The sequence below is a fragment of the Phyllobates terribilis genome, unplaced genomic scaffold (assembly GCF_046119375.1).
Source record: "Phyllobates terribilis strain yellow unplaced genomic scaffold, ASM4611937v1 Scaffold_5__5_contigs__length_657084704, whole genome shotgun sequence".
NCBI lineage: Eukaryota > Metazoa > Chordata > Amphibia > Anura > Dendrobatidae > Phyllobates > Phyllobates terribilis.
In genome coordinates this window covers 611,568,120-611,856,477 of record NW_027362765.1, presented here as the reverse complement: position 1 = coordinate 611,856,477, position 288,358 = coordinate 611,568,120, and the positions used below count along the sequence as shown (strand labels likewise).

The 288,358-nt window shown below is 45.0% G+C and overlaps 1 protein-coding gene and 1 long non-coding RNA gene across 4 annotated transcripts; one reads left to right on the top strand and one right to left on the bottom strand.

Annotated features, from left to right (window-relative positions):
* Window positions 1–143,088: 143,088 nt before the first annotated feature.
* Window positions 143,089–185,585, bottom strand: LOC141273752 (uncharacterized). Of its 3 annotated transcripts, XR_012322131.1 has the most exons (3): window positions 185,391–185,575; window positions 174,288–174,863; window positions 143,089–143,610 (listed from the first exon to the last, which is right to left on the bottom strand). It is a non-coding gene; the product is annotated as an uncharacterized lncRNA (long non-coding RNA). The 3 variants fall into 3 exon arrangements; XR_012322130.1 differs by lacking the exon at window positions 143,089–143,610 and having other exon boundaries at window positions 170,447–174,863; window positions 185,337–185,585; XR_012322129.1 differs by lacking the exon at window positions 143,089–143,610 and having other exon boundaries at window positions 170,447–174,863; window positions 185,391–185,585.
* Window positions 185,515–271,501, top strand: CHUK (component of inhibitor of nuclear factor kappa B kinase complex). Its single transcript, XM_073686081.1, has 21 exons — window positions 185,515–185,746; window positions 199,709–199,803; window positions 201,828–201,942; window positions 212,755–212,824; window positions 213,721–213,809; window positions 213,879–213,968; window positions 215,449–215,573; window positions 217,749–217,856; window positions 225,606–225,741; window positions 225,831–226,025; window positions 230,640–230,742; window positions 238,658–238,781; window positions 238,857–239,008; window positions 248,375–248,436; window positions 248,967–249,076; window positions 254,405–254,454; window positions 254,533–254,629; window positions 260,834–260,981; window positions 261,784–261,902; window positions 262,728–262,827; window positions 270,484–271,501. The coding sequence occupies exons 1-21, from the start codon at window positions 185,642–185,644 to the stop codon at window positions 270,514–270,516; spliced, it is 2,226 nt and encodes a 741-aa protein (XP_073542182.1). The 5' UTR covers window positions 185,515–185,641; the 3' UTR covers window positions 270,517–271,501.
* Window positions 271,502–288,358: the final 16,857 nt, after the last annotated feature.

The following is a 288,358-nucleotide window of genomic DNA, read 5'->3' as shown; positions in this document are numbered from 1 at the left end:
ACTACAACCACCAGCATCCACCAAAAAGGGTCCGGCTCCGGGTGTCCCAAGGCCCAGGGGGTGCGTCAGAACATTTTCATCACCTTTCACAATCACCAATGGGACAAGGCAGGGATGTCCTCTGTCCCCTCTCTTATACATCCTAGTGACGGAGCACCTGCTCTCATCAATTCGCCATAACCCCAATATTAGGTGGATTGAGGTGGGAGGCACCGAGTACAAGTGCTCTCTATTTGCTGATGATGTCCTAGTATATATCACTCAATCACATATATCCATCCCTGCTGTTATGGCTGAAATAGATCACTTTGTTACATGGTAAAATTTTAAAATCAATGCAGCGAAGTCTGAGGCCCTCGATGTCTCCCTCCCTAAATCCATATAGGATTCCATCCAGTCCAACTTTCCCTTTGCCTGGCCCTCACAGGGTATCAAATACTTAGGAATTCCTATTCATAGAGACCTCTCCCATCTATGTTATCTTAATTTTGGGCCCTTTATTGAACAATTCCATACAGACCACGGTTGGCAAGTTAGAACTGTAAGATTCACTACGTGAACCACTGGTGTTTTGTGGAAAAGCACATGTACACCGCGTTCCAAATTATTATGCAAAAAGTGTTTAGGAGTGATAAGGGAAGAATTTGTTTGTTTGTCAGTTAAACTCATTGATGGTGATGTGTGTCAGGGCTCTTTATATCACTGTAAGCAATTGCAGACACCTGTGCTAATTAGTTTGGCAGGTGTGTCCAATGAAAGGCAAGACTACTTAAGAAGGCTCTCTCACATTATTAAGCAGCCTACATTTTCTGCCAAAATGGGAAAGAAAAAGGATGTGTCGGCTGCTGAGAAGCAACAAATTGTGGAGTGTTTAGGTCAAGGCATGACTACAATCAACATTGTGCGATGATCAGGATGAAGTGTCTTGGCAATCAAGAAGTATGTAGCTGATTCACAGTACACACGTGTGCGTGCTGATAAGGGCAAATTGAGGACTCTTTCCTACAGGCAATTACGTCAGGTTGAAAGAGCAGCGGCAAAAAAGCCTTGTCATAGCAGCAGACAAGTTTTTGAAGCTGCTTGTGCCTCCAATGTCCCCCGAACAACAAGATGCAGGGTCCTTCAGAGGTTTGCAGCTGTGCATACGCCATCCTGTCGACCTCCTCTATCCACTTCACACAAGCAGAAACGGCTCCAGTGGGCCAAACATTACATGAAGACTGATTTCAAAACTGTTTTGTTCTCGGATGAGTGCCGTGCAGCGCTCGATGGTCCAGATGAATGGAGTGGAGGATGGCTGGTTGATGGACACCCCACGCAAACACGGCTACAGCGCCAACAAGGAGGAGGTGGAGTAATGTTTTGGGCTGGAATCATGGGGAGAGAGATTGTCGGCCCCTTTAGGATCCCTGAAGGCGCTAAAGATGAACTCCATAATGTATGTGGATTTTCTCAAACAGCACTTCCTGCCATGGTTCAAGAAGAAGAACCGTGTATTTCACAGCAAGATCATTTTTCTGCATGATAATGCACCATCTCATGCTGCACATAAAACATCTGCATCTCTGGCTGATATGGGCATAAAAGGGGACAAACTTATGGTGTGACCCCCATGCTCCCCTGACCTCTACCCCATTCAGAACCTTTGGAGCATCATTAAAAGGAGTGTCTATGATGGCGGGAGGCAGTTCACATCTAAGCAACAGCTCTGGGAGGGTATTCTGTCCTCATGCAAAACAATTGAAGCAGAAACCATCCAAAACCTGACAAATTCAATGGACGAGAGAGTTCAGAAGCTCCTTTCGAACAAGGGGTCCTATGTGAAAATGTAACATCACCTAGAATAAAGTTTTGAGTTGAAACCTGTTTGATTTCAGTTTCTAACAACCTGCTAATGCTTATAATTTCAAAAATGACCATTTTTTTGGTCTTTATTAAAATGAAAAGGTTGATCGAAAAGTTTGGGGGATCTAAGAGTGTGGCAACCCAGTAGTCATGATTACTTCGAATTCTGACAATATGAGGGTCATGCTGCAGGTAGTGCAGCAAGAAGGCACTTATGTGTCTTGCGCATCTCGGAGCCCCAAAATTATTTTCCGGGCTAGATGCAGCTAAAAATTATTTTTAATTTTTAATCTGGTGAAGCTTATTATAGATGGCCTAATAGGATCAGTGCTGCACACTGCTACAAAGCCCAAATTATTTTCCAGTCAAGATACAGATAAACATGATTAGTAATATGAAAGCTTAAAACGGTTGGTAGGGTGATTTTAACCAATCATCAAGCTTTTACTCTCCCCAGGATGACACAGGGGTAGAAAAGTCGTTTCGGATCCATGATTTGTTCATCTTTATGAACGTGAGTCTGTCTACATTATCAGTGGAGAGCCGCGTGCGCTTATCTGTCAGCACACCACCAGCAGCGCTGAACACACGTTCAGACAGAACGCTGGCTGCGGGGCATGACAAGATCTCCAAGGCGTAAGTGGCTAGCTCCGGCCATTTATCCAGATTGGAAGCCCAAAAAGAGCAAGGGTCCAGTGACACAGTCGTGGCTTCAATGTTTACTTGGAGATACTCCTGTACCATCGTCTCTAGGCGTTGACTATGTGTCAGACTTCTTGTCTCCTGTGGCCTTGCAAAGGATGGGCTAAAAAAGTGGTGAAATGATTCCGCAAAATTGATGTTACCAGCAGATACTGTGGTTCTGTTACGGTTTGAGTGCTGAACACTTGACGGTCCCACGGTTGGCAAGTTGGAACTGTGAGATTCACTACGTGCACCACTGGTATTTTGTGGAAAAGCACATGTAAGATTCTGCAACAGTCTCTGCTGATACTCCTGCATGCGTGCATCCCTTTCTATGGCAGGAATAATTTCTGCAAATTTACTTTTGTACCGGGGATCTAACAGTGTGGCAACCCAGTAGTCAGGATTATTTCTAATTCTCACAATTCGAGGGTCATGTTGCAGGTAGTGCAGCAAGAAGGCACTCATGTGTGTTGCGCATCCAGGAGCACCAAGTCCCTGTTGTGTTGGTGGCGAGGTAACAATCATGCTTCCTTCCTCTGTCCTCTCCTCCCAACCTCGCACAACAGAAATGTGATCAAGGTCTCCCTCATCTGATGAGTCTTCCATCAGTTCGTCCTCCACTTCTTCCTGGGCTGCTGCACCTTCCTCACTAGTTTGGCTGCTACCATGCGCCCTGGTAAAATCATCTCCCCCACCCTCACATGCCTGCCGCCTTGGTGCTGCCGACCGTCTGGACCTTGCAGATGTTAGCCCTTCCGCATACAACTCCTCCTCCTCTACTTCCTCCACCTCCTCTTGTGCCACCACCTGACTCCGAATTCTGTTTAACATGTGCTCCAGCATGTAAATCACCGGAATAGTCATGCTGATAATGGCATCGTCAGCACTAAACATCTTTGTCGCCATTTCAAAACTGTGCAGAAGGGTGCATAGGTCCCTGATCTGAGACCACTCCTCCAGCGTGATTTGCCCCACCTCTGAATCTCGTTGGCCCAGGCTATACGTCAGAACGTATTGCACCAGGGCTTGTCGGTGCTGCCACAGTCGCTGCAACATGTGCAGAGTTGAATTCCACCGGGTAGGCACATTGCATTTTAGCCGGTGAAGTGGCAGGCCCAACGACTTCTGTAGAGATGTAAGTCGCTGAGCTGCGGGATGCGAACGGCGGAAGTGAGCACACAGCGACCGTGCCCTCTGCAGAAGGCCATCTAGTCTGGGATAGTGGGCTAAAAATTGCTGGACAACCAGGTTCAACACGTGAGCCATACAAGGCACGTGTGTGACATTGCCCCGGCGAAGGGCCGTACCCAGGTTTGCAGCATTGTCGCACACGGCCTTCCCTGGTTTCAGGTCCAGTGGAGACAACCATTCATGAAATTGGTTCTCCAGAGCTGACCACAACTCCTCAGCTGTGTGACTCACATTTCCCAGACATTTCAATGTAAAAACCGCCTGATGACGTTGAGCCCTACTGCCAGCATAGTAAGGAGGTGTGCAGGATCCCTTCTGCGCAGTTAGAAAGCTTGTGGCATGACCAGACAGGCTTTGGGTGCAGGTGGAAGACCGAGAGGAGGTTGAGGAGGCAGAAGCAGTGGAGGAACTTTGACATAAAGAGGATTGACGCACAACTCGTGGGGACGGCAAGACTTGGACAGCAGCCCCTTGTCCTGCTGTCACCATAGTTACCCAGTGCCCAGTCAGCGACATGTAACGCCCCTGTCCATGCCTACTCGTCCAAGTGTCTGTGGTGAAATGCACCCTGTCACACACAGAGTTTCTCAAAGAAGCGGTGATGTTGTGTGCGACATGCTGGTGGAGCGCAGGCACACCTTTCTTTGAGAAGTAGTGCCGACTGGGCATCTGGTACTGGGGCACTGCGACGGACATAAGGTCTCGAAAATCCTCTGTGTCCACCAGGCGGAAAGGCAGCATTTCTGTAGCCAAGAGCTTGCAGATGGTGAAATTCAACCTCTTAGCTTTCTCATGGCTAGGAGGAAATGGTCTTTTACTTGTCCACATCTGAGGGACCGAGGGCTGGCTATTGTGCTTAGACGGGGTTGATAAGGGTGTCCCCGGCAAACTGCCGGTCTGTGAGGAAGATGCAGGCGGACATGTTAGGTTGCCTTGATCCAAAGGTGGTGCTATCGATGTCGGACAGCGCTCAAGACCAGCTGGTGTTACCACCTCCAAAGAAAATGATGACCTGCCAATCACGCTGGCTGTTGCGGGTAAAGAGGTGGCAGGTCTGCGCCCCAAAACAGGTGTGACTGCTGTCCCCCCAGTCACAGAGGATGAAGAGGCCGTGGATGCACAAGATATGGCAGACGGTGGTTGGCCCGGCCGGCTAGGCCGCATTGTAGCACACTGAGCTTCCCACTGCAACTTATGCTTCATGTCCATGTGCCGGTTCATGCATGAAGTACTCAAACTATGTATTTTTTGGCCTCTACTTAGCTTTTGCTGACAAATGTTACAGATAACACGAGTTGGGTCATCTTTATCGATCTGAAAAAATGCCCAGGCTATGCAAGGCTTAGCACCCATGCGACCTGAAGAGCCACCACGACTTGTGGTGAGAGGCAGAGTTGTGTTTGAGGATGCAGTTGTTGACGTGCTTCCAGTACTACGTCTCTGTCCAGGAAGGCGCAACCTGACCTCGTCGTCACTAGCATCTTCCTCCACCTCCTCTGCTGACCTCATCTCTTGGCTGACTGTGGGTTGACAGTAAGTGGGATCTCCGACCTCATCATCATCACCCTGTGCGTTATCACACCCGTCGTCCTCAGAGCCAACCTGTTCCTGCCCTGACAAAAAACTAAAGTTGTCGCTCCAATCAGGTATTTGAGTCTTATCATCGTCTTCCTCATTGTCTCCACCAACAGGAGTTACAGTTTGGGAATGAGGGTCTACATTATGGTCAGAACCTTCTGCGTCTGGTCCTGGATCCGACTCATAAAGATTCTGGGCATCAGTGCAGATCATTTCCTCGTCTGGATTCACAGAAGCGCTGGAGTCGACCTCTGATTCCCAGGCTATAGTATGAGTAAACAGCTCTGCAGACTCAACCATCTGTTCTACCTCATACTCAGACGGGCAGCTGGAGATTTGGGAGCTGTGAGGAAGCAAGTGCGATTTGGGTGACACCTTTGAGGACTGGAGTATTTGTGATGTTGAAGTTGATGTGGAGGAGAGCCCACTTAAAGGAGCACTTGATATCCGTTGAAGCACCTGCTGTTTTTGTGCCTCATCTGGAATTTGTAGCGATTGGCGTGGCCGTAAGAAAGGGATCTTATCACATTGTCCGCTAAAAGAAGTAGACATTTTAGTTTGGCTGGAAGATGGTCTTTCTTCTGCACCTACCCCACGGACACAACCTTTTTTCCCCTTCCCAACACGCCTATTCCCCTTTCCACCAGCAGCAGGCCTTTTTCCACTCATTTTGGTGGTTAACTAATTCACAACTCTGGAGTTGTTTGCACAAAAAAACAATGGATGGTAACCGAGCAGAGCTGAGTGGCCAAACTGTGGCATTAGGCCAAAACTATTGGCTGGGTTAGATGCAGAAAAAAATTATTTTTAATTTGCAACCTGATGGAGGTCAGTATAGATGGACTAATAGACCAAGTCCCACACACCACTAGAAGCCCAAATATTTTTTCAGAGCTAGATGCAGAAAATTTTTTTATTCAATTTGCAACCTGATGGAGGTCAGTATAGATGGACTAATAGACCAAGTCCCACACACTGCTAGAAGCCCAAATATTTTTTCAGAGCTAGATGCAGAAAAAAATTATTTTTAATTTGCAACCTGATGGAGGTCAGTATAGATGGACTAATAGACCAAGTCCCACACACCGCTAGAAGCCCAAATATTTTTTCAGAGCTAGATGCAGAAAAAAATTATATTCAATTTGCAACCTGCTGGAGGTCAGTATAGAAGGACTAATAGAACAAGTCCCACACACTGCTAGAAGCCCAAATATTTTTTCAGAGCTAAATGAAGAAAAAAATTATTTTTAATTTGCAACCTGATGGAGGTCAGTATAGATGGACTAATAGACCAAGTCCCACACACTGCTAGAAGCCCAAATATTTTTTCAGAGCTAGATGCAGAAAAAAATTATTTTTAATTTGCAACCTGATGGAGGTCAGTATAGATGGACTAATAGAACAAGTCCCACACGCTGCTAGAAGCCCAAATATTTTTTCAGAGATAAATGAAGAAAAAAATTATTTTTAATTTGCAACTTGATGGAGGTCAGTATAGATGGACTAATAGACCAAGTCCCACACACTGCTAGAAGCCCAAATATTTTTTCAGAGCTAGATGCAGAAAAAAATTATTTTTAATTTGCAACCTGATGGAGGTCAGTATAGATGGACTAATAGAACAAGTCCCACACGCTGCTAGAAGCCCAAATATTTTTTCAGAGATAAATGAAGAAAAAAATTATTTTTAATTTGCAACCTGATGGAGGTCAGTATAGATGGACTAATAGACCAAGTCCCACACACTGCTAGAAGCCCAAATATTTTTTCAGAGCTAGATGCAGAAAAAAATTATTTTTAATTTGCAACCTGATGGAGGTCAGTATAGATGGACTAATAGACCAAGTCCCACACACCGCTAGAAGCCCAAATATTTTTTCAGAGCTAGAAGCAGAAAAAAATTATATTCAATTTGCAACCTGCTGGAGGTCAGTATAGAAGGACTAATAGAACAAGTCCCACACACTGCTAGAAGCCCAAATATTTTTTCAGAGCTAAATGAAGAAAAAAATTATTTTTAATTTGCAACCTGATGGAGGTCAGTATAGATGGACTAATAGACCAAGTCCCACACACTGCTAGAAGCCCAAATATTTTTTCAGAGCTAGATGCAGAAAAAAATTATTTTTAATTTGCAACCTGATGGAGGTCAGTATAGATGGACTAATAGAATGATGCTATGCCCAAAAGATTTTACTTCACTAGGTGCAGTAAAAAAATTGGTATTCTATACACAGGTGGTATATCTTGCAACACAGATAGGCTACTCCACTGACTAACACACTCTGCAATAGGCCAAAAAGGATTAGCTTTGCTAGATTCAGCCAAATGCTGTGAAAAAAACTTGCACAGCACTGGCACAGACCTGCCTGGCAAAAACTGATAGGAACTGATGTAACCTAGTCCTGAAAAGGACACCAATTACAATTAGTCTTTACTCCCACAATCTATCTATTTAAGAGCACAGACCTGCTTGATAAAAGTCGTAGGAAATGCTGTAACCTAGTCCTTAAAAGGACTGCAATCACAACTATTCCCTACTCCCAAGCTATCTGTAGATTTGTGCGAAAATTGGCTTGAAATTAACAAGGTATAGCGCACACAGCAACAGCGGTGCCGTCTAACACGCAGCTGCAGCAGTGAGAAAATGGTGGCGACGGGGAAAATGGCTTGGTCTTATAGGGCAAGGACATGTGACATACACTGCCAATCACACATGCCCTTGCTTGTGTGAAAAAAAGCACTTCGCTCCGTGTGTGCGCTGCTGATAGGCTGACAGATTGCACCTCCCCACTGCAAATGCGGGAAAGAGAAAAAAAAATGGAGATCTTCATTGTTCCTGCAGAGATCCATCCCCTGCCCCTCCCCCCGCCCCGCTGTACACTCAAACTGCGTATTAACATTAATTTTCATCATTACTGAGAAAAAATCCAGTTATGATTTTGGTGCACGAACAGTTATCGAACATAACCTCGAACAGCCGAATTTTTCTCAAATTGTTCGTGTTCGCCGACCGGCTCGAACACCGCCCAAAACAGCTCGAATTTGAGATTGGCGAACAGTTCGAGTAGAACAACGCTCATCTCTAGTCTGTGCCACAAATTTTTGGAAAAAATGGAGACTCTTTTTGAAGTCCCCTTGCTGTGTTTTACGTGACGTTGGCATCGTCAATTCCAGGTGGGTTTGGTCCCCCCCCCCCCCTTTTAACCGTAAGAAACTACATACACTATGGCTTGGGGTAACACAGATGGTTAAATCTGAAGAGCTGTTTACCCAGAGGTCTGCTCCAAAGCTTCAGTGTCTGCTAGTCAGCGTAGTAGCCCAGCTGTGAAGCAAGCTGCACCGCCTGTGTATCTAATAATAATTTTTAACTGCTTCTAGCCTAAGCAGACTGTGGGAACCCCCCAACCAAACCCAGACGCTCAGCCCCCCTACCGCCCCCCTTTCCTTGACAATACAATAATGTAACTCTTACAGCTGTATGGGTGAGGATCGGTCACAGCTTATTAACTCTTTATACTCATTCCATTAGAAAGGCATTTTATTTCTAAAATAATTCAGCTTGTTGCAGCATGCCCTGTGTCTCCACACTGGCAAGTTGGCCAACAAGTGTAACTCTCCAACATGTCCTTTCTAATTCCAGGCCACGGAGCATCCTGCGTACTCCTATGCAGGACTCTGACCCCCATCCATCACTCTTAACGCTTGTTCCACTCCGTCCTGGAGTCCTGACAGGAATATGTCCAGTCCAATATCCATTAAATGAACACTGTCGGGCCGTATGAGGCCTGCTTTATCTCCTTCCAGTTGTCCGTCTCGTATCACTACACCGCCTCTGTCTCTTATAAATTTTACCATCCAAATATTTATTAGCCGCCATGTCCGTTCAATGGCCGTGATGTCTCGGGCACCTTGCCATGCCGCTCTCGGCACAATCTCTGACCATACTATAGTTATTTTTGTGAAAAATTCTCTGAAGCGCTCAGTGTCTAGTTTCATTATTGCCATTAGCTATGCGCTCTTGTGATAACCTATGTCGTTTCCCCTGGCCTGTATGACTAAGATTACCGGACCTCTTGCCTCTCTCCCTACCTTGATTACCTCCATTAGTACCTGTGGCCATTGCAGGCCTCTAATACCTCTCCAGTTGAAATATGTGTTATGAAACTCAAATTTCCTCCCGCCTGGGTGGACTTTCGCCCTTTTCTCTGCACAATATATATACGAGTGGCCTATCACCCACACTGTTGGCTTAGCGTCACCTGTAAAGGAAACAAACCACGTTAGGATAACAAGTCCGGTCTTATGTATCTCGCCAAACTTCCGTTTCTGACAGTTCTGCTCTTGCTGCTTCCATGGCCGCGCCTGTGCAGAATGAGTGTGTCCCATAATCTTTGGGGTGGTTCCCTGCCGATGTTAGGCATTTATTGTGATAGGAAGAAATTACTTTGTGATCTGATGGTTATATATGTTTTTACTATTGTTACCCGACTCAGTGTACCGTTTGTGGGTTGTAGAAGTACCCAAGTGCCCCTGCCCGCTGGAACCGTTTTCGATTTGTGTATGCGTAGACGTATTGCATTATTGGCTATGACTAAGTCCTGGTGTAATAAGCCTCCACTGGTTGTAATTTTGGATTGAGGGACTAATTTGCTTATGCATAGCGCCCCGAAGAAGGCGATCGCAAATGCTTTAGACAGTAGTGTTGCTTCGAATTGTGAGTGTCATGTTAATGGTGTTAGGGATATGATGTGAGAAAACAGTTTTAGTGACACGGGACGGGACGTCTACACTCCTGACTTGGCTGACCCCTTTTCCACCCTTTTATGGATTGTCTGATGATGAATCTCTTTGTCACATCTCCCCAATTCAGTAGTTGGAAGTGAAATGCTACTCCGGTCAGACACCGCTGCGCTGATGCCCCTGATATGCCCCTCATCATTAGCTGGTGGAGAAATTCTATGGTGACTTGTGATCTGGCTTGTTCACATTGGTCAACCCGTCTGCCTGCTACTAGTCGTGTCCACTCTTCCCATGCCTTAGCACGGGGCAACTGACGCTCTGATTAATGGCATCAACTATTCGCCACTAGATACCATAGGGAGGCTGGGCAACTGTTGCCCGATGGGTGGGCGTTGGGGAGGAGCTCTGTGAAAATCTGCCAATTGAATTGTGATAAAGCGTTAGCAGCAGCGTTAGACCCCTCAGCATCGTGGCTAGCGTGGACCCATACATTGTGTTTTAGGCACAGGAATGCTAGCCGGCGTAGTAGGCCTTGCACTGGGAGAGACGATGATGCCATATTATTAATGAAGTGCGCTAGGCTGGTGTTTTTTGTTATGAACCGTATATTTTTGTTAGCCAGGCGCGCGCCCCATATTTCTATTGCTACCACTATTGGAAACAGTTCCAGGACTGTCTGTTTTTTTGTCAGCACTTGTTATGCCCAATACGGAGGCCATAAGCTTGTGCACCATTGGTTATTTAGTATCGCTGCATATCCGCCTGATTCTGCCACCCCGGTGAATAATCTTAGTTCAATGTTGGACTGTTCTGCTGACATAAATAACGTGTGACCGTTGAATGATTATAAGAAGGTTTTCCACACCTCTAAGTCCGCTCGTAGCTGCCTGCTGATTCTGATTGTATGACTCGGTTTAGATGCCCCTTTTGTTGCGGGCGATAAATGAAGAGAAAAAACCCTTCCGACTGGCATCACCCGGCTCGCAAACACGAGGAGACCTAGTAATACTTGCATCTGCTGTAGTGTTACTTAACATACTGCGCAAAAAACCTAGATCAGGTGTAATGTTTTGGTATTTTTTCCCATGGGAGGCGGAACAACCTTGCTGTGGTGTCGATTTCGATGCCTAAGAACGATATCTTTGTTGTGGGACCTATGTTTTTGGTTTGGCATAATGGGACTCCAAACCGACGGGAGATGTTTGTGAATTCGTTGAGTAAGGGGCAGCGAAAGTGGATGACCAATCGGCACGGCCCGCGGAGGGGCCACCACAGTCAGTGAATCCTTCCTTATTTAGTATAGAGTCTACCAATACTTTGGGCGTAGTAGCCCAGCTGCGAAGCAAGCTGCACCACCTGTGTATCTAATAAGAATTTTTTACTGCATCTAATCCAGCCAATCATTTGATAGTATTGCTAGTAGCAGAGTCACATGGGCTCTAAACCTTGCATAGCCTGGGCATTTTTTGAGATGTCTAAGGATGACCCAACTCATGTTATCTGTAACATTTGTCACCAAAAGCTAAGTAGAGGCCAAAAAAACAAAAGTTTGAGTACTTTATGCTTGAACCGTCACATGGATATGAAGCATAAGTTGCAGTGCGAAGCTCACTGTGCTACAATGCGGCCTAGCGGGCCGGTCCAACCACCATCTGCCCCACCTGTGTCATCCTGGGGAGAGTAAAAGCTTTAGGATTTTGGAAAATCACCTCACCAACCATTTTAAGCAACTCTGGGACAATTGATGCCACTTAAGTGGTGTCTGTGCCACAATTTTTGGAAAAAATGGAGACTCTTTTTGGAGTCCCCTTGCTGTGTTTTACATGACGTTGGCATCGTCAATACCAGGTGGGTCGGGTCTCTACCCCCCCTTTTAACAGTAAGAAACTACATACACTATGGCTTGGGGTAACACAGATGGTTGAGTCTGAAGAGCTGTTTACTCATACTATAGCCTGGGAATCAGAGGTCTGCTGCAAAGCTTCAGTGACTGCTAGTCAGCGGAGTAGCCACCGCCTGTAGATCTAATTACAAATTTTTAACTGCATCTAGCCCAGGCAATACTTTGGGCCTAGTAGCAGTGTCTGCTAGTCAGCGGATTATCCCAGCTGTTAAGCAAGCTACACCACCTGTACTTTGGACACTTAATTTTTTCAAAGGAAATGCTTCGGGCCCCCGGGACACTCAGTGAAGAGCAGCAGGGGAGGCACCACAAGGCACAGGGGCTGGGACTGGCGGTAGGATGCCTTGCGGTGGACCGCCAAGCTCGATCCTTATAAAAGCTTTTTAACTGCAGCAGCTTTAGTGGACGCTACTGGAGCTGGAACTATTTTTTTATTTAGAAAAATACAAAACACATACAAAACACAAATATAACCACTGATACAAACATCATACAGAAAAACAAAAAACCCCAACAAGACATAGCCCAAATCCTAAATCCCAGAGTCCAGTTAAAATAACATATAACATATAACATGGAAAAGTCTCTCACTCTCCAGGAGACCCCCCAGCTAGGGAAGACCTTAACTTGCCTCTCTATACAACAACCCCTACCATTCGCCACATTCATACCTGCACATTCACACCTGACCCCCTAAGAAAACCAAAAGACTGGCCCATCGCCCAAACAAAAAAAAATAGGTCACCTGGCCAAAAACTTAATATTTATATTACTATGCACACGATTTTTTTTTTTTTTTTTTCCCACCACCATTTTTTGAACACCCAAGGTCCCACGATAGTCTGTGGCCTCAACACGCTTTACAAGGTCCCACGAAAGTTTGTGGCCTTTTTCCACACACAAAGGGTCCTTTTTCCTCGTATCCTGTAGGACGTCCATATTCTCAAAAACTCCCCCCCCTCCCCCCCTGTAACCCCCCACCCAACCTACACTAAACCCCCCCCACGTGCAAAATACACATACATATACATACAAGACACATTACTATACATATACTGTATATACAATACACAACATAACTATAATAATATACACCACATAACAATATAACTACTAACCATATATTTAAATTTTTCCCAACAATGAACCAAAATCAGTCCCAAGTTCAGTGCTTGCAAGCCCTATATTTAGGTTTCCAATACCGTAAAACAAAACTCTACAATGTGAGGGGAGCAGCCCACCACCAGGAAACTGGAGACTACAGAGGCTCTCACCCTAATCTAACACACAACACCCTGTCCCTCCCTATTAAAGAAAAAGAAAAATCTGTCCCTAACGCCCTACCAATCTTTCCCTACCTGTCCTTACCTGTCCCTCACTGACACTCACTAGCAACCTAATACTAACTACCTATCCCTGAAGACTGTCCCTGCCTGTCCCTCCCTGACCCTAAACACCTATCTGACCCTACAAATATATATAAAATATAGAAAGAGACTAACTCACCCTATCACAGACACACGTAACCTAACTCTCCCTATGGCACAGTAAATGAGAACCCCCTCCATAAAAGGAAAGCCCTCCCTGCACCCAGCCTCTCATACTCCAGTGAGCGCACTTTTGCCAGGTCACCCAGGATGTTCCTAATCACCTCTTCCGGGGGGAGGGCTTTCTGCTGGGTGGACACTAAACCACTAAACACTGTGCGTTCCACGTGTAGAACCTAGTACTAAGCTAACTAAGAAAACAGTGCCCCAATCTCGGCCACCAAGGGACCTGAATGCCCTATAGGCCCACTCCGCATAGGAAAGGCCTGCCAGCCTGGACCAGCCAATGGAAGCACCCACCCTACTGTAGACCTCTGTATTAAAGGGACACCGAAGCAGGAAGTGCTCCATGCTTTCAAGCATGCCGCCACACTCCTCGCGGGGACAATCCAGGTCATCAGAGTTCCTGTACTTCAGGTTGTCCCTCACATACAGTCTCCCATGGAAGCAGCTCCAAGCCAAGTTCCAAAACTTCAAGGGGATCCGCTTAGAGTTCAATAACCCAAGCCCTACCTCCAGATCCCGGCTTGGGCAATCCTTGAGCGCCAACAGGACCCTATTGTCAAGTAACTTCCTTGACAAGGTCCTGATCTCCCACACTCCCAGACCCCACCGGCGGATCACCTTCAGAACCGGAGTAGCATAAGCCGGAAGATGCCCTTGAGGCGTTCGAAGGTCCTTCACCTGCCCTCCTGTCTCCCATTCCTGGAAGAAAGGCCGAAACCACCCCCTACAGGAGAATACCCACGGAGGAGCCCTCTCTAACCAGAGGTTGCTAATGTTTGCCTTAATAAAGGTGTTTACAAGGAACACCACTGGGTTGACCATACCCAACCCTCCTAGTCTCCTCGTGCGGTAGGTGACCTCCCTCTTGATTAGGTTCAGCCTATTCCCCCATAATAGTTGGAAGAACAGGCTGTAGACCCGTGTCCAAAGAGGCTCTGGCAAGATGCAGACGCTGCCCAGGTATATTAATAAAGGGAGCAAAAAACCTTTGGCCAGGCTAACCCTTTCCCTCAGGGTCAAGGACCAACCTTTCCACTGATCCACCTTCTGGGCGGCGATCTTAAGTCTGCCCTCCCAATTTTGCTGGGGATTGTCCCCCGGGCCGAAACTGATGCCTAAAAGGGTGTCCGGGAGATCAAAACTAGGATCTCCCCCTCCCAGCCAGAGACTCTCACACTTATCCTGGTTGATCATGGACCCGGATGACACCGAGTAGTGCTCAACCTCAGACATGACCCAATCTGCCTCCCCTCTCGAGGATACAAACAGGGAAACATCGTCGGCGTACGCCACTACCCTCAAGGTGGCCTCTGGCTCCACCTGGTCCATCCCGACTCCCACCAATGGTCCACGCTCCACCCTCCTTAGAAGGGGGTCGATCGCGAACACGTATAACAGTGGGCTCAGAGGACAGCCCTGGCGGACACCAGAATTCACCTCAAAAGGGTGTCCGACCCAACCGTTCACGAGCGGAAAAGTCTTTGCCCCATTGTATAACACTCTCAACTAATCAACAAACCTCCTGGGCAGACCGTACCTCAGAAGGACAGACCAGAGGTACTCATGGTTAACCCGGTCAAAGGCTTTCGCCTGGTCTAAGGACAGCAAGTACCCCTTCCAGTGACCTGCCCTGCCCTGCTCCACTGACTCCCGGACACCAAGCACAGCACTAAATGTACTGCGGCCTGGAACAGAGCAGTGCTGGGCCCCCGAAAGGAGCCGGGGTGCAAATTTCACCAACCGATTAAAAAGCACCTTTACCAGAACCTTTCGGTCCGTATTGAGAAGCGCTATGGGACGCCAATTCTCAATACGGGACGAGTCTTTACCCTTTGACAGAATAATCAAGGCTGACTTCCTCATTGAACTGGGCAGAGTGTCCGAGGAGAGACACTCATTAAACACCTCAGTCAAGAGGGGGACCAAAGAGTCCCTAAAGGTCTTGTAAAACTCGGATGTTAAGCCACCCGGACCAGGCGACTTTTTGGGCCGAAGCCAATCAATCGCCCGTCTAACTTCCTCTTCCCTGATTGCTTCTGCCAAAACATGAAGAGAGGGGTCATCCCCTGGCTCAGGGATGGTTTCAGACAGGAAAGCCGACATCTCATCCCGATCAGGTTCCCTCCTCCCCAAGAGGTGCGAGTAAAAGGATCTGACCACCTCCAGGATCCCTGATTTGGATCTGTTCAGGGACCCCGTACTGTCGATCAGTCCTGTTACCACCTTACAACTCACTGACATCCTGCAGTTCCTGTAAGGGTCGGGCGAGCGGTACCTCCCGAAATCCCTCTCAAAAACCAAGGATGTGTGCCTATCATACTGGCACCCCTTGAGCAAGGTCTTCACCCTGAAGATTTCCTTGCGGTCCCCTCCAGTCGAGACGAGCAGCTCGAGTTTCCTCCCCAGATCCCGATACAGGCGGTACCTGTTCAGGCCTCTGAGGCTCGAGAGCTGACAGAAGAACCTTGCAACCCTTCTTTTGAAGATCACCCACCCATCAGACTTAGTACTACAGAGACCCAAGAGAGGTACCTGGCTCTGAAGAAATTCCTCAAAGGATTGTCTTACATCCGCTTCTTCCAACAGGGACGAATTCAGCTTCCATAGGCCTCTCCCCATTCGGGGGGTCTCTGTAACATTGAAGGAAAAGAAAATGAAACAGTGATCGGAGAATTCCACCTCAACAGCGGACACTGCAGAAGAGACCTGGGGTGTGCCGGATGTGGACATCCACCAGGCGTGCTTCACTTGCTATGCTATTCAGGGCTATGCTATCATAAGCCAGCCGGTCTCCGGGGCCTCCCCTATCACGGGATCTAGTTATAGTGTTAAAATCCCCACCGAAGACCACCTGCCGGCTCGTAAAAAGATAGGGCTTGACCTTCAGGTAGAGACATTTACGGTCCCATTTAGACTGCGGGCCATAGATATTAATGAGCCGAAGCTCCTGTTCCCTCATGAAGATGTCAAGAACCAAGCACCTCCCCATTTCTACCTCAATCACCCGTCTGCATTCCACCGAAGCGGCCTTAAAAAGGACCGCTACCCCGCTATGCGGCTCGGCCGCAAGAGACCAGTATGAGGGCCCACACCTCCACTCCCTCTTTGCTTTATAAATGGCCCCCATGTTCGTTAGTCTGGTCTCCTGCAAAAATAAAATGTCAGCCTCAACTCGGGTGAAAAAAATCAAAGGCCGTAAATCTGGCCGCATCTGACTTTATACTGGCGACATTAATCGACGCCAGAGTAAGCGGGGTAGGTTCCGCCATCATGGGTGATTGAGTTAGATGGCCTTCTTTTTCACCGTACCCCCCTTCTTCCTCTCGCTGTCTGAGGAGGAGCCCGAGTCACCCCTCCTCTTTAGGGATACCGAGGTGTCCATGCCTGCCCCTCCAGCATCGGACACCTCATTCCCAGCACAGGTTTCCTCGCCTCTGGACCCCGGGGCAGTCCCCCCCCCCCAGGGGCAACTGAGTCCCCCAGGGGATGGACCACGCCACCCTCAGATGTTGTCTCCGGCTCCTTACCCCCGTCCTCCGACACAGCAGAGTCATCAAAGGCTTGGAACCGATTGGAGAGGGGGATCAGAGGGGAGCCGGTAAGCCCTCCCGTAGGCACCGTAGCGGTCAGGGGGGGGGCTTTAGATTTTTTTACCCTTTTCCTGTTCTTTTTCCTCTGACTACTGGTACTTTTGTCACCCGATTTTTTTGGCTGCTCCACCACCTCCTCATCCAGACTTTCATACTGGGAGGAGTTATCAGAAGCGGCCGCCTCCTCCCTCTCCATCCTCCTGATCTCCTCGCTCACCGCCTTCTCCCCCAGGGCCTCAGAGGCACTGGCTGCAGCCTCCGGGGAGGGGACAGTCATCACCCCAGTCGCCTGAGGCTTATCCTGCCCCCTGTCCCTTCGGCGCCCCACCTGTTGCCACTGGCAGGCAGATGTATTCACCTCGCCTTTCCTCACTGACCCCTCAGCTCCCCTCCCGCCCCCACCTCCAGTTCCAGAAGAGGATGAAACACTGGGGACCCCCCCACGGCTCTCCCCTGCCTGACCAGAGAAGGTGTTGGAAAAGGAACGGGGGCAGCGGCTATACGGGTGACCTAGATCACCACACAGGTGACACCTAATGTCACCACAGGCCGCGGCCAGATGACCTACCCTGCCACACAAGGCACATTTCTGCACCTTGCAGCCCGCGCTGAAGTGGCGGGGGTCACTGCACCTGTGGCAGACCTTCGGTTGCCCCTGGTAGAAGATCAGGATCCTGTCCCTCCCCAGGAATGCTGAGGAGGGGATGTGGGTGACAGTACCACCTGAAACCTTCAACTTCATCATGAAGGTCCAGCCCCCTGACCAAATGCCAAACTCGTCCCGGTTCTTTTTTGGGACCTCCGTGACTTCCCCATAGCGAGAAAGCCACGTCATAATATCAATCCCAGAGAGTGACTCGTTATTTGTTAGAACGGTCACCCTCTTTACGTTATTTTGGCGAGACACCGCCTGTACGGCAAAGTCTCGCCAGCCGGGCTCCCCCTTCACCAGTTCAAAATTCGACCAGAAAAGCTCTAAGCCCTCTGGCCGAACAAAACTGATGTCAAAGATGGAAGTACCAAAAGGATGGATCAGGGCAAAGATGTCAATCACCCTGAAGTCCATCTTCAGGAGGAGCTCCACGACCTTCGCTCTAGGTGGGCACGCTTCACTGCCCCTCCACCGAAGACGGACCACATTCCTCCTGGCCACCCCCTGCCCAGCTGTCGGGAGGGACCACACTGTTTCCCCCTCCCTTTTATCTTGGAAGGCGGCCTGGCTGTGCCTGTCCAGCCAAAAGGCCAGGTCCACCTCTCTTCCCTCTACCGTGATCGTCCGTTCTCCCTTCTTGAGGGCCTCCAGAAAACGGCGTTGCAAGTCACCGTCCCTGAGGTCCAGAAGCGAGGAAACCCCCCGAGAGGACCCCGAGGCCCCGGCCACTACTCCCACAAAACTCTGGGGGCCCGCGGCCAGGGGGGCAGATGGAACAGCCCCCTCCCCATGCTCCCCGCTACCAACAGACACACCATTCACACACCCTACCGCAGACACACCCCCATTTGTATCCTCAGCCACCAGCACGTCCATACCCACACCATCCCCATTTGCATCCACAATCACCCCACTCGCCCCGCTCCCACTGCCATGCGCACTGGGGTCGATGTGTTTTGTTTTTTGGGAACACTTACTATGCACTGCTTTATTTCCACCTTCCACGTTACCAGTGCTGTTGGTATTGCCACCTGCAGGTGGCGTCTTCCCTGCCGGGGGGTTCTGTACCCAGTGTGCTGCCGGCCCTTTAAGGACCACACTGCATGCCTTAAGCAGTGCAGCACCACTGCTCCCAGTATTCCTGGAGCTTCCTGCTTTACTGGCAGGAAGAGAGCCAGGCGTAGCTCCTCCCCCTGCACCTTCTAGCCCTGCTGCAGCTTTCCTGGACACCTGCACTGCCGGAGCCCCTGCCCCAGGTAAGTCCCCAGACACAGGGAACCCCGACACGCAGGCACCCGCAGCAGCCCCCACATCCACATGGGCACACCTGGCCCAAGAAGCCACGCCCCCAGCACCCGGCAGCACAGCACAGCTCTCTGGAGCTACTCCTACATGGGCGGGCCCCGCCTGCAAAGCCACGCCCCCTGCACCTGGCAGCACAGTGCAGCCCTCTGAGGCCACTCCCACATGGGCAGGGGACACCAGGGAAGCCACGCCCCCCCAAAACGGCCGTGACGGGACCCCCAAAGCTGACCCGGAGCCGGGTCTACTCTCAGGGGTCCCCGGTCCAGCGGCACCAATTCCCGGAGGCATAGCACCCCCCACCCTCACTCCCTTGGTCACAAAGAGCTTGGCCACAGCAACTCCAGCGGCCAGCCCCAGGCTAGGCCACTCCCCCTTGGCGTCCACCGGTGGCAGAGCCGACCCATTACTTCGCCGCAGACCCCGCCAGGGGAGCAGGCCCCACCACCTTTTTTATGAGCCTGCTCTGCCGGAGTCGCCAGCCACGCACCTTTTGCCTTGCCAGATGCCTTACCAGGTGCCTGGGTTCCCAAAAGTGATCCAGTTTTTTTAAAGGATCCGTGAGTGGGGGGCCCAGACACCTTCCCAGCACACGCCGCCGGAGATGCGGCCCCGGCTGCCGGTGTGCCGCCAGCAGTGCGGGTGGCAGCGGCAGTTACGCTCGCCGCCCCCCGCACGCCAGCAGGCACACCAGGTGCCAGGCCAGTCCCCTCCCTCACAGGGGACCCAGCCTGAGCACCACCACAAGTTTTGCCCGCCGCTGGGCCGCCCTCCGTGCCATGCTCCATGTCAGACACATCCGACACACCACCTTCGTTACTACAAACAGAGGCGGCGCTCTGCGTGCCATGGCCTACATTCTCCCCGCTCCCTCGCTGCGGACCCACAACAGAGCCAGAGCCGAGGTGGGTAGCGGGTGCCGCACAACGGGACCGGGGGGCCCCAGAGAGGGGGACATACACAAACTTACGTGCCACAGATGTTTTTTGCTTTTTCTTTACTTTCTTCCTCTTCGTCCCCCTCCCGGTTGCCTCGTCCTCGCAGATCTCGTCCCCGAACGTCAGCTGGTTAAAACGTACCGGGGACTCGATCTGCCTGATCTGCTTCATGACTAGGCAACCCCCCTCACTGCTGCTACTACCGCCCTCCTCATCCTCCCCTTCACTCCCGCTGCCCTCTGAAGGGCCAGAATCAGACGGGAGAGCCATCTGCTCAGGGGCTATCCCGCTATGCGATGCCTGGAGATCACTTACCAGGCCACCAGATGGCGGGTAGGGTGCGACCTCCTCCTCACAGTCCTCTTCCTCCTCCTCATCCTCCACCACCGACACCTGGACACCTGGCTGGAGCTCCGTGACCCCTCCAGAGATCCACTGGCCATGGCTCTGAACCGGTCATCATTCTCAAGCTTTTCCCGGAATGGCCCACTTCCGGCCAGGATGGTACACCGCCGGCTCTCCACCTCCTGAATAATTTCCTTGATCTTCCTGACCGCGGCGGATAGCTCAGGCTTTTTGCTGCTAGAGGCCCTTTCGGACCTCTCCTGAGCTACCCTCAACTCTCCCCAGAGGGATTTTAGCTTCCTAGAGGCTTCCTCATACTCGCAGATGTGTGCATGGATGCGGGAGCCATAGCTGACTGTGGACTCCTTCGCCACCTTGGTGCCCCAATCAAGGCGCACCGCTGCAGCACCCCTGCTCGTACTCGGCCTACCTCCAGGGGGAGGAGCCGCCACGGCCGTGGCCTTGGGGGTCCCTCTGGTCTTCATGCCGGACCCCTTGCCTTTTCCAGACCTGGTCCTGGTCATCCCGGCAGGGATGGTATTCCTCCCGCCCCCTGCCGACTTGGACCGGGGGGCAGGAGCCGGGGGCCCAGCCCCGGAGGCCAATCCACGAGCAAGCCTGCTTTCCTGGGATGGGGGCAGACAAAAAGTCCCAGATGGAAAAACAAAACCTCCCTTCCCAGGAGCTGTCTCCACACCCCAAACACAGCAGCACACGGCAGGCTCCGCCTCTTCCTCTTCCTGCTACCGCGGCTGCTGGCATGAGACTTGCCCTCCAATAGATCCTTGTAAAAGGATTTAAAGTGTACTCATTCAAATTAGAGAGACAATTTAAATTACAGAGCTTAGACCTGCCTCCACCGCGGGGGGGCTCGACCCACCAGCGGATAGGCACCAGTATTGGGAGAGGGGGGCTGGCCGTCAGGGTCCACCGCAGCTCTGGCACAAACCCGGCGACACGAAGGTCGCACGGGCAGGAACGGACTGGCCGTGTCGGCTTCTCACTTTTTTGGTTTTAGAAGGGCATGACATGGCTATATCTGTGTCTCCCCCATCTAATGACGTACGCAGCGTCCCCGTCGCCTCGGCAACCCGCGACGCTGGCGTCATGCGGAGGATCCCGCGGAAGTCACGTGGGTCCACGTGACCCGCAGGTCCTAGCATAGAGACGCTGGACAGCACGGGACGCTCACAGCAGCCGGCGACGCTCGCACGTACCTGTCCTATTACCACAGATATATTGTTTAGGTTATGCCAAATTACTTTTGACCCTGGTAGGGGTCCATCTTAATTAACCGCTTACAACCGCCTCCATAACAGAGCATAGTGTGGATCTCCTGAAGGGAATATATATATATATATATATATATATATATATATATATATATATATACACAGTACAGACCAAAAGTTTGGACAAACCTTCTCATTTAAAGATTTTTCTGTATTTTCTGGCTATGAAAATTGTACATTCACACTGAAGGCATCAAAACTATGAATTAACACATGTGGAAATATATACTTAACAAAAAAGTGTGAAACAACTGAAAATATGTCTTATATTCTAGGTTCTTCAAAGTAGCCACCTTTTGCTTTGATGACTGCTTTGCACACTCTTGGCATTCTCTTGATGAGCTTCAAGAGGTAGTCACCGGAAATGGTTTTCACTTCACAGGTGTGCCCTGTCAGGTTTAATAAGTGGGATTTCTTGCCTTACCAATGGAGTTGGGACCATCAGTTGTATTGTGCAGAAGTCAGGTGGATACACAGCAGATAGTCCTACTGAATAGACCGTTAGAATTTGTATTATGGCAGGAAAAAATCAGCTAAGTAAAGAAAAACGAGTGGCCATCATTACTTTAAGAAATGAAGGTCAGTCAGTCCGAAAAATTGGGAAAACTTTGAAAGTGTCCCCAAGTGCAGTTGCAAAAACCATCAAGCGCTACAAAAAAACTGGCTCACATGAGGACCGCCCCAGGAAAGGAAGACTAAGAGTCACCTCTGCTTCTGAGGATAAGTTTATCCTCAGTCACCAGCCTCAGAAATCGCAGGTTAACAGCAGCTCAGATTAGGGACCAGGTCAAAGCCACACAGAGTTCTAGCAGCAGACACATCTCTTCAGCAACTGTTAAGAGAAGACTTTGTGCAGCAGGCCTTCATGGTAAAATAGCTGCTAGTAAACCACTGCTAAGGACAGGCAACAAGCAGAAGAGACTTGTTTGGGCTAAAGAACACAAGGAATGGACATTAGACCTGCGGAAATCTGTGCTTTGGTCTGATGAGTCCAAATTTGAGATCTTTGGTTCCAACCACCGTGTCTTTGTACGATGCAGAAAAGGTGAACGGATGGACTCTACATGCCTGGTTCCCACCGTGAAGCATAGAGGAGGAGGTGTGATGGTGTGGGGGTGCTTTGCTGGTGACACTGTTGGGGATTTATTCATAATTGAAGGCATACTGAACCAGCATGGCTACCACAGCATCTTGCAGCGGCATGCTATTCCATCCAGTTTGCATTTAGTTGGACCATCATTTATTTTTCAACAGGACAATGACCCCAAACACACCTTCAGGCTGTGTAAAGGCTATTTGACCTAGAAGGAGAGTGATGGGGTGCTACACCAGATGACCTGGCCTCCACAGTCACCAGACCTGAACCCAATCGAGAAGGTTTGGGGTGAGCTGGACCGCAGAGTGAAGGCAAAAGAGCCAACAAGTGCTAAGCATCTCTGGGAACTCCTTCAAGATTGTTGGAAGACCATTTCCGGTGACTACCTCTTGAAGCTCATCAAGAGAATGCCAAGAGTGTGCAAAGCAGTCATCAAAGCAAAAGGTGGCTACTTTGAAGAACCTAGAATATAAGACATATTTTCAGTTGTTTCACACATTTTTTTTAAGTATATAATTCCATGTGTTAATTCATAGTTTTGATGCCTTCAGTGTGAATGTACAATTTTCATAGTCATGAAAATACAGAAAAATCTTTAAATGAGAAGGTGTGTCCAAACTTTTGGTCTGTACTGTATATTTATATATATATATAGTAGTGTACATCAGTATGGGAACAATCCATGAACATATTGGGTCACAGAGATATGTCATATGTATCAAATTACAGCCGACATCAATATATCATCACTGCACTTAAATACTTATTCAAAATACAGTGATTATAGTAATAATATTATATAAATAGAATTTTTCTCAACAATGACATTATCCAATAACCAAGATTAACCATCCAATGTATACTACAAGTCACATACTACATGTCCCAGGTCACATCCTCATACCCCCATTAAGATAGGAGTCAAAAAATGTGATACAATAATGAACATATTCCATCCAACTAACATCAGAGGCCATGCTCAAGGCGATCATATTCGTTCTAAATACTTCACAAACATGTGATCGGGAACACCTTACTGAAATCATGCATCCCGATCACAATAATCGTGATCGGAGTAATCCCATATATATGGGGGATACCCACCAAGACGTAGGGCAAGAACCTGCCAAATCGGCGGAGATCACACCCATATATACCTGTGATGGCATATAGTATGAGCCCACCTATAAGGGGAGTAATAACACATCAAGTAAAGATACATCAATTAAACAAAATTCACAGTAAAAACATAAGGGCTTGTAGACATGGCGATTAGTGTGCAAGAATATCACGAATTGTTCTTCTCCTCCACATTTACTCATCCATAACGGACCAGATATAATATGAACACAACCCTCCAGAAGGAAAGATCACAACCAATTATGATGGATGAAACTGTAAAAGACATATAATAAAATTAAAACCAATTAAAAACACAGCAATGATATGTAACAGGTAGAGTAGAATCAAAGAAAGGGAGCAAAGCTGAAACTCTCGTTCAGTCCATACGGATGTATTGTACCTAATCTCCAGATCCATCTGGACTCTAGCTGAGCCAGACGTTGGCTCAGTTTACCCCCATGAATACCGATTCTCAAAGCGTCAATCCCTCTGACCCTCAATAGGGAACTATCACAGTCATGGCAAAGTTTAAAGTGTCGTGGTATCGTCCTGAGTGTGGAAGGATCCATGCAGTCGACTGCCGCCAAAATCCCCAAAACATGCTCCCTTACTCTCACTTTAAGTTGCTGCATTGTTAGGCCAACATAAATTAATCCACAAGGACATGTGGCACATGCATAACACTTTTCCATGTGTTAGTTGTGTCTTCTGAGCAGTTTGTCAGGTTTTGGACACCTTTGAAGGTGTTTTCTATGTGTTTCTATGTGTTTTTGTTTACCTGCCATTGGTTTTAACGGTGTTCGACGGTGTTCGACGAACAGTTCGGCGAACATACCGGTGTTCGACGAACCGAACCCGAACACTACGGGGGTGGCTCAACACTAACAGTAACGACAAATTCCCATTAGAAAGGAGAGAGTCTGCTATACAGTTATAGGGTATGCAGTGAGTCCGACGGCTGACCAATTTTAGGAAAAACCCCACTAAGAATTTAAAGACACATAGAGCAGGGCCACAGTAACGACAAATTCTCATTAGAAAGGAGAAGGTCTTCTATAGTGTTGGCCTATGCAGTGAATGCAAGGGCTGCCAAAAATTGGGGGGTTCTCCAGTGCCGCTTGGTAGAGAATTAGAGGGCCTCATAAAAAAATGTTCCCATTAGAAAGGAGCGGGTCTTCTATACTTGGAATGCCCATGCACTAAGTGTATGGGCTGATAAACATTTAACCCTGGGGAGTATACATGAACATACTGTATACTTTTTTTTTTTTTACGGGCATGTGGGTGTTGCATCACGGACCATGGTCACCCTGGTGATATGGTGGTGGAGGATGAGGATGAGGAGAAGGAGGAGGACAAGAGCAAATAGCCAAAATCAGGAAGCGTATACCCATGTGTGGGTGTGAAGAGGTGCATGGGAATACACCTCCCAAAAAAAGACTGGATTTGAGTTTATGTTACGCTGCTATCATTCGGTGGTGTTGAGAAGTCTGGCCCAATCCAGCCCTTGTTCATTTTTATAAGAGTCAGCCTGTCAGCATTTTCAGTTGACAGGCGGATGCGCTTATCAGTCATAATTCCACCAGCGGCACTAAAAACCCCTCTCTGATAAAACGGTAGTGGCAGGGCAGCCAAGGACCTCCAAGGCGTAGAGAGCCAGTTCATTCTGTAACATCCCTGGCGGCGTGCTTGCATGGTGCACCACCTCCCACCATGCAAGACCGCAATCTTACCTGTCAGTCCATGCTGCACTCTTTGCTCCAGTATCTGCTCTGTCCATGTCTCTTGTCTGATTGGTTAGAGCATCAGCACGGCTTTCTGCTTGTTTCTTATAGTTACTGTGTGCACAGTACTAATGCGTCCCCAGCCTATTGCTGTGAGTCACTGGATACTTAAACCCCCTCCACCCAGTAGGAGGTGCCTGAGCAACACTTTCACTCAGTTTGTCTTTTCAAACTGAGGTGCCAGGTCCTGTCCTGACTCTAGTCTGTCTGCCACCCTGGGGGCCGAGTACCCAGGGCCTTTTCCTGTACCTGTGACTTCTAGTCTGTTTCCGCCACCCTGGGGGCCGAGTACCCAGGGCCGCTACCTGTATCTCTGACTTCTAGTCTGTTTCCGCCACCCTGGGGGCTGAGTTCCCAGGCTCGTTCCTGTATCTTGTTCCCGGTTCAGTCCTGCGGTTTGCTCCGCTCTGCTTGTTCACCGCGCCTGCGGTTTTGCTCCGCTCTGCTTGTTCACTGCGCCTGCGGTTTTGCTCCGCTCTGCTTGTTCACCGCGCCTGCAGTTTTTCTCCCCTCTGCTTATTCACTGCGCCTGCGGTTTTGCTCCGCTCTGCTTGTTCACCGCGCCTGCGGTTTTGCTCCCCTCTGCTTGTTCACTGCGCCTGCAGGTTTTGCTCTGCTCAGCTTGACTACCGCATCTGCGAGTTTTGCTCTGCTCAGCTTGTCTACCGCATCTGCGGGTTTTGCTCTGCTCAGCTTGTCTACCGCACTTGCGGGTTTTGCTCTGCTCAGCTTGTCTACCGCACCTGCGGGTTTTGCTCTGCTCAGCTTGTCTACCGCATCTGCGGGTTTTGCTCTGCTCAGCTTGTCTACCGCATCTGCGGGTTTTGCTCTGCTCTGCTAGTCTACAGCACCTGCGGCTCCGTTCTTGTGTCCCAGTCTGTAGAGGTCCCTATCCTGCCTGCGTTTCTACCTGCCAGTACCCGCCTCTCTGCATGTCAGTCGTGCCTGCCAGTACCCACCTGTCTGCATACCAGCTGTGCCTGTCAATATCCACCTGTCTGCATACCAGCCGTGTTTGCCAGTACCCACCTGTCTACATGCCAGTCTAACCAGCCTATTCCTGCATTCCCCAGTGTGGGTCAACAGCTGTGACCGGGGTCTGACCTGGAGTAGCACCTGGTCCCTCTGCTCGGTTCCTCTTTGGTTCACGGAGTCGACTGAGCCGCCATGCGACCTTGGTCGGATTGGGTTGATACTTAGTTACGCCCCTCCAGGCACTCCTCGGTTCATGATACAGTGGGATCACTAATAACACTCACGCCAGTAATTAAAAGGCACAGAGGAATCACGGAGGACGTTGGTACGGTCGGCAAGGTACTCTCTCAGCATCTTCCCAAATTTTGCACTCCTTGTGAGAGTACCCCGCACCTCAGGGCCTGTGTGATGGGAGGGTCTGAGAAAACTGTCCCAGAACTTTGACAGTGTTCCCCTACCTCTGCTGGATTGCATTTGTGTCTCTCTCGCCTGTACTCCTTGGTTGTCCAATGAACTGTGACCTCTGCCGCCAGCGTTTTCAGATGGGAATTTTTTTTAATAGTTCCGCAACAAGGGCCCTCTGGTACTGCCCCATTTTTGTAGACCAGTCCGCCTCAGGAATAAGAGATATAAAGTTCTCCTTGTAGCGTGGGTCTACAAGTGTCACCAACCAGTAATGACTGTCACCCAAAATTTTGAGAACGCGAGGGTCATGGGAAAGACAGCATAACATAAACTCAGCCATGCGTGCCAGACTGCTAACAGGCAAGACTTCCGTGTCCTCACCAAGAGGATGACTGACCATGCTCTCCTCCTCCTCCTCATGAAACTAGCTCCTGTTCTTCCTCCTCCTCCTCTTCCTCATTGTCACCCAATTCACGTTGGAATGAGATGAGGCTGGGCTGTGTGTAATCACCCTGTATGGTTCCTTGCTCCATCTCATCGTGCTCCTCCTGCAATGCATCCTCTTTGATTGTAAGCAGAGAGCGTTTCAGAATACAGAGAAGCAGGATGGTGACGCTAATTATGGCGTCTTCGCCGCTCACCATCTTAGAGGAGTCCTCAAAGTTTTGGAGGATGGTACATATGTCTGACATCCATGTCCACTCCTGAGGTCTTATGTGTGGAGTCTGAACTGAATACCGATGGGCTTGTTGATGCTGGTACTCAACAACTGCCCTCTTCTGCTCACAAATCTTTCCCAACATCTGCAGTGTAGAGTTCCAATGCGTGGGGACATCACATAACAGTCTGTGAGCCGGAAGCTGCAAACGCTGCTGAAACACGACAAGGGCAGCCGAAGCTGTAGGTGACTTTCTAAAATGTGCATACAGGCGGCATACTTTAACAAGCAGATCCGGCAGCTTTTGGTAGTATTTGAGAAACCGCTGAACCACGAGGTTAAGCACATGGACCAGGCATGGTACGTGTGTGAGCTTGCCTCGCCTCAGAGCCGCCACCAGGTTCTGGCCCCTGTCACACACGACCATGCCTGGCTGTAGCTTCAGTGGTGTGAGCCATAGATCTGCCTGCTCTTTCAGAGCTGTCCACAACTCTTCAGCATTGTGCGGTTTGTCACCTAAGCATATTAGCTTCAGAACAGCCTGTTGCAGCTTAGCTGAGGTAGTGCTGCAGTGCTTCCAGCTTGTGACTGATCTGGTCATTTCGGAGATGGAGGCTGAAGAGGAGGAGGAGTCTGAGAAGGATGAGGTGCAGGAGCTGTAGACTGTGGGGGCAACCCTGATTGACCCAGGGCCTGTAATCCTCGGCGTCGGGAGGACATGTTCGGTCCCAAGGTCCGACTGGGTCCTGGCTTCCATTATGTTAACCCAGTGTGCCATCAGTGAGATGTACCGTCCCTGCCCACAAGCACTGGTCCAAGTGTCCGTGGTTAGGTGGACTTTCCCGGTAACTGCGTTGTTGAGGGCACGGCTAATGTTTTGGGACACGTGCTTGTGTAATGCGGGGACAGCACACCGGGAGAAATAGTGGCGGCTGGGGACCGAGTACCGAGGGATGGCCGTCGCCATCAGGTTGCGGAATGCTTCCGTCTCCATGAGCCTAAAAGGCAACATTTCAAGCGCAAGCAGTCGTGAAATGTGGGAATTTAGTAGTGTGGCCTGTGGGGCATTGGCTGCGTATTTGCGCTTGCGTTCCAAGGACTGGGGTATGGACATCTGAACACTGCGCTGGGACAAGGACGTGGACGTGCTTCCTGATGCTGCTAATTGAGAGTGTGCAATGACAGGTGCAGGGGAGGAGGCATTCATGCACCATGGACAGGAGATTTGCTTGAATGCACAACAGCGGAAGAAGCAATGGTGCCACCCGTAGACACTGTTCCTGGACCCTAGGGTTCGGCCCAGAAAGTCGAGTGCTTTGCTGCCATGTGCCTGATCATGCTGGTGGTGGTCAGGCTGGTCGTTTTGCCACCCCTGCTGATGCTGGCCTGGCAGGTGGTGCAAATGGCCTTTTTGGGGTTATCGGCAGAGTCTTTAAAAAACAACCAGACTCGGAAAGACCAAACAATTGTACTGGCAACTTCCTTCATGTTGGTGTTACGGGGAACGGTTGCCTGCCTTCTTTCTGTGGCCACCACACTGCTTCTTCCTGCCTGTTGGGGTGCTCTGACTCCCTCCCCCTGTGTGCTGCTGTCCTCCTGCCAGGTTGGGTCAGTTACTATATCATCCACCACCTCATCTTCCACTTCCGCACTCTGGTCCTCCTCCTGACTTTCTGGCAATTGTGTCTCATCATCGTCCACTTCTTGGGACACTTTCCCACCGTCATCTTCGTGTGACCGTGGCTGCTCAAATATTTGGGCATCGCTACATGCGATCTCCTCTTGCCCCGTTTCAAGTGGACCGCGCGAAAGGCCCGAATCTATAAATGGGAAAGGAAACAGCTCTTCAGAGTGTCCAAGTGTGGGATCAGTTGTCTCTAGGCACTCGGCATGGTGGGAGGAAGGAGGTTTAGGGTGAGGAATATGCGGTCCAGACTCACAGCTACTGAGACTTGACCGTGTGGAAGACAAGGTGGTGGTGGTGGTGGCTACGTGACTGGAAGCATTATCTGCTATCCAACCAATAACCTTTTGACACTGCTCTGTGTTCAATAGTGGTGTTCTGCGGTCCCCTATTAATTGGAACAGGAAGGTCAAGCGGGTGTTTGTTGTAGCACAATTTCAGCTTGCCCACTGCCTCGACCTCTGCATGCACCATCATCAACATCACGTCCAGTTCCCCGTCCCTTGCCACGTGCCTTGCCCATTTTAAATGGAGGACAATATCTTCCACGCTCACAACAAATGAATTTGGAGCGAACTTATATGTGATCCATGTGATGGAGAAAACAGAGTTTTAAATACCTGACCTGTAGGTAACTATTTTGAACAGCAAACCGGTGTTAATTGCTTCACTGACACACTGAAACAAATTTTTAATGGAGGACAGAAATGGCAGTATATTCTGAAAATGTATATGTGATCCGTGTGATGGAGAAAACACAGTTTTAAATACCTGGCCTGTAGGTAACTGTTTTGAACAGCAAACCGGTGTCAAAAACGTTGTTGACATACTTAAAAAAATTTTTAATGGAGGCCAGAAATGGCAGTATTTTCTGAAAATGTATATGTGATCCGTGTGACAGAGAAAACACAGTTTTAAATAGCTGGATTTTTAGCGCTGTAATATGGAAAGGACCTGGCTGTATTATGCAGTGCCAACAAGCAAATGGCACAGAAAAACGGTGTTCTCCGGATTTCTTTTTAAGCTAATAATGAGGATTAAGATCCAAAAAAAATTATTCCTGGCCCCTGAGACCTGGGACTTTGTCTAGAAATATCTAACAGCAGCAGAAGGCAGAACTGGAATGGAGCCTCTTGTGCTATGTGCACTGCAGTCTGCTATATACCCTGCCTGCCTATATACACTGCCTGCCTGCCTATATACACTGCCTGCCTAATATCTCTGCAGATGGATTAGTCCTCAGAAGGAGTGTTTGTTGAGATGGATATGTGTCTCTAATACAGTCTGTACACATACACTAACTAGAAACAAGCAAATCTCTCCCTAGCTCAGCAGCAGCTCTCCCTACACTGTCTGATTCTGGAGTGACTGTGACGAGCATGGCGGCGCCAGGTCTGATATAGATGCTGTGCGGTCAGTCAATCACTGTAATGCCACAACCAACATGGCTACGGCATTACAGTGAGTGGCAAGCAATCCCTCCATGTTCATTGGCTCTCTAAAGAGCGCCAAACATGCAGGGAGGAGACCCGAGCTCCCGCCGAGCAACCCCGGAAATACTAGGTGAACGCCGAGCATGTCGAGCAGTGAGATGCTCGGGCGAGCACCGAGCAGTAGCGAACATGCTCGCTCATCACTACTGGTGATACCAGACAAACTGTTAGTGAAGGTGCAAGAGCCGAGGGAGAAATGGAGGAGGAAAAAGTGATGGGCGAGCAACAGTCAGAAGATGAAGAGGATAATCATCCACTCTCTGTTGTTTGTGGTTGTCGGGAAGAGACGGAGGAAACAAGCATCAGTGTTACCCAGCCACCAACACAGCATGGCCTTTGACCTCATGGAAGAGCCCGACATATGCGTGCCTTCTTCCTGCACTATCTGCAACATGATCCCCGTATAGTTATGATTCGAAATAGTGCTGACTACTGGGTAGCAACTCTGTTAGATCCACGTTATAAGAGTAAATTTTGCCAGATGTTTCCTGCCTTGGAAAGGGACCCGCGAATGCTGGAGTATCGAAACACGTTTTTACCGAACCTTAAGAGAGGTTTTCCCCAAGACAGCAGTGAGGTACACAGTGTGCATCGCAGCTGTAGACTTTCAAACTCTGGCACGTCAATTCATCAATGCCAAAACATTAGCAGCAGCAGCAGTGTAAGTGACAGAAGCAATTTCTGTGAGTCCTTTCACACATTTTTTACACTAGCTCATGCACCAGCACAACAGAGTACAAGTCTGACACATGGTGAACGATTGGAGAAGATGGTGCAGGAGTATTTAGAGATCAATGTCAGTACCATCAGGGAGGGTTTGGACCCTTTTACATTTTGGTCTTCAAAAATGGATGAGTGGCCTGAGCTCGCCTGTCACGCCTTGGAGGTTTTATCATGCCTGGCAGTCAACGTTCTCTCAGAACGTGTCTTCAGAGCTGCTGGTGGTGTCCTGATGGATAAGCGCAGCCTGCTGTCCCCTGAAAGTGTAGACCACCTAACTTTCATCAAGATGAACAAGTCATGAATCTCCAAAGACTTTTGCACGCCAATCGCAGACTGTATAGACTAGGCGATGTTGTAGTTTTTAGTGTGCTGCATTCATCTCGTGTAATTGCAGTCTGTGATATCGTTAGCGTGGCTTCTGTGCCTGCTGTTGTTGCTACTGCTGCTACAGGTGTTAACACAAATTTTTGGAAATGTGAACATTTGCTGGGTTGCTGAAGTGGAAGCGGTGTCGGTCTCCAATATAATATTTCTACTCTAGTGAAATTGTTTCCACTTTCCTGGTGTAAGCCCCTAATTTAGGCAAAAATTAACACTCCTGGTTGGGTCTCCTTCTGCTCGGTTAGCTGTAGTGGAAGAGGTGTCGGTCCCTATTATAATATTTCTACTCTGGTGAAATTGATGCCACTTTTCTGGTGTCAGACCCTAATTTAGGGAAAAATTAACACTCCTGGTTTCAGTTTCCATCTGCTGGGTTGGCTGTAGTGGTAGAGGTGTCGGTCCTAATTATAAAATTTCTACTCTGGTGAAATTGATGCCACTTTGGTGGTGTCAGACTTTAATTTTTGAGTTGGGTACCCTTCATTTGTGTTGCCTGTAGCAGTAGGCCTCCCAGACCGGCAGGCCTCCACTTACTTTCAGTCATCTACCCGTGTTACTATCCTTAAATTTTTGTACCAATACTAATCTTTTAAGCTGATTTTTCTGCCATCTGAGTATGGCTGAGCATAAAAGCAGGTTGAGCTGTCGCATGTTGAATCAGGACTCCCAGCACAGCAGACCTACACCGATCCCTCACCCACCTCATCTTAATTTGAAGTTCAATTCAAAGCTGTAAATACTGGCCCAGACCCTGATACCTCATGCATGGCCCAAGTCTGATTGCTGCTGTGCCATTATAAAATTTGTACTGTGGGTCAATTGAGGCCACTTTCCTGGTATCTGCCCCTAATTTGATGTGTTTTGGCAGCTTTTGGGCCCGTTCAAAGGTGTTGTGTATGTGTTTGGTTTTGCCCCCCATTGAATCCAATGGCGTTCAGTGAATATTTGACGAATAAATCGGCAAATATTGCAAATTCGACGATCGTAATCTTAACCAAATATTGAAATATTCTCTCATCTCTAGTCTCTATACTGTTATTGTGTATGCAGTAAGTGCAAGGGCTGCCAAAAATTAGGACGCACTCCAATTCCATATTGAACAGCCGTAGTGAAGGGCCTCAGAAAAATTGTATTAAAAATTATTAAGGAGTGGGTCCCCTATACTGTTGTGCATGGGCTGAAAAACATTTACCCCTGGGGGGTATACATATATATTATATATAATGTTAGAGGTAGGCCTCTAAAAATAATTCCTACGGGCATCATAAACACCCTTAAAAAAATGATGGGGGTGTTGCAAGATGGTCACCCTCTTGATATGGTGGGGGGAGGATGAGTAGATGGAGAAGGAGGAGGATGCCAGAAAATAGACAAAATCCTGAAGCATATACCCATGTCTGGGTGTGAAGGGATGCAAGGGAATAGAACCCCCCCCCCCCCCAAAAAAAAAAACACTGGAATTGAGTTTATGTTCTGCTGCTATCATCCGGTGATTTTGAGAAGTCTGGCCCATTCCAGCCCTTGCTCATTTTGATAAGAGTCAGCCTGTCAGCAGTTTCAGTTGACAGGCAGAAGCGCCTATCAGTTATAAAACACCCGGCGGCACTAAAAACTCGCTCTTACAAAACGCTAGGGGCAGGGCAGGGCAGGACCTCTAAGGCATAGAGAGACAGTTCATGCCACATGTCCAGCTTGAATACTTAATAGTTTTAAGGCACAGAGGAATCACAGAGGACGCTGTTACGGTCGCCAAGGTACTCTTTCAGCATCTTCCAAAACTTTTCCCTTCTTGTCAGTCTGGGTGCTGGGAGGGTCCGAGAAAACTGTCCCACACCTTTCCTTTGACAGTGTTCCCCTGCCTCTGCTGCATCTGGTTTGTGTCTCCCTCGCTTGTACTCTTTGGTTGTCCAAGAAACAGTGACCTCTGCCACCAGTGTTGTCAGCTGTGAATTTTTTTAATAATTCTTCAACAAGGGCCTTCTGTTACTGCAACATTTTATTAGACTTCTCCGCCATGGGAAGGAGAGATAGAAAGTTCTCCTTGTAGTGTGGGTCTAGAAATGTGACCAACCAATAATTACTGTTGCCCAAAATGTGTACAACGCGAGGGTCAGGGGAAAGCAGTGGAACATAAACTCAGCCATGTGTGCCAGACTGCCAACAGCCAAGACTTCCCTGTCCCCACTAAGAGGACAATTGTCCATGTTCTCCTCCTCATTCTCCTCCTGGTTCTCTTCCTTGTTCTCCCTCAAATCAGGCCATCCACGCTGAACAGTCTGTATGAATGTTGTGTGGGTAGTATCGTCTGTACTGCAGGAAACCAGCTCCTATTCCTCCTCCTCCTCTTCCTCCTCCTCCTCCTCATTATCACACCAATCCGCATTGAGATGAGGTGAGGCTGGGCTGTGTAGCATCACCCTGTATGGTTGCTTGCTCCATCTCATCATGCTCCGCCTGAAAAGCCTCCTCTTTAATTGTGAGGAGCGAGCGTTTCTGTAGGCAGAGAAGCGGGATGGTGATGCTAATTATGTCGTCAAAACCGCTCATCATCTTGGTCGAGTCCTCAAAGTTTTGGAGAATGGCACAGATGTCAGATATTCATGCCCACTCATCAGCTCTTATGTGCAGAGGCTGACCGGTATACCGATGGGCGTGTTGAAGCTGGTACTCAACAACTGCCCTCTGCTGCTCACAAATCCTTCCCAACATATGCAACGTTGAGTTCCAGAGTTCCAATGTGTGGTGACATCGCACACCTGTCACGCACAGTGTGGGAAAGATTAAGTGCAAGTGCAGGGATGAGGGGAAGGAAGCCCAGACATTAGGGAAAGGGGGAGTGGAGACCCCTAGGCAGATCTAATAACACCCTGCCTACCCTACCATCCCTGTATTGATTCCACACCATCAATGAACAGGAAACCTAAGCCCTGTATATCCCTAGAGCTAGGCCCTAGCTAGGGAGGGGGAGGGGGAGTGCTGGTCAGTCCCCACTATAAACTCAAGACTACAGGGGAGACAAACAAAGGGGGGAAAACTTAGTTTGAGCTGACACCAGAGAGATAACATCAAACGTCCTCCAAGAGCACCAGAGAGGGAGCTAGCCGACTGCTATAGCTCCAAGCCTTCACAAGGGAAAATGAGAATATCACCAGCGACTCCCTGAAGCAGACTGAGAGTTTATAAACATCCATACCAGGATGTGTCAATCAGAGTAGGAGGGTGGCTGCTGCTGGGTCCAAAAGTCAGAAGGATTAAGAAGGTGTCTGCAATGCCAAACGTAGTGACCTTCTGCAGCCAGATGCAGAGCGACTGTCTGTTACATCTGACACACCCATGTCAACGCCAGTCGGTGAGCTGGAGGCTGCAAACACTGCTGATACATTTCCAGGGCGGCGGAATCTGCAGCTGACTTTCATAAATGGGCACACATGTAACGCGCCCCCTGGGCCGTGGGGTACTCGGTGCCGGGCCGGTCGTTGCTAGGGGAGATGTCACAGTGGCGGTGACCCGGTCCGTGACCCAGGGCGGTCAGTAAAAAGGGGAATTTTATAGTTTTTATGTATGCAATTCGTGACGCCACCTGTGGTATGCAGCTATAGGTAGCCGCCGCTGCAGCACAGGTCCTCTGAAGCTGGTATTTAATGCAGCAGAGTTGGTTTGGCTCTCCACAGGTAGAGCGTAGCTCCAGGGCAGAGCAGAAATGTTGTAGATGTTATAGGTGACAAGCACTTGTTTACATGTTAGGTGGAACTTCCCAGTTACAGCATTCTTGAGGGCATGGATAATGTTCTGGAATACGTGCTTGTGTGAGGCGGGGACAGCACTCTGGGAGAAATAGTGGCGGCTGGGAACCGAGTACCAAGGGACGGCTGCCGCCATGACATTGCGGAAAGTTTGCATCTCCATGAACCTAAAAGGCAACATTTCCAATGTAAGCAGTTGAGAAATGTGGCAGTTTAGTGTTGTGGACTGTGGGTGGTTAGCTGTGTATTTGTGGTTGCGTTCAAGGGACTGGGGTAGGGACAACTGAATGCTGCACTGGGACAAGGACATGGACGTGGTTGTTGACGGAGATGGTTGCAAGTGTGCAATGACAGGTGCAGGGTGGGAGGCATCTTCACCTGCATCATGCACGGAGGCTTGGCATGCATGTACAACAGGGGAAGAGGCAGTGGTGTCACCCGCAGACACTGATTCTGGACCCTGGTGTTCGGCCCAACTGGTCGGGTGCTTTGCTGTCATGTGCCTGAGCATGCTGGTGGTGGTCAGGCTGGTAGTGTTCCTGCCCCTGCTGATGCTGGCATGGCAGATGTTGCAAATGCGCTTTTGGCATTCTCACCCTGATACTTCTTGCCAGTCTGCATTGCAGCGTGACTTCTGCCTCATATGATGCGAAGGTGGAACTCTACCTTGCATATACTGGAGAGACTGTGCGAGCAGCAGCAGGCAAGAGTGGAGTTTCATCTGCAGCATGCACGGGTGAGTTGCTCTACGGAACAACATTATTTCATCACAAATGAGTGGGCCTCCATGCGGGATGTGTGTGCCGTGTTTCGCTGCTTCGAGTACTCCACTAACATGGCTAGCGCCGATGAAGCCATCATCAGCATTACTATCCCAATTCTATGCCTGCTTAAAAGAATGCTCCAGGTGATGATGGATAAGGTGGTGGCACATGAGGAAGAGGATGAGGGACAGGGACCATTCACAATATTATCAGGCAACTCGGCCACACATGGCTCAGAGGGTGGGTTCCTGTACCAACAGAGGCCAGGTACACAACTGTCCAGCCAGGGGACAGTTTTAGAGGAGGAGATGTAGGAGGAGGAACAACCATGCTCACAGCAGGGTGGCACTCAAAGCAGCTCACGGGCATCACTGGACCATGGCTGGGGGATCTAGAGGACCCACACAATACGTCTCCTTCTGACCATAGCTTGCTGTTCCCTCTGGGCAGCCTAGCACACTCGAGCCAATACATGCTTCTGTGCCTGCGCAACGATCGCCGAGTTTCCCTTATTGTTACCAGTGCTGATTACTGGGTGTCCACCCAGCTTGATCCATGCGAAAAGGACAACGTACAATTCCTTACTTCCGTCACAGGAGCGGGATTGAAAAATGCGGGATTGGAAAATGCAGGAATACAAGCGCATGCTGGAAGACGCAATATTAACAGCATTTCCACTTGACAGAGGGGGCTCAGTAAAAGAACAAGGCAGAGATGAGGGAGGAAGTTGTCAACGCGGCTGGGGAACTGACACCACCTTGGAAGGTAGGATTAGCATGGCTGAAATGTGGAAAACCTTCCTCAGCACATCAAAACATCTGGCACCACCGTCTGGTATGGTCCATGTTAGCAGGAGGCAGCTTTTCAAAAAAATGGTGGAAAAGTACTGGCCCACGTGTCAGGTCTCCACATACTGGGTGATGGGTCTGCCCCATTTAACTTCTAGGTCTCCAAATTGGACACATGGCCTGAGTTTGCCCTTTATGCCTTGGAGGTGCTGGCCAGCCCTGCAAAAAGTGCACTGTCCGAACGTGTGTTTAGAATGGCAGGGGGTGTGATCACAGACAGGTGCATTCGTCTGTCCACAGCCATAGTGGGCAAGCTCACATGCATTACAATGAACAAGGTGTGGATCCCAAAGGACTTGACCGTACTTTTACCTGACTAGAGAAGTAGACCAGCCGCACCCAGCCATTGTTATACTCCACCAAAGTTTGTTCATTCTATTTGCCATTCCCAATGTTTTGGGGTTTCACTAAACTAAAAAAAAAAGATGCTGACTATCTCCTCCTCCACCTCTTCGACTCACAATGCCACGTGCAGCTCCACCTCTTCCTCCTCTACTTGGACTTTCGCATCCCGGTTCAAGATTGTTATTTTTTTTTTTTACTTTGTTACTTTTAGTCATTTCCACAAACAAATACAAAATAAAAAAAAATAAAAAAAACAGTGTTGGCTACCTCCCCCTCTTCCACCTACAACGCCATGTCCACCTCCACCTCCTCCTCAACTTCCTCCTCCACTTGGACCTCTGCCTCCTGGGTGAAGGTTATTATTATTTTTTTATTTTTTTATTCTATGTTATTTGAAGTAATTTATCTATCTACATTTGTTTGCAGGGCATTTGTCCCACTCTTATCCCCATTTTGCATCGCTTGTGAAATTTGTATCCAAGCCAAAACACTCCATTCTTTGACCCACATCTCCATGGACTTCATTACTGACCTTCCACCCTCAGAAGGGAAGACTGTTAAGTCAGTAGTTGTGGACAGAATTAGCAAACAGTCATTTTGATCCTTTGGGTTGCCTAACTCTCAAACATTAAGTAAATTGCTTAGTAAAAACATACATGGGAATAGGGAAAATATGGTTCCCGATCGAGGAACTCAGCTTGTTTCCAAAACTCAGGAGGGCATTCTGTGAAAAGGTCAAAAATACAATTGTTTTTTTGATCTGCCTACCACCCAGAGACCAATGGACAAACTGAGTATGCCAATCAGCCACTCTAACAATTTCATTTGTGTTTAATCTCTGACTATCTGTCTGACTGGGTGGAATATTTGCCTTTAGCCAAATTCGCCATAAACAATCAATATCAAGAATCAATTAATGCCTTCCCATTCTTCTGCAATCTTGGGTATCACCCTCGCTTTTGTTCCTTTTTCGACTTCCGAATTAGATACCCCTGAGGTTGGAAAATCCACAGTCAAATTAGAGATAATCTGGCGTGAGATCATAAAAAATATGAGGAGGGTATGGGGTAGGCAAGCATTCTCGGCAAATAGAAGGTGCACTGATGGACCCTATTTTGGGGTTGGTGACAAGGTGTGGTTATCCACCAGAAAAATTAAACTGAAGGTTCTCTCCAGTAAACTAGGAAACAAATTCATTGGTTCATATAAAATTATTGAGATCATCAACCCTGTAGCCTTCCGTTTAAAACTCCCCTGTTTGTGTACCCAATGTATTCCATAAATCCCTGCTTAAGCTATAACATTCACCCTGTCACTAATCCTCTTCCTCCTGTCCTGGTCAGGGGCAGTCTTGAGTACAAGGTACAAAAGATCCTTGACTCTCAAATTGTGAGATGATCTCTTCAATATCTCTTTCATTGGAAAGGTTATGGGCCAAAGGAAGGAACTTGGGTGTCAGATAGCAACATCAATGCGGACAACCTGATCAAAAGATTACATCATTCTTTTCCAGATAAGCCTGACCCTAAAGATCCAGAGGCACCTCGTAAAGGAGAGGGGGACTGTGACATCTGTATCAGTGCCTGTCCTTCCTGCCTCTGCTTCTGCCATAAGGCGGTGCCGAGCTCTTGTTGAGGCTGACATGGGGCGACAGTTCTAGTTTTGTGTTCTCTGGAACTTGTATTCTAATTCATACTGAGAAACATAGAGTGTGCTGTGTGGTTTTGGTGGGGCTGCTAGCTATTGAAGATCCTGAAATCCTGCTGTCCACTGGCAGTTATATTCTGACCTACTTTTGTGTAACTTGCCTTTTCTCCCAATAGACAGTCCTAACTAGTGATGAGCGAATATGTTCGAAATCCGATTTCCAAATTTAAGTTCGACATGAATGTGGCACATTCGGATTCGTGATCGGAAAGGCAAGCAAAATTTGCTAAATTCGGGAAAATTGGTAACGTTCGGCGAATTTGCGTGGTTACATGATTGCCGGGCAACTACAGTGTTTTTAACAGTTGTAATGCAGCCCCTTACTGCATTGCTAAAATGTCCAGGGGGTGTGTTCTGGCTGACCATGTACCTCCCCTCAGGTGACTGATCACATGACTGTGACATCATCACAGGTCCTATGTCCACAGACTGATATATAAACCTTGGTAGTTTTGAAACAGGTGTGAAAGGCATGAGGCCTGATCCCTGTGTGTGGGACACCATTAGCCTGGAGAGGCTGGAAGAGAGAGGCCTGGAGAGGCCTGGTGAGGCAAGAGGCTAAATCCCTGTGTTTGGGACTCAGTAGCCCTGGAAGGCACGTGGCTTGGAGACCACGGCTGGGAAGCCTTAAAGCCACAGCTGTGGCAGAACAGAGCTGAGAGAAGCAGCTAAGACCCAGCAAAGGTAAAAATGGTTCTTTATATGGACATTGATGTTGTACCTTGCTGAAGTCTGTATCTAAAGCCAAACGGGCATGTCTGCCATTGAAAAGGTCTCCTGGATGTTATGTGTATAACCATGCCGGTGAGCCACTGAGATGGACTATGTTATGTGCAGTTATGAAGTGTAATAAACTGCTGGATGTCGTGTTATCAGAAAACGTGGCTTTAATTAACCCCTTGAAGCGAGTGTCCCCCAGCGTGATGAATAGCGCTACCTTACACAGTTTTGCTAGTATAGTGCTTGTGTATGACGAGTGGGGGAACGTGGTAGATGAGTGGGGGGGCTGGTGATAGCTCAGGACAGGTCAGATCAGCGGCTCGCTGTTTTTCTTTTTCCTGTAGGCGGTAACTCCTGTGTTTGTTTCACCGAGCAAACCACATCTTCCTCAATCCACCGTAACATATCCGCCTGCACCTCACTCACGGACCAGCAGTTTATCCAGTTCACCATACTCCGCCCTCTCTCAGCACTGCAGCCAGCCCTCGGTCCCACATTTGTGGTCACCTAAAAGATTGTTTCATCATACACATGACAAAGCTAAGAGGTTAACTCCACCATCTCCAAACTGTTGGCCACGGAAATGGTGGTGTTGGGCCCTAATTTTTTTTAATGTGAACACTCCTGATTGTGCTTCCATCTGCTGGGTTGGCTGTAGTGGAAGAGGTGTCGGTCCCCATTATAATACTTATACTTTATTTAAATTAATTGTTTGGTGCAGATATTGTTCTCAAAGGAGAATACACGATAAAATTGAAATTGGTTTTCTTTCTACTGTGGTATATAAAGCAGGCTACATCTCCACTTAAAATTGTTTTGGGCAGATATTCTTCTCCACACAGGGGTACACAGACCTGGTAATCTCAAAATTGGTATACAAAGCAGACTACATCTCAACTTAAAATTGTTTGGGGCAGATATTCCAGTTTTCCATACAGGGGGGAAAAAAATGGGTACGAGCAGCTTCCTGACCCTCAACTGTACTGTGCTGTCAGGGCAAGAGGAGTAGGAGGGTGACTCTGAGGGTGAGGAATGGGATAACACATTGGATGATGATGAGGTTGTACGTCGAACTTGGCGTGAACCCACAGGCATGCAGCTGAGTAGCTCATCTGAGGTGGAGGAGTAGGAATACGAGGAGTTTGCGTTGCGTCTTATGGTGCAGACCTGGAGTGATGCAAGCACGATGAGCACTGCATCCTTAGTTACAGCTGTGGCAGTGACCAGCAGCGGTCGCGGGTCTGCAGCTCGCAGGGGTGGCAAGGGTTGCCTAGCCTGGGCCTTTTTTGAGACCGCAAAGGATGAGCCAGCTCACGTTATCTGCAAACTTTGTGATAAAAAACTCAGTAGAGCGAAAAAGTGCAATAATTTGACTACTACATGCATGAACCTTCACATGCGCAATCAACATGCGTTACTCTGGCAATCTCACTGTGATAAAATGCAGACCAGCGGACCTCAACAACCATCAGCTGCTTCATCAACCTGATCCGCTGCATCTTCCTCCTCCTCTGTTACCATGCCAAGTACTGACACGCAGGTCTCCCACCGCAGAACCTCTGCTTCTCTACCTGCTCCAGTCAGGCTGAGTGAGAGTCCGTCAGCTTTAACGGAAGCGGACATGCATCCTGTGTTTGTTTCACCGAACACACCACATCTTTCTCAATCCACCGTAACATGTCACCCTGCACCTCACTCACGGACCAGCAGTTTGTCCGGTTCACCGTACTCCCCCCTCTCTCAGCACTACAGCCAGCCCTCGGTTCCGCATTTGTGGTCGCGTAAAAGATTGTTTCATACTACACATGACAAAGCTAAGAGGTGGAAATCCACCATCTCCAATCTGTTGGCCACAGAAATGGTGGTGTCAGGCCCTAATTTTTTGAACTGTGAACACTCCTGTATGGCTGCTTTTTTACTGAGGAGAAAACCAGAGAACTTGGAGGAAACTCCCACAAACACTGGGAGAACATACAAACTACTTGCAGATGTTGTCCTCTATCATCATAAAGGAGTTAGCTCGTTGTCTAGGAGACCGACCACCGCTGCTGTCTACCTTGTGAACATTGTGTTGAAGCTTGCAAGGTGTCACAGGTTTACCGTGACAGAGAGGAGCCAGAAGGCCGCAGTGTCTGAATCCTCCCACTCCTGCAGTCATTAGAAAGAAGCCTTTCACCTTCATATCAATCGGTGCAGGGGTTTGACTAGCCCAGGGGGATGGGGGCGACTCGGTACCCGGGCCTTTGCCTGGCCTTTGGGGATGTCGCGGTGGTCGGCTCCCGGGCCCGTATCCTGGGGTCAGCTTTTAAAAGGGGATTGTTTATTGGGATAATAGGTTTGTAAATGTTCGTGACGCCACCTGTGGTGTCTGGTGAGGATCACCAGCGCTGCAGCAGTCCACTGAGGCCGGTGTTGTGGCAGCTTAGATGGTATCGCTCCCCACAGGTGGAGCAGGGCCTCAGGGCGGCGTATGGAGAGGGGGATGCAGGACAGGCCGGGTTAGAGCAAGAACGGGGACGGACACAGTAGTCACTTCAGTACCTTTTACTGGTGGAAATTCAGGCACATCCCGGAGCACTGTAGGGTGAAGGGTGCATATCAGGATCCTCCCCAATGAGTGGGTGTAGGGCCTCCTGTTTCTTGCCTCTTCGTAGTAAGTTTCTGACCTGCCTGAAGCTAGGCCTAACTTTATCTCTGTCCTGCGCCGGCTGACGTTGTGGTAGGGCCTTCTCTTGGAGTGCACGCTCCCAGCTTACGGGGCCTATGTGTCTCCTGGCTCTGTTACGTATCAGCTCTCTGGTGAACCTGGGACCTGTAGTTCTCCAGGGATTCCGTTTATGCCTTACTGGGTCGTAGAGATCCCGGTAAGCTCGGACCCGGTGTCTGGTATAAGTTTTGGGGTGAGCTGGGTAAGCTCCTCTGCCCCCACTGCTACTCACTTTCCACTCGCATTTGGCCACGCTCGGGCCCTCACTAGGCTACTCACACTAACGGCAGCTTTCCGCTCTTCACCGATCTTATGGCGCCGGCACACCTTAAGCTCACTATTCTGATCTACAACTAAGTCTAGACTGGGCTTACCTCTGCAGACAGACCTCTGCAAGAACCGAACTGAGAACTCTGTCCCTCTCTGACTGTGAGCAGGAACTCTGTTCAGGCTAGACTGCAAACTGAAACTAGACTGAGCTACACTGCAGACTGACCTGTTTCTGTGTCTCACTCTGCAGGAACTGGCTGCCTAGCTCCACCTTCCCTTTTTATATCCCTAACGGGCTCCCTCTGCTGGTCTGAGGTGGAAGGTGGAGATGAGTGAATGTTTATGGGGCCCTCTTGTTTGGGATTCCAGTAATACACCCTTCTAGGATCTGTGGTACCAAGCGCAGCTGGGCGCCACAGGTTAATCTGCTCATTTGTGAGCCCCTGGAAGCTTACTGAGATTTAGGCTCTTGGCAGATTTGTCCCGTGCATCTCCCCTACTGAGATAACTCTGTACCTCAACACATCAGACTGTCGCCTACCGTGGAAACCTTGAAAAGGAAGCTGAATACCCACTTCTTGTGACAAGCGTACAATCTGCGGTAAGCCTCGCTCCAGCATACTGCTGCATGACTAGCTGTACCCTGACCTACTGTACCCTCACCCATCCCTTGTAGATTGTTTGTGCGCCCTCGCGGGCAGGGTCCTCTCTCCTCTTGTACCAGTCGGTGACCACTTTTGACATGTAAAGCGCCACGGAATAAATATCGCTGTAATAGTAATAATAATTATAGTACTTGTACTCTGGGTCAATTGATGGCACTTTCCAGGTGTCTACCCCCAATTTGATGTGTTTTGGCAGCTTTTGGGCCCGTTTGAAGGTTGTTGAGTATGCGTTTTTTTTGCCCCCCATTGAATCCTATGGCGTTCGGTAACGTTCGATGAACATTCTACGAATAGATTGGCGAATATTGCAAATTGGGCAATCGTAATCCGAACCGAATATTATTTTAATTATTTTTATTGAGGGATTTTTTTTACAATATAAGGGGGTGAATAATAATGGATAATAATAACAACATGTACATATACGTATCCATTTCCAAATCTGAATGTAAAGTTCACAAGGGGAGGGAAGATTGTAACGTGGAAAATCAGGGGTAATGGAGGGAGGTAAAGAAAGGAAGGGATAACAAAGAAATCAGTTGCATGGTAAAAGGGGGGAGCAAGGCTGCGTGCCCACGATGCAGATTTAATGCGTTTCTGCGGCTGCATTTCCACCGCGAAAACGCATTAAAAACGCATGTTAAGTTGTCTGCCATGTTTCCCAATGATTATCCGCATGTGCTATGCACATGCTGCAGAAATTTCCGCTACGGATTATCATTGCGTAAAAATCCGCTGCACTACCATTAATTTTGCAGAACCGCGGCGAAATCGCTGACATTCACTTGCATTGAACCGCATTAAATCCGCATGCATACAAGTTATGCGATTCAATGGGCGGATGGTACCCGGTCCTGGAGAAGAGGAGACTCTCCTCCAGACCCGGGTACATTAGTACCTGTAGCTGAAAAAGAATAAAATAAAAAAAAACATATACTTACCTTCTGATGGCCCTGTGGCGCCCCTGAGGGTCCGGTCGCCACAGAGGTACTGCACCTCACCCAGAGGTGTGGTGTCTCCCTTCTCTCAGGTAAGGAGGGAGTGCTGCACGGAACCCCAACACCTACATCCAACACTACACTACCCCAGGCCAGCAGGAGGGGCAAGACGCAATGTAGTTTTCTGCTGAGCCCTGACCCTGGCTGGGGTGGGGGGAACCCAAAGTTAGGGGGAACCAGTAGTGGGTGTGGGTGGAGGAAGTAGTTTAGGGGAGCACTCATACAGTAAATATATAAAAGGTAGACATCTTAAAACAGGTTGGTTGTTGTGTAGGGACAGTTCAGAGGAACAGTCTGCGAGCAGAGGCTCTATAGGAGCTCTGCTCTATAGGAGCTCTGCTCCACTACAAGGGCCTAGGACTGAGGCCCAGGAGGGGAGCAGGGAGTAAGCTCCGTTCTGTAGAAGGGACCCTAGGGGGTACGGCGAGTGCGGGAGGCACCCGTACACCCCGAACCTGCCAAGTGTCAGGAGGATCTAGGCCGCAAGAAGGGGACCAGCCCCTGGCCCAGTCGTGCAGCTTCAAGCCTTGGCTGGAAAAAACGGAGGCTTCTGACTTCTATAGCCAGAAGCCAAACTCTCGCTCCAATCTTAGTAAGGTCAAGCAGGTCTGAGCAACTCCGACGGACAGGGGGGACCTCGCAGCACCAGAACAGGATTCACAGTGGGAAGCGCAGGGAAGGAGGGAGTAAGACCCAGCATGAAGTCGGTCTAGAGATGCACATGAGAAAGTGGGGTTCTGCCAGGTACACCCGAGCTGCCTGAGGAAGGATTAGACCCCTGCCCGGTGAACGCAGTGCGACGCGGGAGGCTTGCACCAGTACAGTGCGCCTGTGGACTGTCTAAGAACTGTGAGTAAATCTTGGATGACAGCACCGTATTGCCTCCGTCCCTTTCTTTCGCCGGCGCCATTTCCCTCCCTGTACTACAACGCCCAGCGCACCTCCATTTATCTACACTGCCCTGAGGCCTGCTCCACCTGTGGGGAGCCGTTCCATCTCAAGCTGCCCTAACACCTGCCTCAGAGGACAGTCGCAGCGCTGGTGATCCTCACCAGACACCACAGGTGGCGTCACGACAAATCCCCTATAAATATCCCCTTTTTGCACTAACCGCCCTGGGTCACGGACCGGGCCAGCCACCATGATCTCCCCCAAAAGCAGCCAGAAGGCCCAGCTGCCGAGTACCCCATGGCCCTGGGGGCGAGTCAGCCCCATGTTTGCTCCCTGCGGCGCTGCTGGCTCTTCGACTGCTCACGGTGGTGTCAAAGGACATTCCATGACGTCATTTAGTCATGTGACAGGTCACGTGACCGCTGACGTCGGCGGTCGCGTGACCTGTCACATGACTAAATGATGTCATGGAAGGTCCTTTTTAGAGCACCTCGAGCCGCTGAAGACACCGGACGCACCGGAGAAGGAGACTGGGGGCCATCGGAAGGTGAGTATAATGTTTTTTTTTATTTTTTCAGCATCATAACTTGGTCACACAACATAAATCCATGCCGGTTGCATGGATTTATATAGTGTGACCAAGTTGTCAACCACTTTTCCAAGTGATGCTAAAATTGCTTGGAAAAGCGAAATCGCATGTTCAAAACGCTTCACAAACGCTTCTACCTGGCAGAAATAAAGCATTTAAAATCCGCATGCGTTTCTCTGCCGGGGAGATGCAGAAACGCTCTGCAGCATTTCTGCATCGTGGGCACTTAGCCTAAAGGTATAAAGGGAAAGTAAATAATAGGGAAGAAATAAGATCAGGTTAATAAGGGAAGGGAAAGAAGAAGGAAGATTAGTGGAGGGGAAGGAAAATAAAAGGAAAGACATAGCAACAGATCATCTAAGTATTGTTAAACCATGGGTGAACAGCAGAAAGTATTATTCAGCAAATCTAATTTAAAAATGTAAAATCTGACAAAGAAATATAAATATGTTCATATGAACAGGCTCTTCTTACCTGGAGGAAAAATTGTGTTTCAAGAGGACCATCTGGAGTAATAACTCCTTAATAAATTATTCCTTAGGGCATGAGATAATTCAAACAAATTATGAGTTGAAATTTTTTCGATAATCTCAGGAAGAGAAGGGGAATCTAAAGATCTAAGGATTTCCACTTTGAGGCCATGAGAAACATTCGCACATCTCTAGTACTGATTTATGACCTCAGCTTGTTCCTTGTAAAGAGGAATGGTCAAAAATACCTTCATCCAGGATCCAGGAACTCATTAAAAGCTACAGGAAGCGACTAGAGGCTGTTATTTTTGCAAAAGCAGGATCTACTAAATATTAATGTCACTTTTCTGGTAAGGTGCCCATACTTATGCACCTGTCAAATTTTGTTTGAATGCAGATTGCACATTTTCTGTTAGTACAATAAACCTCATTTCAAGGCAGAAACATTACTGTGTCCAACAGTTATTACATATATCAAACTGAAATAGCTGTTGCAAAAACACCAATTTTTATAAAACATTAAGCTTAAGATTAATAGGGGTGCCCAAACTTTTTCATATAACTGTATATTACTTTGTATCTATTGATTCTTCCCTTACTAGAGCACTTTATAACTATCTACCTCTATTAGCCCAATGGGGTCTTCCCCCTGCACTATAGAAGGCACTTTTTGAACCTTCATGTAATTTCCCCTTAATCATGTATCTTAGTACCATGTTAGGCGTCCTGCCATTATGTTACTCTTTTTTTGAAATTTGATTAATAACTTATATTAGGATGAACTACCTTTTGCCTAAATCTATATTGTCATTTTGACGTGAGTCTGGAGTCAGGCCAGTGAGGAGCATATTGATCTCCCCCTATATAGTGCTGGGGATAACTTTACCTTGTTTCTTGAGGTTTTTTTAACCTTAATTGCCTCTGTATGTATATGAATTTATGGTAGGAATTTACATCTATGTTATGAAACAGAATAGGAGCTTCCTCTTGTGGAATGACTTGTATTCTGTAGAAAGGTTGTTATATTTCTGATGTGATGGCATTTGCTTGCCATTCATTATAGGTTGTTGTTGATTATAGAAGTGCCTTAGGATTTATTTCATTGGCCATTCTTAGGTTGAATCTAATTGTATTTTGACTATTTTCATTCTTTACGATTTTGTCCCTGCACCAGCGTCATGATTTTCCCCCTACTATTATCTTGCCTCTGGTTAACTACTCCGGATAGCAGTTCTTCCTTGGAAACAATCAAGTGGACCCCGTTTTAAGTCCAGATCCCTGTACAGGGGTTGAAGGGTGAAGGCCAGTGTTCCTCTGGAATCTGCCAGACAGAGTGGCTTGTGTCCACCCATTTCACAGCTGGATGCAGCCACAATGCAGGAGATGTGGTGGGCCATCAACCTCAGTCTCCTATGCCCAGGGGCTGTTATATTTGAGGTGTCAAAAGAAAGGAAAAGATACTTATCAGCTCTCGCTGTCAGGATTCCTGTTGTCCTACAGTTTGGCCACTGGCTTCTATTGCTCACCTTGATAATTGTGTTGCAATTCCACTCCTTACCACTGGAGGCTGCTGTTTTCTGCAATTGCACTTTATGAAGATAGCAGATTCTGAACCTGTGGAATCCATCTTGTTTCCTGTTTGGGACTACTTAAATCAACATGGATCTCTCACTGGTTGCTTGAGTATTGTGTCTAGCTCCAGTCTCCAGCTCCTGAACTGTTTTACCCAGATTGTTCTCACTTATCTCTGGATTGTTTTCCACAACTCAATTTCTGTCTCCAAGGACTTTTATTACCGCTTGCTGTTCCTGCACATGCACCTCTGGCCATTGGATTCCAGCAGTGCTACACCAGTATCTTATCACTCCCAAGGTCTGGTTCAATTCATGGATAAAAAAGAAACACAGAGAGATGGACAGATAACAAATTCCCAGCTGGTCACTGGATGGAGTACAATTTAAAAAAGAAAAAAATCCAATCCAGCAATCCCAAATGAGAAAAGTGTATATAATTAAAACTTCACATTTAATGAAAAACCTTTTAAAAACATAATGAAAAAGAGAAAGAAATGGGATAGAGGAGAAGGATAAACTAAAAAATCACATGGACCAGTTTTGAACCGCACTGGATCTTAATCATAACCTTCCTTTGAAAAGGCTGGTATATATATATATATATATATATATATATATATACAAAAAATATATATATATGTATATTAGTGATGAGCGAACGTGCTCGGTACTCGCCCGAGCATCACTGTGCTCAACGAGCTCGCCGAGTATTTCCAGGTTGCTCAGGCGGGAACTCTGGTCCCCTCCCTGCATGTTTGGCGCTCTTTAGAGAGCCAATGAACATGCAGGGATTGCCTGCCACGCACTGTAATGCTGTAGCCATGTTGGTTGTGGGCATTACAATGATTGACTGGCCATACAGCGTCATCAGGTCTAAATAAGACCTGGCGCCGCTATGCTCGTCAGAGTGTACACCGGAATCAGGCAGAGTAGGGAGAGGTGCTGCTGCGCCAGGGAGAGATTTGCTTCTTTATAGTTAGTATAGGTATTCCACAACATACATTGCCTACAAGTAGTATTCAACCCCCTGCAGATTTAGCTGGTTTGATAAGTGCAAATAAGTTAGAGCCTTCAAACTGCAAACGAGAGTAGGTTTTATGAACAGAAGCATAAATCTTACAAACCAAAAAGTTATGTTGCTCAGTTGAATTTTATTAAATTTTAAACATAAAAGTGTGGGTCAATTATTATACAACCCCTATGTTTAATATTTTGTGGAATAACCCTTGTTTGCAATTACAGCTAATAATCGTCTTTTATAAGACCTGATCAGGCCGGCACAGGTCTGTGGAGTTATCTTGGCCCACTCCTCCATGCAGATCTTCTCCAAGTTATCTAGGTTCTTTGGGTGTCTCATGTGGACTTTATTCTTGAGCTCCTTCCACAAGTTTTCAATTGGGTTAAGGTCAGGAGACTGACTAGGCCACTCCAACACCTTGACTTTTTCCCTCTTGAACCAGGCCTTGGTTTTCTTGGCTGTGTGCTTTGGGTCGTTGTCTTGTTGGAAGATGAAATTACGACCCATCTTAAGATCCTTGATGGAGGAGCGGAGGTTCTTGGCCAAAATCTCCAGGTAGGCCGTGCTATCCATCTTCCCATGGATGCGGACCAGATGGCCAGGCCCCTTGGCAGAGAAACAGCCCCACAGCATGATGCTGCCACCACCATGCTTGACTGTAGGGATGGTATTCTTGGGGTCGTATGCAGTGCCATCCAGTCTCCAAACGTCACGTGTGTGGTTGGCACCAAAGATCTCGATCTTGGTCTCATCAGACCATAGAACCTTGAACCAGTCTGTCTCAGAGTCCTCCAAGTGATCATGAGCAAACTGTAGACGAGCCTTGACATGACGCTTTGAAAGTAAAGGTACCTTACGGGCTCGTCTGGAACGGAGACCATTGCGGTGGAGTACGTTACTTATGGTATTGACTAAAACCAATGTCCCCACTGCCATGAGATCTTCCCGGAGCTCCTTCCTTGTTGTCCTTGGGTTAGCCTTGACTCTTCGGACAAGCCTGGCCTCGGCACGGGAGGACACTTTCAAAGGCTGTCCTGGCCGTGGAAGGCTAACAGTAGTTCCATAAGCCTTCCACTTACGGATGATGCTCCCAACAGTGGAGACAGGTAGGCCCAACTCCTTGGAAAGGGTTTTGTACCCCTTGCCAGCCTTGTGACCCTCCACGATCTTGTCTCTGATGGCCTTGGAATGCTCCTTTGTCTTTCCCATGTTGACCATGTCTGAGTGCTGTTCACAAGTTTGGGGAGGGTCTTAAATAGTCAGAAAAGGCTGGCAAAAGAGATCTTTAATCCACACATGTGAAGCTCATTATTCTTGGTGCCTGAACTACTTCTTAATACTTTTGGGGGACCAAACAGAATTCTTGTGGTTTGAGGGGTTGAATAATAAATGACACTCTGAATTAACTTTTAACGTTTTTAAAAAAAACAAAAAAAATAAACAAAAACAAAATTCGCTGCAGTGCATTTCCCACTTCCAGGCTGATCTACAGTACAAATGTCACAATGCCAAGTTAATTCTGCATGTGTCAACCAGCTAAATCTGCAGGGGGTTGAATACTACTTGTAGGCACTGTATATATATATATATATTTCCAACTGAACTAACAGTCCTTCTGAGGTCTAATCCAGCTGCATATATTCAGTGGTGATAGCAGGAGTTAGGCAGGAAAGCAGGGTATGTGGCAGTGCATAAAGTGCAAGAGGGTTTATTGAATGTCCTGTTAGTATAGGTATGCCACAACATATACAGTACAGACCAAAAGTTTGGACACACCTTCTCATTTAAAGATTTTTCTGTATTTTCATGACTATGAAAATTGTACATTCACACTGACGGCATCAAAACTATGAATTAACAGATGTGGAATTATATACTTAACAAAAAAGTGTGAAACAACTGAAAATATGTCTTATATTCAAGGTTCTTCAAAGTAGCCACCTTTTGCTTTGATGACTGCTTTGCACACGCTTGGCATTCTCTTGATGAGCTTCAAGAGGTAGTCACCAGAAATGGTCTTCCAACAATCTTGAAGGAGTTCCCAGAGATGCTTAGCACTTGTTGGCCCTTTTGCCTTCACTCTGCGGTCCAGCTCACCCCAAACTATCTCGATTGGGTTCAGGTCTGGTGACTGTGGAGGCCAGGTCATCTGGCGTAGCACCCCATCACTCTCCTTCTTGGTCAAATAGCCCTTACACAGCCTGGAGGTGTGTCTGGGGTCATTGTCCTGTTGAAAAATAAATTATGGTCCAACTAAATGCAAACCGGATGGAATAGCATGACGCTGCAAGATGCTCTGGTAGCCATGCTGGTTCAGTATGCCTTCAATTTTGAATGAATCCCCAACAGTGTCACCAGCAAAGCACCTCCATACCATAACACCTCCTCCTCCATGCTTCACGGTGGGAACCAGGCATGTAGAGTCCATCCGTTCACCTTTTCTGCATCACACAAAGACACGGTGGTTGGAACCAAAGATCTCAAATTTTGACTCATCAGACCAAAGCACAGATTTCCACTGGTCTAATGTCCATTCCTTGTGTTCTTTAGCCCAAACAAGTCTCTTCTGCTTGTTGCCTGTCCTTAGCAGTGGTTTCCTAGCAGCTATTTTACCATGAAGACCTGCTGCACAAAGTCTCCTCTTAACAGTTGTTGAAGAGATGTGTCTGCTGCTAGAACTCTGTGTGGCATTGACCTGGTCTCTAATCTGAGCTGCTGTTAACCTGCGATTTCTGAGGCTGGTGACTCGGATAAACTTATCCTCAAAAGCAGAGGTGACTCTTGGTCTTCCTTTCCTGGGGCGGTCCTCATGTGAGCCAGTTTCTTTGTAGCGCTTGATGGTTTTTGCAATTGCACTTGGGGACACTTTCAAAGTTTTCCCAATTTTTCGCACTGACTGACCTTCATTTCTTAAAGTAATGATGGCCACTCGTTTTTCTTTACTTAGCTGCTTTTTTATTGCCATAATACAAATTGTAACAGTATATTCAGTAGGACTATCAGCTGTGTATCCACCAGACTTCTGCACAACACAACTGATGGTCCCAACCCCATTTATAAGGGAAGAAATCCCACTTATTAAACCTGACAGGGCACACCTGTGAAGTGAAAACCATTTCCGGTGACTACCTCTTGAAGTTCATCAAGAGAATGGCAAGAGTGTGCAAAGCAGTCAGCAAAAGGTGGCTACTTTGAAGAACCTAGAATATAAGACATATTTTCAGTTGTTTCACACTTTTTTGTGAAGTATATAATTCCACATCTGTCATTCATAGTTTTGATGCTTTCAGTGTGAATGTACAATTTTCAGAGTCATGAAAATACAGAAAAATCTTTAAATGAGAAGGTGTGTCCAAACTTTTGGTCTGTACTGTATATAATATACAAAGTTGAATGTGCTGACAACAAAATCACACAAAAATCATCAATGGAAAATAAATTTATTAACCAATGTAGGCCTGGATTTGGAGTCACCCCCAAAATTAAAGTGGAAAAACACACTACAGGCTGATCCAACTTTGATGTAATGTCCTTAAAACAAGTCAAAATGAGGCTCAGTATTGTGTATGGCCTCCACGTGCCTGTATGAGCTCCCTACAATGCCTGGGCATGCTCCTGATGAGGTTGCGGATGGTCTCCTGTGGGATCTCCTCCCAGACCTGGACTAAAGCATTCGCCAACTCCTGGACAGTCTGTCGTGCAACGTGACGTTGGTGGATGGAGCGAGACATGATGTCCCAGATGTGCTCAATCGGATTCAGGTCTGGGGAACGGACGGGCCAGTCTATAGCTTCAATGCCTTCATCTTGCAGGAACTGCTGACACACTCCAGCCACATGAGGTCTAGCACTGTCCTGCATTAGGAGGAACCCAGGGCCAACCACACCAGCATATGGTCTCACAAGGGGTCTGAGGATCTGATCTCGGTACCTAATAGCAGTCAGGCTACCTCTGGCGAGCATATGGAGGGCTGTGCGGCTCTCCAAAGAGATGCCACCCCACACCATTACTGACCCACTGCCAAACCGGTCATGCTGAAGGATGTTTCAGGCAGCAGATCGCTCTCCACTGCGTCTCCAGACTCTGTCACGTCTGTCACATATGCTCAGTGTGAACCTGCTTTCATCTGTGAAGAGCACAGGGTGCCAGTGGCGACTTTGCCAATTCTGGTGTTCTGTGGCAAATGCCAAACATCCTGCACGGTGTTGGGCTGTGAGCACAACCCCCATCTGTGGACGTTGGGCCCTCATACCACCCTCATGGAGTCAGTTTCTAACCGTTTGTGCAGACACATGCACATTTGTGGCCTGCTGGAGGTCATTTTGCAGGGCTCTGGCAGTGCTCCTCCTGTTCCTCCTTGCACAAAGGTGGAGGTAGCAGTCCAGCTGCTGGGTTGTTGCCCTCCTTCGGCCCCCTCCACGTCTCCTGGTGTACTGGCCTGTCTCCGGGTAGCGCCTCCAGCCACTGGACATTACGCTGACAGACACAGCAAACCTTCTTGCCACAGCTCGCATTGATGTGCCATCCTGGAGGAGATCCCACAGGAGACCATCCGTTACCTCATCAGGAGCATGTCCAGGCGTTGTAGGGAGGTCATACAGGCACGTGGAGGCCACACACAATACTGAGCCTTAGGCTATGTGCCCACGTTGCATTTATGAAGCAGAAAATTTCTGCTGCATAAATGCAAGTCCTCTCCCGGAAAAACGCATGCGGAATTCCGCACGCGTTTATCGCGCATTTTTCGCGCGTTTATCACGCGTTTTCCACATGCAGAATTGCCTTGCGTTTTTTATGCATTGGACTAAGGCAATTCCGCTTGCGGAAACGCAAAATTAAATGACATGCTGCGGATTTTTGAACGCGGCATAAACGCTGCGGAAAAATCCGCAGCATGTGCATAGAACTTGCGGAAACCCATTGGGGACCATGGGGTGCGGATATACATGCGTTTTTCAAGCGTTTACGCTGCGGAAATTCCGCAGCATATACGCTTGAAAAATGCTACGTGGGCACACAGCCTTATTTTGACTTGTTTTAAGGACATTACATCAAAGTTGGATCAGCCTGTAGTGTGTTTTTCCACTTTAATTTTGGGGGTGACTCCAAATCCAGGCCTCCATTGGTTAATAAATTTGATTTCCATTGATGATTTCTGTGTGATTTTGTTGTCAGCACATTCAACTTTGTACAGAACAAAGTATTCAATGAGAATATTTCATTCATTCAGATCTAGGATGTGTTATTTGAGTGTTCCCTTTATTTTTTTGAGCAGTGTATATATATCCATCTGAACTAACAGTCCTTCTGAGAACTAATCCAGCTGCATATAATCAGTGCTAGGCAGGCAGGCAGTGTATGTGGCAGACTGCAGTGTATGATACAGCACAAAGAGGGTCCATTGAACGTCCTGTCTGCTGCTGATGTAATAATTACAGATATTTGTAGACATAGCCCCAGATATCAGGGGCCAGGGCAATTTTTTTTTTATCTTAATCCTGGTTATTTGCTTAAAAAGCAATGCAGAGTACACAATTTTTCTGCTCCATTTGCTTGTTCTCACTGCAGAAAAAGCTAGATCTGTTCCATATTTCAACGATAAAAATCCAGAAATTTAAACTGAACGTGGAAAATATTGGCCTCCTTTTCCATTCTGTTGCAGTGTGTCGGTCAAGCTATTCACACTAGGTGTCTGTGAAGAATAGTACTAGCAAATTACAGGCCTGCTATTTAAAACCGTGGTTCTCTGTCAGACGTAACACCTTATAAGACTGTTTCAAAATCAGCCATTTCTTCCATTTTCATTTCGTTGCAGAGTGTCGGTCAAGCTAGTCACACTAGGTCTCTGTGTAGAATAGTATTAGTAAATTACAGGTCTGCTATTTAAAACCATGGTTCTCTGTCAGACATATGACACCTATAAGACTGTTCCAAAATCAGCCATTTCTTCCATTTCCATTCAGTTGCAGTGTGTTGGTCAAGCTATTCACACTAGGTCTCTGTGTGTAATAGTATTTGTAAATTACAGGCCTCCTATTTAAAATTGTGGTTCTCTGTCAGACATATCACCTATAACTGGGTTCCAAAATCAGACATTTCTCGTGAACGTGGAAAATATTGTCCTCCATTAAAAAAGGGCAAGGTGCGTGGCAAGGGATGGGGAAGTGGACGTGATGGTGATGGTGCATGCAGAGACCGAGGATGTGGCCGTGGACATGGTGAAATTGTGCCACAACAAACACCCACATCTTGTCGTTCAACCTTCCTGTCCCAATTACTAAGGGACCGCAGTACACCACTATTGAACCCAGAGCAGTGTCAAAAGGTTGATGGTTGGGTAGCAGATAATGCTTCCAGTCACTTTGCCACCACCACCACCACCCTGTCTTCCACACGGTCAAGTCTCAGTAGCCGTGAGTCTGGACCGCATATTCCTCACCCTGATCCTCCTTCCTCCCACCATGCCGAGTGCCCGAAGACAACTGATCCCACACTTGGATACTCAGAAGAGCTGTTCACTTTTCCATTTGTAGATTCGGGCCTCTCGCCCGGCCAGCTTCAAGCGAGTCAAGAGGAGAACGTGTGCAGCAATGCCGAAATATTGGAGCAGCCAAGGTCACACGAAGGCGATGGTGGGAAAGTGCAATTACTGTTGCAAGAGGTGGATGATGATGATGACAAGACACAATTGCCAGAAAGTCACTAGAAGGACCAGGTTGCGGAAGTGGAAGACGAGGTAGTGGATGATAATAGTAACTGATCCAACCTGGCAGGGGGACATACAGAGCGAGGACAGCAGAACAAAGGGGGGGGAGGCGTAGCCCCACAACAGGCATGAAGAAGCAGTGTGGTGGCTGTAGACACAAGGCGAAAAAGCGTTCCTTGTAACGCCAACACGACGGAAGTTGCCAGTACAACTGTTAGGTCTTCCCGAGCCTGGTTATTTTTTAAAGACTGCAGATAGCCGCAAAAAGGCCATTTGCACCATCTGCCAGGCCAACATCAGCAGGGGTAGCAAAACTACCAGCCTGACCACCACCAACATGATCAGGCTCATGGCAGCAAAGCACCTGACTAAGTGGGCCGAACCCCAGGGTCCAGCAAAAGTGTCTGCGGGTGACACCACTGCTTGTTCCGCTGTTGTGCGTGCACGCCAATCCCCTGTCCATGGCATATGTCAAGATGCCTCCCGTCCTGCACCTGTCGTTGAACACTCTCAACTAGCACGTCCACGTCCTTGTCCCAGCGCAGTGTTCAATGCCCACCCCAGTCCTTGGAACGCAAGCGCAAATACGCAGCCAACCACCCACAGGCCACACTAATAAATTCACACATTTCGTGAATGCTTGCGCTCGAAATGTTGCCTTTTAGGCTCGTGGAGACGGAAGCTTTCCGCAACTTGATGGCGGCGGTCGTCCCTCGTTACTCAGTCCTCAGAAGCCACTATTTCTCCCAGTGTGCCGTCCCCGCATTACACGAGCACGTTTCCCACAAAATTAGACGTGCCCTCAACAACGTAGTTACTGGGAAAGTCCACCTAACCACGGACACGTGGACTAGTGCTTGTGGGCAGGGACGGTACATTTTGCTGATGGCACACTGGGCTAATATAGTGGAAGCCGGGACCCAGTCAGATCTTGGGACGGAACACGTCCCCCCAACGCCGAGGATTGCGGGCCCTGGGTCAATCAGAGTTGCCCCCATATTCTACAACACCTGAAACTCCTCCTCCTCTTCAGCCTCCATCTCCGAAATGACCACATCAGTCGCCAGCTGGAAGCACTGCAGCACTGCCTTGGCCAAGCGGCAACAGGCTGTGCTGAAGCTAATATGCTTAGGTGACAAACCGCACAATGCTTAAGATTTGTGGACAGCTCTGAAAGATAAGGCAGATATGTGGCTGACACCGCTGACCCTACAGCCAGGCATGGTCGTGTGTGACAATGGCCGGAACCGGGTGGCGGCTATGAGGTGAGGCGAGCTCACACACGTACCATGCCTTGCCTATGTGCTTAACCTCATGGTTCAGCGGTTTTTCAAAACTTACCTGGATCTGTCGGATCTGCTTGTCAAAGTGCGCCGCCTGTGTGCCTATTTTAGAAAGTCAGCTACAGCTTCCGCCGCCCTTGCCGTGCTTCAGCAACGTTTGCAGCTTCCAGCTGACCGACTGATCTGCGATGTCCCCACGCATTGGAACTCTACATTGCTGATGTTGGGAAGGATCTGTGAGCAGAAGAGGTCAGTTGTTGACTACCAGCATCAACAAGGCTGTCGGTAATCAGGTCAGACTGCACACATAAAACCTCAGGAGTGGACATGGATGTCACATATGTACCATCCTCCAATACTTTGAGGACTCCACCAAGATGGTGAGCGGCGATGACGCCATAATTAGCATCACCATCCCGCTTCTCTGTCTTCTGAAACACTCTCTGCTCACAATTAAAGAGGATGCATTGCAGGCGGAGCACGATCAGATGGAGCAAGGAACCTTTCAGGGTGATTCCACACAGCCCAGCTGTGGATTGGGTGAAAAAGAGGAAGAGGAGGAGGAGGTGGAAGAACAGGAGCTAGTTTCCTGCGCTATAGACAGTACTACCAGCACAGCTGTCATACCGTCTGTTCAGCGTGGATGGCCTGAGGACAGGGTAGGAGGAGGGAGAGGAGGAGGATGAGGAGGACAGCATGGTTAGTCGTCCTCTTGGTGAGGACACGGAAGTCTTGCCTCTTTGTAGTCTGGCACAAATTGCTGAGTTTATGTTACACTGCCTTTCCTCTGACCCTCACATTGTCCAAATTTTGGGCGACAGTCATTATTGGTTGGTGACACTTCTAGACCCATGCTACAAGGAGAACTTTCTGTCTCTTATTCCCACGCAGGACAGGCCTAATAAAATGGGGCAGTACGAGAAGGCCCTTGTTGAGGAATTATTAAATAAATTCCCATCTGAAAACGCTGGCGGCAGAGGTCAAAGTTTGTTGGACAACCAAGGAGCACAGGTGAGAGAGACACAAATGCAATCCAGCAGAGGCAGAGGAACACTGTCAAAGTTCTGGGACAGTATTCTCAGACCCTCCCATCGCATAAGCCCTGATGCGCGGGGTACTCTTCCAAGGAGGAAAAAGTTGCGGAAGATGCTGAGGGAGTACCTTGCCGACCGTACCAACGTCCTCCGTGATTCCTCTGTGCCTTATAATTATTTGGTATCCAAGTTTGACACGTGGCATGAACTGGCTCTCTACGCCTTGGAGGTCCAGGCCTGCCCTGCTGCTAGCGTTTGGTCAGAGAGGGTTTTTAGTGCCACCGGTGGAATTATAACCGATAGGCGCATCCGCCTGTCAACTGAAAATGCTGACAGGCTGACTCTTATAAAACTGAACAAGGGCTGGATTGGGTCAGACTTCTCAACACCACCGAATGATAGCAGCGTAACATAAACTCAAATACAGTGTCTTTTTTTGGGAGGTCTAACTCTATTCCCATGCACCTCTGTCTTCACACCCAGACATGGGTAAACGCTTCTTGATTTTGTCTATTTGCTCTTGTCCTCCTCCTTCTCCGCATTCTCATCCTCCACCACCATAGCACCACCATATGTACCACCATATGTACCATATCAACATATCTATGTCTCTAACAAGGGACATTGGAGTTCCTCCAAATTTTTGGCAGCCGTTGCTTCACTGCATAGGCAAACAGTATGGAAGACACACTTCCTAGTAATGGGAACATTGTTTTCAGGAGGCACTCCAACCTCTACATCTCTTGCAAGGGGCATTGGAGTTCCTCCAAAATTTTGGCAGGTGTTGCTTCACTGCATAGGAAAACAGTATGGGAGACAAACTTCCTAATAATGGGAACATTGTTTTCAGAAGGCCCTCCGACCTCTACGTCTCTTGCAAGGGGCATTGGAGTTCCTCCAAATTTTTGGCAGCCATTGTTTCACTGCATAGGAAACAGCAGGGGAGACACACTTCCTAATAATGGGAATATTGTTTTCAGGAGGCCCTCCGATCTCTACGTCTCTTGCAAGGGGCATTGGAGTCCCTCCAAATATTTTACAGCCATTGCAGTCACAGCATAGGCAAACAGTATGGGAGACCCTCTCCTTTCTAATGGGAATATGTCGTTACTGAGGCCCACTTCTATGTGTCTATAAATTGTTAGTGGGGTTTTTCATAAATATTTGGCAGCCATTGGACTCACTGCTTACCCTATAACTGAATAGTAGACCCTCTCCTTTCTAATGGGAACATGTTGTTACTGTAGCCCAGCTCTACGTGTCTTTAAATTGTTAGTAGGGTTTTTCCTCAATTTTGGCAGCCAAGTTGGACACGTGGTATGAACTGGCTCTCTACGCCTTGGAGATCCTGGCCTGCCCTGCCGCTAGCGTTTTGTCAGAGAGGGTTTTTAGTGCCACCGGTGGAATTATAACCGATAGGCGCATCCGCCTGTCAACTGAAAATGCTGACAGGCTGACTCTTATAAAACTGAACAAGGGCTGGATTGGGTCAGACTTCTCAACACCACCGAATGATAGCAGCGTAACATAAACTCAAATACAGTGTCTTTTATTGGGAGGTCTAACTCTATTCCCATGCACCTCTGTCTTCACACCCAGACATGGGTAAACGCTTCCTGATTTTGTCTATTTGCTCTTGTCCTCCTCCTTCTCCGCATTCTCATCCTCCACCACCATAGCACCACCATATGTACCACCATATCAACATTTCCATGTCTCTAACAAGGGACATTGGAGTTCCTCCAAATTTTTGGCAGCCGTTGCTTCACTGCATAGGCAAACAGTATGGGAGACACACTTCCTAATAATGGGAACATTGTTTTCAGGAGGCCCTCCGACCTCTACATCTCTTGCAAGGGGCATTGGAGTTCCTCCAAAATTTTGGCAGGTGTTGCTTCACTGCATAGGCAAACAGGCTGGGAGACACACTTCCTAATAATGGGAACATTGTTTTCAGGAGGCCCTCCGACCTCTAAGTCTCTTGCAAGGGGCATTGGAGTGCCTCCAAATTTTTGGCAGCCGTTGCTTCACTGCATATGCAAACAGTATGGGAGACCCACTTCCTAATAATGCGAACATTGTTTTCAGGAGGCCCTCGGACCTCTATGCCTCTTGCAAGGGGCATTGGAGTGCCTCCAAATTTTTGGCAGCCGTTGCTTCACTGCATAGGCAAACAGTATGGGAGACACACTTCCTAATAATGGGAACATTGTTTTCAGGAGACCCTTTGACCTCTACGTCTCTTGCAAGGGGCATTGGGGTTCCTCCAAATTTTTGGCAGCCATTGTTTCACTGCATAGGCAAACAGTATGGGAGACACGCTTCCTAATAATGGGAACATAGTTTTCAGGAGGCCCTCCGACCTCTACGTCTCTTGCAAGGGGCATTGGAGTTCCTCCAAATTTTTGGCAGCCATTGTTTCACTGCATAGGAAACAGCAGGGGAGACACACTTCCTAATAATGGGAACATTGTTTTCAGGAGGCCCTCCGACCTCTACGTCTCTTGCAAGGGGCATTGGAGTTCCTCCAAATTTTTGGCAGCAGTTGTTTCACTGCATAGGCAAACAGTATGGGAGACACACTTCCTAATAATGGGAACATTGTTTTCAGGAGACCCTTTGACCTCTACGTCTCTTGCAAGGGGCATTGGGGTTCCTCCAAATTTTTGGCAGCCATTGTTTCACTGCATAGGCAAACAGTATGGGAGACACGCTTCCTAATAATGGGAATATTGTTTTCAGGAGGCCCTCCAACCTCTATGTCTCTTGCAAGGGGCATTGGAGTTCCTCCAAATTTTTGGCAGCCATTGTTTCACTGCATAGGAAACAGCAGGGGAGACACACTTCCTAATAATGGGAACATTGTTTTCAGGAGGCCCTCCGACCTCTACGTCTCTTGCAAGGGGCATTGGAGTTCCTCCAAATTTTTGGCAGCCGTTGTTTCACTGCATAGGCAAACAGTATGGGAGACACACTTCCTAATAATGGGAACATTGTTTTCAGGAGACCCTTTGACCTCTACGTCTCTTGCAAGGAGCATTGGGGTTCCTCCAAATTTTTGGCAGCTATTGTTTCACTGCATAGGCAAACAGTATGGGAGACACGCTTCCTAATAATGGGAATATTGTTTTCAGGAGGCCCTCCGACCTCTACGTCTCTTGCAAGGGGCATTGGAGTTCCTCCAAATTTTTGGCAGCCATTGTTTCACTGCATAGGAAACAGCAAGGGAGACACACTTCCTAATAATGGGAATATTGTTTTCAGGAGGCCTTCCGACCTCTACGTCTCTTGCAAGGAGCATTGGAGTCATTCCAAATTTTTTACAGCCATTGCAGTCACAGCATAGGCAAACAGTATGGGAGACCCTCTCATTTCTAATGGGAATATGTCGTTACTGAGGCCCACTTCTATGTGTCTATAAATTGTTAGTGGGGTTTTTCCTAAATTTTGGCAGCCATTGGACTCACTGCATACCCTATAACTGAATAGTAGACCCTCTCCTTTCTAATGGGAACATGTTGTTACTGTAGCCCAGCTCTACGTGTCTTTAAATTGTTAGTAGGGTTTTTCCTCAATTTTGGCAGCCAAGTTGGACACGTGGTATGAACTGGCTCTCTACGCCTTGGAGGTCCTGGCCTGCCCTGGAGCTAGCGTTTTGTCAGAGAGGGTTTTTAGTGCCACCGGTGGAATTATAACCGATAGGCGCATCCGCCTGTCAACTGAAAATGCTGACAGGCTGACTCTTATAAATCTGAACAAGGGTTGGATTGGGTCAGACTTCTCAACACCACCGAATGATAGCAGCATAACATAAACTCAAATACAGTGTCTTTTTTTGGGAGGTCTAACTCTATTCCCATGCACCTCTGTCTTCACACCCAGACATGGGCAAACGCTTCCTGATTTTGTCTATTTGCTCTTGTCCTCCTCCTTCTCCGCATTCTCATCCTCCACCACCATATGTACCACCATATGTACCATATCAACATATCTATGTCTCTAACAAGGGACATTGGAGTTCCTCCAAATTTTTGGCAGCCGTTGCTTCACTGCATAGGCAAACAGTATGGGAGACACACTTCCTAATAATGGGAACATTGTTTTCAGGTGGCCCTCCGACCTCTACATCTCTTGCAAGGGGCATTGGAGTTCCTCCAAAATTTTGGCAGGTGTTGCTTCACTGCATAGGTAATCAGTATGGGAGACACACTTCCTAATAATGGGAACATTGTTTTCAGGAGGCCCTCCGACCTCTACGTCTCTTGCAAGGGGCATTGGAGTGCCTCCAAATTTTTGGCAGCCGTTGCTTCACTGAATAGGCAAACAGTATGGGAGACACACTTCCTAATAATGCGAACATTGTTTTCAGGAGGCCCTCGGACCTCTATGCCTCTTGCAAGGGGCATTGGAGTGCCTCCAAATTTTTGGCAGCCGTTGCTTCACTGCATAGGCAAACAGTATGGGAGACACACTTCCTAATAATGCGAACATTGTTTTAAGGAGGCCCTCCGACCTCTACGTCTCTTGCAAGGGGCATTGGAGTGCCTCCAAATTTTTGGCAGCCGTTGCTTCACTGCATAGGCAAACAGTATGGGAGACACACTTGCTAATAATGGGAACATTGTTTTCAGGAGACCCTTTGACCTCTACGTCTCTTGCAAGGGGCATTGGGGTTCCTCCAAATTTTTGGCAGCCATTGTTTCACTGCATATGCAAACAGTATGGGAGACACGCTTCCTAATAATGGGAATATTGTTTTCAGGAGGCCCTCCGACCTCTACGTCTCTTGCAAGGGGCATTGGAGTTCCTCCAAATTTTTGGCAGCCATTGTTTCACTGCATAGGAAACAGCAGGGGAGACACACTTCCTAATGGGAATATTGTTTTCAGGAGGCCCTCCGACCTCTACGTCTCTTGCAAGGGGCATTGGAGTCGCTCCAAATTTTTTACAGCCATTGCAGTCACAGCATAGGCAAACAGTATGGGAGACCCTCTCCTTTCTAATGGGAATATGTCGTTACTGAGGCCCACTTCTATGTGTCTATAAATTGTTAGTGGGGTTTTTCCTAAATTTTGGCAGCCATTGGACTCACTGCATACCCTATAACTGAATAGTAGACCCTCTCCTTTCTAATGGGAACATGTTGTTACTGTAGCCCAGCTCTACGTGTCTTTAAATTGTTAGTACGGTTTTTCCTCAATTTTGGCAGCCAAGTTGGACACGTGGTATGAACTGGCTCTCTACGCCTTGGAGGTCCTGGCCTGCCCTGCTGCTAGCATTTGGTCAGAGAGGGTTTTTAGTGCCACCGGTGGAATTATAACCGATAGGCGCATCCGCCTGTCAACTGAAAATGCTGACAGGCTGACTCTTATAAAACTGAACAAGGGCTGGATTGGGTCAGACTTCTCAACACCACCGAATGATAGCAGCGTAACATAAACTCAAATACAGTGTCTTTTTTTGGGAGGTCTAACTCTATTCCCATGCACCTCTGTCTTCACACCCAGACATGGGTATAACTTTCCTGATTTTGTCTATTTGCTCTTGTCCTCCTCCTTCTCCGCATCCTCATCCTCCACCACCATATCACCACCATATGTACCATATCAACATATCTATGTCTCTAGCAAGGGACATTGGAGTTCCTTCAAATTTTTGGCAGCCGTTGCTTCACTGCAATATTGTACTTCATGATATTGGTAACATTTATTCGATATGACTTGCGTTTATTTGTGAAAAAAACGGAAATTTTTCAATTTTCAAACTTTGAAATCTTATGCCCTTAAATCAGATATGTCCCACAAAATAGTTAATAAATAACATTTCCCACATGTCTACTTTACATCAGCACAATTTTAAAACAACATTTTTTTTTATTAGGAAGTTATAAAGGTTAAAAGTTGACCAGTGATTTCTCATTTTTCCAACAAAATTTACAAAACCATTGTTTTTAGGGACCACATCACATTTGAATTGACTTTGGGGGGTCGATATGATAGAAAATATCCAAAAGTCACACCATTATAAAAACTGCACCCCTCAAGGTACTCAAAACCCTATTCAAAAAGTTTATTAACAATTCAGGTGCTTCACAGGAATTTTTGGAATGTGGAATTAAAAAAATGAACATTTAACTTTTTTCACAAAAATTTTAATTTAGACCCAACTTTTTTTATTTTTGCAATGGTACCAGGAAAAAATGGACCCAAAAATTTGTTGAGAAATTTCTCCTGAGCATGCCGATATGCAATATGTTGGGGAAAACCACTGTTTTGGCATACGGCAGGGCTCGGAAGTGAAGGAGCGTCATTTGACTTTTTGAATGTAAAATTTGCTGGAACAATTAGCGGACGCCATGTTGCGTTTGGGGAGCCCCTGATGTGCCTAAACAGTAGAAACCACCCATAAGTGACACCATTTTGGAAACTAGACCCCTCAGGGAACTTATCTAGATGTGTGGTGAACACCTCGAGCCCCTAGGTGCTTCACAGAAGTTGATAATATTGACCCATGAAAATAAAAATTTCAAATATTTCTCACAAAAATGTTCTTTTAGCATCAAAAACCACTGTTTGTGCGCACGGCAGAGCGGTTTGGAACGCAGACTTTGACTGAATGGTCTGCGGGTGTCATGTCGTGTTTGGAGAGCCCCTAATGTGCCTAAACAGTGCAAAACCTCCACAAGTGACCCCATTTTGGAAACTAGATTCTTCAAGGAATTTATCTAGCTGTGTAGTGATCACCATGACCCCACTGGTGTTTCACAGAATTTTACAACACTGATCTGTAAAAGTGAAAAAAAAATATTTTTCCACAAAAATGTTGTTTTAGCCCCCAATTTTTTCATTTTCACAAGCATAGCAGGACAAAATGGACTCTAAGATTTGTTGTGCAATTTCTCTTGAGTAAGCCGATACCCCATATGTGGTTGAAAACTACTTTTGAGGCACAGTGCAAAGCTCAGAAGGTAAGAAGCGCCATATTAGAGTTCATGTTTTGCTGAACTGGTTTGACGGTGCCATGTCAAATTGGCAGAGCCCCTGAGGTGCAAAACCCCCCATAAGAGACCCCATTTTACAAACTATGCCTCTCAATGAATTCATCTAGGGGTGCAGTGAGCATGTTGACAACACATGTGCCTCACAGAATTTTATACCATTGGACGGTGAAGAAAGAGTAATTACATTTTTACCACCAAAGATTTGGTTTAGCCCCAGATTTTACATTTTCACACTGGGAAATGAAATACCCCATATGTGGCTGTACAGTTGTTATGATCTGCAACAAGTACTAAGGAAAGAAAGGGGAAAGCTATCCCTACAGTAAGACTAAGCTGAATCCCTACGATGTAGCGGGCTGCCTGTTCCTTGCGAACAGACCTGCCTTAGTCCTCGGGTAGTCTGAAAGAAGACCTAAAGCATAAAGGAGAGGGGTCCCTAAAAGAACTAAGGACTGGAACAAAAATGGGACACCTCCTAAACAGAGAAGTTGTTGCAGAACACAAAAAGATAAACTGATAAAAAGGTACTAGAGGTCCCAGAAGGACCAAGCGAACTGACAAATATAGGCACTGAAGCACCTGGCTAGCAAAACAGTCAAACAACACTGAAGTCCAGCACAGCCAAAAGGGCGGAGCTCGAATATAAAGGCAGGTGGTCACGTGACTGCAAAACACAAGATGGAAAAAACAAACAGGAGGGTTCTAACAGTACCCCCTCTTTTATGAGGATCCTCCGGATCCTCCAGGCTTAGGCCTATCCAGAAACCTCTTGTGGAAAGCGTTAACAAGCCTCGGAGCAGAGACATCATCCTCCCTTACCCAGGAGTTATCTTCAGGACCGAAACCCTTCCAGGAGTCGAGATACTGTAATCTCCCTCTATGCCATCTAGAATTCAAGATACGAGAAATTTCATAATCGCCATCTTCCACCACAGGAGGAACTGTGACAGTGGCATCCCTATCTGATACATCAGCCTTTTTCAACAAGGAAACATGAAACACAGGATTAATCTTCCAGGAAGTAGGGACATCCAACCTAACCGCAGATGGGTTAACAACCTGAAGCACTTTAAATGGCCCCCCAAATTAGGACCTAGTTTTTTAGAGGGAATCCTCAACTGCAAGTTCTTTGAGGACAACCAAACCATGTCATCCACAGTAAACAAAACCTCCTTACGTTTCCTGTCAAAATACTTCTTGGACTTCTTTTTAGCCTCTTGAAGGTTGCAACGTACATTAGTCCAAACTCTCTCCAAATCACCGGAAAAATTCTCCTCCTCCGGCACCGCCGACCCAAATTTGGAGAACTAACCAAAAGACGGATGTCTCCCAGTCAAACAAAAAAAAGGAGAACACCCAGCTGAGGAGGATGTATGATTGTTAAGAGCAAATTCTGCGAGAGGCAGAAACTCAGACCACACCTCTTGATTGTCCGCCACAAAACAACGCAAAAACTGTTCTACATCCTGGTTCTTTCTTTCAGTCTGTCCATTAGACTCAGGATGATACCCAGACGAAAATGACAAATGGACTCCCAACCTGTCACAAAAAGCACTCCAAAAGCGAGCCACAAGCTGAGGTCCTCTATCAGAAACAATATCCGTGGGAACGCCATGAAGCTTGACAATCTCCTTAACAAACGCCTTAGCGAGAGTCTTGGCGTAGGGCAACTTAATGAATGGAAGCAAATGACACATCTTACTAAAACGGTCCACGACCACCCAGATGACAGTAAAACCCTCGGACACAGGCAGATCAGTAATAAAATCCATTGTGAGATGCGTCCAAGGCGCACTAGGAACCTCTAGAGGGCAAAGCAACCCCGCAGCAGGAGTATGTGAAGCCTTTGACCTAGCACACACAATACATTGACGCACCCACTTGATGACTTCTTTCTGCCATCCAGGCCACCAAAAACTGCGACTGATAAGTCTCTTAGTCTCAGAAATTCCTGGATGACCTGCCAACCGAGACTCATGACACTCCACAAACAAATCTCTCCTAAAGGTTCTAGGCACGAACAACCTCCCATGAGGAGTGTTAGATGGAGCATCATCTTGAGCTTTCAGAATCCCATTCTCCAAAATGGAGTGCAATGCCACCACCACAACTCCTTTCTGTAAAATTCTCTCCTCCTCCTCGGCACCGACCGTAGGAGAGAAGCTGTGAGATAAAGCATCGGCTTTAACATTCTTAGTACCAGTGATATAGGTAACAGAAAAATGAAACCGAGAAAAAAAAAGTGCCCACCTAGCTTGACGGGCATTCAAGCGCTTGGCAGCATCCAGATAGATCAAATTCTTATGATCTGTGAAAACCTGTATAGGAAATCTAGCGCCTTCCAAAAAATTACGCCAATGTTCAAACACGAGTTTAATAGCCAGCAACTCCCGATTTCCAACATCATAATTCAGTTCGGCTTCCGAAATTTTTTAGAAAAGAAGGCACAAGTATGTACTCCATCCCTGTTCTCCTGAGACAAAACTGCTCTGACCCCCACCGATGAAGCATCGACCTCGACCAAAAAAGGCTTGGTCTCATCAGGCTGCATAAGGATAGGGGCAGAACTGAACCTCTCTTAGAGATACTTAAATGCTTCAATGGCCTCAGTAGTTCACTGGACCGTATTCGCACCTTTCCTGGTGAGATCGGTTAGAGGCTTAACAATTACAAAAAAATTCTTAATGAATTTCCTGTAATAATTGGCAAAACCCAAAAATCTCTGTATAGATTTCAAACCAATAGGCCTAGGTCATTCCTGAACAGCCTGAACCTTCACCGGGTCCATCACAAAGCCCTCGCTGAAGACAATGTAGCCCAAAAATCAAATTTTTTGCACAGCGAACTCACATTTCTCCAGCTTAGCAAAGAGTGAATTATCACTCAATAACTGCAAAACTTCACGTACACTCTGCCAATGGGACTCCAGATCTGGTGAATAAATCAAAATGTCATCTAAATACACAACCACATTCTTACCAATCAAAGGTCTCAGGATGTCATTAATAAGGCTCTGAAAAAATGCAGGTGCATTGGTAAGACCAAAAGGCATCACCAGATTCTCAAAATGACCTACCGGAGTGTTAAAAGCAGTTTTCCATTCATCACCCTCCTTCACTCGTAACAAATTGTATGCCCCCCGGAGATCAATCTTAGAGAACCACTTGGCCCCTACTAACTGGTTAAACAAGTCAGGAATTAATGGCAATGGGTAGGAATTGCGTACGGTAATCTTATTAATTTCACGAAAATCCAGACATGGACGTAAACCCCCGTTCTTTTTTTTAACAAAGAAAAATCCAACTGCCACAGGCGACATAGAAGGTCTAATGTGACCAGCAGCCAGGCTAGTCTGTATGTACTCCTCCAAGGCCTTTCTTTCAGGGATAGTTAGATTAAACAAACGACTCTTGGGAGGAGTAGCGCCGGGAGCAAATTCAATGGCACAATCATAATCCCTATGAGGAGGTAAAACTTGCGACTCCTCCAAAAAAAAAACCCTCCAAAAATCTTGAATAGGTACAGGTAATTCCCCTATTTCCACAGCCGCAATGCGACCATTACAACATTTATCATAGCACTTCGGACTCCAAGACTTTATCATATTAGTAGACCAGTCCAGCAAAGGATTGTGCAGTTTTAACCAAGGCAATCCTAGAACGAAAGGAGAGGGTAAATTATTTAATACAACCAAGTCCAAAATTTCTTGGTGAAGTCCATTGATAGTAAGGGGAAATGCAGCAACATTGTGAGTAATACATTTCAAGGGAGTGTCATCAATTGCAATCACAGAAATAGGTGATGACAAAGGTTTGGATTTCAATTTAAGTTTTTCCAAAAACCCTTTATCAATCACATTAAGTTTTGAATCACAATCCACAAATACCTGAAATTCAATCAAATTTTCCTGCAAATTAGTACTCCCAGAAAGAAATACTCCTGCAGAGCATAAACAAGCTATACGGGCGTAACTGACCTTTTTTTTTTCTTTATTTAAACGAAGCTCACAATACTTAATCAAATGGTTAGCTTTACCACAATAAAGACACAATCCCTCGGCGAACCTCCGGTCTCTTTCCTGAGAGGAGAGCGACTTCGCCCCAACCTCCATCGGTTCTCCTCTGTCTGAGCAGATTTTCTGGGGACTAGGACCTGGCATTACAGGAGTCTTTACCTCATTCTGCCTAGATCTCAGCCTCCTATCCACACGAACAGCAAATTGCATGGCATCCTGCAGAGTCTCAGGTGCGGGGAATGCAATTATCAAATCCTTAACCCTTTCACTCAGACCAGCAAGAAATAGACATTTCAGAGCAGGATCATTCCATTTGACTTCTGAAGCCCACCTTCTAAAGTGTGTGCAATAATTTTCAACATCACCTGACCCCTGATTCAAACACCTGAGTTCTGCCTCAGCAGATGAGATTCGATCAGGATCGTCATATAATAGACTCATAGCAGAAAAAAATTCTTCTACAAACCTTAAGCATGGATTATTAGGTTGAAGAAAAAAGGCACACCCCTGTGGTTCATTGCGCAAAAGTGACATAATAAAACCAATGCGCTGTGATTCATTCCCAGAGGACCTTGGTCTCAAATGAAAATATAACAAACAAGCATTTTTAAAGGAAAAAAAATCTTGCTGTTTACCATAAAAAACATCAGGCAGTCCTACCTTGGGTTCCACAAAATGCGCTCCAGAACAGCTACTCACGTGTTGCTGGAGCTCGGCCAACTCCAGAGACAATCCCTGCAAGCGTTGAGCCAAAACTTGGACAGAAGCCATACTGATCACCGAATTTCTTTCCTTTAGTTTATTTGGGCTGAACTTACTGTTATGATCTGCAACAAGTACTAAGGAAAGAAGGGGGAAAGCTATCCCTACAGTAAGACTAAGCTGAATCCTTGCGAACAGACCCGCCTTAGTCCTCGTCTAGTCTGAATGAAGACCTAAAGCATAAAGGAGAGGGGTCCCTAAAAGAATTAAGGACTGGAACAAAAGTGGAACACCTCCTAAACAGAGAAGTTGTTGCAGAACACAAAAAGATAAACTGATAAAAAGGTACTAGAGGTCCCAGAAGGACCAAGCGAACTGACAGATATAGGCACCGAAGCACCTGGCTAGCAAAACAGTCAAACAACACTGAAGTCCAGCACAGCCAAAAGGGCGGAGCTCGAATATAAAGGCAGGTGGTCACGTGACCGCAAAACACAAGATGGAAAAAACAAACAGGAGGGTTCTAACAACAGTACTGCTTAGCCACACGGTGAGTCTCGGGAGGGACGGAGCACTATTTGCCTTCTGGAGCGCAGATTTTCCTAGAATAGTATGCGGACCGCATATACGGAGACCCTAAGTGCAAGAAGAGCAGAATCCACCCTCAAGTAACCCCATTTTGGAAATGATAACTCTTTGGGAATTTATCTACATGTGTAGTATCGATTTTGACTCCATGGGTGTTTTCCAGAAACAAGCAGCAGTGGATGTTGCTGAGTGAAAATTGCAAACTTCCCTTGTACTGACCAGTACATTGTAGTGACCAGTACATTGTAGTGTCCAGTACGTTATGCCCAGCTCATGCTTCTGGAGATGTGCACCCATAAACTAGGCGGGCTCTCATCGCTACAGAAATGAAAAACATGTGGACACTAACTGCGATTCAGGAACACTGTGGGGCTCAGAAGGGAGGGGGGCTTTTGGATTTAACTGTGGCCGATGTCACTTTTATGCAGACCTAAAAAGACGGACACCGCCAGATCACAGGACAGACAGCATCCACAGTGCCTCCATCTGCCTCATTATAGGGAATCTTCGGCCGAGGGTTCAGTCTGAATCACGCATTTCAGAGATTTTCACGGAAACCCCGATCCAAACACTCAACGCATAGCGCAGGATAAATGTGACCCGAGCCTTACTATGATCTTTGGGAGGCAGAATGAACAAATCAACAGCAGGTGAAGAATTGGTTTTATTTATTTTTACGCTGTTCCTCGTGTGGTATAAGTGATTAGAGGACTTTATACTTCGGGTCGGTGCGATTACAGCGATACCAGATTTATAGCAGGCTTTTATGTTTGGCAGCTGTCACACTAAAAGACGCTTTTTTTTTGAAAAACTAGTTTTTTCATCGCCATATTTTGATAGCTATAATTTTTCCACATTTCAGCCGACAGTGATGTGATGGCTTGTTTTTTGCGGGATGAGTTGACATTTTTATTGGTACCATTTTGGGTCACATAACATTTTTTGATCGCTTCACTTTCCATTCCGATTTTTGGGAGGCAGAATAAACAAAAACCAACAATTCAGGAACTGTTTTTTTGGGGTTTTTATACCGTTCCACGTATGGTAAAATTGATAAGGCAGCTTTATTATTCTGGTCAGAACGATTACAGCGATACCACATTTATATTGTTTTTTTATGTTTTGCCGCTTTTACACAATAAAAACCATTTTGTAGAAAAAATTATTATTTTTGCATCACTTTATTCTGTGAGCTATAACTTTTTTACTTTTCAGCTGATGGAGCTGTATGGCAGCTTGTGTTTTGTGGGACAAGATGACATTTTCAGCGGTATCATTTTTATTTACATTCATCTTTTTGATTGCGTTTTATTTAACTTTTTGTTTGGCGGTATATGATAAAGCATCGTTTTTTAATTTATGCTTTTCCGTGGTCTCTAAAGGGGTTAACTTGTGGGGCGGGACAGTTTTATAGGTCATAATTTCCTAAAGTAGGAGCCCTCTTTGCTGCATATCTGATTTCAGTTTTTTCAGGACTTCTGCAAGCTTGGTATCGTCATTCAACAAAGGAAAGTACTTTTTTATAATGTCCACAATTATCGAGTATTGAGGACTATACTTGGCAGTAAAAGTAATAGACCCACTATTATTAAGCGTCCTATTAAGTTTATTTGTACTATCTTCCATCAGATCATTACGATTTATTTTGTTAACCCTATTTTCTGCTTTGGATAAAGTGCGATCTGTATAGCCTCGCATTTTCAATCTATTCATTATTTTTTTAGATTGAATGTAATATCTGCTGTCAGAACAGCAGTTGCGCTTTGTCCTAATCAATTCTCCCACTGGGATGTTCTGCACAACATGAGGTGGATGGCAGGAATTAGCTTGTAAAATAGAATTACTATCTGCTGTTTTTCTGTAAGGTGATAATTCTATCATCCCTGTGTCTGAATTGCCCAATAAGGTGATATCCAAATATTCAATACTTGAATTCTATGATTTATATGTAAAGGATAAATTACATTTATTATTGTTGATACAAGTGCTTCTCACTAAATTAGAATATCATCAAAAAGTTAATTTATTTCAGTTCTTCAATACAAAAAATTAAACTCATATATTATATAGAGTCATTACAAACAGAGTGATCTATTTCAAGTGTTTATTTCTATTAATGTTGATGATTATGGCTTACAGCCAATGAAAACACAAAAGTCATTATCTCAGTAAATTAGAATAATTAACAAAAAACACCTGCAAAGGCTTCTTAAGCGTTTAAAAAGGTTCCTTAGTCTGTTTCAGTAGGCTCCACAATCATGGGGAAGACTGCTGACTTGACAGATGTCCAGAAGGCAGTCACTGACACACTCCACAAGGAAGGTAAGCCACAAAAGGTCATTACTAAATAAGCTGGCTGTTCAGAGTGCTGTATCCAAGCATATTAATGGAAAATTGAGTGGAAGGAAAAAGTGTGGTAGAAAAAGCTACACAAGTAACCGGGATTGCTGCAGCCTTGAAAGGATTGTTAAGAAAAGGCCATTCAAAATTTTGGGGGAGATTCACAAGGAGTGGACTGCTGCTGGAGTCATTGCTTCAAGAGCCACCACACACAGATGTATCCAGGACATGGGCTACAAGTGTCGCATTCCTTGTGTCAAACTACTCATGACCAATAGACAATGCCAGAGCATCTTACTTGGGCCAAGGAGAAAAATAAATGGACTGAAGCTCAGTGGTCCAAGGTGTTGTTTTCAGATGAAAATAATTTTTTTTTTAAATATTTTAAAATCAAGGTCCCAGAGTCTGGAGGGAGAGTAGAGAGGCACACTATCCAAGCTGCTTGAGGTCTAGTCTGAAGTTTCCACAATTAGTGATGGTTTGGGGAGCCATGTCATCTACTGGTGTAGGTCCACTGTGTTTTACCAAGACCAAAGTCAGCGCAGCCATCTACCAGGAAGTTTTAGAACACTTCATGCTTCCCGCTGCCGACAAGCTTTTTGGAGGTGGAAATTTCATTCTCCAGCCGGACTTGGCACCTGTCCACACTGCCAAAAGTACCAATACCTGTTTAAAAACAAAAGTATCACTGTGCTTGATTGGCCAGCAAACTCGCCTGACCTTAACTCCATACAGAATCTATGGGGTATTGTCAAGAGGAAGATGAGAGACACCAGACCAAACAATGCAGACAAGCTGAAGGCTGCTATCAAAGCAACCTGGGCTTCCATAACACCTCAGCAGTGCCACAAGCTGATCGCCTCCATGCCATGCTGCATTAATGCAGTAATTGATGCAAAATGAGCCCTGACTAAGTATTGAGTGCATTTACTGAACATACATTTCAGTAGGCCAACATTTCGGATTTTAAAAACATTTTTCAAGCTGTTGTTATAAAGTATTCTAATTTACTGAGATAATGACTTTTGTGTTTTCATTGGCTGTAAGCCATAATTATCAACATTAACAGAAATAAAAACTTAAAATAGATCACTCTGTTTGTAATGACTCTATATAATATATGAGTTTCACTTTTTGTATTGAAGAACTGAAATAAATTAACTTTTTGATGATATTTATTTATTTTAATCACTTATATAGCGCCATTAATTCCACAGCGCTTTACAGACATTATGGGCCCTGTTGTCACGCCTGGTGTGGGAAATACTTAGTGCAACACAAAGGGAAAAGGGAAAGGGAGCCCAGACTCTAGGGAAAGGGAGACCTCCTAGTCTGGTTACATAGTTACATAGTTTATAAGGCCGAAAAAAGACAAGCGTCCATCCAGTTCAGCCTATTTCTTGTGCACTGCAGCTATTCCGCAGCGTTGATCCAGGGGAACGCAAAAAAAATAAAAAATAAAAAAAAATAAAAAACATGCGGTATAGGCCAATTGACATCATTGAGGAAAAAATTCACTTCCCGACACCAATCTGGATTAATTAACTATCACTAAGCATAAGATGTAATTTTATTGTTCTCAAGAAAGGCGTCCAGGCCTCTCTTGAACTCATTAAGTGAGTTGGACATCACCACTTCCTCTCCCAGAGAGTTCCAGAGTCTCACGGCTCTGACCGTAAAGAATCCCCTTCTATGCTGGTGCAGGAACCTCCTTTCCTCCAGACGCATAGTGTGCCCCCTCGTCTTTGTCACCATCCTTGGTATAAACAGGTCATGGGAGAGATCTCTGTACTGCCCCCTGATGTATTTATACATGTTTATGAGGTCTCCCCTAAGCCTTCTCTTTTCCAACGTAAATAGGCCTAATTTTGACAACCTCTCTGGGTATTCTAGTCCCTCCATTCCCTTTATTACCTTAGTCGCCCTCCTTTGTACCCTCTCTAGCTCCAATATGTCTTTCCTGAGCACCGGAGCCCAGAACTGTGCACAATATTCTAAGTGCGGCCTTACCAGCGCTTTATACAGAGGAAGAACAATGTTCTCATCATATGCCCCTATTCCTCTTCTGATGCATGCCATGACTCTATTTGACTTCGCAGCTGCTGCCTGACACTGGGCACTCCAATTTAATTTGCTATTAACCAAGACGCCCAGGTCCTTCTCCATGTCAGATTTCCCCAACGTTTTCCCATTTAATATGTATGGGTGACTGCTGTTTTTCTTTCCCATGTGCATGACCTTACATTTATCGGCAGTGAACCCCATTTGCCATTTTTTGGCCCAACTCCCCAATTTATCTAAATCCTCCTGTAGCTGTGCCCTATCCTCATCTGTGTTAACTACTTTACAAAGTTTAGTATCATCTGCAAATATTGCTATTTTACTATGCAACCCTTCCACTAGATCATTAATAAATATATTAAATAATATAGGGCCCAAGACAGACCCTTGAGGCACCCCGCTAGTAACCCTGACACACCCTGAGCTTACTCCATTGATAACCACCCTCTGCTTTCTATCACTCAGCCAGCTATTTAACCACTTGCACACATTATCCCCCAGACCAAGCATTCTCATTTTATATACCAACCTTTTGTGTGGCACGGTATCAAACGCTTTGGAGAAGTCAAGGTATACAACATCCACTGACTCTCCCCGGTCCAGCTGTGAGCTCACCTCCTCGTAGAAGGCAATCAGGTTTGTTTGGCAGGAGCGATCTCTCATGAATCCATGTTGATATGGAGTTAGACAGTTATTATCATTAAGATATTCTACAATAGCATCTCTAAGAAATCCTTCAAACAATTTACCCACAACAGACGTTAAGCTGACTGGTCTATAGTTCCCAGGGTCACTTTTAGACCCCTTTTTGAATATTGGTACCACATTTGCTTGGCGCCAGTCTAGTGGGGCAGTCCCTGTCCATAAAGAGTGCTTGAATATAAGATACAGCGGTCTGTCTATCACATTACTTAATTCTTTTAGTACCCGGGGGTGTATGCCATCTGGGCCTGGTGACTTGTCTATTTTGATATTATTTAGGCGTTTCTGAACTTCCTCCTGGGTTAGGTGGGTGATATTTAGCGGAGGGTTTACTTTATCACTTTGCATTTCCTCCGATAAATTGTTTGAAGTCCCCCATAATAATCACCTCGTTATTTTTTGCTACTTCGTCTATTTGTCTCATTAATAGACTTTCCGTGGCTTCTGCTATATTTGGTGGTTTATAACAGACTCCTATGATAATTTTATTATTGTTTTTTGCCCCATGTATCTCCACCCATAAGGACTCGACCTCCTCATTTCCCTCCCATACATCCTCCCGTATTGTAGGCTTTAGACACGTCTTTACATATAGACAGACTCCACCCCCTTTCCGATTTCTTCGATCCCTTCTAAACAGACTGTAACCCTGTAAGTTAACTGCCCAGTCATAGCTTTCATCCAACCATGTCTCGGTTATTCCCACTATGTCATAGTTACCTGTAGATATTTCTGCTTCCAGTTCATCCATCTTGTTTGTCAGGCTCCTGGCATTTGCTAGCACGCAGTTTACACGATTTTGTTTTGTTCCAATCTTCTCCCTGTGGATTGTATTAGAAATTTTCTTACCTCCCTTCCAAGTATCTTGTCTTGGACCTTCTTTGTCGCACTTCATATCTTTCATTAGTATGTTCTCTGGTTGCATGTTCGTGTCCGGCGTTTTTCTTCCCATCCCCTCTTCTTCTAGTTTAACGCCCTCCTGATGAGTGTTGCGAGTCTCCTGGCGAATGTGTGTTTCCCGGGTTTGTTGAGGTGTAGTCCGTCTCTGGCAAGGAGTCCATCATAGAGGTAATTCACACCGTGGTCCAGGAATCCAAATCCTTGTTGTCTGCACCATCGTCTCAGCCAGCTGTTCACATCAAGGATCCTGTTCCATCTCCTGACGCCATGCCCGTCTACTGGAAGGATAGAAGAAAAAACTGGTCTAGTCTCATGCTGTCTCAACTACCGTCCCTATATTGGTTCTTCACCAATCGCCGCACGCGTGCCTCGCCCTGACTTTCCCTGACATATGGCTAAGGCTAGGGATGGGAGGAGATGAGCACTAATTGATCTCCACTAAACTCTATAGGAAACAAGGGTAGACAAACAGGGGGGATTGCTTAGCTTTAGACGACTCTAAACAAATGCGCACACGACCTCAAGCTCCAGAGAGGATGAAGTACTGCTCTTGCTAAAGCCTCACAAGTAGTAATGAATGTCGCCAGCACCTCCCTCTCAGACACACCAGGTATTTATACACCCAGGTCAGGGAGCTAGCCGCTGGGTTCTAGAGACAGCCAGCTAAGAAGATGTCTGTAATGCCAAACGTAGAGATCTCCTGCAACCAACTGCAGGACGACTGTCACCTCTGACACACTGGTGACAACTGTCCCCATTGGGGCTCCCAATCTAAATTCCCTATCAGTATGTCTTTAGAATGTGGGAGGAAACCAGAGTACCCGGAGGAAACCCACGCAATCATGGGGTGAACATACAAACTCCTTGCAGATGTTGTCCTTGGTGGGATTTGAAACCAGGACTTTAACGCTGCAAGGCTGCAGCGCTTACCACTGTGCCACCATGCTGCCCATGATATTCTAATTTCATGAGAAGCACTTGTATATGACATGAAAGTATTGATTTCACTATCTTGTCCATTTCAAATAATGATTATGTCATCTATAGAGCGTCCATAAAATTCAATTAGATGACTAAATTTATTATTGAATGAAAAAAGACAAGTTTCCTCCCAGACAGCGACCACTAAGTTAGCAAGGGATGGGAAAAATTTCCCTCCCATGCTAACTCCTCGTGTCTGGAGAAAAAACTGACCATCAAAAGAAAAATAGTTGTTTGATAAAAAAGAACTTGATGCAAGTAGGAACTCCTGAATTTTAGTTTTATATAAACTATGTTTTTTCAAAAAAATTGTAAGCTGGATATTTCAACGTTGTGAGGAATAGATTGCTATAAATTAATCACATCACACATTAACCATTTAAATTTAGAATTCCAGGGGTGTTTATCTAGAGAAGTAATCAACATCTTTGTATCTCTAATGAAACCTGGTAGTAGGCTGACAAGAGGTTGGAGATAAAGATCAACCCATTCCCCCAGTCTTTCTCCCAACCCCTCAATACCTGCAATAATGTGTCTAAAAGGAGGGGGGGGGAGACAATTCGTGGATCTTAGGGAGAGCATGATAAATGGGTGTAATAGGATGGTTTATATACAAATAGTCCTAAATTTTGGTGTCAATGGCTCCTGTATAAACTCCTTTGTATAATAATTTGGACAGCTCCACTAAGTAAGTTTTAGTTGGGTCACAACCCAGTTTAGTATACGAGTTATCATTATTGACAATGATCATATTTTCTCTCCGATACAGGGAGGCATTTAATAAGACTATCCCCCTGCCCTTGTCAGTAGGTGGTCTAAAAACCTTCTCTATCTATACTGGTCCTTTCCAAGTAATGATTATGTCATCTATATAGCATCCATAAAATTCAATTAGATGACTAAATTTATTATTGAATGAAAAGAGACAAGTTTCCTGCCAGACAACGACCACTAACTTAGCACACTAGAGTACCGCTAGGTATGAATACTCGCCAAGACCTTATTGTATAATATAATTAATTAAAATAATTCTCTATTTTCGTTGTAGATTTGTACATGGTAATTAATTCTCATGTTTTTAACCTTATTTTTTCTCTCTATAGCTATGGGACCCCTGAAAAAACGTATTCGTAGACATTTATAAGATGCAATTAATCCCACAGCTTGCAACATGTCAGCGGTATCTAAACATTTCTCCCATATCCATAGAGGAGATGTAAGTGCAATGAGGTTTTCAGGTATAGAGAAGGTTTTTAGACCAGTAAGAGGAGGGGACAGAAGGAGGAAGGCATTAAATAGAGAAACTTTTTGGATTTTTAAGCTGCATACTAGAGTACCGCAAGGTATGAATACCCGTCAAGACCTTATTTTAAAATATAATTAATTAAAATAATTCTCCATTTTCGTTGAAGATTTGTATTTTACATGGCAATTAATTCTCATGTTTTTAACCTTATTTTTTCTCTCTATAGCTATGGGTATCATGAGACCTTTTTGTGACCAACACCTATAGAGTTAATTCTCAGGTGTTATTAACTGATTAATTGATCTCACACCCTTGGAGATTCTTGGATGTGTGTTTATTTAAGGAAACACTAAGGTCTCATTCACATACCATGATTAAGGCATCTCGCTAAAACTCGTTGGTTTCTTTATTTTTGGATATTGCCTGTGAAGCGGCGCATCTATATTTTAAGATTCCTACAATAAAGACGGATTTTAACTGTTTGCCATCACTGGAGAACCTCTCTTTCTTTTTAGTTTTATAGGTCAGGTCTTTCTGAGGCGGCGATACCAAATATGTGTACTTTTATTGTTGTTTTTGTTTTTTCATAATATTTATTTATGGGTACAATATATATATATTTTTTTTATTATTTTGTGATTTTAAAAAAATATTTTTACAACTTTTTTCCACTTTTTGACTTTCACTTTCTGAGTCTGATTGCTGTTATAAGCAAAGTAGAAGGATCCCGGCATTCACGTGTATACGATCAATTCATTTATTCCACATGTAGGAAAACTACAACAAAACGTTTCAGCCCCTTGCAGGCTTTTGTCAATTGTCACATGTCTCCGATCCAAGAGCAGAGGGGCTTCTGTCTCTCTGCCTACTCGCTAAATGTTGCGATCACTGCATTTATGGGGTTAAAGTGCCGGGAGCGGTGCAGGCACTGCTCCTGACACTGAGAGCCAGGTGTAAGCTGTCAGAATCAGCTAACACCTGGCAGTGACATCCTCTGTGCGCGCAAAATCACCTAGACATATCCATACGTCCCAGGTCGGTAAGTACCAGGCCACACGGACGTATGGATATGTCTAAGGTCAGAAACGGGATAAGGTGACACTTCATATTATGTAGAGATCACACCTCAGAAATCAGCTCATTATCATGACAAGCAGAAATGCTATGAAAGGTAACACCACCTTTTACACAGGGTTTTGTCACAGCTCACCTACTCTCTTGTCCTGCATAATAAACTGTGTACAAGTCACAGAACATGCTTAGAACATTGTCACATAGAGGACAGTTAGTCATCTTCAAACAATGGTTTGTTATGGTCCATACAATCGCATGTAAAAGTTGGGGCACCCCTAGTCAAAATTACTGGATTAATGGTATTGTGAACAGTTAAGCAAGTTGAAGATGAAATGATCTCTAAAAGTCCTAAAGTTAAAGATGACACATTTCCTTTGTATTTCAGGCATAAAAAATATATGTATTTTCATTTTTTACATTTTAAAAATTACAAAAAGGAAAATGAGGAAATGCAAAGGTTTGGGCACCCTGCATGGTTAGTACCTACTAGCACCCCCTTTTGAGAGGATCACAGCTTGTAAACACTTTTTGTAGCCAGCCAAGAGTCTTTCAATTCTTGTTTGAGGGATTTTCATCCATTCTTCCTTGGAAAATTCCTCCAGTTCTGTGAGATTCCTGGATCGTCTTGCATGCACTGCTATTTTGAGGTGTAGCCACAGATTTTCAATGATGTTCAGATCAAGAGACTGTGAGGGCTATTGTAAAACCTTCAGCTTGTGCCTTTTGAGGTAGTCTACACCGGGTGCAGAATTATTAGGCAAATGCGTATTTTGATCACTTTGATACTTTTTATACATGTTGTCCTACTCCAAGCTGCATAGGCTTAACAGCCAACTACCAATTAAGTAAATCTGGTGATGTGCATCTCTGTAATTAGGAGGGGTGTTGTCTAATGACATCAACACCCTATATAAGGTGTGCTTAGTTATTAGGCAACTTCCTTTCCTTTGGCAAAATAGGTCAGAAGAGAGTTTTGACGGGCTCTGAAAAGTCCAAATTTGTGAGATGTCTTGCAGAGGGATTCAGCAGTCTTGAAATTTCCAAAACTTTTGAAGCGTGATCACCGAACAATCAAGCGTTTCATGGCAAATAGCCAACAGGGTCGCAAGAAGCATGTTGGCCAAAAAAGGCGCAAAATAACTGCCCATGAATTGAGGAAAATCAAGCGTGAAGCTGCCAAGATGCCATTCGCTACCAGTTTTGCCATATTTCAGAGCTGCAACGTTACTGGAGTATCAAAAAGCACAAGGTGTGCGATACTCAGGGACATGGCCAAGGTAAGGAAGGCTGAAAAACGTCCACCTTTGAACAAGAAACATAAGAAAAAACGTCAAGAATGGGCCAAAAAATATCTTAAGACTGATAAGACTGATTTTTCAACGGTTTTATGGACTAATGAAATGAGAGTGACTCTTGATTAGAGATGAGCGGTGTTCAACTCGAACTGTTCGCCAATCTCAAATTCGAGCTGTTTTGGGCGGTGTTCGAGCCGTTCGGCGAACACGAACGATTTGAAAAAAATTCGGCTGTTCGAGGTTATGTTCGATAACTGTTCGTGCACCAAAATCATAACTGGATTTTTTATCAGTAATGCTGAAAATTAATGTTAATACGCAGTTTGAGTGTACAGCGGGGCGGGGGGAGGGGCAGGGGATGGATCTCTGCAGGAATAAAGAAGATCTCCATTTTTTTTTCTCTTTACCGCATTTACAGTGGGGAGGTGCAGTCTGTCAGCCTATCAGCAGCGCACACACGGAGCGAACTGCTTTTTGTTCACACAAGCAAGAGCATGTGTCATTGGCAGTGTATGTCACATGTCCTTGCCCTATAAGACCCAGCCATTTTCCCTGTCGCCACCATTTTCTCACTGCTGCAGCTGCGTGTTAGACGGCACCGCTGTTGCTGTGTGCGCTATACTTTGTTAATTTCAAGACAATTTTCGCACAAATCTACAGATAGCTTGGGAGTAGGGAAGAGTTGTGATTGCAGTCCTTTTAAGGACTAGGTTACATCATTTCATACGACTTTTATCAGGCAGGTCTGTGCCAGTGCTATGCAAATTTTTTTCACAGCATTTGGGTAAATCTAGCAAAGCAAATCCTTTTTGGCCTATTGCAGAGTGTGTTAGTCACTGGAGTAGCCTATCTGTGTTGCAAGCTACACCACCTGTGTATAGAATACCAATTTTTTTACTGCACCTAGTGAAGTAAAACCTTTTGGGCATAGCATCATTCTATTAGTCCATCTATACTGACCTCCATCAGGTTGCAAATTCAATATAATTTTTTTCTGCATCTAGCTCTGAAAAAATATTTAGGCTTCTAGCTGTGTGTGGGACTTGTTCTATTAGTCCATCTATACTGACCTCCACCAGGTTGCAAATTAAAAATAATTTTTTTCTACATCTAGCTCTGAAAAAAATATTTCAGCTTCTAGCAGTGTGTGGGACTTGGTCTATTAGTCCATCTATACTGACCTCCATCAGGTTGCAAATTCAATATAATTTTTTTCTGCATCTAGCTCTGAAAAAATATTTAGGCTTCTAGCAGTGTGTGGGACTTGGTCTATTAGTCCATCTATACTGACCTCCATCAGGTTGCAAATTCAACATAATTTTTTTCTTCATCTAGCTCTAAAAAAATATTTCAGCATCTAGCAGTGTGTGGGATTTGGTCTATTAGTCAATCTATACTGACCTCCATCACGTTGCAAATTAAAAATATTTTTTTTCTGCATCGAGCTCTGAAAAAATATTTAGGCTTCTAGCAGTGTGTGGGACTTGGTCTATTAGTCCATCTATACTGACCTCCATCAGGTTGCAAATTCAATATAATTTTTTTCTGCATCGAGCTCTGAAAAAATATTTAGGCTTCTAGCAGTGTGTGGGACTTGGTCTATTAGTCCATCTATACTGACCTCCATCAGGTTGCAAATTCAATATAATTTTTTTCTGCATCTAGCTCTGAAAAAATATTTAGGCTTCTAGCAGTGTGTGGGACTTGGTCTATTAGTCCATCTATACTGACCTCCATCAGGTTGCAAATTCAATATAATTTTTTTCTGCATCTAGCTCTGAAAAAATATTTCAGCTTCTAGCAGTGTGTGGGACTTGGTCTATTAGTCCATCTATACTGACCTCCATCAGGTTGCAAATTCAATATAATTTTTTTCTGCATCTAGCTCTGAAAAAATATTTAGGCTTCTAGCAGTGTGTGGGACTTGGTCTATTAGTCCATCTATACTGACCTCCATCAGGTTGCAAATTCAATATAATTTTTTTCTGCATCTGGCTCTGAAAAAATATTTAGGCTTCTAGCAGTGTGTGGGACTTGGTCTATTAGTCCATCTATACTGACCTCCATCAGGTTGCAAATTCAATATAATTTTTTTCTGCATCTAGCTCTGAAAAAATATTTAGGCTTCTAGCAGTGTGTGGGACTTGGTCTATTAGTCCATCTATACTGACCTCCATCAGGTTGCAAATTCAATATCATTTTTTTCTGCATCTAGCTCTGAAAAAATATTTAGGCTTCTAGCAGTGTGTGGGACTTGGTCTATTAGTCCATCTATACTGACCTCCATCAGGTTGCAAATTCAATATAATTTTTTTCTGCATGTAGCTCTGAAAAAATATTTAGGCTTCTAGCAGTGTGTGGGACTTGTTCTATTAGTCCGTCTATACTAACCTCCACCAGGTTGCAAATTAAAAAAAAATTTTTTCTGCATCGAGCTCTGAAAAAATATTTAGGCTTCTAGCAGTGTGTGGGACTTGGTCTATTAGTCCATCTATACTGACCTCCATCAGGTTGCAAATTCAATATAATTTTTTTCTGCATCTAGCTCTGAAAAAATATTTAGGCTTCTAGCAGTGTGTGGGACTTGGTCTATTAGTCCATCTATACTGACCTCCATCAGGTTGCAAATTCAATATAATTTTTTTCTGCATCTAGCTCTGAAAAAATATTTAGGCTTCTATCAGTGTGTGGGACTTGGTCTATTAGTCCATCTATACTGACCTCCATCAGGCTGCAAATTCAATATAATTTTTTTTCTGCATCGAGCTCTGAAAAAATATTTAGGCTTCTAGCAGTGTGTGGGACTTGGTCTATTAGTCCATCTATACTGACCTCCATCAGGTTGCAAATTCAATATAATTTTTTTCTGCATCTAGCTCTGAAAAAATATTTAGGCTTCTAGCAGTGTGTGGGACTTGGTCTATTAGTCCATCTATACTGACCTCCATCAGGTTGCAAATTCAATATAATTTTTTTCTGCATCTAGCTGTAAAAAAATATTTCAGCTTCTAGCAGTGTGTGGGATTTGGTCTATTAGTCCATCTATACTGACCTCCATCAGGTTGAAAATTAAAAAAAAAATTTTTCAGCATCGAGCTCTGAAAAAATATTTAGGCTTCTAGCAGTGTGTGGGACTTGGTCTATTAGTCCATCTATACTGATCTCCATCAGGTTGCAAATTCAATATAATTTTTTTCTGCATCTAGCTCTGAAAAAATATTTAGGCTTCTAGCAGTGTGTGGGACTTGGTCTATTAGTCCATCTATACTGACCTCGATCAGGTTGCAAATTCAATATAATTTTTTTCTGCATCTAGCTCTCAAAAAATATTTAGGCTTCTAGAAGTGTGTGGGACTTGGTCTATTAGTCCATCTATACTGACCTCCATCAGGTTGCAAATTCAATATAATTTTTTTCTGCATCTAGCTCTGAAAAAATATTTAGGCTTCTAGCAGTGTGTGGGACTTGGTCTATTAGTCCATCTATACTGACCTCTATCAGGTTGCAAATTCAATGTAATTTTTTTCTGCATCTAGCTCTGAAAAAATATTAAGGCTTCTAGCAGTGTGTGGGACTTGGTCTATTAGTCCATCTATACTGACCTCCATCAGGTTGCAAATTCAATATAATTTTTTTCTGCATCTAGCTCTGAAAAAATATTTAGGCTTCTAGCAGTGTGTGGGACTTGGTCTATTAGTCCATCTATACTGACCTCCATCAGGTTGCAAATTCAGTATAATTTTTTTCTGCATCTAGCTCTGAAAAAATATGTAGGCTTCTAGCAGTGTGTGGGACTTGGTCTATTAGTCCATCTATACTGACCTCCATCAGGTTGCAAATTCAATATAATTTTTTTCTGCATCTAGCTCTGAAAAAATATGTAGGCTTCTAGCAGTGTGTGGGACTTGGTCTATTAGTCCATCTATACTGACCTCCATCAGGTTGCAAATTCAATATAATTTTTTTCTGCATCTAGCTCTGAAAAAATATTTAGGCTTCTAGCAGTGTGTGGGACTTGGTCTATTAGTCCATCTATACTGACCTCCATCAGGTTGCAAATTCAATATAATTTTTTTCTGCATCTACCTCTGAAAAAATATTTAGGCTTCTAGCAGTGTGTGGGACTTGGTCTATTAGTCCATCTATACTGACCTCCATCAGGTTGCAAATTCAATATAATTTTTTTCTGCATCTAACCCAGCCAATACTTTTGGCCTAATACCACAGTTTGGCCACTCAGCTCTGCTCGGTTCCCATCCATTGTTTTTTTGTGCAAACAACTCCAGAGTTGTGAATTAGTTAACCACCAAAATGAGTGGAAAAAGGCCTGTTGCTGGTGGAAAGGGGAATAGGCGTGTTGGGAAGGGGAAAAAAGGTTGTGTCCGTGGAGTAGGTGTTAAAGCAACAGTAACATCTGCAGAAGAAAGACCATCTTCCAGCCAAACTAAAATGTCTAGTTCTTTTAGCGGACAATGTGATAAGATCCCTTTCTTACGGCCGCGCCAATCGCTACAAATTCCAGATGAGGCACAAAAACAGCAGGTGCTTCAACGGATATCAAGTGCTCCTTCAAGTGGGCTCTCCTCCACCTCAACTTCAACATCACAAATACTCCAGTCCTCAGACGTGTCTCCCCAATCGCACTTGCTTCCTCACAGCTCCCAAGTCTCCAGCTGCCCGTCTGAGTATGGGGTAGAACAGATGGTTGAGTCTGCAGAGCTGTTTACTCATACTATAGCCTGGGAATCAGAGGTCGGCTCCAGAGCTTCTGTGAATCCAGACGAGGAAATGATCTGCACTGATGCCCAGAATCTTTATGAGTCGGATCCAGGACCAGACGCAGAAGGTTCTGACCATAATGTAGACCCTCGTTCCCAAACTGTAACTCCTGTTGGTGGAGACAATGAGGAAGACGATGATGAGACTCAAATACCAGATTGGAGCGACAACTTTAGTTTTTTGTCAGGGCAGGAACAGGTTGACTCTGAGGACGACGGGTGTGATAACACACAGGGTGATGATGATGAGGTTGGAGATCCCACTTACTGTCAACCCACAGTCAGCCAAGAGATGAGGTCAGCAGAGGAGGTGGAGGAGGATGCTAGTGACGACGAGGTCAGGTTGCGCCTTCCTGGACAGAGACGTAGTACTGGAAGCACGTCAACATCTGCATCCTCAAACACAACTCTGCCTCTGACCACAAGTCGTGGTGGCTCTTCAGGTCGCATGGGTGCTAAGCCTTGCATAGCCTGGGCATTTTTTCAGATCGATAAAGATGACCCAACTCGTGTTATCTGTAACATTTGTCAGCAAAAGCTAAGTAGAGGCCAAAAAATACATAGTTTGAGTACTTCATGCATGAACCGGCACATGGACATGAAGCATAAGTTGCAGTGGGAAGCTCACTGTGCTACAATGCAGCCTAGCCGGCCGGGCCAACCAGCGTCTGCCACATCTTGTGCATCCGCGGCCTCTTCATCCTCTGTGACTGGGGGGACAGCAGTCACACCTGTTTTGGGGCGCAGACCTGCCACCTCTTTACCCGCAACAGCCAGCGTGATTGGCAGGTCATCATTTTCTTTGGAGGTGGTAAAACCAGCTGGTGTTCAGCGCTGTCCAACATCTATAGCACCACCTTTGGATTAAGGCAACCTAACATGTCCGCCTGCATCTTCCTCACAGACTTGCAGTTTGCCGGGGACACCCTTCTCAGCCCCGTCTAAGCACAACAGCCAGCACTCGGTCCCTCAGATGTGGACAAGTAAAAGACCATTTCCTCCTAGCCATGAGAAAGCTAAGAGGTTGAATTTCACCATCTGCAAGCTCTTGGCTACAGAAATGCTTCCTTTCCGCCTGGTGGACACAGAGGATTTTCGAGACCTTATGTCCGTCGCAGTGCCCAAGTACCAGATGCCTAGTCGGCACTACTTCTCAAAGAAAGGTGTGCCTGCGCTCCACCAGCATGTCGCACACAACATCACTGCTTCTTTGAGAAACTCTGTGTGTGACAGGGTGCATTTCACCACAGACACTTGGACGAGTAGGCATGGACAGAGGCGTTACATGTCGCTGACTGGGCACTGGGTAACTATGGTGACAGCAGGACAAGGGGCTGCTGTCCAAGTCTTGCCTTCCCCACGAGTTGTGCGTCAATCCTCTTTATCTCAAAGTTCCTCCATTGCTTCTGCCTCCTCAACCTCCTCTCGGTCCTCCACCTGCACCCAAAGCCTGTCTGGTCATGCCACAAGCTTTTTAACTGCGCAGAAGGGATCCTGCACACCTCTTTACTATGCTGGCAGCAGGGCTCAACATCATCAGGCGGTTTTTACTTTGAAATGTCTGGGAAATGTGAGTCACACAGCTGAGGACTTGTGGTCAGCTCTGGAGAACCAGTTTCATAAATGGTTGTCTCCACTGGACCTGAAACCAGGGAAGGCCGTGTGCGACAGTGCTGCAAACCTGGGTGCGGCCCTTCGCCGGGGCAATGTCACACACGTGCCTTGTATGGCTCACGTGTTGAACCTGGTTGTCCAGCAATTTTTAGCCCACTATCCCGGACTAGATGGCCTTCTGCAGAGGGCACGGTCGCTGTGTGCTCACTTCCGCCGTTCGCATCCCTCAGCTCAGCGACTTACATCTCTACAGAAGTCGCTGGGCCTGCCACTTCACCGGCTAAAATGCGATGTGCCTACCCGGTGGAATTCAACTCCGACAAGCCCTGGTGCAATACGTTCTGACGTATAGCCTGGGCCAACGAGATCCAGAGGTGGGGCAAATCACGCTGGAGGAGTGGTCTCAGATCAGGGACCTATGCACCCTTCTGCACAGTTTTGAAATGGCGACGAAGATGTTTAGTGCTGACGATGCCATTATCAGCATGACTATTCCGGTGATTTACATGCTGGAGCACATGTTAAACAGAATTCGGAGTCAGGTGGTGGCACAAGAGGAGGTGGAGGAAGTAGAGGAGGAGGAGTTGTATGTGGAAGGGCTAACATCTGCAATGTCCAGACGGTCGGCAGCACCAAGGCGGCAGGCATGTGAGGGTGGGGGAGATGGTTTTACCAGGGCGCATGGTAGCAGCCAAACTAGTGAGGAAGGTGCAGGATCCCAGGAAGAAGTGGAGGACGAACTGATGGAAGACTCATCAGATGAGGGAGACCTTGATCATATTTCTGCTGTGCGAGGTTGGGGGGAGAGGACAGAGGAAGGAAGCATGATTGTTACCTCGCCACCAACACAACAGGGACTTGGTGCTCCTGGATGCGCAAGACACATGAGTGCCTTCTTGCTGCACTACCTGCAACATGACCCTCGAATTGTGAGAATTAGAAATAATCCTGACTACTGGGTTGCCAAACTGTTGCATGCAGGAGTATCAGCAGAGACTGTTGCAGAATCTTACATGTGCTTTTCCACAAAACACCAGTGGTGCATGTAGTGAATCTCACAGTTCCAACTTGCCAACCATGGGACCGTCGAGTGTTCAGCACTCAAACCGTAACAGAACCACAGTATCTGCTGGTAACATCAATTTTGCGGAATCATTTCACCACTTTTTTAGCCCATCCTTTGCAAGGCCACAGGAGACAAGAAGTCTGACACATAGTCAACGCCTAGAGACGATGGTACAGGAGTATCTCCAAGTAAACATTGAAGCCATGACTGTGTCACTAGACCCTTGCTCTTTTTGGGCTTCCAATCTGGATAAATGGCCGGAGCTCGCCACTTACGCCTTGGAGATTTTGTCATGCCCCGCAGCCATGTCTGAACGTGTGTTCAGCGCTGCTGGTGGTGTGCTGACAGATAAGCGCACGCGGCTCTCCACTGATAATGTAGACATGAATCATGGATCCGAAACGACTTTTCTACCCCTGTGTCATCCTGGGGAGAGTAAAAGCTTGATGATTTGTTAAAATCACCTCACCAACCGTTTTAAGCTTTAAAATTACTAATCGTGTTTATCTGTATCTTGGCTGGAAAATAATTTGGGCTTTGTAGCAGTGTGCAGTACTGATTCTATTAGGCCATTTATACTAAGCTCCACCAGATTTAAAATTATTAATAATTTTTAGCTGCATCTAGCCCGGAAAATAATTTTGGGGCTCCTAGATGCGCAAGACACATGAGTGACTTCTGGCTGCACTACCTGCAACATGACCCTCAGATTGTCAGAATTCGAAGTAATCCTGACTACTGGGTTGCCACACTCTTAGACCCCCCACACTCTTCGATCAACCTTTTCATTTTAATAAAGAAAAAATGGTCATTTTTGAAATTATAAGCATTAGCAGGTTATAAGAAACTGAAATCAAACAGTTTTCAACTCAAAACTTTATTCTAGGTGATGTTACATTTGCACATAGGACCCCTTGTTCGAAAGGAGCTTCTGAACTGTCTCGTCCATTGAATTTGTCAGGTTTTGGATGGTTTCTGCTTCAATTGTTTTGCATGAGGACAGAATACCCTCCCAGAGCTGTTGCTTAGATGTGAACTGCCTCCCGCCATCATAGACACTCCTTTTGATGATGCTCCAGAGGTTCTGAATGGGGTTGAGGTCAGGGGAGCATGGGGGTCACACCAGAAGTTTGTCCCCTTTTATGCCCATATCAGCCAGAGATGCAGATGTGTTATGTGCAGCATGAGACGGTGCATTATCATGCATGAAAATGATCTTGCTGTGGAATACACGGTTCTTCTTCTTGAACCATGGCAGGAAGTGCTGTTTGAGAAACTCCACATACATTATGGAGTTCATCTTTACCCCTTCAGGGATCCTAAAGGGGCCGACAATCTCTCTCCCCATGATTCCAGCCCAAAACATTACTCCACCTCCTCCTTGTGGGCGCCGTAGCCTTGTTTGCGTGGGGTGTCCATCAACCAGCCATCCTCCACTCCATCCACCTGGACCATCGACCATTGCACGGCACTCATCGGTGAACAAAACAGTTTTGAAGTCAGTCTTCATGTATTGTTTGGCCCACTGGAGCCGTTTCTGCTTGTGTGCAGTGGATAGAGGAGGTCGACAGGATGGCTTACGCACAGCATAAACCTCTGAAGTACTCTGCATCTTGTTGTTCGGGGGACGTTGGAGGCACTAGCACCTTCAAAAACTTGTCTGCTGCTATGACAAGGCTTTTTTGCCGCTGCTCTTTTAACCTGATGTAATTGCCTGTAGGAAAGAGTCCTCAATTTTACCTTATCAGCAAGCACACGTGTGTACTGTGAATCAGCTACATACTTCTTGATTGTGCGATGATCAGGATGAAGTGTCTTGGCAATGTTGATTGTAGTCATGCCTTGACCTAAACACTCCACAATTTGTTGCTTCTCAGCAGCCGACACATCCTTTTTCTTTCCCATTTTGGCAGAAAATGTAGGCTGCTTAATAATGTGGGACAGCCTTCTTAAGTAGTCTTGCCTTTCATTGGACACACCTGCCAAACTAATTAGCACAGCTGTCTGCAATTGCTTGCAGTGATATAAAGAGCCCTGACTCACATCACCATCAATGAGTTTAACTGACAAACAAACAAATTCTTCCCTTATCACTCCTAAACACTTTTTGCATAATAATTTGGAACACAGTGTACATGTGCTTTTCCACAAAACACCAGTGGTTCACGTAGTGAATCTTACTGTTCTAACTTGCCAACCGTGGTCTGTATGGAGTTGTTCAATAAAGGGCCCAAAATTAAGATAACATAGACGGGAGAGGTCTCTATGAATAGGAATTCCTAACTATTTGATACCCTGTGAGGGCCAGGCAAAGGGAAAGTTGGACTGGATGGAATCCTGTATGGATTTGGGGAGGGAGACATCGAGGGCCTCAGAATTCGCTGCATTGATTTTAAAATTTGACCATGTAACAAAGTGATCTATTTCAGCCATAACAGCAGGGATGGATATATGTGATTGAGTGATATATACTAGGACATCATCAGCAAATGCAGAGCACTTGTACTCGGTGCCTCCCACCTCAATCCACCTAATATTAGGGTTATGGCAAATTGATGAGAGCAGGTGCTTCGTCACTAGAATGTATAAGAGAGGGGACAGAGGACATCCCTGCCTTGTCCCATTGGTGATTATGAAAGGTGATGAAAATGTTCTGACGCGCCCCCTGGGCCTTGGGACACCCGGAGCCGGACCCTTTTTGGTGGATGCTGGGGGTTGTAGTCTCCGTGGCAGCGACCCGGTTCCGTGGCTCAGGGCGGTCAAACCAGTGGCGGAACTATTTATGTGGTTTTGATGTTTAAATGTCTGACTACGCCACCCGTGGATTGCGGTCAGAGTGAACCGCCGCTGCAGGGCAGACCGCTGAGGCTGGTGTTGTGGGTGCAGCAGAGCGTAGTATAACTCCCCACGGGAGGAGTATAGCCTCAGGGCAGTGTATGCGGAGGATGGGGGTGATGGTGCAGGGCAGCAGCACTAACAACACGGAGTCAGTGATGCAGTCCAGGGCCTTTACTCACAGTTCTTATTATCCAGACCACTTCTGCAGGAAACGGCTGCCCACGTCGTACTGTGCTCACCAGGTGAGGGGCTCAGACAACTCCCAGATAACTTTGGAGTGCTTCACAGGACCCCCTTTGTGTGTCCTTTGTTTGGCCTTTCATACCAACGCTTCTGTCCGGCTGCCTCGGGCCTCCTCTTGGTAAACTTGGCGCCAGTTTCCCTGACCCTATGTGGTGCCTTCCTAGCGGGTGTAGTGAGGGGCTGCGCCACATAAAATGTCACAGCCTCCGGTTTATAGCTGAGGGTCGTTTCCTGCCTCCACTAGTTTCGGGGACCGGTCTCCCCCTTTGGCCTGACCCCTCCACGCAGGTGGATTCGGGCGTGCGGTGGCGACTCGCCCGTCCACACCCCTGGGATCCCATCATTCCTCGTTCCTGGAGCCTTCTCCGCTCCTCTTCCTTCCTTCTCCCTCTTCCAGGCCTGGGCCTCTGTTGCTAGGCCCGCCTCCGGAGCAGAGCTCATGCAGAGCCCCTGCTCCCTGTCACTTCGGCTCAGACTTCTCTGCACTGAACTAAGATGGTGTCCACCTTTTATACTCCCTTCTCAATGCACCCAGGAACTGCTTCCTCACTGCTCCTGCACTACAGGGTTCCCCTTCCTCGGTGTTCCCTCCCCCCACTCCAGCCAGGGACAGGGACTGTCGTGCCCATCTCAGTGGCATATTGGTCGCCCTGCCCCACGGCAATGTGGTGTAATGCATGCAGGTGTCGGGGTCCTGATCCACACTCCATCCTTTCCTGAGGGTGAGATATCACACCTCTGGGTGAGGTGCAATACCTCTATAGGTACCGAGCCCTCGGGGTGCTACAGTTCCATTTATCTTCAGCCTAGGTGATGTATTGCGATACAGGGCCGTGATTTTGGCTATAAAAGGGTCCCTTAGACCCCTACCCCAAGCTTTTTAAGAGAATAATATATGGCGTGCCAGGAGACTCTATGGAATGCTTTCTCAGCATCCAACGAGAGTATCTAATTACAAATTTTTAACTGCATATAGCCCAGGAAATACTTTGTGCCTAGTAGCAGTGTCTGCTAGTCAGCGGATTATCCCAGCTGTTAAGCAAGCTACACCACCTGTAGTTTGGACACTTAATTTTTTCAAAGGAAATGCTTCGGGCCCCCGGGATACTCAGTGAAGAGCATCGCGAGGCACCCCAAGGCATAGGGGCTTGGACTGGCGGTAGGACGCCTTGAGGTGGACCGCCGAGCTCGATCCTTATAAAAGCTTTTTAACTGCAGCAGCTTTAGTGGACGCTACTGGATCTGGAATTACGCGGTTGCTGGCATGAGACTTGCCCTCCAATAGATCCTTGTAAAAGGATTTAAAGTGTATTCATTCAAATTAGAGAGACAATTTAAATTAAAAAGCTTAGACCTGCCTCCACCACAGGGGGGCTCGCTCGACCCACCAGCGGACAGGCACCAGTATTGGAAGAGCGGGGCTGGCCGTCAGGGTCCACCGCAGCTCTGGCACAAACCCGGCGACACGGAGGTCGCACAGGCAGGAACGGACTGGCCGTATCGGCTTCACACTTTTTTGGTTTTAGAAGGGCATGACATGCCTATATCTGTGTCTCCCCCTCCTTTTACTCCTCCACCTCTTTTCTTTTCGCATGACTATATTTGCTTGTCACTTTTCCATGTGTTAGTTGTGTCTTCTGAGCAGTTTGTCAGCTTTTGGACACCTTTGAAGGTGTTTTCTATGTGTTTCTATGTGTTTTAGTTTGCCTGCCATTGGTTTTAACGGTGTTCGAAGGTGTTCGACGAACAGTTCGGCGAACATACGGGTGTTCGACGAACCGAACTGAACTCGAACACTACGGGGGTGGCTCAACACTACTCTTGATAGGCCAAATGGATGGGCCAGAGGCTGGATCAATAAAGGGCAGAGAGCTCCATTCCGACTCAGACGCCAGCAAGGTGGAGGTGGGGTACTGGTATGGGCTGGTATCATCAAAGATAAACTTGTGAGACCTTTTCGGGTTGAGGATGGAGTGAAGCTCAACTCTCAGACCTACTGCCAGTTTCTGGAAGACAACTTCTTCAAGCAGTGGAACAGGAAGAAGTTGGTATCGTTCAAGAAAAACATGATTTTCATGCAGGACAATGCTCCATCACATGCATCCAACTACTCCACAGCGTGGCTGGCCAGTAAAGGTCTAAAAGAAGAAAAAATAATGACATGGCCCCCTTGTTCACCTGATCTGAACCCCATAGAGAACCTGTGGTCCATCATAAAATGTGAGATCTACAGGGAGGGAAAACAGTACACCTCTCGGAACAGTGTCTGGGAGGCTGTGGTGGCTGCTGCATGCAATGTTGATCAAAAACAGATCAAGCAACTGACAGAATCTATGGATGGAAGGCTGTTGAGTGTCATCATAAAGAAAGGTGGCTATATTGATCACTAATTTTTTTGTTTTTGCATGTCAGAAATGTTTATTTCTAAATTTTGTGCACTGATATTGGTTTACCTGGTGAAAATAAACAAGTGAGATGGGATTATATTTGTTTTTTTATTAAGTTTTATTAAGATGTTCTTTTCCTGAAATTCTGTGCCCTTTTCTTTCCACACATACCTTTGATCATTGTGGCCAAAGAGTTATATTTTAACCTCCTTGGTCCACAGAACTTGTTTCCAAAATGCACAGACTGGTTTAGATGTTTTTTTGCATACTTCTGACGCTGAAGTTTATGGTGAGAATGCAGAAGTTTTCTTCTGATGATTCTTCCATGAAGGCCATATTTTTGCAGGTGTCTGAACAGCAGAACAATGTACCACAACTCCAGAGTCTGCTAAATGTTTCTGAAGGTCTTTTGCAGTCAAGCAGGGGTTCTTATTTGCCTCCCTAGCAATCCTATGAGCAGGCCTCACTGATATTTTGATTGGTCTTCCAGATCTTATCTTGACCTCCACTGTTCCTGTTAACTGCCATTTCTTAATTACATTTCAAACTGAGGAAAGGGCAACTTGAAAATGCTTTGCTATCTTCTTATAGCCTTCTCCTGCTTTGTTGCTTTGTGGGCCTCCACCATTTTCATTTTCAGAGTGCTAGGCAGCAGCTTAGAAGAACCCATGGCTGCTGTTTTTTGGCACAAGGCTAAAGGAGAGTGACCATTTATAAAGCTGAGAAATTTGCATTACCTTTCCTAACAGGCTAGTTAAGGTCTGAAAGTTATCTGAGCACACAAATCTCCAAGGGTGCCCACACTTTTGCATAATATATTTTTTTGCTAAAATACAAAGTAAATGTGTCATCTTTAACTTTAGGCCTTTGAGAGTTTATTTCATCTTCAACTTGCTTAACTGTTCACAATACCATTTAAGCCCTGCTTTGTGTAGCAGAAATGCTCATCTGCTATGAACGCTGACCGCTGGGTGGCGCTTATAGCAGATCGGCTGACGTCAGAGCCCGCATCAAAGGCACAACCCCTTTAAGTATAGGTCATAAATAGCTCCTTCCTGGACAGCCTCCTTAAAGACTCGTGCTGTTTTTGTACTACTGTGTTTAGTGAGTTTTACAACCTACAGTACATATACTTTTCCTTAAGTTTCCCATAGGGAAAATAATGTCTTGGCTATTTATTATGGTGATAATATATGTTGCATTGTCAATATAATGCCACGAAATTAGAATAGATTAACTCAAATTTAACCTCTAAAAGGTATTTAATCCCATTTGTTATGCCTTGTGCCATAACGTGTGTAATGCACACGCCCGGGCTGAGCGGCGTGTGCGTGTGATTCCACTGGACCGTGCCGGAGAGTGAATGCCTGGAGGGGCGTAACTAGGTATTCACCCGATCCGACCAGGGTCGCACGACGGCATACGACGCCAGTGCACCCAGGAGGAACCGAGCAGAGGGACCAGGTGCTACTCCAGGACAGACCCCGGACACGGCTGTTGACCCACACAGGGGAATACAGGAACAGACTGGTTAGGCTGGCACACAGACTGGTGGGAATAGGCAGGCACGACTGGTATGCGGGCAGGCGGGTATGCAGGCAAGGGGGTACAGGCAAGCACGGCTAGAGTGCAGACAGGAAGGCACTAGCAGGCAGGAACACAGGCGGGATAGGACCCAGTACACACTGGGACTCTGGAACAGAACCACAGATGTGGCAGACAAACACAGCAGAGTGAGGCCGCCCAGAGAGGTGAGCGAGAGCAGGGCAGGACGAGACCGCCTGGAGCGGTGAGTAAGAGCAGAGCAGGACGAGATCGCCTGGAGCGGTGAGCAAGAGCAGAGCAGGACGAGACCGCCTGGAGCGGTGAGCAAGAGCAGAGCAGGACGAGACCGCCTGGAGCGGTGAGCAAGAGCAGAGCAGGACGAGACCGCCAGGAGCGGTGAGCAAGAGCAGAGCAGGACGAGACCGCCAGGAGCGGTGAGCAAGAGCAGAGCGGAGCGAGACTGCCGGAGCAGTGAGCAAAGGAGTCAGAGCGGAGCGAGACTGCCGGAGCAGTGAGCAAAGGAGTCAGAGCGGAGCGTGACTGAGCAGGGGGAACAGGGCTCTGCTCACACGGAACAGACAGGAAGGGAAAGGCAGAGCCAGATACCCACAAGGTACTCGCAGTGAAGTAGCGAGTGGACCACAAACACACAAACGGGAGTACAGAGACAACAAGCAGAAGTTGGGTACGAGTTCAGACTGCAGAAAAAGGAAAGGAACGGACATAGAGGCAAAACAGGTAAAGGATAGGAGAGAGTTCAGACTGGAACTGAGTGTACGGAAGAGACCGACACTGCAGCGGGATACAGGAGCGGGTCTGGGAATACAGCCCCCAGAGAGGCGGGACGAACAGGCAAGGAGCGTGTTCAGACAGGACAGACAAGATACAGGAGCCGGTCTAGGTAATCGGCCCCTAGAAGGCGGGAGGAACAGGCTAGGAGCGAGTTCAGACAGGACAGACAAGATACAGGAGCGGGTCTAGGTAATCGGCCCCTAGATGGCGGGAGGAACAGGCTAGGAGCGAGTTCAGACAGGACAGACAAGATACAGGAGCGGGTCTAGGTAATCGGCCCCTAGAAGGTGGGAGGAACAGGCTAGGAGCGTGTTCAGACAGGCCTGGAAATACAGCCTCCAGGATAGGCAGACAAGAGAACACAGAACGGGACCTGGCACCTTCAGAGTGCAAGCACACACTGAATGAAGCACAATGCTCAGGCAGGGATTGATTGGAGCAGCTGGGTTATATACCAGGTGACAGACAGCAATAGGCTGAGGACGCACAAGGGGTGTGACCCACAGCAGGTACAAAAAGCAGGAAGTGATCGAGCGCCGCCCTTAAGCAGCAGAAACAGACACAAACAGACAGCATGGAGGGAAGCCAGAGAGACATTCTGGACTGGAGATCAAGTGCGCGCTCTTGCACAGTGGGAGATGGACCACCATGCAAGGGCGCCGCCAGGTATGTTACAGTACCCCCCCCCTTACGCCCCCTCTTCTTCAGGCCTGCCAGAATCTTCCGCAGGGAATTCGAGGGCCAATCCTTCACTTTAAGGAGATCACTCCCACTGTCCACAGGAAAAACTGGTCTCATCTGGTTAGCTAGGATGCTACCTCCTATCCAGACATCCTCAGCAACAGACGAAACGGGTAGAGTACCAGGAACAGCACACAAGGAAGTCTCTCTCCACATATTTTCAGGTGGCACCCCAGAGGGTACAGGAGACAACTGGAAGTCCTCCACCGGGTTGGAGGGGAGCAGAGACTTGGGGGTAAACTCTGCTTCGAGGTACATCTTGTCAAGCTCACAGGAAGAAATAGACGGGTTATCAGGTACAGGATGAGGAAAAATCACTGTCTCTTTGTTATCTGGTGGTACCCCGGAGGATTCAGGAAACAACTGGAGGTCCTCCGCCGGGTCAAAAGAGTGCATAGGCTCGGAGAAAACATCTGCTTCAGAGTACACTAGGTCGGACTTACTGGACGAAGCGAGCGAGGTATCAGGTACAGAGTATAGGAGAGTCTCTGTCCTTTCGCTACCAGGTAGCACCCCGAAGGGTTCTGGAGACAACTGGAGGTCCTCCGCCTGGTCAGAGGGGTGTAGAGACTCATGAGTAACCTCTGCTTCAGAGTACACTAGGTTGGACTCACTGGACGAAGCGAGCAAGGTATCAGGTACAGAGTATAGGAGAGTCTCTGTCCTTTCGCTACCAGGTAGCACCCCGAAGGGTTCCGGAGACAACTGGAGGTCCTCCGACTGGTCTGAGGGGTGTAGAGACTCATGGGTAACCCCTGCTTCAGAGTACACTAGGTTGGACTCACTGGACGAAGCGAGCGAGGTATCAGGTACAGAGTATAGGAGAGTCTCTGTCCTTTCGCTACCAGGTAGCACCCCGAAGGGTTTTGGAGACAACTGGAGGTCCTCCGCCTGGTCGGAGGGGTGTAGAGACTCATGGGTAACCTCTGCTTCAGAGTACACTAGGTTGGACTCACTGGACGAAGCGAGCGAGGTATCAGGTACAGAGTATAGGAAAGTCTCTGTCCTTTCGCTACCAGGTAGCACCCCGAAGGGTTCTGGAGACAACTGGAGGTCCTCCGCCTGGTCGGAGGGGTGTAGAGACTCGGGGGTAACTACCACTTTGGGGTACCCATTGTCAGGCTCACAGGACGGAGCGGACAAAGTATCGAGTACCAGGTGTAGAGAAGTCTCTCTCCATTTGTCATCGAGTGGTATTCCGGAGGATTCAGGAGGCAACTGGGGGTCCTTCGCCAGGTAGTAGAGGTGCACAGACTCTGAGGTAATCACAGCTTCGGAGCATCCTTGGACATGCACACCGGTTAAAGTGGGTGAAGCATGTGATGCCAGGTGCAGGAAGTTCTCCTGTGTGGAGTCTGGATGGGCAGTAGTCTCTTCGGGCAGGAGAACTGGTGCACTACCCACGCACATTACCCGTTGGGGCTTCTCGGGGTTCAGGGAGATGAAGCTTCAGTAGGGACTTCAAGGTTGGGGTCAGGAGGTCTCAGGGAGGACAGACCCTGGCGTGACGGCTTGCCTCTACGTCTAGCACGTCTGGACTGCCTCTTGAGGTTGGGAGAAGTATTCCAGAGAGCGTAGTCACCCTGTGAGGATTCTGGGTGGGCAGTAGTCTCATTGGGCTGGAGGACTATTGCGCTACCCACACACATTACCCATCGGGGCTGCTCCGGGATATTGGGAAGTGAAGCTTCAGCAGGAGCCTCCGGGTTAGGATCATCGAAGACCATTAGAAAGGCCACCAGGAAGGTCATTATGTCCAGGACGATAGGATCCTGTGTTTCCCATAGGGGGTTGATCCATTCCAAGGCATCACCCGCTAGGTTAGACATAATGAATGCCACCTTAACCCGATCGGTGGGAAAACATAGAGGGTAGAACTTGAAGTGTAGCATGCATTGCTCCACAAATGCACGACTTTGTCTTGGATCCCCATAGTAACGTGGCGGATCCGCAGGAACGAGAGCAGATAGATCCATCTGGACGGGTGCGTAATTAGCCAGGAACTCAGCTAGAGAAAAAAAAATTGTATTTATTTATTTTTAATGCATGTATTCGCTGGAAAACGTCTCAGAGAGCGAAGGCCGTGGGGCTCAACGGGAACCATGGCCTGAGCATGCTGTAATGCACACGCCCGGGCTGAGCGGCGTGTGCGTGTGATTCCACTGGACCGTGCCGGAGAGTGAATGCCTGGAGGGGCGTAACTAGGTATTCACCCGATCCGACCAGGGTCGCACGACGGCATACGACGCCAGTGCACCCAGGAGGAACCGAGCAGAGGGACCAGGTGCTACTCCAGGACAGACCCCGGACACGGCTGTTGACCCACACAGGGGAATACAGGAACAGACTGGTTAGGCTGGCACACAGACTGGTGGGAATAGGCAGGCACGACTGGTATGCGGGCAGGCGGGTATGCAGGCAAGGGGGTACAGGCAAGCACGGCTAGAGTGCAGACAGGAAGGCACTAGCAGGCAGGAACACAGGCGGGATAGGACCCAGTACACACTGGGACTCTGGAACAGAACCACAGATGTGGCAGACAAACACAGCAGAGTGAGGCCGCCCAGAGAGGAGAGCGAGAGCAGGGCAGGACGAGACCGCCTGGAGCGGTGAGTAAGAGCAGAGCAGGAGGAGACCGCCTGGAGCGGTGAGCAAGAGCAGAGCAGGACGAGACCGCCTGGAGCGGTGAGCAAGAGCAGAGCAGGACGAGACCGCCTGGAGCGGTGAGCAAGAGCAGAGCAGGACGAGACCGCCTGGAGCGGTGAGCAAGAGCAGAGCAGGACGAGACCGCCTGGAGCGGTGAGCAAGAGCAGAGCAGGACGAGACCGCCTGGAGCGGTGAGCAAGAGCAGAGCAGGACGAGACCGCCTGGAGCGGTGAGCAAGAGCAGGACGAGACCGCCAGGAGCGGTGAGCAAGAGCAGAGCGGAGCGAGACTGCCGGAGCAGTGAGCAAAGGAGTCAGAGCGGAGCGAGACTGCCGGAGCAGTGAGCAAAGGAGTCAGAGCGGAGCGAGACTGCCGGAGCAGTGAGCAAAGGAGTCAGAGCGGAGCGAGACTGCCGGAGCAGTGAGCAAAGGAGTCAGAGCGGAGCGAGACTGAGCAGGGGGAACAGGGCTCTGCTCACACGGAACAGACAGGAAGGGAAAGGCAGAGCCAGATACCCACAAGGTACTCGCAGTGAAGTAGCGAGTGGACCACAAACACACAAACGGGAGTACAGAGACAACAAGCAGGAGTTAGGTACGAGTTCAGACTCTGCAGAAAAAGGAAAGGAACGGACATAGAGGCAAAACAGGTAAAGGATAGAAGAGAGTTCAGACTGGAACTGAGTGTACGGAAGAGACCGACACTGCAGCGGGATACAGGAGCGGGTCTGGGAATACGGCCCCCAGAGAGGCGGGACGAACAGGCAAGGAGCGTGTTCAGACAGGACAGACAAGATACAGGAGCGGGTCTAGGTAATCGGCCCCTAGAAGGCGGGAGGAACAGGCTAGGAGCGAGTTCAGACAGGACAGACAAGATACAGGAGCGGGTCTAGGTAATCGGCCCCTAGATGGCGGGAGGAACAGGCTAGGAGCGAGTTCAGACAGGACAGACAAGATACAGGAGCGGGTCTAGGTAATCGGCCCCTAGAAGGCGGGAGGAACAGGCTAGGAGCGTGTTCAGACAGGCCTGGAAATACAGCCTCCAGGATAGGCAGACAAGAGAACACAGAACAGGACCTGGCACCTTTAGAGTGCAAGCACACACTCAATGAAACACAATGCTCAGGCAGGGATTGATTGGAGCAGCTGGGTTATATACCAGGTGACAGACAGCAATAGGCTGAGGACGCACAAGGGGTGTGACCCACAGCAGGTACAAAAAGCAGGAAGTGATCGGGCGCCGCCCTTAAGCAGCAGAAACAGACACAAACAGACAGCATGGAGGGAAGCCAGAGAGACATTCTGGACTGGAGATCAAGTGCGCGCTCTTGCACAGTGGGAGATGGACCACCATGCAAGGGCGCCGCCAGGTATGTTACAACGTGATGTTATACCTGCAGCGTAATGTGCTATTACTGGCTAAAATTCTGCTCATTTTAGTTGGGTACAAACTATAATCCCAAACAAATTTTTTTTCCCTGGTATTTGTTCCGAGGGTGCTTCAATTGACTTGAGAAACAAAATGTGTGACAATTTAGGATGGATGTCACATGAGTAGTGTTGAGCATTCCGATACTGAAATATCGGGTATCGGCCGATATTCGCAGTATCGGAATTCCGATACTTAATTCCAATACTTTTACAATATTGTATACCGGAATCGGAAGTTCCCATAATGCAATGAGCCAGTTTCATTTTATTCAGCCAATGAGGATCCTAAGAAGTGTGGGCACATCCTGTTAGGCATGTAGGCATCTTAACTAATGGCATGGCTGTGATTGGCTGCTGAAATGATGTCATGATGCACTATAAAAGCCGCCGCCGCCATTTTGAGCTCACTCTGCTGTGAATTCAGTTAGGGATAGGATGCTGTTGTTCTGAGGGACAGTTTTAGCTACCTATTTGGTCTATTCTGCTTTACCCAAGCTACTTTATAAATCGCTGTGCCTTGCAGTGCTAGTGCACAGTTCTCTGTGCTGTTCACCGCTGTCTGCAAGGTCTCTGTGTGTGAGTGCAGCTCACCCTGTAGTGTGTGCTTCAGCCACGTCTGGTTATAGTGCACTCAGTGTGTGTCACTGCCTCATACATTGTCCTTTTTTGCCAATTCATAATTTTTCCTGATATCTCCTATTAGTGTGGTGGTTCCATCCGTATTCAGCTAAATTTGTTCCAAACACACTATATAGGAGTAGATAGAGAAATTTTTTTGGTCTTGCAGCGCTAGTGCACAGTGCTCTGCATCTGTACTGTTCACCGCTGTCTGCAAGGTCTGGTGTGTGAGTGCAGCTCACCCTGTAGTGTGTGCTTCAACCACGTCTGGTTGTAGTGCACTCAGTGTGTGTCACTGCCTCATACATTGTCCTTTTTTGCCAATTCATAATTTTTCCTGATATCTCCTATTAGTGTGGTGGTTCCATCCGTATTCAGCTAAATTGGTTCCAAACACAGTATATAGGAGTAGTTAGAGGAGCCTTTCTGCAGCATTGGGCCCTGCAGCCCCAGCCAGATTAGTATTAGCCTATTTTTTGCAGCCTCATCTATTGCATTGTAGGTTACCTTCCTACACTGTAATAGCTACAAAAAGTTTGTGATACTATCGTTATTACATCTTTAGGCACATCCAGTGTCTTTTTGTGACAAAAAAAACCTAAATAAAGTTCACCAAACACTCCACTTTACAGTTGTGTAGGCCACATTAGCTCATATTAAAGTCTAGTCCACACTTTATAAAATTAGTGTTTCTTATACCTGTTAGCAGCTGTTCAGGAATAAGCACACTAAGCCCTTAGTACTTTTCTGCCTATCTTTATCAGTCTACCAAGATGAAGAAGGCAGGGAGTAAGGCATGTGGTCGTGGGCATGGAGTTTCTGCAGGGAGAGGACGTGAGGATTTTGTGCCTGCAGGGAGAGGACGTGAGGATTCTGTGCCTGCAGGGAGAGGACGTGGGGATTCTGTGCCTGCTGCGGGCACCAGTGACTCAGCATCCCCCAGTTTTACCAGGGAACAGTCCTTTATGCGCAGCTTTGTAGGAGCTAGCCGTACCCCACTGCTGCGGGAGGACCAAATTGAAGCCGTTGTCGGATGGATGGCAGCTAACGCATCGACTTCAATTAGTTCCAGATCCTCTCAGGTCCTGAGCACTGAAGAGCACCCATCTGTCTCTTCACCACCTGCCAAATTGCCCAGGCAGTCAGAGAGCCATGGACAGGAGCCATCTCTACTTCTGTTCTCTGAATCTCTTGGCTTGGAAAGAGGGGGCCAGCCAAGCAGAATTTGAGAATTTGAAGAAGAGGTAGTATGCAGTGATGCGCAACCGTTTTGTCTCTCTGAATCTGAAGAGGCGGGTGGGCCAGTGCCTATGGTCAGCAGCACACCTCAGTACGCATCTGATGATGAGACTCAGGTGCCACTACCCAGGAGAAGCAATTGTTTGAAGAGAGTGGTGTAGATGATGAGGTCCTTGACCCATCATGGCGTGAGGGACAGGAAGGTGGTGGGAGCAGCTCTGAGGAAGAGATTCCCCGAACAGCCCAAAAAGGAGGGAGAGGGAGGGGGCAGACTTGGTTGCCTGTAGCCTCCACTTCGGCACCCATTAGGAGCATGGCTCTTCCAAAATCCAAAGCGGGCGCTCCCAAGACTTGCAGTGCCTGGTCCTTTTTTGACACAGTTGCAGATGACATTTGCTTTGTCAAATGCAAGCTGTGTAATCAGAAGGTGAAAAGAGGGAAAAGTGTCAGCAACCTCAATACCACAAATATGTGGAAACATGTGCGGACCAAGCACGTGGTGGAGTTACAAAAACACACTGAAGACCTAGGCCAACCTACAGCGCCACCTACCACCTCTTCAGCTCGTGTTGTAGCCTCTTCCTCCAGCTCACACACAGCTGGTTCGGCTTCCTCACAGGATCGCCATGGAAGAATCTCTGGCACTGTTGTACAGAGATACAGTGTAATTCCACCCACAGCACCACTTTCCCTGTCATCCTCACACTCCCAGGCCAGTCTACAGCCATCGTTAGCACAGGCATGGGAGAAAAGGCGCCCATACTCGGCAAACCACCCCCGAGCACAGGTTCTGAATGCTGGCATTGCTAAACTACTGGCCCTTGAAATGCTATCATTCAGGCTGGTGGAGACTGACACCTTCCGTAACTTTATGGCATTGGCAGTCCCACAATACAACGTGCCCAGCCGCTTTTATTTCAGCAGGCAAGCCATCCCTGCCCTGCAACAGCATGTGGAGGGAAAAATTAAACATGTGCTACAAAACGCCATCAGTAGCAAGGTCCACCTGACCACCGATGCGTGGACCAGTAAGCATGGACAGGGACGATACCTTTCCCTCACTGCCCATTGGGTAAATGTTGTGGAGCCGGGTACAGATCTTGAGAGTGGCGCTGTACGTGTTCTGCCAACTCCAAGGATTGCAGGAATCCAGTCTGTACACATTGACTCCTCCTCATACTCCAGTTCCTCTGAATCAGCACTGCAGGAGCCGTCACGGTCTACCTCCACATCGACCCGTGAACATATGATGACAGATATGAGCACAGCCGTGGCCAAACGTCAACAGGCCGTATTAAAATTAATTTCTTTGGGGAATCGAAGCCACACAGCTCAGGAGCTCTGGAATGCCATCAAGCAGCAGAGCGACGTGTGGTTTGTGCCAGCGAATCTCCAGCCAGGCATGGTAGTGTGTGACAATGGCCGAAATCTGGTGGCAGCTCTGGGCCTAGGCAACCTCACTCACATCCCATGTCTGGCACATGTGCTCAACTTGGTCATGCAGAGTTTTTTGAGGGACTATCCGGATCTTGATGCACTGCTTCACAAGGTCCGCATAGATTGCGCTCACTTGCGGAGTTCCAGCAACGCAAGATCGCGCATTGCAGCTCTGCAGCGCCGATTACGTCTTCCGGAACATCGCATCATATGTGACCTACCCACCAGGTGGAATTCAACGTTGCATATGTTGGAGAGGTTGTGTGAGCAGCAGGCAGCAGTAATGGAGTACCGGCTGCAGCAGGCGCAAACAAGTCGCAGTGCGCGCCGTTCACACTTCACCACCACTGAGTGGGCCTCTATGAAGGACATTTGCCACGTTTTGCGTGCCTTCGATTATTCCACGCAGATGGCGAGTGCAGATGATGCACTAGTCAGCATGACTATCCCCCTTATCTGTCTGCTTGTAAGAACACTGCAAACACTAAGGGACGAGGTTTTGGAAGAGGTGAATGATAAGGAGTCACAAATGCCATCTGCTTCTCTACAGTCTGCACAACGTGGTTCCTCACAAAGGCCTAGGCAGGGGACACTTTGTGAGGAGGATGAGGAGGAGTCAATGGAGGAGGAAGACATCTGCCCAGAGGAGGGAGGTACACAATGCTCTAGTAGTCAGTATCTAGAGCAAGGGTGGGGTGATGCAGAGCAGGCAGAGATCACGCCTCAAGCAGGGGACAGCGTTTCTTGGCCAGTTGGCAGTCTGCAGCACATGGTTGATTTCATGCTGCAGTGCCTGAGAAACGACCGCCGCATCGCCCACATTCTCAACACGGCTGATTATTGGGTGTCCACCCTCCTAGATCCTCGCTACTGGGACAACTTACAAAGCTTCATAACACCATTGAACCGGGAGCGTAAAATGCGGGAGTACCAAGACGCACTGGTGCATTCCATCATGTTCTCCATTCCAACCGAGAGCAGTGCTGCTAGTGCTTTACAAAGCAGCTCAGTGCGTCGAGGCAGTAGAGGAAGCTCTGCACAAAGAGGGAGAAGAAGCAGCGCCTCAGCACAAGGCAAGACCAGTATGGCCCAAATGTGGCAAAGTTTTGTGTCTCCGCCGCCACAAATGTCTACACCATCACAGACGGCTCCAGTCAGCAGGAGGCAACATTTCCGTCAGATGATGACAGACTACATGTCTTGCCCTCTCAGTGTACTCCCAGATGGCTCTTCTCCCTTCAAGTTTTGGGTCTGTAAGCTGGATACATGGCCAGAGCTTAGCCAGTATGCATTGGAGGTGCTAGCTTGCCCTGCTGCTAGTGTATTATCGGAACGCGTCTTTAGTGCCGCAGGTGGTGTACTAACAGACCGTCGCATGCGACTATCCTCCGATAACGTTGACCGGCTTACTTTTCTCAAAATGAACAAGGCCTGGATCTCGCATGAATTTGCCAGTCCTCTTCCAGAATAAATAATTGGTTGGCAACAGTATCCAGGTCTCCTGTTGTGTTCATGTTTCTACCACCTGAACTGTAATCCCTGAGCTCCAACACCACCAGTTGCTGCTCAGAAGTGCTGTCTGCACAGTCAACACTTGCTGCCGTGTTATTGGGGTTCAGTAACATCAGCTGTTCCCCTGCTGTGCGGACGGCAATTTCTCCTGCTCTGTCCTCATTCACACCACTACAGATTTTAAAGTTGCTCCAATTACACCTCTGGCTCCTCTGTTTTCAGTATTATCCCTGAGCTCCAACACCGCCAGTTGGCGCTAGGAAGTGCTGTCTGCACAGTCAACACTTGCTGCCGTGTTATTGGGGTTCAGTAACGTCAGCTGTTCCCCTGCTGTGCGGACAGCAATTTCTCCTGCTCTGTCCTCATTCACACTACTACAGATTTTAAAGTTGCTCCAATTACACCTCTGGCTCCTCGGTTTTCAGTATTATCCCTGAGCTCCAACACCGCTACTTGCTGCTCAGAAGTGCCGTCAGCACAGTCAATGCTTGCTCCAGTGTAATTGGGGTTCAGTAACGTCAGCTGATCCCCAGCTGTGTGTTCGGCAAATTCTCCTGCTTTGTCCACATCCACTGTACTACTGATTTAAAACTTGCTCCAATTACACCTCTGGCTCCTCTGTTTTCAGTATTTACCCTGGGCTCCAATACCGCTAGTTGCTGCTCAGAAGTGCCGTCTGCACAGTCAACGCTTGCTCCAGTGTTATTGGGGTTCAGTAACGTCAGCTGATCCCCAGCTGTGTGTTCGGCAAATTCTCCTGCTTTGTCCACATCCACTGTACTACTGATTTAAAACTTCCTCCAATTACACCTCTGGCTCCTCTGTTTTTAGTATTTACCCTGGGCTCCAATACTGCTAGTTGCTGCTCAGAAGTGCCGTCTGCACAGTCAACGCTTGCTCCAGTGTTATTGGGGTTCAGTAACGTCAGCTGATCCCCAGCTGTGTGTCCGGCAAATTCTCCTGCTTTGTCCACATCCACTGTACTACTGATTTAAATCTTGCTCCAATTACACCTCTGGCTCCTCGGTTTTTAGTATTTACCCTGGGTTCCAGCACAGCTGGCTGTTTCCTAGCAGTGTCTTTGGCACGGGTACTCCCTCCTGCCCAGCCTGGTTCCAGCACGCCAGCTGTTTCCGGGTAGTGTCAACGTCACTTTGCCTCCAATGCGTTGTCCTGTAGTGTTGCGGTCGGGTTAGCCGACTCTATGGTGCCTGCAGTTTATGTGACTCCTATGTGGGCTGCAGGATCTGGCAATGAAGGCTGTTTCCATAGTGCCAATAGGACAAGCACCCCCTGTAGGACTGTGGGTTTTGGTAACTGCGGCCGGCTCGCGGCCTTGCAACTTTTTTTTACATGGGTACCTTCTGCTACCCATCCGGGTTCCAGTACCGTCAGCTGGTTCTCGGCAGTGCCTTTGGCTTAGGTGCCTCCTTCACGGTATCCATGTTCTACCAACGTCTGCTGGTCCTTGGTAGTGCTTTCTGGCACAGGTACCTCCTGCTTAGTAACCGAGTTCCAGTACCGTCAGCTGGTCTTCGGTAGTTCCATTGGCTCTTGAACCTTCTGCTACCCATCCGGGTTCCAGTACCGTCAGCTGGTTCTTGGCAGTGCCTTTGGCTTAGGTGCCTCCTTCGCGGTATCCAAGTTCCACCAACGTCTGCTGGTCCTTGGTAGTGCTTTCTGGCACAGGTACCTCCTGCTTAGTAACCGAGTTCCAGTACCGTCAGCTGGTCTTCGGTAGTTCCATTGGCTCTTGTACCTTCTGCTACCCATCCGGGTTCCAGTACCGTCAGCTGGTTCTCAGCAGTGTCTTTGGCACGGCTACTCCCTCCTGCCCAGCCTGGTTCCAGCACGCCAGCTGTTTCCGGGTAGTGTCAACGTCACTTTGCCTCCAATGCGTTGTCCTGTCGTGTTGCTGTCGGGTTAGCCGACTCTATGCTGCCTGCAGTTTAGGTGACTCCTATGTGGGCTGCGGGATCTGGCAATGAAGGCTGGTTCCATAGTGCCAATAGCACAAGCACCCCCTGTAGGACTGTGGGTTTTGGTAACTGCGGCCGGCTCGCGGCCTTGCAACTTTTTTTTACATGGGTACCTTCTGCTACCCATCCGGGTTCCAGTACCGTCAGCTGGTTCTCGGCAGTGCCTTTGGCTTAGGTGCCTCCTTCGCGGTATCCAAGTTCCACCAACGTCTGCTGGTCCTTGGTAGTGCTTTCTGGCACAGGTACCTCCAGCTTAGTAACCGAGTTCCAGTACCGTCAGCTGGTCTTCGGTAGTTCCATTGGCTCTTGTACCTTCTGCTACCCATCCGGGTTCCAGTACCATCTGCTGGTTCTCGGCAGTTCCTCAGCCTTCTTGTACCTTCTGCTACATTTCCAAGTTCAAGCTTTTTGAAATGGTTCTTGGTAATCACTCTGGATCTCCCTGACGAGAACCCTGAAGACGAGGACCCTGAAGACCACCCCGAAGAAGACGAGGACCCCGAAGACGAGGACCCTGAAGACGAGGACCCTGAAGACCAACCCGAAGAAGACGAGGACCCCGAAGACGAGGACCCTGAAGACGAGGACCCTGAAGACCAACCCGAAGAAGACGAGGACCCCGAAGACGACAACCCTGAAGACGAGGACCCTGAAGACGACCCCGAAGAAGACTAGGACCCCGAAGACGACGACCCTGAATACGAGGACCCTGAAGACCACCCCGAAGAAGACGAGGACCCCGAAGACGACGACCCTGAAGACGAGGACCCCGAAGACGAGGACCCCGAAGACGACGACCCTGAAGACGACGACCCTGAAGACCACCCCGAAGAAGACCAAGAAGATGACCCTGAAGAAGTTGACCAAGAGGACAAAGAAGAAGAAGACAACCACCAAGATACAGAAGAACAAGAGACAGAAAACCAAGAAGCAGAAGTACAAGAAGCTGCAGAACAAAAAGCGGAAGAACATTAAGCATAAGACTAAAAATCAGAGCAAAAGATAATATCTAAATTATAAGCAGAAGATGACTAAGCAGTGTATGGGGGTGAGTCGTTCCTCCTCGTGGTGCTCCTGGAAAAGACCTGCTGCTGCAGGCCAAACTGAACGCGGACAAATCCTGTTGTAAATCTTTTGTGACGGGCAGAACGAAATGTTCAAACTTTTATAGATAACAACTACAGGAATGCCTGTCACAAATAAGAATATGATGAAGAAGAAGAATATGAAGAAGATGAAGAAGTAGAATATGAAGAAGAAGAATAGTTGAATATGAAGAATGTAAAAAAAAAAGAATAATAGGAAGAAGGTGAAGAAGAAGATGTAGAAGGTGAAGAAGAAGTTGATGAAAAAGATGCTGATGCTGAGGATGATGAAAGGGGAAAGTGTGGGAGAAGTAAAAAAGAAGGTGAAGAGCATGGAAGTAGTGAAACATAAATATCTGACAAAATATAAAAAAACTTAACATAGTCAATATTTCCGTAACTCAGAACGTCTTAAAAAAATTATTTATTCCTGCTATTCCATTTGATTGGGCTAAACCTCTATGCCTTTATTGTCTCCCCCACCTCCCCCAATACATTATACATTATTCTTAGTTGTTTTCCTTCATGTAGAATTAACCTACAAGGAAAGAAAGGGTTTATTTTTATTCCGACATTTCTGTCCCATTGACTTGCATTGGTTTCCGGTATCGGAATCGGCGATATCCGATACTTTTGGGTATCAGTCTGATCCAATAAGATCCGATATTTCCCGACATCGGAAGGTATCGCTCAACACTACACATGAGTGATGCGAGTGATATGAGAGCCACTCTGGGTCAAGTAAAGAATTTGGGTGAACTAATGCCTGGGTACCAGAAGTGAGGTCTGAAGTGTTGCATATTAAGAGTGAGGGCTGCGCTGTGTCCAGCAATAGTTTATAATGCACGAAGTTGCTCCTCTGGATAAATTGGGACAGAGTTCAGATAGAGTGGTGTCAGCACTTGTAGTAATAGTGCGGAGAGAGCCTAAAAGGTTCCTGCCTTGTCTAAAATTGAGATAATACATATGCAGATTTTGCAAAATCAGAAGAGTACTGCGCAGCAGCACCGAGGGGACAGCTGCAGCATTGCTGATAAGAGGGATTGAGTAGCACTTGCGGTTAAAGTGTGCTAATCCATTGCTTAAAAGTGAGCTACAGATAAAAATGTAAAATGTTCTAACCTGAACTGTAGTCCGCATAGTTTATCCCAGGGAAAAGAGACCAGTCCACCTGGATGAAATTACTGCCATTAAAGAGAGAGAGGATGATGATTGCCACCAGAGTGGAACAGAGAGGACAATTTCTGAGTGAAGAGTTCATTCACTAGACAGTTGAAGATGGCCATCCACTGGGCAGAAAACTTGCACCATCAAAAGGAGACTGAATACTGATGTCTGTGTATGAGTGACTGATGAGAGATAATCGTGAGAGTAGGCTGCATGCATGTGTAATTTGACAGGCAAGTTATGGCAGTGCATTGATGTAAGACGCTGTAACCAGCAAGCTTGTTGCCTCTTTAACTGTCTCCTATTCCTCCTACCAGGAAACTGTTAGCGAAATGCAAGTCGCATGTGGTGGGAGTCCCTGGACTTTAGAACCTGCAGTGACATTTCATGTACTTTTTTTTAAATACTTGCTGTTAGTGCCATGGTTGGGTTGATCTATTTTCTGTAACCTATGTACTTCCTTGCACTTGCACTTTATTTAGGCTGTACCTCTGACTCTTGGTCTACAAACATGGTATTTAGTGATGAGCGTGCACTAAAATACTCGGGTGCTCGTTGCTCGGGTCTAGCAAATCGTAATGCTTGGGTGCTCGACCTGAGCAACGAGCCCAATGTAAGTCAAAGGGAAACTCGAGCATTTTTCCGGACGCCCCTCTCCCCGAAGGGAGCCTAAAAATTGGCCAAATCGATGGAAACAGTGCTCAAATGATATGGGAACAGCATAGGGAAGACCCCCTGGAAGCATCTCTGACTCCCAGGTCACTGCTGTCAACACTGTTGTCAGAGTATTACGCCACTTTTACGGACTCACAATAAAACATACAAAAACGAAGCCAAAATGGATTTTCCTGGAAAAAATGTTAAGGAACATTCTTTCCAGGGTAATGACTTGTATATAAGGTAAAATAAATAACCAAAAATACTCCTCCACACCTTGGGCTATGTTCACACGTAGCGTTTGTTTTTGATGTGTTTTTGCACTTTTGTATTGCTTTCAACGGTGAAAAATACGTTCACCAGTAATTTTAACATTTTACTACCTTATCTGGCTGAGTGGTGTGTGAGACATCATCAGACACATCTGTTTCATTTATGAAGGAGGGACTCTGAAAGTCACAGAGCCTATTTTTACAAGGCCATCAGGCGGCCCTTACCATTGTTAGAGGGCCAGCAGTCGTCCCTCACTATTGTTAGAGGACCATAAGCCGGCTATGCTTTGTTGTTCCCATTATTAAGGAGTTAAAGAGGAAGATAAAGGTAGCACTTTTTTAGTGCTCTTATCCTATCTAAGCCTATTATCTCATACCGTTATAGTCGTAACGTAGGTGACATGATTGTTCACAATAGATTCTTAGTAAATGAAAAAACCTGGTTGGAAAAAAATATCCCAAAAGGGAATTTCAAATGTGGACACTGCTCTTTTTGCACTTTTCACAATACTGACAAAATCTTGAGAATAGGTGCTTTTACACATATTATGAAGGATTTCATTTCTTGCAGATCCAATTATGTAGTATATATAATCACATGACATTGTCAGTATTTTTATATCGGGTAAAACGATTAGACCCTTGTTTGTACGATTTAGGGAGCATTATAACTCAATTGCATCAAGAAAGGGTTTCCCAAAATTAATACAACATATAGTGGATTGTCATAATGCAGACCCTAACGTGTTACGATTTGCAGGACTAGAAATTGTAAAAAATCCTTTAGAAGGAGGTGATCGCAACAGATTACTGTTGCAGCATGAGGCTAAATGGATTTTAAATTCTGATGCCCAAGGACCACTAGGTCTTAATGAAAAAATAGATCTTTCAGTTTTCTTATAATGCTCTATACATTATATACTGTGTTCTATAAAAATTCTCTCTAATTCTGACATCAAATACTATTGTTGCTAAATCGCAAAAGGTATTATACTGTTTTTAATTGCACTGTTTGAAATGCACTTATTTAATTGTGTCTGTAATTTGCTACCCGTTAAAAAGGTAGTAATCAGGTGTTCATCACACCTGGGACCCGTTGAAGCGCCGGAAGGCAGCGAAACGGCAGTCGTCCTCAACCACACTCCCCTGCATACCCCTTGGGTTTGCTACCCCAAGCCACTAATCAGCATGTTTTACTGGTGACAATAAAAGGATTTCTTCAGATATATCGGTGAGTGCTACCTTTATCTTCCTCTTTAACTTGCATGATTATCCACTTGGTGATGCACCACCGTTGATCTGGGAGCATATACTCTGAAAGGTTATTCAAATTGGAATAGAGGTGGTGCCGTATTTGCTTCTCTTCGTGTGTGAACCCATTATAAAGGAGTATGTCTCCTATACTGTTATTGCGTATGCAGTGACTGCAAGGGCTGCCAAAAATTAGGACGCACTTCAATACCCCTTTGGAGAAACGAAGAGGAGGACCTCATTAAAAAAAAGTGTCCCATTATAAAGGAGTGGGTCTCCTATAGTGGTAATGCCCATGCAGTGACTGCAAGGGCTGCCAAAAATTTGGATCCACTCCAATACCCCTTTGAAGAGACGTAGAGGAGGTCCTCATTAAAAAAATTGTTCCCATTATTAAGGAGTGAGTCTCCTGTACTGGTAAGACGGAGGAAGACAACAGAAAATAGACAAAATCAGGAAGCACATACCCGTGTCTGGGTGTGAAGAGGTGCATGGAAATAGACCTCCTCCAAAAAAACCACTGGATTTGACTTTTATGTTCCGCTGCTATCATCCGGTGGTTTTGAGAAGTCTGGCCCAATCCAACCCTTGTTCATTTTGATAAGCATCAACCTGTCAGCATTTTCAGTTGACAGACGGATACGCCTAACAGTTATAATACCCGCGGTGGAACTAAAATCCCGCTCTGACAAAACACTAGCGGCAGGGCAGGACCTCCAAGGCGTTGAAAGCCAGTTCATGCCACCTGTCCAGCTTGGATACCCAATAGCTATAAGGCACAGAGGAATCACGAAGGACGTTGATACGGTCGGCAAGGAACTCCTTCAGCATCTTCCAAAACTTTTCCTTCCTTCTCAGAGTACCCCACGCATCAGGGCCTAGGCGCTGGGAGGGTCCGAGAAGACTGTCCCACAACTCTGACAGTGTTCCCCTGCCTCTGCTGCATCGTATTTGTGTCTCCTTCGCCTGTACTCCTTGGTTTTCCAACAAACTTGACCTCTGCCACCAGTATTTAAAGATGGGAATTTTTTAAATAATTCCTCAACAAGGGCCTTCTGGTACTGCAACATTTTATTACACCTCTCTGCCATGGGAAGGAGAGATAGAAAGCTCTCCTTGTAGTGTGGGTCTAGAAGTGTGACCAACCAGTAATTACTGTTGCCCAAAAAGCATACAACGCGAGGGTCACAGGAAAGGAAGTGGAACATAAAGTCAGCCATGTGTGTCAGACTGCCAACAGCCAAGACTTCCCTGTCCTGACCAAGAGGACGACTGTCCATGCTCTCCTCCTCCTCATCATCCAACTCCTGGTCCTCCTCCTCACTCTCCCTCTCCTCAGGCCATCCACACTGATCAAACGGTATGACTGTTGTGTGGGTAGTACCGTATATAGACCAGGAAAACAGCTGCTGTTCCTCCTCCTCTTCCTCCGCCTCATTATCACCCAATCCGCATTGAGATGAGGCTGGGATGTGTGGCATCACCCTGTATAGTTCCTTGCTCCATCTCATTGTGCTCCACCTGCAATGCCTCCTCTTTAATTGTGAACAGCGAGTGTTTCAGTAGAACGAAAAGTGGGATGGTGATGCTAATTATGGCGTCATTGCCGCTCACAATCTTGGTGGAGTCCTCAAAGTTTTGGAGGACAGCACATGCCCACTCATCAGCTCTTATGTGCAGAGGCTGACCTGAATACCGACGGGCGTGTTGAAGCTCGTACTCAGCAACTGCCCTCTGCAGCTCACAAATACTTTCCAACATATGCAACGTTGAGTTCCAACTTGTGGTATCGCACACAAGTCAGTGAGCTGGAAGCTGCAAATACTGCTAAAGCACGGCGAGGGTGGCGGAAGCAGTAGGTGACTTTCGGGAAATGGGCACACATGTGGCATACTTTCACAAGCAGCTCAGGCAGACCCGGGTAGGTTTTGAGAAACCGCTGAACCACTAGGTTGAGCACATGGGCCAGGCATGTTACGTGTGTGAACTTGCCTAGCTTCAGAGCCATTGTCACACACGATCATGCCTGGCTGTAAGTTCAGCGGTGACAGCCACAGATCTGCCTACTCTTTAATAGCTGTCAGCAACTCTGTAGCGGTGTGCGGTTTGTCCCCTAAGCATATTAGCTTCAGCACAGCCTGTTGCCGCTTGGCCGAGGCAGTGCTGCAGTGCTTCCAGCTTCCGACTGATATGGTCATTTCAGAGATGGAGGCTGAAGAGGAGGAGGTTCAGGAGCTGTAGAATGTGGGGGCAACCCTGATTGACCCAGGGCCCACAATCCTCGGCGTCGGAAGGACGTGTTCCATCCCAAGGTCCGACTGGGTCCCGGCTTCCTCTATGTTAACCCAGTGTGCCATCAGCGAGATGTACCGTCCCTGACCACAAGCCATGGTTAGGTGGACCTTCCCAGTAACAGCATTGTTGAGGGCACGAGTAATGTTCTGGGATACGTGCTTGTGTAAGTCAGGGAAGGCACACCGGGAGAAATAGTGGCGGCTGGGGACCGAATACCAAGGGATGGCCGCTGCCATGAGGTTGCAGAAAGATTCCATCTCCTCGAGCCTAAAAGGCAACATTTCAAGTGCAAACATTTGAGAAATGTGGCAGTTTAGTGCTGTGGACTGTGGGTGGATAGCTGCGTATTTGTGCTTGCGTTCAAAGGAATGGGGTAGGGACGTGGACGTGGTTTCTGATGGTGGCGGTTGCAAGTGTGCAACAACAGGTGCAGGGCAGGAGGCATCTTCGTCTGCGTCATGGACAGGGGATTGTCATACATGCACAACGGCGGAACAGGCGGTGTTGTCACCCGCAGACACTGTTTCTGGACCCTGGCGTTTGGCCCAACTAGTCGGGTGCTTTGCTGTCATGTGCCTGAGCATGCTGGTGGTGGTCAGGCTGCTAGTTTTGCTGCCCCTGCTGATGCTGGCATGATAGATCTTGCAAATGGCCTTTTTGGGGTTATCTGGACAGTCTTTAAAAAAGAGCCAGACTCTGGAAGACCTAACAGTTGGACTTGCAACTTCCCTTGTGTTGATGTTTTGAGGAACATTTGCCCGCCTTCTGTCCGTGGCCACCCCACTGCTTGTTCCTGCTTGTTGTGGTGCTACGACTCCCTCGCCCTCTGTGCTGCTGTCCTCGCTATGCATGTCACCTTGCCAGGTTGGGTCAGTGACTTCATCGTCCACCACCTTGCCTTCCACATACGCACCCTGGGCCTCTTCCTGACTAGCTAGCAATTGTGTCACATCATCCACTTCTTGTGACAGTAATTGCATTTTCCCACCATCGCCTTCATGTGACCGCGGCTGCTCAAATATTTAGGCGAGAGGCCCGAATCTATAAATGGAAAAGTAAACAGCTCTTCAGAGTGTTCAAGTGTGGGATCACTTGTCTCCAGGCACTCGGCAAGGTGAGAGAAAGGAGACTAAGGGTGAGGAATATGTGTTCCAGACTCACAGCTACTGAGACTGGACCGTGTGGAAAACAGGGTGGTGGTGGTGGTGGTGGCAAACTAACTGGAAGTATTATCTGCTATCCAACCAACAACCCTTTCTCACTGCTCTGGCTTCAATAGTGGTGTTCAGCAGCCCCCAACAAAGTGGGACAGGAAGGTAAGGCGACATGATGTGGGTGCTTGTTGTGCTCCCTGAGCAGGCACAATTTCAGCCAATTTCTGGGTGCACCATCACCATCACATCCAGTTCCCCCTCCCTTGCCACGTGCCTTGCCCATTTTAAATGGAGTGTAATATTCTGCACGCTAGCCAAAATGTCACGATTATTACGGCAGTAATAACAGATCACGTCTGATGACCACAGTTTTAGGCAGTAGCCTTTTGGTATGGTATTGGTTAGCGACCAAGTGTGAATAGGTTGAACAAAACACAATTGGCAGACTTTAAATGGAGTGTAATATTTTGCACGCACCCCAAAATGTCATGATTATTATGGCAGTAATATCGGATGATGTCTGATGATGGAGAAGTTTCTCTGCTTCCACAATACAGCAATGCGAATAAAATCACCCAAATCTGGCTGTATTCTGCTAACAAGCAAATGGACCAGTTAAAATGGTGTATTATATTGCTTTTTAAGCAAATAATCAGGATTAAGAGTAAAAAGAATATTAGCCCTGATATCTAGGGCTATGGATATCTGTAACAGCAGCAGACATTAGGTGCAATGGACCCTATTCTGCTCTATACACTCTTCACAAACTCTGCCTGCCTAACTCCTGTTATCACCAGGATTAATATATGCAGCTCGATTAGTCCTTAGAAGGACTGTTAGTTATATATATATTGCTGTGGAATACTTAGGGTATGTACAGACGATCCGGAGCCGGCTACGGCCCCGAGGCTGCGGAGAAGCCGCCTCCGACTTCCGCTCATTATGCAAATGAGTGCAGGCCTCTTTTTTTTTTTCTTTCTCACCTGCAGACTTTCCCCATAGAGATTAGGTCTATGGGGAAAGCCTGTATGTGGACCGGCCGGAGAAATTGACATGCTGCGGTCTGGAAACACGCTCCGCATGTCAATTTCCGCGGGTGTGCAGCAGACGCATAGTGGACATGGGATTTGTATAAATTGCATCCACTATGCTGTAACATCTGGCCGCTGCGGAAGGCACGCAGCACACTTGCTGCGTGTTGCGCAGTGACAACTGATTGTATGCACATACCCTTATACCTAACTAATAAACCGCCAATTCTCTCCCTATCTCAGCAGCACTTCTCCCTACTCTGCCTGTCTGAAGGGTAGACTGTGATGAGCATAGGAAGGTAATGTTGAATCCAGCTTGCCAATCCTTATAGAAAGGTTTTCACGCAATGCAACACTGATTGATAATCAATTTCACATGCTGTTGTGCAAATGGAATAGACAATAGATGGAAATTATTGGCAATTATCAAGACACACTCAGTAAAGGAGTGGTTCTGCAGGTGGGGACCACAGACCACATCTCAGTACCAATTCTTTCTGGCTGATGTTTTGGTCACTTTTGAAGGTTGGTTGTGCTTTCACACTCGTGGTAGCATGAGACGGACTCTACAACCCACAGAAGTTGCTCAGGTAGTGCAGCTCATCCAGGATGGCACATCAATGCGAGCTGTGGCAAGAAGGTTTGCTGTGTTTGTCAGCATAGTGTCCAGAGGCTGGTGGCGCTACCAGGAGACAGGCCAGTACACTAGGAGATATGGAGGGGGCCGTAGGAGGGCAACAACTGAGCAGCAGGACCGCTACCTCCGCCTTTGTGCATGGAGGAACAAGAGGTGCACTGTCAGAGCCCTGCAAAATGACCTCCAGCAGGCCACAAATGTGCATTTGTCTGCACAAACGGTTAGAAACTGATTCCATGAGGGTGGTATGAGGGCCCGATGTCCACCGATGGGGGTTGAGCTCACAGCCCAACACCGTGCAGGACGCTTGGCATTTGCCACAGAACACCAGGATTGGCAAAGTCGCCACTGGCGCACTGTGCTCTTCACAGATGAAAGCAGGTTCACATTGAGCACGTGACAGAGTCTGGAGATGCCGTGGAGAGCGATCTGCTGCCTGCAACATCCTTCAGCATGACCGGTTTGGCAGTGGGTCAGTAATGGTGTGGGGTGGCATTTCTTTGGAGGGCCGCACAGCCCTCCATGTGCTTGCCAGAGGTAGCCTGACTGCCATTAGGTACAGAGATGAAATCCTCAGACCCCTTGTGAGACCATATGCTGGTGTGGTTGGCCCTGGGTTCCTCCTAATGCAGGACAATGCCAGACATCATGTGGCTGGAGTGTGTCAGCAGTTCCTGCAAGATGAAGGCATTGAAGCTATGGACGGGCCCGCCTGTTCCCCAGACCTGAATGCGATTGAGCACATCTGGGACATCATGTCTCGCTCCATCCACCAACGTCACGTTGCACCACAGACTGTCCAGGAGTTGGCAGATGCTTTAGTCCAGGTCTGGGAGGAGATCCCACAGGAGACCATCCGCAACCTCATCAGGAGCATGCCCAGGCATTGTAGGGAGGTCATACAGGCACGTGGAGGCCACACACAATACTGAGCCTCATTTTGACTTGTTTTAAAGACATTACATCAAAGTTGGATCAGCCTGTAGTGTGTTTTTCCACTTTAATTTTGGTGGTGACTCCAAATCCAGGCCTCCATTGGTTAATAAATTTGATTTCCATTGATGATTTTTGCGTGATTTTGTTGTCAGCACATTCAACTTTGTACAGTATTCAATGAGAATATTTCATTCATTCAGATCTAGGATGTGTTATATGAGTGTTTCCTTTATTTTTTTGAGCAGTGTAGTAAATGCAATTGGACTCAATTATTATATAAGGAATCTGCTGAAAGTACACAAGTCCCAGCAGTCCTAAGATTTAACTGAACCATGCTTACGCTGCACAGCAGCAACCACAGCATTACTGCCACGCTGCCTAGTAATCATGTAGGACGTGGCAGGAGTGTTCAGTGTTCATACATGGATATTACAGCTGCTTGTTTTGACACTAGCTGAAGTCTGTTCCATTTTCTTTTTCTGGTGCATTGTGTGCACTGTACATTGGCCTGAAGAAGCTCCAGCCGCATTTTCCACTGATACACAGGGACTTGCTTATATGTTGACGTTTTTCTTCGAATACCAGTTATTTTAGGTTTTGTGTTACTACTATCTTGATTTATAAAACTTCAAAGTTTTACATTAAGTAAAATTTACTCCCAAATGAGGTACATTTTTTTCTGTGCGTGTTTTCTAGATGTTTTGGAAATTGTGGTAGATATTTCCTTGACCAATAGCTTAATCATCCAGGAGGCAATGTTCCATAGCATCTCTTCCTCACTGCTAGACATGACATATGCCCACCTTCATATTTGACAGTCTCCGGTGTTACCCACATCAGGATATACCACAAACCATACGAGAGACCCAGACACCGCCTTTTTATAATTCATGCTAATAACGTTCAGTTGATTAGCTGAAGATGGTTTAAGATTAGGTCAGAAGTGACTTTTAGGATGAAATGTAACAAAATAGTTCTGGAATTGTTGCTTTTGGACTGGTCTATGTTATTTTTCACCCACCATATCTGAAAACCAGCCTACGGTCCAGGAATCTATTCCATAATTCCATGACCTCTCTAATTTACTACAATAATAATGCTTCTTCTGTGATGAGACACTTATGGGCTAGTAGAGTCAGAGGTATGTAACATTGCTGTTGCATATGTAATGTGGCACTGGGCAGTAGCCGTGGCCAAGGTACTTGTGTTCTACGCCCCGGACCACTATAGGTAAATGTGGGTCATCCCTGAGTGTGTGGATTTTAGCTGTAGGGGCGCTACGCCCTTGCAGACTGCATGATGGCAGTGATTTCGGCTGACCAGAACCAGATGTGGTAAAAATATATGATGGAGACTAACATTTTTAAATAAACTGTCTTTTACTGAACAATAACGTGGGGAGGAGTATGTACAGTGGATAGCGGACACAAAACTTAATGGATGTTTCTCTTAGAACATATGATGACATCTTCATTCACATTCTGTCACTTCCTGAGCTCACTCCACTCTCTGTCCATTAATCTTTCTCTCTCTCTTGCGTCACCACCACACAGCACAACACTTCAGGAGCTTCCTTAGCCTCCAACAACACCACCCCTAAACAGTTAGTGAGGCTATGTGCCCACGATGCAGAAATGAAGCAGAAAATTTCTGCAGCATTTCTGCATCTCCCTGGCAGAAAAAACGCATGCAGATTGTGCATGCGTTTTCCCTGCAGAATACATGCGGATCCACATGCGGGTTCACATGTTTTTCCGCATGCAGATTGACAAGCACTTTCCAGGCGATAGCATCACTAGGAAAGTGCTTGACAACTAGGTCACACTATATAAATCCATGCAAACAGCATGGATTTATACAGTGTGAACCGTAAAAATTAAAACAAATAAAGCTATACTCACCCCCGAGGCCCCGGCGTGGCTGCAGCGCTGCTTCCTGGCTGGTTCCCGGCTGCCGGCATATCGCGAGACAGAGCGGTGAAGGGCCTGCGGTCACATGACTGTGACGTCACCGCAGGTCCTTCAGCGCTGCTGGCATTCAGAGAGAAGACGCCGGAAAGGTGAGTATAAACTTTATTTGTTATTTTATTCTTTTTTTACAGGTACAATGGTACCCAGGTCTGGATGAGAGTCTCCTCTCCTCCAGAACTGGGTACCATCCGCACATAGAGACGCATAGAAGCCGCTTGTATAAATGTACAGTCGCGGTTTCTATGCGTTTCAATGCAAGTCAATGGCGGGAGTTCCGCTGCGCTTCCGCAAAATTAAATGACATGCTGCGGATTTTTGTACGCAGCATAAACGCTGCGGAAAAATCCGCAGCATGTGCATAGAACATGCGGAATCCCCTTGGGGACCATGGGGTGCGGATTACCTAGCGTTTTACAAGCGTTTCCGCTGCGGAAATTCCGCAGCATAAACGCTTGAAAAACGCTACGTGGGCACACGGCCTGAGAGTCCTATTCTCCAACCCACGGTTCGGCATACTTTTCCCTCAGGGGAGCTACTTTTGCCACTATGGCCGTTACTGAACTCCTCTGCTTGCCGACACCTTGGAAGTACCACACAGGGCACTCTCTCTCTTTGTCCCGCTTTCCTTCTCACCGCTGCTCCATCAATTGGCTGTCAGATAACTCCATATTGTCCCGCTAGGCTTTCTGCCCCAGACATTGTCTCTGGAGAATCAATCACTCCTTCTAACACTATTCCTTGTCCCCACTCTGGATCACGCTATTCATAGCCTCGGTCTCCGCTCACTTTAAGGAGACCAGATTCATGCTCTGGTATCTAATCAGACCAAAGGTCTGCTCTAGCTGCAAGCTAGGCTCTTTCTGACAGGAAATTCCCTCTGTCCCCTCCCACTCTGGGCTAGTCCCAACCATTAACTCTACCTGTTGCTATCAACTATCTGTGGCTGGGCAGAACACATCTCTATTACTAATAATGCACATCACTAAACACACTACACATCATATTAAATTGATACAGATGTCTGACTGTCATCCTGACGTATTTAGAAAGAGTTTCAGACACGGTGTGTATTTGCATGGTAAATCCAGACATATCAGCTGCACCGGTGCCCAGAATTGGAGGTGGGCCTATGCAGGGCGATTAATAATGAGAGCAATTTGGCCCGAAGCTCCCATGGCCAGATTGCCCTAATTATTAGCGACATGCTGGGCAGGGATCTTCCTGCAGCTTTATCCCGTCCTCAAGTTCCTGCCCGGCGCTTTCTCTGTGATGCAGGCTTGCGCATCATCACTCTGCGTGCACCTATGTCATTCAGAAAGTTCCCGGCGAGGAGAAGGAGGCAATGCTGCGGTAGGGGAACGGACGGAGAGGTGTGTGTGAGCAGCCGAGGTATGTGTGAATCACTATGTGTATGTGTGTGTTTGTTGGGGAGGCAATAAACTCGAGAGGCCATAAACTGGGAAGGTAATAAAGTGGGAGGCAATACAGTGAGGTAACAATACAGTGGGAGGCAATACAGTGAGGTAACAATACAGTGGGGAGGCAATTACCTGGGAAGGCGATACAGTTGTGAGGCAATTCAGTGGGGTAACAATACAGTAGGGAGGTAATACAGTGGGGGGAGTAATTAAATGGGGAAAGGATGATGAAAGGGGATTGGTGGAGGGTTGGGATGGGAGTAAGGGGTGGAAGAGGGACTTCAGGGAGTTATAATAAACAAGTGAAGGGGGGAGGATGACGTTTTATATGGATTTAAAATGAATTAGTTGGTGGGGGAGGATGCCAAGTGCCTGATAGCATCAAAATAAATTGTGGGGTGGAAGAAGATGCTGTCAGGGACTAAACAGCCTCCCCGACCGCCAATTCATTATAAGGCCCTGATAGTGTCTTCTCCCATCTCATAATTCATAATGATGCTGTTAGGGACTTATAATTAACAGGGGAGTGGATGCAGGACAGGGACGAAGACTACATGCACACAATCAGGATTTGCAGCAGAAAATACTGCTGCAAATCCTGAAGTGTTTGCAGGAAAAACGCTGAATAAAATACGCGGTTTTGCCTTGCTTTTTAAAGGCATTTTTGTTGCAGATTTTACTCCATTCTTTAGAATGGGCGAAATATGCTTCAAGAACTGACCTTTTGCAGATTTGAACCTGCTGCAAATTTGCAAGGAAAAAAAATGCAGCATGTGCATGAGACTTTAGGATTCTCACTCAATTTGCTGGTACTGTAAAAAGCTGCATATTTGCTGCAACAAAAGAGCAACATGTGAACATAGCCTTGAAATTAATTGGGGGAGAGTCACAGACACTGATTCATTTATATTTATTGGGCGCTGAAAATTATAGTTAATGGGGTGCACATAGCCAGGTTATCACTTTATTTTTAATGGTGTGTGGCTGATTGTATATAAATGGTGGGGTACATATCTGTAGTCAGGAGTGCAATGTAGGGGATAGACATATGTATACAATATGTGACCTTGTTATTTTCAGGGCTGTGGTGATCATCGTGACAAGACGAGCTGGGAGATGTCGACATGGCCAGATGGAGAAGAACAACAGAAAATGACTAATCAGACAAGACGTCAGCGGTCACTAGATGTAAGTATTTATTCTGTATCTGCACTTTATGACTGGTAGTTATCATGTTATCTGTAAAATCTCTTAGGCTCTCCATATCTCTCACTCTCCATACACTTGTATTGAGCCGAGGCTGCGCCCCATCTAGTGACACAGCCGTCTAGTGACATGGCCAACTAGAGGGTGTGGCCGTGCTTCATACAAGTGTATGGAGAGTGAGGCAACGCCCACTGGCCGGGAGTATGTATAACTCATACATATCCTCCGGTTCAAGGTCTGAAAGCGTCTAATCCCCGCAGTGCACAGTGCATGCACTGGGTGATTCATAAGTCTGCAGTCAAACAGAGTGACTGCAGACTTATCGCTTTGTAGCAGACAATCCCTATAATCATGCCTGTTTTTGCTGTTAGAGAAGGACCATGCCTAGCAGGCAGTGGACTAGTGAGACCCCCTAGTGGTCTGAAGTTTGCAGCGAGTTCTTGGGTGGATGGAAAGAAAAATTTACAATAAAGAAATTTGATTAGACCCTTTCCTAAGAAATTATGCAAATGTACAGTCTCTTGGAAATTGATATACAGTAAATTAGTGCCTCCCAATTTCTATGGCTATGTGATTTACCATGCAAATACACAGCGTCTCTGAAACTATTTCTTAATACGTCAGGATGACAATCAGAATGTCAGATATTTGCTTCCCCCACAACACTCCCAACTTATCGAACTCAGAACCAAATTGAGCAACCTCCTAAATCTTCAGTTTGCCAAAAATTACTTATTCTCTAGATTTAAAAACTACGCCCATGGCGACAGACCAACCAGATTTATGATGGCACAGATCAAACAGAGAAAAGCAAAATCCTTTATATCACGATTGAAATCAGACACTAGTTCTACCATCTTTAAAACAGAGGAAATAGCATCTGAATTTAGGAAATATTATGAGAAATTATATAATCTAGAGACCCCTTCCCAGGATTCATTAAAAGAAAAAAAATTAAGATTCAAAAATTTCTTAAATCAATCTCACTTCCACAGATTTCAGAATCTTACATAAATACCCTCTGCGCCCCAATCACAGAAAAAGAAGTCATAGATATAATAACTGTGGCTCCAAAAAATAAAACCCCTGGACCAGATGGCCTCTCTTCCTACTACTACAATGAATTTGGCCAAATTCTACGCCCCTACTTAATAAAACTATTCAATGAAGCTCTCAACGGTATCCCTTTCCACCCCCAAACACTCTCTGCTAAAATCTCTATAATTCCCAAAGACGGGAAAGACAACACTCTATGTAGCAGTTATAGACCTATATCCTTATTAAATACATACTTGAAACTTTACGCAAAAATCCTTGCCAATAGGTTGAGGACTTTACTCCCACACATTATTAATATAGACCAAGTAGGCTTTGTTCCTGGCAGAGAAGGTAAAGACAACATCCACCGGGTAATCCAACTAATACATTTCTCCCAGTCCACATCCTCCCCGTTAATTCTACTGGGAACAGACGCAGAAAAAGTATTTGATCGAGTGGACTGGTTGTTTATGCGGGAAACGCTGGCGGCATTCAACATCCCCAATCAGTTTATTGAAGCAATTTTCTCGATGTATAGCCAACCGCGAGGGTACTTGTCAACGATATCATGTCCGCTTCCTTTAATATTTCTAACGGTACCAGGCAGGGATGCCCACTTTCCCCACTCCTCTTTATACTCACGCTAGAACCTTTTCTGCAAAAACTTAGAGAGGAGGAGAAGGTCACTGGCATCAAGTCAACAGGTACAGAACATAAAGTGGCAGCATATGCAGATGATCTACTAATTATGACCTCTAATCCTAAAATTTCTATCCCGGCTATCTTGACTAGAGATGAGCGGTGTTCAACTAGAACTGTTCGCCAATCTCAAATTCGAGCTGTTTTGGGCGGTGTTCGAGTTGTTCGACGAACCCGAACGATTTGCAAAAAATTTGGCTGTTCGAGGTTATGTTCGATAACTGTTCGTGCACCAAAAGCGTGTCCTGCATGTCTGGCGCTATTTAGAGCACCAATCATGCAGGGATTGTCTGCCACTCACTGTAATGCCACAGCCATGGTGGTTGTGGCATTACAGTGATTGCCCAAATCGATGGGAACAGTGCCAACAGTGAAACATGAAAAGCCGGCAATTCATCAGCGGCATACACCGGTACCCGACAATTTAGAACCGAAAGAATAGAGCTTCACACATAGATTAGATAGAAACATGTCAGTCACACATATAAGAAGCACAGTGACAGTGTTGCTTACTGTACTTGTCATTTAGTGTAAAGGATTTATCAAAAAAAATAATAGTGTTTTCATGCACCGTCTCTTTAAAAAAGCCGGCCGGCAATTCAGCAGCGGTACCCGACAATTTATAACAGACAGAATACAGCTTCACACATAGATTAGATAGATAGAAACATGTCAGTCACATATATATGAAGTACAGTGACAGTGTTGATTACTGTACTTGTCATTTAGTGTAAAGGATTTATTAAAAAAAATAATAGTGTTTTCATGCACCGTCTCTTTAAAAAAGCCGGCCGGCAATTCAGCAGCGGTACCCGACAATTTATAACAGACAGAATACAGCTTCACACATAGATTAGATAGATAGAAACATGTCAGTCACATATATATGAAGTACAGTGACAGTGTTGATTACTGTACTTGTCATTTAGTGTAAAGGATTTATTAAAAAAAATAATAGTGTTTTCATGCACTGTCTCTTTAAAAAAGCCGGCCGGCAATTCAGCATCTGTACCCAACAATTTAGAATAGAAGGAATAGAGAATCACACATAGATTAGGTAGATAGAAACATGTCAGTCACATATATATGAAGTACAGTGACAGTGTTGCTTACTGTACTTGTCATTTAGTATAAAGGATTTATTAAAAAAAATAATAGTGTTTTCATGCACTGTCTCTTTAAAAAAGCCGGCCGGCAATTCAGCATCTGTACCCGACAATTTAGAATAGAAGGAATAGAGAATCACACATAGATTAGATAGATAGAAACAGGTCAGTCACATATATATGAAGTACAGTGACAGTGTTGATTACTGTACTTGTCATTTAGTGTTAAAATAAAGGATTTATTTAAAAAAAAATTGGCGTGGGGATCCCCATAATTTTAGGCTCTAGCGGAGGTTAAGCAGACAGCTGGGGCAGATGTTTGAAGCCTGGGAAGGGGGTAATACCCACGGAGCTTCCCAGGCTTCTAATATCAGCCCCCAGCGGAATACCTAGCCTTTACTAGCTATTAAAATGGGGGACCCCCCAAAAAAATGACGTGGGGTCCCCCCTATTTTAATAGCTAGCAAAGGCTAGGCAGACAGCTGGGGGCTGATATTAATAGCCCAGGAAGGGTGCCATGAATATTGGCCCCCTCCCAGGCTAGAAACACCAGCAGTCAGCCGCCCCAGAAATGGCGCATCCTTAGGATGCGCCAATTCTGGCACTTAGCCTCGCTCTTCCCACTGCCCTGTAGCGGTGGCAGTGGGGTAATAGGGCTGGGGTTGATGTCAGCTTATAATGCCAGCTGACATCAAGCCCAGGTTAGTAATGGAGAGGCGTCTATAAGACACCCCCATTACTAACCCCATAGTCAAAGTTAAAAGAAAACACAAACACCCAGAATAAAGTCCTTTAATTGAAATAAAGACACATTCCTTTATTGTTCTAAATTAAACCATACTTACCATCACACCCATTCCAGCTGAAGCCAACGATCTCCTGCAATAAAAGAAAAATAATAAAGCAACCTCATCCTTACCTTTCCATGGTTCCCACGACAGCTTCAGCTCTGCTACATCGAGATAACAGGCTGGACCGCAGCAGAACGCTGCCATCCAGCCTGTCATCCCGCAGACACTGAGAAGCGCAGGCATGCTTGCGCTCCTCAGTGTCTGGCTGTGACGGCATCCAGATGAGCCGAGGTCATGTCCAATGAACTCGGCGCACCTCATGCACGTCACTGACAGCGTGGGAGAATTCTCCTGCACTCAGCACTTCAGCGTGAGAATTCTCCCACGCTGTCAGTGACGTACATGAGGTCAGCTGAGTTCATTGGACATGAATGAGCTCACCTCATGCACGTCACTGACAGCGTGGGAGAATTCTCACGCTGTAGCGCTGAGTGCAGGAGAATTTTCCCACGCTGTCAGTGACGTGCATGAGGTGAGCTGAGATCATTGGACATGAATGAGCTCACCTCATGCACGTCACTGACAGCGTGGGAAAATTCTCCTGCACTCAGCGCTTCAGCGTGAGAATTTTCCCACGCTGTCAGTGACGTGCATGAGGTGAGCTCATTCATGTCCAATGAACTCAGCTGACCTCATGTACGTCACTGACAGCGTGGGAGAATTTTCACGCTGAAGTGCTGAGTGCAGGAGAATTCTCCCACGCTGTGAGTGACGTGCATGAGGTGCGCCGAGTTCATTGGACATGACCTCGGCTCATCTTTATGCCGTCACAGCGAGACACTGAGGAGCGCAAGCATGCCTGCGCTTTTCAGTGTCCGCGGGATGACAGGCTGGATGGCAGCTTTCTGCTGCGGTCCAGCCTGTCATCTCGATGTAGCAGAGCTGAAGCTGTCGTGGGAAACATGGAAAGGTAAGGATGAGGTTGCTTTATTATTTTACTTTTATTGCAGGAGATCGTTGGCTTCAGCTGGAATGGGCGTGACGGTAAGTATGGTTTAATTTAGAACAATAAAGAATTGTGTGTTTATTTCAATTAAAGGACTTTATTCTGGGTGTTGTGTTTTTTTAAATACTTTACTAGAAATTCATGGTGGTCATGTCTAATATTGGTGTGACCCCATGAATTTCGGGCTTAGGGCCAGCTGATAATGCCAAGCTGGCCTTAACCCCTTTATTACCCAGTGAGCCACCGCACCAGGGCCCTGGATGAGTTGGGTACAGCGCCAGAAGATGGCGCTTCTATGAACGCGCCATTTTCTGGGGCGGCTGCGGACTGCAATTTGCAGCAGGTGGGGCCCAGAAAGCTTGGGCCTCCCTGCGCTGCGGATTCCAGCTCCCAGCTGCCTAGTTGTACCTGGCTGGGCACAAAAATAGGGCGAAGCCCCACGCATTTTTTTTTAAAATTATTTCATGAAATTCATGGAATAATTAAGAAAAAAAGGGCTTCCCTATATTGTTGTGTCCAACCAGGTACAAATAGGCAGCTGGTGGTTGGGGGCAGCCCGTCCCTGCCTGCTGTACCTGGCTGGACACAATTATAGTGCGAAGCCCCACGTCAATTTTTTTTTAATTATTTCAGGAAATTCATGAAATAATGAAAAAAAAATTGATGTGGGGCTTCGCCCTATATTTGTGTCCAGTCAGGTACAGCAGGCAGGAACGGGCTGCTCCCAACCACCAGCTGCCTATTTGTACCTAGCCGGACACAACAATATAGGGAAGCCCTTTTTTTCTTAATTATTCCATGAATTTCATGAATTTAAAAAAAAAATGCGTGGGGCTTCGCCCTATTTTTGTGTCCAGCCAGATACAACTAGGCAGCTGGGGGCTGGAATCTGCAGCGCAGGGAGGCCCAAGCTTTCTGGGCCCCACCCGCTGCAAATTGCAGTCCGCAGCCGCCCCGGAAAATGGCGCGTTCATAGAAGCGCCATCTTCTGGCGCTGTACCCAACTCATCCAGGGCCCTGGTGCGGTGGCTCACTGGGTAATAAAGGGGTTAAGGCCAGCTTGGCATTATCAGCTGGCCCTAAGCCATGGATCAAAATAGAAGAAACAAATCTTAAATTCCCCCTTAGACAACTCATCCTCTCAGCTCCAAACTGCATTAACCATACATCAATCAAAAACCCATTCACCACCACAACTTATAAAATTTGGTCGAACCCTCATATCAGACAAATAAGCTCCCCTTTTCCTTCTCCCCTACTACAGGTTAGAGACCTTGTTCTCTCCTGCTCATAATACCACAATACATAGCTCTATTCGTAACCTGACAATATCACTCCAAACAGTTATAGACAAGGAAGTCATACCCTCCATGGCTGAGCTTAATCAAACACTAGCCACAACCTTATTCCACCCTTTCATGTATCAGAAATTTGTCACCAACCTAAAATTAGTCTTTAAGACCCCAGATTATAATAGAGATATGACCAACTTCGAAACACTCATAGCAGCAAAGAACCCCAAAAAAAGAATACTATCCGTTCTACAAAAACAACTATGCACAACCAAGATCCCTAAGAAATTGTCTTATGTAACGAATTGGGAACAAGATCTGAATAGATCCTTTACCCCCTCTGAAATTAAAAGAATACTTCTAGCACCCAAAGCTTCCTTTAGATGTGTCAGAATACAAGAAAATGGCTATAAGGTTCTCTCCAGGTGGTATATGACCCCACTAAAACTTCATAAATTTTACAAAGAGCTAGACCCCAACTGCTGGAGATGCTCTTCTGAAGTGGGCACCATACTCCACATGTGGTGGAATTGTCAAAAGATCAAATCCTTCTGGAGAAAAATAATTCAAACTGTAAACAAAATTTTAAACTTACAACTTTCGATCTCACCGGAAATTTGTCTTCTGTTTCTATTTCCAGACAACACCCGAAATTAAAAGTAACTCTTCTTAGACAACTTCTAGCCTCAGCCAAAATCCTAGTGACCTCTCTATGGAAATCTGACAAAACTCCGAATATCTCACTCTGGGTAAATAAAGTAGAGCAAATATATAGACTTGAGGAACTAGTTACATTGCTGGCCAAAAGTATTGGCACCCCTGCAATTATGTCAGATAATACTCAGTTTCTTCCTGAAAATGATTGCAATCACAAATTCTTTGGTATTATTATCTTCATTTAATTTGTCTTCAATGAAAAAAACACAAAAAGAATTGTCCTAAAGCCAAATTGGATATAATTCCACACCAAACCTAAAAAAGGGGGTGGACAAAAGTATTTGCACCTTTTGAGAAATCATGTGATGCTTCTCTAATTCATGTAATTAACAGCACCTGTAACTTACCTGTGGCACCTAACAGGTGTTGGCAATAACTAAATCACACTTGCAGCCAGTTAACATGGATTAAAGTTGACTCAACCTCTGTCCTGAGTCCTTGTGTGTACCACATTGAGCATGGAGAAAAGAAAGAAGACCAAAGAACTGTCTGAGGACTTGAGAAACCAAATTGTGAGGAAGCATGAGCAATCTCAAGGCTACAAATCCATCTCCAAAGACCTGAATGTTCCTGTGTCTTCCGTGCGCAGTGTCATCAAGAAGTTTAAAGCCCATGGCACTGTGGCTAACCTCCCTAGATGTGGACGGAAAAGAAAAATTGACGAGAGATTTCAACGCAAGATTATGCGGATGGTGGATAAAGAACCTCAACTAACATCCAAACAAGTTCAAGCTGCCCTGCAGTCCGAGGGTACAACAGTGTCAACCCGTACTATCCGTCGACGTCTGAATGAAAAGGGACTGTATGGTAGGATACCCAGGAAGACCCCAATTCTTACCCCGAGATATAAAAAAGCCAGGCTGGAGTTTGTCAAAACTTACCTGAGAAAGCCTAAAACGTTTTGGAAGAATGCTCTCTGGTCAGATGAGACAAAAGTAGAGCTTTTTGGGAAAAAGCATCAACATAGAGTGTACAGGAAAAAAAAAGAGGCATTTAAAGAAAAGAACACGATCCCTACAGTCAAACATGGCTGAGGTTCCCTGATGTTTTGTGGTTGCTTTGCTGCCTCTGGCACTGAACTGCTTGACTGTGTGCATGGCATTATGAAGTCTGAAGACTACCAACAAATTGTGCAGCATAATGTAGGGCCCAGTGTGAGAAAGCTGGGTCTCCCTCAGAGGTCATGGGTCTTCCAGCAGGACAATGACCCAAAAGACACTTCCAAAAGCACTATAAAATGGTCTTAGAGAAAGCACTGGAGACTTCTAAGGTGGCCAGCAATGAGTCCAGACCTTAATCCCATAGAACATCTGTGGAGAGATCTCTAAATGGCAGTTTGGAGAAGGCACCCTTCAAATATCAGGGACCTGGAGCAGTTTGCCAAAGAAGAATGGTCTACAATTCCAGCAGAGCATTGTAAGAAACTCATTGATGGTTACCGGAAGCGGTTGTTCGCAGTTATTTTGGCTAAAGGTTGTGCAACCAAGTATTAGGCTGAGGGTGCCAATACTTTTGTCCGGCCCTTTTTTGGAGTTTTGTGTGAAATGATCAATGATTTGATTTTTGCTTCATTCTCTTTTGTGTTTTTTCCTTGCAATCAAATTAAATGAAGATAATAATACCAAAGAATTTGTGATTGCAATCATTTTCAGGAAGAAACTGAGTATTATCTGACAGAATTGCAGGGGTGCCAATACTTTTGGCCAGCACTGTAGCTGGGATGAAAAAAAGCATAGACAATTCTCGGTGATATGGCGTCCTTGGCGCAGTTATATTACAGACTGGTCAATGTTGGACCAAAAAACATAGATTGTCAGTCCCCCCCCCCCCCCTCACCCTCATCCCCTGAAACTTCCCCCTCCTTTTTTTATCCCCCCCCCCTCCCTCTAGCTATCTTTCATTTCATGTTATTCTTCTAAAGTTTATTCTTAGGTTATCATATCAAACATCCTTGAAAATGTAAGCTTATTATGTGACCACAGTTTTAGATTTTGACATGATCACGAAAGCCTAATCGCTCTCCTCTTTATACAATTGTCTTTTCTGAAACTTGTCATTGACGGTCCGGAGCTAATGTAGTCGGTTTAATCTGTTTAATCCCTGCTTATACTCTAGGCGATAACCTTTCATTGAAATGTTTCACATTCAATGTGACCTTTCTGATGTACTGTTTTACAATCTATGTGACATTTCTGTGTTCAACTGTTATACCTTTTTATAAAACTCAATAAAAAGATGATTAAAAGAAAAGAATGTCAGATATTAAAAGTAAAACATCACTGTAGTTTGTGTGCTAACCAGTATAATTTAAAAAAAATATATGTTCTTCCACTCCTGGGACTTGAACCCAGAAGCTCCACTCTGAGGCTGAAGCTTTACCATTTAGCCATAGAGTCACGTGACAGTGGCTGGTAGTTTTTCTTGGCTTATGGGATCAACCATAAAAATACTCAGAGTGTCTAAAAGTCATTCTGATTCTGATGTGTGAAGAAAGTCAGATATCAAAGTCACACATCAATTGAATTTGGCTTGGAGGAGGTCTGTGTGAAAGTCCCAATGAGTTTCAGACCCGTTTGCACTGGAAACCACATAACAAAAGAGAATGACTGAGTGTATAGCTCAATGGTAAATGTACTAGTTTCTAAACACAGAGTTTGGGTTCAAGTTTCAGTAGCAGACAGTGAACATGTTAAAGTTGGTTCTCACACAGGGTATTTGGCCTCAAACTGACATTATTCTGATGTTTGACTTTGATATCCGATCGTGTCCTAAAATGAACACTGTACATGTGAAATAATATTCCCTGTGCTGGATGTATGAAGGTGTAAAGGGCAGGATGGCTACTACCCCACTTTTAAAAGGTCTTCAGAAAAAACACTAATCTTCAAGATTATAAAAAAGAAAAACATGAGGCAGAGAGTCCGTGCATCTGCAAGAGTGGGGTCAAAATGAGACTGGAGCCAGCATAGAGTGACCAGGGAGTGTCAGTCAAGCCTGAAGACTGCATTGCAGGACTCTAGAATAGCAGCACTTCCCCATGACTCTTGAATGGTATTTTAGCATATACTGTCACGATTTCACCCCTCAATGTTTCTGCGATGCACTTACTGATAGTTCAGACGTATAATCTGGTGCAGGAGTGTGCTGAAGCTGTCAGTACTTTGACAGCTCAGTCATCCGGCCTGGTGCAGAGGCATGTTGATCTTTTGGTATTTTGACTGACAGCTCAGACGGCCAATCTGAGACTGAGAGGTTCTGGGCTCCCTTCAGGTGTTCCCTGTCCCAGTTGATTGCCCAGCTACTTGGACCTCATTCTGACCATCCATTTTGCCTGCTCCCTTTGCTCTGATCAGCTTCTCTCCCGGCTTTTGACTTCGGACTTCTTGACTACCCTGACTCTCGGCTTGTCTGCGAGAAGTAACTCAGCGTCACATATACTACTTGCCACATTATAGGTTTATTTTATACATAATGCTGAAATAACTATTTTATACAGGGGCCCCTTAATAAAGCTGTTTTCCGGGGGTATAATACCATGTTGGTGGTTATAGGCCTCACGTCAAGCAACATGTTCTCTTTAATATAGTAAACAAATGTGTTACAAAATACATTAAAAACAAACTCATAAACTTGTTTGTAAAGTACGTACATTTATTTCTAGAAAAAGCACCACAAATTACAAGAGCGATTCACCAAAAGTATTATTTTATTACATATAAATAATATGTGTGTGTATATAAATATATATATATATATATATTTATATACACACACAAGTATACGAGATACGTAGATACAGTATGTCCTGTCTTTCTATCAGAGCATGTAACATACTCTTAAACCTCATTACCCTAAATTATCCAGGAAGACATTCAGATTAATTATCAAATTGTCAAATCTTCAAAATCGTATTTTTTATTATTGAGAATTACAAAAAAAAAACATTTTCTTAATCGATCCATTAATATCAAATATTCTGTATTTCAAATACTTAAGTATTTAAAACAAACTTGTAAACATTTCCCTTCCTGATTATACAGGTGCCCACTTTAACCTCTAGGGCGATCCATGTTCTATTTATAAAATATAGCTGTAAAAAATTATGAGCGCAAAATGTGATAAGCCCTTTTCTAACTACAAAACTATCTGTGCAATAAATAGTGCATTGTCAGTCAGCAACGCAGAGTTAAAGTGTGGAGAGTCCTCATAGTTCAAATAGAGAGATTTTTTTCTTAATTCTTACTATTATTATAAAAGTATAAATAGAAAATATACTAAGCATTCGGTGCTGTGGGTTATAGAATCTGCCACCTCTCCTGATATGCCTGTTTTCTTCAAGACTGCAGTATGGCTTTTTCTGTCTTGGAAGTGTATGAATAAATTAGGAACTGGCTGCTCCCATCCCGTTTGGAAATTGCAAGTGAAATGAGTCAATCTGACACTGTGCTGCAGACTGGATAAGTACACACCCTATTGATGAACAATGTTAATGCCTACTTATCAATTTCCAGGAGGAATAACAGAGAAATTGTAGAAAATAAAGTTTTAAAAAAAAAAAGATTCAGAATTGTTATTTAATGGGAAATGAGGATATTAACTAAAATTAGACATGTCAGGAGAGCTGATAGATCCTCCCTAACTGAATTACATCTGAAAACACCACTTTAAGCATTCTTAACCATCAACACCTTCTCTTTGACAGACTCATTTTGACCATAAATATTACACATAGTGTAGGAACAGTCAGCCTACAATAAACACAATATACTCTATGCTAGATTGTAACTGGTTATTCAATGACTATCACCCTCTTCCACTTCGGGGAATAAACACAACATAATGTACAAATATTGCAACTCATAATGACAGAAGGGACATAATGGTAGAGAAGTTATTAGCCTTCCACTTAACACGATCTAGAAAACAGGTAGCAGCTATAGTTCCCATGTTGACCAGTATTTGTGGGATCAGGAAGGTAAATGCCGGATAAAACACAAGGGGAAGTCTGATCACATCGGAACTACCAGGACTGATCATTTACTGGAAGCCATAAATACATACAGCACGAGAGCTGAGAAAGTCGATTGCTCGGTTCAAATAGGACATCGATCTCAAATTCTAGTGTTCTTTTTGAGAAGGAGCGTACACACTTACCACAAAGCTCTCCATATATAGAAGATCTCTATCACTTCCATAGGATATTCTAGTGGGACCACATACTGTGGTCAATACTGGTCATTTGACCTATTTAATAAAGTCAAATAAAATAAATACTGTATTTTTATATTAGTTAGTGGATGGCATTAAAACTTCTCTCCTGTGTCCCCACGAGTCAGTACGAGGTGTGTACTGTAAACACTAACATTTACGGTTAATACATTGATCACCATATTGGTGAAATATAATAATCCAGAATATCACAGAAAAATATTCACTTATTTGTACAAATCACAGAAAATTACATTTGTAATAAAAACACTAGGCAAGGTAAACAGATATACAAGAAACTGTATAATAACTATAGGCGTAGAGGTAAAATACTGTAATCAGTCCTCAGAATATCAGAAAATACGAATCATCTGATCTTTCTATTTACAAACAAGGCATCATCACATACAAAGAGCAGCTTCAAATCCGAAATATATTTTTTACTCATTTCTCACAATCAGATGCTAAAACAAAAATTGATGTGTTGTTCTTCAACATTTAAAATTAGACAAGGTTCTCATGGCCAAATTTCAGTTTGTATACAGACTGGAATGCACAGACTGATTTCGGGTATCCTGACCCAAACTTACACCCTCATAGGCATATAGGAGGCTTTAAGTTTAGTTCAGAAGACCAGAGGTCAGTACATGCATGGCGGTACATTTACAGACCACGAAATGTGGCTGTCTGAATTTTGCCTTATAAGCCTATTGTCACCTTGGTGCGTGTGGACCGACTACGCCACGGACCGGGCTTATCCTGGTGGGGTGTAACTACGTAACTACCTGGTCTTCACTGGAGCCTCTGATGGTGAGGTTAGGCATGATCTGCAGGTAGCCACCAGGTACCACTTCAGGGAAGTCCCCAGTACTGCACCAGCTGATCCCAAGGGTCAGGGAAGCAGGTACAGACTCGGGAGTGTCAGGCAAGACAGGATCGCTGGCAGTAATGAATACTGGTGCCGGTTCAGACAGAACGAGTTCAGGTTTGGATAAAATAGCTGGTTCAGACAGAACAGGTTTAGGTTTGGATAGAACGACTGGTTTAGACAATACAGGCTCAGGATCACTGGACAGGCACTGATACAGGATCACAGAATGGGTTCAGGAACAGGGACCGGACAATGGACTAGTAGGTTGAAGACACACTAGATACTGAAGTTGCTCAAGCACCCCCCTACAGGGGAGGGAGCCTTAAATACCTATTGTCTCCTAGCTATAGGCTGGGGACACTTCTGGAGTGTGCGCGCTGCCCCTCTAAGAAGCAGGAAGCGTGTGGGGCGCACCCCATAAGCACATTGCCGGGAGACCTGCGCAGGCCCTGGAACCTGAGAGCTGCGGCAGGAGCCGGAGAGGCCGCTGAGCAACCGTGGCAGTGAGCATGTTGGTGTCCGTGATGAGAGGAGGAGGGGGAACCAAACAGGGACACCGGCTTTACACCAATATCAAACAAGCTCAATATGGCTCCAAATCCAGCCCCGACCCAGATGTGATCACTTGAACTTACAGCATTAACTTATTGATTAGGACGCACAGATGGTCACATACTTTTTCAGATTTAAAGGAGTCGTCCGAAATACAAATTCATTTTCATCCTAAATCATCCTTATCTATTTAATGCCATAATCTAAACTAATATCTAATATACTTGAATTAAAAATTCCCTATCCTTCCCCAACTGCTTTTCTTTTTTTCTTACATCCTTTTTGATAACGCTTTGTTTGAGCATCCCAGTGCATGCTGGGATACTAAACAAAGTGTTATCAGGGGCCAAAGGCTGCGGTCATTGTCACTAGTGTATCCAGAGTGGCATTGGAAAACTCTTTCAAGATTAATTTACAAGAGTGCATTTCAGGGGTATGATCTGGTTACCAGTTTATGTGTGACACTATTTCCACTGTCAGAGTCAAGAGCACTCAAATACAACGTTCTAAAATTTTGTCTCTCTTAAAGGGGTTGTTCAAATAAAAATAAAAAAATAGCAGCAGACAGGCTAAAATAAAAATCACACCCATTCTCAACTTTTAAATCCCATACCAGATTTTTGGTCCTGTGCTGGTATTCATTTACACTGTCATAGCCATTTTCTGCCTGACTGTCAACTGACTGCAGAGACCACCCTGGGCTGCAGCTGTCCTGCTGTACACTGGTAGTGACTACCTACAGAGGTCATATGTGCAATACCTTTACATTTGCTGCAGCAGTGTAAACAAAGAACAACCCCTTTAAATAGTCATTATTTTACTAATATTATATGAGTAATATTATACAGTTTAATATTTTGCTTCAAATTGATATTGAAAGTAGCAATCAATTGGCATTACACGCTTTATATACCAATTTTCTAGGTGGGCAGAGTTCCAATTTAGATGCATGTGATAAAGTACTATTTTCAGCCAATAAACAACAATGTTCACAAATGAATGTCTTTTGGTTCTTCTTTCTCCTCAAGTTTTAACTTTTCTGTTCAGTTATTATGACTCATTACAACTCCTATAGGGCCTGCGACCTGTTTGTTCTAGATTTATATGAATGGCTAATCTACAAAGCAATGCAGCACTAAAGGCACAAGGAAGGTATCACTGCATAACAACAAGGCAGATATATTCTTCCAAAACCATGGAAAAAGGCTAAATTGAAAAATAACACATAGAGCGGATTCATTAAGGATGGCATTTCATAATCCAGTTTTCAACAAAAACCTGCTTGAATAAGACGTAACACCTCTGAATGAATCTTGTGCATCTGCAAGCAGGTGACCAGATTCAACGCCCAGACAAAGTGAAATGTACAATAACAAATATACAATGAATCCTCGGGTTCACTCTAGCTACTATAACAATCTCTATGTTCTTATAGCCTCTAACAAAGGGGATGAAACCGATACTAGGGAAAGTCACTGTCCTACCTCTTCCTCTAACCCAGACCCTAGCGGGGGTCTCCGTTTCTTCATGCTAGACCCCAAGTACTCCTGACAAAGTCTAAGGCTGTGTGCCCATGATGCAGATTTAATGCGTTTCCGAGGCGGCATTTCCGTGGCGGAAACGCATTAAAAACGCTTGTTAAGATGTCTGCCATGTTTCCCAATGATAATCCGCGTGTGCTCTGCACATGCTGTGGAAAATTACGCTGCGGATTATCATTGCGGAAAAATCCACAGCACAACCATTTCTTGTGCGATTTTGCGGCGAAATCGCCGCCATTGACTTGTATTGAAGCGCATAACATCCACATGTATACATGCGGATGTTATGCGGTTCAATGTGTGGAGGGTACAGGGGTCTGGAGAAGAGGAGACTCTCATCCGACCCGGGTACCATGGTACCTGCAAGTTAAAAAAAGAATGTAAAGTAAAAAATAAAAAAAAATATTCAAACACACCTCTCCGGCGGCCCCCGGTCTCCTCCCGGCAACGATCCTCTATCCACGGTGGCCTGCGGTGTTCTGGCAGGACTTGCGGTGGCGTCATTTAGTCTGCTGATGGTCACGCGACCGCTGACGTCAGCGGTCAGGTGATGGTCGCATAACCATCAGCTGATTAAATTATGTCACTGCAGGTCCTGCCAGAACACCGCAGGCCACCGTGGATAGAGGATCGTCGCCGGGAGGAGACCGGGGGCCGCCGGAGAGGTGAATATAAGTTTTTTTTTATTTTTAACTTTTTTAGTTCTTTATTTTACTATGGATGCAGCAATTGCAAGCAGAACTCTCTGGTCACACAATATAAATCCATGCCAGTTGCATGGATTTATATTGTGTGACCAACTTGTCAAGCCTTTTTCCAAGTGATGTTCAAAATCGCTTGGAAAAACGCATGTATAAACGCTTAAAGAACACTTCTCCCTGGCAGAAAAAACGCATGTAAAATCTGCATGCGTTTTTTCTGCCAGGGAGAGGAAAAACGCTCAGGAAATTTCTGCTTGCAATCTGCATCGTGGGCACATAGCCTAACAAGGCTCGCTTTGCCTCAACCGGGCTCTGCCCTGTCTGTTGCACTAGCCCAGACCAACCCCTGTACCGTACGTCAGTGCTGGATGCAACAGCCTAGCTCACTCAAGCCTCCTGTTCATCACCACAGGTATCCACCTTTGAGCGGAGTCTTCTCACGGATCTTCTGTGCTTGACTGACAGTGAATGTGTCTGGTACCAGATGGGATCAGGGCTGGGCCTCGGCTCTTGACTGGTGCAGTCTGGACTCCAGATCTTGACTGGCTCAGGTCGGGTTATTGACCAGCGTTGTCTGGGTTCCTGAACTTGCCTGCCCTGGATCGAGTCTTGACTGGAGTCGTCTGAATTTCAGAACGCACTTGGCGCTGCCTGGGTTTTGCTTCCAGGTGCTCCACATCTCACTGCCGTGGGCCTTCTTCTGCGGCCTGTCATATTGGCCTCAGCATCTTCCTTGATACAAGTTCTGCCCGTTCCTTCACTTGGTGCCAAATCCCCTCGCGTTTTGGTGTGCTTGCCTTTTATATCTGGGAACTGTGTCATCAAGGTCACCTGAACCGGTGCTCCAATCAAACTCTTCCTCCCTGAAAGACTCCCTCGTCTGGTTGGTTCCATAGGGTCTGGTTTGGACAGTAGATGGCAGTCTTTTTGCACAAATGCCGCATGGCGCTTGGGATTCTTGTCTCTTATGTCGCACCTTCTTACACATCATTAGGCTGTGTGCTTGCCACTAGATCCCATCATACATTGAGAAAAAATGCACTGTCCAATAGGCTAACTGTCCCAATTTACAGCCACTCCTTTATATTGTTGTTATATGCTTTAACATACAGGAGCAGAGAGACAAAGATCCACTCCACACCCTGTTACCATCCAGCGTCTCTGCTGGGAGAGGTGGATATCACTTTACAACGGGCATAAGACAGCAAATTAGAAGAGAGACCTCTAGTAGCTGGCACTAGATATTTTTTCAGACAAAGAACATGATTTTTGGCAAATAATTTGCAATTCTGCTGACTCTAAATTGGCCATGAGATTTTGCTGCAGTTCTGCAGCAGTCCAAAACTGCATGTAGTTGTTACATACACAAACATGGTTTTGACAGTACATTTTCTGATTGTATGCTGTCCAGCAGGATCGTTAGTACAGGTGATACAAAATGATATTGTGCCATTAAAGTTGGGTCATGCAGTGTAAAACATGCTTTTCTATGCACAAACTGCCCTGTGTTTCCTTGCCCTATGTTTTTGTTAAAACAATAGTGACTAATTGAAGAGGTTTTTTATAAAATCCGGCAGTCCGGCCAGCCTCCAAGCAATGGATATAAGGTAGATTGTAAAAAGCCTTGCCTAGCAGACTGGCCACCGCTTACAGATTTAGGCAACAAGAGGTATAGCATTGAAAATTAACTCAATTAATTATGTACCATCCCCGTTCTTAAGAATAGAGAGGATTTTAAATAACAAGTCAAGTGCAAAGTTGTTTGATTTTACCAGCACTTTCAACCTTTTATGATGATGACAGTAACCCTTTAAGGCTATGTTCATACATTGCGTTTTTGCTGCGCTCTTTTATGCAAATTTGAAGCTGCGTTGTACAGAACCAGCAAAGTCTATGAGATTCAGAAATCTCATGCACACATCTTGCTTTTTTTTAATCAGGATTTTGTGCTTTGCATGTTTTTTTTGCAAAATAGATCATGTCACTTCTTTCAGCGTTTTTTCACCCCTTGGAAGTAATGGGTGGTGGAAAAAACGCACCAAAACCGCTGTTGTCAGGTGCCTAGGAGTGACTCAAACATAACATTCGAGCACGCCGCAAATGCTTGGCAAGCACCCGAGCATACTTGCCAAAAGGGTTAACAGAACACGCTCGCTCATCACTAATAGGTATCTAAAAAAAACTATAAAGATGGCAACATGGATAAGTCATTCAATTTTTATGGATGAAAAGCAGACACATTTTTAATTCACTCCTCTTTAAACTCCCTCGTATTGAAAACTGAGCCAGTCGCAACGGCAAGTTGCGTACATTACAGTCTCCGTGTGCTTGTCCGCATTGCAGACGGGTGCCAGAACTGCCTTTCCACGCATGTATTATTATGGGCCGTAAAACAGACCAAAGTAGCATGCTGCAATTTTTATTTCTCCATGCAGACCATTGGTCCTCATGGAAAATCAGCCATGGGCACACTGCTTTCTGTGTGCATCCATGCTGGACATGGACTGATTACTATATGCTCATCTGAATGAACCCAAAAGGACCTTTTAAAACCAAGCACCAAATAAGTAGGACTGGTGAGTTATTCGTGTATTCAGCTGTGGCTTAGTTTACTGTATAATATTTATTTTCTCCTGTGCTTGTGGATAGTTTGTACCTGTGCATGGAAACCATGGACAAGCATGCCTGCGGGGGAGACATGGAAACAGGTGAGAACACAATATCCAGAGCCCCTGGCCTCATAGGAAATTAGACAATGGTACTCCATGCGTTACTCCAATGCAATGTAACAAGCAGCACAGCGAAAGACCAGCTATAACTGGTGAAAAGAAATGCTAGCTTCCAATCACCATCCATTAGTTAGAATTTATATACAAGGCTGCATTATGCATTTTAGGCATCTTTGCGGAGATATCCAACAGTGGCACAGTTTAGACATTGCAGTTGCGCGGCTATAGGTGATGCCAAGATAACAATCATAACCTGGTCTCAATGCTCAGGAGGCATTGACCCCATAAGTAGGCGATGAAGAAGTGAGAGGACTGTATCAGTGTAATTCCCCAATGATGTAATTATGCTACATGGAGCGTTCTTACTACTCAAATGGTCTGTTCAGTGTATAACGATCTCATGTAGTGTGATTAAATCACAGATACAGTGCTCAGGAAACATAGGTGGCAAGAAAAGCCAAGGTAACCCTTGTGAGGAGCTTCGAGCCTTGGCTGTGGAGAGAGACCATTCAAGGCAATCATACATGTAATGTTTCTGCCATTTGTGCAGATGCCCATAGCAATCCTTATGGACACATTAGTAAGTAGCTGATTTGTGATTGTTTAGCAGTAGTCAGAAGTCATGAGAATACTGTAAAATGATCTATCAATAACTATGCACGCAGATGCTATGCAGCAATAGAAACTGTTGGTTTGGACTGCTTGAAAACTGAATTTCACATCCAGCATTCAAGGCAAAATAATCTACATTAATTCAGGCACAGGTGCAGACTAAATGCAAACGTAATAGATTTCTGTGGCTACCATCTAAATAAAGAATCTATATTATTGTCAGGTATACTTGATTTCTTATTATACCACCTAATTGTTGAAGGAGGTAACAGACTTCTCGCGACAAGTCCACTTGAAAAACGCCAGTGAGAGAACTTCACTCATCATCCATCCAAGTAGAAAAAGGACAATATGGCATCATTCCACAAACTGGCTGCAAGAACGAGTCAACTGTAAATTGTGTTTTCTCACCATAATCTCCCGCCTCGACTACTGCAACCTCTTGCTCTGTGGCCTCCCTTCTACCACTCTGGCACCCCTCCAATCTATCCTAAACTCTACAGCCAGACTAATCCACCTGTCCCCCCGCTATTCCCCGGCCTCTCCTCTGTTAATCCCTTCACTGGCTCCATATTGCCCAGAGACTCCAGTTCAAAACCCTAACCATGGCATACAAAGCCATCCACAACCTGTCTCCCCCATATATCTGTGACCTAGTCTCCTGGTACTTACCTACATGCAACCTCCGATCCTCACAAGATCTCCTTCTCTACTCGCCTCTTATCTCCTCTTCCCACAATCGTATACAAGATTTCTCCCGTGCATCCCCCCTACTCTGGAACTCTCTACCCCAACACATCAGACTCTCGCCTACCGTGGAAACCTTCAAAAGGAACCTGAAGACTCACTTCTTTCGACAAGCCTACAACCTGCAGTAACCCTCGCTCCACCATACCGCTGCACGACCAGCTCTACCCACACCTACTGTATCCTCACCCATTCTTTGTAGATTGTGATCCCTTGCGGGCAGGGTCCTCGCTCCTCCTGTACCAGTCACTGACTTGTATTGTTCAAATTTACTGTAATTGTTTGTGCTATGTATATCCCTTTCACATGTAAAGTGCCATGGAATGAATGGTGCTATAATAATAAATAATAATCATCTCCTAGTTCTTTAAACCTTTTTCTCCTCATTCCATAGAAAGGACGGATAGAAGATACATTGGAGTCCACAAATTTCTTCTCTCTGATAACTTATATGATAGATTTTTGTCCTACTGTCCTATTCTAAAGGCTAATAGGATGCAGAATATTTTTGGAACTTGAAAAGATGCTTCTTTTTTGGATATATCCAAGTGTAAGGTGCAATAGAAACAATAGTGGTGCTGGGAATGCCAAAGCCTATGTGATGATGTTTTTGAATTTCTGCATTTTAAAAACACTGTGTGATGTTAAGTTACAGTTCTCAATTAAGTTCTTTTCTTTCTTCAATTTTTAAAAATGAGCTACAATTGCTACCATTAGTAAATTAGTGAAATTTGGAAGAACTCTTACAAAGATTGTCATCATTCTTCTTAAATGAATGTCCAGTCAGGTTTCGTGATGAGGTAACACATCCGAATATAGATTAAAAGCAGTAATAGAGGAAAAATAAGAGGCAAAGCACAATAGTAACAACTGCAATGCACCTAAAGAGAGAGAGAGATAAAGAAAAATAAACATTACTACAGAAACAGATGTGTGTTGTCACTATACATACAAATATCTGTAATCGGTACACAGGCATAACACTTGACTACTTATTTTCATTGATACTTGTAAGATTAAAGGGAATTTGTCAGTAGGATCAACCCTTCTAAGCAGTCTATATGTATGTAGGTCATAGGAAGTTAAATAAAATGATACCTTGATATCTGCGATCTGATGTTTTATTCCTGAGAAATCCAAGTTTTTCTTATATGTAAAGGAGTTGTTCAGGCCTATGGGCCAGATACTGATCTACATGGGACTCTACCTCCAGAGATTATTATAAATATTGTAACGCGGTAGGGGCGTTGCAGTGCGGCATGGCAGTGACATAGACGGGAACAGTCCATATAGATGGGCTGAGACTGGCTTCCAGGGTTTCTGAATGGAGATGGAAAAGGTCCAACTCCAATGAGCACTTCATTGCATTCAAACAAGCCCTCACTATTTTCAGGTCACACTCACTGCAGCATAACAAAAATACTTCTCATCTCTCATATTCTCCCTGTCTCACAACCCTAAACAGCTATTCAGTACTTTCAATTCTCTCCTCCGTCTCCCAGGTCCCCCTCCCTCTCCACTCATCTCAGCTGAAGACTTTACCTCATTCTTCAAGCAGAAGATTGTCAATATAAGGCAAAGCTTTTGCCAAGAGTCCCCACAGTCATATAAAGCCATCCACAACCTGTCTCCTCCATACATCTGTGGCCTAGTCTCCCGGTACATACTGCATGCACCCTCCGATCCGCACAAGATCTCCTGTTCTACTCTCCTCTTATCTCCTCTTCCCACAATCGCATACAAGATTTCTCCTGTGCATCCCCCCTATTCTGGAATGCTCTACCCCAACACATCAGACTCTCGCCTACCATGGAAACCTTCAAAAAGAACCTGAAGACCCACTTCTTTCGACAAGAATACAGCCTGCAGTAACCCTCACTCCACCACACCTCTGCACAACAAGCTGTTCCCTCACATACTGTATCCTCACCCATCCCTTGTAGATTGTGAGCCCTTGCGGGCAGGGTCCTCGCTCTTCCTGTACCAGTCGCTGACTCGTTTTTGTTCAAATTATTGTGCTTGTTGTTTGCTATGTATACCCCTTTTAAACATGCAAATTATCATGGAATTAATGGCGCTATAATAATAAATAATTATAAAATAATAATATAAAGAAATGTAGACTTATTTTCAACCAAAATGCAGCAAAACAGCAAAGCAACCAAAAACAACAAAGACTTGCCCAGCTAGGCGCTAACTAACGTACCATACTGCTTACTCACACTACCAGGGATGTATGCAGGTTTGGCTTTACAGCAATTCAGAATATAGCACTTTAAACCGTTGTGCATTACCTCCTCAGGAACACCCTCCTGACAGTCTGGAGGCTGTGACTCCAATTAAGCTTTTCCTTCAGATTTTCTGTGTCCCTAATGAGCTGGCAAAGCCTCCAGTACTGCCATACTGGATCGGGAGCGAAGAGTCTCACTGCCGAATTCTACTCATCACTTCAATAAAAACCGGCCCGGAACTACCATAAATAAACTGGCTCAGCAGCTAAGCCGCTGCACCAACCAGCACTTACCTGGCATTTAATATCTTGCCCAGCTTAACTTTCTGGGAGAGATATACACTCCGTATAGTATCTTCCCTGTCGGCCACCTACAATGTAGATTAGAAGAGCAGACTGTCAGTCATTACATGTCTCACACTGGCAATGCCCGCCCTCGTTTATAATAACCTCTGGAGGCGGAGTCTCATGAAGATCAGTGTCCTGCCCATAGTCCTAAACAGCTCATTTACATATAAGAAAAACATGTATAGCTCTGGAATAAGACATTGGATCACAGATATCAATGTATCATCTTATTCAGCTTCCTCTGACCCACATGCCCATATAGATGGCTTAGGAAGGTTGATCCTACTGACAGATTTCTTTTAACCCCTTCCCCTGATGCATACATACATCCCGACATGCATATATACTGCTCTGCAGGAGCTGCATTCCCGCAAAAAGAAGTATATATACAGTGCAGTGATCGCGCGGGCTCACGCTGAGCACCGCCGCAATCACATGCAGGTGTCAGATCTATATGAGAGCTGAGCCCCCGCAGCAACGTCCACAATGGGTGCTATCACCGATTGCGGGCTTTTAACCCCCGTGATGCCGCTGTCAATAGTGACAGTGCCATTGCGGGGCATCGCAGAGGGAGTGAACTCCCTCTGTGCTCCCATCAGCACAATGTGATCGCATTGATCGCTCAGACGCTGATCTGATGATCTACAGTGCAGAAGCATTGCAAAATATCAGATCACTGATCTGACAGTGTAAAGATAATGTGAAAAAGTAAAAAAAAAAAAGTTAATAAAAATTGTAAATTTTTTTTTAAAAAATCCCAAAATAAAGAACAAAAAAAAAATTATTTATCCAATAAATTAATTTATTTCTGTAAAAAAATCCAGAATGACCCAACCTATAAAACGGTCCCACCAGTTAACCCCTTCACTGAACGCCGTAAAAAAATAAAATAAAAAAACGAGGCAAAAAACTATGCTTTATCATCGTACTGCCGAACAAAAGTGCAACAAAATGCGATCAAAAACCCAAAGAACATAAAAAACGTCACCTTATCCCACAAAACACAAGCTGCCACACAGCTTCATCAGTGGAAAAATAAAAAATTATAGCACTCAGAATAAAGAAATGCAAAAATAATTATTTTTTCTATAAAATAGTTTTTATTGTGTAAAAGCAGCCAAACATAAAAAACAATATGAATGTGGTATCGCTGTAATCGTACTGACCCAAAGAATAAAGCTGCCTTATTCATTTTAAAACACATGGGACTGCATTTAAAAAAAAAACACTTCCTGAATTGCTGGTGTTTGTTCATTCTGCCTCCCAAAAATTGGAATAGAACGCAATCAAATAATGTTATGTGCCCGAAAATGGTACCAATAAAAACGTCAACTCATCCCACAAAAAACAAGCCCACACATAACTCTGCTGACCGAAATATGGAAAAATTATAGCTATCAAAATATGGCGATGCAAAAACTAGTTTTAGTCTTTTAGTGTGTAACGGCAGCCAAACATAAAAACCCGATAAAAATCTGGTATCACTGTAATCGCACTGACCCGAAGAATAAAGTCGTCTAATCACTTATACCGCACAAGGAACAGCGTCAAAAAAATAAATAAATAAAAACAATTCTTCACCTACTGTTGATTTGTTCATTCTGCCTCTCAAAGATCGCAGTATTGCTCGGCTCACATTTATCCTGAGTGCTGGCACCGGGGTTTCAGTGTAAATCTCTGAAATACGTGATTCAGACAGAACCCCCGGTGGAAGATTTCCTATAATTAGGCAGATGAAAGCACTGTGGATGCCGTCAGCCCTGTGATCTGGCGGTGTCAGTCTTTTTAAGCGTGCAAAAAAGTGCCATCGGCCACAGTTTTCTGCACTTCTGAAAAGGACTACGCTGAACAGAGACCAGAGTAACTCTGCTGTCTCATTATAGTGAATGGATCCCTCGGTAGTTTCATCTGAATTAAGTCACTTGGAGATCTAGATGGAAACCCCGAAGTAAGTGTTCAGTGTAGAGCGCAGGATAAATCTGATCCAAAATTTTATGTAAAATGTTCCTAATGAAAGTTTCAACTCAATCCACAAAAAAAGCAAGTCCACACTCACATCCGTCATCTGTTAATGGAAATATAAGGGGCTTCCACATTACTGGCAGTACAAAGGCTCTGGAAAAGCACTATGGCTCCTCACTCCCCAAAAGAAATCCAGCGAATTCTACACTCCCAAATCCAACTGCCTCCTCCCTTATGAGCGCTACAGTGTGCCTAAACCACATTTAGCGTTCACGTTTGGTATTTCCATAGCGATGAGAGACTGTTTAATTTACGGGTTTGTGTCTCCAGAAGCATGAGCACTACAACGTACTGGTAACTACAACAGCAGTTTGCAGTTTTCACTCAGCAACATCCACTACTGCTTGTTTCTGGAAAACACCCATAGAGTCAAAATAGTCTTTACACCTGTAGATAAGTTCCCAAAGGAGTATAATTTCCAAAATGGGGTCAATTGAGGGGAGATTCTGCTCTTCTAGCATTTAGGGGCTCTGTATGTGGAGTCCGCAATCTATTTTAAGAAATCCTGTGCTCCAGGAGGCAAATAGCGCTCATACAGTGTTGCTAAGCAGTACTGTACAGCCACATATGGGGTATTTCTACATTCAGCAGAAATTGGGGGACACATTTCGGTGCCATTTTTACCAATTTCCCAGTGTGAAAATGTAAAATCTGGGACTAAAACAAAATTTTGGTTGTAAAAATGTAATTATTTTTTTCTTCACTGCCCAATGATATAAAATGCTGTGACCCACCTGTGGTGCCAATATGATCACTGCAACTCTAGATGAATTCATTGAGAGGTGTAGTTTGTAAAATGGGGTAACTTATGGGGATTCAGCTGTTCTGGAACCTCAGGGGCTCTACCAATGTGACATAGCACCCTCAAACCAGTCCAGCAAAATCTGAACTCCAAAATGGAACTTCTTCCCTTCTGGGCTTTGCACTGTGCCTTAAAAATCGCTTTCGACCACATATGGCGTAACGGAGTATTCAGGAGAAATTGCACAACAAATTGTATGGTGAAATTTGTCCTGTTACTCTTATGAAAATGCTAAATTTGGGGCTAAAATCATTTTTTGTGGGAAAAATGTGATTTTTTTATTTTCACGGCTCAAAGTTCTAAACTTCTGTGAAGCACCTCAGGGTTTCATGGTGCTCACCACACATCTAGATGAGTTCCCCGAGGGGTCTACTTTCTAGAATGGTGTCACTTGTGGGGGGGTTTCCACTGTTTAGGCACATCAGGGGCTTTCGAAACGCGACATGGCATCCGCTAATTATGCCAGGAAATTTTACATTCAAAAAGTCAAATGGCACTCATTCCCTTCCTGCCGTGCACCCAAATAGTGTTTTTCCCCTACATATGGGGTATCTGTGTGCTCAGGAGAAATTGCACAACAAATTTTGGGGTCCATTTTCTCCTGTTACCCTTACGAAAGTAAAAAAAAAAATGGGTCTAAAGGAAAATTTATGTGAAAAAAAGTTAAATATTTCTTTTTTACTTGCACATTCCATTAATTCCTGTGAAGCACCTGAAGGGTTAATAAAGTTCTTAAATGAAGTTTGAGCACCTTGAGGGGTTCAGTTTTTAGAATGGTGTCACTATTGGGTATTTTCTGTCATACAGACCCTTCAAAGTCACTTTAAATGTGAATTGGTCCCTAAAAAAAATGGTTTTGTAAATTTTGTTGAAAAAATGAGAAATCGCTAATCAACTTTTAACACTTCTAATTTCCTAACAAAGAAATTACCGGTATGTTTCAAAAATTGTGCTGATGTAAAGTAGACATGTGGAAAATGTTATTTATTAAAATGTAAAAATAAGAATAAAATAAAAAAAATCCTTATACTCACCTGTCTGAAGATGTCCCACGCTGTAACCCATCTGACCGCTCACGCCGAGGAGCTGGGGAGAATGTCGCACTGCAGTGAGAGGTGTCCAATCACTCGGTGAGCTCAGCGGAGGTCCGGGACCCGCTCGCTGCAGCTAGTCATTCTCCCCGGCGTGAGCGGATTACAGCGGGGGACATCTTCGGGTTAAGTGAGTATAATGATTTTTTTACTTTATTCTTATTTTTACACCAGGACACAGCGGGAGCATAATACTACACTCATCATTGTCCTTTGCTAGAGCTGATCACAGCGCAAGCAGGAGACAATGATGAGCACAGCGTTCAGCACCTGGCACATGGGAACAGCGCTAACTGTACCGCTGTTTCCCAGGCGCCGGTAGTTGTCACACTGATGACAAATGGGTGTCATCCGTGTGTCATCACTGTGCACGTCTGCGGGAGGTTTTGTGGCCCGTGCTGAGAGAAAAAAAATGGACATGTCAGTATATTTTTCCCACAGATACACGGTCCGTGGAAACACACTGACATATGCACAGACCCATTCAATTGAATGGGTCTACGTGTGTCAGTGTCTCCAGTATGTGTGGAAATGGACACCACATGTACTCAAAACACTGACATCTGAAAGGCACCTTAGGGTGCACTAGATGATGAAGCTGGCTGCATGGATGAAATGCCCCCAATTGCTATGGCCAATTGCCCCAAGATTGTTTCACAATTGTGCAGCTATTGGCCTGTTATGGGCTTGCAAAGCTTCATCTATGCTGTGGCTGCATCTACTGGCTGTACTCTCATGAATGGTCCATTCTCACTGAATTTCAACATGGTACTGTAATAGGATGCAATCATTTGTACAGAGGAGCTTAGTGGATAAGACTCACCGACGCTCCACTGACTCAATAAATGAAGGGTTCAACACTTCTGACTAAAAAAGCACTCCCATCAAAGTTTTTATCCTCTTAATATATTGCAATCTTCATATTATATAGCACTGGGTACTCACAATTGCTCATTTTGCCCTTCTACCCAGCTAATTCTTCGGTTTTCTCTGCTCTATGTAGAAACAGGGAGTCTCTTGTCCCTGCATTTATCATTCCCTTCTTCAACTCCTGACCCAGCTGCTCCATTCCTCTCCCCTGCCAAGGACTTCTGCAGTGACTTATGACTCATACAGGGAAAATTTACTTCCTGTTTTTACATAGAGCCTAAAAGGATTCTGATGGTCAGTTTTTAATCATGTGATGTCAAAGACCTAATGAAAAACAGAAGAATTTGCTGGGTGGAAAGGAAAAGTGAGCAATTGTAAGTACAAAATGCTATATAATATGACGATTGCAATATATTAAAAGGATAAAAACTTTTATAGGAGTGCTTATTTAATATCAGCACAAAAAACTGTGCCAGTAGCTTCATGGCATGGATTTCCATGGCTGAGCAGCTTCATGTAATTCTTAGATCACCAAGCACAATGCCAAGCATCAGATGGAGTGGTGTAAAGCTGCCACCACTGAACTCTAGAGCAGTGGAAATGTGTTCAGTGGAGCAATGAATCTCAACTTGTATAACTGACTGTCTAAAGCAGGGTTCCCCAACTCCAGTCCTCAAGGCCCACCAACAGGTCATGTTTTCAGGATTTCCTTAGTATTGCACAGGTGATGTAATTATTGCCTGTGCAGGTGATGGAATTATCACCTGTGCAATACTAAGGAAATCCTGAAAACATGACCTGTTGGTGGGCCTTGAGGACTGGAGTTGGGGAACCCTGGTCTAAAGGACAAGTCTTGGTTTGATGAACACCAAAAGAACGTTACCTGCCTGACTACATTGTGCCAGCTATAAAATTTGGTGGAGGATGTTTAATACTGTGGGGCTGTTTTGCAGGGTATGGCCTAGGACTCTTAGTTTTAGTGAAATCTTAAAGCATCACCGCAGCGTTATTTTTATTTTCAGCACTGGAGTGGTGCTACTAATCTAAGTTCCTGCCCCTAATATTATACTTACCAGTTGCCGTCTTCAGCAGTTCCCGGCGCCACTCCAATCGCGTGTTACCACCTTGTGACTGCAACTTTGGATAGACGGGAAGTCAGAGGTAACAGTCACAAGCTCTCGATGCAGGTCTATGAGGGCCTCGTACTGACCTCATTCTGGCTCTCATAGACTTACATTGAGTTGTGATTCTGGATCGACCAGCAAACTTTGGAGTGATCCAGCAAGTCACAACCTGAAGAACACTGACCAGGGCGGCACCGGCTGGTAAGTATAAGACTAAAGGTAGGGAACTTAGATTTTTGGCAAAACTTCAGAGCTGCAATAAAAAAATAACATTGGAGTGGTGCCTGCAATAAAAAAAACACTGGAGTGGTGCTTTAATGCTTTGTTACAACTTTGTGGACAATTGTAGCTTCACACTTTGTGAGAAGTTAGAAGAAGTGCACAAAGTAAGCTCCATAATGGCATGGTTTGGGGAGTTTGGTGTGGAAGAACATGAATGTCCTGCATGGAGACCTGACCTCAGGCCTATCCAATAACTTTCAGATATGGAGACGGAGTCCGGTCCTCTAACCCAACATCAGTATCTGACCTCACAATTGCTCTTCTGGATGAATGGGCAAAATAATTCACAGAAACCTTCAATATCTCCCAGAAAACCTTCTGAGAAGAGTGAAAGCTGCAAGACTCCATAATAATACTTTTGTATTTGGATTGGAATGTGATAAAAGCTGTAGGCGTCACAATCCTCTTGTCCATATAGTACATTTGTACATAAACTTATACATGCAGAGAGCTCCCTCTAGTGGTAGTTGTCAACATGCTTTAAAGGAGTCATGACAGTTCTGTCTCCAACCTCAGCATACTTTAGCAATCCTGGGGAGTAGATAAGTATGCCGGATCTCTAGATTACAAAAACTAAATTAAAGCAAGCATTGCATAGACATTGTAACCTCAAATTTAATTTAAATAATCTGGCAATTAACTGATCATCGCCGGTCTGGCTGCTCTAATCCTATGCAGTTTGCAATTAATATTAGATGTATTTGGCCAGATATTAGTCCTATAGGAAAAATGTTGTATTATAGCATATGGTGGCCACTGGCGGTGTTTTGCCACTCCAGCCCGCAGAGGGTGTCCAAAAGTGGATCTATCACCATATTTACTATACAACCTGAATTTATTAATAACTGGGCGACATTACACTGATTAAAATGATACCTTAGTCAGGACAGCCATCAGGACATTACTGCCCTTACTGCTGTATGGGGCCCGGTGAGCAACAGTACAGAAGGGGGGGCCTCGGCCCAATCAGGGCCCTCCTCTTGCGCTTCTGCTCACTGGGCCCCATGGTGTAACAAAGTACTGTGCGCTGGGGCGCCGCCTTAGGCAGCGCACACCTAGGCGCTGTGAGCTTTCCCAGCGGAGCTCCACGGCCGTTAAACCTGAACGGCTGCACAGCTCCAGCTCCCACATACTTCTCCAGACTTCTGGTCAGGTGACGGCGCATACGTGATGACGTCAACGCGTACGTGCGCCACTGGCCATTGCCAGGGCACCAGAAGCAGAGCTGTGCCTGCAGAGGATCGTAAGTGAGGTAAGTATGAACAACTTTTTTCTATTTAAAATGAGTTAAAGGGGGAGGGGGACTGCAAGTGATGGCGTGGGGGGGTTGCAAATTATGGAGTGGGGGGGAAGAGTGACTTCAAATGATGGAGTGAGGGGAGGAGGCTGCAAATGGAGTGAGGGGGGCTGCAAATGATGGAGTGAGGTGGGAAAAGAGGGACTACAAGTGATGGAGTGAGGGGAGGGGCTACAAATGATGGAGTGAGGGTGGGCTGCAAATGATGGAGTGAGGGGGGGACGAGAGACTACAAGTGATGGAGTGATGGGAGGGGGCTGCAAATAATAGAGAGGGGGGAATGAGGGACTAAAAATGATGGAGTGGGGGGGACGAGGGACTACAAATGATGGAGTGAGGGGGGGACGAGGAACTACAAATGATGGAGTGGGGGGGACGAGGAACTACAAATGATGGAGTGAGGGTGGACTGCAAATGAGTGAGGGGCGAACGAGAGACCACAAGTGATGGAGTGATGGGAGGGGGCTGCAAATGATGGAGTGAGGGGGGGGACGAGGGACTACAAATGATGGAGGGTGGGCTGCAAATGAGGGAGTGCGGTGGGAATGAGAGACTACAGGTGATGGAGAGAGGGGAGGGGGCTGAAAATGAAGGAGTGGGGGGCGTGAGGGACTACAAGTGATGGAGTGAGGGGGCTCCAAATGATGGAGTGAGGGGGGAATGAGGGGCTACAAATGATGGAGTGGGGGGACGAGGGACTACAAATGATGGAGTGTGGGGGATGAGGGACTACAAATGATGGAGTGTGGGGGACGAGGGACTACAAATGATGGAGGGTGGACTGCAAATGAGGGAGTGAGGGGCGAACGAGAGACCACAAGTGATGGAGTGATGGGAGGGGGCTGCAAATGATGGAGTGGGGGACGACGACGAGGGGCTACAAATGATGGAGTGGGGGGACGAGGGGCTACAAATTATGGAGTGAGGGTGGGCTGCAAATGAGGGAGTGCGGTGGGAACGAGAGACTACAAGTGATGGAGTGATGGGAGGGGGCTGCAAATGATGGAGTGGGGGGGCGAGGGACTACAAATGATGGAGTGGGGGACGAGAGACTACAAGTGATGGAGTGAGGGGAGGGGGCTGAAAATGGAGTGAGGGGGGGCAACGAGGGACTACAAGTGATGGAGGGGAGGGGGCACCAAATGATGGAGTGAGGGGGGGAATGAGGGACTACAAGTGATGGAGTGAGGGGGCTGCAAATTATGGAATGAAGGGGGCTGCAAATTATGGAGTGAGGGGGGCTGCACATTATAGAGGGGGGGACGAGGGACTACAAATGATGGAGGGGATGGGGCTGCAAATGATGGAGTGAGGGGAGAATGAGGGACTACAAGTGATGGAGTGAGGGGAGGGGGCTGCAAATGATGGAGTAAAGGGGGTACGGGGGACTGCAAATGATGAAGTGAGGGGGGGACTGCAAATGATGAAGTGAGCGGGACTGCAAATGAAGACGTGAGGGGGACTGCAAATGAAGACTAGAGGGGGCACTGCAAATGATGACGTGCAGAGTGGGGGCGTTGAGATTGCAGGAGTGTGACTGATATTGAATTGGCGGAAAGAGTATGGGTGCTAATTTATATATTAGGTGAGGAAAAGTGGCTATGTATAGTTAGTGGGGGTGCAGTGGTGGATTAAAATTTATATTTGGAATGGTCGGTTGCATAATAACTAGTGATATAGTAATGGTGGGTGCACATCTGTATTCAGCTGAGTAGAAGAAGGGGAATGTCACTGGTGATCACTGTATTACCTGTACACTATATACAGAACTCCTGTGTATAATGTCAATGGTGATCCCAGTATTACCTGTACACTGACACTATACACTGTTTACAGAGCTCCTGTGTATAATATCACTGGTGTTCACTGTATTACTTGTACACTATATACAGAGCTCCTGTGTATATCACTGGTGTTCACTGTATTACCTGTACACCATACACTATATACAGAGCTCCTGTGTATAATGTCACTGGTGATCCCCGTATTACCTGTACAGTAACACTATATACAGAGCTCCCGTGTATAATGGCACTTATGGTAATATTATTGTGTATTTTTATTAATGATCAGTATTGCAATATTCGGTCACTATGTGGTGGTAATATGGGATCTGGTCATGGTGTGGCAGTATTTCTCCTTTGTATGTGGTATTATTTAGTTGCTATGTATTGATACTATGTGATCTGGTCATGGTGTGGCCGTATTTGTTCCTTTCGTGGGGTATTAGTTGCTATGTGGTAGTAATATGTGGTCTGGTCATGGTGTGACAGTATTTGTCCCTTGTATGTGGTATTATTCAGTCACTATGTGGTGGTAATATGTGATCTGGTCATGGTGTGGAGATATTTGTTCCTTGTTTGTGGTATTATTTGGTTGCTATGTTGTGGTAATATGTGATCTGGTCATGGTGTGGCGGTATTTGTTCCTTGTATGTGATATTATTCGGTCACTATGTGGTGGTAATATGTGGTCCGGCCATGGTGTGATGGTAGTTCGCTCTTGTATGTGATATTATTGGTCATTTTAAAAAATGTACGTGACACATTCCCTTAAAGAAAAATAAATAAAAATATTCAATTGGAATAAGCAACAGGAAAACCAGGACCTACGCTCCAATCACTTCTTCATATAGCAGGACTAAGCACCTATCCCTTCAAGTCCTGGGTGCAAAAAAAAAGAAGCTTCCATTCATAGACAAAAAATACTGTGAATAATTCAAGAAAAGTGGAAGGCACTCACCGGACTGTTAAAATGCTTCTTTATTGCTTCTTCTTTAAGGCTGCGTGCCCACGTTGCGTATTACAAGCGTATATGCTGCGGAATTTCCGCAGCGTAAACGCTTGTAAAACGCATGTATATCCGCACCCCATGGTCCCCAATGGCATTCCGCAATGTCAATGCCCATGCTGCGGATTTTTCCGCAGCGTATATGCTGCGGTCAAAAATCCGCAGCATGTTCATTCATTTTGCGTTTCCGCATGCGGATGGTACCCAAGTCTGGAGGAGAGGAGACTCTCCTCCAGACCTGGGTACCAAAGAACCTGTAAAAAAAAGAATAAAATAAAGTTTATACTTATCTTCTGATGTTTTCCCGCCGTCGCGTTGTTGTGTGAAGGACCTGCCACATCATTGAGTCATGTGACCCATCACATGACTCAATGACGTCACCGCAGGTCCTGCACACAACAGCGTGAGCCGCTCAAGACTCTGGACGGGGCCGAGAATGCATCGGTAGGCGAGTATAAACTTTATTTTTTTATTTTTTACCATTCTGATTCTTTTTTTTAACTATTACTTGGTCACACTATATAAATCCATGCCGGTTGCATGGATTTATATAGTGTGAACAAGTTGTCAAGCACTTTTCCAAGTGATGCTTAAATCACTTGGAGAAGTGCTTGATAACCCGCATGCGGAAATGCATGCAAAGACGCTGCAAAGACGCCTCACAAACGCTTCTACCTGGCGGGAAAACCGCATGTAAAATCCGCATGTGATTTTCCCGCCAGGGAGAAGCGTAAAAAATATGCTTCAGTTCCGCAACGTGGGCACTTAGCCTAAAAACATCACAAGCTGGGGGGTATATGTTATGCTGTTCTTGATTACGGCCTGTGATGAAAGCCGGCCGGTGGGTGCAGCTCTCTGGCGCCCCCTTACCTCTCAGGTCAGTCAAGGTACTGCACCTAGAGAAAGTAGTGCCAGGAAGCTGCAACCAGCGCAGGGAACACGGTAGTGTGTTATCCCTTCAACGTCACTAAACCGTAACGTCACTACACAGCACAACTCGCTAGCGCCCTCTTAGCCTCAGGTCAGTCAAGGAACTGCACCTAGGATAAGCGGTCGCCAGGGAGACTGTCCTGTAACCTACTGGGTATCGGGGCCCTCTGTAGTGAGGGCGGTATATATATCTTCCTTGGCCGCGCCAGGAATATATATATCTGAACCTCCGACCGTCACTACCAGCCTTCCCCAATCCCCAGTTGGTATGCTGCCACCAGTCCCTATTTTAGATATACGCCCAGTCCGTGAATGGGCCTATATCGGGTCAGGAACCAACCCTGGGTAGCGTTTTTGGCTTGAGCCGAGCTCACACGGACGTGCGTTCGTTATGCAGAATAAAAGGCAGGCCCACAATTACTTGAGGTAATTGATTATAATAATACACTAGATACACGATATACAACTAAATATACACAGGTATAAGGTCAGGCTAAACTATACAACAATGGAATACAACACACAGAATCACCACAGCATATCAGTTACCGGTTTCTTGATTTTCTTGTGACGCAGGGAGAGGATTCTGCGGTCGCAGGCACGGTTCTTTGTTACAGGCTGAGGCCTACCACCGCATGGTCAAACTGCTCCTCCCCTTGGTGGCCTCAGCTGGTGCTCAGATGTTCAGCACACCACTCTTGGGTCAAAAACTGACTTGTCTCTTGTCTGTCCTGCTATCTTACCTGCCCCGTCCCGCCCACTGCTGGTGAGGTCAGCTGGCTCAGTCTCCACCCTCAGGTCTAACTTCGATCAGAAGCCCAAATTCTATGGAACCCAATAACTTCTTCTGGGATGGTCTCATGATACCCCCAGGGGTTCCCATGGATTCGGGCCGCCGTAACCGACCTTTTGATATCAATTATGATACCATACGGTCCTCAGGAATGGCTCCGCGCTATATCTTGGCTTCCAGAGCACGTACAAACGTCTACCGCGGAGGCTTGTGTGCGCAATGGCTCCGGGACGCCGTGATATTTTTTTATTGGCCCATCCCATGCAACATGCGTGTACTTTTCATGTTTCTATATCTTATGCCTCCATGCTTGTGACAGACAAAGAAACTAGTCCTATGGGACAAATGGTCAGGTACAGATAGACGAAGCACCCCCCCCTGCTGGCTGTGTTTCCTCTCGAAGTCTTTGAAGCTCCTAGCATTCAAGTGTTAAGTAGGCTTCTTATCTTACAGGAGCCTGGATGGGGGGAAACTATCTAGTTGACGTTTTAACAGAAGGTCCCAAGGGTGGGGGCTGCTGAAGTGTGGCCATCCCTGGATATGATTTATCATTACCAAGATGGCGGCTACAGGTTCATCACACCTCCCCCTATACGAGGGCGCGAGGGGGTAGCACATTCCTGTGTTCCCCCGTGCGTCCTTCTGCACCCTCCCCTTGCCGGGATAACCCGTCAGCGTTACCGTGGTCACGGCCTCTTCTGTGGCGAATGGAGAAGTGGTACTGCTGGAGAGCGAGGCTCCAGCGTAGCAACCTGCCATTCGACCCAGAGACCGTGTGTAACCAGCTGAGGGGGTTGTGGTCCGTCTCCACGGTGAAATGGCTCCCGTACAAGTAGGGCTGCAGACGCTGCAGGGCCCATACAATTGCCAGGCATTCTTTTTCCACCGTGGAGTAAGCCACCTCCCGGGGCAGTAGCTTCCTGCTCAGGTACAAGACAGGATGTTCCTGGCCTGTCGTGTTGACCTGACTTAGCACAGCACCGAGGCCAAAGTCACTGGCGTCGGTCTGTACCACAAACGGCCGGTCGAAGTCGGCAGCTTGCAGTACAGGGGAGCTACTTAGGGCGGCCTTGAGTGCCCCGAAAGCTGTCTCGCAGGCGACTGTCCAGTCGACTGCGACGGGCAGCTTCTTCTTGGTGAGGTCCGTCAGGGGCTTGGCCAGGGTGCTATAGTGTGGGACGAACCTCCTATAGTACCCGGCGGTCCCCAAGAAGGACATCACCTGCTTTTTGGTCCTAGGAGTGGGCCAGGATGCGATGGCATCCACTTTCCCCGGTTCTGGCTTCAGAACCCCCCCGCCTACCCGGTGACCCAGGTAGAGGACCTCACTCATGCCCAGCTGGCACTTTTCCGGCTTGATGGTCAAGCCTGCCCGGTGGATCCGACCGAGCACCTGCCGCAGGTGCTCTAGGTGATCCTCCCAAGTGGGACTGAAGACTGCAATATCGTCCAAGTACGCAGCCGCGTACCCTTCAAGTCCCTCAAGCAGCGTATTGACCATCCGCTGAAAAGTGGCAGGGGCATTCTTCATGCCGAATGGCATCACTGTGGACTCGTACAGTCCAAAAGGGGTGATAAAGGCAGAGCGTTCCCTTGCCGCGGGGGTCAGAGGAATCTGCCAGTACCCCCGGCTCAGATCCATGATGGTCAGGTACTTAGCCCCGGCCATCCGATCGAGCAGGTCATCGATGCGTGGTATGGGGAACGCATCGGTGGCCGTTACAGCGTTGAGCCCCCGGTAGTCCACGCAGAACCGTGTAGTTCGGTCCTTCTTTGGTACGAGGACTACAGGCGAGGCCCACGCGCTGCTGGATGCCTGGATCACCCCCAGCTTCAGCATCTCGTCTATCTCTTGGCGCATGTTTCCCTGCACCTCGAAAGAGACCCGATATGCTGAACGCCGGATCGGCGGGTGATCGCCAGTGTCCACGTCGTGGACAGCCATCTCAGTCCTTCCGGGCAGGCTGCTGAACAGCCCCCGGAAGGGGTGCAGGGTGGTCCCCAGCTGGGACCGTTGGTCCTCCGTGAGCTGGTGGCCAACCCCCAGATCCTCGATGGACCCACCCGCCTTGGCTTGGGTGAGCAGATCCAGGAGGGTTTCTACCTCTCCTTCCTCGGGAAGGTTGCACACTGGGTGGGCAGTCGCTTCCCGCTCATGATGAGCCTTCATCATGTTCACGTGGAAGGCCTTCCTCCTTCCACGGGCGTGATCCAGGGTGACCAGATAGGTGACGGCATTGAGTTTCTGGTGCACGAAGTAGGGACCTTCCCAGGCTGCCTGAAGCTTGTTCTGTGGTACGGGGACCAGTACCCACACCTTTTGACCCACCTGGTAGGTCCTCTCACAAGCATTCTGGTCGTACCACCGCTTCTGGTCGGCCTGGGCCTGGGCCATATTGTCCTGCACCAGCTTTGCCAAGGCCATCATCCTGTCCCGGTGGCGCACGACATACTCGATGACCGACACCTCGGGGGTGGCCAAATCCCCTTCCCATGCTTCCTTCACCAGAGCCAGGGGGCCCCGTACCCGTCGCCCGTACAGGAGCTCAAAGGGGGAGAACCCCGTTGAGGCCTGCGGAACCTCCCGGTAAGCAAATAGGAGGTGTGGGAGGTAACGCTCCCAGTCTCTCCCGTGGGAGTCGACCAACATCTTAAGCATCTGCTTTAAGGTGCCATTGAACCGCTCACACAGGCCATTAGTCTGTGGGTGATACGGGCTGGCCACCAGATGTTGCACCTGCATTTGCTTACAGAGGGACTCCATCAGCCGCGACATGAACTGGGTCCCTCGGTCGGTGAGCATTTCTTGGGGGAAACCCACTCTGGAGAAGATCTCCAGTAAGGCGGTAGCCACCTTGTCGGCCCGAATGGACGACAAAGCTACCGCTTCCGGGTACCGGGTGGCATAGTCCACTACCGTGAGTATGAAGCATTTCCCGGAGTGGCTGGGAGTGGACAGAGGTCCAATAAGATCCACAGCGACCCTCGAGAAAGGCTCTTCGATGATGGGCAGAGTTACCAGTGGGGCTTTGGGGCGCGGCCCCGCCTTCCCCACCCTCTGACAGGTGTCACACGAACGGCAGTAGGCACCCACCGCGGCTCCCATCCCAGGCCAGTAGAAATGCTGAGCTATCCTGGCCTTGGTTTTAGCGATCCCTAGGTGTCCGGCCATCGGAATCTCGTGTGCGATCCGCAACAATTCCGCCCTGAACGGATAGGGTACCACTAACTGTCGGTCCCTGGGCCACGCCTCCGGTGAACCCTGCTGGACCGTTACCCGGTACAGCCGTCCCTGGTCCCAGACCACACGCTCGCAGTCTGACTCCATGGGAGGCTGTGCCGCCTGTTCCTTGAGAGCTTTCAGGCTGTCGTCTGCTTCCAACGCAGCCTGAAATTCCTGACTTGATGTGGCCAGAATCGACGAAACTGCCACATCCTCCGTCAGCCCCTCCGGGCATGTCACCTGGCCGCTGTCTGACCCGGCAGACACTTGGTCAGAAGTGGGGAAGCCGTCGGACCTCTGCAAGGCTCCTTGGGCTCCGGCGCTCCCACTCCTGGTGACAGCGGCTATGACCGCTGTGACCGTGGGTAGTGCCTGCTTCCCCTCTGTTTCTGACCAAGCCGCCCGATCAGGCAGGCTTCCTAGGCCTTTGGACATCTCGGATGTGGGGAACTCCTGCCCTGGGGTCTTACCTGGCGGCTCCTCTCTTGGGACACCCCCACCTCCCATGGCCTGTTCCTCCCCCTGCAGTGGGCCTATACTCAGCAGCCTGGATACCCCTGGGAGCCCTACACTGCCGGTAGCTGCCCCCCTCTCCATCCCTGAGCTTCCCTCTACAGAATCCTGCCCGCCCCCTCCCTCACCGGAGGACAAGAGGTCACGGCACGCCGGCTGAGCACCTCTGCGGGCATCCCCACACTCCCCACCTGCTTTCACTAACCCTGTTTGTGTTGTGTCTGTGCAGGTGTTACCCTCAGGTTTCACTCCCTCCTCCTCAGCAGGACACACACTACATACAACATGGTTGGCATTAGCAGCAGACAAATCAATACACTCTTGGGGGGCCGAACTTGGGGGTTCAGAGGGTACATACTGCGATACTAGACGCCCCAAGTCGGTCCCTAATAAAACATTTGCGGGAATATTTGGCGTTACTCCCACCTCCCGCATCCCCCTTCCGGCACCCCAGTCCAAATACACCATGGCAACGGGAAGTGCCGGCTCCACGCCTCCAACCCCGGAGACGGAAAGAGTCTTTCCTGGTACCAAGTCCTGGGGGGACACCACCTCAGGCCGTACCAGTGTTCGTTCAGCGCCCGTGTCCCGCAGTCCCATGACCGCAGAACGGCCTATGGTGACGGGTTGGATGTTGTCCAGGGACCTACCACCACCCCCTCCCACACACAAAACATTGGGCGCTCTCTGGGACTGGGATGGGGTCTTTTGGCGCTGGGGACACTCAGCCCTAAAGTGTCCTGGTTTGTTGCACAGATGACAACGTCTTACGTCTGGTCCTTGCCTGGAGAGGGCAACAGGGGGATACACCCCTTGTGTTCTAGGGGCCGGGGAAACAGGGGCATGACTGGGCTTACCCCCTCTCCAGGTGCTGCTGGCAGACTTCTTCAGCTCAGGCGCCCTGTTATTGGCATACTCGTCTGCCAGGGCGGCTGTAGCAGAAGCCCCTGTTGGTTTTCGGTCACGGAGGAACTGTCGGAGGTCCTCTGGGCAGTTCCACAAAAACTGCTCCGTGACGAACAGTTCCTGGACCTCCTGGCGGGTAGTAAGCGCTAGACCCGAGGTCCAGTGCTCTGCGGCTCTCAACAGCGCCCGCATATGATCGGTCCAGGTGTCCTTGGGGCCACGCAGCAGGCTCCGGAACTTCTGGCGGTACGACTCGGGAGTGAGGTTGTACTGCCGGATCAGGGCCCGCTTGATGCAGTCGTAGTTCTGTACATCCCCGGCAGGTAAGTCCCCCAAGGCATCCAGGGACTTACCCCTCAAACGGGGGGTCAGGTATCTGGCCCACTGATCCCGGGCCAGATGGTGCTGAAGACAGGTCCGTTCAAATGCCACCAGAAAGGAGTCCAGGTCCCCATCCTTCTCCAGTAGAGGGAAGTCCTCAGCTCGGACTTTGGACGACTTGGTCTCCTGATGGGTTGGTTGCTCTAGCGGAAGCCCCCGCTGGGCCAGGTCCAGTTGGTGCTGGCGCTCCGCAGCTCGCTCTGCACGCTCCGCAGCCTCCCGGCGCTCTGCAGCTTCACGCTCCGCAGCCTCCCGGCGCTCTGCAGCTTCGCGCTCCTCCTCCGCTGCCTTCTCTGATGCTGCCAGGAGGGTTTTGTAGACGGCATCGCCATGAGACTGGAGACTTGCCATAGCCGCTTGTAAAAGGGCTTGTGATCTGGACAGGCTGGGCTGGGTAGGTGGTGGGCAGCCCACTGCGGGACCGTATACTGGGGACTGGCTCCCTGAGGTGCCCGGGCTGGACTCCTCCTCGCCATGGGTAACAATGTCCTCCCCTCCTGCCACACGGACCGTAGCATTAGCCTCCTGCAGGGTCTTGCTCCTGGTGCCGTCTGCCATCTTGGTAACCGACACCGCTGCAACCCTGAGTTTGCACACACCTTGTTATACTTTTAGCCTGACCGTCTAACGTTGGGCTGACCTTAAGACTCCAGCAGTGGAAGTTACCACTGGCAGTCTTTAGTGCCTGGGAGTAGGGGTCCCACAACACTATTATTCTGCAATCCCACCGCTCTGCCACCAATGTGATGAAAGCCGGCCGGTGGGTGCAGCTCTCTGGCGCCCCCTTACCTCTCAGGTCAGTCAAGGTACTGCACCTAGAGAAAGTAGTGCCAGGAAGCTGCAACCAGCGCAGGGAACACGGTAGTGTGTTATCCCTTCAACGTCACTAAACCGTAACGTCACTACACAGCACAACTCGCTAGCGCCCTCTTAGCCTCAGGTCAGTCAAGGAACTGCACCTAGGATAAGCGGTCGCCAGGGAGACTGTCCTGTAACCTACTGGGTATCGGGGCCCTCTGTAGTGAGGGCGGTATATATATCTTCCTTGGCCGCGCCAGGAATATATATATCTGAACCTCCGACCGTCACTACCAGCCTTCCCCAATCCCCAGTTGGTATGCTGCCACCAGTCCCTATTTTAGATATACGCCCAGTCCGTGAATGGGCCTATATCGGGTCAGGAACCAACCCTGGGTAGCGTTTTTGGCTTGAGCCGAGCTCACACGGACGTGCGTTCGTTATGCAGAATAAAAGGCAGGCCCACAATTACTTGAGGTAATTGATTATAATAATACACTAGATACACGATATACAACTAAATATACACAGGTATAAGGTCAGGCTAAACTATACAACAATGGAATACAACACACAGAATCACCACAGCATATCAGTTACCGGTTTCTTGATTTTCTTGTGACGCAGGGAGAGGATTCTGCGGTCGCAGGCACGGTTCTTTGTTACAGGCTGAGGCCTACCACCGCATGGTCAAACTGCTCCTCCCCTTGCTGGCCTCAGCTGGTGCTCAGATGTTCAGCACACCACTCTTGGGTCAAAAACTGACTTGTCTCTTGTCTGTCCTGCTATCTTACCTGCCCCGTCCCGCCCACTGCTGGTGAGGTCAGCTGGCTCAGTCTCCACCCTCAGGTCTAACTTCGATCAGAAGCCCAAATTCTATGGAACCCAATAACTTCTTCTGGGATGGTCTCATGATACCCCCAGGGGTTCCCATGGATTCGGGCCGCCGTAACCGACCTTTTGATATCAATTATGATACCATACGGTCCTCAGGAATGGCTCCGCGCTATATCTTGGCTTCCAGAGCACGTACAAACGTCTACCGCGGAGGCTTGTGTGCGCAATGGCTCCGGGACGCCGTGATATTTTTTTATTGGCCCATCCCATGCAACATGCGTGTACTTTTCATGTTTCTATATCTTATGCCTCCATGCTTGTGACAGACAAAGAAACTAGTCCTATGGGACAAATGGTCAGGTACAGATAGACGAAGCACCCCCCCCTGCTGGCTGTGTTTCCTCTCGAAGTCTTTGAAGCTCCTAGCATTCAAGTGTTAAGTAGGCTTCTTATCTTACAGGAGCCTGGATGGGGGGAAACTATCTAGTTGACGTTTTAACAGAAGGTCCCAAGGGTGGGGGCTGCTGAAGTGTGGCCATCCCTGGATATGATTTATCATTACCAAGATGGCGGCTACAGGTTCATCACACGGCCGTTTCGCGCAGACACGCGCTTCAATGGGTCAAACAGGTATTAACATACCTGTTTGACCCGTTGAAAGCGTGTCGGCGCGAAACGGCCGTCGTCAAGAACAGCAAAAGGTAAGTAAGGCCCGGCCGGAAGAGTCTCCTTGTCGTGGTGGCGGCTTAAAAAATCTTTTGGCCAAAACAAAAGCTGCTGGCTATGTATGTGATATGGTGTTCGATGGGAACTGTTAATGTGTGATTGATGAGGACAGGGTGCAGAAGTGGAGTTTTTCCAAGAGTGGGAGGTGGGACTGTGGAAGATTCGAGGGGTGGAGGCGGAGCTGGGATGGAGACGGAGTTGTGGTGGAGCCTGGGTGGAGTCTCAAGGGAGCCTGAAAATTTTGCCAGTATGAGGCCCTGAAATTCCTGGTGGCAGCCCTGACCGGGGTTGATGAAATCCGTCCTGTGGTTCTTGAGTAATCTTTACTTTCAGTTTGGAGATAATGATATGCTCATGATTAGGGGCGGCCTGTGGGGGGCGATCTATCCGGTACTCTGCTTGCATAGTCATCTGTATGCTCTTATGACAGCTCACTGTGCCTTCACTGATCTGCCTCCTATTTTATATAATGCATCTAGTAGTGCGGGGCTAGATAAAATAGGAGGCTGGTCAGTGAACGATCAGTGAGCTGTCATAAGAGCATACAGATGAATAAGTAAGCAGAGCACCAGATAGAGCGACCCCCACAGGCCGCCCTAGAGTATGAGAATATCATTATCTCCAAAGTAAAGATTACACAAGAACCACAGGACAGATTTAATCAACCAAGGTATCATTTTAATCAGTGTAATGTCGCCCACCTGACAGTGTATGTAGTTTACTGAGCACAATCCTGCTGACAGGTGCGCTTTAATAATCTCACCCCTTTTCTAATATACAGTCATGGCCAAAAGTTTTGAGAATGACACCAAAATTATATTTTCACATGATCTGCTGGCCTCTGGTTTTTATTAGTGTTTGTCTGATGTTTATATCACATACAGAAATATAATTGCAATCATATTATGAGTACCAATAGGTTATATTGACAGTTAGAATGAGTTAATGCAGCAAGTCAATATTTGCAGTGTTGCCCCTTCTTCTTCAAGACCTCTGTAATTCTCCCTGGCATGCTCTCAATCAACTTTTGGACCAAATCCTGACTGATAGCAGTCCATTCTTGCATAATCAATGCTTGCATTTTGCCAGAATTTGTTGGTTTTTGTTTGTCCACCCGTCTCTTGATGATTGACCACAAGTTCTCAATGGGATTAAGATCTGGGGAGTTTCCAGGCCATGGACCCAAAATCTCTATGTTTTGTTCCATAAGCCATTTAGTTATCAACTTTGCTTTATGGCAAGGTGCTCCATCATGCTGGAAAAGGCATTGTTGGGCGCCAAACTGCTCTTGGACGGTTGGGAGAAGTTGCTCTTGGAGGACATTCTGGTACCATTCTTTATTCATGGCTGTGTTTTTAGGCAAGACTGTGAGTGAGCTGATTCCCTTGGCTGAGAAGCAACCCCACACATGAATGGTTTCAGGATGCTTTACAGTTGGCATGAGACAAGACTGGTGGTAGCGCTCACCTCTTCTTCTCCGAATAAGCTGTTTTCCAGATGTCCCAAACAATCGAAAAGGGGATTCATCAGAGAAAATGACTTTGCCCCAGTCCTCAGCAGTCCACTCCCTGTACCTTTTTCAGAATATCAGTCGGTCCCTGATGTTTTTTCTGGAGAGAAGTGGCTTCTTTGCTGCCCTCCTTGAAACCAGCCCTTGCTCAAAGAGTCTCCGCCTCACAGTGCGTGCAGAAGCACTCACACCAGCCTGCTGCCATTCCTGAGCAAGCTCGGCACTGCTGGTAGTCCGATCCCGCAGCTAAAACAGTTGTAAGATACGGTCCTGGCGCTTGCTGGTCTTTCTTGGGCGCCCTGGAGCCTTTTTGACAACAATGGAAGCTCTCTCCTTGAAGTTCTTGATGATGCGATAGATTGTTGACTGAGGTGCAATCTTTGTAGCTGCGATACTCTTCCCTGTTAGGCCATTTTTGTGCAGTGCAATGATGGCTGCACGTGTTTCTTTAGAGATAACCATGGTTAACTGAAAAGAAACAATGATACCAAGAACCAGCCTCCTTTTAAAGTGTCCAGTGATGTCATTCTTACTTAATCATGACATATTGATCGCCAGCCCTGTCCTCATCAACACCCACACCTGTGTTAATGGATCAATCACTAAAACGATGTTAGCTGCTCCTTTTAAGGCAGGACTACAATGATGTTGAAATGTGTTTTGGGGGTTACAGTTCATTTTCTGGGCAAATATTGACTTTGCAAGTACAGTAATTGCTGTTAAACTGATCACTCTTTGACATTCAGGAGTATATGCAAATTGCCATTACAAAAAATGAAGCAGTAAACTTTGGAAAAATTACTATTTGTCTCATTCTCAATACTTTTGGCCATGACTGTACTTCAAATTCGCCACCACTCACGCTCTACTGCAACTTGTTGTCTGTTTTTTTTTTTTCTTACCTCTGATGATGATTCATTTACATATTTTCATACAGTCATCAGTGGGCTGGGGCTCCTGTCGCTCTCACTCCTTCCTTCTCCGCCCTGAACCGGGAGTCCTGAGGGACTTCCTTTTCAGGGGCTAGGCTGTATAGCTTTTCTACTGGGCAAGCACCAGTTGCCACTTCTGATGCATGGCCTCTCTGCTCACCGTGTTCTCTCACTTTTGTTGCGTTCCTTTGCCAATCCCCTTTACTTTCTATGCACCAGTTTTCATTCTAATACTTGCTCATTACCTTCTCCCTAGTTTCTGCAATCAATTCAATGTGGATGTGGTGCCCCATGGTTCACCCCATCTTCAGTACCACTTACTGATTATCTTTACTGGGCATGCTGTGATGTAAATTTGACCTGCAAGTTCAGTAAAGGGAAGGGGCCACATGGCTCATTATCAACCCAGTGTAACCAATTTCCTTTTTGAAAGGGATGTGGCACTGAAATAGTAAACAATTGTACATTTTTAAGTACCGTATATCTATTTCAATGTAAGTGTGTTACCATATCCCCCCCCCTCCCCTGCACGCAGCCAAACGGGGCCAGAGGGAAACAAAGCGCACTCCATGGGAGCGGGGCTTTGATCATGCGCGGGAGGGGAGGCAGAGCAGGGCACGTCACAGGGCCCTGTGACGTGCAGGGGAGGGGGGAATATGGTAATTTAGCACAGAGGCGGGGATTTAGGGGAATAGTAAGCAGATAAGAGGGGTTTGCTTGGCAGCACCTGGACGCCAAGTCTCTGGAAAACAGACTTTATAAAACCAGATTTCTCTGCAATCAGACCACTGCTATGGGCCATACAGGTAAGTATAGATTCACTTTTCTATACCCTGTATGGCCATAATAGAGGTCTGATATCGCCCAGGGGGTGACAGATTCCCTTTAATTTTGAAGGGGTCAAGTACCAACAGGTATGCTATTCGTTATGTGTCTCATAACACGTGTTGAATTTGTATGTAATTCTTAAGACAAGTTTTGAGCCCATTAAGGGGAAAAAGTTTTATTATCTTTTTCACAATTTTTGATATTGGTAGTTTTAACTAAGTAAATATTGTTATTAAAATATTTGTATATGTTACTAGTCTCCCAGTTTGAGGCATTGTAGGGTTCTTTGAGTAGGTAGTAGATCAGTTTCGGTATGGGAATTTTTTGAAAATGTTTTCATCTTATTGAAATTATTTAGATATCTCTATATATCAAGATATATTACAAAGTCAATGTCATTAACCCCTTCACGACATGACGTATAGGTACGTCATATGTCGTGTATCCCCCTTTGATGCGGCCTCCGATGTGAGCCCACATCTTTTCCGGACATGACAGCTGATTTGATATGGTAAAAATCAATAGTGTAGTTCAAAAGTGCAACTCGTCGCACAAAAAACAAGCCCTCACATGGTCATATTGACGGAAAAATAGAAAAGTTATGGCTCTCAGAAGGGGAGCAAAAAAATGAAAATGAAAAATGGCCCGGGGGTGAAGGGTTTAAGGTTAATTTTTTTCTTGGAGAAGATAGAAGGCGCTAAGTGCTTGGTTATCATCTATAAGCAAGTCTGAAATGTATTTAACACCCTTAATTTTTCATTACTTACGCCTTCACCCCCAGCCTGTTTTCCCCATGCAGACCAGGCCAATTTTTTCTAATTTTGCAAGTTGTCATGCCAGAGGAAGGAAATGCCTGGTGTGTGGCGTAAAAGTAAAAAAACCCATCAAAAAGGGAGACGGGAGGAGGGAGACCCCTAAACACTCACCTGAGACTGAACCCTGTGCTTCCAATAGTCCCTAGATGAGTCCACACCCCCCCCATGCGCGATCACATGCCTAAGCCCTGTGATAACCCTGACTAATTGGTAGGGCAGCAAGACACTGGTCTCACCACTACAGTAAAGCCCCCGTCTCACATAGCGAGATCGCTGCTGAGTCACGGTTTTGGTGACGCAACAGCGACCTCACCAGCGATGTCGCTATGTGTGACACTTTGCAGCGATCAGGCCCCTGCTGATCACTGCAAAGTGTCCTGGACCATTTTTTGGTCGTTGACCTCCCGCTGGTCAGCACACATCGCTGTGTGACCAGCGGGAGCAGTGATCAGGCTGGTAACCATGATAAACATCGGGTTACTAGGGGCACACGCGCACCTAGTAACCCGTTGTTTATCATGGTTACGAGCCTGCTAAAGTGAGCGGTAACCTCCCGCTCACCGTAGCAGCGTGGTAACCATGATAAACAACGGGTTACTAGGTGCGCGTGTGCCCCTAGTAACCCGATGTTTACCATGGTTATCAGCCTGCTCCTGCTTCAGTAGGCTGGTAACCAGGAGCAGGACATCGTGGAAAGATTCTTTCCACGATGTCACTGCTCCCCTGATCGTTGGTGAGCCTGCCTGTTTGACAGCTCACCAGCGACCACATAGCGACGCAGCAACGATCCCTGACAGGTCGTATTGTTGTCGGGATCGTTGCAGCGTCGCTAAGTGTGACGGGGCTTTAAGAAGACACAGGGAGGGAGACAAACAGGGAGAAATCAAACAAATGGAACTCCACACCTTTAACTGGAACAACTTCTCCAGGAAGGTCAGCATAGAAAACCTATAACCAGCATAGGAGAGAGTTTAAATAATGGAAGGGAGTGGCAGCAAGATGCAGCAGCTGAGATGAGAGCCATATGGAATCCCATCAGGATCAAAAAAGAAATCTTAACCCCTTAACCACTAAGTGAAAATCAATCCACTCAACTCAAGATAATCGACAAGAGGATGCCAAAGAGGGCCTGTGATCTGCCAATCACTGTGAACTTCTCATCCCAGATACCCCAAAGTTCTCAGCAGGACATTGTACATTCGTGACACCAGTGTCACTTTATGAGATAAGAACTCTGGAACACTTTAACATATCCCAGTGATTCTGAGGTTGTTTTCTCGTGTCATGTTGTAATTCGTGTTAGTTGTACATTTTGGTTGATTTTTTTTATATTCATGAAAATATCCCAAATTTGACAAAAAAAAATGTAAAATTTAGCAAATTTCATACTTTTCATTTTTATGCCCTTAAATCGTAGTTATGCCATTCAAAATAGATAATAAATAACATTTCCCAAAAGTCGACTTTACTTCAGCACCATTTTCGAAACATAATTTTTTTGTTAGGAAGTTAGAAGAGTTAAAAGTTTCAGCAGTTTCTTATTTTTCCAACAAAATGTACAAAATCAATTTTTTTAGGGAACACATTCCTTTAGAAGTGACTTTGAGGGCCCTATGTGACAGAAAATACCCAAAAGTGGCACCATTTCAAAAAACTAAACCACTGAAAGTGCTCAAAACCGTATTCAAGTTTATTAACCCTTTAGGGGCTTCACCTGAATTAAAGCAATGTGGAAGGAAAAAATGAAAATTTTACTTTTTACCACCATAATATGGATTTACCTCCAGATTTTGCATTTTCAAAAGGCTAACAGGAGAAAATGGACTATACAATTTATGCACTTTCCCCTGAGTACGCCAATACTCCTTATGTGATGGAAAACTACTGTTTGGGTACACAGCAGGTATCGGAAGGGAAGGAGCGCCATTTGACACTTGGAGTGCAAAATTGGCTGGAATATATAGCTGATGCCATGTTGGGTTTGCAGAGCCCCTGCTCTACCTAAACTGTGGAAATCCTCCACAAGTGACCCCATTTTGAACACTATACCCCTCAAAGAACTTATTTATAAGTGTGGTGAGCACCGTTAACCTGCGGTGCTTCACAGAATTTTATAATGTTGAGCCGTGAAAATAAAAAAAAAATCACATTATTCCCACAAAAATGTTGCTTTGGTCCAAAATTATTCATTTTCACAGGGGTAACAGGAGAAAATGGACCATACAATTTGTTGTACAATTTCTCCTGCGTAAACAGATACTCTAGATGTGATGGAAAACTACTGTTTGGGTGCACAGCTGGTCTCAGCAAAGGAAGGAGCGCCAATTGAATTCTCCAGCCAAAATTGCGCTACAGTGGATTGGGAATGCCATTCCCAATCCACAATTGAAGAGTCCCTGACATGTCAAAACAGCAGAAACCTCCGCAAGTGAAAATAATTTGGAAACTACACCTCTTGTGAAATTAATCTAGGGGTGTATTGAGCATTTTTAACCCCCAGGTCGATTCACAGAATTGTATAACATTGGTCTGGGTCAATTGAAAATTACAATTTTTCCACTAAAATGTTGCTTTAGCCCCAAGTTTTTAATTTTCAAAAGGGATAATAGGAAAAAATGGACCTCACACTTTGTTGTGCAATTTCCCTTGATTGCGTCAATACCCTACATGTAATCGGGAACTGATTTTCAGGCACAATGGAAAGCTCAGAAGGGAATGTGTGCAATATGTAGTACAGATTTGGCAGTTATGGTTTCTGGGTCACATGACCCACTGGGTGAGCCCCTGAGGAGCCAGAACAGGAGAAACCCCCCCATAAGTGACCTCATTTTACAAACTACACCTCTAAATGAATTCATCGGACTCCATATAAAGAGCCCCCAAGTGCCAGAAGAGCAGAATTCCCCCTCAAGTGACCCCATTTTGGATATTACACACCTCTGGGAACTCATCTACAAGGGTAGTGACGATTTTGACTCGAGTGTTTTCCAAAAACAACAAGTAGTGGATTTTGCTGAGCGAAAACTGCTAATATGCCAGTGTCTGTACATTGTGGTGCCTAGTATGTTGTACGATATTCTTGAGCACTACCTGTTTCAGTCTGTCAGTAATTTGAGACTGGAATGGAGGTTCCCCTTACTACAAGACAATGACCCAAAGCATACTGCTAAAGCAACACTCAAGTGGTTTAAAGGGAAACATGTAAATGTTTTGGAGTGGCCCAGTCAAAGCCCAGACATTAATCCAACTGAGAGTCTGTGGTCAGACTTGAAGATTGCTGTTCTCCAGAGGAAACCATCCAACTTGAAGGAGCTGGAGCAGTTTTGCCTTGAGGAATGGACAAAAATCCCAGTGGCAAGATGTGGAAAGCTCAGAGACTTATCCAAAGGGACTTACAGCTGTAATTTCTGCAAAAGGAGGCTCTACAAAGTACTGACTTTTAAGGTGTGAATAGTTATGCACACAGAAGTTTTCAGTTATTTTGTTCTATTTGTTGTTTGCTTCACAATAAAAAAGAAAATCAAAATGTTCACAGTTGTAGGCATGTTCTTTACATGAACTTATGCAAACCCTGAAAAAAAAACAACAGTGAAATTCCAGGTTGAGGGGTAGCAAAACACAAAAAATTCCAAGGGGGGGTGAATACTTTCACAAGTCACTCTATTTCAGAGATTTAGATGGAAACCCCGGTGTAAGAGCTTAGTGCAGAGAGCAGGATAAATGTGTGCCGACCCTTACTCCGATCTTTGGCAGGCAGAATGAACAAATCAACAGCAGGTCAAGAATGGGTTTTGTGTATTTTTTATGCTGTTAATTGTGCGATATAAGTGATTAGATGACTTTGTTCTTCAGGTCAGTGCAATTACAGTGATACCAGACTTACATAGTTTTTTTATTTTTAGCAACTATTACACAGTAAAAAATGCTTTTTTTTGCAAACCAAAGTTTTGCATCATTATATTTTGAGAGCTATAATTTGTATATATTTCTGCCTACAGATTCATGTGTGGGCTTGTTTTTTGCAGGACGAGTTGACATTTTTATTGGTACCATTTTTGGTCACATACCGCTTTTTGATTGTTTTCTATTCCTATTTTTGTTAGGGTAATGAACAAAGACCAGCAATTCTTGAATTATTATTTTTTTTATGCCATTCACGGTTTGGTAAAAGTGATGAGAGCATTTTATTCTTCGGGTCAGTGTGATTATAACAATATCACATTTATATAATTTTTTTATGTTTTGCCGCTTTTGCACAATAAAAACTAATTTATAGAAAAAAACTGTTGTTTTTGCAACGCTTTATTCTGAAAGCTAAAATTTATTTTGCGTTGATGGAGCTGTATGACGGCTTATTTTTTGCAGGACAAGATGATGTTTTCAACAACATTTTTATTTACATTCAACTTTTTGCTCAGCGGTATGATGAAAAAGGATAGTATTTTAACACTTTTTTTTTTTTTTTCTACAGTGTTCACTGAAGGTGTTAACTAGTGGGGCACTTTTATAGGTCAGGTCGTTCCGGACACGGTGATACCAAAAATATGTGTACATTGTTTTTTACATAAATTTCTGTATTTATTGGAATAGGTTTTGATTTTTGTTTTTTAAATATTTTTACAATTTCTATTTTTTTTTTAAACTTTTTTACCTTGTCCCAGGACATCAACTCCACCTGCCCTGCATTGCAGGGCACTAGATCTGTGCGTTGCACACAGGGAAGAGGCATGTCATACAGAGCTGACACCCACATTTGATTGCGCCGAAGCTCAGCGTGAGCCCGCGCGATTGCCATATGCAGTACATGTACGGCGGTTTGGGGAACGCACCTCCCTACTGCAGCGGCATGCGCACTTATGTTTTTGGCTCTGTCCGCAGTAGGGAAAAGCATAGTCCACAGGCACGAGATTCCACCAGGCAATGTGGATGAGACATCATCCACGTCAATCAAAGCAGGAGGATGGCGAACAGCAGCCGGGAGGAGGGATAGAGAGCACAGAAAGGATGCCTATATGATTAACATACAACACGGGAGAACTTCAAAAGGTTTTTGCGGGTTATACAGGGGGAGTCGGGGATTATATACAGTGGGGGCCAAAAGTATTGGCACCCCTGCAATTCTGTCAGATAATACTCAGTTTCTTCCTGAAAATGATTGCAATCACAAATTCTTTGGTATTATTATCTTCATTTAATTGCAGGGGTGCCAATACTTTTGGCCACCACTGTAACAATTTATGGAATGAAGCACAGCTGCTGAATCAAGTGATAGGTTCCCTTTAACACATTTTTCATTTTGTTTCAACAAAAAGTTATAGATGGCTTAGTCATTTTATAATACTAAAATGTTAGATAAACCACAATTGTCTTTTAGAGTTACAAAATGTGCCCTGACCTATTGTACCCTGCTGTTCTATAGAATAGTTGGGCAAAAGAAACCTTCCTGCTTTGCAAATTGTATTCAACCTTTCAGACAATAAACAGATGACAAGAATAAGTATGCCACAAACCAGTTGTTGGCATTGATGTGGTGCATGTTTTGCTCCTCTGCGTTGGCCTCCATTGTAGACTGTGTATCCTCAATGTAAACTTGCGCTGGTGTCTTCTCTTCGGACTCCTGGTCCTGGGGCAAGGTCTCTTCTTTGTTCTCATTGCATTCATCTGAAGTGTTTAACGTATGATTGCAGTCAGTTCCAACTAAAGTTTTTGTGCTGCTTGTGGGGACAGTAAGCGGGTCCTCAAAAGACATCACAAATGTGCACATGACTGGGGAGGGTACTATGTGTGCTCAATAAATAAAAGAGGTAGCGAGGACTATTACCCAGAGCAGGGTCAATATTTAGATCAGCTTAGAGTTTCGCTACATAGATGGATGTAGTGAGAGGCGAGGGGAAATCTTTCCCATTTGCTACACTGATACATTTGCGCAGATTCATTTTCATTCTAATGGCCGACACCCAAGGCCATCAGTGAGAGTTCTTCTAAGTCATCTGGATTGTCGGGCTGGAATCACAGGCAGTTCTTCTAATGCAGAGATGACCTGAAATGCAGGTGTGTAGACCTGAATCAAAGGAATGTAGTTTTCACTGCAAGGAGAAAAAAAAATCCATATAGACAGCTTTAGAAATCAGATTAATATTTCCAGATCTACAGTACTGTGCAAAAGTTTTAGGCAGGTGTGGAAAATGCTGTAAAGTAAAAATGTAAGTGTTAATAGTTTATTTTTATAAATTCACAGAATGCTAAGTGAACTAAGGGGAATATAAAATAAGGCTACTAACCTGCAGATAAGGGGTTAATCTGCAGATTAATAGTATTCTGATGCCATCCCACTACCAGGAGGAAATGAACGTTATTCTCCCCCCCCCGCAGCCTAGCTCTTTCAATCACAGGGGTGTCTAGAAAATAGAGCACACGGAGAACGGTAGCTGTAAAGGCGCTACACAGTCATCACTCTCCATACACAGAGCGGTGACTCAAACCATGCCGGCGCTACCCTGGTGAAAGAGCAAGGCTGCCGGGAGAAATAAAGTTAATTTCCTCCCGGTAGTGGGGCTCTCAGTGTAGGCCCTGCACAGTGTCAGAACACTATTAACCTGCTGATTAACCCCATGCCATCTGGATCTGCAGATTAATAGCGTTATTTTACATGTCAGGATCTCATTAGCAAAAGAGAAATCTAAGCCAAATCAATATTAAGTGTGACCAGCATTAATTCTTCTAGGTACACTTCACATGGTATATGATGGAGCTGTCCAAACATCTTTGAGAACTAACCACAGATCTTCAGCATCTGAGACATGTGCAAATCCTTCTGTCTCTTCGTGTAATCCCAGACAGACTGGATGATGGCAAGATCAGGACTCTGTGGATCCATATCACCACTTCCAGGAATCCTTGTTCTCCTATACACTGAAAATAGTTCTTAATAACAATGGTTGTATGTTTAGGGTCATTGTCTTGCTGCCGAATACATTTGGAGCCAATCAGTTGTCTCCCTGATGGTATTGTATGATGGATCAAGTATCTGCCTGTATTTCTCAGCATTGAGAACACCATTAATCCTGACTGACTATCTTCAGAGTAAGGCTACGTTCCTACAATGAGCTTTTGGTGGATGTTTGACGTTGCGTATATTTGATGTGTCCACAGAATAGAATCTTACAGTTCCAGAAAAGTGGATGGGATGGGATAGAAATCTCATTCCCACTGTGATTCTTTTGCGTGCACCATAAACTCACCTGTGGTGCGTGTTTCAAATACACACCATGTTAATTTCTATTGCAAATATAGTGATTTTTTTGTGCGGAATTTCCCCAGAGATTTGCATTAGGTGCAGGTAAAAAAGGCACATGCATTTTAAGTGTGTTTCCACGGCGGAAGTGCATCAATAACACATGAAATCCGCACCTATGTCAATAAAGCTGCCAAAGCCAAATACCAGAAAGTTTCAAAAACAAATTAGCCTTATTTAAAGCATGACACAGCTACAACAGACAAAAACTGTGTAAAACTGGAGGAAACATGAGTATCATGGCATAAAAACATTTATTGATAGAAAAATAGCAATGTTTAAGTACATTAAATATTAAATCACAACATACACTGCTCAAAAAAATAAAGGGAACATTTAAACAACAGAATATAACTCCAAGTAAATCAAACTTCTGTGAAATCAAACCGTCCACTTAGAAAGCAACACTGATTGACAATCAATTTCACATGCTGTTGTGCAAATGGAATAGACAATAGATGGAAATTATTGGCAATTATCAAGACACCCTCAATAAAGGAGTGGTTCTGCAGGTGGGGACCACAGACCACATCTCAGTACCAATGCTTTCTGGCTGATGTTTTGGTCACTTTTGAATGTTGGTTGTGCTTTCACACTCATGGTAGCATGAGACGGACTCTACAACCCACAGAAGTTGCTCAGGTAGTGCAGCTCATCCAGGATGGCACATCAATGTGGGCTGTGGCAAGAAGGTTTGCTGTGTCTGTCAGCGTAGTGTCCATAGGCTGGAGGCACTACCAGGAGACAGGCCAGTACACCAGGAGACGTGGAGGCGGCCGTAGGAGGGCAACAACCCAGCAGCAGGAGCGCTACCTCCGCCTTTGTGCAAGGAGGATCTGCCAGAGCCCTGCAAAATGACCTCCAGGAGGCCACAAATGTGCATGTGTCTGCACAAACGGTTGGAAACCGACTCCATGAGGGTGGTATGAGGGCCCGACGTCCACAGATGGGGGTTGTGCTCACAGCCCAACACCGTGCAGGATGCTTGGCATTTGCCACAGAACACCAGGATTGGTAGTCGCCACTGGCACCCTGTGCTCTTCACAGATGAAAGCAGGTTCACACTGAGCACATGTGACAGACGTGACAGAGTCTGGAGACGCCGTGGAGAGCGATCTGCTGCCTGCAACATCCTTCAGCATGACTGGTTTGGCAGTAGGTCAGTAATGGTGTGGGGTGGCATTTCTTTGGAGGGAAGCACAGCCCTCCATGTGCTCGCCAGAGGTAGCCTGACTGCCATTAGGTACCGAGATGAGATCCTCAGACCCCTTGTGAGACCATATGCTGATGCGGTTGGCCCTGGGTTCCTCCTAATGCAGGACAATGCCAGACCTCATGTGGCTGGAGTGTGTCAGCAGTTCCTGCAAGATGAAGGCATTGAAGCTATGGACTGGCCCGCCCGTTCCCCAGACCTGAATCCGATTGAGCACATCTGGGACATCATGTTAAGCTCCATCCACCAACGTCAAGTTGCACCACAGACTGTCCAGGAGTTGGCAGATACTTTAGTCCAGGTCAGGGAGGAGATCCCACAGGAGACCATCCACAACCTCATCAGGAGCATGCACAAGCGTTGTAGGGAGGTCATACAGGCACGTGGAGGCCACACACAATACTGAGCCTCATTTTGACTTGTTTTAAAGGACATTATATCAAAGTTGGATCAGCCTGTAGTGTGTTTTTCCACTTTAATTTTGGGGGTGACTCCAAATCCAGGCCTCCATTGGTTAATAAATTTGATTTCCATTGATGATTTTTGTGTGATTTTGTTGTCAGCACATTCAACTTTGTACAGAACAAAGTATTCAATGAGAATATTTCATTCATTCAGATCTAGGATGTGTTATTTCAGTGTTCCCCTTATTTTTTTGAGCAGTGTATAAAGAGGACATAAGGTGCAGTGAACCAGACACTGTGGCACTGCACAATGAAAAAAGGACCCAAATATATCCCACATAGGTGGTGAGGAGCAGAGAGTATATATACTGCGAAGTGCTGATTGACACAACTTAAAGTACCACGAAGGCTCAAACATAAGCCATATTCACCCAGGTGTCAATCATATAAAACATCCCATATGCTCACTAAAAAGAAGGGGCCTTAAGACAGCGTGGGGCATCAAAGGAGTGGTACGGTGGTCAGGACGCGCCTTGACACGCATTTCGCCCGTAAGCACAAAACCTTTCTCAAGAGGCAAAAACTGCAGGATCAAAAAGGTGATAAAAATGCATGTTACAAAACCGCACACAAACGCAATAAAACAACGCAGGTAACCGAATATAAATAATAGGTGCAAAAATTCTGTAACATCAAAAACTCACCAAAAGCTCATCGTGGGAAAGTATTCTAAAGAAGAATAAGTAGTCAGGGAAGTGATGATATGGCCCCACAGAGCACTGATCTCAACATCATCCATTCTGTCTGGGATTGCATGAAGAAACAGAAGGATTTGCACGAGTCTCATTCATAGAAGATCTGTGGTTAGTTCTCTAAGATGCTTGGAACAACTTCACCTCCTGTAGAGTTCCTTCATAAACTGTGTACCGAGAAGAATTAATGCTATTTTGAAGAAAAAGAGTGGTCACACCAAATATTGATTTGTTTTAGATTTCTCATTTGTTTATTCTCTTTCTTAATTGTTTATTCTCTTTGTTAATTAATACAAATTAACTATTAACACTTTTGATTAAACCAACTAAATCTAACACTATTGATTAAACCATTCTTACTGTGCAGCAATTTTTCCACTTCTGCCTAAAAGTTTTGCTAAATAGCACACAGATCTCTCATTTACAGAAGCACTCCTCCCATCAAAATTTGTATCCTATGTACTGTACAGACCAAAAGTTTAGACACACCTTCTCATTTAAAGATTTTTCTGTATTTTCATGACTTGGGGACACTTTCAAAGTTTTCCCAATTTTACGCACTGACTGACCTTCATTTCTTAAAGTAATGATGGCCACTCGTTTTTCTTTACTTAGCTGCTTTTTTCTTGCCATAATACAAATTCTAACAGTCTATTCAGTAGGACTATCAGCTGTGTATCCACCAGACTTCTGCACAACACAACTGATGGTCCCAACCCCATTTATAAGGCAAGAAATCCCACTTATTAAACCTGACAGGGCACACTTGTGAAGTGAAAACTATTTCCGGTGACTACCTCTTGAAGCTCATCAAGAGAATGTCAAGAGTGTGCAAAGCAGTCATCAAAGCAAAAGGTGGCTACTTTGAAGAACCTAGAATATAAGACATATTTTCAGTTGTTTCACACTTTTTTTGTTAAGTATATAATTCCACATGTGTTAATTCATAGTTTTGATGCCTTCAGTGTGAATGTACAATTTTCATAGTCATGAAAATACAGAAAAATCTTTAAATGAGAAGGTGTGTCCAAACTTTTGGTCTGTACTGTATATCCTGCAAATGTTGTGAAGGGGTTAAACCTCTCATCCCCATTTTATGACTGAGCCTTTGGGAGGAAAAGGAAGAAGGGAAAATCAAATTATTTAGCCCCTGCCATCTTTTTTTTTTTTTTTTTTTTTTAACACTGCATGAGTTTGATCCCCACCAAACACTTCACCAATCTACTTCTCTCTTTTTTCCTAATTTTGCCTAATTTCTCTGCTGATACTAATTGTTTATTTCCTATTGCCTTCTTCTTTACTTTTTTCCTTATTATTTCTATCTCCTTTGTACTCCTATTATTAGTCTACTTCTCAATTTCCTCTCCTTCACTCTACTCCTCCATCTTTTTCAAGTTTTCTTGTAGGCGTTTTTTTCAGTTTCAGGTCCACCTCCAGCCTTTTTAAACCCCCTGCCTGCCTGTGAGATGGAAGCTGAGAGGAGCCTGCAGATGTGTCAGGTATAATCACACACAGCTCTGCAGAGAGATCAGGAGAGCGGCCATCACACATCACACTGGTAACTCCCACTTCTATTTAAAATAAGCTCTGGAGGTGGAGTTTATGCAGACCTATGTCCCACCCATAGATCTTAACAGCTCATTTACATCTAAGAAAATGTAGACTTCTCTGGAATAAGACATTGGATCGTAGCTATCAAGGTATCATTTTATTCAGCTTCCTATGACCTACATGCCCATATGGACGGCGGGGATCCCACTGACAGATTCCCTTTTACAGTTCTGTAGATGCAAAAACTGGCCACAAAAAAAGATGTTTATATAGAAAAAAAACTGTCAGCTAGGAGTGGGCAGCTAACGTGACAGGTTCCCTTTAAGGGTTAAAAGTTAAGCAGCGATTTCTCATTTTTCCAACAAAATCATTTGAAGGGACTTTGAGGGGTTTATATGACATAAAACACCCAAAAGTGACACCATTCTAAAAACTGCACCCCTCAAGGTGCTCAAAACAACATTCAAGAAGTTTATTAACTCTCCAAGTGCTTCACAGGAATTAATGGAATGTGAAAGGTAAAAATGAACTTTTTACTTTTTTTCACTAAAATTTTACTTTAGATCCAAATGTTTTTATTTTCACAAGGATAACAGAGAAAAATGGACCCCAAAATTTTTAGCGCAATTTCTCCTAAACATGCAAATTCCCCATATATGGGGGAAAACCACTGTTTGGGCGCACGGCAGGGCTCGGAAGGGAAGGAGCGCCATTTGACTTTTTGATTGTAAAATTTGCTAGACTAATTAGCGGACGCCATGTCGCATTTAGAGAGCCTCTCATGTGTCTAAACAGTGGAAACCCCCCCCCCCCCCAAGTGACACCATTTTGGAAACTAGGCCCCTCAGGTAACTTATCTAGATGTGTGGTGAGCACCTTAAACACCCAGGTGCTTCACAGAAGATTATAACATAGAGCTGTGAAAACAAAAAAAAATATTTTTTCCACAAAAAAAAAGCTCTTTTAGCACCAATTTTTTTATTTTCACAAGGATAACAGGAGAAAATGGACTCCAAAATGTGTTGTGCAAGTTCTCCTAAGCATGCACATACCTCATATGTGGGGAAAAAACATTCTTTGGCTGCATGGCAGGGATCAGAAAGGAAGGAGTGATGTTTTGGAATGCATACTTTGATGGAATGGTCTGCGGGTGTCATGTCGCGTTTGGAGAGCCCCTGATGTGCCTAAATTATAGAAAACCCTCACAAGTGAAACCATTTTGGAAACTAGACCCCTCAATGAATTTATCTAGATGTGAGGTGAGAACCTTGAACCCACAAGTGCTTCACAGAATTTTACAACGTGGATCTGTAAAAATGAAAAAAATATATATTTTTCTCACAAAAATTTAATTTTATCCCAATTTTTTTTTCATTTTCACAAGGATAGCTGGAGAAAATGGACACCAAAATTGGTTGTGAAATTTCTCCTGAGTATGCAGATACCCCATATGAGGTCGAAAACTACTTTTGAGGCAAAGTGCAAAGCTCAGAAGGGAAGAAGTGCTATATTGGAGTTCATATTTTGTTGGAATGGTCTGAGGGTGCCATGTCAGATTGGCAGAGCCCCTGAAGTACCAGAACAGCAGGACCCCCCTAAGAGATCCCATTTTACAAACTACACCTCTCAATGAATTCATCTAGGGGTGCAGTGATCATATTGACACCACAGGTGGGTCACAGAATTTTATACCATTGGGCAGTGAAGAAAAAAATAATTACATTTTTATCACCAAAATGTTGTTTTAGCCCCAGATTTTACATTTTTATACTGGTAAATGGGTAAAAATGGCACCAAAATTTGTCCCACAATTCCTGCTGAATGTAGAAATACCCCATATGGGGCTGCACAGTACTGCTTAGCCATACGGCGAGAATCGGGAGGGATGGAGTGCTATTTGCCTCCTGGAGCGCAGATTTTTCTAGAATAGTTTGCGGACTCCATATACAGAGCCCCTAAGTGCTAGAAGAGCAGAATCCCCCCCTCAAGTGACCCCATTTTGGAAAATATACCCCTTTGGGAATTTATCTACAGGAGCAGTGATGATTTTGACTCCAAAATAATTATTTTTCCATCACTTTATTCTGAGAGCTATAAACTTTTTTAGTTTTCAGCTGATGGAGCTGTATGGTGGCTTGTTTTTTGAGGGACAAGATGACGTTTTTAGAGATACCATATTTATTTACATTTGTCTTTATGATTGCGTTTTATAGGTCAGGTCGTTCCGGATGCTGCGATAGCTAATGTGTACTTTTTTTTTCCATAAAAATATTTGTGTGTACAATATATTTTTATTATTTTGTGGTTTTTTTTTTTTGTTTGTTAAATTTAATATTTTTTTTTTTGTTTTTAAAATTCTGTTTTACTTTGTGCCACTATGGGACTTTCACTTTTTTCAGCCTGATCGTTTATAAAGCAGAGGGGGGGGGATGCACAAACCTACATCATGCTCTGAGCATGATATAGCATCAGGTCACCATAGCAACTATTGGGCCCCCGCGATATCGCGGGGCGCCGATCAAAGGGAAGAGTGGTTCCTTCCCTCTGCCTGGCTCGCTAAATGCTGCAAGCAATATCAATAGCAGCATTTAGTGGGTTAAAGTACCGGGAGCGGTGCGGGCACTGAGTCCTGGGTGTCAGCTGTCACCCGCAGGTAAATAGTGTTTAAATCCTGTGTAGCCAGATTACCGGAGAAGCGACTACTGGGAAAATTTGAAGGGACTCAGTCAGCACAGAATCGCTGTTCAAACCTACAGTAGTACAGGAGCTCGGTGCTTCACAGCAAAGCCAATGGCTTAAATACATCTTCTCACCTGCTTTGTTTCCATCTACAGTATCTCCACCCTTCTATGAAGCAGGAGCTGTCAAGCAAAGAAGAGGAGGGTGGAACGAGAGGGAAACAAGCAGGTGGGAAGGTGTATATAAATGATTGGCCATGAAGCACCAGGACTTCTTTTGAACAGTCATCCTGTGCTGACAGAGTCTCTTTAAGTTTTCTTGTCCTTGTAGCAGATCTCTTCCCCTCATTAGGCTGGTGCAGGAAGAGGTTACATTGTGAGCGACTGTAATCACTCCCTGGCACACAAACGCTGGTGAGCAGCCAGCTAATTAAGTGCAGGAGAGTGAACCAGGAGCTCACCGTGGAGCTGTTACTGTTATAGCTCTCTGCACTGCCCAGATTGGAAGAGAGCAGCTGCAGGGAGAACATAGCTTCATTGTCTCCCTGCAGCTGCTGCTCTGGTAAGCTGGCTACACAGGAATTAACCGCTAATTATCTGCACATTACCCCTATATCTGCAGGTAAATAGTGTCTCTATATGTAACATATGTAACAGGTTCCCATTAAACAGTAGCTAAAGGTCTGTTTTCCCCCCACAAAATTAAAATGAGGGTTACTCTTTAACCCCTTCACGACATATTATGTACATGTACTTTATATGTAGTGTCCCTGCCTTTGATGCAGGCTCGCATGCTGAGCCCCCCCCCCATCTTTACCGGCAGATGATGACTCATTTAATCAGCCATCATATGCCTTTTACAGCTGCGGGTGGAGCGGTACTCTGCTTGCTGCTGTTAACCTGTTAAATCCCGCTGTCAATCTCTGACAGCAGCATTTAAAGAGCGCTGGCAGAAAGGCGCATCATTCCATGTGCCCATTGGCCCACCCGTGACGTGATCGCAGGGCGCAGATGGGTTGTCATGACAGCCGGGGGTCTGCTGAAGACCCACTACACCTGTCATCACTATACTCCTGTGAAAGCCAGTCCATGGCTGGCGTTCATAAGAGGCCGTGATTTTCTCTATGCATAGCCGCGCTGAGGCACTGCTATGTATAGCACAGGCAACCGGACAAATGCAGCTCCAAGTCTAAGGAAACATAAGTTTTAAAACATCTGAAAAATATAAGAATTCTAATCACTGCCCTCTACCCTGATAAACAAATAACACATATGATACCGCTGTTTGTAAGAATCCAATCTATCAATATATAAAATTAAAAGGGTTCTCCACTACTAGGACAACCAGGCCTTCATCTAAATGTTTGGCCCCGATAAAATTAAAAAAAGCCTATACTCTCCTCCCGTGCCGATGTCGGCACTCATGCGGTGTTGTTGTGACACATCCGGCCCCCAATCAGCGCTGGCGTCACGGTCTCCGACTTTGTATGAATTGAACATGAAGAAGAAGTCAGAGATTAGCTGCAGCCCTGGCTTCCTCTTCATGTTCAATTCGACAGGAGGGAACAGTTACGCCAGCGCTGATTGGGCACCAGGCATCATAACAACCACACGGGAGCCACGGGACCGCGAGTGCCGACACCGCTGGAACAGCACCGACACCGGAGGAAAGTATAAGCTTTTTTAAATTGTTGGCACCGAACATTTCTATAAAGAAGTGGTTGTCCTAGTAGTGGAGAACCCCTTTAAACAAATTGGTAAAAGGAAAAAAAATATTATTTTTTGATCAATATATCGTACCTGCCCAGCTCCATTGATAAAAAATTAAAATGTTTAAAGGTCTCTGAAAACGGCAAGAAATTTACATACTTCTATAATATATCTAGAGCCATCCATACAGTTGTAGTATGGCTGTCAGAGCCCTGCTGAGCCGGAGGAGTCATCACCGGGTCAGCAGGTAGCCACATCATGCCGGGTATGGCCGTCAGAGCCCTGCTGAGCCGTAGGAGCCATCACAGGGTCACCATGTAGCCACATCATGCCGGGTATAGCTGTCAGAGCCCTACTGAGCCAGAGGAGCCATCACCGGGTCACCAGGTAGCCACATCATGCCGGGTATGTCTGACAGAGCCCTGCTGAGCAGGAGTAGCCATCACCGGGTCACCAGGTAGCCACATCATACCGGGTATGTCTGACAGAGCCCTGCTGAGCCAGAGGAGCCATCACCGGGTCACCAGGTAGCCACAACATGCCGGGTATGGCTGTCAGAGCCCTGATGAGCAGGAGGAGCCATCACCGGGTCACCAGGTAGCCACATCATGCCGGGTATGGCTGTCAGAGCCCTGCTGAGCAGGAGGAGCCATCACCGGGTCACCAGGTAGCCACATCATGCCGGGTATGGCTGTCAGAGCCCTGCTGAGCAGGAGGAGCCATCACCGGGTCACCAGGTAGCCACATCATGCCGGGTATGGCTGTCAGAGCCCTGCTGAGCAGGAGGAGCCATCACCGGGTCACCAGGTAGCCACATCATGCCGGGTATGTCTGGAGGCGCTCACATCCAGCAGCCATAGAGCAGCATCCTGGCCAGGTTCACATCATACAATCCTCTACGAATGATAACAGAATACATTCCCCAATATATATACACTTCACGTGAACAATACGCACGAGTAACTGAGGCCACAGCGGCCCGTGCAGCCAGCGACCATAACAGTAACACACCCTGAGCTGACGTGCTCCTTCCTTCCAGCAGAAGCAGAGAGGGGAAAAAAGTGTTTCACGCCCCCCCCCCCCAAAGAGGCGAGCACAGTGGTGGAAACGAGACGTGGACCGCATCCGAGGAACACGTGACACAGTGTCCCCCTATGCAGCTCAGGAGACGCTACAGACCGGAAGTGTTTGGAAATGTGGTGACAGGTGATCGGAAGTTGCTAAAGGAGGCGGAAGTCCCCGTGTAGGTGTGTGTACTGACCATGGAGCGGCCTCCGATCCAACAGGGAACTGTGTGCGGCCCGTGGGACATGAAGGACCGGCTCGGCACCGGGGGGTTCGGGAACGTCTGCTTGTACCAGAACCGGGTAAGTCGGGGCGCTGCTGTGTCAGAGACTTGGGGGCTGCCCCCTCTGAGCTGTGTGGGGTCCGCGCTCTGGTTGTTGATGACACCTGTGGATGTCCTCCTTTGCCGATGTGGGCAGGTGACGGCGGCTGTTGTCAGATGGTGAGGTTCCTTTTCTGAAATGCTGTGTTACTTCTAGGCCAGACATAATGGACCAGGCACCGTCCAAAGATTTATTGTTCCATCAATCCACAGAGTTTTCTCCCTAAAGTCTTAGCGATCATTCAGATGTTTTCTAGCAGAGCTGAGAGGAGCCTTTATGTTCTTATTGCTCAGCAGTGGTTTTCGTCTTGGAACTCTGCCAGGCATGCCATTTGCCCAGTCTCTTTCTTATGGTGGAGTCATGAAGTTGTCCACTACTTTTTAAGAGACCCCCAATGTATTAACCCAGTGATTATAAGACGTTTTGTAAATACCTTGTGGTGCCTTTTCTGCCTGTGAGCGGTGCTATCACTGGCCGCTCACAGGCATCACGTGACCCCCCGGCTGCAGCCGGCTCTGACATCCGCTGACATGACAAGTCCAGGCTGCAGCCGGGGGTCCCTCTTCTGCGTTCCATGGTGGATGCAGGGCTGTGGGCGGGGTTACCCCATGCGTCACACCCGGCATCCACCCCGCGCTTTCCCCTTAAAAAGTAGTGGACAACTCCTTTAACCAAGGCAAGTGAGGCCTGCGGTTCTTTGGATATTGTTGTGGGGTCTTTTGTGCCCTTTTGAATGCGTTGTTGCTGTACTCTTGGGGTATGTGCACACGGTCAGGAAACACTGCGGATTGGATGTGCAAACCGCAGCGTTCTACATTACCAACAAAGTAGGTGGGATTTGAATAAATCCCATGCCCACTATGCTTCTCTTTACACCTGCTTATCACCCGCGGACACGGACAGGCGGCGCGTCTTCACTGACCGCAGCATGGCAATTTCTCTTGTGTGGGGCGCTGGTCTCCTCCAGAGAAATTCTATCAGTGCAATGTATAGGATGCGATGAATCCACATGGTGCAATGAACACATGCGGATTCACCTGCGTGCAGCGCTTTGGACGCAGTACAAGTATGCTGCGTTCAAAGCGCTTGCCATACAGATAATGTGCACATACCCTTGGGGTAATTTTGGTCGGCCGGCCACTCTTGGGAAGGTTCACCACTGCTTCATATTTTTGCCATTTGTGGATAATGGCTTTCAATATGGTTTGCTGGAGTCCCAAAGCTTTAGAAATAGCTTTATAATTTTTTCCAGACTGATAGCTCTCAATTACTTTGTTTCTCATTTGTTCCTGAATTTCTTTGGATCACAGCATGATGTCTAGCTTTTCAGGATCTTTTGGTCTACTTCACTTTGTCAGGCAGGTCCTATTTAAAGCTCACCTGTCAGCAGGATTGTGCTCAGTAAACTACGTACACTGTCAGGAGGGCGACATTACACTGATTAAAATGATACCTGTGTTGATGAAATCTGTGCTGTGGTTCTTGTGTAATTAATTTCAGTTTCAGGGCGGCCTGTGGGGTGGGCTCCATCTGGTACTCTGCTTACATATTCATCTGTATTCTCTTATGACAGCTCATTGTGCCTTCACTGACCAGGTTCCTATTTTACATAATGCATCTAGTATTTCGGGGCTAGGTAAAATAGGAGGCAGGTCAGTGAACGATCAGTGAGCTGTCATAAGAGCACATAAAAAAAATTGTTCACCTTCCCCGGGTTCCCACTCCGCGTGATGTCCTCTTCTATATCTGCTGAAGGAGCAGGCAGCCGACTTCGTCCCTGCCACGGTGCATGATGTCATGGATATGCCGATGTCTGCTGCTGGTCTCTGATTGTCCGGCAACATTTAATGCAGTGCAGGGACCCGGCTGGTCCCCTGTGTCATAATACATTTCAGCTGGGTGTCCGAGGATATCCAGCTGAAACAGCACTGGTGTTGCTGGGCCTTCCTCCTCATTCGGGCCCTGTTGCAGTTACACTGGCTGCATTGCCAATATGTCCGCCCCTGGTCTCTGAGACCGAAGACCACTGCTAGACAGCCGGACCTGGACTCTTCTGACAATCTCTTCTATATTGAGCACTGTTTTGAAGCCCACCTAGATTGCTGGAGTGCGCTGCTACCTCTTATAGCTCCAGAGGTGCTGGCATTTTTTTTTTCATTTTACCGCCAGCTGATTTCTGGTCAGTCAATTGATGGTGACGCGGGACCAGAGTGGCGTCGGGGACAGCTGAAGACAGGAGCTGGTAATTTATAGTAATAGGTGCAGGGAACATGCATTAGTAATATCATTTCAGTGTTAAAATTCATTAAAAAAAAACAAAACACCTGAGTGGTGCCTTAATCTCAGCCTCGTGCTTACAAGTTAGAAAGCAGCAGAAGTCGGTCACTTGGGCCACAAGCTGTAAAGAACAGTTTTAATAACTCAAGAATGTTAGTAAACTGCAAAAGTGATTGATATTGTGGGATAGTACTAGTAATATCAATCTATGAGGATAGGAATAACCCTTTAATGGTTGGTTACAGACCCGTGCTGCAATTGCTTACTTGCAATGTAACATACATCTAAACAGCCTGGTTTGAGGACCTCACCTTGGAGACCACAGTGTGAAGAAGTATACATAAAGCAAATTATATGATTCTAGTAAGCCGAAGTGTAAGTCTACCACGTTCTGTTACTTGCATTGATTTTAAGATACAACCTGTATTATAGGCCGGAGCACATTCACAGTTCTTCTAGTCATTATTAGAAACCGTCACCGAGCTTGTCTACTGATAAATCCATAATAGCTGGAAAATTTTCTGACTGAACAGTGAGGCTGAGAGCCCACGATCAGGAATGATAGCGTTTTGGACATAGCGTATTTTTGCTGTGTCCAAAACTTGTGTTGCACAGTAGATGAGATTAATAGAAATCCCATGCCCACTGTGCTTCTTTTTTACGTTGGGTAAACTCTCCTGCGGTGTGGGTTTCCCAGCCGCAACATGTCAATTTCTCTTGTGGGAACACTCAGTTTTCTGTGCGGACTTTCCTCATAGATTTGCATTAGATGCAGTAGATCTGCAGTAAAAAAAAGGAGGTGTAAAGTGTGTTTACGCAGCACAAATGCACCCAAAGAAACGCATCTGTAAATAAATAATTTTAAAAAATGACCCCTATTTTTGATAACCAGCCCAGGTAAAGCAAACAGCTGCTCCCTGAGATTTTCAGGTTGGAAAGGTTCATAGATATTATTCCCATTCCCAGGCTAAAAATACAAGCCTGTAGCCACCCCAGAATTGGCGCATCCATTAGATACGCCAACTCGGGCACTTTGCCCAGCTCTTCCTGATTGCCCTGGTGCTATGGTGTTGATGTCAGCTTTGTAGTGTCAGCTGGCATCAAGCCCCCAGGGGTTAGTAATACAGAGGTTTCTATAAGATACCCCCATTACTAACCCAGTAATAAAAAAAAAACAAAACATATACACAGGAAAAAATAGTATATTAACCCCCCCTTCCACACACTTCGTTCAATTTATTTAAAAAGCAAAAAAAAAAAAAAATGAAGATCCGATGTAGTCCAGCAAATCCGAAGTAATCCAAAAATGGGAACCTGAAAGATATAAAAAGAGAGGTAAAGAAATAAAAACAAGAAACACTCCCTAATTCACCATGCTCTCTTCTTTCCCCAGCAGGGTAAGTTTTCTCTTCCTCCTTCATGGAACTCAAATCTGGGGAGAAATCGGAGAGTCTCCTGAAGCGAGTGTCCCTCACTGCTGAGTGGTGCAGTGTAGCAGGAAGGGAGTCTAATCCTTAGGAGCCTCTAGGTCACATTGTGTGCACAGTCTTTCTATGTTGGCCGGATTCGAAGGCCAGACTGTGGCCACTGAGTCTATACCGGCTCAGGATCTTGTGGTCTCTGGGGTCTGGGATTTTCTCCAGGTATGGAGACAGTCTGTAGTCTCTATAGATGTCAGTACATGTTCAGTTTCTGTGAGGTTATGATATAGTTCCTCCAGTTACTGACATACTTCTCCAGGCCCTCGTCTACCATCTTCCTGATTCAGGCTTTTGTCAGGCTGCTGTGATGGTTAGTGTTTAGATCCTTTTGGGTGAACTGTTTCGGCGGTCCTGGTTCGTGTGGAGCACCTATACAGTGGGGGAAAAAAAGTATTTAGTCAGCCACCAATTGTGCAAGTTCTCCCACTTAAAAAGATGAGAGGCCTGTAATTGACATCATAGGTAGACCTCAACTTTCTCAAGAGAGAAAAGGAGAACACAAATCCTGAAAATCACATTGTCTGATTTGGAAAGAAATTTTTTACAATTTTGGTGGAAAAGAAGTATTTGGTCAATTGCAAAAGTTCATCTCAGTACTTTGTTATATATCCTTTGTTAGCAATGACAGAGGTCAAACGTTTTCTGTAAGTCTTCACAAGGTTGGCACACACTGTTGCTGGTATGTTCTCCCATTCCTCCATGCAGATCTCCTCTAAAGCAGTGATGTTTTGGGGCTGTCTCTGGGCAAAACGGACTTTCAACTCCCTCCAAAGGTTTTCTATAGGGTTTAGATCTGGAGACTGGCTAGGCCACTCCAGGACCTTGAAATGCTTCTTAAAAAACCACTCCTTCGTTGCCCTGGCGGTGTGCTTGGGATCATTGTCATGCTGAAAGATCCAGCTACGTTTCATCTTCAATGCCCTTACTGATGGAAGGAGGTTTGCACTCAAAATCTCACGATACATGGCCCCATTCATTCTTTCATGTCCACGGATCAGTCGTCCTGGTCACTTGGCAGAGAAAGAGCCCCAAAGCATGATGTTGCCACCCCCATGCTTCACAGTAGGTATGGTGTTCTTTGGATGCAACTCAGCATTCTTTTTCCTCCAAACACGACAAATTGTGTTTCTACCAAACAGTTCTACTTTGGTTTCATCTGACCATATGACATTCTCCCAATACTCTTCTGGATCATCCAAATGCTCTCTAGCAAACTTCAGACGGGCCCGGACATGTAATGGCTTAAGGGGGGACACGTCTGGCACTGCAGGGTCTGAGTCCCTGGCGGCCTAGTGTGTTACTGATGGTAGCCTGTGAAACGTTGGTCCCAGCTCTCTGCAGGTCATTCACTAGGTCCCCCCGTGTGGTTCTGGGATTTTTGCTCACCATTCTGGAGATCATTTTGACCCCACGGGGTGAGAACTTGTGTGGAGCCCCAAATCGAGGGAGATTCTCAGTGGTCTTGTATGTGTTCCATTTTCTAATTATTGCTCCCACAGTTGATTTCTTCACACCAAGCTGCTTGCCTATTGTAGATTCAGTCTTCCCAGCCTGGCGTAAGGCTACAATTTTTTTATGGTGTTCTTCGACAGCTCTTTAGTCTTCACCATAGTGGAGTTTGGAGTGTGACTGACTGTTTGAGGTTGCTTACAGGTGTCTTTTATAATGATAACAAGTTCAAACAGGAGCCAGTACTACAGGTAATGAGTGGAGGACAGAGGAGCCTCTTAAAGAAGAAGTTACAGGTCTGTGAGAGCCAGAAATCTTGCTTGTTTGTAATTGACCAAATACTTATTTTCCACCAAAATGTGAAAAAAATTATTTTCAGGATTTGTTTTGTCATGTTGTCTCTCATACTAGAGGTCTACCTATGATGTCAATTACAGGCCTCTCACCTTTTTAAGTGGGAGAACTTGCACAGTTGGTGGCTGAATAAATACTTTTTTTGCCCCAGTGTATGTAGCAGGGCTTAATGGTGATGTGAGCCTGGAATGATAGTTCCCTCTTCAGAACTGCTAGGTGTAGAGGGAATCTGCCCAACTCAGCCCAACAGGCACTGTTGGAGGTGCTCCGATGGACCTGGAGGATTTGCTTACAGAACTCCAGGTGGAATATTTCTGTTGGGCTGTGGAGTCGGTAAGTCAAACCTCCGACTCCCTCATAAATGGCTCATGTTTAAGTGATACATTTACTGTAGCACAGATTCATCTCTGCTAAAAGTCTAGACCCTTAGATCAGGAATAGGACAGACATTTATAGGACATTTCATAACTCTCCCAAATTCTTATGAAAAAATATTCCCCACAAACTGCATTGAACTACTGCACCCAATTTATTATATATTTTAGGAGTCGGAGTTGGTACATTTTATACCGTCTCCGACTACACCAAAATGGGCTCCGACTCCACAGCCCTGGTATGTGTGAGGACCCCCAGACTTTGCTGCGATACAGGAGGTTTGGGGCGATGATGGCATCGAACATTTTTATCCAGAGCCTCACTGGCGTCTTCAGATGGTAGACTTTCCTTCGCATGGCATAGAAGGTTTTGCAGGCCTTTTCCTTCAGGGTCTCTATGGCTTCTGGGGCCAGTGGCACCATCGGCTGGCTTGCACATGTGAGTCATCAGGGTCTGTTTAGCATTGTCTACACTGGTTTGTTGTAGGTGGGCGGTTACCTACATGTTATAGATATATACTTGCACGTTGCACTTTATTATTGATTAATACCTGTTGGGAGATTTCTATTGATGAGCTATTTAAAATCTGTGATAGCATGTCTATAAAATCACCTTTTCCAATTGATTAATTTCTTAGTATATGTTACTCCCTGATTAGTGTATGTCACTCTGGTGCCTGTTATGGTTTCATCGCTGATCATTTTTTTGCCTATTGATATTCCATGTATGTGTTGGTTTTATTATAATAATAACAATAAAGTATATATTTTTTATTCATTGTTCTTGGTACGTTGCCTTTTCATTTCTGAGGGTCTCTATGGCTTGTTTGAAACTTCCTGACTGGTGAATTTCTAGGCCCAGGTAGGTGTATCTGTCTGTTCATCTAAGAGCGCAGTTGTTGAGCACAAATAAAGGGTGCTGGTCCTATCTTGTTTTTCTCCTCTGGAACACCATAATGTTGGTTTTCTTTGGGATGATCGGTAGTGCCCATGTGGAGCTGAATTTCTTCAAGATTTTCCTGTTGTCTTGGAGGCCTTTCTGGTTGATTACAGCAGCTGTAGGTCATCTGCATATAGGAAGAATTTCACCTGGGCGTTAAGGAGTGTAAAACCTGGTGCTGCGGAAAACTCTAGAGCCGTGGCCATCTCATTAATGTAAATGTTGAAGAGCATTGCAGTCCTGTCTGACTCCACGGCTCTGCTGGAAATAAGCCATTCTTATACGGTTCACACTCATGCTGCAGCGGTTCTCGGTGCAGGAGCTTTTGATGACATCAAAGGTCTTTCCTCATATTCCGCTCTCCAGCAGTTTCAGGAACATGTCCAGGTGCCACACTGAGTCAAAGGTCTTTTTAAAGTCCACAAAACAGGTTTATATATTCTCATGCTTTGTGTTGTGGACGCGGCTCTGAATGAGGAAGTGCAGGGTGTAGATGTGGTGCGGTGGTTTGGCATGAGTCCTGCTTTGCTTTTGCTGAGGATGTTGTGCTCAGTGAGGACACTGAGGATCCTCTCGTTCAGGGTACTGTTGAACAGTTTTCCCAGGTTGCTGCTAACACATATGCTTCTGTAGTTGTCATACCTGTCCCCACTCTTGTGGATGGGTGTGATGAGGCCTTGGTTCCAGTTAGGATGGAAATAGCCAGCACTTAGCACAATAGTAAACAGTTTAACCATTGCTGCCTGTACAAGTGCTTCTCACTAAATTAGAATATCATCAAAAAGTTAATTTATTTCAGTTCTTCAATCCAAAAAGTGAAACTCATATATTATATAGAGTCATTACAAACAGAGTGATCTATTTCACTTGTTTATTTCTGTTAATGTTGATGATTATGGCTTACAGCCAATGAAAACACAAAAGTCATTATCTCAGTAAATTAGAATAATTTACAAAAAAACACATGCAAAGGCTTGTGATGCGTTTAAAAAGGTCCCTTAGTCTGTTTCAGTAGGCTCCACGATCATGGGCAAGACTGCTGACAGATGTCCAGAAGGCAGTCATTGACACACTCCACAAGGAGGGTAAGTCACAAAAGGTCATTGCTAAAGAAGCTGGCTGTTCAGAGTGCTGTATCCAAGTATATTAATGGAAAGCTGAGTGGAAGTAAAAAGTGGGGTAGAAAAAGGTGCACAAGCAACCGGGATAACCGCAGTCTTGAAAGGACTGTTAAGAAAAGGTCATTCAAAAATTTTGGGGAGATTCACAAGGAGTGGACTGCTGCTGGAGTCACTGCTTCAAAAGCCACCACACACAGACGTATCCAGGACATGGGCTACAAGTGTCGCATTCCTTGTGTCAAAGCCACTCATGACCAATAGACAACAGCAGAAGCATCTTACCTGGGCCAAGGAGAAAAAGACCTGGACTGTTCTCAGTGGTCCAAGGTGGTGTTTTCAGATGAAAGTAAATTTTGCATTTCATTTGGAAATCAAGGTCCCAGAGTCTGGAGGAAGAGTGGAGAGGCCACAATCCAAGCTGCTTGAGGTCTAGTGTGAAGTTTCCACAATCAGTGATGGTTTGGGGAGCCATGTCATCTGCTGGTGTAGGTCCACTGTGTTTTATCAAGACTAAAGTCAGCGCAGCCGCATACCCAGAAATTTTAGAGCATTTCATCCTTCCCGCTGCCGACAGGCTTTTTGGAGTTTGAAATTTCATTCTCCAGCAGGACTTGGGATCTGTCCACACCGCCAAAAGTACCAATGCCTGGTTTACACACAACAGTATCACTGTGCTTGATTGGCCAGCAAACTCGCCTGACCTTAACCCCATAGACTATGGGGTATTGTCAAGAGGAAGATGAGAGACACCAGACTCAACAATGAAGACAAGCTGAAGGCTGCTATCAAAGCAACCTGGGCTTCCATAACACCTCAGCAGTGCCACAGGCTGATCGCCTCCATGCCACATTGCCGCATTGATGCAGTAATTGATGCAAAAGGAGCCCCGACCAAGTATTGAGTGCATTTACTGAACATACATTTCAGTAGGCCAACATTTCAGATTTTAAAAACATTTTTCAAGCTGTTGTTATAAAGTATTCTAATTTACTGAGATAATGACTTTTGTGTTTTCATTGGCTGTAAGCCATAATCATCAACATTAACAGAAATAAACACTTGAAATAGATTGAAAAAAGATAATTAGCTCATATCACCTGATACTCACAGGAATCCCAGGCTCACGGATTAGTGTCCAGCATACACTTGCAAGGATATATAAGACAGGTAAAATCCGGTGCCACATGCGATAAATCCTTTTATTCCAAAATTAAAAGTCACAACATGTCCCTAGGAGGGGAACAACTGGACGCGTTTCGAGGACACAGCCTCTTATTCGTCAGTATACAAATGAATTAAAAAACAACACATTTATAATAAAAACTGTGACCACCCCTAAACATGTGTGATAGATTAGTATACAAATTAGGATATTAACTCCTACATAGACAAGATTTTCGTGCAACGAATTCTCATAGAATATTCAGATATAAACTTAGGAGGAAAAAAACCCAAAAAAAACTATAATTTAAAATTCACTATGGAGATTCACAAGGAGTCAACTCCGTTTTTGGATGTCGTATTGACTGGTTGTGTGAGTACAGGAAAAATTACCTCTAAACTTTACCGCAAGCCCCTTAGCGGTAATTGTCTATTGAGAGCTGAAAGTAGTCACCCAAAACATGTTAGAAAAAATGTACCAGTGGGTGAGTTCATTAGAGCTAGACGCAATTGCAGTGAACAAGAGGGTTTTGAGGAGGAAACTAAAACCATGTCAGCGAGACTAAAATCTAGGGGATATAAAAAATGGATGCTCGATAGGGCTGTATCTATAGCTACATCTAAAGATAGAGAGGGTTTGTTGACACAATCAGAAAAACATAGTTCCAATAAGGCGAAATCGTCATTAACTTTCTCTACGCCATATAGTGATCATTTTTACAACCCATATTATATCAGGATGACAAATTGTCTAATATATTGGAAGCAGGTTGTAGGGTGGTTTCAAGGAGAGGTCAGGATCTACGCAATATGTTCTCACTCAGCGTATTTTTGGATAATAAAGTACAAAGTCCCACCTGGCTGAAATATGTCGGTATGTATAAATGTGGTGAAAATAGATGCTGTATGTGGAAACATGTCGCTGTGGGTCCAAGTTTCTCTGATGTACACACGGGTAGGAAATATGACATAGAGTCTTATATAAATTGTAACACCTCCCATGTTGGCTATATGGCAACTTGTGTCAGCTGTTCAAAATATTATATAGGCTGAACTATCAGAGCCCTTAAGGCAAGAATATCAGAACATATTACAGGAGCGAATCCTGCCTCAAAATCCATCAGGTTATCAGGTCTCTCCAAACATTTCAGAGAGGTACATGTGGGCAATATAAGCACATTAAATATTAGAGGCATAGAGAGAGTACCACGTCCCCATCGTGGCGGTAATTGGGAAAAAATGCTCCATAACAAAAAAAAATTATGGATATTAAAATTAAATGCACGGATACCGCAAGGTATGAATTATAGATCAGATCTAATGTTTTTTTTATTAAATTATACATATATGCTTGCATTTACAATATTATATGCATGTTCTGTTTCTGTGCATTTATATGGTAAATCTATTACATATATATATAAAAAAAAAAAAAAATTCTCCTAAGTTTATATCTGAATATTCTATGAGAATTCGTTGCACGCAAATCTTGTCTAAGTAGGGGTTAATGTCCTAATTTGTATACTAATCTATCACACATGTTTAGGGGTGGTCACAGTTTTTATTATAAATGTGTTGTTTTTTAATTCATTTGTATACTGACGAATAAGGGGCTGTGTCCTCGAAACGCGTCCAGTTCTTCCCCTCCTAGGGACATATTGTGACTTTTAATTTTGGAATAAAAGAATTTATCGCATGTGGCACCGGATTTTACCTTTCTCATATATACTTGAAATAGATCACTGTCTGTAACGACTCTATATAATATGAGTTTCACTTTTTGTATTGAAGAACTGAAATAAATTAACTTTTTAATGATATTCTAATTTAGTGAGAAGCACTTGTATTTCTGGTGGGCTGTATTTCAGCATTTCTGGTGGGATTCCGTCCAGGCCTCTGGCTTTTCTACACCTTATGGGAGACATTCTCTCTGTAACTTCCTGTAGTGTAATTGGTGTATCCAGAGTGTTTTGGAAATTTGGCTTTTTCCTCCATTGCATTTATTTTTTTTTCCGTTGTTTTTCTGTTCTTGGCTTAGTTCTTCCTTCGGGATGTCTTTGTAGAGGTCACTGAAGTACTGGAGACTGATGTTGCTGTTTTATATATGGGTGTTGTTTTTCTTGCTTTTTGTGCCCATGTGATTCCAGAGGAGAGGTGTTGTCTTGGAGTTGGTTAGGTTTGGTAGAGATGTAGCTCTGCTTTTCCTCTTGAGCATGGTTTTGTACTGCCTTTTGTATGGTGTCATAGGCATCCTTCAGACCCGGGTGGTTATGGTCTCTGTGTTTCTTGTTTGAGGCTGTTCCCAGGGTCTTCCGTACAGCTTTACATTCTCTGTCAAACCAACCATTTATCTGTTTTTCTTTTGGCATGTTGTAGTTGACCTTTTTAAGGTTGGATAATCTGGCCATGATGTAGAGTATATAATTGAGGTCTTTTGCAGCTTGACTCACTGCTTCTGGTTTAGGCTTGTACTCGTAGTTAAAGAAGTGGTGGAGCATCTCCGGCATTTTGGGTATATTTTACTGCTGACGTCTTGGATCATTTATAAGATGGTGGCAGGTTGAAGAGGCCGCTTTGCTAAGGCTGTTGTGTGGGTGGTTTCTTTGTAGATTTCATGTACAGAAGAAGTTGGCTGTGATCTGACAGGTACGTTTGTAGGGTGACTATGAAGGTGCTGATATTTGCCAGGTCCATATCTGTAATTGCATAATCTACTAGACTCATTCCTACATGGGAGTTTAGAGTACACCATTCTAGAGAGTCTCCCTTGGTGCGGCCATCAAACGGAACCTGTCATGTCCTGTGTAGTATGTAAACTGCCCCCATTGCGTTGTTAGTGATGCAATGTGCATCACTAACACGCTTTTTTCACTAAAATCGGCTTTAATATAATGAGTAAAACCCACTTTATATAGTTATATCCAACCTACTCATTCAATCATAGGGGTGTGATCCTCTCTTTTAGTCATCGTTGGTGCCGCCCACGCATTTGAATTGTCCGTGCGATCGCCATGATGTGTATATATATTTCATCGGTCATGTATATGCCATGACGTGTATATATACTGCAAGTGTTGAGAAGGGGTTAAAAGATGCCATGGACTGAGCCACACTAATCGCACTTAGGGAGAGACCTGTTACTCCAGGGCGGCAGTCAGGTAGAAGCCACCGGGGACCTTCCTGTCTGACTAGTGTACAGCGAGGCTCGGTCCACTTCATCTGTTAAAGTATGTTTTCTGAATTTCCGCAGAGACGAACATACCTGGCTGAGATCATACAGCCAGTGCCCAATACTTGCTGCCCCGTGGATCGTGCACATCAGCTGTCAGGTTCACTTTAAGCATTTTTATCATTTTTTTTTTTATTTTTTTTTTTTAGAGTGGAATTTAAAAAAAAAAAGCAACACTAACCTCCTGTGTTCCAACACTTACCGAGTCACTTCTGGTCTCTACTTCTTTGTACCATCTGGATTTTCCGTAACTGCCGCCCAGCCAATCACTCGCCAAAGCATAGACTCACCTAAACCTGTAACTGGCTGAGCAGCGTATCCAGTGTGTCGAGAGTGACAAGGGAGACCAGCGGGTACCCGGAAACATTGAAACGGGAGCATCATTGGATTAGTGAAGTTAAAGAGCTGTCAGGTGACATGTTCTAACCAACTATAGGATAGGTGATAATTTTTTTGCTGAGTAGGTGGCCAAGTGCTGGGACCCGAACCGATCAGCAAACCAGGGAACTTCTATCCCCATTACAATGGAGCATGATCAACCTTTCGCTCCATTCATTCTCTATAGGGCTGCCGAGCACAGCACATGGCTTTTTCTATTAGAGAATGAATAAAGTAGTGGTCAGACATGCGTCCTGTTGTTCCATTTTTTAATGGTTATAAAAGTGCCCCTTCATGGATAAAAATTCCCGGTTCTGCTGATCTGTGCGAGTCCTAGCAGTTGGACACCCACCAATCAGCTAATTATCATGTATTCAGTGGATAGGTGACAACTTGTTTTCACTGGAAGACCCTTTTAAGTATTGCTGCTTCTCCTTTTTTGTTATTAGGAGCATTTTCTAACATAAAATAGATGACCACCTGTATTACTGAGCTCGTGTGTAATGGGGAGATTAGTGTTTACCACATAAGATTACAATTCTTATATAATGCCTCCTGTTATAATTACTTAGCACAATCCTTCTGCATGATAAAAGGGTTTACCACTAGCTGGACAGCCCCTTGTTAAATGAAGGAAAATATAAATAACGTATACTCTCTTCCTGAACCCCTGCTGTTCTAGCTATGTCCGCGCCGGGTCGCCCAGGACTCGAGTGATGTTATGACACTTGAGCCCTGCAGCCAATCAACGGACGCTATTGGGCTGCTCGGCTTCATTATTTCTGATTGTCCATCATTTGTTCAAGGGAAGTGAGAGCACTGCAGCACAATGTCAGCCACTGTAGGGCTCACCTGGCATAAGTGTCATACCAGCCCTGTGATACCTGGCACTGGATTGGCGCCAGTGCACTAGGTGAGTATGTTATTTTTATTTTATAACTGGCTACTTCAATTAAAAAGGGATTGTCCAGGTAGTAGACAGTTCAAAGCAAGCTGTCAGGAGAAGCTGTGCAGATGTGATAAGGGTGTACATTGACTGTATAGCACTTTTGTATGTAGATGTGAATTATAACCTGTAACTAGTCAGCTCCCTTGCTGGTGGAATTTGTGCTATACACAATGCTAGTGTCTTCCTTTTAGCTTTATTAGAATCTTTATTGTATTTTTCTTCCTTCAGGACACTGGAGAGTTAATAGCCATCAAATCATGCCGACTGGAACTAAGTTCAAAGAACAAGGAGCGTTGGTGTCAGGAGATTCAGATCATGAAAAGGTTTAGTATCAGATGTCAGCCATTCACTTTCCGTCTAGAGGGATTGTCCACTTTTTGCAAAACAATTTTTATTAGAAACTCCTCAACTCTGAGTTGCACTTTATAAAGCTTTTACGTTAGAATTCTGGCATGAAAACTTTGATGATTCGGGCCCCTTGTTTTTATGGTGGGTGTAACTGTTGTCTTAAAGAAACCTGCTATCTGGATTGTGGTAAGTAAACTACAGGCAGTGTCAGGTTGACACTGTTACACTGATTAAAATGATACCTGGGTAGATGAAATCTGTCCTGTGGTTGTTGTTTAATCTTTGATTGCAGTTTGGAGATAATGATCTGCTCATGCTCTGGGGCGGCCTGTGGGCAGGGCTTTATTTGTTGCTCTGTTCTCATATTCATTCTTATGGGCTTAAATGACAGGTCACTGATCCTTCAGTGACTGCCTCCTATTTTAAGTACTGCGCTTGCGCAGGTCATATTGGGGTCTTTAAAAAAAATTAACTTTAACTGCAGCAAAATGTTGCCAGCTGTCATGCATTTGCAGTAGCATCTATTGCTTGCCAGTAGATTCTACTGCACAAGGGCCGATGGCAGCACCATTTTGCTGTACCATGTCGCGTTTGGAGACCCCCTGAATGCTGCCCCACCAACCCATACAAAAAGCCCGCCCACCTGTCAGTTTTCAGAGCCCAAAAGTGAGGGATACTCTGACGTGACATCACAGGAAGCAGGGGATTTTCAGCCAGAGATCATGTGACCAGAAGAGCAGCTGAGGTTACAGCGGGATCTGACAAAGCAAGGTATTTAGTGAAGAACTTATCTGTAGGAGTTAGTTCACTTGAAAGGGCCATATAAATTAGTGTCCAATCCGTTTTAAGTTACTTTTTTTTTTTTTTTTGCTCCAGTTTTGTCGTTTTTTTCCCATAGCCATCTTTACAGAACTGTAAATTTGCCTTAAAAGAAATGTTTTGAGAAATTCTTTCTGCAATTCATGACAAAAAAAAGTGTGTAAAGGTGGTCCAAATGAACGGAAACGTGCCTCAACTGGATACACACAGCGTCCACTGGTGGGTGTGGACCCACTGCGCCTCGGGCACCCTAGAGGAGGTGTAATGAAGTGGCTACTTGGTCTTCATTAGAGCCTTTGATGGTGAGGTTAGGCTTGAGCTGCAGGTAGCCGCCAGGTACCACTCCAGGTCAGTCCCCTGTACTGCACCAGCTGATCCCAAGGGTCAGGGATGCAGGTACGGACTCGGAGTGTCAGGCAGGACAGGATCAAGATCACTGGCAGAATGGATACTGGATCCGTAACAGACAGAGAGGGTTCAGGTTCAGACAAGACGGGCTCAGGGTCACTGGCCAGGCACAAGTACAGGATAACAGAACAGGTTCAGGAACAACGACCCAACACCGGACTAGTAGGTTAAAGACACACACTAGATACTGAAGTTACTCAAGCACCTCCCTACAGGGGAGGACACCTTAAATACCTAATATCTCCCAGCTATAGGCTGGAGATACTTCCGGAGTACGCTCTCTGCCCCTTTAAGAGGCGGGTATCCCGTGCCCTAAGCGCGTTGCTGGAAGACTTTTGTGATGTGCACGGACCCAGGAAACTATGAGCTTCATGGCGGGAGCAGGAGACGCCGCTGGGCGGCCGTGACTGAGTATGTCAGTGTCCCTGCCGGTGGAGGGGAGAGTGAGAGGAACCATGCAAGGACGCCGGCGTTACACCCAGGTGTCAAATGATTACTAGATTGTCAGGAGGCACACCAGGAGCGGCACAGTGCTAGGATCTAAACATTATACTCCAGATTTGTCATTGTTGAAGTACGGAATCACTTACTGAAACATACACATCTGGAGAGATGATTCTCTTTCATCTGCTGCCCATGTAATGCAGAGAAGCCAGGAACTCAGCAGTGGGGTACTCTTGCTCGTTCAATGCCCTACTGGGACAGTAGGTGTACTTTTATTTTGATCCTTACAAAATTACAAAATCTGATGTTTTCTTTTGTTTGTTTGCAGGTTGAATCATCCAAATGTAGTAAAGGCATGCGAGGTGCCACCTGAGATGGACATTATGGTGAATTCAGTGCCACATCTGGCAATGGAGTACTGTTCTGGAGGAGACTTGCGAAAAGTATGTCAAATCTGTACAGAATTAAGAAAAATAAGTCTTGTGATTAGTTGTGAACATGCTATAGTCCATACTGTCACTCTGGTATGTGTGGAACCTCTGCGCCACGGGCTGGGCTTTCCCTGGAGCGTAACTAAGCGGTTTCCTGGTCTTCACCAGAGCTTCTGATGGTGAGGTTAGGTTTGAGCTGCTGGTAGCCGCCAGGTACCACTTCAGGGCAGTCCCCAATACTGTAGCAGCTGACCCCAAGGGTCAGTGATTCAGGTACGGACTTGGAGTGTCCGGCAGGACAGGGTCTGAATTACTAGTAGTAGTCTTTTTATTATAGCGCTATTTATTCCATGGCACTTTACATATGAAAAGGGTTATACATAACAAAAAAACTAGTACAGTAATCTTGAACAATGCAAGACACTGACTGGTACAAGAGTAGAGAGGACTGCGAAGGCTCACAGTCTACAAGGGATAGGTGTGGGTAGAGCTTGTCTTGCAGCGGTATGATGGAACGAGGGTTACTGCAGATTATCGGGTCGTCGGAAGAAGTGGGTCTTCAGGTTCCTTTTGAAGGTTTCCATGGTAGGCAAGAGTCTGATATGCTGGGATAGAGAGTTCCAGAGTAATGGGATGCACAGGAAAAAAATCTTGTATGCAATTGTGGGAAGAGGAGATAAGAGGGGAGCAGAGAACTGGTTGTGGATGGCTTTGTATGTCATTGTTAGGGTTTTGAACTGGGCATTGGGGAGCCAGTGAAGGCATTGACAGAGGGGAGAGGCCTGGGAATAGCGAGGGGACAGGTGGATTAGTCGGGCAGCAGAGTTTAGGATAGATTGGAGGGGTGCGAGAATGTTCTAAGGGAGGCCACAGAGCAGGAGGTTGCGGCCGTCAAGGTCGGAGATGAAGAGGGCATGCGCTAGTGTTTTTGCAGATTCTTGATTAAGGAATGTGTAGATCCAAGAAATATTTTTGAGTTGGAGTCAGCATAAAGTGGAAAGGGGTTCAGTATGTGGTTTGAAGGAGAGATCAGAGTCAAGAGTTACCCAGAGGCAGCGAGCTTGCGGGAAAGTGAGCAGCCATTGACTTTGATGGATAGGTCTGTTCAGGGGGTTGAGTGAGATGGGGAAAGATGATGAATTCTGTTTTCTCCATGTTAAGTTTTAGAAATCTGGCAGAGAAGAAAGATGAAATAGCAGCCAGACATTCTGGGATTATGGTTAGTAAGGAGGTGATATTGGGTCCAGAGAGGTAGATCTGTGTGTCATCAGCATAAAGATGTTACTGAAAGCCGTGGAACTCTGAGCTGTCCCAGGCTGAAGGTGTAGATAGAGAAGAGCAGGGGTTTTAGAACTGAACCTTGGGGGACACCGGCAGAGAGGGGGTGAGATGATGAGGAGATGGTGTTTGAGTGTGGGACGCTGAATGTCCGGTCTGTTAGTATGAAGAGATCCAACATAGGGCCAAGTCGGTGATGCCAAGAGATGAGAGAATCTGTAGTAAGAGGGAATAGTCCAGATGTGTCGAAGGCTGAGGATAAGTCCAGGAGGAGGAGGACAGAGTAGTGTCACTTGGATTTGGCAGTTAGTAAGTCATTAATGACTTTTAGTCAGGATAGTTTCAGTGGAATGATGCGGTCGGAAGCCAAATTGTAAGCATAGGGGAGAAGTGATGTTGGACGATAGCTAGACACAGAGGATGGGTCAAGGGAGTGCTTTTTGAGGATGAGTGTCATCGAGGCATGTTTGAAGCAAGAGGGGAAAACACCAGTTGTTGGTGACAGGTTGAAGAGATGGGTTAGGGTTGGGATGGAGACTGGTGAGGTTTGGGATGAGGTTGGATTGGATAAAGTCACTTATACAAGTGGTGAGATGTGATCTGGAGAGCAGAGAGGAAAGTTGATCTTCTGTAATGGTGGAGAAGATGGTTTAGGATGAGCAGGGCTGAGTATTTTTGAAGAGGGGCTGTGGGGACTGTAGGCAAAAGCTTTTTCTGATATCAATCTTCTGCTTGAAGAATGAGGCAAAGTCTTCAGCTGAGATGAAAGGAGAGGGAGGGGATGCTGGGGGACAGAGGAGAGAATTGAAAGTGTTGCATAGCTGTTTAGGGTTATGAGACGAGGGATATGAGGGATAACAAGTAGGTTTTGTTTTGTTTTTTTTTGCTGCAGTGACTGTGGGCTTGAAAGTAGTGAGGAAGGTGAGTGTGATGAAGTGCTCGTTGGAATGGGATCTTTTCTATCTCCGCTCAGCAACCCTGGAAGCCCGCCTCAGTTATTTAGTCCGGCTGCTGTGCCTGGGTTGCCTGTTAATTGTGTGAGCTTTGGTATGTGGGAGGGGTGCGACTGTTTAGAGAGCTGGAGCTGTTGTGGTGTTATATAAAGTAACATGAGCATCTGTATTGTGTAAGGAACTTGCGTCTGCAAGAGGGAGAAGGGATTCAGAGAGTGAGTGTAAATCAAGGTGTTTGAGATTTCTGCGAGTGTGTGCAAGGTTTTGTAGTGGGGATTGTGCACCTGGAGAAGGGAGGGAAGATAATCTAAGTAGGTTGTGGTCAGACAGAGGGAGAGGTGAGTTAGAGTGGCTAGATAGGGAACAGAGGCGGGTGAGGATGAGGTCCAGTGTGTGGCCCTCTTTGTGAGTGGCTGCTCAAGACCATTGAGCGAGGCTGAAGCAGGAAGTGAGAGAGAGAAGCTTAGTGACAGCTGAGTGGAAGTGTCAATGGGGACGTTGAAGTCACCCATGATGATAGTGGGCATGTCTGCGGAAAGGAAATGAAGTAGCCAGGTGGTGAAGTGGTCCATAAAGGTGGTGACTGGCCCTGAGGGGCTGTAAATGACAGCCGTTTGGAGGGAGAGTAGATGAGCACAGAGTTCACCTCAAAAGAAGGGGAGAGTATTGGAGGGTGGCAGTTGAATTTGGGTGAAGGAGCAGTTATCTGACAGGAGAAAACCAACTCCTACACCATGCTTGCTGCTGGGGTAGGAGGTGTGAGCAAGGTGGAATCCACCATCAGAAAGTGCAGCTGGAGAGGTTGTGTTATAGGGGGTGAGCCAGGTTTTGGTGATGTTGAGGATGGAAAGTTTGTTAGTAATGAAAAGATCCTAGATATAGGAAAGTTTGTTGAAGGCAGAGGGAGAATTCCATAGAGCTACTGTTAGAGGGACTGAGGAAGCAGGGGCTGGGCGAATGGGTATGAGGTTAGAAAAGTTGTGGAAATTTGTGATAGATCGTGGATGAGAGGTAGACGTGACTGTGGTATGTGTGGTGTTGAGCGAGTATGTTCTGTCCGACTATGCTCGGGCCGTGCTCCGAGTATTTATAGCTGCTCGGTGATCAGGTTAAATCGCTCCCGTGTGCATGATTTGAAACTGTTTGACAGTATATTGAAACTGGTGTTGTTCAGATGGACCGGGTTCAGGTGCAGGTTATGACAGGACGGGGTCGAGATCAGGTTCAGGTACAGACTAGTGTTGAGCGAGTATGTTCTATTAACCCTTTCGCCGAGTATGCTCGGGCCGAGCTCCGAGTATTTATATCGGCTCGGTGATATGGTTGAATCGCTCCCGTGTGCATGATTTGCAGCTGTTTGACAGCTTTATTACATGTGAGGAATGTCTATTTCTTACACATTCCTCACATGTAATAAAGATGTCAAACATTTGAAAATCATGCACACTGGAGGGATTCAACCATATCACCGAGCAGCTGTAAATACTCGAAGCTCGGCCCGAGCATACTCGGACAGAACATACTCGCTCGGGTTCTGGTTAGTAGGATGAATTCAGAATCACGGGATACTCGAGTAGTTTTACCCCTCACCTTTTTCATGGCCTAGATGATTTTCACCTCAAAGATCTCTTCAGAGCAGGTGCTGCAGGCGTGGAACTTGGGATTTTTGAAGAAATGGTTCAAGATGCAAGATGACAGGCTTGAGGAGAGATACGTGGAATGATTTAGGCACACGTAATGAAGCTGAAAGCTTCAACTTGTAGGACACTGCATTGATTTGCTTGACTACCTCGAAGGGACCAATTAAGCGAGGACCCAACTTGAAGGAAGGAACCTTGAGACTGCTGTATCTCGAGGAGAGCCACACCTTATTGCTTGGACGAAAACATGGTGAATCCATGCATCTTTTGTAAGCATGCCTTTTCATCCGTTCGGACCACTTCTCAAGAGTGGCTTTGGTGACCTTCCAGATCTTGGAAAAATCCTTAGTGATAGCATTGACTGCAGGGACGCCAGAAGCAACCAACACCGGAAGAGGAATACTAGGTTGTTGACCATTGACAATGAAGAAAGATGTCTTCGCAGAGGCCTTGTGGTGCACATTCGTGAAATGCCACAGAAAATTAGAATTTGGTTGACCCTCTATACTTAACCGTTGGATTGAAGATGGTATGCAGAAGTGAAGTCCAAGACCATGTTCATAAGTTTACAAGTGGCTCTCCAGAATTTGGGTGTGAACTCCACGCCTCTATCGGACACAATGTGAAGAGGAAACCCGTGATGACAGAAGATGTGCTCAATAAACTTCTCAGCAAGCACGGGAGCAGATGGAAGACCAGGCACTGGGGTAAAGTGAGCCACCACCCAGATGACAGAGCATCGAGAGGACACAGAGAGATCCATAATAATGTCGATGGTGATGTGTTGCCAGTGAGCGGAAGGTACAGGAAGTGGTAAAAGTTGCCCAAATGAAAGATGCTTTGGAGTTTTGTTACGAGCACAGGAAGGACAAGCCAAAACTAATTCCACAATATCTTTACGCATGGTTGGCCACCAATAATGACACGAGATAAGTTGTGAAGTCTTCCTTGGCATGTCCAGCAAACTTTGAAGCGTGCCTTCACAGCAGAACTTGCCTTCTGTCCTGATCCAACACTAAAGTCTTCCCTGGAAGACTCAATGAGTTGGTGTTCCTTCTCCTGGTCGGTTGCTAAAAAGGACCTGGAAAGCGCATCCGCCTTGATGTTCTTGTCGGTCAGCCAAAAATGTAGGACGATGTCAAAGCGGGCAAAGAACTGAGACCACCAAGCTTGGCGCTGATTTAGCCTTTATGCTGAATTCAAGTAAGTCAAGTTAGAGCGCCTCGTTTTTCCAGCCAAGTTCGAAAGACAAGGTGCAGAATCAGATGGCATATTGGCCTGCAGTCGTACCTCCCTGACGCAGTATTAAGAAGGTGTATGCTCCTGAGGTGACGCTACCAAGCTCGTCGAAGACCTTGCAGACTCCCACAGGAAGACTTGCATGTCTGATGTCACATGATCCCCTGTGTCCTATAAGAGATTTAGCCATGCAAGGGCCTCTCCTCCAAGGTGGGACATCAAAAATGCCACTTTAGCCCGATCAGAGGGAAACTGGTGGGACAGCTGTTCATAGTGCATCTTGCACTGGTTAATAAATCCACTGCACTGCTTGGGATCTTAGTCGAAACTAGGCGGAGCAGACAAACGAGGACCAGTAACTAAGCGGCTACCTGGTCTTTACTAGAGCCTCTGATGGTGAGGTTATGTTTGAGCTGCATGTAGCCACGAGGTACCACTCCAGGGCAGTCCCTGGTACTGCTGAAGCTGACCCTAAGGGTTAGGGATGCAGGTACAGACTCGGAGTGAAAGGCAGGTCAGGGTCTGAATTACTGGTAGTATGGACATTGGTGGTGTTCAGATGGATTGGGTTCTGGTTCTGGTGTAGGTTCTGATAGGACGGGTTTGAGATACTGTTTGCTTGCATACTGTACAGGTTTGGGTTCTGGTTAGCAGGACGAGTTCAGGAGCACAGAGACCTAATAACAGACTAGTTGGCTAAGGACACACTAGGAAGTAAAGTTGCTCAGGCACCGCCCTACAGGGGAGAGTACATTAAATATCTAATGCCTCCTAGCTATAGGCTGGGGGCATTTCCAGAGTGTGCGCGCAACCCCTTTAAGAAGCGGGGAGTGCGTTCACCCGGAGCTTGTTGCTGGGGAATTTGCAGGACATGCGCGAGCCCTGGAAGCAGGAAGCCGGAGCAGGAGTTGCCGCCAAGCGGACGTAGCAGTGAGAATGTCGGCGTTAGTTGGTTGAAATTTAAATAGTACTGTCGCTAGTTTGGTGCTGCGCTTTTATTTAAGAAAATAATTGACAAAAGTGCTCTAAAGTAACCCTAATGTCCGTGAAAGGGGCCTGAACGTCTAGGTTGTGGGATCCCGTTCTGCCTGTCAGTATTTCACAACCCACTATGACTCTTATCACAATAAGAGTGAGCCTTTGTTCTTTCCACTTACCCAGTGCTGCCATGTACTTTTAATAATATGTTACTGAACAGTAACCTCATTACAATTGTAACTGTTTGGTAACCATAAAGGCAGCGCTGGGTTAGTGCAAGGAGCGAGGGATGTGGCATCTGCATGCCGGGATCTTGCACCCCAGAAATACAGGCCTGACTTTTGCTGGAAAGAGCCTTTGGGAAGGAGGCATTATGGCTACTTCTGACTCTTTTATTTTATTTATTATAAAATCAAACAGGCAGCCCCAAACTGGTGATGGGCAATGTGTAGCAATGAACGGTTGTTTCAGCCGAACAACGATAGGCCATCGTTGTCTGAAAGAAGTCACCAATGTTTAAAATCTTTGGCCGACAGCTTTTTTCCACTAATGATCTTTCTTGAAAGAAGGATTGCAAAATCTGCAAGCATGGTTAAATGCTCATAACTTGGGGCATGGCCTGAAGTCAACATAAGTAGCCACACTGCTTAGAGTGCTCTGAGAGCTCTCCTAAACCATTAGTAATTCTTGGCCAAAACGCATATTTTACTTTATAAACTCTAGCAAGTTTCCATACATGAGTGGTAACATTTTAAGCCAGTGTTTTGTAAGTTTTCTGTGATTTTTTTTTTTTTTTTTTTTAATTTGGCTTACAAGAAGCTGCAGCCTCATGACCAGCCAAGCACCCAATCACAATTGAAGTAGTGGCTCCAAACCGCCTATCACAGAGAAAGCCGCTTACACAGGTCCACCGAGACCTAGATTTGCCGCACTCGGACATCTACACTAGTCTTTACCAGCTGACTGGGTTCAGAAGCCTGAACTACAGATCTGACTTCACACACTAGTTACAGCCAAGCGGAAGCCCTGCAGTAACCCCCAGCAGTCCTGAGGAGTGACTCCTCCTTTAAGACGTAGATTGATTGCCCTGGTGAGGAGCTTGTGTACGGTATGCCTGCTGTCCATTCAGCTGTTGCTCCATTTGCTGCTGGGTCCAGTACACTGTCACTTTCTCTGAAGAGCTGCTGACTGTGCTTGTAGTTCTGCCTCCCCTGCAGTTCATCAGCGTCCATGACCTAGGAGCTGCCAAGCAGTGTCAATTATACAAAGGACTTAGACCTTACTTTGCTCTGATAAAAGAGAACGTGTCATCTTCCTGATCCCACAAACCGCTACCATAACTTTGTAGAAGTTAGAGCTGGATTATATGAAGGTCCTTAATGTGCCATACACTAACTTCTAAGTCTGAAAAATCAAGTTAATAATCTGACTTGCAGTATGCAAATTATCCATTCTGTTGGAGCGTTGAATCCCTCATAATACTCCTGCCTCGGATCTTGTACTTACGCCCAGGGGGCCTTGATAACATACGCTAAACAGGTGACGTCACCATCTGAGCTCTATAACTCTCGTGCATGAACAAGACGTTCTGCCTCCTTGGCCATGCGCTTGAATCTCCGCTTCATCAGTGCATGCACATGCCCTAGTATGCATTAGTGACGCCGGTCTCGCTTCACAGCGGCTGGCTGGACTAGTCCTGCATAATTTGCATACCACAAGCCAGATTTATGACTGGATTTTTCAGCCTTAGAAATAAGTGTATGACAGATAGAGGACCTACTTATAATCCAGTAATAGGCTTATAAAAAATTGTTGGGGGAGCTGTCAGATTCCTTTCCGGCTGTGTGCACACGTTGCAGAATTGGTGCGCTTTTGCCATTCAGATTTGTTAGCAAAACGTCATGCCAGCAAAGTGAATGAGAATCCTGCACACATTGGAGTATTTTTGACTTGCCGATTTGGTGCAGAAAATAATCTGCAGCATGTCAATTCTCTGTGCGTTTTTGCCTGCGTTTTTCATCCAGTTCGGCGCCTCCCTTCTTCCGATTCTGTCCTCCTTCTTGCTTCATGTGGATGATGTGTCCCTACGTCATCCACACAGGCGTTTTTCTCTTCCCTGATTTGGGCAGAGTAAAGTACTGCAGGTCGCATGCGCTGGGGCTCTTTGACCTTTCCTGACGCATGCACACTGCAGTACTTTACTCTGCCCTAGTGAGAGCAGAGAAGTACGCCTGCGCAGGAGCGCGATGCCGGGCAGACTGTGTGGGTAACGTAGGGAATCGTCATCCACACAAAGTAAGAAGAACGGCATCGAAAGAAGGGAGGCGCCGGACCAGGACGAGCGACACCCATTGGACTAGATGCCCCCCAGGTCAGTATAATAGAAGCTCTTTTTCTTCTCTTGCAGGTCGATTCGAGGGCTTATATACAGCATTATAGAATGCTGTATATGAGGGCAAAAAGATGCTGGCTGTATCTCTTATCTGCCAAACCTGATTACAGATTACCTGTAAAGGGAATCTGTCACCCACTGGCACTTATCTGACCTACTAATGTGGGCATACAGGTGATAGAAATGTGAATCTATTCATACCTGTGTATGCCTTATATTGGAGGTCTTGTTGCTCTGAAATTTCTTTTTATTCAATCAGGTTTCTGGTGGCTTGAGGTCCCAAGGCCTGGAATAAATCCCCACCTATGAGTTAATTACAATGTTTCCCCCCTCCCCTGCACGTCACAGTGCCCTATGACTTGCAGTTTTAGCAGCCAAATCCCGCGCCTGCGCACTTCACCTTTTACCCAAGGCGCACTTTTTCTCTGTTTTCTATGTTCAGTGTACAGCAGTCCTTGTGCGCAGGCGCCGGCGAGTCACTGTGACTTCCGCTCCAGTGCTGCTGTGCACTGAACATGTAGCCTTTTGCCTTTTTGGTCATTTGTTGTGGCCAGGGAAAGAAATGTACGGCGAAGTCCAAGCACAGGGAGTGTGCGCTTTGCAGAAATCTATTGCCTGACTCCTACCAAAAGAGGCTTTGCCAGCCTTGCATAGAGCAGACCGTAGCGGAGGAGACCCCTAACTTTGCCACCGACCTAAGATCAATCAGGGTGGAAGTTCCTTAATTCCTATATATATATATATATATATATATATATATATATATATATATATATATATATATATATATATATATATATATATATATATATATATATATATATATATATATATATATATATATATATATATATATATATTTACACACACACGTGTAATGTGTGTTATACACATGTACAGTGTGTATGTATTTATTACACACATATTACATAAATGTGTGTAATATGTGTAAAATAAATATATTGTACCCATGTTACACACATATATATATATTTGTGTAATACATATGTGCATAATAAATATATATAACTCCTTTATTACACATGCATTAATCTGTGTAAGATATATAACGTTTGTGTATATATGTATATGCGTGCACACACACATCTATGCGAGTGTGATATATGCTGATATATGCATGCACGGCATGGTGGCTCAGTGGTTAGCACTGTTACTGGGCAGCTCTGGGGTCCTGGGGTCAAATCCCACCAAGGACAACATCTGCAAGGAGTTTGTATGTTCTCCCCGTGTTTGCATGGGTTTCCTACGGGTTCTCCGGTTTCTTCCCACACTCCAAAGACATACTGATAGGGAATGTAGATTTTGAGCCCCAATAGGGACAGTGCCCATAATGTCTGTAAAGCACTGTGGAATTAACTGTGCTATAAAAGTGAGTAAAATAAAATAAATCCCTTTCCCAGGAAGAAATCCATAAAGGGAAGAAGAGTGAAAAAAGCTAGCCAGCGGTCCCCAGGGTCAGATGTGTCTATCATTTTCCAATATTTTCGGAAACGCAAGTCAGATCAAAGAAATTTCACCACTATGATGAAGTACAATATGTCACGAAAAAACATTCTCCGAATCAGGGGGATCCGTTGAAGTGTTCCAGAATTATTACCTCATAAAGTGACACTCGTCAGAATAGTATAATTTGGCCCGGTCATTAAGGACATAATTGGCTCAGTCGCTAAGAGGAAACGTGTAAATGTTTTGGAGTGACCAGAGTCGAAGCCCAAACCTTAATCCAATTGAGAATCTGTGGTCAGACTTGAAGATTGCTGTTCACCAGAGGAAACCATCTAGCTTGAAGGAGCTGGAGCAATTTTGCCTTGAGGAATGGACAAAAAATCAAGGCAAGATGCGGAAAGCTCATAGAGACTTATCCAAACTGACTTACAGCTGTAATTGCCGCAAAAGGAGGCTCTACAAAGTACTGACTTTAGGGGGGGTGAATAGTTATGCACACTGAAGTTTTCAGTTTTTTTTGTCCTATTTCTTGTTTTATTTCACATCAAAAGGAAAACCAAGTGTTCACGGTTGTAGGCATGTTCTTTACATGAACTGATGCAAACTCTAAAAAAGTGAAATTCCAGGTTGTGAGGTAGCAAAACATGAAAAATGCCAAGGGGGATGGTGAGGGTGTGTGAATACTTTTGCAAGCCACTGTAGAAGCATTCCAGAGTTATTACTGCATAAAATTACACTGGTCAGATTTGAAAAAAATGGGCTTGGTCATTAATCTTAAAATTGTCTCTATCACTAAGAGGTCAATTATAGCATTGATACCCCAAATAAATGCATGTAATTGCAGTATTCTTATCTTTTTTTCTTATTTTTGCTTTAGCTTTTGAACAAACCAGAAAACTGCTGTGGTCTGAAGGAAAGTCAAGTGCTGAATATATTAAGTGACATCGGTATGTATTCTCTCTGGTCCAGTGCCGATGATTGTATTGTAATGGATACTCTGTACTAGATTTAAAGTAGCTGTCCACTACTCTGACAGCCTCTTTTTAGTCACCATGTTTCCACCAAGTAAAATATTAACGGCTATACTCTCCTCCGGTGCCGGCGCTGGTCCAGCGTTGTCTGCACTGGCCCCTCCCGGGCAACAGCTTACATCCTGACCTCCCCTTCAGACATAACATGTGGAGGTAGTGGGATAGCAGCTGCAGCTCGGACTCCCTCCGAATGTCAATTACCTATAAAAGGGGAGAGTCAAGCCACAACTGCTTGGCCACAGGGATGTCCTGCTTCAGAGGAGAGTATATCCTTATTTATAAGGGGGGACATAGTCATTGAGAAGGGGTTGTCCAAATAGTCAAAAACCCCTTTAAAGCGTTATTCCCCATTTTAGCAAGAAAACATAACAAAGCATAATGAGCCCAATTCATTATTGCATTTTCACCTTGTTTTTTGCCTGTTTTTGATATGCCCCTTATTCTTTTCATTTGCGCCACTTATAAATTATTTTATGTATTCACCAGTTTTGTATTTTTTTTTTTTTGTTTTTTTTTTATGTTCTTCATTTTGGGGGTGGGTTGGGGTTACCAGATGTTTTTTGGTAATCAATAGATTGCAAATTTTTATGACGTTATAACATTTGTGAGCAAATGTACTCCAGGCCCCCATCTCCCTTACGATATAATTTCAATTATAATTGTCATTTTTTGAGTAAGTTTTGTGACCTTTATTTAAAAATAAGAGCATTTTTTACTTTGCTCAAAATCCATGAACAACGTCGGTCATTTTGAGGAATGTTTTGAATATGTCTATTGCAACAGAATGGTGAACTCTATTGACTTCTGTCTAGGCTCCGGGATTCAGTATCTACATGAGAACCGTATCATTCACAGAGACTTGAAACCAGAAAATATTGTGCTGCAAGACTGTAGTGGAAAGGTAAATCCAACTCTATGGAAAGTGTTGTCTTGTAAATGTTGTATTAATTATTATTTCTCCTTGTTCTAGATTGTACACAAAATCATTGATTTAGGTTATGCCAAGGATCTTGATCAGGGAAGCCTCTGTACCTCTTTTGTAGGAACTCTACAATATCTGGTATGTATAATTTACTTTTTGTATGCATAAAAGGGGATCCTCTGTGTTCCCATCTTTGGGTTATTCAATTGCGGCACCAAATGAATCGGAACAGGAACAATCCCATAGAAAACTGTTCCCTCATACCTAAGGCCACCTTCAAGCGTCAAGGATTTTTCTCATGAGCAATAAAACGTCCAATTTCATCACTGTTTTGATCAGTGTCATCAGTTTTTACCATCAGAGTTTGGGCAGAGTTTCATCAGTTTTTACCATCAGAGTTTGGGCAGAGTTTCATTAGTTTTTACCATCAGAGTTTGGTCAGAGTTTCATCCGTTTTTACCATCAGAGTTTGGGCAGAGTTTCATCAGTTTTTACCATCAGAGTTTGGGCAGAGTTTCATCAGTTTTTACCATCAGAGTTTGGGCAGAGTTTCATCAGTTTTTACCATCAGAGTTTGGGCAGAGTTTCATTATTTTTTACCATCAGAGTTTGGGCAGAGTTTCATTAGTTTTTACCATCAGAGTTTGGGCAGAGTTTCATTAGTTTTACCATCAGAGTTTGGGCAGAGTTTCATTAGTTTTACCATCAGAGTTTGGGCAGAGTTTCATCAGTTTTTACCATCAGAGTTTGGGCAGAGTTTCATTAGTTTTTACCATCAGAGTTTGGGCAGAGTTTCATCAGTTTTTACCATCAGAGTTTGGGCAGAGTTTCATCAATTTTTACCATCAGAGTTTGGGCAGAGTTTCATTAGTTTTTACCATCAGAGTTTGGGCAGAGTTTCATTAGTTTTTACCATCAGAGTTTGGGCAGAGTTTCATTAGTTTTTACCATCAGAGTTTGGGCAGAGTTTCATCAATTTTTAGCATCAGAGTTTGGGCAGTTTCATCAGTTTTTACCATCAGAGTTTGGGCAGAGTTTCATCAGTTTTTACCATCAGAGTTTGGTCAGAGTTTCATCCGTTTTTCTTCAATTTTAAAAAGAAAAAAAATTATGGAGAATTCTCCAACTGTTACTATCAAACAGTCTGTGAAAAACAAGACAGCCCATGGATGGCATCTGAATGTTGTCCCATTGTTTTTCACAGACTCCTAGACCTGCGTTGGCGAGTTTGATCTAAGATCAAGATCAGACATGTCTCCACAATTTTGTGCGGACTACTCAGTCTTCAAAAATCCACACACATATGAGAAGCCCCATAGACTATTAATGGGTATGAGTTTTATCCATGAAAACCACAGATAGAACCGGTACGAGAAGAACAGATGTTTTTGTAAAATGCTGTAGAAAAAATAAACAGTTTGGCTGGATACATGGAAACAAGGCCTAAGGAGACCTGGCACAGACGTTTATGTTCACTAATTGCAAAATTGTTGAAAAGTCACATTGTTGTTTGATGTGCTTTTTTTTGAAACGGAGGCTAAGATGCTAAGATTTTGTATAGGAAAAATGCAAACAAAATGGAATAGTTACCGATCTCTATTCTTTCCTTTCACTGAAGGCTCCAGAGCTTTTTGAGAACAAGCCTTACACTGCGACAGTTGATTACTGGAGCTTTGGTACCATGGTTTTTGAATGCATCGCTGGCTTCAGACCATTCCTACATAACATGCAGCCTTTTACTTGGTGAGTAACTGCTGTGTTACACTTTCCGATCCTTGGGTAATATGTATAGTTCTTATTATTATTTATAATTATTATTATATCGCCATTTATTCCATGGTGCTCTACATCTGAAAAAGGGGGTATACATAGCAAAAACACTTACAATAATCTTAACAAAATGAGTCAGCGACTGGTACAGGAGGAGCGAGGACCCTGCCCGTGAGGGCTCACAATCTACAAGTTCTATTTATTTTAACATTGTATGTTTGTTTCATTATTTAAAGGGCTTGTCAATCCACTGGACCCTTTTCAAATGTTAATATGTTACAAATTAAAAAAGACCGCAGTCATGTTAGCGCTGTGTTTCTTGCCGCTCGTGACTTTATGGTGTTACATGAGCACTGCAGTCTATCATGGGTTGCAGCCTTCACAGTTTCACCTGATACAGCTGAAACTAGGGCAGCACAGCAGCCTTGCAATGCTGGGGGTCCTGGATGCAAATCCCACCAAAGACAACATCTGCAAGGAGTTTGTATGTTCTCTCCGTATTTGTGTGGGTTTCCTCCTCCCACACTCCAAAGATATACTAATAGGGAATGGAGATTGTGAGCCCCAATGGGGACAGTGCCGATAATGTCTGTAAAGCGCTGTGGAATTAATGGTGCTATATAAGTGAGAAAAATGAATAAATACAGCTGTCACGTGAGCACTGAAAGGCTCATTTTACAAAGGGGGAGACAAAGCGTGTACATTTCTTGAACAGGGCAAGTGCTGGAGGTATATGTTTTTTTTTTTTGTCTTCTATATTTGGGAGCATATTCACATATAAGAAATTATCCAAAAGTGCACAACCTCTTTAAAGAAAACCTTTGAGCAGGATTTAGCAATATAAAGTAAAGGCATAGTCATAATGGCGCTGTTCTACTAATTAAATTGATAACTGTGGTTCTTTTATTCATGATTTTAAGTTTTCGTCTAGTGATATTTCCGTGCACAGGGACTGGACTTGGTGGGGGGTCATCTCCTCCTGCTCTGGCCCCTCCAACTGTCTCCGGTGTTTCAATGATGCGTCAATGATTCTTCAGTGTAATGCCTCCTGTTCGAAACTTCAATGGCTGCACATGCGCTGTCTATTTTTACTACCGCTCATCTGGTCTTCAATAAAATGGTGCTGGAGACTGAGATCTCGGCCTAAAGTGAGCCTGTCACCATGAAAATTGCAGTTCAATCTGCAGGCAGCTTGTTATAGATTACTCACTCAGAAGATTAATATGTGGTTTTATGAGAAAATACTTCACTATAACCTGTAATTTAATTATTTACACCCCTGCTCTTTCTGGGACTTTCGGGATCAGGAGAGCAGAGAGCAGCCGTCACACATCATACTGGTATCTCTTCCTGCATGTAAAATAATCTCTGGAGGCAGAGTTATCTTCCAGGCAGCATCCTCCCCATAACCTGGAAGACATCATTTATATAAAGTGATAAAAGATGATTTCACAACAACAAGACATCTGATATGAGACATACAGGGATCACTCTCCTCAGCGGTCTATAACTTGTATGCCCATATTAATAGTTTAGATAGGTCAAATGTAGTGACAGATTCCCTTTAAAGTAAGGGTGAGTCACAAATATTTCTGTGGCTTCTTTGGGCAGTTTTGTTACAAAGCATGTTCCTCATACCTTTATTTTCAATTTATTCCCCTTGTAACTTTGATCTTTTATTCTGTTTCTTGGAATGTACACATGATTCTTCGAACAATAGTTCATAAATGAATGCATTGCTGCACAGCATTGTCTGAGCTGGAGAAACCTTTGGGCTTCCAAGACTTGGATCTTCATTGTTCCGTATAGACAAATACTTGTTTCTGTAGGGAGGAGTAAGAAGATATCTTTCTATGTGGCACATTTTGTAATGTATTGTTAAAGAGAGTGACCACTACTTTCTTATTGATGGCCTATCCATAGGCACCTCCACCAGTCCAACTGGACTGTGTTCCAACTTCTGGCCAGTGACAATAACAGCTGATCTGCACTGGGTGCCAGGTGTTGCACCATCACTGATCAGATATTGATGGCCTATCCTAAAGATAGGCCTTCAATAGAAAAGTAGTGGCCAGCCTCTTTAAGGACAAATTGGAGAATGTCTTGTTCTCCACTATCTCATCTATTTAATTGATTCATATTTTGAAGGCATGAGAAGATCAAGAAGAAAGACCCTAAACACATTTATGCTTTCGAAGAGATGTTGGGGGAAATTAGATTCAGCACACACTTGCCACAGCCCAACAATTTGTGCAGGTATGTTATTAGACTAAAAATATTGTTACATTTCGCAAATAAGTTATTAAATTAAAGCCTTTTTAATGGTGAATTGACCTTTCAAATTTTTCATGTTGAACTGGACCCAGGATGTAATAGTGGTTGCAGAGCTAAATGTTGTTGTTTTTTTTTGTTTTTTTTTCCCCTGTTACAGAGATATTAGCAGTGTGGCCACTAATGAGTTAACTTTTGTTAAGACCAAGGGGAATTTATCAGACAGTTTTCACTGGGGTACTTCTGCTTTCAGTATGATTCTGACCAATCATAAGTCGGCCACAACACTCAAAGGAAAGAACGCCACCGGGTACTGGACATCCGCCCCTTATTGATTTGATTAAGGGGCGAATGTGCAGTACCTGGCCGCGGCCACTATTTGTTGACTGAGCAGCTGCGTAACTGAGCACTTTGGCTGCTGCCAGCACCGTGAACAGCTGGTCGGCTAGGGTGTTGCACCCCCACCAATCAGACATTGATGACCTATCCTGCGGGCAACTAAAGGTGGGTGCTGTGTCCCCCAATGAAGACTATGGAGAAACAAATTTTACAACAAGTACAAAAAAAATCTTAATTTCCTAAAGGTTTCCCTGGGGTGGGAAAATAAATAATATACTCTTACCACCAAATTCTCCATTCTTGCTCAGGCCGAAGCCTGAGCAACAGCCGCCTGCAAAATCTTTCTGCCAAGACTTGAAGCTGCAGAAGCAAAGGTGTGGATCTGTAAAACTTGAAAAAGGTATGTACAGATGACAAAGTAGCTGCTTGGTCAGGAGTTTCAAAACCAGTGCCTGGTGGCAAACTGCACAAGAAACCCCCACCGCCCGAGTAGAGTGTGCCTTAAGCCTAAAAGGAGGTGCCCTGACCTTGGCTGTATAATCCTAAATGATGGCTGTCCTATTCCAATGAGCAATTGTTGTCTTAGACGTGGCCAGGCCCCTGAAAGGACCAACTGGTATGACCAACAAGGAATCAAACTGTCTAAATGGAGCGGTGGCTGATAAGTAGCACAGTATGGCCCTGACAGCATCTAATTTGTGCAAAGCCTTCTCAATCGAGTGAGAAGGCAAAGGGCAAAAGCAAGGCAAGGCAATGTCTTCATTATGGTGGAAAGCCAAAACAACCTTGGGGAGGAAGGAAGGAGCATTTCTCAACAGTACCTTATTCTGGTGCAGAATGAGGAAAGGAGCTCGACAAGAGAGAGCAGAAAACTCTGATACTCTCCTAATAGAGCTGATAGCTATAAGGAAAGCTACTTTATAGACAAGATTCACAGAAATCTCTCTGAGAGGCTCAAATGGTGGAGACTGAAGAAGCCGCCAAGACTAGATTAACCCCATAACACCCAATGACGGGGATAACCCGTCATGGCCAGATGCTAGTAAGCGCACCAGGACCAGTTATCCCCATCATGCATTTAAACTTTCATTGTGTGTAAACACGCAATGACAGTTTTGTGCCGACAGCTGTCACAGACAGCTGATCGGCACGGGAAGCAGGGACCTATACCGTCGGTCCCCGCAGCCAGACCGCTACGATCAGTCAGTCAATCTGACTGACCGATCTCAGCATGATCGCGCTGGAGATGCTGTAATATCAATACCTCCTGCCCGATCAGTGCCTCAGGTCAGTGTTGCCAGTGGCTGAGCTAAGGCACTAAACATCCAGGGGCGGTGTCATCACTGTCCCTGGCTGTTAACTCCCTGAATACTTCGATCAAGCGTGATCACAGCGTTCAGGAGGCAGGCAGAGGGACGGGAGAGCCCTCTGCCTTCAGATCGGCGCCCCCGCAATGTAATCGCGGGGCCCGATCATTGCCATGGTGACCAGGGGTCATAATGACAACCCCCGGGTCACCAAGCTATGGAAAGCTGCTGAGACCATGCTGACTGCATGGTCTCAGGAGCTTTCATTTTAGGTATAATGCACTGCAATCTAGTGCATTGCAATGCATTATACCTTTGATCAAAGGGAAAAAAGTGAAAGTCCCATAAAGTAAAAAATGGTAAAAAAAAAATATATATGTGTGTGTGTGTGTGTATATATATATATATGTGTGTATGTATGTATGTATATATATATATATATATCTCTTAATAATAATAAAAATATTACACTAATAAATATGCATTTTTATGTAAAAAAATAAATAAATAAAAAAAGTACACCTATTTGGTATCGCCGCGTCCGGAACGACCCGACCTATAAAAGTGTCACACTAGTTAACCCCTTCAGTGAACTCTGTAAAAAAACAAAACAAAAAAAAAACGAAGTAAACGATGCTTTATCATCATACCGCTGGAAAAAAGTGAAGTAAAACGCGATAAAAAAACGAATATAAATAAAATTGGTACCGCTGAAAATGTCATCTTGTCCCACAAAAAGCAAGCTGCCATACAGCACCATCAGCCGAAAAATAAAAAAGTTATAGCTCTCAGAATAAAGCATGCAAAAAAAAAAAAATTTTCTATAAAAGTTTTTATTGTGTAAAAGCGCCAAAACATAAAAAAAACTCTATAAATGTAGTATCGCTGTAATCACACCAACCTGAAGAATAAAGCTGCCTTATCAATTTTATGGCAGAACGGCATAAAAAAAAAAATTCCTGAATTGCCGGTTTTTGTTCATTCTCCCTCCCCAAAAATTGGAATAGAAAGCGATCAAAAAATTTCATGTGCCCGAAACTCGTCCCGCAAAAAAAAGCCCTTACATGACTGTCCCGGAGGAAGATTCCCTGTAATGAGGCAGATGGAGACACTGTGGACGCTGTCTGACCTGTGATCCAGCAGTGTCCGTCTTTTTAGGCGTGCATAAAAGTGCGGTTGGCTGCAGTTTTGTGCATTTCTGAAAAGGACAACGCTGAACAGAGTCCAGAGTAACTCTGTTGCCTCATTATAGTGAATGGATTCCCTGGGAGATGTCACCTGAATCACATCACTCAGAGATATAGATGGAAACCCCAAAGCAATTGCTCAGCCAGCGTAGGGCACCGGATAAATGTGATCCCAAATGTTATGTAAAATGTTCCCAATAAAAGCTTCACCTCAATCCACAAAAAAAAAACACTCAGGTCCATCATCTGTCAATGCAAATATAGGGGGCTTCCACGTTAATGGTAGCACAAAGGCTCTGGAAAAGCGAAATAGCTCCTCGCCCCCAAAAGAAATTCAGCAAATTCTGCATTCTGAAATTCTAATACTCCCTCCCCCCCCACACCCCGCTCTTCTGAGCTCCAATGTGTGCCTAAACCACATTTAGCATCGACATGTTTGGCAGTGGTATAATTTCCAAAATGGGGTCACTTGAGGGGAGGATTCTGCTCTTCTAGCATTTAGAGTCTCTGTATTTGGAGTCCGCAAACAATTCTAGGAAAATTTGCGCTCCAGGAGGCAAATAGCGCTCTGTCCCTCTCGAGTGTTGCCGTGTGGCTAAGCATTACTGTACTGCCACATATGAGGTATTGCCACATTCAGCAGAAATTGTGGGACAAATTTTGGTGCCAGTTTTATCCATTATCCCCATTTGATCTGGGGCTAAAACAAACTTTTTTTGCGGTGAAAATGTAATTTTTTTCTTCACTGCCCAATGGTATAAAATTCTGTGATGTTAATATGATCACTGCACCCATAGATGAGTTCATTGAGAGGTGTAGTTTGTAAAATGGGGTCACTTATGGGGAATGATGCTGTTAGGCACCTCAGGGGATCTCCTAGTGGGTCATGGCACCCTCAAGCCATAACAGTAAAATCTGCACTTAAAAAGTCTCCTCACCTTGACATTCTTAACATGTCACTCTCTGCAAAGAGAAAAGTTACCCCTTAGATACCGGTCTGATGCCTCTCACCCAGCCAAACCAGAACTCACACTTTGCACTGATGAGGAGCAGTACCCCAAAACACAGTTTTTGCAAATTGAGTTTCTGGTTCTGGCTTTTATCCTAAGTAATGTGACAAGGCTCGTTAAAGGGTCAATATTGACTTTTAGGATTGCTACTTTCTATAGGTGGCACTAGAGTTCTAGTTCTCTTCCTCTCTGAAGAGATAATTTGCATATTTCCCAGAGGAGCATTGCGGCTTAAAAAGTCTGCTCACCTTGACATGCTTAATATGTCACTCTCCGCAAGGAGAAACGTTACCCCTTAGATACCCTGATTGTACGTGTGACGATACAGTCTATAATGTTAAGAAGCCAGACGTTTATATTTGGTAAGTAAAGAGACATACACTATTATCTTTGTGTATTTATGTGCCTGGTTAATTAGGACAGACCAGTATATGTATAACCCTGATTGTTATCTCCTCTTGGGTTTAGAAACATTGTGTGCTAAAATGCTAAGTACATATTGTACTAAAAGTCAGCTGAATGTTGGTTTAAAGAGCCCACTGTATACCAACTATGTAAATTGATTAGCTCAAATAATGAGATCTGAGTGCTGCCTTTTCCCCTAACCTGTGACTGATAACCTTACGCAGATGTAAATATAAACATGGATATCTGTAGTGCTGCAAGCAGAATCAAGGAGCATCAGAAAGACTATACAAGGAGAATGAGAGACATCCTTCAGCACAGTAGATGGATTGCATGCTGTCTCCATCCAAAGAGACACAGATTTGGATTCTACATGAATGGTTCCAGCCTAAGGGTATCTGCCCCGACTGGAAAGATACAGATCTGCTCCATTAACCATCAGAGAGCCCATGGATTCATTTGGGGAGACCAGGTTGGGACAATGAAGTCACCTGGCCCAATGGATATTTTGTTTGGGGTTGCCAGGAGGGACCCACCGGTCGTCTGGAACTCATGGAGACATTCGGAGAAGCTGCATTGGGACCCGCTGGTCATCTGGCCCCATGGAAACTCTCAGAGAGGCCAGGTTGGGACCCTCGAGTCTCCTGGCCTTGTACATTGATGAACTGCTAGCTTCCTAAGCTTGCCACTACCTTCTATCTGTGGGGGTCAGCCAGAAACGGGGGGGGGGGGGGGGGGGGGCGACTGGTCGAGGTAGTTGGCCCTGGAAGTCCCAAAGTCGCATCTATTCTATCTCAGGCGGGCGGAGCGGAAGGGTGAGACTGTGTAATGTTGTATCATCTTGGGTATTTGCTGGGACTGTTCTATCTGTTTGTTGTCCGCTTTGTGGTTCAATAAAGTATTGCCACGCTGTTTTATCCTCACCCTGGGTTGTCTGAGTACTGTTACGCCCACAGAGGACCCCGGGTCTTGACAATGCGTAACCCTTGTCACACTATCTGCATTCATTGCTGTGAGCTTCATGTATGTTTTAAAGAATTTGAGTCCTATATGCTTTTAAAACAATATAAATAAAAGTGAACTTTTAAGGGCATATTGAGAGAACTAAATGACAACCCTGACTCCAGCCCTGGCTGCACGAAGGTGAGCAGTACAGGCAGAGAAAAGGACATTGGAGAAATTCCAGAAGACTCGCATCAGCAAAAGTAGGCCTTCAAAGTGCGGTGCTAGATGCACAGCGAGGAGGGCTTAAGTGCCCTAACCATGGTTTGGATAACTGATTCTGACAAAACCGCTGCCCTCCCAATTGCCACTTCAATAGCCATGCCGTTAAATTGAGCGACTTTAAATTCTGTTGGAAGAACGGACGATGAGTCAGAGATCTGGACGTTGATGAAGAGTCTACGGGACATCTGACAAAAGGTTGATCACGTCCGCTTGCCAGGCCCTCCGAGGACAATCTGGTGCGATAAGGATAACTGGTATCCCCTCTGCCTTGACCTTCTTGAAGAGTCTGAGCAGAGGAGGTAGAGGTGGAATGGAGGCAGGAATAGGTAAGGCAGGGAGAACTGGGACCAAGTAATTGCCAATGAGTCGCTCGCGACTGCCTGAGGATCCTGAGAACTTGCTACTAATCTTGTTATTTTTTGGTGTAGTCTGGATGCCGACAGATTGACATCTGTTGTGCTCTACTAACGACAAATGTCTTTGAACACCCCTGGGTGAAAAGCCCATTCTCGTGCCGCTACTTGCTGGTGGCTCAAGAAGTCCACTCCGCGTATATGAACTGCTGAGTCTAGAGGAACTTTGTCCTCTGCCCATCACAGTATCTCTGCCACCTCTGACATGGCGGATAGATTCCACGACCCTCCTTGGCTGTTGATATAGGCCACTGCCTTGGCGTTGCCTGACTGGATCGTGATGGGCAATCCCAGCACCAGGTGCTGCCAATGTAGAAAAGCCATGCGGAGGGCTTTGAGCTTCAACACATTGATTAGGAGGAGTCTTTCCTAACTGTTCCAGGATCTGTGAACCGACAAGTGGCGGAAAATGCCCCCCCACTCGATAACGCTGGCATCCTTGGTGAGAACCTGCCACTTCATGGGGCGTAAGAGGCGACCCCAGATAAATAGGAGCGACGTCAACCACCACGTGAGAGACTGGAGACCTTAAATGAAATTGTGCAAACAGGAAATCAAATTTATTAACCAATGGAGGCCTGGATTTGGAGTCACCCCCAAAATTAAAGTGGAAAAACACACTACAGGCTGATCCAACTTTGATGTAATGTCCTTAAAACAAATCAAAATGAGGCTCAGTATTGTGTGTGGCCTCCACGAGCCTCTATGACCTCCCTACAATGCCTGGGCATGCTCCTGATGAGGTTCCGGATGGTCTCCTGTGGGATCGCCTCCAAGACCTGGACTAAAGCATCCGCCAACTCCTGGACAGTCTGTGGTTCCATTGATGATTTTTGTTGTCAGCACATTCAACTTTGTACAGAACAAAGTATTCAATGAGAATATTTCATTCATTCAGATCTAGGATGTGTTATTTGAGTGTTCCCCTTATTTTTTTGAGCAGTGTGTATGTATGTATGTGTGTGTGTGTGTGTGTATATATATATATATATATATATATATATAATATAATATATTCGGACTATAAGACGCATCCCCCACTTTCCTCCAAAATTTTGGAGGAAAAAAGTGCTTCTTATAGTCTGAAAAATACGCTATAATCTCACTGTTAAGCACTTTTTAAAAAAATCTAACATCTGGAAATAACGGACATATTTGGTATCCCTTAAATCCATAAAATAGGTAGTAAAAATGTAATGCTGAGGCAGTTTCAACATGTCGTGATTTTTATTTGCACATTTTCTTAAAGGGGTTTTCCAATACTAGGACAACCCCTTCTTGAACTAAATGTCCGGCCCTGATAAGATGAAAAAACGTATATTCACTTCCCATGAAAGCGCCTTTCCAGCGGTGTCTGCACTCGCGGTCCTGGAGCCCTGGTACAGTGGAATGACACGTGATGCCCGGTGCCCAATCAGCGCTGGCATCACTGTCTCCACCTTCGAATAAATTGAAGCGGATTTCCAGGCTGCTGCTGATCCCAGACTTCCTCTTCATGGTCATTTCGACAGGAGGCGGGGACAGTGACGCCAGCGCTGATTGGGCACCTGGCATCACATGTCATTCCACCGCATTATTTTATGAATAAACTTTTGGTAATTTTCTCTATAAATGTGAAGAATACCAGTGCTGCATGAAAGAAACCCTTGTGGCAAACCAATAAAACTCTATAAATATTAAAAAGAAAATTGTGTGCAGACAAGGAATTGGTACAGATTGAGAGAACAGATGTATGTAAGCCACTATTTGCTTAGAGAGAGAAATACAACATGGAAAACGTTTGGGAACATAATGCTACAAACATGAAGATACATGTGTTTTGTTTTTTCACCCTTCATTTCTTTAGCATCATGGTAGATCAGCTGGAGACTTGGCTACAATTAGTTCTAAACTGGGATCCTCAGCAGAGAGGTGGCGGTATGGATAACGACACTGGCAGGCCACACTGCTTTCTGTTAATGGACCATATTCTGAATCTAAAGGTATGGCCTTGGTTATATATTCATTCTTTTATCGTGTGTTAGAAGAGTGTATTGGATAATCATTGCTCATTCATTTTACTTCATTGAAGATTGTCCACATTTTGAACATGACATCTGCAAAGATTTTGTCCTTCCTCCTGCCACCAGATGAAAGTCTGCACTCCCTGCAGTCTCGCATTGAGAAAGAGACTGGAATAACAACATGCAACCAAGAATTGTTGCTTGAGATGGGAATATCTCTTGATCCCAGGAAGCCTGCTTCCCAATGTGTAATCGATGGAGTGGTAAGAAGGAATTGTCATGTTTGCATCATTCATACTTTTGAAAGCAATATTTTTTGATCGTCTTCGCAATCAGCATGTTTTGTTTGATGAACCACATTACATTTCTATCCAAAGGTCTGCCACCTTATTTCTGGGTTCACCTATGACTTCATAAAAGGCATTTGTGCCGTGTTCATATTCTTCTTTACCCTACGTATGTCTGATTGTGCTGTCTCGTAAAATAACACAGGACACTTTTCAGTATCCATTTCTTATCTGTGTACCTGAAGCACAGTAACCATGCTTATAGACTGCCACCATTTAGCCACTGCCCCAACACAGGTTACATGTTTCCTGCAAACACTCAGCTAATCATTTCTCTGGCGTGCTTCACTGGAGGACACAGAAATGATGGGTAATATGCTGCCACATAGAGGCTGATACTAAGAATACATCTTACAAAAAAAGTCGGCTTTTCCCCTGCAGCCTACAGCTGGACATGTTGGAAGCAAACTCTGGTCTGAGTTTCAAGTCTGTTTTTACCTAGAATTTTTTCCTGCATCAACTTTCTCCTTTATGTTGGGTAACAGAGTGAGATGGGCCACCCTGATTCAACCCACTAAGCAATGGAGAGTACAACCTGTACTGGTCAGTGTATATTTTCTCTTGTCGGTATGACAAGAATATTGTACCTTGACGCAGTCGGTGATCAGGTGCCCAGGATGAATTTCCTTTGCCTTTTAACTCCTGCCTGCCAGACTCCCTGAGCGCGACGTGTTGCAACGAGCAGATGAGTGATTCAGGACCACAAGATCAAGTTTCTTCAAAACCGTTAAGTACTGTATGTCCCTTGCTTTGAAAGAAGAAAGCAAGTTCCGGCACTCACGTGTAGCAAATCAACTCATTTATTCCACATACACTACCATTCAAAAGTTTGGGGTCACTCAGACAATTTTGTGTTTTCCAGCTAGAATAGTCATTTACCACATTAACAGTGTTTAGAGTGTATTTCTGTTTCATTTAATGTTAGTTTCATTGAAAAGAAATCTGCTTTTCTTTCAGAAATAATGAAATTTTCTAAATGACTCCAAACTTTTGAACGGTAGTGTATAGGTTAGCATAACCTAATTGTGGAATAAATGAGTTGATTTGCTACACGTGAGTGCCAGGACCTGCTTTATTCTTTGGAATACTATCCACCACAACACAAGTACGGAGTGCCGACTATACTTTGCTATACTGTCCCTTGCTTTGGTCCTTCGAAGTGCTGGCCCTGTCTACAGCTGCTACTGCGACTTCTTTCTCGCAGATTTGTGGTGTTTTCTCAGCTATCCAGCGCCTTGTCCAGTCATTTTTTTTCTTTGTCCCTCTCCTTCTATTGTGCACATCTCTGCGTCTCCTAGGCATTCCTTCCCGCTGGTTGCGGCTGTCTACGGGCCCTCACGGCTTGGCGACCACATATCTTACTTTCTGGTCGAAAAGGTGTAGCCCACAATGCCCCTGGGTCCTTAGTCCTCAACTTCATTTTGGTGTAGCAGGTCACACCCCCCTTTCCCATCAGGCTGGTTTGCAACTCTCCGTCCGGGTAGAATCTACTCCTTCCGCTCCCTCTTTCTGTTTTCCCTAGGCACCACCATCTTGGGGTGTCTTTCTAGGGACGATGTTCAAGATGAGCCTTTGCCAACAGCACTACTTCCATGCCTCATCTCCACCGCCGGCTGCACCGCACAGCTTTAGGGCTGCACTTCCACGTAAGCCTAATATCTTTTGGGGGCATCAAGCCACCGGCATCTCCGCAGTTTCCATTCCGCCTATCCAGGGTCACCGACTATCGTGGCCTATCCACAGGTACCAGCCATTGCGGCCTCGCCATGCAGGCAGCCGTCCAGCCTCACTATGCTGCATCTCACGACTTCACCACATGTTGCAGCACCACCACTGGCCACCTGCAGGTGTGCAAAGTCACTCTCCAGGACCAGATAGGCTGTTTATCTGCTGGACGACTGACACTTGCAGTGCCTCAGTAGCCCATAACGTTCGAAGCTAGTAGAGATGGTACTCGCCAGCCTGCTCTGTTTAACGTCATGTAAGCGCAAGTTTCCATGGGCTAATCTGTGGCAATTTACACTGCTGGCAATCCCTCAGATGACCTTGCCACCCAGATGCTACTTTGACTACTTCTCAGAGTGAGTCGGACCCACCAGTGGAGACCCCACAGTCGGGCGAATCAAGCAGATGACCCTGCAACCAGCTAAGTTAGATCCCTCAGTAGTAGGCGGTATTTTTGGTGAACAACAAGTCTCTGACCTCGTCCTAGGTGAGTCAGACCTATGCCGGCCACGAGCTGGCGTTCCTAGGAGTATCGCAATGACAGGCATAGTGGTCTTCTGCAGACCTCTGGTTGTCATGACAACTCATTGACGCCCTGCGATTATGTGACAGGTGCTGATGGGTGGGAATTGTGACGTGCTTTTGGCCGGTAGCGTTTAAATCCCGCTGTCAGTTATTGAAAGCAGGATTTAACTGGTTAACAGCCGTGGGTGGGGCACCACTCCACCCATGCATGTGAGTCACTTCATCAAGTGCAGGAAAAGATGTGGGCTCAGACATGTGCCTCAAAGGTCATGAAGGGGTTGAAGGTTATTTCCACCTTCAATTTCTATAGAGTTTGTAAACACTGTTTTGAAGATGGCCAGGATCACTGGATCGCGCTGTTACCTAATAATCCAAGTTAGACATCAGCGGTGGTCGGTCTTCTAGGCAATGAGCTTTAAACAAACGAAAAGCAAACTGTTAATTTTCAAGAATGGCTGCAAGTCTTGATCTCTCAATTGGAAAACTGTTTTTGTGGCTGGGCTTCAAAGGAGACCGTGATTTATGCTATGTACAGCAATGCTGGGTATTGCTGTATATAGCAAATGCAATCCGATGATCTTAGCTTCAAGTCTCCTAAGGGCTCTAACAAGAGCAGTGAGAAGTAAAGGACAAAATTGTTTTAAACGAATGTGAAAAAAAAACATAAGTTCAAATCACCCGTTCAAAATATAAAAATAATTAACCTGATCGGTAAACACCATGAATGAAAAATTTAAAGAACTCCAAAATTATGTTTTTGTGGTCCCTGCAATACCACAAAAAATGCTGTAACCAGCGTCAAAACATCACATCTATCCCAAAATGATGTCAATAAACGTCGTCTCACCCAGCAAATCATAAGCAAGTCACACCGCACTGCTCCATCGGCCGAAAAATGAAAACATAACAGGTCTCCGAAAATGGCGACACAACCCCAAAATTTTTTTTGTTGCAAACTTCTGATTTTTTTTTTTCCACCACTAAAATAAAAAAAAAAACTGGACATGTTTGGTATCGCCATAATCGTATTGATGAGCAGAATCCTATTGTGAGGTCATTTTTACCCCAAAATGTACACCGTAAAAACAATTCCTTAAACCATGTCAGAATTGCAGGTTTTTTTCACAATATCTCCCCACTTGGAATTTTGTAGTTGTTTTCCAGTACACTATGTGGTAAAATAAAGGGGGTCATTCAAAAGTACAACTCATCTTGCAAAAAACAAGCCTTCATAAGTCTGTGGACAGAAAAATAAAGAGTTATGGCTCTTGAAAGAAGTGGAGGAAAAATCCGAAAACTGAATTTGACCATGTTGTGAAGGGGTTAAGTTTTGTTTTTGGGTCACCATTCCCATTATATTATCTTATCCCAGTTGATCCTCCTGCTTTTAGACAAACTGGTAACTTAGTGCCTGTAAGAGGGGTATAGCCTGTGTACTAGGGGCTAACATTTTGGCTTAGTGGTGGCAGCCTATAACTACTGCCTTCTGTGTGCCTCAATGTAAAGAACTTTTGCTGCTGAGTAAGGGTATGTGCACACGTTAAGTATTTGCTGCATACATTTTTGCGTAAAAAGCTTCTCTCTTGGCAGGAAAAACGCTACAGAAAAATCGTGCAATTTTGATGCTTTTTTTTCCCATTCATTAAAATGGTTGGAAAACCCTGAAAGAATTGACATGCTGCAGATCTGAAAATGCTTCAAACCTGCAAGAAAAAATAAGCAGCACGTGCCTGAGAATTCAGGAATCTCATTCACTTTGCCGGGACAGTAAAATGCTGTGGTTTTTTTATCAGGAAAAACGTGGCAAAAAATGCAACGTGTGAACACCACCCTAACTGTTAATCATCCTGGTTAATTAATTTGGGTACACAAATGTAACCTACTTCATCTGTTTTTAGTGTCTTTTATATCTTTCTTTGCCTCCTATACTGTAGCTGGTTGTTGTAGCTCCACTACAGTCAGCCCCCTAGGGTTGTACCCTCCTGTGGGGATGTTGCTGGGACACTCACTGAATGGCAGAATGGCGGCTTGCCGTGCACATACCCGTGTTGCGATGATTGGTATCACAGCTCGCCTCTGCTCACCATTCTGTTACAGAACTAGTCACAGCCACACTTTGTTTCAGCCCATTCTTCCTTGAGCCTAATTCTAGTCCATTCATAGTCGCATAAAAGGGTGGTAGTGGCAGCTCTCTAGGTGGTATTATTCTGGCTCTGTCATCTGTACAAATAATCAGAAGTTAATGAGAACCATTGTTTCTGTTTTTCTTTCTGTACATAGCGAGGGTGGGACAGCTATATGGTATATTTGTTTGACAAAAGTAAAACTGCGTATGAAGGCCCCTTTCAGCCGAGGCACCTATCGGAGTGTGTGAATTTTATTGGTAAGTCTAGTCCTGTACGAAGTCTTTCTGGCATTTTTTTAACATTTAAAAAGGACCTTTGATTTCTTGGGAACATTTTATGATATAATAAAATCTGACATACCGCGGCTTCTGTAGCATAGCTTTGTGTCTGTGTTTTTTGTATTTGTACGTCGGCGCTGCCCTTGCCCAGCGGCTCTTGTACTGGCCTGGCGATCTTTTCAGTATTTCAGCTAAGACCTGATGGTCTGTGCCACCTGATGGTCTGTGCCACCTGATGGTCTGTGCCACCTGATGGTCTGTGCCACCTGATGGTCTGTGCCACCTGATGGTCTCTGCCACCCGCTTCTCTCCACATTGTCATTCCCAAATTTCTCCTTGCATTTACTCTCAGCTCTGCTATAAGTCCCATGATGCATCGCACAGTATTAGGGGGTCGCCTGAGCCAGTACCATTTCTGCTGATTATCTTTACCTCTGTATCCTTATACAGTGGTGGCCAAAAGTATTCGCACCCCTGCAATTCTGTCAGATAATACTCAGTTTCTTCCTGAAAATGATTGCAATCACAAATTCTTTGGTATTATTATCTTCATTTAATTTGTCTTCAATGAAAAAACACAAAAAGAATTGTCCTAAAGCCAAATTGGATATAATTCCACACCAAACCTAAAAAAGGGGGTGGACAAAAGTATTGGCACTGTTTGAAAAATCATGTGATGCTTCTCTAATTCGTGTAATTAACAGCACCTGTAACTTACCTGTGGCACCTAACAGGTGTTGGCAATAACTAAATCACACTTGCAGCCAGTTAACATGGATTAAAGTTGACTCAACCTCTGTCCTGTGTCCTTGTGTGTACCACATTGAGCATGGAGAAAAGAAAGAAGACCAAAGAACTGTCTGAGGACTTGAGAAACCAAATTGTGTGGAAGCATGAGCAATCTCAAGGCTACAAGTCCATCTCCAAAGACCTGAATGTTCCTGTGTCTTCCGTGCGCAGTGTCATCAAGAAGTTTAAAGCCCATGGCACTGTGGCTAGCCTCCCTAGATGTGGACGGAAAAGAAAAATTGACGAGAGATTTCAACGCAAGATTGTGCAGATGGTGGATAAAGAACCTCGACTAACATCCAAACAAGTTCAAGCTACCCTGCAGTCCGAGGGTACAACAGTGTCAACCCGTACTATCCGTCGGTGTCTGAATGAAAAGGGACTGTATGGTAGGATACCCAGGAAGACCCAACTTCTTACCCCGAGACATAAAAAAGCCAGGCTGGAGTTGGCCAAAACTTACCTGAGAAAGCCTAAAACATTTTGGAAGAATGTTCTCTGGTCAGATGAGACAAAAGTAGAGCTTTTTGGGAAAAAACATCAACATAGAGTGTACAGGAAAAAAAAGAGGCATTCAAAGAAAAGAACACGGTCCCTACAGTCAAACATGGCGGAGGTTCCCTGATGTTTTGGTGCCTCTGGCACTGGACTGCTTGACCGTGTGCATGGCATTATGAAGTCTGAAGACTACCAACAAATTTTGCAGCATAATGTAGGGCCCAGTGTGAGAAAGCTGGGTCTGCCTTCGAGGTCATGGGTCTTCCAGCAGGACAATGATCCAAAACACACTTCCAAAAGCACTGTAAAATGGTTTGAGAGAAAGCACTGGAGACTTCTAAGGTGGCCAGCAATGAGTCCAGACCTGAATCCCATAGAACACCTGTGGAGCGATCTCAAAATGGCAGTTTGGAGAAGGCACCCTTCAAATATCAGGGACCTGGAGCAGTTTGCCAAAGAAGAATGGTCTACAGAGCATTGTAAGAAACTCATTGATGGTTACCGGAAGCGGTTGTTCGCAGTTATTTTGGCTAAAGGTTGTGCAACCAAGTATTAGGCTGAGGGTGCCAATACTTTTGTCTGGCCCATTTTTGGAGTTTTGTGTGAAATGATCAATGATTTGATTTTTGCTTCATTCTCTCTTGTGTTTTTTCCTTGCAAGCAAATTAAATGAAGATAATACCAAAGAATTTGTGATTGCAATCATTTTCAGGAAGAAACTGAGTATTATCTGACAGAATTGCAGGGGTGCCAATACTTTTGGCCACCACTGTATATAACCTTCGATACAGGTAATAGTTATAGAGGGATCTCAGGTGAGCTTCCCTTGCGTGTGAAACGCCTGCATACATACAGTTATGGCCAAAATGTTGGTTTTAATAGTTTGCTGATTCAGTGTTTTTAGGTCTGTAGACAGATGCTTCTATGGTTACTGTAGCACAAGTATCAGCATTTCATCCATTTTTACACTTTTTTGAGGTTTAACCCCTTCACGACATATGATGTACATTTACATCGTGTGCTTGACTTTGAGGCAGGCTCTCACATGGAGCCCGCATCTTTTCGGGAAGATAATGGCTGATTTAATCAGTCATTATGTGCCTCTAACAGCTGTTAATCTGTTAAATGCCGCTGTCAATGTTTAACAGCAGTATTTAACACGCGCCAGTAGGGGGCGCGTCATTCCAAGCGCCCTTTAGGCAACCGTGACATGATCATGGGCCGCTGATGGGTTGCCATGACAGCCAGGGGTCTGCTGAAGACCTCCGTGCTTGTCATGATGATTCTTGTGTGAAAGCCTGCATGTAGCTGGCGTTAATGTGAGATCGTGATTTTTACTATACGTAGCAGTGCTGATGCATTGCTGTGTATAGTACAAGCGATGATCGCATCTTCAAGTCCCTTAAAGGGGTATTCCCATCTCCATGATCCTATATATAGTAGATGTAATAATAATATTATTAGCAAATACCTCCAATTAGAAATGTAGTATAGTTTTTCTGATTTGCTATGTCTCTTTCCTCATGTGCAGGGCATTACAGGACCTTGCGTATCCGTGGTTATGACCACTAGCAACTAACTGTCACTCTACCTCTCCTGCCGGCCTCCAGCGCTGTCTGCCACGGCTTCCCAGATGTTGCCATGACGACCCGATGTCGTCATGACAACATCCGGGTCACCAGACAGCAGGAAGATATTTTGGTTATGCACAGTGCATGACCAAAATATCTTCTGCATCTGCAGCGCTGACAGCCTGTATAGCACAGGGATGGTGCTCCATCCCTGTGCTATACAGGCGATCAGAATAAAAAAAAGTGAAAGTCCCATAGTGGGGCAAAGAATAAAAGTAAAAAAGTGTCAGAAAGTGAAAAAAAAAATAAAAAAAATATTTTAAAAAAATTGAAAAAAAATAATCCACCAAAAATAAAAATACACATATTTGGTATTGCCGCGTCCAGAACGACCTGACCTATAAAACTTTCCCACTAGTTAACCCCTTTTAGTGAACATGGTAAAAAAAATTAAAAAAAAAGCGAAGCAAAAAACAATGCTTTATCATCATACCGCCTAACACAAAATGGAATAACACGCGATCAAAAAGTCGAATATAAATAAAAATGGTACCGCTGAAAACGTCATCTTGTCCCGCAAAATACAAGCCGCCATACAGCTCCATCAGCCGAAAATAATAAAATAAAGTAATGCAAAAAAATATTTTTTTCTATAAAATGGCTTTTATTGTGTAAAAGCTCGAAAACATAGAAAAACTATATAAATGTGGTACCGCTGTAAACATACTGACCCAAAAAATAAAGCTGCCTTATAAATTTTACCACACGTGGAACAGCATAAAAAAATATGAAAAAAAAAAACAATTCCTGAATTGTTGGTTTTTGTTTATTCTGCCTCCCAAAAATCGGAATAGAAAGCGATCAAAAAATGTCATGTTCATGAAAATGGCACCAATAAAAACGTCAACTCATCCCGCAAAAAACAAGCCGTCACATGACTGTCGGCTAAAATGTGGAAAAATTATAGCTCTCAAAATATGGCGATGCAAAAACTAGATTTTACAAAAAAATGTGTCTTTTAGTGTGTGACAGCTGTCAATCACAAAAACCCGATATGATTCTGGTATCACTGTAATCACACCGACCCGAAGAATAAAGTAGTCTAATCACTTATACCGCATGAGGAACGGCGTAAAAAATAAACGCTAGGGTTAGGGTTGTGCTAGGGTTAGGGTTGTGCTAGGTTTAGGGTTGTGCTAGGGTTAGGGTTGTGCTAGGGTTAGGGTTGTGCTAGGGTTAGGGTTGGGCTAGGGTTAGGGTTGGGCTAGGGTTAGGGTTGGGCTAGGGTTAGGGTTGGGCTAGGGTTGGGGTTAGGATTTTTTTCAAAAGTAAAAAAGAAAAAAAGATGTCGATATGGCGACTAGTGTTGAGCGCAAGTGCTCGCTACTTGAGTTTGCATCGGGTGCTTGAGTATCGCGGGTGCTCGAGTGACATGCTCGAGTCTCCACCCCATATGCTTCGCAGCCAAAAAAAAACCTCGCGGGGATTGCCTGCCATGCACGAGCGATCCCCGCATGTTTTTTTTTGGGTGTCTAACAACCGTGAAACATGCGGGCGGGGACTCGAGCATGTCACTCGAGCACCCACGATACATGGTGTATACCTGAGTACCTGATGCAAACTCAAGTAGCGAGCACTTGCGCTCAAGACTAATGACAACTTATTCAATATGATGACCTAATGTTATCAAATTTTGTGTCGTACCTCTGGGTCCAAAATGTTCACTTGATAAAATCCTTGAAGGGTGTAGTTTCCAAAATGGGGTCACTTATGCGGGGTTTCCACTATTTAGGCACATTAGGGGCTCTCCAAACGCGACATGGCGTGCGCTCTCGATTCCAGCCAATTTTGCGTTCAAAAAGTCACACAGTGCTCCTTCCCTTCTGAAGCCTGTCGCCGCCCAAACAGTGTATTTTCCCCACATATGAGATATTGACGTACTCAGAAGAAATTGCACAGAAGTTTTTGGGGTCCATTTTCTCCTCTTACCCTTGTGAAAATAAAAAAATTGGGGCTAAAACATAATTTTTGTGGAAAAAGTTAGATTTTTTTATTTTCACGGCTCCATGTTATAAACGTCTGTAAAACACTTGGGGTTCAGGGTGCTCACCACACATCTAGCTAAGTTCCCTGAGCGGTCTAGTTTCCAAAATGGTGTCACTTGTGGGGGGTTTCCACTGTTTAGGCACATCAGGGGCTCCCCAAACGCAACATGGCATCCGCTAATTATTCAAGCAAATTTTACAATCAAAAAGTCAAATGGCACTCCTTCCCTTCTGAACCCTGCCATTCGCCCAAACAGTGGTTTTCCCCCACATATGGGGTATCTGCTTGCTCAGGATAAATTGCACAACAAACGGCATGGTGCAATTTTTCCTGTTACCCCTGCGAAAATAAAAAAAAATTGGGTCTAAAGTAACGTTTTTGTGAAAAAAGTTAAATGTTCATTTTTTTCTTACACATTCCAAAAATTCCTGTGAAGCACCTGAAGGGTTAATAAACTTCTTGAATGTGGTTTTGAGCACCTTGAGGGGTGCAGTTTTTAGAATGGTGTCACTTTTGGGTATTTCCTGTCATAAAGACCCCTCAAAGTGACTTCAAATATGATGTGGTCCCTAAAAAAATGGTTTTGTAAATTTTGTTGGAAAAATGAACCCTTATAGCTCCCTAATAATAAAAAAAAAAAAAAAAAATGTGGTTCCAAAATTGTGCTGATGTAAAGCAGACATGTGGGAAATGTTATTTATTGACTATTTTGTGTGACATATCTCTCTGATTTAAGGGCATAAAAATTAAAATTTTGAAATTTTCAAAATTTTCACCAAATTTCAGTTTTTTTCACCAATAAACGCAAGTGATATCAAAGAAATTTTACCACAATCATGAAGTACAATATGTCACGAAAAAACAATCTCAGAATCAGGGGGATCCGTTAAAGCATTCCAGAGTAATTACCTCATAAAGTGACAGTGGTCAGAATTGTAAAAATTGGCCTGGTGATTAATGTGCAAACCATCCTCGGGGGTAAAGGGGTTAAGGGAAGTAAGAAATACAGTAAGAAATTTAAAAAAAAAATGTTTTTAAAAATATTTGAAAAACAAAACAAAAACTTCAAATCACTTTAGGATAGGTCAGCAATGTCGGATCGTTCAGGGTCTGGCGGTGATCGCCGGCCAAACGTACCCACTTGCGGAGCTGTCCGTCTTCTAATAGTTGGCGCGGCAGGGTAGTGCACATCCACCTCCTATTCAAATCAATCGACCCCGACCGATCAGACATTGATGACCTATCTTAATTATAGGTTATCAATGCTAAAGTAGTGAACAACCTCTTTAAAACGTCACAGGTCTCAGAAAATGGCGACATAAGCAAAAAAAAAATTTTTCACCACATGAAAAATATATATATGCTTAGTATCTGCATAATCGTACTGACCTGGAGAATGATATTGGCAGGTTAGTTTTATCATATAGGGAACATGGTAACTAAAAAAAAAAAAAAAAAAAAATTTGCAATTGCAACGCGCTTGAAATTTTTTCCTTGATTTCCAGTGCATCACATGATAAAAATGAATGGTTTAATTCAAAAGAACGTGTGACGCAAAAACAAGCCTTCATACGGCTATGTAGATGGAAAAATTAGAAGTTATGGTTCTTGTAAGAAGGGGAGGAAAAAGCGACAACGGAAAATCGCCCTGTCATGAAGGGGCTAAGAGATAATGTTACTTGTTGTGGAGAATGACATGTTGGGGTAAGGAGGCTTATAGGCCATGCAATGCTCCTCTGGGAAATTAAAATATGCAAATTGCTTCTTCAGAGCAGAAGAGGACTTGAACTATTTCTACTTGCTACTTCCTTGGCAGCTGGATATCAGCTTCTGGGCCAAATCCTGCCTGTTGACAGCCCATTCTTCTCTCATTAATGCTTGGAGTTTATCACAATTTCTTTGGCTTTTTGGCCATCTGCTTTTTGAAGAGTCACCACAGATTCTCAATTGGATTGAGATCTCTGGAGTTTCCTGGCCTTGGACCCAAAATCTCAAAATGTTGTCCCCTGAGGCACTTTATCATCACTTACGCCTTGTGACACGGTCTCCATCATGCTGGAAAAGCTTCATCACTACATTGCTCCTTTGGGAGAATTGTTTCTTGGAGGATGTTTAGATATTCTTTATTCATGGCAGTGTCCTTAGGCAAAATTGTGAGTGAACCATTCCTCCCCCACTCCCATGGATTAAAAGCCCCTATTTTTGAATGGTCTCTGGGTGCTTTACTGTTGGACACAGGGACTCATGGTAGAGCTCTATTTTTTTTTCCCCGATAGTCGTTCTTCCAGTTGTCCCAAACAGTCTGTAGGGGCTTAATCAGAGAAAATTATTTTGCAGGAAGTACAGGGATTGGAATGAGAAAGACAGGGATAAAGTTATCTTCTCTAATAGAGAACCCTTAGATTGTTTGGAACACCTGGAACAATGACCGTCTGGAGGAAAAAAGGTGAGTGCTACCATCAGTCTTGTGTCATGCCACTGGTAAAGCCTCATGAGACCATTCATGTGTGGGGGCTTTTGTGGTGATGCTTTTTCCTGCATGATGGAGACCATGTCACAAGGCGAAAGTGATGACTAAGTGGCCAGTAATATAGAATGGGATCTATGGAAAATTAGGTTAATCTCCTTCAAAGCCACGGTAATATTAAAGGGATGGTTTTATCAACTGTTACCTGACCTATTCATATTAACATGAGTCCGTGTCTTTATAATCAGTGTGATAATATTGTCTATAAGGCCAATCTCTCCATTTGGAGAATGACGGTTTCCCTAATTCTGTTACCGGAATTATTCACACTTGTAAAGGAAAATCTGTCTATCTTTTGTTGGTTTATAGCATATCCTTTTTTCTTTTTTTAGTCTTAAAGGTATTTAATAATGATAACGAAAAGGAATTAATAGGGAAAAAAGACACGTAGAAGTTACCAATAACGTAGCCGACCCCTTTGAGTAGCTTAGTTCATTCATATGCTTTTCTTACTTCTACACAGTGCAGGATAGCAAAGCTCAGCTTCCCATACTGCACCTTCGTAAGGTGTGGGCCGAAGCTGTCCATTATGTGTCCGGCTTGAAGGAGGACTACAGCCGTCTATTTCAAGGCCAAAGGGCAGCCATGTAAGTTCTGTAGTCCTGATTGTTTAATGGATATGCTAGACTAAATTGTTTTCTGAAACATTGCTTGTGTTTTAGGCTTAGTTTGCTGCGGTATAATACCAATCTAACGAAGATGAAAAATACAATGGTGTCTGCCTCTCAGCAATTGGAAGCCAAGCTGCAGTTCTTCAAAAAAAGCATTGAAATTGACCTGGAGCGCTACAGTGACCAAATGGCCTACGGGATCTGTGAGTTACATGAGTAACATGTCAGATATATCTTATCCTTAATATGTCATAAATGCTTCCTCTGAGAAACGTTTTCTCGTTCGTCATTGGGGGCCACAGAAAACATGGAACCATGGGATAGTCTGCTGCCATCTGGAGGCTGACGCTATTAGTACATCTAATTGAAAATTGGCTCCTCCCCTGCATACTATACCTCGCCTGCAAGTATCAGGCTCTTCAGTTTAATGTAGTGTCAGTCGGGAGTCCAGGTCTGTCTCAGACCTGTCTTAAGTTAGCGGTTAGCCAATTTTCTTTTTTATGTTTCAGATGGATGTTCTAGGGTAACAGAGCACTCTGTGCACTCTGTTTCACACACGTAGCGACAGAGAGTACAGGCTGTAATTGTTCAGTCCGTATCCTCTCATGTTGGTGTGACCGGACAAATGTACCTTAACACATTCGTTAGTCAGGTACTGGGGCAGAGGTTCCATAAGCCAATGAGCCCTTTCCCACTGCCCCACATAGGGTGCGTGTGCATGGAGCAGAAGATAAAGGGTTCTAGATCTTCAAGACCGGTAACTATAACCCTGTCGTGAGCCCTTTTCCCTACTCCCTCTTTTTCTTTCTTCTTGAGAGTGCAAGGGAGTTGTGTGGTCACCTTTCCCTGCCATCTAGGGTGCTTACGGCTTTTTGGGAGAGGTCCTGTATGGGGTGATGTGCGTTTGCCACGTTAGGTGTTTAATCCCTTAGCCTGGGAAAGCTCAAGCTAGGGGCACTATGCACATAGACACCCTATATATCAAAATTGGGTGTAATCTTGCACTAGTCACACACTAGATCAAAGTTTATGATCAACTCGTTCACTGCTCTCACACCCCAAGCCAGTCGGTCGCCTGGAAGCCTCACCTGCTGGTCAGTCTGTGGGTCCTTTGGTCATCCATTCGACAGCCAATCAGCAGGTTCAGTTTTTATACAGTTTGCTGGTGAGACCCTCCCATCTGGCCAATCAGTGGGTCAAAATATGCCCACCCTCTGACCAATTAGAGTGAGCCACACCATGTTCCTGTCATGGAGGCCACGCCCCTTTCTCTTCCTGTGGTTTGGGCTCCATTTTCCCTGGGTATTCAGCCAGGTTGGTCTTCTACAATTGCTCCAGCACGACTCAACACACTGGCCGGCCTAGGTACCCTCTGTCACAATTTTGTTGGGCACCATAGAGATCTCTGACCTTAGCGACCCTTGGACCAGGTAGGCTGTTGTTGGGCAATCCAACATGCAGTGTCCCCGCAGCTCCTCTCTTCTATCAACATATAGTTACCTTCCTGCATGTGTTGGAAGATCGGGTTTCCCTCTAGCCAGGCCTTAGCGTATTGCACTGCTGGTACCTCCCTAGTCCTTTTCTGATTGCTGCCCAAGGCATTCCCGTGACCTTGGTATGAGAATGTGCCCCTGCATGGGCCCCCAGCTCCTTTCTACCCTAGACCTTGGGTACTATGGTCACTGCCCAGTCTCTGCTCACTGCTTCATCTCATACCAATGCCCGCAGTTATGGGAAGTCATTCTTCAGGACCAAGCAAGCGGTTGGTCAGTCAGGCAACCAACACTAGTGGTGTCCTGGCAGTTCAGTCGTATTTATCTGGGCCAGTCTTGGGAGGAATTGTGTTCTCCAGACTGCCGTGGTTACCCCAAGGTAGGCGCAGGTTCTCAGTCGTTCAGTCTGTTGCGATTTACACTTGTTACACCATCTGCACTTTATTTGTCAGTTGCACACTCCACTCTTAGATTCACTGTAGCCTTGTCACAGCGGGCACCAAGGTTGCCAGGGTGATATATTCCTGGTCTGCGGTCGTGAGGCATCTAACAGTCTCCTCCTGGTTTTTGGTACGCTGAACGCTCCCAAAGAGTCAGACCAACCAACTGAGGCTGTACAGCCGGGTGAAGCTAGCAGAGAACCCTGCAACCTAGATTCTATTCGATCTATCAGCCGGAGTAGAACACACCCGCCAGCTAAGGTTTTAACCAGGTGAGTCAAGACCCACCGGTTGAAGCAAAGATTATATGGACCACTGTCTAGAGCGAGTAAAATATTCCAGATGAGCCCTCACAGCCGTGCAGTTTCCACAGGTGATCCTGTAACTGGGACACTAGGTGGACCACCTCCCACAGCAGGTAAGGTGGTGCGTCACAGGAGTGGTCCTGCTAGCACTCTACCTCCTTCCTGGGTGAGTCAGGCCCATGGGGATTTCTATCTGTTGAGCGGTTGAGCGCACCACATGTTTAGCAATCTATAGGTGCTCCAACCACCTCTCTCAGTGGCTCTGAACCCTCAGCAAGGACTTCTTTGGTGGAGGAGTTGGTCAGATCAACAAATAGATTGCGCTCAGAGGGATGTATTGTTCAGGTAAGTCTGACAGTATCCTGACAATGCTCCTGTTTGTCTACACCTGAGCCTTCTGAGCAGTACGTATGGTGAGGGCAGCTATGATCTGCTCTCCCTTAGGGGTAGTTCCAGTTTGGGCCCCTTAGATCGCTCATATCCACTCTCTTCCAGTGGGGTCAGTTATCTGGCAGAGCTTCTCAGCAAGGACATGACCGCGCAAGTGAACCTGACTGTACTCAGCGAGTTCGATCTTTTAACCAGTGTCTTCTCATTTTTAGGTCATATCGCACAAGTGAGCCACATGTCATTGAAAGCAGACCAGGCGAGGCTCTTTCCACTTACCTTAGTTGGTTGAACCAAGCAAGATCCCTTGCAGAGTGGATCACAGTAGCAGACTGGCAGAACACTGATCTCGTTCCTTGATGAGTTAGTCCATCGAACTCAGACTAATCAGTTCAGGGTAGCATGTAACCGGCGCTAAGGGGACCCTGACCACTTCCCAGGACAGATGCCTCTTCAGAGAGGAGTCAGTCAGGTGAACGGAGACTGTTAGTTTTGCAGATTACACAAGCATTGTTCTGACCATTTATTTTTTCTCAGCAGGCCATTACCACAAGTAAGGACTTTTTTGTTCAGCTGATCACGAAGGCAATCCAGTTGGCACCAGGACCACTATCCAGGGCGAGTCACTGTCTAGCGGATACTGCTTGGTAGGTCAGCTTGCACACATGGATTAGTGGGCAACTTGACTTCGTCCTAGGTGAGTCAGTCCAGCTAATTCAGACCCATTGGTATGTCAGGTGAACAAACAGATCTCTGATGTCGTCCTAGGCCAGACCCACCTATCGACGAAGACCTTTTTATTTGGCAAAGTTGCAGGACTTCTGTGCACTTTTTCAACTTCCAGCCAGTGTTTTTGTCTCAAAAAGAAACCTCTCATCTTAGTGCATCCCTTAAGCAATCCAGGTAGCCCTGCTTAGGCTATTCCACTGAAGAACAAGGATTCCCTTTAATAGGAACATTTCCTCTAATTCTAGAGACAGGGGTTACTTACTTGCCCAGCAAATCTTTTTTGCTTGGCAGTATGTGATGCAGATGCCTTACACTCATTTAGTCATCTTCAGTCAATATGAGACCGTCGATCAGATGCATCACGGTTAATGGTTCCTGAGTAGGGCAGTACTTTTTTTAGTAGTATTGTGTGACTATTGGCCTTTCTTTTGAGGCGATTAGTTCAATACTTGATTTTATCCTTTATACTGTCTGTCTCCACCTTATCCTAGTCCGGTTTCCCTACAGTTCTTGATGCTTAGGTTGGAGAGCTGGGAGTGCTTCCATCCTGTCACCTCCTAAGGGAGCCCTGACCAAATTCGTCTCATTTTGGTGTTAATGCAGGTTTTCCAGACTATCAATTTCTGATATGTTGCCTGAATCCTCAGGGTGTGTGGAGATTTTACGCCTTTCAGGGTCTCCCATGTAGCCTACGACCTACACTAGAGCTTCCCCCAGTAGGTGATGGGTCAGGGCAGATGTCTGGGTCTTCCACATTCCAGAGGAATCTTGGTCTTTCCTTAGTAGGGCAGGATTCTCTTTACCCAGCTTGGTCTGATTATTTTGAAAGCTGATTCTGCTTAGGATCCTGCAGTTTGAGTCCAGAACCCCTGTTCATCGTGTCACATGCCCCCAGACACCAGCTGTCTTCTTCTTCCCAATTTTTTGGTCATTTAATTTATGATTGGTCCACAGTTTGGAAGCCTCTGGGCCTTTCAAATTTAATCAGTCTGTCTAAGGTTAGGGGAAAAAGGGCCTTAACCCCTTCACGATTTTGAAGATACCAAGTACGTGCATGATCTAACAAGTTTGTATGAGAGCAGACTGACAATTCTAATGCATTGCAAGCAATGCTGGGGCATTGCAGTGCATTATGACTCAGGGATCAGACTGCTGAAAGCGAAAGTCCCATAAAGGGACCAAGTAAAAAAAAATGTAAAAATAAGTATATATTTTTTTTTTATAAAAAAAAATGTGTGTGTGTATGAATACATACATACATCCATACATACAGTGGGGAAAATAAGTATTTGATACATTGCTGATTTTTGGACGTTTTCCCACCTACAAAGAATGAGGTCTGTAATTTTTATCGTAGGTACTCTTCAAATGTGAGAGACAGAATCTTAAAAAAAATTCAGAAAATCACTTTGTATGATTTGTATGGCCCCTCAATGTCACTTCAAATGTGATGTGGTCCCTAAAAAATGGTTTTGTAAATTTTGTTGGAAAAATGAGAAATCGCTGGTCAACTTTTAAACCCTTCTAACTTCCTAACAAAAAAAAAATTATGTTTCAAATAGTGCTGATTTAAAGTAGACATGTGGGAAATGTTATTTATCAACTATTTTATGTGACATAACTCTCTGGTTTAAAGGCACAAAAATTAAAAGTTTGAAAATTGCGAAATTTTTGCCAAATTTCTGTTTTTGTCACAAATAAGCGCAAGTCATACCGAACAAATGCTACCACTATCATGAAGTACAATATGTCATGAAAAAAACAGTCTCAGAATCAGCGGGATCCATTGAAGCGTTCCAGAGTTATTACCTCATAAAGTGACAGTGGTCAGAATTGTAAAAATTGGCCCGGTCAGGAAGGTGAAAACAGGCTTGGTGTAAAGGGGGTTAAGGATCACTTTTCTGCTATTTATTTAGCATCTGTTTCATAGGTGAAAACCTATGGGGTAGCATTTGTATGGCAATACCCTCCTTTTTAAATTTTTGCATGCCTATATTGAGCTAAGTAAATCAACAGGTTTTGGTCCAAAAGGGGCAAGTTCACACCATTATAGAACAATAGAAAATCAAAATCAGCCTTCCAAGTGTCCCAATCAAGGAAAGTGGAAAGAACCGTGTGACCACAGAAGTATGTAATAAAATATAAATTTTATTAATGACAGAATAAAAACACAGAAAAAATATTAAAATCTGTGCCTCTCATGTGAGGAATTGGCCTGACCATAGGCCAAGTAATAGAAAAGTATGCAGAAAAATACAAATATGACGTGCATAAGATATCTGCAAATATCAAGTACACCACATCTTAGGTAGCCGTATATAATAGACCATGGAGATTGAATACAAATGCAGCTAGAAATAAATTGCATGCTAAAGTGATAGTGCAGAATACCAGCAGGAAAAATACATGTCAAATAAGGATACATACCTAAAAAAAAAGGTGCCAATATTAAATATAAGGTTATAATATCAGAAGGAAGATGAGTGAAATGGCTATTGAAGCTCAATACTCACTAAGTAGTGTCACCTAAAGCAGTGGTTGAATGCAGGTATGTAAGATGACTATATGTATAAAAAGTCTGCTGAGCACACTAAATGTTAAATAGAGCACACAAAGAAATAGACATTAGTTGTAGGTTAGATGGCTACCTATGTGTGGTTAGTAGATGACTGCAGCATGGAAAGTGGCCGTCAGGCGTCCCTCCACCCCTACGCATGTTTCAGAACTCCTTCCTATTGAGCTAGGACAGACTCGCAAGAGCTAGGTTCCTACCTTGGATTTCTTGGTCGAGCAGAATATTACTTGTAGGCCATGGGTCAGGAGTCTCTGTCCAAGCAGGGCAAACTTGTGGCCACCGTGTGATTCCACGGGATCCGGGAAATCTCTAGTGGGGCCTGTCGCCCTTTGGTCTTCCCCTTATCGCTGATTGGAGAGAACCCTCTATTTTGGCTTTCTAGTGGTTTCCTCTTTCCTAGTGTTCATCTCTGGGACAGTAGTCTGGCATTTGGCTCCCTCCTTTCGCCTTAGCGGGATTCTGCACCTTTTCACTTTAATAAGAAGATTGCTTTCCTTCCTTTTAGATACTTTACCTCTCATCTTCCTGAGAGGCTCTCAGAGAATCAGACAAAGTCAGAGCTGTGCATCTGTACCTGTCTCTCAGAGCTCTGTTCGGATGTCTTGTGGTCATCCCGGTATGCTTTGGCAGAGGTTCTACTGCCTCTAGGATGATCATTGCTCGCGGAATCAGATCAACCATTAGCAAGGCTTGTAGGGCAGATGCCAATGCTCCTCCATTCAGGGTTAGGGAGCACTCTGCGTGGAGTGTAAGAGTTTCCTGGGGTGTTCTTCTTCAGACATCAGTTCTGCAATTATATAAGGCAGGGTATCAGTGCAAATCTTTTCTAGCTTTTACAGAGTCCACTATTGCTCAGGCGGCAGCTTGAGCAAGAGTGAAAAACCTCTGTGGTAACAGTATAATATTTGGTTTTTCATTGCCATCCCAGAGACAGCTTTGGGATGTCCCAAGGTTTCTATGTCCCCCAATGAGACGAATGAGAAAAGTAGATTTTTGGTACCATAAAATCTGTTTCTCGTAGTATTCATTTGGAAACATAGCAACCACCCTTGGTTGCCCAGTCTGGTGTGCATTTACTTTGATTTTCTCTTGAGTTGTAATTTGATTATTTTCCTTGTATGTTGTAATTCTTTTTTGAGCTTTTCCTACTTCTTTCTCACTAAACTGAAGACCCTTATGCTAGCAGGCAAGGTATGTTCTGCGGGGAAAGTGCCAATTTTCAACTAGATGTATAAATAGTGTCAGACTCCATGTGACACCAAACTATCCCATGGTTTCATTTGTCCCCCAATGAAGACTACGAGAAACAGATTTTACGGTGAGTAGCAAAAATCTACTTTTAGGCACTTAAGAAAGGCTTTGCTTGTTTTGTAAACTGAGTAAAATATACAGGCAGGTTTTAAAAAAACACATTTCTCTATTCTAAAAATTGATTTTGTATATCCTGTACTGTTAGACACCTTTAATGAAGCCTAGTATTTGACCATTCCTAACAATTAATCCTGGTATAAATTCACTATCAGGTCAGTTAGGATCCCTACCGTATTTGAACAATGGGAAATATAAAATTAATACTAGAAACAATGATTGATTTAATCTTTTGCGACATTTCCAGTCGCTCAAAAGTTTACAGACACATGGGTTCTTTTTGACCTCATTGCCTTTTATCCGTTTAACTTGGGTGAAACTTTTCAGGCTGCCTTCCACAAGCTTCTCACAAATGGTTGCTGAGATTTTGGCCCATTCTTCCTGGCATACTGGTGTAGCGGAGTCAGTTTTGTAGGCCTCCTTGCTTGCAAACTCAGTTTTATTTCTGCTAATACATTTTCTTTGGGATTGAGGGTCAGGGATTTTTGAAGGCCCCATCATTACATTTATTTTCTTGACTAAGCCACAACTTTGGGAGTATGCTTGTGGTCATTGTCTTTGTAAGACCCATTTGTGCCCAATCTGTAATTCCTTGACTGATGACTTTAGATGTTGCTCCAAGATTACTTTAGATGTTGCTTCAAAATTTCCACATACTGTTCTTTCCTTGTAATGAGCAATCAGCCCGCAATATGATGTTGCCCCACTTCTGCTTCACATTTGGGATGGTGTTCTTTGGCTTGAACGCCTCCCTTTTTTCCTTCATACCAATGGTCATTCTGGCCAAACAATTCAAATTGTTTCATCAGAGCAGTCTGTGTGTATCCAAAAAAATAAGTCTATAGGTGGAACAAGCACATAATAAAAGATCCAATCTCAATTAACATTTAAAAAATGCCTGGAGATGCATATATCCCGCCCAGTGGTACATAGCGTTCTAGGAGAAATACTAACTTGGTTAGTTACCATCTAAAGATCCTATCCCAATATGTAGTAGGACATTTTTTTAGAACAATTTTTCTTGAGTACTTTGGTTCTCCCAGTGGTAATCTTGCAGTGGCATGTTTAAGATGATATGATCTCACTTGGAGAATCGTTTTATCGGCCATACTTATTCTAGAAGTTCTAAAAAAAAATAATAATAATAATATCATCTCCCTCCTATTACCCTCAAAGTAAAGTGTAAATTCTAGGTGTTATTACCAATGTACCGTGTCAGGTGCGGTACAGCCCCCACTTCAGATGCCTTGAATAACTCTGGTAGCTTCAGGCATTTTAAATTTGCCTCTAAGGATGTACTGGACTTGTGCAGGTCCACCATTCTTTTTCTGATGTCTTATACAATTAGCTTTGATTTTCCCATGATATCAAGAAAAAAGGCTTTGAAGGTAGGCGGTACAATACTGCACTATGTATACATCCAATTACCTTGACTTGCGTCAATTGGTCAATCAGAGACTCCTAAAGCCACAACATCATTTCTGGAAATTCCTAAGGTATTCAACTTGGTGTATGTTAACTTTGGACCAGTTACAATCTGATATTTTAATTATAAATGAAATTATTGGTTTGTGAACATTTGTTGAAGAAAATGCTAAAACTATATTTTGTTGCCATAGTTTTAATGACTTCAATCTAAGTGTATATAGATTTATAACTTCAGCTGTATATTTATGAAGTTCAGACTTTAGCCCAAACTAATCCAATCCCTCTTTAGTCTTTTCAGGATGTTTGTGCTCAGCCCTTACAAGCTGAGCTGTGGAGTCGGTAAGCCAAACCTTCTACTCCTCAATTTCCCTGACTTCCGACTCCGACGCTAACTCTACAACTACAACTCTACAGCACGGCCTCACTACTGCGCATGTACATAAAGTGCAGCACAGATTCATCTCAACTAAAAGCTGAGATCCTTAGATCAGGAATAGAACAGACATTTATAGGACATTTCATAACTTTCCCAAATGTTTATGAAAAATTTACAGTACATCATTTAACTACTTTACCCAATTTATTATATATTTTAGGAGTTGGTCCATTTTATACCAACTCCACCAAAATGGACGCCAACTCCACAGCCCTGCTTACAAGTACATATTTCTATTGATGTGATAGGACGTTTTGGGTGTAGCAATGTCATGAAGCTCCTTTAATTCATATGATTCTTTTATTTGTTATTTTGGATGACTCTAGAAATGTACCAGATATTGGCATAAAAGATGGACTGTCTTTTGGTTGTTTTATAATGTGGTGAATTTTATATATTGTCTTTTAGCATCTGAAAAGATGTTGAGAGCCTGGAAAGAAATGGAAGATCGAGCAGTTGGTTGTGCAAAGGTATTAGGTTTTGGGATTTTTTTTTGTTTGTTTTTTTAATTTAAAAACATTTTTTTCAACAAGAGAGAGAAGTAGGAAAGCATCACAATTTTTGTTTCCAGTTGTAATTTTTTGGGTGGGGGTGTGGTTAAAAATGTAGACTCAAAAACGGCATATGTATTGCAAAGTTGAAACTCGACAAAGGCGTTGAGGTTTTTTTTACCTTTTCAATTCAATGAAAATAAATTCTAGTTGCTGGAAATGTTACTAATACAATGCAATAGTTCCCATAGAATCAAGAATCTGGATCAGAGTCTGTGATATCATGTATCATATCGCGGTGCTGTCTTAAACATGACATGGATTTTTGATGTTGGTGACTTACTCTTCCCTTGCTACCAGCACAACAATATTTCACCCTAGTCTTTCTTGTTTCCAAAGTGCTCTCCTATTTTGCTTGTGGTTTGGGGCTCCTAAGCTCATCATCAGACAAGTACAGTTTTATGTGATTACAATGCACTTTTTTGATCTTATGTTTTATGTATACACAGGCTGGAGAAATTTCCTTCCTGGATGACCAAATAATGGGCCTTCACACCGAGATAGTTGAACTGCAGCGGAGTCCCTATGCTCGCAGACAAGGGGATGTTATGGAGCACCTGTAAGATTCAGTATTTGCATGTTTTGGGGTTTTCTTTGCAATGTGGACCTGATGTGACTTGAGGAATTGTGAAATGGCAAGAATTTTAATAATTATAGAAATACCAAGGTAACCTGAAAGGTAAAGCCTGACAATGCTTTTATTCAGTATTAACATTGCGGCACATGCTGTTCATTCTTGACTGGTAGTGAGAATGGAGCAATGGATATTTTTTAAAAAAGAGTTGGCAAGAAGTTACAAAAGTAAGGTAGATGGTTACAATATTGATTTCATTGGTTGTACACCGCAGTCTGAGTCTGGATGTTTGTGTACTGTGCAGCTGCTGGTCAGTAGTATGATGCTTTCCAAAATGCCATGTCAATTTGCAGTAAATATGTGGCACAATCAACTGTAAGAACAAGTTCAATCATGAAGCATACTTACTAGAGATAAGTGGATCAGACATAATTTGAATTTTCCTGGGCAAATCCGCATGAAGTTATGCTTCGCAAATAGAATGTCTTTTATGCTCTGGGCTTTCTCCAGACAGAGACTTCTTTTTCTATTCTAACTCTCATGATGTCTATACAAGAATCGACTATTTCTTGTTAAGACATCAGGACATTTCTTTGCTTCTTGGAGCCAATATAGATAATGTCATCTTCTTGGATCACTCACTTGTTAGTGTCTCAGAAGCTCTTCCTGCCTTTAGAGCCAGACAGTGCCAGTGGCATCTGAACTCAACCCTCCTCGATGATCCAGTCGTGAGGACAGATTTTCAAAATTCCCTGGACACACATTTCCCAGTAAACTCTGTTGAGGGTACGGACCCTGTGCTGTGTGGGAGGCACACAAGTGTTTGATTAGAGGTATCCTCATTAAGCATGGCGCCCGTAAAAAAGAGAACGTGCTCAGGAGATCACCTGTCTGCTGGGAGAGATTGAAAACCTATAGGGATCACACAAACACTCTGTCTGATGACATAGGAAGGTCTTTGATAGTCAAACGTAAATCTCTCCGTTCCTTATTCCTATACAAATCAAAAGCTGACCTCACTAAATGCCGTCGTCATTATTATGAACAATGCAATCAAAGTGGTAAGTCTCTGGCTAGAGCCCTAAGAATGCAGAGAGTTAACACATATATCCCTTCACTCATGGATCAAAGACACAAGCACCTTCTCTCTGACGTCGTAGAGTTTTAAAAATTTTTACTCTTCATTTTACTCAGTAGACTCAACTAATCCTTCTACACAAAGTGCCGACTTTAAATCACGCATTCAAACATACATTGAGGAGTCTGGCTTCTCCTCTTTGTCAGAAGCTGCAATAGATTTCCTCCAACTATCATTTACTATAGGGGAACTACAAACAGCTGTAAAAGAAACCAAATCAGGGAAAGCCCCCGGCCCAGATGGGTTTTCACTAACATATTATAAGTTGTTCCTGGAATCTTTCTCCCCATCTTATTTCTAGCCTTCCCCTCTGGTTTTCATTCTCACATTGGAACCCTTTCTTAGGAGAATTCGGTCTAACAATAACAGAGTGGGTTCCTGCATTCGTGGCTCTCCATACAAGATTACTGCCTATGCAGACGACCTGCTTTTTTCATCAATAAACTGACTATTTCCTTACCTAACTTGATGACAGAATTCAGTATATACAATAGCCTTTCAAATTTTAAAATTAACTTTTCCAAATTAGAAGCCTTGAACATTAATATTCCACATTCCGTCCTGGCATCCTTGAAAACCGCCTTTTAGTTTTAAATAGGCTAAGTCAGGTATAAAATATTTAGTAATATTGTTACCATTGACATTAAACTAATGTACTTTCTTAATTTTCCTATGTTACTTAATTCGGTGCAGGCAGAGGGACTGCTATAAATGGATGGGGATTGCCTTTTACATCGTTTGGCAGAAGCGCAATCTTTAAGATGAATATTCTCCCTCGCATCTTATACGTCAATCAGGCTCTCCTGATCGGCATTCCCTCGTCCTTCTTTAGGGGTCTCGCTGTGGTCCAAACTAAATTCATATGGTTAGGTAAACCTCCAAGTATCGGTAGGGCCACACTGTATCGTCCAAAGTCCTCGGGGTGTAGCGCTACCTGATTTCAGATCATATTACGTTGCCTCTCACCTTTCTAGAATTCTGGATTGGTGTTGGAACGGGTTTGGAAAAGCATGGGTTGGGATTGAACAAAGTTTTGCAAACATCCCTCTAATAACTGTCCCTTGGCTAGATCTATCTAGGGTTTCTACACTCAAAACTCATCCTTTAATTGGGACCACTTTTGCATGCTGCAATAATCCCTCTGTTCATTCATCAATGCTGCCTCTATGTACCCTATCTTGGGTAATCCGCTTTTTCCCTCTGGAATGCAGGATGACATTTTTCACTCCTGTTTTAACAATGTCTATTTTGGAGTGACACATTTGGACAAGGAAACTTATGGCCTTCAAAAGAATAGCTTCAGGTTGTCTTGACTACCGGATTTTTCGGACTATAAGACGCAGCTAGGTTTTAGAGGAGGAAAATATAAAAAAAAAATTTAAGCAAAAAATGTGGTCATGATGCACTTTTAAGGGAGAGGGGGTCTTCTGCTGACACTGGTATAGGGTTAATGTCCCCCAATTCTGACAATATCCCCCATCCTGGTATATATGCCCCCCCCCTTCCTTTTATACGTGGTCCCCATCCCCATCCTGGTATGCCTGGCACCCCTCCATCCTGGTATGCCTGGCACCCCTCCATCCTGGTATGCCTGGCACCCCTCCAACCTGGTATGCCTGGCACCCCTCCATCCTGGTATGCCTGGCACCCCTCCATCCTGGTATGCCTGGCACCCCTCATCCTTATCCTGGTATGCATGACACCCCTCATCCCCAATCCTGGTATGCATGGCACCCCTTATCCCCAATCCTGGTATGCATGGCACCCCTCATCCCCAATCCTGTATGCATGGTTCCCTCATCCTTATCCTGGTATGCATGGCACCCCTCATCCCTATCCTGGTATGCTTGGCACCCCTCATCCCTATCCTGGTATGCATGGCACCCTTCATCCCCTATCCTGGTATGCATGGCACCCCTCATCCCCTATCCTGGTATGCATGGCACCCCTCATCCCCTATCCTGGTATGCATGGCACCCCTCATCCCCTATCCTGGTATGCATGGCACCCCTCATCCCCAATCCTGGTATGCATGGCACCCCTCATCCCCAATCCTGGTATGCATGGCACCCCTCATCCCCAATCCTGGTATGCATGGCCCAGTAATCCCCATCCTGGTATGCATGGCACCCCTCATCCCCAATCCTGATATGCATGGCACCCCTCATCCCCAATCCTGGTATGCATGGCACCCCTCATCCCCAATCCTGGTATGCATGGCACCCCTCATTCCCAATCCTGGTATGCATGGCACCCCTCATCCCTATCCTGGTATGCATGGCACCCCTCATCCCTGTCCTGGTATGCATGGCACCCCTCATCCCTGTCCTGGTATGCATGGCATCCCTAATCTTTATCCTGTTATACATGGTCCCCCTAATCCCCATCAAGCTGCACATAAAAAAAAAAATAAACACTCCTACTCACCTTTCTTCTCTCCTCCAGCGCTGCGTCCGGTCTGCCTGCACTGATCTCTCCATGTGAGCCGCGCATGGCGTCACTGCCATGCGCACAAGGAGACAGATCAGCAGCCGGAAGTCACTGCTCCCCACGCCTGGACTCTGTGCGCTGGGAGCAGTGACTTCATGCTGCTTAATAGCTGGCACACAGCGGAGCGCAGAAGGCTCCTGCTGCTGCCGGGCTATCGCGTGTGCCCGCTTATTAAAGGGCATGAATATTCACCCCTCCCCACGCCCATGGGCGTGGAGAGAGGTTGAATATTCATGCCCTTTAACAGAGGGCACAGGCGATTCCGGCAACAGCAGGAGCCTTCTGCGGCTAAGCTGTGTGCCGCTGTTAAGGAGCAGTGAATATTCATTTTCTTTAGCAGCTGCCTCCTGTGCCCCGCTCCTCCACAGCTACCGCTCCCCCCACACCCTGTATATATATATATATATATATATATATATACATACATACCCCCCCCCTCCCCCAACATTCAGACTATAAGACGCACCCCCCATTTTCCTCCAAAATTTTGGATGATAAAAGTGCGTCTTATAGTCCGAAAAATACGGTACTTCACCCTTAGGACACTTTCTTCACTCTCCCACTCAGAGCCTTTTATACAAACGATAAATCAATCTTTGAGGTGGAATGTTCAAATACCGGCCCATTAAGACCTACTCTGTCATTCTCATATCCCCTCTTGATTGAACCCCTGGATCAGTCTAAAACACGCTTCCAATTTCAACTCACCTACACTCTGTTTCCAAATGCTAGTCTCATGTGTTGGAGATGTGAGGAGGAGGAGGGTGACCTGTTAATTATTTTCTGGACCTGCAAACTCCCTTCTCCTTTCTGGGCTAAAGCACAATTAGTGATTCGTAAACTCACTGATCTTATTTCAGACATTGACCCAGCTCTCATACTTCTCCATCACAGTGATATCTCTTTAAAAACGTATAAAAACTCGATACTGAGACATATGATTTAGAGCGTGCATTCCTTTGTTATAGAAAAGTGACTCTATCCCGACAATCTCACTCTGGTTTTCCAAATCAATTAGATTATGTTAATGGAGGAGCTCACCTCCACGATCAATAACTTCCATAACAAATTCTACAAAACATGGTTCTATTGGCTGAAGTTTAATACTGGACTAAGTCTACACTTTAGGAGCCTCTCTGACGTTCTCCTTACCCTCTTCCCCATACATCCCATCCTCCTTTGCCTTTGTGTGTGTTTGTGTTTTTAGTTTAATTTCTCTTGCTTTTTTTTATTATCCCTCTTAGTTAATTTCCATGAGTATGTAATGATTTATTGTTGTATTTTGAGTCACCACGCTGGCACATTCTAAAACACGTTGAACCAATGTACAACCTGTGACTCTATCTTGGATTGTGTTGACTTCTCTTTATTTTATTTCAAATGCTATGAAAATACTGTTTATTGTTATTTCTATATGGTCTTGTTTGACTCACAACTTTTGGTACAATTAGTGCCCTGTGTTTGCATTTGTATTTTTTTTTCTCAAAACTTAATAAAGATAAATTTATAAAAAAAAAGGATGGCTGCCACAGATGGCCACCATTTTGCTGAATTTATGTGGAACGAATTACAAAAAAATCAATCTTCTCCAGACTGCGGATTTTTGTAAAGCTTTTTTGTTATAGCATTTCCTTAGGTAGGAGAATCTTTTCCACAGATGTTATCTTTCCTTTCACTTTATTCAGGGAACAGAAGGCTATAGAATTATACAAGCAATTAAAGCCACGAGCTCCAGGTACAGTATCTCACTACGTGATGTCTGCACACCAGATTAAGATTTAGCATGAATAATGATTATTATTTTTTCTTGCAGATAATGCCTACAGTGATAGTACAGAGATGGTTAAAACAATTGTACTCACTGTGCAGGGCCAGGATAAGGTTCTAAAGGAGCTTTTTGGACATTTAAGGTACTTAGATTAGTGGACAAAAATAAAGTGCCATTGTGAGTGTGTTAAAATGATGTAATATTCTGTAGATCTCCTGCCTGAGGAGGAGCTGGATGGATTCAGAAGTGGTGAAATTACTACACAATTATACTATAAAGTTGAATCATAAAAGGAAAATGAGACTCCTATAAAATCTATTACTCTAGCAGTAGTTCTAAATGACCACTACACTGTTTCCTCTTGAAAAAGCCTCCAGCACTTAGTAAATGTAGACAATATATTATTTTATTCTGTCATTGGGGGGCACTGGCACATTGGGTGTGGGCTGCTGCTACTGAGAGCCTAACACTAAGCAAAAAATAAGAAGGTTATGGTTCATCCTTGAGGCCCTGCACGAATTCATTGTGTAGTTTGGTATTCGTACGTGATAGATATTCTTGCTTTTCTCTAGAAAAAATTTATTTTATGTTGTTTTTTCCCCGTTTGTCATAAACACTGATGTATTACAGTCTCTGCTATCCTTCCACATGCTGAGCAAACACGGTCATCTCTACTGTACTGTTGAATACCCAGCTCAATGAAGAAAAGCTGTACCAGTGCTCTTGCCCTAGGGATAAACAAGAACCTTTCAGTCATCTTTTCTAGCTTCTGGTGCACTCTTTTCGTAACCCTGGAATTCACCTGTCAGCCCTAGCCGCCCCGCCTCACTTTACCAGCTCTCCTGCTTCTACCACCTTGGGTAATGAAGCATTACGTGCTTTTCAGAGGTGAGGTATGGTTACTGCACTCGCCACTGGTCAGACCCAACTCCTTTCTCATTCACTTTTGTATCCTCTTATTCCAACTTGGAGTTGCCAACTTTTTTTTTATTTGGTGCAGGGCACAACTTATCTAAAAATCAGACCGCTAACATTTTTTTTAAATAGATCAGAAAACTAAGTAGTAAAATCCTAAGTAATAGAAGTGTTATGTCTCCAGCTTAGAGTACTGATATGGACACATTAGCGGTGTCTATTGTGAAAGGTAAGATGATGGTATTTACAATGGCAGTAATCTGTACACGCTTTCCCTAGCTTCACAAATCACATATGTAAAAAAGTTCCTTATTTTTCCTTGCAGTTTCTGTACTGATGAGATAACTATATTCCATATCTGGGCTCCTATGGCCTTATTGCCCCCGTATAGAAGGCCTGTTAGCCACAGCAAAATTAATCTCAGGTCTGCTGGCCAAGCTTTTTCCCTTTATTTTTCCTGAGTGGGTGGGTAGTAGTAATGAGCGAGCATGCTCGGATACTGTGTTATTCGAGCGCGCTCGAGTTCGGATACAATAGCGGGTGTGTTCGAGTCAAATGTGCGTGTACCCGCAGCTGCATGTTTCATGGCTGATACACAGCTGCTAAACAAGCGGAAAATGCCCGATATCTGAGCATTCTCACTCATCACTAGTTGGTAGTAAATGTTCCCACTTGTCCATTGAGCTTCTTTCGGTTTAGCGCACCACTATTGACCCTTCGCTTAGCCTCTCTAATTGTTGGTGTTCTTCTAATACAGTTCCTTGGTTTTTTATACCAATTTTAAGACTAGTCCTCTCCAGTGAAGCACTGCCCTCTCTTTCGTAGACAGATTTGATAATACCTTTGTTGGTGGACATCCAGGGCCAGATACATAGAACAAATATGTTGTCTTTCGTCTGGCTCAGAGGCTGATTTTCAGTCATTCGTTGAATGTCTCAAAATAAACATAATTGGTCTCAAGTTTACCTTTGAATGCAACACTACACCGCGTGCAGAATTATTAGGCAAATGCGTATTTTGATCACATGATACTTTTTATACATGTTGTCCTACTCCAAGCTGCATAGGCTTAACAGCCAACTACCAATTAAGTAAATCTGGTGATGTGCTTCTCTGTAATGAGGAGGAGTGTTGACTAATGACATCAACACCCTATATAAGGTGTGCTTAATTATTAGGCAACTTCCTTTCCTTTGGCAAAATGGGTCAGAAGAGAGATTTGACGGGCTCTGAAAAGTCCAAAATTGTGAGATGTCTTGCAGAGGGATGCAGCAGTCTTGAAATTTCCAAACTTTTGAAGCGTGATCACCGAACAATTAAGCGTTTCATGGCAAATAGCCAACAGGGTCGCAAGAAGCATGTTGGCCAAAAAAGGCGCAAAATAACTGCCCATGAATTGAGGAAAATCAAGCGTGAAGCTGCCAAGATGCCATTCGCCACCAGTTTTGCCATATTTCAGAGCTGCAACGTTACTGGAGTATCAAAAAGCACAAGGTGTGCGATACTCATGGACATGGCCAAGGTAAGGAAGGCTGAAAAACGACCACCTATGAACAAGAAACAATATAAAATGTCAAGAATGGGCCCAGAAATATCTTAAGACTGATTTTTTCAAAGGTTTTATGGACTGATGAAATGAGAGTGACTCTTGATGGGCCAGATGGATGGGCCAGAGGCTGGATCAGTAAAGAGCAGAGAGCTCCACTCCGACTCAGACGCCAGCAAGGTGGAGGTGGGGTACTGGTATGGGCTGGTATCATCAAAGATGAACTTGTGGGACCTTTTCGGGTTGAGGATGGAGTGAAGCTCAACTCCCAGACCTACTGCCAGTTTCTGGAAGACAACTTCTTCAAGCAGTGGTACAAGAAGAAGTCGGTATCGTTCAAGAAAAACATGATTTTCATGCAGGACAATGCTCCATCACATGCATCCAACTACTCCACAGCGTGGCTGGCCAGTAAGGGTCTAAAAGAAGAAAAAATAATGACATGGCTCCCTTGTTCACCTGATCTGAACCCCATAGAGAACCTGTGGGCCATCATAAAATGTGAGATCTACAGGGAGGGAAAACAGTACACCTCTCGGAACAGTGTCTGGGAGGCTGTGGTGGCTGCTGCACGCAATGTTGATCGAAAACAGATCAATCAACTGACAGAATCTATGGATGGAAGGCTGTTGAGTGTCATCATAAAGAAAGGTGGCTATATTGATCACTATTTTTTGGGGATTTTGTTTTTGCATGTCAAAAATATTTATTTCTAAATTTTGTGCACTGATATTGGTTTACCTGGTGAAAATAAACAAGTGAGATGGGATTATATTTGGTTTTTATTAAGTTGCCTAATAATTCTGCACAGTAATAGTTACCTGCACAAACAGATATCCTCCTAAGATAGCCAAATCTAAAAAAAAAAACACTCCAACTTCCAAAAATATTAATCTTGGATATTTATGAGTCTTTTCGGTTGATTGAGAACATAGTTGTTGATCAATAATAAAAATAATCCTCTAAAACACAACTTGACTAATAATTCTGCACACAGTGTAATGAGATCACATTTCTAGATCTCGCCATATGGAAGGAGGAAGATTGTAGCCTCAGAACGTGCACCTATCGAAAACCAACTGCTACCAGCAGCCTATTAAAGTGGGACAGCCTCCACCCATTAGCCTTAAAAAAGGAATACCTAAGGGCCAGTTTCTCTGCATCCTGAAGAACTGTTCCCAAACGGGTGATTTCAAAGTCCAGACAGCTGATGTATATCGTAAATTCCAGGATAAGGGAGTACCCTCAACAGGTTCTTGACTTGTTATACTCCCATACCCCAGGGAAAGACATACTTTCCCTTTTTCATAATCCCAAAGATAAACCGTACATGAACAATATCAGGGTAATTGGAACCTTCAATAATCGAGCCGAAGATCCATGTATAAAGCTCCATGCACCTGCCTCTTTGATCACATTAACAACATTGGACATAGCGCAAGCAGAAGGGAGGAAGTGACGACAGCAGATCCAGAAGTGCGTTGAAGCGTGACGTCCAACGGCATCCTGATTCATGCAATGACACAGCACAAAGAATGGGCATTAGTGTGATCCAGCATGGAACGCATTGGCCGATGGTACACTTGTAAGCATTACAAGAAAGCATAATCGCCTACAGAGGGAAGAACTACGACCTCTAGTATCCAAAAAAAAGTCCACTCCCCTTTGTGCATGCGCACATGATGTTGGGGGGCAGGGAAAACCTGCAGTACGGGGTGGGAACCTTTCCTGAATGGCTTGTCTCAGCCTAACCTTTGATTTTGGAGGCATATTTAAAGCCCAGACACTCCTAGCTCGGGCACATCAGAATGAGCCTGTGATTATCTTTTCACTGCTGAGACAGCAAGACTCCTGATGAACTTACAAGATGGGGAAACACGTCTAGGCAGTGAGGCAACTATTCGAAGTACAAACATTGAATGATAAGTCATTTTTTCTATCATTTATTACAATGGGCACCCATAGTATTTACATACCTGATGTAAGCTAAATTACATACAGGTAACATAACATCTTTGAGTTGGATCAGGGACAACTAAGGAGAGCCACCCTTGAGTGGGGGTGCCATATCTCATATATCTAGGGTGCCAACCTCTTGACTAGGCAGTATCAGCCTAGGAACTAGGGTTTCACAAGTTGTTTTTGGTGTTGCCTGGCAGGGCTGTGGAGTCAGTCGGTGCCCATTTTGGTGGAGTCTGAATCGGAGTGTACCCAATAATTTGGGTACACGGTGGCTCAGTGATTAGCACTGCAGCCTTGCAGCGCTGGGGTCCTGGGTCAAATCACACCAAGGACAACATCTGTAAGGAGTTTGTATGTTCTCCCCGTGTTTGCGTGGGTTTCTTCCCACACTGCAAAGACATACTGATAGGACATGTAGATGTGAGCCCCAATGGGGACAGAGCCTATAATATCTGTAAATTGTCTGAATTGTAAAGCGCTGCGGAAAACATTACATTACAGTAGTTTGTGGGGAATATTTTTTCATAAGAATTTGGGAAGGTTATGAAATGTCCTATAAAAGTCTGTCCTATTCCTGATCTAAGGGTCTAGACTTTTAGCTGAGATGAATCTGTGCTACAGTAAATTTATCACTTAAACATGAGCCATGTATGAGGGAGTCGGAGTTGGAGTCGGTGTCATGGAAGTTGAGGAGTCTGAGTCGGAGGTTTGGTTTACCGACTCCACAGCCCTGTTGCCTGGGATATTTATAGCATTCAGTACTTCTGACCTATATACACGATATGCAGGTCTATTGGATTCATTTTTATTATCTTGGACAAATCAACACCATTGAGTATTTGTGTATGACATCTGTAGGCCATCCAGACTATTCTGTATAGGTCTACTGGATTCATTTATCATATTATTTAGGACAGATCTACACCTTTTGAGTATCTGTTTATATCAGCTGTAGTCATCCCGATGAACTATCCCACATAGAAACTTTTACTGTGTTGTATTTTTGGTGTTTTTAATAGAACATAATAAATATTTGTTTTAAGGATATATTTGTTCAGGAAGGCCTAGGCCACGTCTTGTCGACTATAGTGTCCTGAGCACTAGTGTACATTTTAATTAGAGTGTTGCAGAACTTTTTATCCCACTTCTTTTTATTAATATTTAAGGGCTACAGATGGGGCTGATTCTTAGCGATGTGTAATGTAACAGTACAAATTGTGCGCTAACTCCGGCTACAAAGTAAGTCTTTACGCGGTCACTGGTGTCAGGACGTAATCTTTCATTGTATGCGCCTCAGCGTTCAGTAGTGCTCATTGAGCAAGAAGATATTTAAATGCCGGTGGCCATCAAAACACTGCTGCCGGCCAAAGCACGGTTTGTCCCCAGGAATTTGCCCGGGTCCTGTACAAAAGGGACCTAAGGTTTTCCACCCTTGCTTTTAGGACATGCCAAGTTGCCTCTGTACTCCTCCAGTTGCACATAAATTTATTTATTTTTTTTTTTTGCGTACTCACCATTAAATTGCCATGGAAATTCTTTCCACATTGAATTCATAAGGAAAAATGTCTCCCACGCGTGTTTCTGTAGTTATCTTTAACCAGCCTGATTCTCATTGGATGGTGCATATATTCTTGACCGTGGATTGTTTTGGGGTTTTTTTCCTTTTTTTTTTTTTATCCCTCCAGAAAGTGGTCTCATTTCTGTCCCTGCTCATCCTGTTCCCTGAGTACATGCTGGTTTAGCGCAGTGCTTGCACTAGTGATGTAGCTGATAGGAGCATACACTATTTGGGGCTTAGTTTTAGACTCCTATACCCAATGTGCCACTGACCTCCAATGAACTCGACAATAAATTGGTTTTCCAATGAGAACGCAAACCTTTTTCCTTGTAACCTGATCCATATATTACATGTTGTTTCTTTAGCCGGCTTCTTGGCTGTAAACAGAAAATTATTGATTTACTGCCTCAAATTGAGATGACTGTGAATAATATAAAGGAAGCAGACAATTCACTGATGCAGATGCAGGCTAAAAGGCAACGAGAGATATGGCACCTTCTGAAAATAGCTTGTGTAAGTATTGTAAAATATCGTAGTCACTAGGTGTTTTGAGGCGTTGGCTCTCTTTTTTTCCTTATAGGATATTCCTTACCCATAAATTTATAGTATAACCACATGATATCTCTTTAATGTATAGTAGATTTGATTTGACCAGTGGGACCTGCAATTATTTTAAGAACCGAGTCCTGATTTGTTTTGCTAATTCTGACCCTACTCCACTGACTACAGCTGGGGTCAAGGCTCCGTTCTCAAGATGGATGCAGGTCCCATTGGTGGTACTTTTACTACACATGGAAGTCATATCCTGTCCATATACCATAAATGTTAAAGACAGGAATACTCCTTAAAATTAAGAAATTGAAAGCAACCATAATGCTTTGCAAAACAGTGATATACATTCTCCTATTGTTTCAGATCTCCTTACTGCCATATTGTTCATGTAGAAGGGTTAAAACTCCTTATTTTTTCTGGCTGTGGTGGTGCTTCTTAAAAGGCTGCCACAACACAATTCTCCAGACTGCCATCTGTCCCTACACTGATTTAACCTACTTTTACGGGGGGTATGCTTTTTCTGCATCAGAATTTCACTTCCATTTAGTAACATTAACACATTGTAAATGTAATGGTCAACCCCAGAAGGGAGGGGAAGAGCGTGAATACCGCAGAGAAGAGTAGAAGGAAGCATAAATGATTTCTTATCACGTACTAGACATGCAGAGGTGGAGTGGTTGTTGCATGTACATTGGCACAATCATCGATGCAATGTGTATCTTGTTAAGTGTAGAAATAACAACCCTGTTTCTTCTCATTTTAGACTCAAAGCTCTGCACGCTCTCTAGGATCTTCCAGCTTAGAAACGCATCGATCAGGCTGGTCGGACCCCAATTCTCCACAGGCTCTTTCATCCATGCTGATCCCAAAAGACAAGAACAAGTATGATGCTGTATAATTAGAGGATTAGCTATAATTTTTGGAAAGTTGGGCACAATTATCATTACGGTGTGATTCATAGACTATGCTGTCTTAAAATGTTAAAACCTAAGATAAAAAACAAAATAAGCAAATACTTATTTTACAGTAAATAAATGAATAGCAATAGTGCATGAAAATAATATAGGGTGCTTGGTTAACATAATTTTGATTAAAAAAAAACTAAAAGCCATCCCACCACGTCACGGTTACCCTATTCGGGACGGTCCTAAGCTCTAATATTAAAACCTTACCATGTGTCAAGTGACGTAATGTGAATATGGACTGAGACCCGAATAACGGACAGCCAGCCATGGGGAACCATATGAATGTATTGTTCAGCTAAAAGAAAATGGGGGCTACACCCATATTAGTACAGAGCGCAAAAAAACTGAAACAAAAACCTAAAGAGATGAACTGGAATATAGTCTTAAAAGGTTCCAGATCTATCATGGTGGTTATTATTGTGTTTGATAAATCTGGCGTACTGTAAGACTGTCTAGTCTAAGTTCACACCAGTTATTAGTTGCTTTGCTCTATGCTAGAAATGTGTGCCACAATTTTGACATACGGTGTTGCATATTAAGCCACTCTTTTCCCAATAAGCCCTGCCCTATCATAAATATGGTATAAGTAATGAAAGACAGTTTTTTCGCGTAAATTACTCCTGCATTCTGGCACAAAAATCTCTTATATGTTTTCCCTCAGCTGCGTATTATGCACTTTGCACTAGTTTTCCAACTAACATGTAATAAATAAATTACTGAATCATAACTTTCTCATTTTTAGAGAGCCCTTTAAACGTGCAATAGATGAAAACCTGTTTTATCAGAAGCAGCTCAGCACCTTGATAATGGAGAGCACAATGGAACAAGAAAAAAGCTTAGTTGTAAGTGTGTAAATATATAAGTATGCATAGCTGTACAGTAGTGCTTGAAAGTTGTGAACCCTTCAGAATATTCCATATTTCTACAGAACTCTAACCTAAAACTAAAAGTTAAAAGAGAACCAAATCAAATAAATTTGTCAAAAATATTAGATTGTGTCATATTTTAAATGAAGAAAATGATCCAATATCAGATGTCTGAGTTGTAAAAGTATGTGAAACATTTCTTTCAATATCTGGTGTGACCTCATTGTGCCGCAAAAACTGGATCTAAATGTTTCCGGTAATTGTTGATTAGTTCTGTACTTCACCCTTCTGGAATCTTATCCTATTCCTCCATATAAAACCGCTTAATTTCTGTTATGTTGTTTGTTTTCTTACATAAGCTACTGCATCAGGCCCTTCCACAACATTTTTGTAGGGTTAAAGTGAACCTGACATGTTACCGATCCACAGGCAGCATGTATCCGACACTGGCTGCATGATTTCAGCCATGCATAATTGACTCTGAAACTCTACTGTGTTTCAGAGAAAACCATAATTTAAAAGCTGCTGAGGACCAAGACCCACTGGTGTCTAGTCAAAAAGGCGGGTCCACGGTAATTTCGCTCTTCCCACTGCCAATGACTGACAGGTCTCTCCCCATACATGCAAGCAGAAAGAGACCCATCATTCAATGGGGGGAGTGGCCAGGGACAAGCCACCTAGTCACCCGTACGGTTTAGTCCCCGGCAGCTATTAAACAGTTTATTTCTGAAATACTGCAGCGTTTGAGTCAAACATACTTGGCGGAGATCATACAGCCAGTGTCTGATACATGCTGCCTGTATTCGCTGTGAGGTTCCTTTAAGGACAGGACTTTGAGGTGACCATTTCCAAAATTGCAACTTTGTTCTTCTTTAACCATTCTTGTGTAGACCGACTTTTGTGGCTTTGGGTCTTTGTGTCTCTGCATGTCCCACCTTCTCTTCAGATTCAGCTTATGGACAGATTTCCTGACGTTTTCCTTTTAAAATTTGCTGATAAAATTCAGAATTCATTGTTCCATTAACCACTTCCAGACCTTAGACGTACCCGGGTACGTACTGGATGGTGATCGCTGCCGGGTGTCAGCTGATTCTGACAGCTAACACCCGGCGCTAAGTGCCAGGAGCGGTGCCCGCACCGCTCCCCTCACTTTAGCCCCCTAAATGCTGCGATCAGCATTTAGCAGACAGAGGGAGGGAGCCCCCTCTGCTCTTGTATCGGCGTCCCCGCATGAATCCATGGGAGCCTGATCGTTGCCATGGTGTCCCGATGTCGTCATTACGACATCCAGGTCACCAGGCATTAGCAAGTTAGTTAGATCATGCGCTGTGAATGATCTTAACTAATTTGAGTCAGTTCAGCATTGACAGTTATGAGGCATAGCAATGCCCTGCCTTTGCAAATTATAGCTCTTAAAATATGGAGATGCAAAAACTAGTTTTTGCAATAAAAAAAAAAAAAAAAGCCTCTTCTAGGGTGGGACAGCAGCCAAACATAAAAAAAAACAATATAAATCTGGTATCGCTGTAATCACACTGACCCGAAGAATAAAGTCGTCTAATCACTTATACCGTACAAGGAACGGCGTAAAAAAAAATGAAACCAATTGTTTTACCTGCTGTTGATTTGTCCATTCTGCCTCCCAACAATCGCAGTATGGCGTGACTCACGTTTATCCTGCGGACTACGCTGAGTGCTTACATCGGGGTTTCCGTGTAAATATCTGAAATGCATGATTCCGACAGAAGCCCGAGTGGAATATTTACTATCATGAGGGGCAGATGGACGCACTGTGGACTCCGTCTGACCTATGATCCGGTGGTGTCTGCTTTTTAAGGCGTGCTTAAAAGCACAGTCTGCCACAGTTTTGTGAACCTCTGAAAAGAAGGACAATGCTGAACAGAGGCCAGACGGACTACAGAGTAAGTCTGCTGCCTCATTAGAGTGAATGGATCCCTCGGGGGTTTCATCTGAATTTTGTCAGATTTAGATGGAAACCCCAATATAAGTGCTCAGTGTAGAGATCAGGATAAATGTGGTCCCAAATGTTATGTAAAATATTCCTTAAGCTTCAGCTCAATCCACAAAAAAGCAAGTCCCTACTCAGTTCCGTCATCTGTCAGTGGAAATATAGGGGCTTCCTCGTAACTGGTAGTACAAAAGCTCTGGAAAAGCGCTATTGGCTGCTTGCCCCCCAAAAGAAATTCAGCAATTTCTCCTGTTACCCTTGTGAAAATGTAAAATTTGGGGCTAGAAAAACATTTTTGTGGAAAATGTGATTTCTTTATTTTCACGGCTGAACATTATAAACTTCTGTGAAGCACCTGTGGGTTCAAGGTGTTCACCACACATCTAGACAAGTTCCCTGAGGCGTTTTGGTTCCAAAATGGTGTCACTTGTGGGGGGTTTCCACTGTTTAGGCACATCAGGGGCTCTCCAAGCGCGACATGGCGTCCGCTAATTATTCCTGCAAATTTTACATCAAAATGACGCTCCTTCCCTTCCAAGTCCTGCCGTTCAACCAAACAGTGTTTTTTCCCTACAAATGGGGTATTGGCGTGCTCAGGAGAAATTGCACAACAAATTTTGGTGTCAATTTTCTCATATTACTCTTGTGAAAATAAAAAAAATTGGGATCTAAAGTAAAATTTTTGTGAAAAATGTTAATGTTAATTTTTTTCCTTCCACATTCCAGTAATTCCGGTGAAGCACCTGAAGGGTTAATAAATTTCTTGAATGTGGTTTTTAGCACCTTGAGTGATACAGTTTTCAAAATGGTGTCACTTTTGAGTATTTTCTGTCATAGACCCCTCAATGTCACTTCAAATGTGATGTGGTCCCTAAAAAAATGGTTTTGTAAATTTTGTTCGAAAAATGAGAGATCACTGGTCAACTTTTAACACTTATAACTTCCTAACAAAAATGATGTTACAAAAATTGTGCTGATGTAGACACGTGAGAAATGTAATTTATTAACTATTGTATCATGAAGTACAATATGTCACGAAAAAACAGTCTCAGAATTAGTGGGATCCGTTGAAGCGTTCCAGAGTAATTACCTCATAAACGGACACTGGTCAGAATTGTAAAATTTGGCCTGGTCATAAAGGTGAAAACAGCCCTTGGGGGTAAAGGGGTTAATGATGACGGTTGTCCTGGCCCAGGATTCAGCAAAACGGACCCAAACTGTGATACTACCACCACCGTATGTTTCACAGATTGTATGAGATTTTTAATGAAGTGACATCCTTTCTCCAAACAGAACACTAATTTAGACCAATAACTTCTATTTTGGTCTCATCCATCCACAAAATATTGTACCAGTAGCCTTCTGGTTTGTCCAGGTGATCCTTAGCAAAGTGCAGAATGATAGCAATGTTCTTTTTGGAGAGCAATGGCTTTCTCCTGACAATCCCTACAACGAAGACTATTATTGTTCAGTGTCCTGCTGATGATGGACTCATGAACATTAATATTAGTTAATGTAAGAGAGGCATTCAGCTGTTTAAAGGTTACTTTGGGTTCCTTTATTATCTTGCATACTATTAACAGCCTTGCTCTTGGAGTGATCTTTGCTACTCGTATATTCCTAGAGAAGGGTAATAATGGTCTTCAATTTCCTTTATTTGTACACAGTCTGACTGGATTGCTGAAGTCTGAACTCTTTAGAGATGGTTTTGTAACATTTTCCACCCTGATGAGCATCTACAACTTTTCTTCTGAGGTCCCTAGAAATCTCCTTTGTTGGTGCCATGATACACTTTGACAAATCTGATTCTCATTGCTTGAACACTCAATTAACACTGAATTGACAGGTTAACAGCCGCGGGTGGAGCTCGAACTGCGACTGTTGTAGGCACATGATGGCTGATCAAATCAGCCGACATATACGGAGGAAGATGTGGGCTTGCCGCATCAAAGGCAGGGACCTGAGTTTACATCATATGTCGTGAAGGGTTAAATATATCTTTTATCTCTCGTTTCATTTGATTCTCTTTACCTATTTTAGGACTTGTGTTTAAAAGATGTGTTGTAGTTTTAGGTCAAACTTATGCAGAAATATGGTAAAATTCTAAAGTGTTTCAGAGTAAAACATACATGACTGAGCCAGTGTCTGATACATGTTAACCTGAATCTCCTCTTGGGTTCCCTTCAACTGTTTTTTTAAGGCTAAATTCATATCGGTGGATGTGCTTTGCGTGTGCGCATTGTGCTGGTACATGTGGGCTATTTTTCACATGAACCTGGAAAACCATCGCAACATGCACTAGTCTGTTCTGATTTGCTGCCTAGACGAGTGCATGTACACTGTAGGCAGCTACTGCCCTCATCCACTTTTCAGACAAACACACACTGAACACCAACCAGTCACACCTGCAATTTGCAGTCATGACTGGTTTGCAACGTTGAGCGCTCATATAAACTTAAAGGTGTTCTCCCTGAATATGAAAAAAATAAACCAAGAAAATGTTTTTATTAAATTCCTAAATACCTTTAATTTTCAAATAACATTCATTTTATCTAGAGAGCTAATCAATTTAGCACATCTAAATAATCACTGTCATATTACGCTGACAAAAAACAGTCCTAGAATGTTAATGGAACAGGTGCCTATGAGATTGTGTAGTAGGAAGCTCCGCTACAGTGACCTTGAAATAACTTATACCATGTACTGTCCATCTGTCACTAAGTTTTAAAAAAAATACATGTTGGACAGGAATGTGAGCAGCCTCTTTTTACCTCAACGTACCTGAAATCTCTAGTATTAGATCAGATGGACCACAGTGTGAACAGCCTCATCTTACCTCAGCAGCCCTGGAATCTCCAGTATTAGATTAGACATGGTAGAAAGGAGTGTAAACTGCATCTTCTTACCTCAGCAACCCTGGTGTTTCCCGTACTAGCTAAGATAGACAGGGTGGACAACAGTGAGGAGCTGCTTCTTCTTACCTCCGCTCCCCTGGTATCTCCAGTATTGATCAGATAGACATGGTGGACCGCAGTGTGAACAGCCTCATCTTACCTCAACAGCCCTAGAATCCCCAGTATTAGACTAAACATGGTAGAAAGTTTTAAAAAAAAAATACATGGTGGACAGGAATGTGAGCATCCTCTTTTTACCTCAGCGTACCTGACATCTCTAGTATTAGATCAGATGGACCGCAGTGTGAACAGCCTCATCTTACCTCAGCAGCCCTGGAAGCAACTTTGGTATTTCCCATACTAGATAAGATGGACAGGGTGGACAGCAGTGCAAGCAGCCTCTTATTACCTCAGCACCTCTGGTATTTCCAGTATTGATTAGATAGACATGGTGGACAGCAGTGTCAGTGGCCTCTTTTTCCTCAGCACCCTTAGTATCTCCATTATTAGATACACATATTGACTATGGGCGCATCTTCCTTGACATAATAGAAAGGGGGCAGAGCATCCTACGCCACATGCTCACCATTAAAATTGTAGGACTGTCATTTGTCAGTGCAGCAAGACAGCAACAATTTTGATGTACTACAGTGATTACTTCCCTGGACAAAAACAAGTGAGTTACCCATAAATTTATTTATGAATTTATTTACAATGACTTTATTTCCTCATTTTTTTCTATTCCTGAGGCTAAGTGCACACTGTATTTGCATCTAATGTATATGTTATCCATGTGCACATCTAACAGTGGCCACAATCGTGATCTATGCGGTGTCATCCATCTTGCATAGGGCCCTTGTGTACACTCTGCTGTGCCACCTACACTGTTAAAGGGGCTGAAACACACAAGGACACAGTAAAACAAACATATAAAAATACTCTGTTGTAAAAAAGTAACAGTAAACAGCAAGTGCTAGTAAAAAGGTGATAAAAAACAGGGTATTTAGTTGACAAGTTTTTTGCAAAAAATGTATACTAAGCCGCTCTACCAACGTCAAGGTAACCCAGATCAGAGCAGTCCCTATCTGATGTATTTAAAAACTGATCATGTGTATAGTACCTATATGAGCAGATCTAACAGGTAATGTCCATGTGGACATGCTGCAGAGGACGGCATTTTATGTGCATGGCCCACTTTTTTACAACAGAGTATTTTTATACGTTTGTTTTACTGTGTCCTTGCGTGTTTCAGTCTTTTGGTGGTGTGAACACTGTCCTACAGACTTGTTCACCATGTGCACGGCCCATGTGTTTGTATTTACCTGTTAAAGGAGCTGTCGACTACGGGACAACCCCAGCTGAATCAATTCAGCACCCGATATGAAATAAAAACAGTGTATACTCGCCTCCTGCAGTGGCGTCGTTCCTGGAGAGCAACGTCGCTTGTCACATGCCAGCTGTAGCCAATGAGCAGCTGCCGTCTGGCTGGAGCTTATCAATATTCTGTCAGGGCGGACATCTGCTTTGATATAAATAGTAAAGGCTGCAGCTGAAAAACAGCCGCTCATTGTCTGCAACCGGCATGTTACTACACAGCAATGTTACTTCACTTTCCAGGAATGGCCGCACTGCGGAAGGTGAGTATACGCTGTTTTTATTTCATATCAGATCTTGAATTGATTAATCTGAGGTCGACCAGACCGAAGCCAAAGGATACGTCCTATGTCTGAAGGCAGATAGGTTTGAGGTTGTTTTCTATGTGAAGCCCTGCAGATTATCATAATGCTGCCATGAAAGACCCATTCTACCAAAATATTTACTTGCTATTTGTGTAAAATTTTATATATGAATATGTCATATTTAGTCATCAAGTTTGTGCAAGATGGGAGTCACATATTTAGGAATGTACCTTAAAGGGGTTGTCTGACACATAGAATGTCTTTTATAGTTATCTATTTTTAAGCGCTAACCTCTTGATCAACTTGCTTTTATTCCTAATATCAGTTTCTTTTTACTTTACTTCCTGTGATGTTTCGTTTGAGGGGAGTCTCAAATGGGACATCACAGGTGTCTGGTACTGCCGCCACTTCCCACATCATCTATCACCCCCCGATAACGTCCCAAATGAATTGCAGTGATGGTGTCAGGGCAGAGAGACGTGACCACAGCTTCGTTCCTGCCGCCCACGAATCTCCAGCCTCCACTGCAGGCTCATTCGCTGAAATGAGACATCATTAGGCTGAGGGGATAGAAGCGAGATGAACGACACCAGCGTCGTCCCCCGATGATTATTAATTACAGTGAATGAGGTGGTGGGGACTGAAGAGGTGGGTGGCGGGGACAGAAGTGTGGAGGCTGTTAATGAAGCTGCGGTCACTTTTCCCTTCCTCTATCACCACGATTGATTCTGAATGGCGGGACAGAGGCTGTGGTGAGTGACTGCAGTGTTGTGCCTCTGTCAGGGGAAGCGAGTGCAGCCCCAACCACCTCCTAATACCATTTGAGACTCTCCTGAAATGATACAGGAAAAAAAGCACATATAAGGAATAGCAGGATAGGGAGAATGGTGAGGGATTTTACAATAAAGCAAATTACAAAGTGATTAGGGATTAAAGATCGATACCCATCGTGACCTGTATAAATATCTGACAGACTCTTTAATATTGCAAGGTCCATTAAGAAATTTCATCCCATTGTTTGAGAGCTGGCTGCTGTTTTATGGTGACATATTACTTCAGCATTATTTTTTTTTTTGCTTAATTTGTTCAGAGCATGGACTGGAACTGGTTACAGCAGTCGTAAATGAAGATAATAGAGCATCGGACATCCTCGCAAGAACAGAGCATCTGACATCCTCGCAAGAACAGAGCATCTGACATCCTCGCAAGAACAGAGCATCTGACATCCTCGCAAGAACAGAGCATCTGACATCCTCGCAAGAACAGAGCATCTGACATCCTCGCAAGAACAGAGCATCTGACATCCTCGCAAGAACAGAGCCAACACTTTTCCCCAACGCACAGCCGTACTAGAGATTTCATTATTAATACAAAGCATTTATGGGGTTGCAAGCAAATCAGTTTATCTAAAGTACCTTCCTTCACAATGTTCTGGATCTATCACAGTAAGCAAAGTATTGTGACAGGAAGGACAACTCTTTCACGATTTACTAATTAATACCACAATTGTATTTTCTTCTAAAGATTAGATTTTAGTTGCAAGGTGTAACTCCAGTTTCTATTATTTCAATTTTATGAAAGATTGCTGTTAGATATGCAATACTCATATTTCCTCTAAGAGGAAACATCAGTATCAGGTACTGTACATTTAACCCTTGAAATCCTGCCTGTATACATTTGCTTTTCTCATCTTGTGCATGTTTATATGATTCTCACATGTAAATGATTTTCACTTTTCTTTCAAAGAAAAAAACCATGTTTTTTTAATCTATCTTCATTTCAATAATATTATTACTCAGAATATACTTTGCACCTTTAGTGCAACTTTTTTCCATATCCGTTTCATGCATAAAAACAAACGTGCATGTGAAGTGAAAAGGGGGAAAGCCTCAAAATGCATAGTGTGCTGGGCCTATGTCTTGTAAAGATATTGAGAAAAGCGAAATACAGAGTAATCACTTGTGCATATTATATCTTTTATCTTATGTTATAGGTTGTGTTCTGTTCTATAAGATTTTTATTTATTAGTGATTATAATCATCTATGTTTAGTGATTGCAATTACGCTAAAGGCATGTGGAAAGAAGAGTTTTATGACACGTTTGTTGGTGTTATTTGTCCATATGTAGCCTTTATTAAAATACCATTCTCAACATCAGTTGTCTCTTGTGTTCAAACTGTGCTCAAGTATGTTCAAGTTGCTATGACTTTTATTCGGTTAGGTTTGTTTTTTTTTTTTGCACTTTAACAATTAGTTGTCAAATTTTCATAATTACCATTTACCTGAACACAGCGTCCATCTCTTTGTTGTTCACACTGCAGGTTGCAACCTATGAACCATTTACCAGTTAAATCATCACAGGTGCTAAGTGATGTCAAGAAGAGCAGTGAACATTGAATCGCTAATTGCTAAGTTCAAATAGAATTCCATTGGTTTTACTGCGTCATTCTTAATGGCATTTTGTTCTTTATGAACAGTTAATACAGATTCTATAGCTCACAATTGCACTACCTCAAAACTAAAGGTAATGCAAATTTTCCATTACTGGATAGATAGCTTTATTGTGACTATTTGAAAAAGAAGCTCTTCCTGGATTCAAACTCATGCCCTCCCGTTTACAAGACAGGCGCTTTAACTCAATAAGCCACTGGAACATCACAGGTGCTAAATGGTGTCAAGAAGAGCAGTGAACATTGAATCGCTAATTGGTAAGTTCAAAAAGAATTCCATTGGTTTTACTGCGTCATTCTTAATGCCAATCTGTACAGCGTATGATGGCATTTTGTTCTTTATGAACAGTTAATACAGATTCTATAGCTCACAATTGCACTAACTGTTCATAAAGAACAAAATGCCATCATACGCTGTACAGATTGGCATTAAGAATGACGCAGTAAAACCAATGGAATTCTTTTTGAACTTAGCAATTAGCGATTCAATGTTCACTGCTCTTCTTGACATCACTTGGCACCTGTCATGATCCAGTGGCTTACTGGATTAAAGTGCCTGTCTTGTAAACGAGTAGGCATGAGTTCGAATCCAGGAAGAGCTTCTTTTTCAAGTACTCAGAATAAAGCTATCTATCCAGTAATGGAAAATTTGCATTACCTTTAGCTTTGAGGGTTATAGGAAGTTTCGCCCCCGCACATTTCGCCCCCAGGAAGTTTCGCCCCCGGACGGGGCGAACTGGGGGCGATATGTGCTTGGGTGAGATGTGCGGGGCAAAACATCCTGGGGGCGAATTGCTGGGGGTGAAACATCCAATTCCCAGCTTTGAGATAATACAGATTCTATAGCTCACAATTGCAATCTCAAAGCTGGGAATTGGATGTTTCGCCCCCAGCAGTTCGCTCCCGGGTACATTTCGCCCCCAGGATGTTTTGCCCCCGCACATATCGCCCCCAGTTCGCCCCTTCCTGGGGGCGAAATGATAGAGGCGAACTGTTGGGGGCGAAACTTCCTGTAACCCTCAAAGCTAAGGGAAATGCAAATTTTCCATTACTGGATAGATAGCTTTATTGTGACTACTTGAAAAAGAAGCTCTATATCGATTCAAACTCATGCCCACCCATTTACAAGACAGGTGCTTTAACCCAGTAAGCCACTGGATTATCACAGGTGGTAAGTGATGTCAAGAAGGGCAGTGAACTCCACATAATGATCCTCAGTAAACAAATGCTTCATGTCAAAAACCTATAGAATTGCAACAACCCGTTAAAAAAAACAAAGTTAATACTCTTAAGAAACATTGGTTTGCTTCTACAGCATCAGAATCCATTATAGCTCTACTGTCTAATGGGTATTAAGCGAGTACCACCACCCTCCAAATTACTACTTTAAATCCTTCAGGACTTCGAAATGCAGGGTGGATTAATAGTAGTGTCAACAGAGGATTTTTGGAAGGATGGATGAGTCTCCACCTTAATACTTTGTTGTATTTTATTTTTAAGTAGGTTCACATCTGTGCTGGTTTTGTTTCATTTTTGTTTCTGATTTCCCACTGATCCTCAGAATAATGAAGCTCTTTATAACCCCTTCCTGCAAATGAACGTAGCCATGTCTAGATTGCAGGTTAGTTATTGCAGTTCGCTGTACAGTTACGGCCTGTGAATACTGCGAGCTCTGGACTTGAGCCCCTGCTTTCCACAGTGGTGGTGGGGGGGGGGGGGGTCTTCTGTATGTTTAAGCTGACACCCCTTTGCAATGGCATTAATAGCAACTGCAGCATCTAACCGGTCTGACAATGAGTGATTTGTTATAATGTAAGCCAGGGTTCCCCAACTCCAGTCCTCAAGGCCCACCAACAGGTCATGTTTTCAGGATTTCCTTAGTATTGCACAGGCAATAATTCCATCACCTGCACAGGCAATAATTCCATCACCTGTGCAATACTAAGGAAATCCTGAAAACATGACCTGTTGGTGGGCCTTGAGGACTGGAGTTGGGGAACCCTGATGTAAGCCATGACCCTAACAATGGCTGCCCTTTTAGTGTTCTTTTTCTGTCCTAGATCCAAGTCCAGTTTTTCTTTCCAGGATCCAAGAGACTTAATGCTGTCAGGCATAATATAGTTCATATTATACATAGTAATATTTCAGTATCAGAGGGCATAGAATGTATTCTAGTGGGACAAAAACAAAAAGGAAAAATAACATTGAGGAGAAAGAGGGGGTGCAGGAACTTGTGTAGGAGATGGAGGAAACCTTGATGGAAGTAGGGCCCCCAATCTCCGGCATTGGTAGTCGGTCCACAATGTTCACATTGTGTGCAGTCAGGGAAATTTAGCGTCCATGGCCTCAAGCGTTTGTCCACTTTTCAGTCATTAGGTGGACCTTCCCAGCAACTACATTGGTTAGGGCACAGGTGATGTTATAGAACACATGCTGGTTTAAGGCGGGGACAACACACTAGGAAAAATAGTGGCAGGTGAGTACCGAGTGAAACCACAGTATCAGCAAGCATAAATTTCAACATTTGCAGGGCAAACAGTGTGGGAATGTGGCCGCGTTTAGTGTTTGGGCCTGTGGGTGAGTGGCTGGGTATTTTTGTTTGCGCTCCTAGGCCTGGGGTAGGGACAGCTGAACGCTGTGTTGGGACAAAGTATTGGACGTAGTTGTTGATCGTGCTTAAGAATGTGCAATGACAGGTCCAGGAGGCATCCGCGCCTGCGTTCTGGATAGGGGATTGGAGCACGTAGCAAAGGGAAAGAGGCAGTGGTGTCACCAGCAAACAATGATTGTGGACCCAGACGTTCACCACCTAGTCGGGTGCGTTGATAACGTGCCTGAACATGCTGGTGGTGGTCAGGCTGATAGTGCTCAGGCCCCTGCTGATCTTGGTGCTGCACAGTTTGCTAATGACCATTCTTTTATCGTATGCACCTTTTTTAAAAAACAAAAACAAAAGAGCCTGAATGGGGAACAGGGCTACCGCAACCTCATGGCAGCGGCCAACCGCCACTATTTTTCCTGGTGCGCCAACCCTGCCTTACACCAGCACATGTCCCATAACGTCACCCGTGCCATGAGTTACTGGTAAGGTCCACCCAATGACTGACACGTGGACAAGTGCTTGTGGCCAGGGATGCTACATTTCCCTGACAGCACACTGGGTGAAACTTGTGGAGGCAGGGGCTGGTTCGGGCCCTGGGACGGCACACATGCTACCGACACCAAGGATTTGGAGCCCTAGTTCCATCAGGGTTTCTTGCACCCACTTATTCTCCCATCTCCGAATTGTCATCCATATCAGTTGCAAGCTGGAAGCACTGCCTCGGTGAAGCGGCAACAGGCTCTGGGGAAACTAATTTGTTTAGGTGACAAACAGCACACCGCCGCAGAGTTGTTGAAAAGTAAAAAAAGACCAGACAGATCTGTGACTCTCACCACTGATCCTACAGCCATGCATGGTCGTGTGGGATAATTGCCGTAACATGATCGCGGATCTGAAGCTTGGCAAGCTCGCACATGTACTTTGCTTGGCCCACATGCTCAACTTAGTGGTTCAGCGGTTTCTGAAAACCTACCCAGATTTGTCTGAGCTACTTGTAAAGGTATGCTGTGTGTGCGCACCCATTTTCACAAGTCGCCTACAGCTGCCGCCTGTCTGGCAGTGCTGCAGCAGTGCTTGCAAGTTCCAGATCACCAATTGTTGTGCGACGTGAACACTCGCTGGAATTTCACATTACATATGTTGGCAAGGCTTTGTGAGCAGCAGAGGGCAATAGTTGGATAGCAGCTAAAACACGCCCGTTGGTATTCCAGTCATTCTCCGCACATAACCTACAAGTGGGTGTGGATATCTGACATCTGTGTGGTTCTCCAAATCTTTAAGGAATCAACCAAGATGGAGAGCAGGAATGATGGCATAATCAGCGTCACAATCCCAGTTCTCTGTCTACTGAAATGTGCTCAGCTCACAAATAGAGGAAGCTTTGCATGTACACCAGGTAAAGATGGAGGAAGAAAGTACACAGGATCACACTACCCAGCCCCATCTCATCTTCTCAGCGTGGATTGGGTGAAAATAAGGAGGAGGAACAGGAGATGGTTGCCTGAGCTACAGAGGGTACTACTCACACCAGCTTCGCCACCTCTGTTCAGCATGGATGGGCTGAAGAAGAGATGTAGAGTTGTCCTCCTGGTGGAGACAATAAAGTCCTGCCTGTTGAGAGTCTGGCACACATGGCTTCTTTTATGTCATGCTGCCTTTACAGTCACCCTTGCATTATACGCATTTTGGCCAACACATTACTGGTTGTTCACCCTTCTTGACCCAAGCTACAAGGAGTACTTTTCATCTCTCCTTCCTGCAGCAGGGAGGACTAGTAAAATGATGCAATACCTGAAGACCCTAGTCGAACAATTGGTGCAAAAATTCTCATCTGATAACTCTGGCGGCAGAAGTCATAGATCCTTGGACAACCGAGGAGGAGAGACGAGGGAGACATGGACTAGGTCCATCAGAGGCAGGGAAACACGATCAAAGGTCTGGGACAGTTTCACTAGAGCCTCCCAGCACTCAGGCCCTGATGCACATGGTCATCTGACAAGGAGGGAAAATTTTTTGAAGATGGTGAAGGAGTTACCTAGCCGACCGTACGAGCATCTTCCGTGATTCCTCTGTGCCGTATAACTTGTGTATCCAAGCTGGTCACGTGGAAGATGGAGCATATTTTCTATATCTACAGTTTCATACCCCTGCTCCTGTTTGTGGCTGCTTTCGGTCCCCCCCCCCAGCCTGCTCTCTGTAGGAGTTGTTTTTCTAAACTAAAACCTCAGTATTCAGGTTAAATTGCCGTGTTGGCACTATGCGATAAGTGTTTTTTGGGTTGCAGTTTGGGCACTCGGTCTCTAAAAGGTTCGCCATCACTGGCCTAGACGGTAACGAGAAAAAATGCCTATAGCCATGAATGCCCACATGGAAATTTGCCCACAGTTTTTCATCATTGCAGGGTTAAAAAGTTACAAATCTGTGATATTTGAGGTGCAAGGTGAGGATGTTCACATAATATGTGATTAACTTGTGATTTTGGGTTGACCTAGTGCAAAAATGTTGAAGATCTGTTGTTTTGTAGCAGTCTGTCATTATCAGTAGATGGATACAGTCTGCTCTCATCACTCACTGATTCTGCCTTAGGGTATGTGCACACGATGCAGAAATGAAGCAGAAAATTTCTGCATCATTTCTGCATCTCCCTGGCAGAAAAAATGCATGCAGATTGTGCATGCGTTTTTCCTGCGGAATACATGCGGATCCACATGCGTTTCCACATGCTTTTCCGCATGTGGATTGACCAGCGCTTTCCAGGCGATTTTAGCATCACCTGGAAAGTGCTTGACAACTAGGTCACACTATATAAATCCATGCAACCGGCATGGATTTATATAGTGTGACCTGAGAGAGTGGTAAAAATAAATGTATACTTTACCCTCTGATGGCCCGCGCTGTCCTGCTCACTCCGTTCTCCCGGCAACTTTGAATTGAAAGACCTGCCGACGTCAGCGTCACGTGACCCGTCACATGACTCTGACGTCAGCGCAGGTCCTTCAACTCACTGCAAAGTGCCGGGAACCAAGCAGGAGCGGTGCGCGGGCCGACAGAAGGCAAGTATACATTTATTTTTTATTTCATTCTTTTTTTACAGCTTTTTTAATGGTACCTGGGTGTGGATGAGACTCTCCTCTCCTCTACACCCGGGTACCATCCCCGCACATTAGAACGCGCCAATTACGCAAGTACAGATGCAGTCTTGCAGAATTGGCGCGTTCTAATGCAAGTCAATTGTGGCGAAAACGCAGCGTTTCCGCAAAATTAATGAACATGCTGCGGATTTTTGAGCGCAGCATAAACTCTGCGGAAAAATCCGCATCATGGGCACAGCACATGCAGATTTCAATTGGGGAACAGTGCTGCCCTTCTACCATGCGTTTTTAATGCGTTTCCGCGGCGCTTACGCAGCTGCGGAAACGCATTAAAAACGCATCGTGTGAACTCAGCCTTACTCCTGCTTACTTCTCCCTCCAGCCCAGCACACAGCAGCACACTGAGCTCAGGAAAAGCCAGCAGGCAGTGTGAGCCAGAGGATAGCTATTACTGCTATCTGTACTCGGAGAGTTATCACTGTGTTACATAGGATTGCAGATCACATCCACTACATTATCTGCACTCAGAGATATCACTATTATCTGTGATGTTACATAGCCAATTTACTGCAATTTAGCCAATCTCCTTTAGTACTTAAGTGTATCTTCCACCTGGAGATAGTCCTGTACAGAAGTGGAAACTGTCATACTTCCTCTTTTTTATCTCAAGGCGACCAACTTGTGCATTAGCCAGTGCTAATTTGTGGCAAGCCACAGGTTCCTCTGCAATCCATGAAAGAGAAGCCACAAGCTGGGATGACTGCAGTGGAACAGGGAATTAAGTGCATTGTGAAATCCCTCACAACAGTTTGTAGTTTTTGATGACTGTTCCAGCGCTGCATCATGACGATTCCATATTCTTATAGGAAATTGAGGATCTCTACTAGCTGCACCCTCAATATATGTATAAAACTAAGTGAGCATAGCATTCTTCATCTGGGAATGTAGCAGCAAGTTTATCAAAAGTACATCTCACATCTTCAATTGGCACAAAGGCTAATGCAGCTAGAGACTTCAGTGTCATTTTTATGTTTATATTAGATTCATATTCTGTCTTCAAATCAACATTTTTAATTTTTCTGAAGAGACTCTGACACAGAAGAAAATAATATCCTTTGACCTCAGCATGTGGAAAGGCAAACGTTACTGCGGTCATACAAGCCCTCTCGACTAAAACTTTTTGAGGTGCCACAATTGGGATCAATAGATTCATTATTTCAAACATTCTCTTATTCGTGTTCATGTCCTTTTGCTTGTAGTAAAATGTACAAATATGGCGGATATGAGTTACCCACCTTGGCATGCCAAGTGTACAATTGGTAAAACACAAAGGTGCCATCTCCATAAATGGTATCTTTGTTCAGTTCAAGCATAAAACCAGAATTCTGTTTCGATCATCCTTTCCTGAATCATGAAGTATCAGTTGACCGGAATATAAAAATGTATAGTTTTTGTGTTAGGCAAATTACCATCTGTTCTATGACGGACAAGGCTTCTCGAAAGAGATGATTGTCTTGGCATATTGGCCAATGCATCATTACTCAACACAGACAACACCTTCGCATCACATTGTGAGGACTAGCACTTCTCTCATTTTGTTTCTGGCAACATTTGCTACTACTTTTTGAGGGAAGGATTCATGACAATATTTTTTTGGTTCTTGAACTATGTTGCCATCTTTTGTTTTGATAATTGAATGGCACTTTGTAGAGTGATGCAGTCTGTATCTCCATGTCACCACTGCATTGATATTCTGAAATGCGAGATATTCAAACCCCAAGTAAATCATAACTTTGTTCCTCTTGCTACTGAAAACTCCATTGTTTGCACTACAAGAATGAATAGAATAGTTTAGATAAACTCAAATTACACTTATTGAGGAGAAATTGACACATTTAGAAAGATCTATTAAAGTACATGTTTTAATTAACCAAAACATAATTGGCTAGCACAGCAAGAAAGTCATTGTTCACTGTGGTTGTATGAAACGGAATGACACAATTGCCAATTGGAAACAATGGGGAAGGCTGGAAGGCCCATTTGAAAAAATGGCAACAAAGAAAGTCAATTGACTTCCATGGGCTCCATTGAAATACAAAACCGCACAAAACAGGCAGCAAAGAAAATGCAGAATGGATTTCAACAAAAGCCTCTGGGCACACTTCACTTCTTTTTCAGGTTCTACAGGTTCGGTCCACTCATACCTAGTCTCAGAGTACAGATTCTGTTCTTACAAGTTGTCATTCTACTGTATTAGATGCCATTCCAGTCACAGTGTGATCTGTATGGGCCCAGAGACCCTTATTCAAATCCATTCTGCATTTTCTTTGCTGCCTGCTTTAAGTTGTAATATATTTCATTGGAGCCCAGGACCGCTATTAGACCACAAAATCATATGCCTCCCCACCCTGCAGTACAGTGGCGACCAAACGTTTTGCATTTTTCAAAAAAGTGTGATAACTTCTGTTTGGTTGTTGTCATGACATTTTCCTGGTGATGAATTGAAAGTCCATGAAGTTGTCATCATGCAAGACCTTAATTTTAACCAAAATGCTTTTGAATATAGGTTTGGTCATTTAATTAAAGAACACTGACTGCCAAAAGTTTTGCATATACTATTTATTGATCACAGCATAGAGAGTAATTCATTGTTTACAATGCCATAGCTTAGTATTTTGTAGCATAACCTCTTGCTTTAATTACTGCCCCTCACCGACGGGGCTTTGAAGCCACTACTGTATTCAAGACATCTTGACTGCTTTTATCCATTCCATTTGCAAATCTGCAAACAATTCATCTTTATTTCTGGGGCCCTATAGGTACGGGCCCTAACTCATCCCAAAGGTGCTCTATAGGGTTTACATCAGGTGATTGGCTTGGCCATTGCAACAGGCGAACATTTTTCTTTGCTAACCAATTTTTGACTAAATTGGATGTGTGCTTAGGATAATTGTCTTGCTGGAATTTCCATCCCCTGCCAAGTTTGGTTTTACCATGTGGCAGCATTACATTCTCCAGTATATGCTTGTACATGGTAGCATTCATATTTCCATCAATTCTATGCACAGGGTCAATAGCAGATGCAGAAAAGCAGCCCCAAACCATGACATTGCCACCACCATGTTTTACTGTAGGTGTTTGGTGCCTTACATCATTATGTTTTCCAATTGGGCAGTATATATAGTGCTTGCCATCACTACCTAACAGATTGAACTTCGATTCATCCGACCACAGCACCTTAAACCATTCTGTCTCTTTCCATCGGCTGTGTTCTTTGGCAAACTCAAGTCAGACCTTCCGGTTCTTTTCAGAGATGAAAGGCTTCGTGACTTGAACTCATGCATTCAACCCTACTGCTCTTAGCTGTCACACCACAGTTTGGCGACTCAGTTTGACCCCACATTCTTCGTTTATTTCATGTGAAATCTGTACAGCACTTTTATGGACATCAGATACTGACTTTTTCTTAAAAATGTGATCAACTCTGGAGGAAGTTTTCCGTAGTAGTCCACTTTTAGGTTTGGCAGCTGTTCCATAACCTTCTTTTTCTTTCTTTAGAATATAACGTGACACTTGACTCTGAGAACAGTTGAAGTCCATAGCTAGATCATTTTTTCTGTTGCCTGACTTCACTCTCAGAATAATAAGCTTCCTAACATCTGGTGATAAATTTGGCTTGGTCTTTGCCATGTTTTAACCTCAAAACACACACACACAAAAATAAAATAAAATTTTAGGCAAAATTCGACTACCCAAGACAAAAGAAGCAAAACATTTGGCCCAGCACATGTTTAAAGCTAACACCTAAAGGGATAAAACAATGTCAAACACAATTTTCTTCTTTACAGCTGACAACCATTTGCTTCCGGTTTACTAAAATCACCAGGAAAATGGCATCACAACAACCAGACAGAAGTAATCACACTTTTAAAAAAAAAATGTGCAAAACTTTTAGTCGCCACTGTATATGTGTGTGATACATAGCTATTTAGGCTCTGTTTACTCTTGCTCTTGGGAGTCATAAGTGGACAGGGAAGAAAGTGCAGGTGCCAGTTACACTTGTTGAAATGAATGGGAGAGTGGCGCTGCAACGTCACTTCCTGCCCCTCTGTTGGTCAGTGACATCACATCCAGTACTGACCAGGAGAGGAGCAGGCAGTGCTGTAGTAGCACCACTCTCCCATTGATTTCAACCAGAGTGAAGCCTTCACACACACATCCTCCCCAATCCACTTATGACAACATTCGGCCTGCTGCAAGGGACAGTGGACCAGATAATCAGCTGATGTATGGGGTTCCCCAGCAGCCGACCCCCATTCATCAAGTACTGATTAACTATCCTCTAAAAAAAGGGCAGACAACCGCTTCAATATCACCTTCACTCCTATGTACCCCCACATATAACACAATGATATTTCTGAGTACAGATAATGTAATAGATGTGACCTGCAGTCCTACAGTTGAAACCAGAAGTTTACATACACTACATAAATAGACACATATGCATGTTTTTCTCAATATCTAACAAGAAATCAGAATAAACCTTTCCCGTTTTAGGTCAATTAGGATTACCATAATTTTTAATACTTACCAAAAGCCAGAATAATATGAGAGAGAATGTTTTAACCGCAACCACTTCCCACTGTACATAAACTTCGGCACTTGCTGGGCTCTGTGCAGTGCCGACGTTTATGAAGTGTTGGCGGTCTCGCAGCGCTCAGGATCCCCAGGGTCCTGCAAGTGCTGCCATTCCGGTGCAGAATGACAGCTCTGACAGGTGACATCATCGGGACCTGATTGGATCAGGTCCCTATGATGTTAGCCCGTTCCCTCCTTCTAGTTGCCACGATCCATAGTGACGCATGTGAGACATTTTTAAAGGGCAAGTGCAGGGCCTCTTATCGCAGTGGTAGCTGTGGACTGCCCTTGTAAGGGCAGGAGCAAAAGGGGAACCAGGGTAGTGCAGTATCCCGTCAGGTTTTAATAGCGGCAGAACCATATGCCTTCCTGAACCTACCGCTGGGACACTTTTATTGTACTCCTGCTCCATCAACTGGGGATCCATGAGAACCTACTACCGACAACTCAATTCATTGATGGGTGAGGACGTTTCAATATACATATGCTTTTTACTATGTCTAATTCACCATTGGGGTGATTGTTGGTGTATATTTATGACCTAACAGTCTAAAATACTGCCTCTAAGGACGTCTGTAGTGTATTGGTTATTTGTCAAATGCATTGCACGGGATACATTTCAATTATGGTGTATATTATTTGATAATAACATCACTATCAAGTTCATTGATTGTCCACTTTGGTTATTTTTTCTATTGACAGGTCCACTTCTAATATCAACTCTACACTTATACATTTATGTGTGGAGTTTTACACCTGCCATTACTTGTATATATTGGTGCAATATTACATCCTGATGTGGCACCATACACACCTTTTGGATGTTATTGCAATTGTTCTCTTTGTATGTTTTTATCAAGGTATGTCCATTTATTAAGCGATTAGATTAAAAGTTATGTTTTAGTTACCCTTGCTGCTCTTACCTCTGTTTGATAGGGTCACGAGACCACTGGGTATTTATTTACCCTTGCTGCTTTGTCAGTATTTTTTCTCAGGAGTGGGAGCCAAAACCAGGAGTGGGTGATAAATGCAGAATTGGTGACTTGTTTCTATTATGCCTGTTCTCTGATTGTTCCTCACCTGGTTTTGGCTCCCACTCCTGAGAAAAAATACTGACCGAATACTGACCAAATACTGATAGTGGGGCCATGGCCTTAGTCACATGCCGACGAGCTGCTCTTCCTAATTCTCTCTGAGAGAAGCAGGAAGAAAAGCTAGTTGTCAAGTGACCTTAAGTATGAAAATCGCATATGAGTGAAGTGGCCATGTGATGACTGATAGAACCTGCAAGCAGAGGTGAATCCTGACAGTGAGGATATTACACGCTGTTAGGATTGGCTACAGGGCTTTATTTTATAATTAAAGATATCGTCCAGGTTTGAGATGAAACCTCATTGAGTGAGGCCACGCATGTCTAGTCAGCATGTGGCCTCATGTATGCAAATCACCGGCACGAGAGAATCCTGACAGCGTGCAGTGCGCACTGTGAGAATTCAGAAGTCTGCAGTCACATAGAATGACTGCAGACTCATCTCAAAAGTGGACAACATTTTTAATGCTCCTAACATAAATAAAAGTATAAAAATGTCAGCATCATAAAAAACATTTACATCCAGGTACCTTATAGGTGACACTGTTTCTGGAGTCATGCTCTTTCTTTTCTTCCTCTTGTCCAGACACATGATGACTTTTCCCATCCACAGCTCGTCTCTGCAGACTTCCATCTTCTCTGGTCTTTTGCAGCACATCCCCCCCACGATGCCCTTAAAAATAGCAGAATCATTATAATGCTCCTGAATACAAATATCTGCCCTACACTGATCCCCTGAATAAATAATTCCCCCTCACTATATTCCCTGCACAAAATATGACCTCCACACTGCCCTCTCCTTTCCATACTGGGCCCCCTCTTCAAACTGTCCTCACACTGTGTCCCCCCTATAGGGCCCAGTCTCTGTATTGTGCCCCCTCATCACACTCCCCTTCCTTAGCATACTGTTCCCTCCTGGCTGTGACCTTACACTGTCCCCCCATGCTATCCCCCACCCACTACTCAGTCTCTATTCTGAGCCCACTCACACTTTTCTTCCACCATACTGTCTCCTCACACTATTCTCCTCAATAGTCTCCTTACACGTTTCCCCTACCTCCTCATGTTTCCTCCTCACACATCCTCCCCAACTCCCCATACTGTGTCCGCATACATTTTCCCCCTCGCTACCAATAATGTATCTGCACCATCCCTCCATAGATTAAACCTCTCCCCTCCACACTGACTAAATCCCCCCTCCACACTGAATAAATATGCCCCTCCTTGCACAATTAGTAAATATCCCCCCTGCACAATTAGTAAATAGCCCCCCTGCAAAATTAATAAATCCCCCCTGCACAATGAATAAATCCCCCCCCTGTACAATTAATAATTAGCCCACCTGCACAATTAATAATTGGCCCCACTGCACAATTAATAGTCCCCCTGTTATGATCTGCAACATGTACTAAGGAAAGATAGGGGAAAACTGTCCCTACAGTAAGACTAAGCTGAATCCCTATGATGTAGCGGGCTGCCTGTTCCTAGCGAACAGACCCGCCTTAGTCCTCGGCTAGTCTGAACAAAGACCTATAGCATAAGGGGAGGGGTCCCTAAAAGAACTAAGGACTGGAACAAAAATGGGACACCTCCTAAACAGAGAAGTTTTTGCAGAACACAAAAAGACAAACAGACAAAAAGGTACTAGAGGTCCCAGAAGGACCAAGCGAACTGACAGAGATAGACACTGAAGCACCAGGCTAGAAAAACAGTCAAACACTGAAGTCCAGCACAGCCAGAAGGGCGGAGCTGGAATATAAAGGCAGGTGGTCACGTGACCGCAAAACACAAGATGAAAAAAACAAACAGGAGGGTTCTAACATCCCCCACCCCCGGGCTGAATCTTCGGTGTCTTCAGCTCCATAGCCACAGGAGCACTTACCACTGAGGCTCTGCTCTCTCCTGTGGGCGCCGGCGAGTGACATCAGCAGCGCGATCACATGACCTGATCACGCTGCTGACGTCGCTCTAAGCTGACGGTCAGAGCTTCAACTATACTTGCGTCTGCAAGATGCAAGTACAATCACTGGAAGCAGGCACGCTGCAGCTTCTTTGAGCGGGCTGTCAGCTTGACAGCCCAATCAGAGAACAGACGAATCCCAGTCTGGGGGGGCAGCAGAATGGAGTGCTCCCTTGCCGGCTGTGCCCGGGGCACATGCCCCGCCTGCCCCCCTTAGATACGCCACTGATCAGACTTATACTGCAGAGGAAGAGTATGCCCAGTTATGTTCTGAGAGTGACGAAAGTGCAATGTCAGATGGAGATGTGGATTTCGAGGGCTTTAGTAGTGGCGACAGTGATAGCTCAGAAATAAGCAGTGATTCTGGTCCATCCACAAACCCAAGGACCAGTACAAGAGGGGCGAATAGTGCTACTGGAGAAACGTCTCAAAATCAGGGAACACTGCCCAGGTACAAGCGCTGTCCCTAGTGCTAGTGAATTGGCGCACGCCAATGTACAAGGGGTTTTGCCAGCATTTCCCAGATGGGAGGCTTCGGATTCAGCTGCTCCATTCATCCCTGATTTCAACACCATTCTTGGTATAAATGTGGAGTTGGAAAATTTTGGAACAATTTTTTAAATTTGTTTTTGACAGATAGTTTGCTCGAACATATTGCCGTGCGAAGAAATCTATACCGCCCTGTTCAAGTCACCCCTATGTTTTCTGTAGTTCTTCCAAGGACCCGTTATGAAATGCTCATGAGGCTTTGGCATTTTAACGACAATAGTCAATGCCTGCCCAGAAATGCCCCAGAACATGACAGATTATATAAAATCAGACCCATCATTGAAGACTTGACAGAAAAATAAATTCTTAAGGCTCTACACCCCAATGCAAAACATTTCTATCGATGAATCGCTTGTAAAATTCAAAGGAAGACTGCACCTCAAGCAATTTATCCCATCTAAGAGGGCAAGGTTCGGAATAAAGCTGTATAAAATGTGCAAAAGTTCAACCGGATACACATCAGCTTTTCGCATTTATAAGGAGAAAGACTCACCAGGATGCCCTACTTATCTGGGGACATCTGGAAAAATTGTTTGAGTGCTGATAAGTCCATTTTTACAAAAAGGCTACAATCTATATGTAGACAATTACTACACCAGCATACCCCTATTTATAAGTCTGGTTGAACACAACATAAGAGCTTGTGGGACCATTTGGAATAAATCGTCAGGGGTTTCCACAACCATTGGTCAACCAAAAGTTCTGAAAGGAGCAGTCAGGGGCCATTGTAGAACTAGGATCCACTACTCTAAAGCAAAAACCTGTCATTGACTACAGCAAACACATAGGGGGTTTAGACATTGCAGGCCAGGTTCTACAGCCACACCAGGTATCAAGAAAATCATATACCTGGTATAAAAAGTTAGCCATTTATTTGTTTCATGTGGCCACATATAATTCTTTTGTGTTATACAAAAAAGCAGGAAATTCAGATACTTTTCTTGATTATCAGGAAAAGTTAATTGAAAATCTTGTTTTTGAAAATGTTAGCCCCGCTTATCCATTAGAATCTGAGGATGTGAAAAGACTCACTAAGCAACATTTTATTGCACTCATTCCAGCAACAGAAACAAGAAAGAACCCCCAGAAAAGATATTGTCTATGTACCAAGAGAGGAATGAGGCATGATACCCTCTACTATTGCCCACAATGCCCATCATTGAAAGCCTTATGCCTCACTGACTGCTTTAAAATCTTCCACACAGAACCACGTTTTTAAACTGTAAAAATGTATCCCATTTTGTCATTCAAGCATTTGGTTCATTTAGTGAATGACACATTCGAGTAGAGCTCACTTAATTTCCAGGGGTGAGAGGGGGGGTTTCAACAGAATGTAAAACTTCCACTGCGTGCTTGTTTCTGGAAATCATCCATGGAGTTAAAATGGTCACTAAACCCATAGATGAATTCCCAGAGGGGTGTCATTTCCAAAATGGCGTCACTTCAGGGGGTATTCTGCTGTTCTGGCACTTAGCGGCTCTGAAAAGTGCCAGAACAGCAAAATCCCCCCCTGATGTGACCTCATTTTGGAAATAACACCACACTGGGAATTCATCTATGGATGTAGTGACCATTTATCTATCTACCTATTTTCCCATGTACAATCTGAGGTTAAAACAACATTTTAGTTATAATTATTTTTTCCTCACTGTCCAATGGTATAAATTTCTGTGGAACAGTTGTGATGTCAGTATGCTCATTGCACCACTAGGTAAATTCATACAGAGGAGTAGATTGTACAATGTGGTTACTTTTGGGGGTTCTGCTGTTCTTGCACCTCAGGGGCTCTGAAAATGTGACATGTCACCCACAAACCATTCCAGCAAAATCTGCTCTCCAATATGGCACTCCTTCCTTTCTTAGCTTTGCACTGTGGCTAAAATGTAGTTTCCGATCACATATGGGGTATCAGCGTACTCAGGAGAAATTGCACAGTGGCATCCATTTTCGCCTTTTACTTTTGTGAAAATGAGAAATGTGAGGCTAAATCAACTTTTTCATGAAAAAAACATAATATTTCATTTTCACGTACCAATATTTTAAAATTCTATGAGGCACCTGTGCTATCAAGATGGTCAAGAAAAGATAGGAAAGGGGCGCAAATAGTGCTGTTACCACATAAGATAAGAATATAAAAATAGAAGTGGTGCTCCCCTTACTGAGTTGTGAGAATGCACAACTCGTATATCCTCCTATGGAGTGCTGCAGAAGACACCAACCCTTCTGGGGTCTGCGGTATACCAAAATGTGGATAAAGAAACGTATTGTGTCCAAATGTCCACACACCTCCGTGGTCATAAAGGATCCCATGTCCAGAGTATAGTTAAATAAAATCCATTTATTTGAAGCTAAAATCAAACGTGTTTCACGGACGTCCCATCCGCTTCATCAGTGCATAGCTTATGCATAATGCTCCAATGTGCAAATATACAGGTGCTTCTCACAAAATTAGAATATCATCAAAAAGTTTATTTATTACAGTTCTTCAATACAAAAAGGTAAACTATATTATATAGATTCATTACAAACAGAGTGATCTATTTCAAGTGTTTATTTCTGTTAATGGTGATGATTATGGCTTACA

Excerpts from the sequence above, each read along its gene's own strand:
- CHUK (XM_073686081.1), top strand. The coding sequence starts at position 185,642 with ATGGAGCGGCCTCCGATCCAACAGGGAACTGTGTGCGGCCCGTGGGAC. Across the intron at positions 226,026-230,639 it reads AATGTGTAATCGATGGAGTG|CGAGGGTGGGACAGCTATAT; the intron begins GTAAGAAGGAAT and ends TTCTGTACATAG. Across the intron at positions 230,743-238,657 it reads GGAGTGTGTGAATTTTATTG|TGCAGGATAGCAAAGCTCAG; the intron begins GTAAGTCTAGTC and ends ACTTCTACACAG.